Source organism: Plectropomus leopardus, chromosome 6 (assembly GCF_008729295.1).
Source record: "Plectropomus leopardus isolate mb chromosome 6, YSFRI_Pleo_2.0, whole genome shotgun sequence".
NCBI classification, from domain to species: domain Eukaryota; kingdom Metazoa; phylum Chordata; class Actinopteri; order Perciformes; family Serranidae; genus Plectropomus; species Plectropomus leopardus.
The window spans coordinates 4,289,167-4,577,524 of NC_056468.1; the positions used below are offsets into that span (position 1 = coordinate 4,289,167).

The window sequence follows — 288,358 nt, forward strand, 5'->3', positions numbered from 1 at the left end:
TCTCTCACAAGAATTTGAAAATGAAGTGCTACACTTCCGCACCATATATGATGCTACATTTCCAAAAAATCTGTCCTCTGTTGAGCTCCTTAATGCCATCTGGAAGATGCAGCTACAGAGCATTTTTGGAGAACTTTGTATTGCTTTGAGAATTTTCTGCACACTTCCTGTCACAGTTGCAGGGGGTGAACGGGCTTTCAGCAAGATGAAGCTGGTTAAAAACTACCTGAGATCAACAATGGGCCAGGACAGACTGAACAGCCTCGCCATTCTGTCGATTGAAAGCCAATTAGCCAAACAATTGGACTTTACAGATGTTATTAGTGACTTTGCAAACAAAAAGACCCGTCAGTGGGCATTTACTGGGATGTAAATTACATCTTTACATCTCGTGTCAGGAAGGCTTTATTTCTTTTTCTGCAAGCTGAATAATATTTGACAGTTAGCATTTTGTACTATCGCAGGCTCTATTGATAAGATGACATAGGCCTTTGATGTAAAAAGCAGAAACCAGTCACAACTTCTTTTTTTCACATTGAAACTTAATATTTTTCTGTTCATTTCTACTGTACCTTCTCATTACAAAAGTAATATAGCTTATTTGATTTGATTCTGAGTGTACAGTTGTCTCCTGTTCTCCTGTTCAAGAATAAATGTTTTTTCAAAATTTGCACGAGTGTAAGGGATCAAAACGTTAGTACACAAACCAGATGCAGGCTAATGTTTTAGGTATTTGAGCACAAGTAGGTCGAATGCATTAATTCAGGTGGTGAATGAAAGAACCATTCATCAATATAATCTGATTGTAGCTTAAAACCCTATTTATGCTTTTTTATTTGAAATAAATACCCCTTTTTTTTCTTTTGTGGACCGTGCACTGGCATGGATAGGGGCCCACTGACATTGAGAGTGTACAGGGCCCAGAATTTGGTGCTACGCCCCTGATGTTTCCATATTTTTCTGTTTTAACTAAATTGTGTTATTGTCTTGGTCTGAGTTCTGATTTGATTTGTAGTATTTGTCTTGTCGTAGTCCTGTCTTGGTTTTGTTTTGCTTCTATTTCACTTACTACTGATGCTTTTGTTTAATCTCTACTGGAACAACCAGTTATCACTGTCTTTTATTAAAAAAAAAAAATTAACAGATTGTGGGGGAAAACAAAATAAAACAAAAAATATCATTCACCAAACTTGCCAGAAATGGAGATTTACCCCCCAAGCCCTGCTGTTGTTACTTTGCAATGTTCAACTTTTGAGTTATGACTGAATTTACTGTGTATTCTAACATTTTATATCAATTAAATTACCCATTTGTTTTGGGGGTTTTTTGTGTATTATTTTTTATTTTTGGTAATCCATGATTATTTTGTTCACTTAAACAATTCTTGTTTTTTTTTTATTCCTGTTATTACCTTTTTACTTGTCATCAGTCATTTTAGTGTGCTGTCATCCATCATAGTGTCAGCTGTCACTCAGCTGTCAAGATGTGACTTAGCTGCTGCTGTGCATAGCATTGTGGGTAAGAATAGTCAGATTCTGGCTTGCATGCTGCAAAATCCAAATGGATGTAGTCAAACATCCTGGTATTTTTGGCATTCTGCATCTGACATCAACAATCATGCCAAACAGAGAGGGGTCTAGAAAAGTTAAACAAAAAGCCAAGAACAACATGTGAACACAAGAGGTCAACAAGAATAAAGCAAAATAAATAAATGAATAAAGTAATAAAAGTGATAAAACGGACAGTAGTACTTTTAATGAAAAAGATAAAAATAAAAGCAATGAAAGGTGATTAAAAAAAATAATATGAAACATATAAGAAGATGACATCACATTAGTGCGGATAAAGCAAAGATATGAAAATAAAAACAGATGAATAAGAGATGCATGAACAACTAATTAAATCAAAATATGAAAAGATGGTAAGAACAGGACATCAGCAGAACAAAGAATGGATACATAGAGAGCGAGAAGTAAAATGAAGAGAGGAAGAGAGATAAAAAGGAAAAAATAAATAAAAGGTGACATCACATCAAAAGTCTGTAAAAGTGAGTTTTAAGTGATTTAAAAGAGGATATGGTATGGTAGTATGGATATTGGAGCGACTATTGTCTGTCATTGCAGGGCAGCAGAGCTGATGAGCTCAATCAGTGTCATTGGACACACCTGGACCCAGCGGCAGCGGCAGCGGCAGCGGCAGCGGCAGCGGCAGCGGCAGCGGCAGCGGCAGCTGTCAGTCTTTGGCTGCATCTTTTGCTTTGTTTGTTTTTGCAACACGACACTTTAGTACATTCTCTGATCCACTCCATGTTGCGCTTCTGACCCTACAGATGTCTTTTTACTATTTGTGCACTGTTAGATTTGTTTGCATTTATTTTACCTCATAAATGACTTTATTTGTTAATTTTACCTACATGTCTTCCTCTTTTGTCCAACCTAAGAGCTTGGTTGTGACACACAAGATTTGTAAAATAACAAAACGCCAAAGATCTTGTTAAGAAGGACATTTTCTGCAGAGGCCTACTCTGATAACTGCCATGTTCGATTAGAACAATGGCCCCCAACTCTGCAGTGTAACCTCTGTATCGTAACTGCACTCCCACTTACATAAGCTCATTTGCTGCTGTATATGGCGATACATTAGAGAAAATACACCTCCATAAGTGAGTGGGGGTGCGTTGAGAGAAGAGCAGATTGAATCTCAGGCATTGTGGAATTCCCTCTGTACACACTTGACAAGATATTGTGGTTATATAAGCTTGTGCTGAATTCCACACTGCGCTACCCCAGCAGAGGTGGACATGTGTTCAGCTTTGTCTCTAGAAAATACTGGTTTCCACAGAGTTAAAATGACTCACAACATCTTATACTGCATCTGTGCCTGCGGCCTTGAGCCGACTACAGCGTAGCATTAACGGAGCTTGTAGCACATAGACAGCAGAGCATTACTCCCAGGAGGTTTCTGAAAGGAAATGCAATGTCTCCACTGCTGCTGCTTAAATTCTCAGGCAGAATAATATTCACCGGGCAGGTAGATTGCGTGAATACTGACTTCTCCCACTGCGCTGGCTCACTGCTCAAACACCCAGACATGCTTTGTCGTTACTTTTCCATTCAGCTTAAAAATCATGCTGTTGAAAACATCAGTGTAGCTTGAGTGGGAAATGATTCTAAAAATGGGTTTTCCATCACAGCTGAGTTCACATGCTTCAAAGCTCTCAAAATGAAAGAGCCTCATCTGTCCCACGCTTAAACAGCTTTCATCAACACTTGGCGAAGGTTCCCTCCAGTGGCGTTGTCACGAATTACAGCTGGAAATTTGACATGATTACTTAATGCCAAGAAACTCATGGGAGCTCTGACCATAATGTATCAAGGCAAAGTAATGTGATGAAATCAAAACTGCAGGGCAAAATCCAGTAACGTCACAGTTTTGTTGCGTAGTGCTTAGAATGCTTTGTTTGACCACCATGAAGTTTCTGTTATTATCCTATCCACATTGCATTGTCTTATCCATATTATCTTTCCCGCAATGAAATACTTTATGATGACAATTGTATATTACTGCTTGCTATCAGACTGCATTAAACCTAAGGGCCATATTGGGGCCCGGGGCAAATCTTAGCTGCAGCCCTGTTGTTGACTTTCTGTTCCTCCCACTGCATTGTGTATTAATCCTGTTGCCCTCAAGTGAGTTTATAAAACTTTAGTCTTCTCCTATAAACTTCATATATGTTGCACTATGAAATTATACACAATTTCTTGGAAAGCAACTTCAAAAAGTGAGTGTTCATAAGGAGAGTTTGCAGTTCTGATGTCAGGACAATCTATCTACTTTATTTATGGAAAATGTACCAAGTATGCTTATATGTTTTGAACTATAGGGGTTATGAGTCCATCCACAAGACAGGGCTACAAGATATGTTTATAAAAAATGCAGAGATTATTTAATTATTTAATTGGTTTCTCCTCTTTTAAAAAAACTACTTTTAGGTAATTATTTTTTAGGTAATTGTCTTTAACAATTTGTTGCCAAGTTGGTTGACATTCACATATTTTATTTTGTAGAACAAAACATAAAAAATCTCTTCAGCTTGTGTTGACTGCAAACCTTTCAGGCTTCTAACCAAAAGCCCAATTAAAAAAAACCATTGACTATGAGACCAAGGAACCAGAAGTGGAGAAAACGCTGACTCATCTCCAGGTTTTAGGACTTATTCCTGGGGTTCTTTGTGGTTCCTGCGAGGACCCTGAATTTACACAACACCAAGGAGGGACAAATATATAAAACATCTTGTACAACAGCTTTCTTTTCAGTGTTTTCTCTCTCTTTTTGCTATCTCTCAATTAATGATGACCTCTAAACCAAGGTTTTCCGTCAGTAAGGTTTTGTCCCAGGTCTTTGATCGTGAAAGTGACAGAGGAGAATGTGTCTGAGACTGAAATAATGTTGTGAAGGACTCTGATTATGAGCCATCAGCAGCAGACATTTGGAAAGGTGCATTTGTTGTTTCTCTCTTTACTTGAATTATACTGTATGTGGACAGTTGGAGAGACTTGGATGTGACCTGTTTGCTAGCCTACATTGGGCTGCACATTTTGACAGGAGTGTCCAAAGTCAAAAGGTGCAACAACAAGGAGCCATGGAGTGGCAACACAGGAAGGGAATTATTTCCAGCCACCATGGCACACACTTTGTAACAAACAAAACGGGATGTTTGGGACTCATGGGTCCAGTGATAACTTTTTCTTTACACTTCAGGTCCCCATGTGACTCTTGAAGAATGTCTGGTTGCATTTCATGTGATACACACTCCAGCTATGTCTAGTATGAGCAAAGCCCTATTTCAGAAAGCAGGACTAGTAAAAAGTCTGATGTTAAGCCTGAGATTAGGAAACTCCATTTCACAAAGCCATTTCAGCATCACCCTGAGTCAGTTGTCCTGGCAACACTTTCCATGAAGCAAACCTGCTCCCTCAGGCTGAACTGAGGTGTATTATGCTTTGTTTGTATGGGTCTTATCTTGAGGTCAGAGGTCTAGGGATGATTACATCTCGGAGTCAGATGAGTAGAATATTGATACTAGGCTTAAATGACATGGACTGTGGCCCCTTGGGGTTTTTTTGTGATTGATCACAGTAGGTGAGGAATTGTTTACTGATGAATGTGTAGATGCTTGTACCTATATAAGAGACATGCATGAGTTGTTAGACAGAGATTCGCATTGGTACTGAATCCTCTCCCAGGCAGACCATGGTGCCTGGTGGATGCTGAACTTTGTTGTAATAAATTAATTCTTATGCAACCAAGTCGGTGTCAGCGGCGGTTCCTTCATCGTCTACACATCATTGCTACTTAAGAAACAACGACAGATTCTACTCAGAGTTGACTAAGCTAATTCTGATCAGCTGTTCTGGAACCCAAAACTCAGAGTTTGTTCAGCCTGCTTCCTAAAAGAGGCCCAGCTGTACACTGGGAAACCCCCAGGGGATCACCTGAGGAGAAGCAGACCATGACAATGATACTAAAAGGGTATTTAAGTAGTCAACAAAGAGCCATAAAGTGCCTGACACATAAAGTTTGGTAAAATTTGTATTACAGTCATTTTCCAAAAGTTTAAATAGCTGGAGTCAAGGACAGCAAGTTACTGAATTTGAGGTTAACTCAAGGGTTAATTCAAATTACCATAAACTAATTGCTACACTCTGCATTCTGCCACTTGGATCATTCTTTTGGTCACTGCCCAAAAGTTTGTGACCATATGCTAGGGTTGGAATGTAGCTCAGCTTCCTCTTTACCACAGTCGCTGGCACAACCAGTCCATCCTGGTGTCGCGACACCCTGAGGGGCATGATGAGGAACTGAAACATCAGAAAAAGTTTGGTCTGTTTGCATTGAAATAAATTGTGAATCTACTAAACTTGGACTTGAGTCAGACTTGAGTCACATGACTTGGACTTAAGTCAGACTACAGTCACAAATTTGATGAGTTTTGACTCAACTAGATAAAATTTTAAAAAGACTTGGATTTAAACACTAATGACTCAAGACTTTGACGATTTTTGCCTTTATTAGTAGGACAGCAATGTAGACAGAAAAAGTCGGGATGAGATGCAGCAAAGGGCCATGAGTCAGAATTGTTGGGACGCTGACGACTTGAAAACACTTGATAACTTTACCTAAGTCTAAAAAATTAAAAACTATGTTATGTAAAACAGCCAAAAGAACTACTTCATCATCTGAAGTAACAAACAGTAATGCTAATATTTGTATTTCCTTAGACATATTACTTCAAAGGAAGAAAAGTCTCATTGTTTACAAATTTGGAAAAAGAAAGATTAAGCAATTTTTCCAAATATTAAATGAATAAAATACAACAATATATATGAAAGATACAACAGTCATTCTGTTGTAGTTATTAGTGTCATTTGAATTTGAATGGTATTACTTTTTTAATGATAACAATCAGTCACATTTGTTTTAATGAATACATACACATTTTAGAAGCATTAATGGTTTATGTAAATTAAATATATTATTACTTTGTTGTTAAGATATTATTACATCGTTACATTTGGTGAGGAGCGCTTTATGACTTGTTTAGGGCTTGAAACTCCATGTTTTTGACTTTGGACTTGAATCAGTACTTCTCTTGACCTGAGTTCAAAGACTTGAGACTTACTAGTGACTTGCCAAATAATGACTTCCCACTTTTGCTCCTCCCAATAGGGAGGAGGCTATGTGGGCATGTCTAACCACAGACACACATAGAACACATGGGAGACATTGTCTTCCATGTGAATGAAGGAACAGTTTGGCATTACATTAAAAGCAGGAGGATGTAGCTGATGAGAGGGATGTCTGACCTTCCTCACTCTGCCTGTTCCGCTGGGACCTGGACCTGGATAAGCAGCTGGAAACGGATGGATGGACAGATAATTGCTGTGCAGTGAGATCAGGGCCTCTGGGGTCCCGCTGGAATATACACACACTGTGGATATCCAGCCTAGGCTAGTGTGCAGATTAACAAACACTGACCTAAATTCTATATAATACTGTATATTCTTAGTATTTTTAAACAGTTACTGTACAGTCTAAAGGTAGAAGTGTTGTATGCTGTTCAGATTCTTAAACCCTCTGAGATGAATTTGTGATTTTGGGCTATTTAATGAAATTTGTGACTTTTACTTGAGTAGCACTGTGTATATTTTTTATCACTATAAGTTACCAACTGCAATGCACTATATGATCACATCTTGTATGAATTTTGACCTCAGAGGAAAGAGCAGAGTTTAAAGGCTCAGTGTGTGAGATTTAGGGGGATTAAGTGGCAGCTAGTGGTGAGGACTGCTGACCGCAATTGGCTGAAATTTCTCCCGCTGCTAAAAAACACTGAATAAAGCAGTTTAATATTAAAATAAGTGTTTTTCTACCATCATTTGGCATGTCTCTCACCCTTTTTCTCTCATAACTTAAGATCCAGATGTTAAGGAGAATTTTACCAGGAGCTAAATTATCTGCAGAGGTCTCTTCCTCTCCAAAAGAAACAGACACAGTGAATTAAACGGATAAAAACACTGAAGAAAACAGTTTAACTTTAAAATAAGTTACCCTGTTTGGCATGTAAACAATTTCTGCCAACCCTTTCCCCTAACGGCTACACATTTGATCTTTAGCCCTTTAAAATATTTATCATCACTTTGTTTTGCTGCATTAAGACATGATTGTAAGTATTTAAACCTTTGAACCCTGGGCGAATTGGTTTGCTTTATTTTGAAAACATAGGGAAAAAAGTAAATGAGCAACTTGGCAAGAAGTTTTTTAACAAATTGCAAGAAATTTGTAGATCAGAAAAATTATTCTTGATAAAACTAGGGGAAAACGAAAAAAACTATCGTGATTGTATATTTTAAAATATATTTAGAGAATTATTATTATTATTATTAAGCATTTTTAAGGACTTTTTTTATTTCTTTTTTTTACTGAACTTCCCCCCCCCTAATTTTCAAGGAATTTTCTTACAATTTTTTTGGTAAGAAAGTCACATGACTTCTGTTTTTTGGGGTCTGTTCTTCTTAAGTAGTACATTTCCTTCTTCTCATGTTTTTGAAAGAAATCAAGCCAATTTTATATGGTTTCAAAGGGTTAAAAAACAAGCACATAAAAAACTAAACGAAGACTTTAATGGAAGCCACTTTATTAGCTTAACACACATCCTGCAGCAAGTACTTTTCATGGATGTGGACATACAAGAATACCCATGTCATAATACTGACATCGCTCTTTATACAGAGTGGATTACACAGAATCACTACACAATAATAACCAATGACAACATTATGGTCAAACACAGGGAACCAGATGGAAACTAAACCTCTACAGGAGAAAAAAAAAACAAGAAACACTGCCAAAACACTGCTGTGTACTGAGACGATGCACAAGAGACAATCCAACTACACTGTATATGTATCTTTCAGATGCTTGATCTACAGCTAACTATGCCATCAGAGTGGCTTTACATTGGCATTTCCAAGGTCAGACACATCACTGTAAATGTCATGATTTGCACTGTATGGCATGGTTCCTACTCTATAGGAAGCACTACCTAAACACTGACATGCTTCAAGAAAATAAAAGATGAAGAAGGTTGCGTATTGGTACAGGATGGGTTACAAAATGAGCACACAGATAATCCACAATTCTTCTGTTAGAACAGCAAAGCAGTGGAGTGATTGTCCCAGTTTACTCTTTAACCAGTTTGCAATAATGGCCCAGAATCCCTGAATCTCATCCATCAAAACTAATTCTAAACTTTTCCAAAATGGCCCACAATATACAAAAGACAACACTAATCCAATCTCGTCCAATAAACTTTGATCAATACACATAAGATGAGTAATGAGTGAACAGCAACTGAATTGTATACAACATCAAGCATATATTTGATGTGTCATGCCAGGAGGAGGAGGAGGAGCGGGGAGGAAAGCCGGAGTTTGTCTTTACTGCTGAGGGCGGAGGAGCGTCTTAACTGGGCTGATCTTCTTTCTCCAAGTCTTTGAGGGCTTTTAGAAGGCGAGAAGGAGTGAAGATTTCAGTTGATCCTGGAAGACACAAAATGATACTCCATCACTTTTTAGGATAGCGACCTGAGGAAAGTGTGGTTAGGTCATGATTAATACCTCGAAATACTTTATGGAATGCTTTGTGTTTTACTGACACTGGGCCTTATGCAGCAACATTCTCTTAGATTTCTCTTATATTTTCCCTTTATTTTCTGCTAAGAGAAAACATAAGAGAAGTCAACTCCAGAGGCACCAAATTTTTTAACCACCCAAATCTGCTCTCATCCAGGTGTGAAAAAAGGTTTGAATTTTTTTTTTTAAAAAATTACATTTAATAAATCAAAACAATTCAAACAATGAAAATAAAAAGTGGCAAGACTCTATATATACAGTATATATAAGAAGCTGGGACCATTAATTTTTATTTATTTATTTTTTTTTTTTAAATTTGTATTATTTGCATGAAAAATGAAAAACAGCTGATATGATTAGAAAAATAGTTGCCAATTAATTTTCTAAATACTCAACCAATTGTTTCAGAAATCTTCATTTGTAATTTGTGTCATGGAGTTGAAGTGGAAAGTGGCATGAGATTAAAATCCTCAAGTAACCTAAAAGTTCCCCATATTTGTACTGGAGTACAGCCTTTAAGTAGAATAAATCTACTTAGCTACATTCCAGCTATTGTCAGCAGAGGGACAAACAGTAACTGAAATTACAGTAACTGGGATCAGTGCACCAAGTATAGAAGTATCTCTTTAGCCCTGAAATTTAATAACCCGGTCATAATAATTACTCTAAAACATCATCTAAATTTTTTCATGCAGCTTTAAAAATATTCCTCAAATGTAAAACTTATTTCTTGTTGTGTTGAACAACAATTTGTGGCCTGTAAAAACAAGATGTTTTTCTCTTATCTTGGTCAGAGTGCTCTCGACCTCTCGTAAAATGTTCTCTTACCTAAGACAAAAGTAAAAACACGAAATCATTGGTGAATCCCAAAAATCAAAAGTAAGAACAAATCCTGGACATGAGCAAAAACAAGAGAAAATGTGTCTGTATATCATTCTTGCATGAGGCCCAGTGTTCTGTTGGTCAACTTAGATCAATCTTATATCCAAAATTCTGTGTTTTTTCCATTCTGAAAACTAATAGGTAATTCTTATTTACTTTAAAAAGGGTCTCAATTTCATAAGTCATCATTCTTAAATCTGTTATTGGTATTGCAAACCCATAAAATTAGAAAACCTGCACTTCATCTCCTCATCAATCTAGTTTGTATTTAAGTCCTGCTTTTCACCTCAGTCTCTGATGCTTGTTTTGGTTGTGTGATGTTCTGATTTCTGTTTCCCTGCTCAAACCTGGTATGAAACTCCACCTGCTCTGCATTACATGACATGTGGAAAAGGGGTATTAGTGTTCAGTAGAGGCTCTCGCTTCACTTTTATTCAGAAATCCGCGATAACACACAGACAGACCCGTCCTGGGAAATGGCTGGGCCCCTAAAAAGGTCCAGCGCATCTTGTTTTGTCCACAACTGCTGCAAACAGAACGCAGGCGGAGTTTTCTTTATAAAACAGGCTCTATTTTATTAAAGAGACAATATAAACAATATTCATTTTTGTTTAGTTTAAAATAAAATACAGTTATTATCACTTATATTTAACATAAACTTTGTAAATGTTGGCTTCCATGGGTCCCCTGTAGTGGCTGGGTCCCAGAAAGCTTTCTTCTTTTTACCACTTACTGAGAGGCCCCGCATAGAGAGCCATCTGTTGCTGCCATCAGGTGGAACAGGGAAGTTGGCCCCTGGTATCTTAGCCATCATAAAACTTTGTTTGAAAACTGAAAGATGAAACACTTTTAGTTTCATCTTTTTACCAACAAATCATTGAGACATTAAAAAAAAGGTTTTCCTTAACTGGCATGGCATTCGGAGACAACAGTGATATTTCTTCCCATAAGGACATGGATGTACAAAAAAGACAAATGCTATGTTGGAAAAACGATTTGCACTTCTCTCAATATAGAATAGTGTCAGTACAGGGAGACAAATCACAGCGATGGTCCTGGAGGGAATAAAAAGGGAAGTGAGGTACAACACAACAGCACAGGTCAGACAGGAAGAGGAAGTCACTCACTGTGTTCCTCTTTTTGCAGCATTTTCATGTTCAACTTGGTGAAGACATGTTCTTATTTATCTTGTGAGTTTTTTTTACAATTAGTTTTCCTTAATTTGAGGTGTGTTGAGCTTTCAGGGCCAATGCACACTTACCCTTAAGCATCTCACACCACATATTTTTTTGTTCTCCAATCCTTAAACTCTCTGGAGTGTGAAATTTACTTGTGAATGTTAAGATATGCCTGTTAATTGCCGAATGACATGAAATGAATATTTACCAGTGCAATTCAATTGTTTGTTTGTTGTTTGTTTTTCACTTGGTTTTAGTTGCTCTAACATGGTGCCCTAACTGAATGCAACATGAGGAAGCATCTGTTTGATTGTATTGATTCTATGCGGATTGTTTGGTTTTTCACATATTTTTGGGTATGTAGTATAAATATTAGTAGTGTATTAGAATATAGTATATATTATTATACTGAATATCAACATATTTTCTGTATTTCTTAGAATCTCCTATAAAAAAAATTATCCTATATGATAGCCATTTAAGGTTATTTACCTTCTCAACATTATTTATATGCAGTGTTAGCATGGGGCAGTAAAGCCAGTGATCTATTAGGAATACATGGAAGATGTGATGAAGTTCACCATTAGGAGAGTCAAACAAAAAAACTGACATATGTATTCCTTTAAGACATAAATTTAGATATGGAACACGAGGACCAGCACCACTTTACAAACAAGACAGCATTTGAGTGTCAGCAGGTGGGTTTCCATTAACCTTCAAACTGCGAAAATTGAAATTGCAAATATGAAATATACCTGATGGAAGTCGTAAATTAAAAAAAAAACTTCCATTTATCGAAAAAAAAGTTTTTACACTTACATGAGGTAGTATTTCAGGTGATTCAAAAAAGTCTGCAAAAGAAATAAAGCTGCTAATGTTTTGATCATCCATCACCATGCTTCTTGGAATATTATCACAAGAGGAGAAGTTGCATAATATCACTCAGTGGAAATGCAGTCATCTCGCAGTTGTGCCTTCTCAACATTTTGAAAATATCACTTAAGTTTTAAGCAAACCTGTAATGGAAACCCGCCTCATGAAAATCACTGACAACAAGCTGCAGGGAGCAGTGGTTCACAGGTCACACACTGGCTGGGTGGACTGACACGGGGGAACACAGGGATTCACAAATCACATCACGACTTGTGTATTTACTTCCAAATCAGTGGAATGTCTGTTCATTCTGCAGGCGGCTCCTCTGTGCCCTCTGTGCCCTCTGTGCCCTCTGGAGGGGCGTTGGGGTCCAGGAAGTCTGGGTGCTGTAGTTCCTTTAAGTACTTAGGTGGGGTGAGAACGTGGGTGGAACCTACGGGTGACAAAATCCTGAAAACTCAGAGCGAATCCTCAATTCTTGTTTACCTTTTGAAACCTGGAGCCATATCACTTTCCTTGTGCTGCTTTCACATGTTTAAACCTTTGAACTCCGAGCAAGTTGGTTTGATTTATTTCAAAAGCATGGGGAAAAAGGTACAGAGCAACTTGGTGAGAACTGTTCCACAAAATTTCAAGAAATTAGTAGATTTAGAAAATTAGTTTAAAAAAGCTAGAGAAAAATGTCTAAAAAAAAGAAGAAAAAAAAAAGCTAGGGAAAAAATATATTCAGAATATATGTATATATATATATATATATATATACATACATATATATATATATATACATATATACAATATATATCAAACTTTTAAAGCACTTTTTTTCAGGTCATTTCCTTTTTGTTGTTGTTGTTGTTGTTGTTGTTGTTGTTGTTGTTGTTTTCAAAAACTTAATTTATTTATTGATTGATTGATTCATTTAATTTTTATTTTTATTTTTTTTCTAAACAGATTTTCTATTTTTTTTTTTTTAGTTTTTCTTAATTTTCTTGTACTTTTTACTCATCCATTTAATTTTTCAGTCATTACTTTTTTAGTTGTTCTTTTCCTTCTTCTGGAATCAAGCCAATTTGCTCAAGTTTTAAAGGGTTAAGATACACATTAGACTGCTCACAACACACACACAAAAAAATAATTCGCAGACATCTTAAAAGTTGCAAAAAACTGCTGAACAAAAGTGTACAGAGAGGTCAATGTGACTAAAGGCTGAATGCAATGTGAACTGCAGATATGATTTTTGCAGATTCGCTCGTTCTCTGCTCCTTCCTGTCTGTACCTGACACTGCATCCATTCCCTGAGAGGCGTTACAACATATCCGCTTTCACAGAGAATGTGATTAATGCCATCACACAGGAGTCAAGCTCTGCTGAGTCAGCGACTCCAGGAACACTAACATAAGATTTCCACACAGGGACATCAGCAAGATCCGAACACTCTGGAGGATTTATCCACACGGATTACCAAGTCAAGCCCATCGAGCCACTATGAGAAGAATGTGATGAATATTACATCACAGAGATATTACTGAGGTAAAACAAGGATTAGCCTTCAAATGAAAACTAGACGTTAGTGCTTTAGTCACTAAAAGCCGCTTTCACAATTCAAACTGATAGCACATGTGAAGTGCATTCAATTTTAGTGTGTATAAAGAATAATCAAATATTCATTTATTACTGCTGCTCAGCAAAGTTTGGGGACCTTGTGTCCATGAACTCACCAATCAGAGCCTCCCATTTGCCATTGGCCTGAGTGACCTCATAGACACAGCGCATCTCGCTGTATGTCATCCCTCCAATAATGAAGACGATGATCCTGGGGGCCCGTCTTAATCTCAGTGGGCCCCCTGTTCTTGTGCCAGTTACCATAGCGAGCACTGGAAGATGTCAAACAAGGACACAGATTAGTATTTACTTTAAAACATCAGTGAGGTTTTTCCCTTTGAGTCAACATTGTAAGACTCTCATATAAAAAATAAAATAATTTCAAAACAATAATGACTCAAAACTAGCTAATTATATTGGGGGTTTTTGGTTTTTGTTTTATTTTATTTTTTACTAATTAACCCTTTGCAACCTGAACCATCACTTTTCTTGTGCTGATTTTGATGCTTTTCACAAGTATTTCAACCCTGAGCATATTGGTGTCATTTCTTTCAAAAACATGGGAAAGCGCAATGAGCAATTTGGTAATAAACGTTGCACAAATTGTACAAATTTTCTTGTACTTTTTACTATTTCTTCAATTTTTTGGATTTTTTTTCTTTTGTTGTTAATTGCCTTATTCCCATGTTTGCAAGCAATGAAGCCAAAATGCTCAGGTTTCAAAGGGTTAAGCCAGTTATTAAAGTAATGTGTTACATGAGGTGCAAGAGTGGCACATTAAAAACACACCTTGATGGAGCACTGGCTTTGGCAGATGCTTGTCGCTGGGAAATGTACGGGTACTGCTTTGGGTCAAGTTTGTCTTCAATGGCGTCCTGCAGAAACACAGGTTACAGTTTGCACCAACAACAGACTTACCCATGTTACTGTTCTCACCCAAAATACTATCGAAAGCCACATTTACATGGGATTAACATTCATAAATATATAATTTATTTTTTATAAAAAACACTTTTTCACTCTTCTGTTATCAGTATATGTAACAAACGCAGGCCTAAAATATACACACATACACAAGCAGGACCTATGTACATGCATTAAGTGGACAGATGTCAGAGCGAGGGGCTGCCCATAGACAGGTGCAGTTGGGGGTAATGTGCCATGCTCAATGGCATCTCAGCAGTGCACAGGATGCAAACTGGCACCTCTCCAGTTACCAGTTCATCAGTTTAAGGCCACATTTAGATGACAATGGTCCTGCAAAAAACAAAGGCAAATTCTTTCCTTTGCATTTAAAAAAAAAATAAAAAATCTGTGTTCATATGATAACATCATGAAAATGATCCATATGTACACAGATCTGAAAAAAAACAGCAAAAAACATTGAAGTGTGCATGCCAGGCCAGTAACTGGTGATGTAACTTTGTAATGACACACCACAGAAGAACACCACACACCTGCCCATAAAGGCGTTTCTCTACAGAGCGGTGAGTATAAACACAGACAATGGCGAATGTACACACAGAAAGTCACACTGCATCATGACTGAATGTATGTGTGTATGGTAAAAGCATTATAAGAACCTCAATGAGATCCTTGACGAGAGGAGTCCACCTGGAGAGCTGGTAGGTCTGCTCGCTGATTCGCTCCTTACGATCGGGCTTCTTGGCTTTCTTGACAGTGACCTGTATAGAAACACCGCTGATCACACATGTGCTGTCACAATTCACACATCAACAGTTCAACTCCCCGAAATATTTAAGAGTGTCATTCTCAAATGTTGTTTTTCAGACAAAAAGTGAATATTGTGCTTCTCGGCAGAGTTAATAATAATGGGTGTTATAGCCACCCATAACAAACTTTTGAAAAAACATGCTTTTACAGAAAGGACTTCCACTCCAATTTGGTATCATGTTGCATTCATGTAATGTCGGAAGGTCGGAGTTTCCGAGTTGGGAAGTACTTCATTGTGCTTATATGCTTTGATGTCGTAAAGTGGGAACACAGAAATGATGTAGAGACGGACTAACACATTGTTGGTTTGAGTCTTTTCATGGGACTCTTTTGGCAGTGAAAACCATCCAGAATAAAAGCAGTGTTATCTTTTATTGGAAGGATGAGTCATTCTAAAAAGGTATGTTATGTTGTGACTCCAGAACAGGGCTTTTATTTTGAAATATAGTCTCCTCCTGTTCAGCTACTATCTATTTCCCTGTTCATGGTATCATTTGGCCTATTAAACATGCTATTTCTTTGCAGCAGTTTTATGTAACTGATCTTGAAGAAATAATATGCACTTTTTTTGGCTGCAGCGCTATTTCGTTTAGTAATTTTTAAGTAATTGCACTTCATTTTTGCAATATTAGTTTCATTTCACTGTGTTTTATACGTCAACATGTTGTTTACAATTTTTGAAATAAAATTAAATATGTAGTAATTTCTCTTATGTGTGGAGCTTGAACTAAGGAGAAAATCTGGACCCTACGGCTACATATTTTGGAAACACTGCCCCAAATATCTCAGAAGAAAGGAAGGTTTGACCTTCAACCTTCAGAGTTGATAATGGGACACTGAGGTCCTGGGGCAGGACAGCTCACCTCGGAGACAATGGGGATGCCCATGTGGGCCATGTTGGAAATGATGTCACTGTCCTCTGGTGGGATGTTGGCATGCTGGAGGAGCTTACACAGGTTCTCCTCAGTCACACCTGACACACACACACATGCAACATAGATTCTCAGTCCAAACACACATGCATGCACATTTAGAAATATGGCAAAAAGCATGCAAACACAAAAAAACTGAGAATGGACAAATATTATAAATATGAATGCATGATTCCATCTAAAGATTCTGAGCGTGCTTTTCAGTTTTTAAATGATTTGTTATGAAAACATCCGGAACAGGCGGTGGATATCTGACCGTTTTTGAGGAAGATGTAGAGCAGGATGATGCGGATCTTGTCAGACACACTGACGTTAGCATCCAGCAGGATGGGGACAATGAGCCTCATGGGATCCTTGATCTTCTCACCCTCTGCATCCACGCCCATCGCCAGGTCCTTCAAAACAACAGAGGACAGATGAGAACATGACCTCAACATACGTTCCAATTTAACAACACGTGATCAGATTTTTCTGTGTTATCTATTTTAGATGTTAGAGAAGAACCTGTATGTGGATGCATTCTCCCCTCATATCCTAATCAACAAACCATTTAACCCTTTGAAATCTGAGCAAATTGGCTTGATTTCTCTCAGAAACATGGAGAGAAGACAATGAGCAATGAATGAGAAAAATGACCCAAAATTAGTTGTGATTTTTTTTTTTATTAAATAAAGAACAAATAAAAAAATAATAAGGGAGTAACCTTGGAAAAGTGCCTAAATGTTAGAATAATTCTGTGAAATAATTTTAAATATGTAATTATGATTATTATAAATTTAGTTGTTTTTTTTCTTTTTTTTTCAAATTTCTGTAAATTTGTGGAACATTTCTCACTAAGTTGCTCATTGCCTTTTCCCCATGTTTTTAAAAGAAATCACAGCAATGTGCACAAGGTTCAAAGGTTTAAATACTTGTCAAAGGCTTTTGAAAGCAGCACAAAAAAAATTGTGTCAGAACTAGTCATTTTATTTTATTTTGTTTTATGTAATTTTATTGTATTTTATTTTATTTTATTCTAACCTTTTTGCATCTGCAATGCTTTGGGGGTTGAGTGGGAGGCAACCAGAGGGAAACTACCAAAATATACAAGGATAATCGTTTCCATTTGCATTGTATTTTCATGTTTCTGTTCACCTAATACTCCCCCCAAAAAATATTACTGAAAAAAAAGGATAGAAAAGCAATGAAAGCAGATGAGCACATATCCCACATCATGCTGCCTCATGCTGCTTTTGTTGTGACTCTGTCTAGAGACAGATCTAACTACATGACTGAGGCCTCTGTGGGATCTACCTGTTCGACACGACAGAGTTTGTCCACAGTTCCCTGGTAACGGTTCATGCAGTCTTCAGCCAGGTGGAGGTGAGTGGAATACTGAATGAGTCAGAGAGGAGAGATGCTGTCAGTGAGTTTGACACAGAGAACACAGTCTGCTGCAGACAATACCAAAGAGTTTTTAGAAGGTTCATATATGCGAAATAAAGTCTACAGCTGTACATAAAAGATGTTTTCCTAAACCTCTGTGCTCAAATTGTTATAATTTAATTTCATAGACATTTTCTTTCCTTGCCGAGTAATGGTTAAAACAGTGGTAAAATTGGCAGGTTTCCTTTAACCGTCATATTATGAAATAGGATTTGCAAATATAAAATATGCCTGATGGAAACACATCAGTTTTGAAAACGTTTTTATGCTTGCATGAGGTGGTATTTCAGGTGATTTTTTTGAAAAAGCCATATTTCTCAAAACTGCAATGGAGACACTTTTTGGCTTCTATAGATTACATGATGCTATGGCTATGCGCATGTCGGTTATTGCAGGAGTAGAAGTCACGTAACATTGTGAGAGAAGTCTCATAGCATCATTCAGTGGAAATGCAGTCATCTCACAATTGTGTTTTTTTGACATTTGAAAATTGTTGCTTAAGTTTTGCATAAACCTGAAATGGAAACCCGCCTACTGAGATTTTGACTGCATATGTTGCTTTGGATGACCCTTAACAAACTCTCAAAACTAACATGCTGTGACTGTACAGATGCAGAGGAATACTTGAGCTGTTACCTTGCTGAGCTCTTTCTGATACTGAGGCATCTTCTTCAGCATCTGAGACAGTTCCTTCATGGTGGTCTGAAACACACAGATGAGTGATGTGTTTTAGTAATGCTTTGAGTGATCAGTTACACGGTTACTCTTTACTTTGATATGATAACATTGGTTGTGGTCAATGATACATTTACTCTTTTTTTGAAATATAAAAAATATTGGTTGAGGCTGCTTTAAGTAGATTTTCCAATAAATGTTTTACTTTTTCTTGACTGTCTTCATCCTAAATCTTAGTTTTTACTTTATTAAAGGGTAACTTGTGTATTTTTCAACCTGCACCCTATTTCACCATGTTATTGCGTCACAGTGAATAATGGGAGCAACCATTTCTGAAAGTGGTCCAGCAGCAGCAAAACAGGCTGCAATAGAACCACCCTGAGTATCTGTGCACTTTATGACTACTAAAAGTGTTTGTTTTTGCCACTGACAGGCTCACATTAAAATTCTTCCTTTTTATTTAACCAGAAAAAGTAACCTAAAATCACCATTGGCAAACCCACCAGAATCAATTTAAATAAACAGTCATTTAAAACTGTATGGAGCCAAAATGTTTCCACATCTAATGGGGTGAATTAAGCATTTATTTCAACCAAACCAGGGCATGTTATTTTGGAACAAAGAAAATATGAACTAAGATGGCTTTCATGAGTTTTATTTTGTTTCTGTTGACTTAAATAAAGTGTAACGAAGTAATAACACATAAATACAGTACTTGGGTTATTTTTGGGAACATCTGTACTAGAGTTGATTTTTTACTCCACAACATTTCCTAAACCAAATGTATACTTTTACTCCAATACATTTGCCCCAAACACCTTAGCTACTATCTAAGCTACTTACTACACGATGGTTTTAAGATGCTGTACATGTTGTAAAGGAATAAACTTAGTAATCCTCAGAATTCTTTGAATTGTTTTTATTAGCAGCATCTACGTGTACTTTTACTTTCAATACTTTAATAACTAATTTAATTTATTAAAAAAATGACTTCTGATATCGAAATAGGGTAAATTTCAGATACTTTCAGACTTTACCCCAATACATTTGCCCCAAACACCTTAGCTACTATCTAAGCTACTTACTACACGATGGTTTTAAGATGCTGTACATGTTGTAAAGGAATAAACTTAGTAATCCTCAGAATTCTTTGAATTGTTTTTATTACCAGCATCTACGTGTACTTTTACTTTCAATACTTACATACATTAAATAACTAATTTAATTTATTAAAAAAATGACTTCTGATATCGAAATGGGGTAAATTTCAGATACTTTCAGACTTTTACTCAAATAATATTCTAATGAATTAAACCTTTCTGGTAAGATATCTGTACTTTTACTCAAGCATGGCTTTCAGGGAATTCATCTGCAAATGGTTTCACTATTATAAAATTACTGTTTTTTTAATGGGGTCTGGTAGGTTCAGTGATAGTGATTTTGGGGCTTTAACAATTTGGATCTGGCAGTAGCAAAACACTTTCGTCTGCAAATGGTTTCACTATTATAAAATTACTGTTTTTTTAATGGGGTCTGGTAGGTTCAGTGATAGTGATTTTGGGGCTTTAACAATTTGGATCTGGCAATAGCAAAACACTTTCAGTGGACACACATTGATTGTGCACAATTGCTCATTAACATAACAGTACAGCTTGTTTTGCTGCTACCACTTAATCCAGGACAACTTTAAAAAATGTTGTCTCCATTAGCTATTTCAACACAAAAACATAGGAGAATAGGGGAAATGTTGAAAAATACAGAAGTTAACTTTTAAAATGCAGCTAAAGCACTGCGTGTTGTTCCTCCGCCTCAGTGTGAAGGACAGTCAGGAACTGAGACTCAGTAACAGATCCTGAAACAGGAGCACAGTGATACAGTGTGTCCTCTACCTTTTCTCCAGTGTTCATCTTTTTGCTGGCAGAGAACTCTTTGAGAGAACGAGTCACAGCCCTGCCCAGAGAGACAGAAAAGGACGAGGAAATCAGGAAAAAATGAACTGATGAATGAAAAGTGAGGACGTTCTCAGTGACTCTGCTGACTCCTGAGAGAATCAAAGCTCTGTGACAGCTTCAGACAGGAGAGTGTGTTTTTGTGGTGCATGCAATGAGTGTGTATGTGTGAGCAGAAAGTCAAAGCCACTCACGTCGACACTTCTGCGATGTGTTTGTGTCTCAGAGTCAGCCACAGGTCATCGTCCTCATCCAGCAACACCTCCTTCATCCTCGTCTCTCCCATGCCACTGGTCTCAAACCTGACAGACAGGGCCGGACAGGTTTACAGGCTGTATGAGTGTAACTTTATTTTTTTTTTTTTTAAGTTAATGGAAAATTACGAAGATGGACACTGAAGAATTTGATCATTTTTATGTTATGCAGAGCAGTTTGTTTCTTTGCTTCCTCCTTGTACTAAAATAGGACATTGTTTCACCATTTTGGCCTTTTTACCCTTATTTCTTAAGGAAATTGAGCAATGAAGACAAAATGACCCACTACCCACTTCTACACGTGTTCCTAGAGGTGCAGATGGTAATTGTTCTTTACTTTGTGTCATGTTTTAGTTATGTTAATGTGTCTTACAAGGACATTGATGGAATACTTTTGGTCATTTTGTTTTATTTTAACACATTTCAGTCGTGCTCATTGGACTGCTGAATGATGGATGCTACACTGAGAGTGCGTGTAAAATGCATGTCTTTCCAACTTTTATGTTTTTTATTTTTATTTTTTTGTAGTTTTTCACGGTGTTTGACAGTGTTTGACAGTGTCTGACAGTGTCTGACGGTGTTTGACAGGTGTTTGACGGTGTCTGACGGTGTTTGACGTGTCTGAAGAAATAAAGAAGGAGGGCAAATTAGTCTTCAGAAAACATCAGTATGAAGCATGGCCATTAATTCTTTGGACCGGTGTAGCTACAGAATCTTTACTTGTAGACGTCGTTCTCGATGCCCAGCAGATCGTAGGCCATGGCCTGCAGCGTGAGCTCATGCAGGATGGGAGACACAGGATCAAAGCCGCGATCCAGAATGAGCAGCTGAGTGCGAGACTTGTCTGGACCCTGGATGCATCAGAACAGAGACAAAATATTGTGCACACTGTGGAGGACTGACGGATGTTTTTTACTCTTTACTAGCAGACGACTGCTGACAACTCTTTTTTGGTCCATTTAAAGGGGGCTACATTTCCCTACCTCTCCCATGGTGGGGTCATCAGCCTTGTAACCATCCAGCTTCTCCTGAAGCATCTGAGCCAGAACTGCACAGTCTTTGTACTCCCTGAAATAAACACACACAATACAGCATCACACAGCGGGAAAAGCAAATGTAGCCTACACTCGGCCAAACTGTTGACGAAAAAAACGCAGATTTATCCTTTCAGACAAACCAAAAGACAAACCGATAAAAGTTTGATGTTATGTCAATCAAAAAAAAATGGGATAGAAATATTTCCCAGACCTATGTCAATATGACTAGAGGTCTGGTTTTGCAAAACTTGTGCCTTTTATACACAAAAAGACTTTGAAAATACTAAAGTGTGACACCCTATCAAATTTAGGCCCTACTAAAAACAGAAAAGCCTGTCCTTAAAAAAAAAATGTTCATATGATAAAAAAATTTAATGTACAAGGATCTGCAAAAATAATTCAAACTGTAGTTATGCATGCCAGGCCAGTAGCTGGTAGTGTAACTTTGTAATGACACACAACAGAAAAAACACCACGTGCCTGCATGAAGTGCGGCTGCGATGTTACTGTTCTCACAGAATCCGTGCATTGCCAGTTTACACAGCAACAGAAGGGTTGGCGTTTTCAAAAGATTACACTCTGAAACTCAATAGTTTGCATTTTTGGGCCCCCAAAATGCTATTGGCATCTAAACAAAAGGCCAAACAGCAACAAAAGTTTAACATTTCATCCAAGAACCTATGCTGTGTAATTTTGATTTTGCAAAGACTGGGGATCTTGCAGGGTTGCTTTCAATACTACAACTACACTACTTTTGAGACTATCTCCCATCCTGCTCTTTTGCTGCTGTAAAGAAAAATGACATGACAAAACTACAGCTGGTGAGTTTTATCAGAAATAACCTTTTTATATTTGCTGAGGCTGTCACTATATTCTCAAAACACTAAATGGGAAAGGAATCTCTAAACAAGAATCATATTCCTTTGCCTACACTATTGCCTTGTAGCATTTCTAATGACGTTGCTGCATGTGAATGAAAACCACCAATCAGAGCTGAGCCTTTAGGCAATCATGTCACTCACTGGTTGTTAACTGCAGACAAATTGTCAAACTAGTCATCTCTGATCAAATATGAATCAGAAATGTTTTCAGAAGCATGTTTAAGTGTACTGTTTAGCTGTAAAATGAGAAAGTTTGTGACTAGCAACAAAAAACTCCAAACAGTAAAGAAAACAGTCTAAAGAAATAGGTTTTCCCAGTTGCTCCCACCCTCTGTATCGGACTCCAGGATACTCTTTGAGTGTGGCACACAGGGTGGCGATCTGCTCAGCACAGCGCTCCAACATGTTGTTCTTCACATCAGCCTTGAAGGGGCTGTAGAAGTCCTGAAAGGCATCCACTTTGTCCAGGGAGAAGACCTGGACACACAGAGGACATGACAGAGAGACAACATGAGGTCCAATCTTAACTCCATTCTTGTCCTTAACCCTCTGAAACCTGGAGCGACATCACTTTTCTCCTGCTGCATTCAGATGCCTTTCACAAATATTTTAACATTTGAACCCTGAGCAAATAGGTGGGATTCCTTTCAAAAGCATGGGAAAAATACAGCAAGCAACTCAGTTAGAAATGTTCCACAAATTGCAGGAATTCATAGATTTTTCAAAAAATATTTTTTTAAGAATGTCTAGGGGAAAAATGAAAAAGACAGAAAAAGTGTCCAAGGAATAAGGAAAGAGCTAGGTAAAATCTTTTATATACAATTATCATAATTAGATTAAAAAAAAATCATGTTAAAATATGTTAATAATTATTATAAATTTTTAATCACTTTTTCCAAGTCTTGTTTGCCTGTTTTTTTTTTACTTTTCTTATTTTTCCTCTTTTGTTAAAATAATAATAATTATTATTATTATTATTATTAGTAGTAGTAGTAGTAGTAGTAGTATTACGGTGTTACAAAATTATTATAATTTCTATGCACTTTTTCAGGTAATTTCTTTGATTTTTCATTTCTTTCTTTCTTTCTTTCTTTTAATAATTCCTTGATATTTTTTGGGACAGTTCTTCTTCCTTTACTTAATGCATTCTTCCCATGACTGAAAGAAATGAAGGCATATTGCCCAGGTTTTAATGGGTTAAAAAAGATTGTTGCTACACTGTCTATTCAATGACCTGAACTGATCCAAAGTGAAGTTCAGTTGCATTTGGCACAAGTATGCACTAATACCTGATTATACCCAGCTTCATAAAGAGTTGCAGTGATCTAAATGTTATTTAAACATTTTTCAGATATGACTGAGAGATAAAGTGGGCTTAAAAATGGTTAAAGGTAAAATAATAATGTATTGGCCATTAGAACCTTGGCACGAGCGCTGAAACACTAATTAAACCCTTTCCCACACACACTCAGTTAAAAACACTTGTGTACATGCACCCATCTGTTACTGACTCCATCACATGAGAACAGTCCCTGGGCTTTCTCTTGTCGCACATCTTGTCTGTTCCCATTGGCTGCAGAGTGTGAGCGATGGTTGTCTCAGCCAATGAGGTAAAGAGATGAGAGGAGGGGCTGGTGTGATGTGTCCCTCCCTCTCTGGATTAAAACTACAGGACAACAGCAGAGGATTGACGGCTAAAGCTGATCCAGCACAAAACACTGTCGCACTGTTCCTCCTTGGCACCTTCTCCACTCTGTCAATATCAGAGGCTGACAGGCTTTATCGAGGGTACTGAGCATGCTGTTCACCCACGCTTTGAGACTTTGATCCAGCCTTTTCTTACAAGGTTCATTGATCCTTGATCTATCAACTGATGAATATCTTCAGCGATACCACATTTTCTTTAATTTGGAAGGAAAGATGTTCTTCCTCCAATATACACAAAATCATAACAATATGGTTAACCCTTGGAATCCTGAGCAAACTGGCTTAATTTCTTTCAAAAATATGTGAAGAAGGAAATGAGCAAGAAGAAATGACACAAAAATTAGCAAGATATACAAGAAAATTACCTGAAACTTAGTAAAAAATAAATAAATAAAAACAGTCACAATAATAATAATAATGAAAATAATAATAATCATAAGAAATATTCATCATGATCAGAATTAACTAAAACAGAATTTTATTTTTTAGGCATAAAAATTATAATAATTATGTAACATGATTTTGATGTAATTTTGATCAATAAAATATATTTTTTTTCCTCTAGCTTTTTTCCTTTTTTCCCCCAAAGACATTTTTCACAGATTTCTAACAATAATTGTCTAAATCTACTTTTTTTTGCAATCTGTTGAGTATTTCCTATCAAGTTGCTCATTGCCATCATGTTTTCTGAAACAAATGTGGGAAAGAAAAGTGATATTGCCCCAGGTTTTAAAGGGTTAAGATAACTGCGACATATTTTTAAAGACACTATTATCTATATTGCAACAGATGACTATGTATTCTATAATAGGTGTCATTCATAGTGAACACGCAAAGAATAATAACTAACTTTTTCTTTACCTTTCTGACTCTTTGTGTGTTTTGTCCTATATTTTTCCTGGGTTTTTTGGCTGTGTTTTGTGCTGCTGTGTTAGTGTGTGCTGTCAGAGGCTGGCCGTGGCTTCCTGCTGCTGCAGCGCTGCATGCACACTTGCTGCTCATTCCACACTCATCAACTGCAGCTTAAAAACCTGCTCTCTCTCTTCCAGGCTGCCACATTGTTTTTGCTGTTCATAGTGATACTGTTTGCTCATATCCAGTGCTGTTTTCAGTGAGCATTCTCCCAGTTTGATTCTCCAGTGTTTTTTGGTTCATGACAAATCGCTCTCTTGTCCATTTCTAGTGCCTCTCTCCTCTAGTGACTGATTTAACAAACATAAAGCTTCACTGTATCCACACATCTCAAAAATGTTAATACAGTTCCTTGGTGATGATATACAGAATACCCTACACTACATCTCACCTTGACAACAAACTCAAAGCAACATGAGAGGCAGGTTTCTTTACACACTACTGGCTGAAATACTTTCAAACCACATCCATCATACCAGAGATAGACGATAGCGAGCCGCTGCCATGTGGTCTAATCCCAGTCTAGACAGTGTTTTACCTGAGATTCATAGGGCAGAAAGGCGATGTGGATCTCGGTCAAGGCCTTCATGGCTTTGGAGGCGCGGGATTTGGTCAACAGTCCAAACAGCATATCTGGGATGGCTGGAGAGAATTACAGAAAAACATGGTGACTCACTGACATAGTTAGATAAAAGAGTGAATCTTGAATGTTGTTACTTTCCTAAATTTGAAAATGTTCAATTGACCTAATATTGGCAGATAAAATGAGGTAGTTTAGATTAACCCTTTAAAAACCTGACAAATTGGCTTGATTTATTTACAATATATGGAAAGAAGGTGATGAGAAACCTAACAAGAAATGGCTTTAAAAAAATAGCATGAAATTGGTAAAAAGTTAATTAGCTACATGGAAATTAATGAATAACAAAATTAGTTCTTTAGACATTTTCCCCTGGCTTTTTAAAAAATAATAATTTTTGAAATATGCTATTTTCTTGCAATTTGTGTCCAGTTATTCATTGCCTTTTCCCCATTTCTATGAAAGAAATCAAGCCAATTTTCTCAAAAGATTTAAATACCTGAAATGTGTCTAGAAGCAGCACAAGTAATGTAGCTCCAGGTTACAAAGGTTAATCCACACAGGGAGTTGTACACAAGTTGTGTGAGAGCTGTGTTGATGGCAGGAACTTTGTCAAGTCAGGAAATAACCCTGATGAGAACCTTTAAGTATTTTAAAGCACAAGCACTTCCTAACATGAAACTGGGTTTGTGTACTTTGACAGAGTCTAATGTTCAAGGATTCTTGACTCACTTTGAGTGAGAGCAGATGTTCCATCTATATTTTGTTGGTGTAGAGTGGATTTACTCACTGTCGGTGAAGAAGACATGAGCTCCTCGGTACCTTGGATTCTGTGGGTCTCTGAAGTCATCGATCAGACCCTCAACAGACTGAGACAGCAGAGAACAATGGTTTAGCTTATGAGTGGATGTAAAAGGGAACAACAGTTCTTGATTCTGTTCAAAAGCTGAAATTTCTTTCAAAAATGTGAAGAAGGAAATGAGCAACAAAAAAATAGTAAGAAATTAGTAAGAAGTAAAAGAAAATTACCTGAAAATTAGTAAAAAGAAAATAAGCAAAAAAAAGTGTATGATGCAGAAAGCCAGGGACTTCAGTGACAGATTGTGCTGTCAATCATAGAATCATAAACAGCTGCTGTATCATTTACCTCATCTGAGGGCGTGATCAGATAGATGGCCTCCATGCTGGGCAAAGGCTCACGCCGCTTAGTTATGTCTTCCACAACTGGAGGGCACACAGAAACAACAATCAATACTCATCCATTCGCTTGATGATATTATAGCTATACTCCCTAATTTGCAGTTTCTAAGAACTCCTCAGTCCTGCAGAAAATATATATATAATATATATTTGTATATAAAGTTATATGCTGTGGTCTATATTGTTAGATAGTCCACATTTAAAAAAACCTTCTTAGTTCTATTTCTACTTTCTTATATTTCCCCAAGCTTATTATATACAGCAAGAGCAACTGTAACATGTCACAATTTGGGATCAATGAAGTATTTCTTGTGGTGTGCTGACAAGTCATGTCGTGTCGTATCGTACTGCACCGTACCATATCGTATCTTATCATATCGCATCGCATCGTATCATATCGTATCGTATCGTATCGTATCGTATCGTACCGTATCGTATCGTATCGTATCGTATCGTATCTGATCAAGGCTTACTACATCCTGACTCTAACTCTGCACTTTATGCTCATATATCAATCTTCCCAAGTCACTCTTGGAAATAAAGCATACACACCGTTCCTGCAGCACTTAAGATATTTTTTCAAATAAATAAATATAAATAATGGATATCCATAAATATTTCAATTCAACATTCAAGAAATGACTCATCCACATGGTAGTGTGGGTTTATCGATCCTTTGATTAAGCAGATTTCAAAGCCGCAAAAGTGAACTAAGGTGACCTGGGCAGTACTTACTGGTGATTCCCTCTGACATAATGTCTGTCATCTTACAGCAAGAGGAGATCATCCTCATGCTCAGCTTGTCCACCACCAGCACCTGTAACACAGTGATACACACAAAGCCCACATTTATATGGAGTTTATTTTGATATCTTAGGTGGTTTTATTCATATTCGGTGTGAGATTAAGTTGGAATTATGCAAAATGTGATAAGAATAACAACAGCGTTACCTTCCATTTTCCTTTTTCTCTTGCTTTCTTGATGACATTGTTCATTATCTCTGTAAAGATGGTAAATGTAATGTAGCTCAGTCAAGACATCAACATAAAACCTGGATTTCATTTCAGAAGATGGTTGTGAATTAACAGTTTAAATAGAAAGAGAGACAGAGAAAGAGAGAGGGGAAAAACAACATCATAATACATGCAAATTGCTGAGGCAAAAGCACCCGTCTTGTTGATTATGTTTACTAGCATTTCTATCTAGCAAGCAATTTCCATGCCTTGTTGTCTAAGGCAAATTCTATTTCAGTTTGGCTAAAATACCTTAGGCCTCCAGCAGCAGGAAGATGTGTGTTACATCTGCATTCTCCAGTTTTTTGGTTTGTTTTTTGTAAATTACCTTCTGTGGTTCTACATGAGCTGTTCCACACTAATTCAAACAAAGGAAGTAATGATATTTGTATAGTACAAATCTAAAATCCACATTTGGTCTCTGGACAGTCAAAATGTATTCTGTCAGCAGATTTATGCAGGGAGCTGTCCCTTTTATACAAATCACCTGATTGCTTTTGTCATAATATGCATGGCAGAGGCATTGTTGGATGTTTGAAAGTGGACACATTGTCAGATCTCACCAGGGTGCCACCAGGAATAGAGCTGGCGCTGCACCTGAGCCGGTTCTGTTTGTGAAAGATGTAAATGAGAGCAGCAGAACCTTTTAGTGTCATCCATTCAGTAAACAATAAAATGTGTCCCCTTCTGTCCCTGAGATATGATGTTGTCTTATGGCCACAAGTTGACCTTTTGGGATATAAAATTTGATAACTTCATCTTATTCTATTGGACATTTGTGTGAAATTGTGTAATATTTACTATATGGATTCTTAAGTCATGGTCAAAAGCATACCAAAATCTGATCAGTTCATTTTGAGTCCAAGTGGATGTTTGTGCCAAAAATAAACTCCCTCAAGGTATTCTGGAGATATTCTGTTCATGAGAAAGGGTCAGAGGGACAACCAATAACACTTCCAGCCACAACTGTCACCAGTGCACAGGCATTAAAATGCCATATGCACGCAATCTCATGACATCCTTTACCACGAGGGACAGTAAACGCCTACGCAGCTGCAGTGCAACTGGACAACAGGGAAACAGAGGGACAGCAGAATAACATGATCCCTCTGGAGGAAACTGGATCATTATCTCAACAACAAATGCCATATACACTTTAATACAATCAGTAACAGAGGATTTAATTTAGGAGAGACAGGAAGAAGTCACCTGAAATGGGAATCAAGCTGATGTAAGACAGAGTTTTGCATTTTACAGGCTGTCACTTATATTGATGAGGAGCATCCCAACTTCTCTGTGTGTCAGAGTGAACATGAAGGAACAGTGCTGGGAGGGACGGGCCCACTGCAATCACTGCCTCTAATCTGCCAATCCTCCCAATCCTCTTACCCCATCCACCACTCCCCACCGCTATTTCTGGGCCGTTTCTGTGTCAGCGGACGTGACGTCATGGGGAGGCAGCATCACCGGCTCTCTCTCACACACACACACACACACACACACACACACACACACACACACACACAGACAAATACACAGACAAGCACTCATCCTCCAAAATAAGTCAACATGCCCTGCTTCCAGAGAGCCACAATGACATGTCACTTAAAGAGCTGCTCCTAAGGTGTCATAAGCATATTATCACATGATAATACTACGCTGACTGTTGGCCAATAATAATAGTTATGAATGACATAAGATGAAATTGGAGATAATTCTTTAACTATTTTTCAGATATTTAAGGAAAAGTTTTGATGATTTATCATAAAGCATTTCTATAACAGTGGGTCAGATATCCAGACTGTGCTGTCTGAGGAAAGCTTGTGATGACAGTAAATGTGAATGGTTGTGTTTATCCAATTAGTCGACAGGATTATGTGGAAGTGTTCATGAAAGAATGGTCCACTGCCTGACAGAAAGCCTTCACAGGCAGGGATAAACAACAACAGACTGCTGCTGCTGTCGCACATAGATGCTTTAATTATAATCTTTATAATAATGTACTTTATCACAATGACTGGCTGTAACTATGTAGGATATCAGCTCCTCTCCTCTGGCAAACACAATGTTAACTCAGTGACATACTGTAGGTAAAGCAGGCATGATAGAAAAGGTGACTGTATTGTTCACTGAGACAGAAGACTGACTATAACCTCTCCAACTCACAACCACTACTGTGTCCATGTTGTATGAAAAGACTGTTTTTTAAATCAACATAAGATTCTTTTCAAATAAGACGATGTATACAAATCCATGCACGTAGCATCTCAGGGTTTTTTTAGAATATACTATTTAATAAAACTTACAGTCAATGTGTAAGACAAAGAATAAATACATAATCAAAATCAGACGATTCAGCAGGGGCAGAGCAGGGGTGGCTTGTGAGGCTCCAGCCCCAAATGTTTTCTCAAAAACCCCAAATCTATGCTTTTGCTCAAAGAAATAAGTATAATTCGAATATGATTGATCTAAAATTCAATTCGGAGTATTTAATACCATATCTACTTGGCATTGTTAGGGATTCTTGATTTGCTGTTAGAGCAGACCAAATTATTATGACACTGAATTAATCATGATATCACTTATTGGTTTGTGGACTCCTGTTTTGAAGCCTTGAGTTTTACATTTTGGCCATTGTCATCGAGGTGTTTTTTGGAGCCAGAGGTAACAATATTTGGACAAGAGTGGAGGAGGGGTGGATCTGACTGAGAAGCTGAGGACACGATCTGCAAAGATCCTCACATCAAAGCGGCCCGCTATTAATTATGCCTTACCTTCAGCCTTAATAAAATGTAAAAAGTTGAGCTATATAAAAATTCCTAGGACTGCCAGCATACATAACACATAATTTTAACACATTTTTTACCACGCTAATCTCCAGCCGACATTTCTGTCTTTCAGAGGTTGTACCGGGCTGGGTTTTAAAGCAAGATGATAGCTAAAGCTAGTGATGATACTGCTATCATATACAAATAGAAGAACTGAGAAATCCAATGATACCAACCATGTTATGCTAACTTCTCAGCAAAAGAGCTGAATATCACTCCAAAGTTAGGCTACATTTTGTTGATGGAAAGACAGCATGGCCATTTCACAGGGGTACCTTGATCTCTGACCTCCAGATATCAGAATAAAAATCAGTTCTATGGGTACCCACAAGTCTGCCCACTTTATGCTGAACCATGTAGTTTTTTACTGTAATTTGATTACAGATCAAGAAAATCTGCTGAGAACTGCTTGACCTTGTCAATGTCGGCCTCATACCTGGTTTAAAATGCAGAATAATAGAAGTGAAAACATTTGATTAAAAAAATGTGATGAATGACAGTTAACTATTGAAATTCTGTAAGTCATGGCAACAAAAAAGATAAATTGTTTGACAGCCTTGAAAGAAACCTACAGTTTCAACAAATCTGCTATATAATAATATACAAATATACAATGCATCCGTGATTTGCAGAAATGCACAACTCTAACATTTTTTTGCCATTTTGGTTGACATGCTGGATGTAACAATATGGCTATCAGAAAACAATACTTGGAATAATTCTAGCTTTGCATGGAGCCCTGTCCTGCAGCACAGACCAGGACAATTTTAACAACTTAAATAGTGAGTACACTTATCATTTCAGAAGCACAACGAGTTTTCTTTTTCCTAACTTTAAAAACAGTACAGTGTCACAACCGCTGACAAGCAGTTAGAGGCACACCAGGCTCGCTCTCACATGACACTCCATGGCGCACATGGTCCGGATGAGAACAGGTTGCCCTCCCTAACTGCAGGGGTGAATCTGTGACCCTACCTGATGGCGATGCAGTGATGTGCACGGTTTTGCTATCACTGTTTGTTCGCTGTTGATTAATGGTGAAGCTCCTGAGTCCAGAAAATGGTATTCCAGACAGCTCTATTCAGTACATCATCAGTTTTCAAGACCGTGGCCAGGCTCCGTGCAGGTAAACACTGCACACTTCATGTAGACAGACTAATTTAGGGTCCACCTGGTGAACATAGTGGAGCGTTTAGCAGCCAAAGAGATAAATATAGCTCTTAGAAATTGGTGGAGACCAAACTGAGGCTCAACACAGAGTGAGTATTGAACTTACGTCATTGAAAACAGCTGCCTGCTGACACAAAGCTGGTGAGAGCAGTGAGACTGAACAAAAATCATAACACTGATGGCAACCAAAACAACAGGCTGGATGATAGCTGAGGAGCAACTGACAGACACCTGAAACAAGGCTATATTATCAACCGGACATAGTGGGCACTCAGTGGCCCGGAAGTCCCTGTAATCATTGTGTCTGTCTGGTAATTTATCAATTGCAAATGTGTTTGGGAAAATACACAACATAAGCACAGAATCATCTGACATGAGAATGGCTTTAAAGCACATTCTGCATTATTTACTTATATCTATGACAACGGCAGCGCATGTAGATGCAGCAGCTCGTAGCTCCACAAATCCTTGCTACTTTTTTGTTATATTTGTCTATTTTTTGGACACCATGGCCCCTTCTGCTGAAGCACGACTTTTCTACGATAGAGTGGCACTTCATCATCAACATCCTGAGAAGTTGTGTGGGGTTTGGACTGAATGCTGCAGTCGCAAGAGGATATCCAAGCGGCGAGTCAGAGGGGAGAAACGAAACCGAAGGCACCAGACAAAGAGAGAGAGGAGAGCCAGTATCAGGGCGAGGCTGATCCGAATTGGACCGAGAGCTGTTCCTCTACCAAGCCTTCTCCTGTCTAATGTCCACTCGCGGGAGAAACAGGTGGATGAGATGAGATGAGATGGGACTAAGGCTCATTCAGCAACAATTTTTCAACACCATGGCCCCTTCTGCTGAAGCACGACATTTCTATGAAAGAGTGGCACCTTAAGCATCGAGAAAAGTTGTGTGGGGCTTGGACTGAATGCAATGGACCACAAAAGGGTCCCCACTGACAGCATACGCCAACAAGCCGGTCAGACTGTAGGGGAAAAAACAAAACTGAAAGTGCCAGACAAAAAGAGGGAAAAGAGTCGGTATCATGGTGAGGCTCGCCTGACTCGGAGCAGGAGCTGTTCCTCTACCAAGTCTTCTACTGTCTAGTGTCTGATCGCAGGAGAATGAAGTGGATGAGAAGTGATTTTGGCTCACGCAGCAACAGGAGATCTGGGACTGCTCTGCACACTTCTTCACAGAGACATGGTTGACACTTGACTTCCCGGATCAAGCTGTTGCACTGGATAGACTGACCTTGTGGGGGCCATAATGATACAAGACTCTGATGCCACATTAAAAAATGCACTGCAGGAACTGAACGATGCCATCAGCAGCAACATCACCATTAAGTAACCAGATGGAATCTTCATAGTAGCTGCTGATTTTAAGCAACGCAATCTTCAACTCCAAAGATGTCGCAGGATCGAGGATAACTGTGATTTTATTTTGTAAACCTTCTGCCTTCTAGAAGGTCAAAAAGGAGGGTTATCAAAGTCTGATATGGTGCTATGTAGTCATTAGATATAGTTATTGTATTACCACCTGGAACCGCATGCCTCACTTTTAGTTTGGGTTAAATCTATACAAATCTGTATCTTAAAATATTACCACTCGTTCTGAGTAAAAATGGCTTTTGATGATTGGCACCTAAATGTATATTTCTGCAGCAATCCTTCTTCAATTTCATGTCTGTAAAACTAATCAGATGAAGCAGCTCTGCATTAGCCAAAGCCAGGTGAGTCCCTGCTCCCCAACCCCATCTGTGGCAGGTTATAGAAAGTGAAACGGTGAAATACTTTAACATGTTCACATACAGTACTGCCCCCCCCACCAAGAAAAACTCAATAAGAAGCAACAACAATCATGGTAAAATGTTAACCAATTTCTTCTAAAAGTACTATTGCTTATGTTATTAATGTTTTTATTTCAGATTATTATTATTTAACCCTTTAAAACCTTGACTTCTTTCAAAAACATGGGAAGAATGCAAGGAGCAACTTCACAAGAAATGACCAAAAAATCAAGAAATTTGTAAAAATAAATAAATAAATAAATAAATACTTAAATAAAACAACAAATAAGAAAAACAAGAAAATCATCTCAAAAAAGTGCTTAGAAATTATAATAATTCTGTATCATTTTAAATATGTAAGTGTGATAATAACAAACATAGTTTTCTTTTTTCCCTTGCTTTTTCTCTAAGCTTTAAAAAAATTATTTTCTAAGCTGACCAGTTTCTTGCAATTTGTGGAACATTTCTAAGTTGCTTACTGCCATGTTTTTTTTAAGAAATCAAACCAATTTGCTCATGGTTCAAAGTGTTAAATCGTTGTGAAAGTTTACATATTATGTAAAACAAAAATATGTACTTTTTAAAAAATATATAATTGCAGCTTTTATCCCAAGTACAATCCGCGAGTGCTCAATTCCTGCATTCTTATCAAATGTAAAGGATAAACACCAGCCAGAGGACAGTGTATTGTTATCTTGAACTTGTAACTTACGTATAAAGTATTTGTCTTAATAATTCAGAAGCAATCTCATTTGTGCCCTTGGCTGTCATTAATCAACCCACATAAAAGATCGACTTATTGGAAAACGGCAGCATTTAATCTAATGTTGAGACTAAAATATAAATATGAAAGGATTCCCAGCTTAAACAAGCTTTACACTGGTGGGATGATATGTGTCATTTCAAGATTGTGCAACGCCTTCAAAGAAAAATCCACGATACAGTTGACTGGATTTTTTCCCCCTCCAGTTTGCGTATCTTTAGTTTCGTAGGACCTTCGTGGTTTGCGTGAGAGTACACAGATCTGACGTGCGTGTGTGTCCACATTACAATAAAGGACGCATGATGTTTAACAATGGACTGCTGTTTACTGATGGTGACATCCAGCTGACAGTAGAAACAAACACTAGTGTGGTTGTTACTGTGGCTACTGGAGTCCTCTCCTCTTCCTCTGAGGATGATGTCAGAGCGCTTTAATCCGCACAGACAAAGATTAGTGAGGCAGGATTTACACCAAACGAGGACTCCATGCTCTCATGACAATAACGGCTCAATAAACGAAATTTCCAGAACACCGCCAAAAACATTCATAGCTGGATAATTCATGTCAGTGACAATTAAGTCTGGAGACACAACATGTAGCAAGACGCACGGTTTGGATGCGTCTGTGCGTCATTTGCGCATCGAACTTCCCCCCCCAAAAAAAAAAAAAAAAAATTAAAAACAGAACCACTAGGAGCTGCACTGTCCTGTATGACCATCCATCATCGGAAAAGTTACATAATGCGAGGAACGCTGATATTTCAGATTGAAGGTTATGGGAATAACCACTTATCCAGACACTTTGCATTGATTGTCACATAATAATACCCATTACATCACATATGGATAATTGTGTTAAAATATCTAACAAAAGTACAAATGTTCTAATGTATAAAATAAACTTACTTTCTCCAACAATGGCTTTTAGTCCGAGTGGTGACATGATGAGCGCTCTGCTGCGCGTCCACTTTCCCACAAACAACTGACCGCTGCCACAACTCACCTGCTGTCACGCTCCCGAGGATTAGCAGTGCACTTCCGTTATAATTCATCCACAATAAAAGCCTTCAATTGGGAAAGCGATTACAGTGCCAATGATAAATTCAGAAACTATTTTTTATGAAATAATATAATATTGATAATAATAATAAAAATAATAGTAAAGCAGTCAGCTGAGGCTGGGCATTTGAGGAAGAGGAGTAAGACGAACAAGAAAGAACTGCCTTAACTACAAGTGTTTAAGACTTTTTAATAATAAAAAAAAACAACTAAAGTTCCAAAAAGTAACAAAACTTATTAATAATTTCTTGCTAGTTTTTGGGGCCATGTCTTATTAAGTTGCTCATTGCCTTCTCTCCCCATGTTTTTAAAATAAATTTCATCAATTTGCTCAGGTTTTGAAGGGTTAAAATAGGGAATTAAACTTCTGTGCGCTTGTCGTACTGTGTATTTAATATATTTAGGCGGGCTTTACATTTTGAAATCTTAAATCTGACTTTCTAACACTATTCACTGGGGCTTTATAGTTCAGCTGCTGAATAGGGTCCAATAAACATGCTTACTGTCAATAATGGGCTTTTATTTTGAAGACGAGTAAAAAACAAAAAAAATCGAATGCCTGCTGGTTAGTTCTGATTTCCTATGCCAGAAAGATGTCAAAAGCCATTATACTGAAATAAAATGAAATGAATGAGGCACAAAAAAAAGTTAAAAGGCGTATTCAAAATAGCTCAAAGTTTATATTTTAACGTAACATAATGTTTCATAATTAAATGTAAATTTAATATTTATAATGATTCCTTGGAGCAGTTGTTGAAAGATGATTTTAAGTTTCTTTGGACTGTATTCTGTTGCATTTAGCAATGCATAAAAAGACTGAACAAAAACTCCCTGGTGTGCACAGAGTTATGACAATGTATCATTTAAAGCAATCCTAGATAACAGTTTGGTTTGACTCCATGCGAGGGCAGCAGAGGAGCAGTAAACAGAATATCAGCTCTTCAAGTGAGAGGAAGAGAAAAGCAAAGAGCTCCCACTCTTCAGGAGGAAATGCAAACTTCTTGTGTTTCTCTGAGCCGGGTTTGGTGCCACCATCCACATTTATTTGTCATCTGTTTCACATATGGAGGCTGATTAATTAGGCAACTCCACAAATGAAACAACCACAACATAGAAATGTGCTGACACAGATCCAGCAAGCAACTTTTGGTTCTGAAAATGGTGTGATGCAACCAATGCAATGTTTTAGTAATGTTTTCAATGGCAACTTTTCTTTTAGTTCCCAGAGCATTCTTTGTAAAGTTATGGTAACATTCTCTATAAACATAAAAATGTTGAAATGGTTTTTAAGTTATCACATTATTTTTTCATTTAAAGAAAAAAAGGCTCTAATAACATGTTCTGAATGTGCTTTGAAAATATTCTTCCTTTGCTCTCATGTAACATTGTGGGACTGTTTTATAAAGGAACATTTTATAAAAAACAACATCTGTCACCTCAAAACATCCTCACGTTACATCTTAGCATTTAACCTTATAGAAATATTATTTGAAATTATAAACATCCTTAAAACATTCTTTGGGCATTAGTTTAAAATGTTTTCTTTACAACATTATTGCAACTTGTGGGTAACGTTTGCCAGTGTTATGGGAATGTTTTCTGCTAGCTGGAGAGTTTTCAGAGAGGCCATTTTCCGCTTGATATTGAATTAAATTGTTTGACTTTGTAACATGGACAGATAACTGAGGACATGCACTTGTCCAGCCATTAACAAAAAGAGTTGTGGGCCCCTACTGAGAACTGTTTTTTTTACCTTAGTCTGGAGTTTAAACTGCAGCGATTCAACTTTTTCAATTTTAACTTGACTGAAACTGTTTTAGGACGAGTTTCCTATCTGTAATTCATTTATTAAACTTTTCTATTTCTTCTCTTCTTCCTTTCTGTGCTTCTTGATTGTTATAAACAAAACATAAACATAAACCTTTTTCTTTTTTCTTCTTTTTGTTTTTAATCGAAACTGCTCCATTTCCACAGCGGCACACTGACCCAGTCAGCCGGCAGCATGTAGAAAGGGCGTGTCCTGTTGGAAACTCACGGCGACTTGAGATGCATTCAAGGCACATCATAAAAAAATAATTTAGTGGTTCAAATGGATTTCCTGGACAATTGTCCCCCTCTTGGAACAACAGTGATTTTCTTACTAATAACATTAAACTTAGCTATTCATTAGAGTGATTCATCGCCGTTCCCAACTCTTCAAATTGCATATTAGATTTATCGTAGATTACATCGAAAGGTTTTATCACCCTTAAAGTCCAGTGTGAAAAAAAATGGGGCATTTATCAGCAGAAATAGAATGGTCCTATAATATTCGTGTATAATAAATAAAATAAATAAATAAATAAAAATAAAAATAAGAACCACTGACTGATGCTACGTGTTCATGAATAACCTATTTGTGACCTGGACCTTCAAAGTGAGGTAAACATGTCAAGAATATGTCATGCTGAATCCAGTATTTTTAGACCGAATCAAATGAAATGTTGTAATTTTTAGGTAATTATATCTATATCTATATATATATATATATATATATATATATGTGTGTGTGTGTGTGTGTGTGTGTGTGTGTGTGTGTGTGTCTGTGTGTGTGTGTTGTAATTTATCATATATATGTAAGCCATATATAAGACATTTGTATGAAATGTTGTAATTATATACACATGTAAATAATTACCTAAAATTACATATAATTTATAAGTATATATATATATATATATATATATATATATATATAAATAATTACCTAAAAATCAGAACACACACACACACACACACACACACACACATATATATATATATATATATGTGTGTGTGTGTGTGTGTGTGTGTGTGTGAGAGAGAGAGACAGAGACATAGAGAGAGAGAGAGAGAGAGAGAGAAAGATAGGAGACGCCGGTCATGAGTGTCCAGTGTCTCCTCACCACATTTGTTGTCCTATCTTCTCTAAAAGCCTTGGAAACACTATTTAAACCTTAATGTTTAGAAATACAATTTCCACAAAATCAAAGCAATAGAACTGTCCAATCCGCACAATTTTCTGAGTCTTTGGAGTCCGGATTGTGACAAACTCATTTTCCCCCACAGTTCCTGAACGCAGCGCCGCTGGAAGGTGGGAGTTCTTCTTCTCCTACTTTAAAGGAGGGTGTGTCTCTCCGAGAAACAGCCGTCACAGTTTGTCTTTTGGTGAACTTTGCCTCTGCCTCTGCCTCCTCGGTCAAAGTATTAGCTGCCGCTTCTCTGCTCTAAACTGCACTCAGTCCGGGTTATGTTGGAGAGGTGAAAGACTTTCTACAGGACTCTACTTTACGGCCCAGCGGATTTTCCTGCGTTTGTTCTAAAGACTAGTTGCAGACCAGTAAAACCAATCTGGGACTCTGAGTTTTATCCAGCATGGGGGACGTGATTTCCAGTCACCTGGATGAAGCCAAACGGGAGATTATCACAGGTGAGCGTTTGGTGCGTGCTGGTTTGGCGTTTTGGCGTTTATGCGCAGAGGTCACTGACCACCTGGAACACTCTTTTCTTTTCTTTCTTTTTTTTAAAAGAGAAATAAGAAAGAGAGTCGTTTTTGCAGCATGTTAGTGTAACTCTGATACTCCTTAACTGTTTTTTTACTGTCTTATGTGTCTTTTCTACGCTTCTTTAAACACCTGTGGTATCAAAATTGACAAAAATTTGCAGTAAACACGAGGTGCACGAGCTAATGTGGGTCTCAGCAGGGCAGTACACAGCATTTTGAAAACAGGGGGTCATCAACCCACCCACCCACTAACACTTTACTTAAATGATATATTTTACTTGTTTATTATATCATTCATCTCTTTAATGACACGTTTAAAGTTTATATTCTTTGGAGTTTATGCGATAATATCCAAAAGCTGTTTCCTAAGAACTCGTCAGTATCTGTCTAAAGTGTAACTTTATGATAAAAACTGTAAACTGGATTTCCCCAAAGTTATCATATGATTAATGTTATTTATCTAGAATTTAGGTCTGTTTTGGCTTCTGAGCTACTGCTGATTTATTTTCTTGATCAAATAATCTTACTAGTATTTTCTTGTTTCATAGTTTGATGCATAGAATAACAGAATGTCTAACAGTGCCCATCACAGTAAACCCAAACTTATTCAGTTTATAATATTAAACAGAGAAAAAGTGGTAAAGTCTCAAAGCAAAATTTGAGAAGGCAGAATTAAAAAAAAACAACAAAAACAAAAGACCTTACAATGAATCGATTATCAAAATTAGGGCTTCAACTGACATGTTTTATCGTTATGAATTAATCTGACATTAATCTTCTGGATCAGTTGATCAATGAGGGAAGCAGCAGCTCAGTCTGTAGGCGGGTGTCTTGAGAACCAGCCACCTAACAGTTCAAATCCAGCGTGTGCAGCGTCACCGAGTGTAGACTGGTTGGCTGGAGAGATGACAGTTAGTCTCCTGCACGCTGCCAAGGTTCCCTCCAGCAAAGCATTGAACCTCTAACTGCTTTGCATCTATCCACCACTAATGCATGTGCATGCGTTTCGTTCATGTGTGATATTAAATAAAAACAGAGAGGGAAAAAAATAATTTCCCAAGATAGATTAATAAACTACTTTTATAACAGTTTCTCACAATCACAATTTTCTAAAGCCTGACGCAGTTTATGCAGATATCTTGTTGGTCCAACCATCATTTCAAAACCTTGACGTATTCAGTTTTTTGTTGCAAAAGATAAAGAAAAGCAGGACACTGAGGACCTGGAAATATGAATTTATTTTATTTTATGTTGAAAAACTAATAGATTGACCCTTTAAAACCTGAGTAAATTGTCTTGACACCTTTTAAAATATGGGAAGAGGGCAATTTGCAAAAAAGAATAAATTACCTAAAAATTAGCAAGAAATCAGATAAAAGGATGAGAAAACTACCTGAAAATTTGTAACAAAAACAAAAAAGAAAGAACAGAAAAAGACTTTAAAATAAAAAAAGGAAATGATCTGGAAAAATTGCTTAAAAATATGAATGATTTGGAACATAACTGTAAATATTTCATTATAATAATTATAAATATAGTTTCTCCTATCTTTTATTATTTTTTTTTATTTTTTCCCCAAGACATTTTTCCTTGCTTTTTCAAAATTATTTCTTAAATCTTCTTATTACTTGCAATTTGTGGAGCATTTCTATTTAGTTGCATATTGTCTTTTTTCCCCGGTTTTTTGAGAGAAATTGCACCACTTTGCTCACAAAGTTTTAAAAAAATTTGTTCAAGGAGTCTGAAAGCAGCACAACAAACTTGATGTCATTCCAGCTTTCAAAGGGTTAATTTAGCAATCATTTTGGTGCTTTGGACTTCAAACTTAGCTCAAGTTTTGGTGTGAATAGTCTTATAAAGTAAAGACTGGCAATAGTTTGTCAGGAAGCTTGATTTCCGTGGAACTCAGGTGGAGCTGCATGTCTGTCATCTTTATCACAGTTTATTATTCCAGTTAACTTCACTGTCCTGATCGTTTGGACTTTGGTCTCACTTTAAATAAAATAAACCTGCACATTTCTGACAGCACCCAGCCCTCTGATCTTTTATCTCAAGTTGTCACTTTGGACAAAATGTCAAATTAATGTATTTGCCCAGCAGCCATGATGACTGGCAGTTTGTAGCCATTTTCACTCTGTCACTCATCAAACTGAGATAGAAAGAGAACCCTGGAAGGATAGAGGCTGCGCACTTATCAGCTCTTATAAGTGAGCATTTGGTCTCGTTCTTTGGCCTGTTAGAACTTGCTGGTTTGGAGGTGAAGTCAGATCTGGAGCAGAGTTGATGGGAGCAGATAATGTACAGTACATGGTGTTCAAAAGTAAAGTAATGCTCCTCACTGGCTCACTGGCTTTTGATATGTCAGCAGAAATGAACCCTATTTGTAATTCTGAGTCCACTGATAAGTGTGGAACTAGTCAGTCCCTGCAGGATTTTTCAAGCTTTTTTGGGGGGATAGTTGCAAAAAAGGAAAGACTTTTCCGTTTTTAGTAGGGCTGTTCATGTCTTAACGTGGCCTTAGACTTACTTTGAGGGCTGAGTATTATTTGAAGTTTTTCCATAACTAATGCTGCTGTAATACTCTTACTGATGGAACATTTTAGTCAAGACTAAAATATCTCCATAAATAATGTAAGGATCGGCATGTCATGTTGAAGTTCATTTTGAATCGTACAGACTTTGGTGAGCCCCTGATGGTTCATGTAGCACAAGTGCAGGTCAAAGTTTACTTAGTTTCACTTTGGTTTATGTCCAAATACTGCAAACTAATGACAGTCCAATCAGTTTCAGTTGCACTTCATATGTGGTTCAAATAGATAGGTGTCCTATGTATGGTGCTCCATATCTAGTTTGAAGTTTACCATGAATTACACGTTTGCCATTTTAAAAGATAATTTTGCAAGAAGTGAAAGTCTCAGTTTGTCATAGTACTATTTAGTTTTATGTGGAATCACTCAGCAAACTACATTTCCCATCTTGCATGATATAAATCACAAACACCACCTAACTAGCTAGCCAGGTAACTGGGTAACTTAGCTTTGTTCCACACACACATCTAACCTGATGTGTTTTCTGTATTTGACACTTCTTTTATTAATACTAGTACAGTGCAGTAAATACTGTAAGTTCTGGGTAAAATATTATAAATAGGGCTGTCAGCATTAACTTGTTTATCATGATTCAATTAAGGTCCATAATTAACAGGTTTAGTCTTTTAAAATTGTGTTAATCGCCAGCTTATATTCCCGTCATTAAGAGGCTGTACCAGTCTTGGCAAGAGTGATAATACCAGTATCATATGACACTAGAAGACAAAAGGAGTCCAGTGGTATCAACCGTGTCAGATATCTGAATTAAAATAGGTTTTGTGGGTACCCATGAGTCTCCCCTTTACAGACATGCCCACTTTATGATTGTTCCATGCAGTTTTCTGTCATTTGATACCTAATCAAGACAATCTGGAAAGAATGGCTTTGCCTTGTGAATATGGACATCAAAACAGTTTTGTAATGCAAAATAATAGAATTGAAAACATGCAATGAAAAATAGAAATTCTGCGATTAATCACGATTTTAAAAAATGAATCCTTTTACAGCCCTAAAGCTGGCATATGTGCACTGTGCCTGATAGGAGTGAAACACAACAGAATACATATTAATGCAAGTGAATGTGAGGAGCTGGGGGGTCCACAGGGGCCCAAAGCTCAATTTTGCCCTAAAACCTTGTAAGAGGTTTATCAACCCCTGCAGGAGCCTGTGTACTGTCCGTACAGTTCTGTATTTCAACACTTTTAATTCATGTGAGGAAATAACAACTTTATGCCACTTCAGCTGACAGCCTGTTTGCCTCCCTATACACTGCACATCCACTGACCTTTCTGCGTAGCATCCACTCTTCCCCCCTTTGCTTTCTGCCTCAAGTTTTGACCCCACGCAGCTGACAAGCTCATAGGAAGAAACAGAGAAAGACAGCTACGTTACAGGCTGAGCTTAATCTTTTCATTAATGCCTTGAGTGGCCGGTTCAGAGTGAGGCGCACACATATATCAGATGTGGAATTTGAGGAATGCATGAAAAAGCTTGTGTGTGTGTGTGTGTGTGTGTGTGTGTGTGGCTGCATGGAAACCTCCTCCAGGCCTTGAGCTGTGCAGTCAGCGCCGCACAGTCTCTGCTGCCAAGACAGGCCCAGTGCCTGGCTGGCTTTAAGGGAAGTGCCTGGATTTACCATTAAAGCCCTCTACACACATACAGACACACAGACACACACACACACACACACACACACACACACACAGACACACACACACATATGCATCGACACATTCACTCATTTTTTAAAAAAATTCCAGCTGAATTAAGAAGCCGATAAACTGATGTGCCAAATTGATAAAAAGCATTTTGTAGACATGACTCCCTATCTGAGCTGAGTTAATAATGTTCATAGATAGCGTCATCCGTCAGTGCCATTGTATTCAGACGATGATTTATGAGCAGCTGATGAATGAGCTGCACCTATCAGCTGTCATCTCGCTGTAAGAAAAGCCTTGCCTGGATTGCTGATAAGAATAACTGTGGGAGTCCCTGAGCGGAGTCATATTGAACCAGCTCGCTGCGTGTTCCACTTCCCTCATAACCTCAAGCATGAGGTCAGCCATGCAGGGAGACGTGGGGGAGTGCAGTGGCTGGAAATGACCCAGATCACATGGTTAACCTCCCATTTCCTCTTTGGAAAGTGGCATCAGCGCACGTGTGCTTTCTAGTCAGACTTATGCATGTATACATACGCATGGAGAGGCTGATTTGGGATTGCATGAAAGACTTTGTCCATTTGTTTACCTATTATTTATTCATTTCAAACAAAGGTTATTTACCAACCTTTTTATTTATTATTTTTAAATATCATTTACCTTCATAAAGACTCACCACCAGATTATTATATACACAAAATGAGTAAATAATAAAAAATGATAAGGGATTGTTTGTTATGTACAAGAGGAGGAAAGTGTATTTTTAAGTACGGTGGAGGAAAATGTAACGTCAAATGCTCATATTTAGTATTTATTTTAACTCCTTGAAACCTGAAGCAAGATCACTTTTCTTGTGCTGCTTTCAGATGACATTCACGAGTATTTCAACCTTTGAGTCCAAATTGGTGCAATTTGTTTCAAAAACAAGTTGAAGAGGCAAGGAGAAACTTGGTATGAAATGGTGAATAGATTCCAAGAAATTGATACATTTAAAAAATTATTTTTCAAAAAGCTATAGGGAAAAATGTCAAGGGAAAATTAAAGAAAAAAGGAAAAATGGCCGTAAATTACATATATAACATTACATTACAGCATTTTATAGTTTTTATGACCTTTTATAACTCTTTCTTTCTTTGTTTTTTTTTCTTTCACTAAATTTCAGGCAATTTTCTTATACTTTTTAATAGTTGCTGGCTAATTGTTGGGTCATTTCTTCCAATTTGCTCAGGTTTTAAAGGGTTAAACAACCTCAGAAATCCAAAACCCACAAGTGGGTTTGAAAGGCATGTTTTCCTTAAAAAATCTTTTAAAGCACACCATTTGTCATAGCCAGAAACTGTGAAATATGGTTATAAATAGTTGAGGGAGGGTCATGGAAAAATATTTATATGTCATGGGAGGGTCTTGATACATACATTTTTTTAAAAAAATAAAAAAAAAATAGAAGTTGCACCCTAGCCACGCCCCTACTCTGATAAATTAAGCACAGTCCCTAAAGAGAAATCAGTAATTTCACTAATTTAATAAACAGAATTTCCATCTCTCTCCTCCTCAGTTTAATCACCTTGTAACTTGATTAAATGTATCTGTAAAACAGGGGAGCCCAAACTTCCTAAAATGCACAGAGCGGCGCTCACTTGGTTAGTCGGTGAGGGGCACAGGAAACAGGAAATACTAACAGGGAATGTTTTCCTGTTCCTGTTAAAGCTTTAAGCTCTGGAGGGAGGTGTTGGGCGGCCAACACGTCGGCTCTCTGTGGCCTGGCGAGGTGTGGCACTTTCACCCTCCACACACACACCCTGCTCAGCACAGAGGGGCTTGTTTTAAACAGGTTCAGATAGCGGAAATACCTGCTGCAGGGACCCCACAGTACACACACACACACACACAAACACACACACACACACACATTTGTGTTGGAGGCAGAGCCCTAAATCATTTTGATGTTTATAGAGAAGTTTACCCAAACCTTAAGAAGAACATTTTGGGAAGTAAAATAAAACTTGCAGCTGAAAGCATTACTGAAACATTACATTGTACCTTTCTCAGAACATTTTTAGAACCAAAAGTGTTTAGCTGGGTTGTCTTTGAATGTTGTAGCTATTAAAGGCTGACTCGATGGTAAAAGGGTTTTCTGACAGGGGTTGTTGTGGTGGACAACGGAGGTAAATCTTTGGCTGGCTGAACAAATGTGTCCCACTTCAGAGCTGACACCTTCATGGTGACTAGTATTGTTTTACCGTGTGAATGTCATCATGGCAGAATGTGGTCCTGGCCACACCTATTGTAGCAGCAACTACAACAGACGCAGTTTTTCAGGGCCGATATTACAATAAAAATGAGAATCTTTCTGTCAACATTTAGAATTTGGAGTATAACAAACTCTAACACAAAACTTTGTTTAAATGCCTTTAGGAAAAGTTTTACCAAAACAGAACAGCAAGTTCCCAGAAGCTTTTTTTAAAAAAGATATTGATATATCTTGATATATTTTTTTTAAGTAGTGAAAATTAAATTAAAAACGAATAAATAAAAATACCTCCCTGAGGTCTTACAAAGTAAAAGTTCACCCCATGCTGACATTTTATTTGCACTTTTTACTTAATTAATTTTATCTGCAATCATTAAAATAATACAGAAAATAGGCAAATATTGGCCCCGATAACTGACCAGGCTGATAGTCTGTCAACCCCTGGTGTTTGTATGTCTGTCTGTGGACAGATTTTGTCACCACAATAAGGTCACAACCATAGACTGTATAAATAATGGACGTAGCCACCGGGACATCACCCACTGGTTTGTGGACTACTGCTTTGGAGCCTTGAGTTCGGTATTTTGTCCATTGCCATCTTGTGTTTCTTGGAGCCAGAAGTGACCACTTTTGGATGAGAGAGTGGCGCTGCGGAGGTGAGAGGGCTGAATCTGACACAGACTGTGTTGATGTCTTACAGACAGCCTGTCACTCAAGCAGCCCCACCTTAATTATGCATAACTTTTGGCCTTAATAAAATGTAAACGAGTGATTTCTAAAAAATGCATCCCTACTGCTCAGTTGTTATGAGCGCTGAAATCAGAGACCATCAAGATATAAACACAACATTGACATATTATCACCTCATAAATCAGTTCCTCGTTTACACGTGGCAGACGGTAACATTAACATTGATTTCGAGTCTCTCCACCTGATGTCCAAAATCCACTGGCCCTTTACTTCTATTTTGTTTTCCAGCAACTCCTGGGGAAAAATATCCGTCTCTTTAGCTGCTAAATGTTCCACTCTGTTCACCAGCAAGTTGTTAAACTGCGTCTGTGTGCTGTTTGGTGCCGAGCAGAGAGTGTACAATGGGTTAATCAGAAGTGTTTTACAGAAAACAGCTGCCTTCTCCTGCTGAAAACAAGCTAATGAGAGTGCAGTTTGCGGGTAGGAAAACCACAATAATTGGCGTTCTGTAAACTTTCTGTAGAGCTCACACTGGACTGGGATGATAATTCAGGCTGCGACTCTAACGTCAGCCTGCATCAATATCCAAAAATTCACAGCAGGCCAGATTCTTAAACGGTTTTGTTGATTTTTTTTAATGATACTTTTATTACTACATACAAAAACAGCTTCAAAAAACATCCTGAAGAGTTAAAAACACAATGTCCTCAGTCTGCATTTTCCATTATTAAGGCAACAGGAATGCTTATTCATACAGCCTAATTTATTTCTGTGCACTTCTGGAGTATTTACTTTTCACCTGGCATTTCCTCAGCGCTCTGACTGGAAGTGTTGATCATCATGAAGCTCTGGTAGCTCAAAGTAACTGGGGCTATTTTTTGTTTGACAGAAAAGAGTACATGGATATAGGACTGGGTGATATGGGCTGAAAATTACATTGTGATATGTTTAGGCTATATCTTGGTATTTTTAAGTGTCTTCAGAAGCACCTCATTAATGCTAGAACTGTGAGACAGAATCAAACATGGCTTTTTTAAAAAAAAACAAATTCCCTCTTTGATGTGACAATGTTGTAGGAATGACTATTGGTACTTTGAAAAAATATTAACACAATTTTATATTTGATCAGTTATCACTAGCGATGTAGATATAATGACAAAGTGGGTAAAGGCAAGTATTAGAACAAGTAGAACTGCTTCATAAGTTGATTTGAGTACAACTGTATTGTAATGCAACCTTTAAAATCAGAAAACGCCATTTATTACATATCACAATGTAACAATATCCAATATATGAGACAATATATAGACTCTTATCACATTATAAAATCTTTATATAGCCAGGCCTAACATGGATCTTTCTTTTCAACATTATTCCAATTAATATCTGGCTTTCCTACATATCATGATTTCGGTGATGTTGTCATTTGTTGGTTTTCTAAAATGCAGAATCAACTCTGTAAGGATAGCTGTAATATAATTGGTAGCATTTTTTTCAACACTTACCATGTCCCTGGCTCGTGAACATATATTTCATTTTGCAGCATTTAGCAGTATGCAGGGTTTTCTCTCTTTAATGTGCTCCCTCTCAGCTCATCCTTTTTTCTCTTTTTCGTGTGCTGCGTGCCACTGATCGTGTGTGATGCCAGGCAGCGATCATACAATCAGGTTAAAAGCAGGAGGGGCATTAAAGGCCTACAGTTCTGAGTAACTGTGTTACTTTAGCCCATATCATTGTGTATTTTTAACATGAGCTTGACACGCGAAGTAGAGTCAGGTGATAATTATCAGTGAGCTTAACCCTTTCACAGTCAGTGCAGTGACTACATCCTCTTCATAACATGTTGATTATTCAGCAGCATCCTCAAATTTAACTTGTATCAGTTGTCAGTGTTTCACGTCTGTATGATTTAGCAGAAACAGTTAATCACCAGTGAACACTCCTGAGCATGTAAATATTATTGGTTCTTTAGTGTGTCCCAAGAGGTCAGTTGATTCTGGTCATCCTCCTTGTGAGCACCTTATTTTTAGCACTAGTGCAGTGCCTGTTTAAAAACATGCCTTGTCAACACAGGCTGATTGCTTTGCCTGTGGTGTTGCCTATACGATAAGTGTACATTAAGATTCATTCATCAATATTTTTTTTGGTTAAGTGAGGGGTGGGTTTGGGGGGTTGTAACAGCAAACGTTATTTTTTTTTCTTTTATTTGCCTGTGTCCCTTTGTATCATTCTGTCCAGAAATTTTTGTTACTCAATGAATGCACCACAGGCGGAGCTCTCCATGAGTTCTTTTTTTTACTCATTAGCAGTTTGTGACTCACACGGTGGATAGCCAAGATGGCAATCTGTTCACAGCTGATCAGATCAGATAGATGGATGCAGCTGCTGTGAGTGAAAATAAACTTTTAGACCCAGCAGAATGAACAGATAAATTTCACTTTCAATATGCCAGACATTCTGCTGCTCCGTCTGTGCCCAAAGTATGCTCTGCACTCTGACAGTGTGGTGCTATAAATAACCAAATGGTATACATATTCCCCCCAAAAATGTATTTATCAAAAAATGTATTTGTGGTGGCAGATGTTTTAATCATGGTAGGCTGCCACAAATAAATGAATTTGTTGGAAACCCTGGTTTTACTTGTGCTTCTTCAACAAGATCTCCCACACAGTTATTTATTTGTGGGAGCCTGCCACAACTAAAAAAATCTGCCGCCTCATATTGATTTTATATTTTTGGAGCTGGACTGTTCATTAGAAGCCCTATTGGAATTTACATACTGTTCTGTTATTTATTGCACCACACTCATAGAGTGCAGAGGGTACTCTGGGTACAGATGGAGCAGCAGAACGTCATGCCCAGTGAAAGTGAAACTTAATCTTTATTGCGTTGAGTCTTAAAGTGTGCTATCACTTGCCTCTGCAGCAGCTACTCCTTTTATCCACTGATCTGATTTGATCAACTCTGAACAGATTAACAGATCAATAACACACCCCACAAATCAAACTTTGCAGATTGCTGCTAAGTAAAAAAAAAAGAACTCACAAAGAGTTTTGCTTCATATAAACGCCTTAACCTAGAGAAGGGACATGGAATGATTAAAAAAAAGAAAGGGACACACATGCACAAAAATTGCCACCACCATGCATGTATTAGGTGGGACATTCCTAGTCAGAGACAGGGTTTTGCTGGTGGTAACTTACCAGAAGACCTTAAGCCCCACCTCTGCGGCTGCACAGTACTGTTCGCTTGTTTATTAATACTGAATGTAGCGTGCCCAAATTGCACAAAATTTGACACAGCATGACCAAGGGCTGGGCGATTTGGCCTAAAAATTAAAAAAAAAACAAAATCACACCAAACCCGATTTACGCTTTTAATCAGTATTTTTCCTTCTTTAAAACAAACTACATATAACAAAGTTACTCAAAACAAGTTTTGCTTTTGATTTTAGCAGATAAATGTAAAGGCAAACTTAATTTCCCTTCTGTTATTATAGTAAACCGAATTTCCCTTTTGGGGTTAAGGTGCAAGCTACAAACTTGTCTTTAGCACTGAAGGCTGCAGTAATTTCACAAAACATATTTACATGAATTCATTTGTGTCATAGCGTTAGCAATATGCAGCGCAACAGTATCAGCAACAGCTTTCAGTGTTTCTACATCACCTGCACTCATCTATATTAGTTACATTTAAGGTTTAGAGAACAGCATAACTTTTTCTACAGCTGCCAACAGCCCACCATCACTCCAAGTTAGAGAATGGGTAAAATCAGGCACCAGCCCCCCAAATCACTAAATCCGCCCCTGATAACAACGAGAGCAGCAGAGAGCAGCTGGATGAGAGGTCTGTCACTGCGCTGCTCTCAGTCCGCTTTGATGGATCAATCAGCTGTGTGATCAGCCAGGTGTGATGTTTGTTTTTATTAGGCCCACTTTTTGTCAGTTTTTGAAAATAGTAAAATTAATCACTACTAACGATACTTAGGTTCGGACAGGAATACTCGGCACCAGCTGCGCTCTAGTATCCAAATGCGCGCACACACCTGGCGCACAGTCTGTATTCAGACATGTTTTTATAAAAACAAAACAAAAACTATTTTTGTGCATTTTCAGTATGTACTATCTAACCAGCTGCTGTTGGATGTTCCGGCAAATTTCCCTCTTTGGTATATTGGGGCGGACGTGACCCTTGGTCCTCCGTGGAGATTAGGAGCGTGGTTGGGGGCTCTAAATCGGGAGAAATACGGGAGAGATGGGACACCAGGCAGGGAAAAACGGGGGTGTCCCTGGAAATTCGGGAGGGTTGGCAAGTTTGCTTCTGCCTCCTAAGGGGAAAGATACAGTGTACTTTGTCGTCCTACGCAAACCTCGCTAACATTTCAGCATGGAGGGGGGGGTCTCTTCACTCGTTAACATTGTAGGAAAGCACTGCAGATTTGCAGCAGGTTGCTGTCCTGTCATACAGGACACAGTGGGAAAATGCTTCCACTAATGTCTGCTTTTTACCGGTTGTTTGTGGGCTGGCACCATCTTGTACATCTCAGAGTGGTCGCGCTGCTGCTAGTTGCAACAGCCCTTCAATGAACTTTGTAGGACTGTGGTTTGTTCCAGATCTGACAGCAAAACCGAAACCAGTTCCAAATGATTGACCAGACTGTGTCCTTTTTTGGGAACATATGGCGGAGGCAAAAATCGAGATTTTCATTTTTAAAAATCGCATTGAAACACAAATTCGAATTAATCGATAAAATCGATTTATCGCGCAGCCCTAGCATGACCTTCGGTCCTCAGGAATTTCGCGACTTGTGAGCAGATCAGATGAACGGTTAAGATGCAAAGGACACTCATACAGACAGATATTACCTGCTATGTAGTTAGATGTTCATAAGAGCGCTGTTTAATTACTTTTAGCATTAACTTTATGTGTCTCTGTCAGCATCACATACTGATCAGCTCTGGTGGTCCATCTTTGTGAGCCAGGAAAAAGCAGAGCAGAGCATTGAAGCTTCCCCGCTAACTAACCTCTGGAGAATTGCTTCGGAGAAGTGCTTGCTTACTAAAACTCCTGCCCTGCCTCTAATTACCTCCGTAAACATGTTCAAATGTAGCTACATTTGCACTCATTTGTTTCTCTGGATCCTTCCACAGGCTCAGCCACCACTCTTACTTCAGCTCTGGTGGGAACACAGTCTAAATTTATGAGTCAGCCGATGGGTCTATCTCAGTGGAATGTTTTTGTTAAGGCGCTCTGGAGAAAGCAGGAGGGGGGCGGGTGGGGGTTCTCTTGTGGGTCTATTAAAAAGCAGTCTGCTCTCAGCTCAGATCTCTATGATCAAGATGTGCTGAAAGTGTTGAACTGACGTCAGTGATAAGACGAGCTGCTGTGTATAGCAGGACGGGTTAGATAAGATTAGCACAGAGATGCAAGAAAACACAGCAATATCATTAGAGCTGATAGCTGGCCTCAGCACTGCAGAGGGCCCCTGCACAATTAGTGTGGCAGCTGGCTGCAGCACAACAAAGAGTCAGCTAAAGTCATAGCAGCGGCTCCCTCATATGTTCTTCTTAGCTCTAAATCTGACTAAACTCCGTGACAAAAACAGATTCTTGCGGCATGTGACCCCAGTGTATGAAGTTTTAAATTTGGAGAAAGTTGCTGTCTCACATACAGTTCTAACCACTGTAAACGTCAGTTTTGAGTTTTCTTTTAGTGATATCTTCAGTGTTCCTAAACATGGAAACAATAGATCCTGGGTAATTTAACAACATAGTAGGGATATGTTATTGCCATCCGTTTCTAATTATTTCCACTTTGTTTCTGAGAAATGCATGTTTTTTTCCTGCAGTTTGGTTTGGCGGTTGGATCTAAACACATTATCCTTGAACGGTGGTTGAAAGTAACAAAGGAGATTCACGAAACTGTACTTAGGTAAAACTTTGAGGCACTTGTCTGTTTTAAGCTACTGAATACTTCTACTCTGCTACTAAGGGAGATATAATACTTTTTATTGCACTGTATTTATTTAGCAGATATTTTTATTAGTTATTTGCCATATTTTTTTTCCATAAAAAACAAAACTAATAAGCTAACAAATAGCTAACAAAATGCAACTCATTACAACAGTGATTACCAAACATTTGGATTCTGCCCCCTTCCACAAAAAAGTCTGGTTCGGTCCCTTTGCCCATTTCATATGTCTACATGTATGAGTTTTTGCTGCTCCACCAGAGACATTTCCCCTCCATACTTCCAAGGTAGTCTCATTAAATTAACTTTTTTGAGGCCCAAAGAGGTGAATGATCATTTATTTAATCATAAAAGCAAAGATGAGAAAAATCCAAAAATAGCAATAGCAATAGCTGTGGCCAGTGCCATCATGTTTTTGGAGTTGTCCATATTTGTCATTCTCCTGAATGTTATATCTCAAGAACACCTTGAGGGACTTTACTTGAATTTGGCACAAACGTCCACTTGGACTCAAAAATGTAGAGATTGGAATTTGGCAAAGGTCACTGTGGCCTCACAAAATATGTTTTTGGCCATAACTCAAGAATGCATGAGCTAATTATGACAACATTTCTCAAAAATGTGTAATAGGATATAATGATGAAGTGATGTCATTTTATGTTCAAAAAGTCAAAGGTTAACTTCATTGAGACTTCATCATAATCTGCAAAAACACTTTCTGGCCATTACTCAGTGTCATAACTCAAGAGGAGTAGGGTACACATTTGGTCACATACTTAATTGGTGACACTAATCTTGTGTCGCCCCACCCTCCACATATACTGGCACCATTCTAACATGACTGAAGCTCTGTGCTTAAGTCACGTGATTACATCCTAGCAACATCCAGTTCAGGAAAAGAAAAGGGGAACCTTACATTTTGAGTATTTTATTACAGATTGGTAATTTCACTGTTTCTTACTGAAATTCTCTCTGGGAACTGAACTGTACTCACTATTTTATGTCCAACTTTTACCAAAAACTACTAACTACTAACTAACTAACTAACTACTAACAGTGCAAAACCACGTGGTTTTGCACTGTTGCTTACATTTTGTACATATGATTCAACGTGAACGCATTGTTGTTTATTGGAAGTACCCCAAAGCCGCCCTGTAGATATGCTGGATGAATGCTGTGTTTATGCTGGGCCCAGGACAGCTGATATTTAAACATTATGCGCTGCTTTGTATGTTGAGATTGCAGGCGGTCTAATTTATTTTCTTTGTTATTTACTTAAGGCAGTGAGTCATGCTGTTGCTATGAGCATAGTCATTGATCTTAAGGGTCATACGGAGGATAAGATGATAAAACTGTCTCTCACAAACTAAAGAAACATCCATCTTTAGGTTGAAGACTCTCTCTTTCTGTCCTTCTCTTCACTTTTTATTCCCATGGAAGGAGTTCTCAAAGTGTTGTTTGTGAATAGAGGTACTTAAATACATCTGCTTCGTCCCCGTATGAATAGGGCTTAAGACAAGCATGGTAAAATCCATTCCTAGTCCTTGACTAATGGTAGATAAAAACACTCTCAAGCTACGAAGAGAACTTCATATACAGGCGATCACACACAGTCATGGGCCCAGGCTTCCTGAATAGGCCCTATCAGCACTGCTCAGTAAGAAATACCTCCAGTAATAAGTCACACATCACGCTGTTGTGAGCTGTCACTTTGCTGGAACTCTTCTCTTTTGGCTACGAAATCTGCTTAATCAGGGCTGCTCTCAGTCGGGAAGTGGACGGTCAGTGGAAATATTGAAAAGTTTGCTGACGTGTACAAATGCAGCTCGGACAGTCAAAGAAGGGCAGCTTTACCTCTGAGTGTATCTCCTGCTGGATTCAGTTGTTTGACATGAATGAGGTCTTTGATTCCCCTGATTCAGTCTGGTTTTCTACACTGACTCACTTTTCCGAAAGAATGGGTGAACCCCATCATCCTTCTTGTATTTTAACGCTTTTAACACCTGAACCGGCATCAGTCTTCTCATGCTTCATTTGGATGCCTTTTTCTAGCATTTAAACCTCTGAAACCTAGAAAAAAAATGTATTTCTTTCAGTGTTTCTACATCAATTGTATTTCATACAGTAAAGTCAAATTGAGCAACATGGAAAGAAATGTTCCCCAAACTGCATAAAAAAAGGTTACAAGGAAATAGTCTGAAACTAGGGATATGTGTCCAGAAAACTGTATTTATATATTCTCTTATTTAATGTAAAATTATGTTACAGAAATCAGAAATTAAAAAATGTAAAATTTTAGTCCTTAGTCTTTGATTTTTGTTTTTTCTTTTATTTTGTTTTTTACTTTTTCATATTTTTAGGTAATTTTGTAACTTTGTTATAATTTCTTGCCAATTTTTTGGCAATTTTTTGGCCATTTTTTGTTAAGTGGCTCGTGACTTTCTTCCCAAGTTTTTGACAAACCAATCAAGATTGGTTCAGGTTTCAGAGGGTTAAAGCAACCCCTTTGAAGCAGCTGCTGTGTTGCCAGATGAATGAAACTGAGGATTAGGGTTCAGCTGAGGACTGGTGATTTTTCTGGTACTCATCACAAATATTATTAATGGTGTAAATATCAGTGGACTGAATCAGCTGACACACAGTCTGGTTAGGAAACAGTCTGAAAGAGCTTCTTGGGACAGGACCATAGACGGTATATAAAATGACCAATGCCTCTTCATTTACCCCCGCCATACAAAAATGAAGCCAAAATAACCCTGAAACTGCTGCTTCCATCTCGCTCTAGTGAGGTAATTTGGAGCTGAAGTCTGCACAGTAGTGATCTCTGCTGTTTGGAGTTCCTGCTATCTCGCCAATCGCAAGCATGTTGTTGTCGAGGTCTGTGGACAACACAAGCATAAATAGGAATGCACCAACTGTGAAATTCTGGGCTGGTAAAGATGATTAAAATAACAATTCAACCAAAAGCAGATACCAGTGTTGCTGTTGTTTAGTTTGTTTTTGTTGTCGGGGAAAAAAATGTTGTAAAGTCATAACATCCTTAAATGAACGTGTCACTTTAAAAACATGGTTTTCATAATTCTCTGTCTAATTTGTTGTCAACAAATTACTCCTTCAAACAACTATTTTTTCAAGTTCCATGCATGCCAAAAGCTACATTTTACAAGATTTAATTGAACATATCATGAAAATGTTATAATTGATCTTTGCCCAATACTCATTTTTACTTTAATGCATCACACTAGGCTTGTTTGACCTTGGCCAGTTTTGCTCAGAGCCAGTAACCAGCGATCGAAGTGTGATGCATCCTAGCCTGACTCGCTCTGACGTCATGCAAAAGTGGACGGCAATAATCCCGCAACATCGAGGCAGCCGCAGCTTTTAGAGCCAGGTGCCGCAGTTACCCTCTACTGACTACGTCTGGCTCTCGGCTGATCGAACAGCCGATTGGTTTAGATGTTGACTCAATAATATGAGGTGTCAGATAAACTTTTTATTTTTGTTGAATTTCAGACATTTTGAATTTATTTGTCTTATTTAAATTTTTTTTTACTTATTTATTTATTTTAAAGGCTAAATACATGCAACATGACCCATACAGAGACTATTACATACTAACACTGGGTTTTTAATTTTTTAAGGCCTATTAAACAACGCAAAGACTTGTGGTCAGTAGCCTGAGTGGGATGTAAGGATTCTTAAAATAACATCAGTACCGATGTGAAGCCCTGACTGTAAACAGTCTGACTGATCTGAACCGAAAGCTGTTGTGATGTAAAGTCGAAAGTTATCTAGCAAGAAAAAAATAGGGTGCGTCCCCTGACGTGTTAATAGTGATTTTACTGCTTCCCTTTGTCCTGATGGTGTCCAGGGGAAGATCTCTGCTTGTCCCAGACACATTTTCTGTTGTCCTAGTGACAACGGGACGCTTATAGACTTGGGTTCTGCTTTTTAGCCTGTGTAAAGTGAATCTGACACATCAGAAAATCATCAGTTGCCTCCATCCGTTTATGTCTTCTTATTTGCCAACAGGTCGATGGCAGTCAACAAAGAGAGTACTGGCCGATACCAATGTTTGGGCAATAAATCGGTGCACTTATTATAAAGGAGCTAAAGGTATACATTAAATGCAGAAGTGAAATTATTAGACCAGCTCCTTTAGTAGGATCAGGGAGGAGGGAGTTTGGGGGGGTTTGCACACTTTCACAACCTTTCTCATGTGTTGTCATGATCATGTGGAGCTTAGTGCCGTGAGACTAAGATGAGTGTCATGCATGGTTACCATCTGCTGTGGAGATCAAGTGAGTCAGCTCTTACTCTGCTTTCTGGTTTTCCTGCTATAATGAAGTCATCCTGTAGAGTCCCAGCGCCTTCAATCCAAAAGGCAGAAGTTCATTGAATGTGCACTAATGTTTGGGAGATACTGTACTAAGAATTTACTGTTGACGGTTAGAAAAAGAGAGATGACTGGTTGCTCTGATCAAACGTAGGTCAAAAACTTGTTGAGTGCTCATGGAAAACGAGAACCAACAGGATACACAGGAATGAAATCAAGGCACTCCAAAAATGTGAAAAAAGAGGAGGAATTACATTAAAAAGCCCTTATTATAATGGCTAAATCATTAACAAAGCCAACATGTTTGAACCACTGCCGGCCTTCATCAGGGCTTTAAAAGCATATGGGTTGGAGGTATCACCTTTAATTTCATCATCTGTCCCAGATGATGAAATTAATGAAAATAATGATCTTGTGTTTCAAATACATGGGCCAGACGTGGCCATTGAACAGACCGGGGGGGTCTGGCACCGCGTAGTTCCTAGAGCACATTTTCAAAATTTTAAAGTATTCGAGTTATGGGTCACAGTAAAATAAAAACATACATACATACATACATACAGCACAAAAGTAATCACCACATGTCAACATCTCAAACATCTCAAATTTACCTCACACGTCAGTGAGGGTGAGATGATATTTGGATTGGGATTCACTCCCCTCAGCTGAAACTTGTATCTTCTATCATTAACTCTATACAGAAAAAGGCACAGCCGTGCAAATCTTCCTTTCACGTGTGCGAGGTGAGATATGTGAAGGTCAGCCAGAGCTTGGGCAAACAGTAATGATGTGGACTCTCTGATAAAGCAGAAAAAGAGCAGTGTTAAATGGCATTCTTGATTTTGTCGCCTTTGTGTTTGACTTTCACCTTTAAAAATGTCCCACATGAATAACTCTTGGCTCTAAAGTCACAGGATTGGCAACTTCCTTATGAGTCCCAAAAAGTCTCACGACCCATAGACTGTCTAATACACAGCCACTATGAAATAAAAGAAAATTAACCAAAAAATAAATGAAATAAAAAATATGGAAAAAATACCTAGGAAATTATATTTTAAATCATTGTATTTACTTGCTTAAAGATATGTAACGGGAAAGAAAATACATCTGTTTTTTTTTTATATTCTGCACATTGTATTGTTTTGCCTCAGTTTTGTGCTTATTTTGAAGTAATTCTCTGGTAACCTTTTTTTTAAAAACAAAATTCTTGCTATTTTTTGGGCTGTGTTAAGGTGTTCACTGCCTTCTTCCCATATTTTTGAAAGAAATGGAACCAATTTGCTAAAGTGTCAAAGGGTTAACATTGGAGTCTACAGGGACTGACTCACTTTTGGAACTAGCCTCTAATGGCAGTTAGAGTAACTGAAGTTTTTGGCACTTTGTGTTGGCTTCCTTTGTTTATATCCGGAGGTTGCCGCTTGATTTGACCTATAATACTATGTAAATTTTATGCTGTATGCAGGGGAATCATTAATACTTCTTAGCTGGGTATTTTCCCATCCTTTAACTTTTTATAATGGAGAAAAGTGTGCGCATTATCTTTTAAAGCTTTTTCATAGGCTTTGGAAATTTGTTTGAGTCATTGTGTTTGTTGATCTTTTGTGAATAACGCTGATAAAAACTGATTAAAATGAACAAAGTCTACTATGTCTCCATGTTAGCAGAGGCTGAAGCTGTAATGCTCATTGTGCTTATTGTTTGAAACACAATGTCAAACACGAGTGTTAAAATCGTTGTACGCAAGCATCCACATTCACTGTGTAAACAAGAAAAAAGTCCCTAATTTGGAACATTTTTTAAACAGTGGCACTACAGTCTTAACAGTTTTGTGCGTGTGTGTGCTCGTGTGTGTTTCAGCTCGGACCCAGGAGGTGATGGGCAAGTTTGGCGGTCTGTACGAGCAGCAGTATGCAGTGGCTCTCTTTAACAAAGTTCGCTTTGACATAGAAGGAGGAGGTGGCCCACAGCCCCAGCTACTGCACCGCAAGGTAAAACATCCTCTTCCACCACTCTGAGTGCAGATTGTACAGCAGCAACTCAGAGGTAAACCTCACAACAACCTGCCAACATGTTTTCCAACTCTTTTAATCCTCAAGTGTACACTAAAGTATGTAAGCTATGGAAGCCCATTTCCGCCAGTAAAAGAAAACAAGAAGAAAACTCAGCCTTGATAATAAAAAAAATATATATTTTAAGGTCAAAATTATGAGATAAAAAGTCATAATCATGAGATTAAAAGTCATAATTATGAGATAACAAGTTGGAAAAAAAACATCTTTTGACAGTTTCAGTCAAACTTGGGACAGCATCATTTGCATATTTAGGCTTGTCTCTGTCAGTGCATTTGGAGCGCATGGTGTGACTTTTTATCTCATAATTTTGACTTAAAGCAATACTTTATCTTCACTATAACAGTATTTTATTTTAATTTATACTTGTTTGAAATGTATAACAGTGTTTTATTAAACATTATTGAAACAGAAGTTTATGTAACTTTACTTTATTTACTTTACTAACTTCATTGTAACTGTAGTTTATTTAATAATTTTGTATTTAAGTAGTTTGCGGTAGTTTAGAGATTTCAAAATATCGAGATATATATTGTGTATCGCAATATAGCCTAAAAATATTGTCATATTATTTTAAAGCCATATCGCCCAGCGCTGCCCCAATGTTGCTGCACTCTGTCCTATTCAAGTCAGGGTGTCTCAAGAATATTACATTAAATTTGCTCATTGAAATAAAAAAGAAAATTCGTCCTGGATAATACAAGAAGCTTCATGTTGACATGTTGACATGCAGGAGAACCTCTTGTGCTGAATTCAGCTTTTGTAATTCGACACATTATTATGTGTCACGCTTGTAAATAGCTCTGTCTGGTTTTTACAGTCTATTGACACACTTACACACACACACACACACACACACACACACACACGGAAGTAGGGTCTGGAGTGTGATAAGAGCCTGGTGAGTGTAGTGAGGAATGCAGTCAGTTCTGTAGAAAAAACAATGCTGGTTAGGTATTTGGAGAATAAGAAATGGGCCCTACTGGATTTTTCTGTGATAGTTATATATTTTAAAACATAAACACAGACTGGCTTTTTCTCTAGCAATAAAAAAGCTCTTAATTCCTCCGGCTGCCTGTGCAGTGTGCTGTCGTGAAAATGTCTTTTTTTTTTTGTCCTGAATGTGTCTTCTTTCACAGATTCCTCTGGAGAACAAGTCCATCTTCTCCGGCTCACTTTTTCAGTATTTGGAGGAGAACAAGAAATGGAGAAACCGCTTCCTCTTCGTCCCAGACTCTTACAACATCAACTATTACGACAGCAAAGCGGTGAGGGAAAATAATTTTTAGATTATATTGGTTTGATTCACTGTTTAACATGTACACTCTGCTCACTGTCTTATCTCCCAGTCCCATGACAGACGTCTCCATCCCAAAGGAACCATCAACTGTGCCGGCTACAAAGTGCTGACATCTATGGAGCAATATCTGGATCTGTTCAGCAACAGCCTGCCCGGTGAGGAGGAGGGGAGCAGATGTGAAGCTGCAGCATTTTATGATGATGTTTTTACACGCAAATATTTTTAATTTCACATTTTATTGCCAGAGGATCTAAAACTGAAGCTTTCATACATTTTTGGCCATATTTATTTATTTTATTATAAATAACTGTATCGTCATTACAGTGAATTAATCAGCAGTTGTGAACTGTAACTACGTACAATTACTCCAGTTCAAATTTGAGGTGCTAGTACTTTACTCCTACTACTACTACATTTTAGAGGGAAAATTGTACTTTTAACTCCACTACAAGTAGCGGTCAGCTTTAGTTGCTTGTTACTTTACAATATTTTTTTTTTGCATAGAAAACTTAAGAGTTTATAAAATATCGTCTTTTATAAATTCAACTACCCAAAAATACATAAACCTATAAAAACAGCTGAATTGATTAGCCAATAAATCAGTTAGTTGATTGGCAGAACTTTTTTGATTGTTAAATGTTAAAAAAAAGAAAGAAAAGAAAAACGTTTTCAACTTTTCAAATGTGAGACTTTTTGTGATCTGAGTACTTTTAATACTTTATCTACATTTTTCTGATTTAATAGATTTATGGGAGTAAGTGAGTGTATGAAATGCATATTTTTTCCTCTTACCTATAGTACTATTAATCAATCTAGATAGTTGATTGAGCTGCAGAGTGTTGGAGACATTAGCCGTAGAGATGTCTGCCTTCTCTCTGATATAATGGAACTAAATGGCACTCAGCTTGTTGTGCTTAAAGTGCCAAAAAAAACTGAAAAACTCAACAGCAATGTCTCTTCCCAGAAATCATGACCTAGTTACTCAAGATAATCCACAGATCTTGCTGTGAACAGTTGGAACGATTTCCTTTCTACTGAACTACACTTGTCAACTTTATCACCGAACAGAAGAAAGCTTTCATCTACTCATGGCGAGAGGCTCGTCTTTGTGACACCATGAGAAATAAATTATAATGGCGTCTTCCTCGACTGAGCTATAATGTTAACCAGCCCAGTGGTGCTAGCAGTGGATGCACGCCTTCTTCTGCTCAGTGATTATAGCTGGTGGGTGTAATGTCATGAAGATGTATAAAATATTAATCTTTACTAAAACTGCTATTTTCCACCCATAGTCCCTGGGCAGGTAGGTGGACCAATAAATTAATGCCAGATTTTGATCTAAGTATAGTACAAAACACCAGGTCATAAAATTTTACAAACATTATCATCTCCTTGTCCCACCCCACTTAATGATGATAAAAGCAGCAATAAAAACAATCAGGGCACAGACATTCCCACATCCAAAAAGCAGTTTGCCCCCCTCCCACCCCCTGTTATATGTGCAAAATAGAACAGTAGTGTCATTAGTGTCATTAAAAATTAGATGCAATCATGAGTACAATCCCAAAACATTAAAACTCCAAAAACAAACAAAAAAAACATTGGACTCCAGTTGCCTATGATACAGCCCCTAGAAACTTCTTTAAATGCATGCAAAAACATTCTACAGTCATTATAAACACATTAATTTGCTGTATATTTCAGAACACATGAAGAAAAGTCCAAACTAATAGCTCATGTCGTTTATGTTGTGTCCATATTTACAGATGTAAAAGCAAAAGTGGGAAGTTCCCCCTTCCTGAAGTGTGCCACCCAGTTCCCTCTGATCCTCTGGCACCCTTACGCTCGCCACTACTACTTCTGCGCAGTGGCAGAGAACGAGCAGCAGAAGTGGCACGCCGTCCTCCAGGACTGTGTCCGACATGCCAACGATGGTGAGTCCTGACAACACAAAGTCCTGCAACGCTATGATCTCAGCAGCTGATATGACTAATGGCTTTGCTCTTACTTGAGTAACTGCTCCATATTAGTTGACAGTTTACTGATGTACCACGGCCCAAAGACACGCTAGGCTGCATGGTAATAAAAGGCTCTTTCCTGATGCTTTGGGGCAGGTTTCTGGGATACTTTTGGACTTGAGTCCTTTGGTTCAGTCTGTAGCTATACAGGACTACAGGCAGAAGGAAGAGGCACAAATCTTCCCCAAAAGATTTCTTCCAGGACAGTGTGTTGGACTGAATATATGAAAATTAATCATATAAGAAAATTTGCTTTCTGTTCACTTATTGCCTTGGTGAGATTTTGCATTGAAAAAATGGAGATGCATTGAAAGCAAGAATGCCCTGCCCCTGGATCAGTGTCCTCAGGGTTCTCTATCCAGCACATGAACAGGTGATTGAAGAGCTTTAGGTTCTTTTGACAGGTGGTACATGGAAATTAAAATAGTACCTATCTAAACATTTTGAAAAATCTTTAAATCCTTTAAGTGGCTTGAATAGTAAGAATGCGAATATTATATCAAAGTTGAGTGTCTCATTAAGTATCTACAAAAATCTGAGTAAAAATAAATGTTTTCAACTTTTAGAAAAGCGAGTTGAAAACAGTTAATTTTGAGGATAACAGCATTTCTCCAGACTGTGTGGGCGTGGCACATCAAGTTTTGATTGACACTTCCTTGAATCCCACCTTTGTCAACTGTCTCACGTCTCCACGATGACAGCCATGGAGCAAAGCAGAGTCTGTGTGGTACAGCTCTATGTGTTCCAGCCCTCTGACTCTGGCTGCGTTCCTAAATCCAATCTGACGCTCTGCACTAAAATGAGAGAGCTGTGGGTTGAATCCACAGAGCGTTCTGTTTCTCTATGAATTAACAAACCGTTAAGTTCATCACACATTCACTTTATTCTGCGCTTTGCTGCTCCTTCTCCCCAGACACAGAGCCCAGAGTCGCTCTGACACTCCCAGAGTGCACTGCTCTGGATAACCGAACGGTACATTCCAACAAAAAGAGAAGCGTAGTTCCTCCACTTCCGTCCTTCCCTACTGGATCTTACTTTGGTAAAAAGATGTATGGTATGTCCTCCTGAGGACATACCATACAATTTACCGACGGTCCAGTTTGTGAACTCCGGCACTCAGAGTGTTTCTGAACGTACCCTATTGAAAGCAGCATTGAGGGATTTCAGTTTGTCATGTTCAATTAGTATCAACTGACAGCTGACTTTGACTTTTTGGATTGGTTTTTATGATTTTTTTTAATGTTTTTTATGATGCATGCAAGACCCTAAATTACATTTTAAGAAAGTTTATGGTGTTTTGGGTTCCCAGAGGCTTTAAGTTAATCTCAATTTGTTAATTATTACCTTTCCATTCTTTTGGTTTTTATGTGCTTCATCTGGCCGTTGAGCTCTCAGCTCTCAGAGGTGAACGTGAAACTCGACAGGACTCAAAAGAGGAAATATGAGTAAATACATCATTGTGACATATTTACCTGGTTGCCATGGTGCTGAGCTCAGATTAATGTTGTGCAAGAGGCCTGACTCAGGAGGAAGCTTTCTTCTAACAGGAGCTTTGTTCTTAACTTCACCTCGGCTGTTTACTTTAGCAGAAGGTTCATTAAGTGACAGGTGCTACAGTTTATCCACCAGACCTGCACTTACATTCTCAGACACTTTATAGTTACTGAAGGGCGGAAGTAGACAAATAGGTGTTTGCGTGCAGTGTGAGTTAATATATTAGAGTGTACATTACCAGTTGCAGCATGGCAAACACTGTTTCTATGTCAGGTATGTTCAGATAGAGCCAGGGGAACTGCATAAGTGGAATTCTGCTCTGTTTACCTAAAAGGAAGTGTATGCTTTCAGGGTGCTTGTATACTTGCCTGGGATCTGGACCATAAAGTGTAAAAAAAAATGGACGTACTGTAGTTATTGGTTTGTGGATTCCCGCTTTGAAGCCTCGAGTCTGGCATTTTGGCCATCGCCTTTAATTTTTTTCTGAGTGAGAAGGGACCGTATTTGGATGACAGGGTGGAGCTGTGGCATATCAAGGGGGTAGATGTGACTCACACACAGCCTGTCAATCAAAGTGGCTACACCCTTAATCATTCATCATGATTCTCTTGTTTGTTTTGCTTTGTTTTTTTTGAGTGATTTATTTTTCCCAGTTGACATGGAAACACATTGTACAGAAGTGACCAACATATAGTGCAATAACTATTAAAGTAAAACATTTTGAACATGAAAACAAACAGCACAGCACAAGACAAACGGCTCAAGATTAGTTCAGTTTATTTGTTTCACATAATAGAAACAAAATGAGGATAAAACATATCAAAAGTACATATGGGGGTGTGGTAGAAACCTGTACTTGCTTTTATAAAAACCACACCCAGAAAACATATGAATAGTAAAATATGAACAGCCAAAACAGCAGTACATTTAGTTGCTAAAAATACAAAGTGTCACAGTATAAGTGTAGGGTTAAAAAAAAATAAAGGCATACATAATCATTCTGAACATGTGAACATGAATCATAGATCATCATTCTTGAATCAAACAAAATGTTTTGACAGAAGAGCCTTTCCACGTCTCTTTTTGTGCAGTTCACAATAAAGTTAGCTTTATTGTTTTTATATTGAGGGTCAGACAACAATATAACAGAATTTAGGTAGCACCTCCTGAGGCATAACGTAAGCCTCAGGGAGCACCAAGCTGTGTGTCCGTGCGCGCCAACATCTCGTCCAAATATGGGCAAACAAGACCGATAAAGTGGGACAGTTAGAGGTTAGTGTAGCAACCACGGGTCGAGTTAAATGCTCCAGAATTTAATCAAATAGAACTACTCCCCAGATTAACAAATTTTATGATGGACAATTGAAATGTCCTGATTTTCTTTGAAGATTACTACCCACGACCATGACGTGTGACATACACTCTGATATTTACATGCAATAAAATTCAACCATATCGCAAGACAAGAACTTTTTATTATTTTTTTTGTGTGTGTGTTTTTACCTTCACACGCTTCCCGGACCACCACTTGGTTTTTCCTCTGCTCACTGATGCATCGGATTTAAATCAGCTTATTGCTTTGGCTGTTAGGAACAAGACCATGCCACTTTCATGTCATAAATCAGAGTACAATTTACACAAATGTAGTACAGCCAGTACAGTGAGTCAGAGCTGCCCTTTATCTGAGGTACCACTCAGTGTTCCACACTGATGTGTAAATCTTCCTTGGCAATTGAGAGATGTGGTATGCAGTGAGTGAGTGCAGTGCCAGAGGCAGCGAGGGGTTTTTACAGTTTGGCTCAACAACAGTTCATTGTTCAGGCTGCATTGTGTCAAAGTCTGCTCTTTATCAGTGTTTAATTTCTTCAAATTCCCCATCTGTCTCTTGTGGATTATATGAGTGATCAAGTCTCTTAAACATAATCTTTCAGTTATCATTGAAGTACTGTAATGACAAAAGCTTCAAACTTTAAACTTCTTCAGTTGTTTTAGGGCAAATTTTAACACTCATCAGTAAAACTTAATTATGGAAGAAGCATCCAAATGTGTGTAGTTAAGAGAAGCAAATAAAAACAAATAGATTTCAGTCTTTTTAAATGTATTTTCAAAGTATTCTAGTGTATGGTAGGCATTAATCACTCATGATGTGGCATATATTCTTATAAATGCATGAAAATGATTACACTTAACACCTGAAAAGGCATACAATATTATAAATGCATCAACATGTACCTCACTTTACGTAACACATACAATGATAACTTATGATACAGCATGGATTGTTATATAACACGATGAGTCCTTACTACAGTTAATTGTTGATGTGTGAATATGTGAGTATAAATATTTATAATGCATTATAAGCCCCAGCATTAAACCTCTACTTTATAACAAGTCAAGAGCATACATAAGACCCTTGATACTTAAACAAATTATAAGTCACATCTATAATGTTTTATGACTGTTGGTAGTGCATCAGTAAGCACTGTGTGTTTTATGAGTGTATTCATAAAGCATTGTGAATACATTATAATTCACTATGAACGCCTTTATAATGCATTATAGATGTGGTCTTTATAGAAAGTGTTACCGATTTTCAGATTTTCTCCTCTCAGAAGCAGATTTTATTAGCTGCTTGAAGTCTCTGCAGTGCAGTATTGATTGGACACCTGTGTGAGTTGTGAGGGCAGCAGCTGTGAGGGGTCTAGAAAGAGGAAACAACCAATACATGAGCCTGATGTCTGAGCTGTGACACAGTCCAACTGCATAACACACAAACAGCTCAGTGACTTTAAATGTTCTCTGTGTGCTACACAGATGTGTGCCTCATGGACCTGCGCCGACTTTTTAACAGCTACAGCTTTTTAACAGCCACAACAAGGTGTGGGTACACCAGTCTCACCTCAGGTCAACAAGTAATTCTTCTACACACAGAGGGTTCTTTCATCGAACGCTCATTCCCTTTGTCAACCAATGGAAGCCAGTAATAGGAAAGCCAAAATCTCTGCTTACCCCCAGAAAGACTAGGAAATGCATTTTGACTTGGAAAGGCAGCTGGTTTTAAGATCACACAAACAAGTAATGTTATGATGTGGTCTGCAGCTGCAAAGACGGTCTTCATCACTGAACTTACTATCCTGTGAGAGGAAAGTATACCGGCAACTAAAGTACTCTGAGAGGGCGATTAAAGATATGGCAGAGGAGGCTGAGAAGTCAAGCTACTGGTTGAGGCTGTGATGCAGTGGCAGTTTTTAGGGCTCAACACCCTAGAAGGGACAGCAGCAGGGAGTGGCAAGGACATTTTCCGAATTGTCCGCTGCTACCCCACTGGCATATGCACTGGATGAAACATAATTGACCAGTGGCTCTAACTCAGCATATTTACGTGAAGCTGAATTGTTGTGTTATTGTGATTCATTTGTGTACATTTCTCTCTTACCACTACAGCGGTGTAGATGGATGACACACACCGATGACATTTTGTTCTTGCGTATTGACGCCGATAAATGTAGGCCATAGCTTGAAATTCAGTAGGTGATGTCATAGCACAGTCCTCATACATCAAGCTTGATGTTGTAGCCAAGTTTATTGAGATCCATGTCACAAAGTGTGGCTGCACTAAATTTATAAGATTGCAAAAATCTCACAGTCTGCATGAGGTTTAAGACATTTCACACGAAAACCAAAAAATATCACAAGTGTTAAGAGTTAATACCAGTCATTTGGTATGAGTTACATTGAAAGGTGGTTTTATGCAAGCTCAAGTTAGGCTTGCAAGAAGCCTTAGCCATATCTAAAAGGGGTAAATTATGTCAATTTTGTGGATTGTCAAACTAGAAGAAGAGACTAGAAATCCCAGTTTTGTCTGAAATCCCCTCACTCATCGGGGGCTAAGTAAAAACATAACCCCCCCCCCAATTGCTTCGAGAGGGTCTTGAGACTTCCTGTTTCTGCTTCTACCCCCCTCTCGGCGGGGGGGTCGTGAGACTTCCTGTTTCTGCTACTACCAGGAGCTCTGGTCCCGTCACTGCCCTCCCCCCACAAACACACACACACACACACACACACACACACACACACTTCCTGGCTTTGTCATATTTTGAGTTCTCACACTCTGTCCAAAAGGCTAAACAGAATTTTAAGGTTTTGCATGTTTTATTTATCAGAGCACAGTGTTAACATGCTTTTCTGGTTTTGAGCAGATTTCTTTGGAAGACAGACAACTTAAAGAATGTAGAAAAGTTTTGCTTTTTTTAGAGATCCTGTTTTTCTCACATACTACTAGATTCCAGTGTCGGCTACTGCCAGAATAAAACTAAAACAGCACACACACACACATAAGGGGTAGGGGATTCTTTTTAAACTGATTTTTCCAATGCTGGATTGGATATACTTTTAATGGAGAGCTGGAAAGATGTGTCCTTTTTTATTTTGGTAATCTTTAAGTAAATAAGTCTCATATTTATTTAAAGGAAAACAAAGCCAAAACAAAAAAAAGATTAAAAAAGAAATATGTCTACTGAAACCCAAATTGCAGTAAATGAATGTGTGTGAATGTTTAAGAACTGAGTAGCAGGTGGCACCTTATACGTTAGGCCCGGCCACCAGTGTGTGAATGTGTGTGTGTGAGTGTGTGAATGTGACTCGTAGTGTGAAAGAGTGTATGGTCTAGTATTAAAAAAGTAAGGAAATTCACAATAAATCATAATACTGAATCACATTACTTGTAGAATAAAAAAAAATAAAAATCGCAATACATTTTGAATGAGCATTTTATAATTTTACCTGTGCTTCTCTGATCTTGACATGTTAAAATACTGTCTGGTAATGATAATGAAAATGAATTTCAATGCCTTTTTTTTTAAGCTTTTTTAAAAAAAAATTGAATTCAAACTTTGACATGGATAGCGTGCTTTACTGCTAATAGCTACCAACAATCCATTCCTAGGTTTGTCAGAGGAGGATAAAGTCCAAACACCAGCCTTCACTGATGCAGTGCGACTCTACCGCCAAGCTCAAGGGAACTACGGCACCTGGGAGATGATGTGTGGTGCACCATCGCAGGTAAGCATGGCAGCAGTAACATTTACCGCTGACGCCTGGAGTCAGTTTCATCTTTTCTAGTTAAAAATGATGTAATACAGTATAATGTATACATCTTACATGAGAGGGTCTTACAATAATCTGATTATATCAGCCCAGTCTCCAGTGACCTTGTTTCTTGGTTGCATCTAAACATGGTAAGTCTGTTTAGGCTACTTTATGCAAAGTGTTTCCATTCAGCACCTGTTCATGCTTTGTGAGCCCCGAGTGGTCATTTAAAGGTCTGCACAGGTGGGGTCTGGCCTCGGTTTCTGTACCTCTGACACTGAACAGGTTTTTCTGGCTGGCACAGACCCACGAAGACTTAACATTAAAGACATCATTCATGTTAATTATAGAACTGTCATATTCTCTACATTTAGTTTTTGAATTCTGTTCTTTGTATTTCTTCGTCTGTTTCATGTGAGCATCTTTCAGTATTTTGTATTCTTTATTTTGTATTTCTTTTCTTTTTGCATTTCATTTAAAGCGTCTTTGCCCTTTTTCCCCCAATATGTTGTTTTGTTTTTACCACCAAATACATCTTTACGGTTGTAGGGCTCCCTAAAAAATCTGACATGCAAATTGATAACCTCCAAGTATATAGTAATGATTGGCTACTGTGAATTTCTCACCCTAAAATTCAGTGAATTGACTTTTGAACAGAGAGCGTCTTTTTCCATGGAGCTAACCTTGTCAGACAGTCAGCCTGTTCGGTTAAAGCAGTTGTTTGTCAAAATCTGAGACATTTGTAGGACAACATAGTCAATATTTCATCACTTTGACAGGTTGAATACATGTAGGTGCATGTGTATATAAATTGCTATTAGTTGATATCCAAATATAGTCTGTATCTGAAATATATTTCAACTGTCATATTTTTTGGGGCCTGCAAGTTCTTGTTATGTTGTGTTCATGCCGAACACCGAAATATCATTATATACAGTACTAGTAATGAGGTATTTGCTTTAAAATATCACAGTATTTTTAATACACACCAGTGTTAATTTCTGTCTGGTAATTTATTCAGCTACACTGTATCATTATCGTGTTTTAAAAGAACATACTGTGCATGCATGTGTGTGTCAGTGTACATGTGTGACTCACTGTATCACACACTGTCTTCCTTTTTTGTTTCGTATCAGGAAATATAAGCAGACACACAGCTGAAGCCATTAGAGAGCACTTTTTACTTGAAGTACTGATGCTACTCTGACTTCTTGCATATGTAATATAAAAAACAATTCTTTATTACAGTATACATAGTTTTATTTCGCAATATTGAGCTATAAAGTCGGCGACTGTGTTGCATTGTTGGTAATATAGGCACCATGTTTGACATGGAGGAGGAATGCACGGATTTAAAAAAAAAAATCTCTGATTCATGCATTTTATCCTCCTTGATAAATTAGTCAATTAATTTCGATGATTAACGGTATGTTATGAGTTTTCTTTGCTTGAGTTTTAGCCGGGTATACAGGACACATGTCAAACTCTATGTGCAGTGCAAAGAAGCCAAAGGTTGAACCTGCATCAACCAAAGTGCTTGAGTTACTGGTGGAAAAGTCCAGTTACATCACTTTACTGATTTGAACATGCATATGTGGTGGGTGAGATGATAGTGATCGTGTCCTATGAGCTGTGTGTTTTTGTGTGTCTGTAGATCCTGTCTAACCTGGTGATGGAGCGCCTCCTCCCCGAGCTGCGGGAGCTCATCTCGCCACGCCTTAAAGGCAAACTGCATGAGAGGCAGAGGAACTGGATGCTGGTAAGACACCACTCCACACATATTCCAGGTTGTGCGAGCCAAATAAAAAAGACAATTTTATTCAGTTCAACCCCTTAGCAGTCGATGCTTCAGATCTTGATTATCTTACTAATGTTTCCAATGCCATGAAATAATCATAAGAATTAATTATTATTTTTAAAGAATCAAAAACAGCATTTAGGACACGGGCAATAATAAATAATACTGTAAGTAAGTAATACATTACTTTTTAGCACCTTTCAAAACCTAGGTTACAGAGTGCTGTACAAAGAGACAAGACAATACAGCAATAACATCACAAAAGGAGAAATATTGCGCAAAGAAAAGCAAAAGCAGCATCACAACTCAAAATAGAGTACATGAATCACACATAAAAACACTTAGAAGAAGAGAGGTCTTCAGCTGTGACTTAAAGGCCTCAAAATAAATAATACAGGTGATAATAAAGTCAAAAACATGGTCAAACACACCTGTGTCATATCAAAAGTTCAGCTTAATGACTTTTTTAAACCAAAAAACAGTTTTATGAACAACTTGATTACTTTATAATCAATTATAATTAAAGGAGGATATAACTGAGTGGCTGATGTCTACATTTGAATATAACTAACGAGTGATGGTACCAGCCACTCTTTATGTTGTCAGTTTATAAATATTAATGAATCATTTTTAAAATTCCCTGCTTGTTTGTTACTTTTCTAAATGCAGACAGGCAGGATGAGGAGGCTAGTATGTCCAACTCCAAACTAAAGAAAAAAAAACAAGTACTGCAGAGGATTCAGTTTGAAAAGAAGAGGAGGTTGTGATTTCAATTCAGTTCAGTTCAGTTCAGTTTTATTTATAAAGCCCATTATCACAAAACACAGTTTGCCTCAGAGGGCTTTACAGCATACGACATCCCTCTGCCCTTAGACCCTCACATGGTCTAAGGAAAAACAAAAACCAAAAAAACCCTGCAACAGGGAAAAAGAATGGAAGAAACCTCAGGAAGAGCGACTGAGGAGGGATCCCTCTTCCAGGACGGACAGATGTGCAATACATTGAATAATTAACATTTGATTTACAGTAATCACAAAAAAGAAAGAGAGAGAGATGCACAGCAATAACGGTAACAATAGCATGTCATATTATAATAGTGATTAGACGTAAAATTACTAAATGCACTTTATGATAGCATGTGATGTTGCGTGCAAATATTGTGGGTGTTGATAAGAGTCCCATGTGTATATTTCACATGTGTGTGTCATGCCATGGTTGCAGATCAGTGATGCTGTGTACAGCCTGGTGCAGGGGCAGTGTCAGGCCCACTATGAGGCGGTGCTGCAGAGGTGTGAGGCGTCCTGCTCCTCTCTGGAGGCCTCCATACGCACTGACATGGACCAGATCATCACCTCCAAAGAGCACGTCACCAACAAGATCAGAGGTAAGAGGGAGGTGGCCTCCTTTAATTTGATCCCTGGTTATTATGCCTCATTCAGCCTGTCTGATGGTCTGATGTTGGAAAAAAATGTATCCGGATGGAGAGTCTCACCTGTGAGTGCACATTAACTTTTCATCACAGACTGTTTGCGTAATTGAAAAAGCACCTCTGTTTTTAATCCTTTAATGGTTATTGTAACTGATAATGATGATAATAATAAAAATAGTAATAATAATAATTGTTGTAATAATAATAATAATAATTAGGTAATACTGTGAAACCATGACATTTTCTGAGGATGATGGTAAGATGGTAATAAGTTCTGTCATTGCAACTCTTTTTGTGTTTGGGACAAGATTTGGTCTTTAAGTTCTACATTGCTTTCATTACCTTACATTAACTAGAGCTTTTTTTAATTAAAACAATTATGAAATATAAACTGTAAATGTAGAAGCAGCAGACAATTTGTTAAATATGACAGGTAACAATATGATATATGATAGTAACAAAAAGTAAAATTTAAAGCCTTTTAAAATTTAAGTTTGCAGCTCTGTTTTAAAATCCAATTTTTAATTCCCAAATTAAAGACACTCAAAAAAGCTTATTAATGCATTGCTTAAATGCAAAAAGAATGAGATAATTTACAGTTGTTTATGTTAAAATCACCTACAAATACACAGTAGGTGGACATTTATTTACACACAGAATCATCTTGCATATCCCTATGAGCCATTGGCACTTAATAAAACTGGGCTCTGTTCAGTAGAAAAACACACATTTCTTCCTTTAAAAGTGACATAGTTCTGCTTAAATTACCAGTATTTTTAAAGTGACAGAACAAAGGACAGGTTTTTCCAAACTCTACATATTGACCTCCTCTTGTGTTTCTCATTCCCCCACAGAGGTGGTTCTCCCTAAAGCGGAGAAACTGCTGAAGGTGAGTATCCAGCCCTACATCAGCTCCATCCTGGACGCCCTGATGGAGCCCACCAGTCGAGGCTTCTCTGAGGTCCGCGACGTATTCTTCAGGGAGCTAGTGGACATGAGCAAGAACACCCTCAATGAGGGTACCAAGGAGACCATTGCACAGGTGAGAAGGTGGAGGGGGAGGATCATATTCTTAATAATAATAATGATAATGATAATAATAATAATAGAATAAGAAGAAGAAGAAGAAGAAGAAGAAGAAGAAAGAAGAAAGTATAGCACCTTTCATGCAGAAAATGCAGCTCAAACACACATGGGGGAGTGCTAAAAATTAAAACCTAACAATATATAGAACTATAGAATACACAGGCCCCTATGCAGTCTTACTGTGTTTACTTACACCCTGAATTCAATAGTTCAGTATTGTTTGTGAAACAGAAGTACAAATAACATAAAACTATTTGTTGTAGAAATAATCTCATCCTCCATCCCTCCTGTCCTCCTCCGCAGCACATGGAGAAGATCTCCATGCTGGCCTTCCATCCGGTCAAGATGCAGAGCTGCTATGAGAAGATGGAGCCGCTGAGTCTGGAGGGTCTGCAGCAGAGGTTTGACGTCTCCAGCCCCTCAGTGTTTGTCCAGAGGGCTCAGATCCTCATGAGAGAGGTGACACTCTAACACTGCTAGTACTTACATCCCTTTGCTTTTAAGATTGGGCTTTGATTCACTCACTTTTGGAGCCACCCTCCAGTGGCCCTTAGAGGAACTGCAGTTTTTGGCATTTGTGTTTGGCTTCATTGTTGAGCCGCTGAGGTTGCCACATGGTCAGTCCCTACAGACAGCCATGGTAAAAAGCCCAATTTACGGCAGAACCAACATGTTTACAGTCTGGAGCATATCCACAGTCATGACAACTGTACGGGGGATGATTTTTATAACTCACCCGTTCAGATTTTATTTTGACAGTCCACAAACCAGTAGGGGTTGTCACAGTGTCTACCTCCATTATTTTTATTATTATTTTGTCACAGTCAATAGCTCAATATTTTTTCATTAACATTTCATTGAACTTTTTATGGCGCACACACACACACACACACACACACACACATATATATATATATATATATATATATATATATATATATATATAAATATGATATAACAAAAAAAACATGATTAAAATATGTAAATAGTAAACATTAACAACAAAAACAAATCAAATCCATATTCCTACATAGATGTGCACCACGATGTGCACCACGATCTACTCTGATCTACAAGCAGCCGATTATCTCTGTCACCCAAAAAGTGGATGAAGTGATGCAAGTGAGTTTCATGCACATGGTGTGGGATTTACTTCAAGGTCTGTCCATGTCAGCTTTGTCCTCCATGTGGTCTCTCCACTTCACCACATATCTCTCAGTCCTGTCCAAACAGCTGAAAGAGATTTGTTCTTATGATGCAACTTTGCCAACTCTGTGAAGCACTCCCTAAAAAGAGTGCTCACTTTGTTTCCTCCAGATTCTCATTCTAGTTTGTTTTCCCACCGTTATACTGGTCTCAGTGAAGTCCCTGGTTCCACAGTGAGATATCATTTGTGGCTCGCTAAGAACATACAGCTTTGGGCAAAATCCGAGGTTAGTTCAGGTTATGTTTTTTAGTCTAAAATTCAATATTGCTGGTATGATTCCAGACCTCCTCGCTCATTATGACTTTTTTTTCCCTGTGCTATCCCATCAACCCTTTGATACCTGAGCAAACAGGCTTCAATTCTTTTAAAAGCATGGTAAGAGGGCAATGAGCAATGAAAGAAGAAACCTGGGACGACCTGGGAATAGCCCAAAAACGAGCAAAAAGTGAAATAAAATAAAATTATATATATATATATATATATATATATATATATATATATATATATATTTTTTTTTTTTTTTTTTTTTTTTTTTTAAGTTCAAGAAATTTTCCTGAAATTAGTAAAATGTTTTAAAAAAGCTTAACAATTTTTAATAATTTTGTAATATTATTTATGTTACCTAGCTTTTATAAAATAATTTGCTGAATTTCTTACAAGTTGTGAAACATGTATTACCAAAGTGCTCATTGCCTTTTTCCCATGTTTTTGAAAACAATCACTCCAACTTGCTCTGGGTTCAAAGGTTTAAGTACTTGTGTAAGGCATTTGAAAGCAGCACGAGGAAAGTGACGTCACCTCAGGTTTCAAAGGGTTAACAAGATGAATATGATTGCTATTGACTCCCATCCCTACAGAATCCCACAGGAATTCTTTGAGGCAGTTATCTAACAAACCTGTGCAAATAAAACCAAAACTGTTTGCATGGACAGACACCACTTAAAAAAATAGTTTATAACCGTTTTTGAAACTGTCTCAGCCAGAGAAAGTCTGGCAGTGCAGTGTGTTTCAAATGCAGTTTTAGTTTTAATAAAATCAGTGCAGAATGGATGAAAATCTAATAGAGATATTAAATAATTTAGGTGAAACACAACGGTTTCCACCTTGGAATGGAGATAAACGCCACTGAACATGTAGTCTGTATGTGTGTCCTACCTTCACAACAGGAACACTGTCTCAGGGAAGAGATCCAAAAGAGGGCACCCCCATAGAGAAATCACTTAATCATGACTTCCTCAGTAGGGCCCGGGGCCAGTGGAAGGGGGTCATTCACAGTTCAAGTACTCTTTGGAAACCACAGATACTTGCTCAAGTCCTACACTGTAAACGCAGTCCAAATCCTCAAAAATGATCATTATTTGAACATTTACATTTCAATGACAGTTGGGAAAACTCCAGCTCCAGCTTTTCTGATCACTTTATACACAAAGTTGTCGATATTAAGATCTTCAACGTTAATGATCCAAGGCCAAGAATGAACTTCCATTGTCAACTTCAAAATGTCCCTTTGTAGCATGAGAGAATACAGTTATAAAATGCAACTTCAAGAGCACTTGAAAATACAAATATGTAAAAATAAGGAAAAATAACATTAGCCTCAGTCCTTGTCAAAATGAGATAAATGGCATGTTAAAGTGCTAAACAGATGCTACCTGTCAATACCATTATATTGTAATCCTAAAAATTATAAATACATGCTTGAACAATCAAAGAGCCAATTTTACAAATTTCCTAAGATGCGATCTTTAAGTTTGCCACCAAGAAGATAGTTTGAGTGTGTTTTCTGACTACAAAATAGCTGTTACGTTATGTTTTGCTTTCTCAGAACTGAGATCTTAAATTCCTTTCAAAAAAAACCCCCACTAAAACCTGCTTAAATCTGGCTATTGTATTTAATGGGAATGGTTAAAATCAGCATTCATACTCAGGATGAAAGGACTGCAGCACACACAGGTATATGTCAGCTCCAGCTCCGATTGGCTTTGATCAGTACTTCTTGGGACATGCAACTTTGTGCCCTTTTTGCGGCGTGATCCAATGATGTGCTGTCACAAAATACCATCTGTCTCCGCCCAAGCAGCGCTCAATCATTGTTCAAAATTAGTTAGCACCGAGTTTGAGAAGGTTTGAAGGATTTGGTTATTGGTTAATGGATTTGGTTAATAAGAGAGTAGATGGAGAACTGAAGCCGGTAACTGCTTTTCCATCGGAACGGGCTGTCTGATGGTTAAACAAAGTAGTGAAAATTCTTCATATTTAGCGTACACTTAAAATGTTATTGATTTTTTAGGTGGCTAAAATGCACTTTGTTGCTGTCGCCTTCACAGCAGTACATTGCATAGCTCCCGTGGCAGTACTCCAGCCTGTAAATCCAAACAGAGAGCCATCCGCCATGCACTGTATTTGATACACTGACTAACAATAAGCGCCACATTCAAACCCACTTTAAAAAAAATCAGAACTATCCCTTTAACAGATTGATTAGAAGGCCAGATCTGTGCTGGGATGCTCCGTTGGCCCAGTGGAAGTGTTGGGAGAAAGCAGAACGAAGGCTAATCTATCGTTTGTAATGGAGAATATGCAGGAAGGCTCTGACAGCACAGGGCAGCACCAACACTGATATACTGTTTTACTCGCAGCGTGTGAGGCAGAGATAATGCAGCTCCTTCCTTCCTGCTGCTATCAGAGTTTACAACCAGCTCTGCTGCCAGCTGACCACACACACCAAAACTGACAGTCATCACTCATGTAATATCAGTATGCACCAAACCATGCATCCTCAGTGCAGTAATGTGAATTCAGCCTGTCTGTTTATTACATATTGTTTTTTTGGTTTGTTTCTACTGTTGCTTATTATATTACTTTGTGTTTTTTTCAGAAAGAATTATCTATTCTCATCATGCTGCTTTCTACTGGTTTCTAACTTGTTAGCTGGGGCACCTCACACACACACACACACACACACACACACACACACACACACACACAAACAAACAAACAAACAAACAAACAAACAAACACACACACACATATGTGTACTCACTGTGCGGTATCATGATGTTCTTTGTGTCCAGTTTCAGTCAACGCTGTTTTCCAGAAACTCTGTTAACCCTTTGAAATCTGGAATGACATTGTTTTTTTTGTGCTGCATTCAGACGAAACATGAGTAAATTGGTTTTATTTATTTATTTTTAAAATTGTATTTATTCAGTATTTTATCTATCTATAAATTTGTTTTTTTGTCTTGTTTTGTTAGCTTTTTTTTCTTTTTTCCCTAAATTTCAGGTTATTTCCTCCCTTGTTTTTGAAAGAAATCAAGCCAGTTCACTGCAGTTTGAGACTTAAACATGAACTTTAGTGTTTCCTTTCTAATAGTTGATGTATTTTTAGAACAGGAGAAGAAATCCCGTGGTGTGAGGTAATGTCATTTACTTCCATGTCAGTTTACTTTAAAGAAACAAAGTACTGTTGCTTCCCTCTGCTCAGAGTCAGTGGAGAGGTTGAACAGGGTTCAGCTTGTGCTGACGGCTGCAGGCAGGGTGGAACTGTGGGGAGGTGAGCGCCCTCCAACGGGTTATTCAGTAAAGTAGGAGAACAGAAAATAAGAGGAGATCAAATTTGTGTCCAGGCACATCAAGGGACAGAGACAGCGTGATGGGGAGAGTGCATTTCTATATTTAAACCTTTGATTGCATGGACATTGTATAGGATATTCTTACCTATATCAGTCAGTATGTGACAGTCACCACTTACATATGTTACAAAGTTTGAGCTGCAGATTATAATATTGCAATAATTCTCCTCAGAATATACTGTTGTAATAACAGAAAAAACATATCAATAATACCAAAAGAAATTGAGAAGAAAGACTTGAATTTGTTTACATGATAAGGGTAGCAATACATTTAAAAAAAAAAAACAAGAAACTGGAATAATAATTATGAATGGAAAGATCTTGTGAGTGAAATATATGAAATGAAGAAGAAACCAAACGCATCTATTTAAGGAAAGATGGGAGAAATACATTATGTATGTAACATAAAGGACTTTTTTTTTCCTTTTCTTATTCTCTATTTGTCTCACCTGCTAACTTATAAAAACATAAATGTATCATGTAACATAAAATTGCTCTGTTTATCAACCCATGAACTTTGAATGAATTGTGAACTGTGAATGATTTATGAACTCACCTGAAAGGTTCATTATTATGTGTTTTTGTGTGTGTGTGTGTGTGTGTGTGTGTGTGTGTGTGTGTGTGTGTGTGTACGTATAACCATTTTATATGTTATTGGCTTATTTGTATTTGTTTATTTCACTTGAAAATGTTTATTTAAAAACTTGCAAATCATTTCCATTTATCTTTTCCTGATACATATCAACAACAGTCAATCAAATTTGGTAACACTTTCTGTATGTGTGTGTGTCCACAGCAAATGGACCATGCAGTGTACACATTTGAGCAGATCCTTCATCAGAGTCTGGAGTCTCAGGGTACAGAGGAGCTCTGCAAGACCATCCAGCGCTGCCAGGACCGAGTCATTAAGGTAAAACACACACACACACACACACACACACACACACACACACACACACACACACACACACACACACACACACACACACACACACACACACACACACAGCAGACTTGTAGGTCATCATAATGGAAGCAGAAAGATTACACTGGACCGCTGTCCTTTCTGACTGTCAACAATAGCTTCATTTTATTAAAGTGCCCCAGTAAGCCACAATAGTGTGACAGTGCAAAGCTTCTTAACAAAAGTCTTCACAGCCCGACGTTTTCCAGCAGGAAAATGATACTTAATGGAAACACAGTCATCTCGCAATTGTGTTTTATCGACATTTCGAAAATATCACTTAAATTTTACACAGGTCTAATGGAAACCAGCCCACTGATGTTTGCATAAGGTCAAATGTAGCAGTGTAGGCTATGTAATGTAAGGCATGCAGTAAGGTGCCTATTGTAGTTGACCATATAAAGATATCTGTTGCAGCTTGTCTCTAAAGTAGAAGTTGCAATTAGAGTGGTCTGAAACCTGAGGATGCTGCTCAGAGGAATTACTTTTACATACATTTACCTCATTTTTTGAAACTTTGGCCAAGTTTCATATAAGCATCCGACATTGTAAAATTATATACAGACAAAAGAGTTAATGTATTTATTTACACTCCACCACTGGTGAAGTGTCCTGCTCTGGTGTCAGCTGTCATTTTGAAAGAGGAGATAGCACCTTTTAGTTTTGAAAAGAAGCAGAAGAAAATTCTTAAAAGACTGCTGTGGTGGTAATAATAACTTTTCTGTGTTTTTTTTTTTTTCTACTTTTTTTTCCGGATCAGAAATTTGACTATGACAGCAGCACAGTGAGGAAGCGTTTTTTCCGTGAGGCTCTCCTCCAGATCTTCATCCCCTACATGCTGAAGCAGCTCAGCCCCTCCTGTGCCTCAGTGAGTCTCACAGCACTATGTCTCGTAAATCTCAACATTAATGGAAATATATTAATTAAGTTATTATTTTAGAATATCCAAAAATGTGTTAGCAATAATATTTGTGTGTTCTCTGTGCAGCCTTAAACTGTACCAGGTGTTGTGTTTGTTTTTTTTTTCATTTCATCTAGTTCCAGGTGAAGACATAATGACATGTAGTAATACTGTGTGTCCAACAGATGGCAGTGTGACCATCTAGATTCCACTACCCTCATTGGTATTTGGAGAAAACCTTTGATAAAATGAGACAAAAAAAAAACATATACATTTAAAAGTGATTTTCCTAAATATGTCACATCCTGTGACATTAAGAAAGAGATATATAACGAGAAAAGAAAAAAGAATGGAATTGAGATGCTAAAATCTTTTAACTGTTGTTGTGATCGCCAGGAGCTGCCGCGCTTCCAGGAGCTGATCTTTGAGGACTTTTCCCGTTTCATTCTGGTGGAGAACATCTTTGAGGAGGTGGTGCTGCACTCGGTCATGAAGGACATCATGATGGGTCAGTCCTTTATTTCTCCTCCTGTCTGTTTTTGCACTCACAAAGTCATCATACAGTGGATCTGGATTCAGCGTTACTGAGCTCTTTGGTTATTACTGGGTGGAAAATGTAATCGGGAGCCAATCAAAAACAATCCTTTTTGTCTAACTTAAATTGAAAAGAAAAAAAAGAAAAAGTCCCCCCTTTAATTTATTATTTGTATATTTTTTAATAATTTCTGACAATACAAAAACTTGTACATATATATACATATATACATTACAGTGTTCCGATTTCTGACAACGTTTGAACCTCTTCTATCTGCAGCTGTGAAGGAGGCGGCAGTCCAGAGAAGACACAACCTGTACAGGGACAGCATCGTCCTCAGCAACAGCGACCCCAGCCTGCACCTACTGGGAGAAAACCCCTCCATCGACTGGGCCGGGGAGTACGGAGGAGCTCAGGAGGAGGCGGATGGAGCAGGGGAGGACTCTGAGGGTGATGCTCAGGGTGAAGGTGGAGACTCCCAGAAGAGGAGGAGGATGAAGCAGGTAGTGTCTATGATCCAGGTGGAAGGCTCCCCAGTCCTGCCAAACGAGTCATGTGTGGAGGTGCCCGGCGTAAATGACATCCCAGAGGAGGAAGGAGAGGAGGAGACAGATGGAGAATCTGATGGTAAATCTGACGAGAATAAATCTGTGAGTCCCAAAGCTTCAGAGAACCCTCTGGACATGTCAAATGGTTCAGTCTTGAAGGAAGAAGCCAAACCAGACAAGCAGGGGAAAGAAGAAGTCCCATCTGAGGTTAAATCTGCTCCAGAAAGTGCTCCAGCCGTAGAGGAGAAAGGTCCAGGAGGGGATAGCATGCCCGTGGTGGGGCAGCAACCACCCTCCAACCAGGAGGAGTTAGAGGAAGCACTGCCGCCACCACCACCGTCCGAGGAAATCCCATCTGAAGCTACAGAAGCGACTGCAGAGAACCTCCCAGACGCCACATCTGACTTCCCTGCTCCTCCACATGACGACAGCGGCTTCCAGTCTCCCAGCAGTGAAGGAGCGGAGGACGAGGAGGAGGATGTGGCCCTCAGTACAGAGGCCCCACAGCCCTCAGAGGAGCACCTGGCCCCCAACACAGAGGCCGTTCAGCCCTCAGAGGACAAACCAGCCCGCAGCGCAGAGGCCCCACAGCCCTCAGAGGAGAACCTGGCCCCCAGCGCAGAGGCCCCACAGCCCTCAGAGGAGAACCTGGCCCCCAGCGCAGAGGCCCCACAGCCTTTAGAGGCGAACCCGGCCCCCAGCGCAGAGGCCCCACAGCCTTTAGAGGAGAACCCGGCCCCCAGCGCAGAGGCCACACAGCCCTCAGAGGAGATCCCAGCGGCAACGGAGACCAAAACCAGTGACTCTAAGACCAGAGACCAGTGATGTAACCATTTTCTAAATTGATTTCTTCTGTTATTGTTTTGTTTATTTGACAAAGATTGAAAGACTCTTCATGCTGTTTTAACCACATCCATTTGCAGTTCTGCACCATTTTCAGGCACAGCCATCCCGTGCAGCAGATAATTTTCACCGAGCAGGGCTCAGGTGCCATTGTCATTTTGTCAAATTTTGTTTTTCTGTATCGTTTTCCCGACTTTGCATCTGACAGAAAATTCTCAGCAGACTCTGAGCTTTCAGTCCTCTTCAGTTCCACACATTAGTTTCTCTTCACCTGGTAGAAATGTGAGCACAGCGGGTGACCTCGAGTCCATAATGGTGTGTTACAAACATGTGACAAGTTGTAAGAACACTGCAGTGGAGGAGGTGTCTTTGGTGAAATGGATTTAGTAGAAGTGCATCTTGTTGAACTACTGTGTAACCTTCAGAAATTAGATTTTTTTTTCAGCATTCATTGGTGTACATACAGTTAATGGACACTCACTTATTAGTTGACAGAAACTACTTTTCAAAATGTGCAAAAATCTTAAAAGTCTTTTTTCCCCACCATTACAGTCCATATATCGTCAGGATGCACACACTGACATCTGAAGACTTTATTTTGTGTTAGTGGGAATAACGCTATTTAGAGTTTGTCCCTTAATAAAGTAAGCTTTTGTATATTATGTATAAATAGTTGTATGGACTGGGGAGCTACCAAACTGTCATTTTTACAAAATTTTATATAATTTCCTAAGTGCCTTACCTGATCTGTCCACTCCCTATTTTATTTATTATTCAGCACCCCCTCTCTTTCTTGTCCTTTGTACTTTTAGATTTCTTTTACTTGTGTGATACATATGACTGTTATTGATAATAAATGATTATCAATTAAATATTATCAGTTTGTTGTGGTGGTCTTTTTTGTAACTATTCGAGAGAGTAGTAGTTTTTATGTTTCTGCAACGCCAATAGCGGAGATTTTGTTTTCTGGTTGTCCGTACTATTTCCCATTCTTGTGAGCATGATATTTCAAGAATATCTAGTGGGAATTTCCTCAAATTTGGACAAATGTCCACTTGGACTCTACAGTGAAATGATTAGATTTTGGTGGCCATAGGGCAAAGGTCTAGGTCACCGTGGCCTTGTCTTTCTCATTCATGTGAATGCAATATCTCATAGAAATGTTGACAAATTTGCCTAAATATTCATTTGGCCTTGTAGCTCCTGCAGCATCATGAGGGAGCCAGTTCCTACTGACAAGCATATAGCCGTAGCATCATGTGACCTAGAAAAGCCAAAAAAGTGCGTCTATTGCAGTTTTGTGAAATACGGCTTTCTCCAATCACCTGAAATACCACCTCACGTGAGCGTAAAGACTTTTTTGTAATAAATTTGTTTGTTTTTTAATTGATGTGTTTCCATTAGTTGTATTTTATATCTGCAGTTTATACTGTGCAATTTGCAAGTCTTGTTATCTTGAATTTGATAGGTCAAGAACACCTTGGGGGAATTTTGTCAATTTTGACAAAAACAGCCACTTGGACTCATGAATGAAATGATTAAAATTTGGTGGTCAAAGGTCACTGCAACCTCACAAAACACGTTTTTGGCCAAAACTCAAGCATTCATACACTTAATTATGACAACATTTTGCACAAATGTCCAATAGGATATAATGATCACGTAAACATTTTAAATCCAAAAGGTCAATGGTCAACCTTACTGTGACATCATAATGCTCTGCAAATACACTTTTCTGTCCATTACTCAACTTCAAAGGCCAGAAGGGGAGACATTTGATCAAATACTGAATTGGTGACACTGATCTTGGTTGTCGACCTTGAAGCTGTGCTGACTGAATAAGTTTTCTGCGCTGCCGTGGGGAAGATGTGTGTGAAGCATCCTTGCATCAACCTACAGGATGCTGCCAGCAGCTACACCAGTGGTAACTTTACCATTAGTAAAGAGTTCATTGACCTGGGCAGGACAGGCTTTGCAAATGTGTAATGTAAAGAATGCATCAAGAAGCAGTGCATATGCTGTGTGTATCTACCATAAACAGTTAAGTCACATAATGCAGTTTATGCCACAAGAAACTACTGAAGAGTTATCTATGAGAGGTATTACACTTACCTACTGAAATGAGATCTCTTGTGGTGTGCTTAAGTAAAGCCTAATTATAAAACTTCTTTTTATAGCAAAAAGCACTCGTGAAAAAATGCCCCCTGTGATTATTATACTAATGTATACCAATCATCATATCTTTTTTGATGTATGAGTAAGTTAGCAGGCTGGCTTTTAATTGTTGTAGTTGGACAAGGTGGAGTTAATTTTAAAATAATTCACTAGTAGTTTAATCTACAACAATGCCCCATAATTTATAAATTCAAACCTGAAAACTCGGCAAATTGGCCTGATTTCTTTCAAAAAATACAGGAAGCGGAAGTGAGCAATTTAAGAAGAAGTGACTCAAAAACCAGTATGAAATTGGTGAAAAGTACAAATAAATTACCAGATTTATTAGTAAGTAAATCATTAAATAAATAGAAAAATATAAGTAGGTGTTTGTTTTTAAATCAAGAAAATGACCTGGGAAAAATGCCTAAAAACATTCTAATAATGGACCACAATTTTGAATATAAACATTTTTTTAAAAACATTTTTTGGAACATTTCTTATCATTTCTACATTGCTCATTGCCTTTTTCTCCCGTGTTTCTGAAAAAAAAAAACCCTCAGGGCTCAAAGTTTTAAATACTTGTGAAAGGTGTCTGGAAGCAGTACAAGGAAAGTGATGTTACTCCAGTTTATAAAGGGTTAGCCATAGCTTTCAGGTGAATGTAGTCGTTAGAAAAATACCACAAAAGAAAATAAGAGTTTAGGTTCCCAAAACAAAACTACATTTGAAAATGTGTTGCATAAGGATGAGTACTTTGCTGTGGATTTTTTTAGCCCAAAAAATAGCTTTGTTATTTTTTAAGAGATTGAGAATTAAATAACTAGAGTGAAAAACAATAAAACTAATTTATATATATATATATATTATATTTATTTATATATATAAAAATACAATATATATTATATATATAGATATATATATATATATACATATCTATATATTCCCCACACTGAGAATTAGTCGGGTTTGTCTTTGAACGCGTCTCATCTTCGGCGGCACCTGAAGGCGGCACGGAGGGGGGATGCAGCGTGTTGACGTCACGCCTACGTGACTGTGCCACAGCTCAGCAGCAGAAGCCCCAATCATTCAGCCAGTCAACGGTGTGCATCCATATTGTCAGCCTGAGGTGGAGAGCAGACACCCTGCGGCAAACACACTCGAGGCTCCGGACAACCACAGCCGTCTGCACCGCCTCCTGAACTCTTTTCCTATGTTGTCGACATTTTTTCCGCTTTCCTGAGTCCTCTCCTCCCTCAGCACCAGGGGATGGAGGAATGAGCAACACCGACTCCCCTCCGCCGCCGCTGCCTCCTCCTCTGCCTCCTGCTCCTCAGTCGGTCGGTCTCCGTGTCCCCCTTCAGCCGAGCTGTGTCCAGGATGCGGATCCCGCTGCTCGGCCAGGCTGCGGTGTTTGCGGCCCTGTTGGCGCTGAGCACCTGCCTGACAGGTAAGGAACTGCTGCTACCTGTCTATTTGTCAGTGTGTCTGTCATACTCAGGCTGGTGGGCCTCCTGAACTGTCGCGCATCACCCTTTAACCCTTTCTTACATAGACTATATTACCAATCCCCAGAGAAGATTTTTTTTTTACTGTAACGTGGCTGTTGCAATTGAGTGTACATGTGTTCCTCTGTCAGAAGTTTATGGTGACCTCAGCTATGGGGGCTTTGTCTGTATTGTGTAGGCTGTATTAATTTATTCTCTGGAAGAGCCTCATTGCCTCTAATATGACCCAATGATATTAAGTGCTAATATTGATGATCTCCTGTGGTTATACAGTATATTTCAGTGAGGTTGGTGTGTTTATGGTTCTCAGCTTAGTGAGTCTATCATGACCTTATCTTGCCCTATATCGTATAGGGGAGAGTGGGGATGGTTGAAACACCTTGTATTCCCCGAGTAAGATTTATTGTTGAGGAGGCTGTATGTTATATGTAACACAAGTGGCTGACGCTGTTGTATTACATGTCATACCCACTATTCCTCTTTTTCTTCCACAATGCCAGTATGCTATTTAAAATCACACACTGCAGCGACATGATGATTTTGTTTGGTCCTGAGTAAAAATGCAATGACAGTGTAAAGAAGGGACTTATAGCAGCCCTTAAGCACACTCTATGTGTAAAGATGACTTATATGTCTGTCTGTGGACAGATTTTGTCACCGTGACAACATGCAACTTCTGCATCTTGTACGCTTGGGGTGCTCACACTGGTTGTTGCAACGCTGCTGCAGAGCTGCCTGCTGCTGTAGAGCTGCCTGCTGCTGTAGAGCTGTTTGCTGCTGCAGAGCTGCCTGCTGCTGTAGAGCTGTTTGCTGCTGCAGAGCTGCCTGCTGCTGTAGAGCTGTTTGCTGCTGTAGAGCTGCCTGCTGCTGTAGAGCTGTTTGCTGCTGCAGAGCTGTTTGCTGCTGTAGAGCTGTTTGCTGCTGTAGAGCTGTTTGCTGCTGGAGAGCTGCCTGCTGCTGTAGAGCTTCCTGCTGCTGTACATACTGCATTTTCACAATTAAAAACCAATAGTCCACTCTTTCATGAAGCTGTGCAAGCTAATGTATTGTAGCAGGATGGATCACAAACACTAAAATGGCATTCGTCCTCTGCAAAAAAAAAAAAAAAAAAAAGAATGTTTTAATGTCTAAATTAAGAACTAAATCAACAACCCGAATAGCCAAATATTTGAGTCCAGCCATGCTGTGGCTGAGAAGCGCTGCTCACGCAGGCAGTGATGCTGCTCTAACCTGTTTACACAGGCACCGAAATAAAGAGCAACAGGTTACACAATGCACATGTATTGCTCTTGCATGCCGTGTGGCCCTGTTGTTATGTAAGTTTTGCAATACTGTCATAACTACAAGTGTTCCTCTTTCTTTTAAGCTCATTGTATATAGTGCACAGCATGCACCAACAGAGCTCAGTCTCTAATCTCTACTGGTGGAACTTAGTAGCTGAGCTGAAAGACACATCTAGTAATGGAGGGAGAAGTTACAGGACTGTGAACAGCTGGTGGCCAGCAGGCAGAGAGAGACTGGAGAATAATGGCATCTTGGTGAATTAAGGATTTATTTTGACCAAACCGGAGCTGTTTTTTGTTGAAACAGTGGACTTACTAATTAGATTCCTAGCAAGAGTAACCAAGATGGTTTGGATAAGTCATATATTGTTTTTGTCGAGTTTCAATGACTTATGATCTACAGCAAGTTAACGAGGCCTATCAAAACATGTACAGTTGTAATTCTCTGTTTAATAAGGAAAATAGGTGTGAGAACATTACTTTTCTTAACATTTTGTGGGTTTCTATTGTGTATTCATGACGGAAAAGATGACAGTGAGTAGCACACTCATACCCCTTACTGCATACCCCTTTGAAAGGCTCTGAATACTTCGAATGGATGGAGGAACTGGAACAGAACGGTTCCATGTTAGTAGTATGAGATATTAATGTGAGCCCATGTTTGTATATTACAACCAGTAAAACCAGTGTCATTATAGTCATTGTAGCTTGGTGCCACCCAGTGACGAATGCTGTTGCGTCTGGCCGGGAGAGTCTTCACCAGAAATCACATTAGGCTGTGTGGTGGGAAATGGATGATTCAGTTCCAGAGAAGCGGATGGAACACAATGTTTTCAGGGCATGTTAGTGGGTAAGATGTGGTGCCATGGCGTCAGTTATCATAGCAGAGGTGTTAGCTGTGGTCTGGCTCTCCTCACAAACACATTCTTGCTGTCAGAGCTGAAGAGCTGTCCGTCACCAACCTGAGGGACCGTGTAATGTCACGTTTTTTCCTGAGATTCACACATACCCCCCCCCCCCCAATTAAGCCATTTATTATGTTCATCAACAAAGTAATGTGAGCAAACTCTCTTGATATCCCACCACAGCACCAGGCACAGTGTTTTAGTCCGTAATTTGACATTTCTGTATGAAACAGGACACACTGAAACACTGAAACAGGGACACATTACATTCTTTAATGCAGAGGGAACCATCCTGATCACTAACTGACGGGCACAGCTCTGAAATATAGCCAGGATGTTTAAAATACACTGAAATACAAATAAAAAAATTCCAATAAACAAATAAATAAAGAAATGTTACAAATAAAAACAAGACATGCAAAGTATTTATTGAAGAAAATGAATAATGAATATTTTTTAAAACATTTGCATGACTAAATACATAGGCGCCCCCCCACCACAACCAACAGAAACAAAAACAAACATTTTTATTATCATATAAATTATTTATATAATTTGATAGCCAACTAGTGTAGTAAAATTATTTACTTTTTCTGTCCACTTAACACATTTTGCTGCACTGAGAGACTGAGGTGAGAAACTGTCTTCAAAACCTTTGTGTATTAGATAAAACAAATATGGACAAAGTTTTCCTTTGGGGACATACTTTAAAAATGAAAAAAGAAATCACAGTATATTGCAATACATGTTATACATGTTATTGCAATAATGATAATAATAATATTAATAATAATTACAACTATTTATGTAGCACCTTTCAAAACAGTGCAGCAAAGTGCTTGACAAAATATTCAAAATAATATATGAAAAAAGCATATTTTTTAAATCGCAATAATGTTGTATTGTGATAATAATGTATCAAGGGGCAGCTTTAAAATACTGTGAACAAAATCTTTGACAAGAAGCATTTATTACAAGGCCCACTTACTTTTTCTAAGTGTCATCTCATCTTCATCAGTGGCTGGAGTCACTGGGGTATCATCAGCATGATTTAGCTGTTACCACATGACCTGAGTATGAAATGTCAATCATGTTGTTTCATATAGATAGAAACAAATGAGGAAGAAAACTAGATCTTTTCTGTACATTAAGTGATGCACTTGTGCTTACATGTTTGTATTATTAAGTACTTCGTGCTGTCAAATTAATTCATTTAATGGATGAACTGAGGTTTGTTTAATTTGCAGAAACAGCAGACTTCCACCGATCAATAGGAAACTAATCCATAGCAGGTTTTAGTGGCTCTGTGAGCAGAAGCAGACCTCCAGAGACAGAAACAGTACAGTATGTGAAATTCTATAAAAGGCCAGCCTAGTCCAGGCTCAGTCCTGGTGACTCAGTCCTGGACTCTTACAGTCTATGGTCTAGACTCACACACACCTGTGAGAGTATTATGTTGCAACGGTGTCTGTGACGTCTGGCCCCACGCTCCGTGTCCTGTCTCCTGGCTCGCTGCGGCGGTGCTCCTATTATGATGCTTCATGCTCACCTTGATGAATTCTTTTTTTTTCTTTATTGTAAAGGTTTGTTATTGACCTACTTTGCTCTCGGAGTGTGTGTGTGTGTGTGTGTGAGAATTCAAACATCAGTCCAGAGTCTGCTCTTAAGGCTGTTATTGCAGTGGTTTCCTCCTGGGGGCTGAACTATCTCGGTTACGGTGAATTGAAAGCAGAGGCATTTGAGGACAGATTTGCATGAGTCTCACTGAAGGTGGTCGAAGGAATGAAAGAAGGAGGCTGTGTTTATGGGGTAAAACAAGGCTGCTACCGTTGGAAAAGTTTGAGCAAAATGGCACCAGCTATCCCACTTTTATCCCATATTTTGACGTGATAAATGACAAATTAGTGCACGTTAATCAGAGTATGCACAGCTGCATGTAAGCCAGCATATTAGAGGAATAATCATGTTATTACCCATGTAAACAACTTTGTATGAATATTGTCTTTTTTTAGAATGAGTGCAAAAACTGGAATATTTTGTGTGTTAACGTAGTCAATGTGGTAGTCCGTCTCCTAATACTTTTTAACTTCCGTTCCCTGTCTGTGTCTCTCAGCTTCAAAGCCTATTGGTTTCTACTGAAGATTTTAATCTGTTTACCTTTTGAACGACTAGCAAATTGGTTTGATTTCTATCAAAAATGTGGAAAAAAGGCAATGAGTACCTTGGTCAGAAATGTTCCACAAATTGCAAGAAATTAGGAGATTAACAGAATTATTTTTGAAAAGCCAGGGCTATATTTGTTACTATCATGATTGCATATTTAATCTAAAAAAATATTACCAATCACTTTTTCCTGGTATGTTCATTTTTTAACTTTTTTAAAACTAATTTGTAGGTAATTTTGTTGTACTTTTTACTATTTTCCTACTGTTTTGGGTGATTTCTTCTTTCATTGCACATTGCCTTCTTACCATGTTTCTGAGAGAAATCAAGCCGATTTGTCCAGGTTTCAAAGGGTTAAACACCTCTCAAATACATAGTCCCATTACTAAGAAAGGCCTAGTAATTTCCTAAACCAACTTGCCACTGCGTTTTTTAGCAGACGTTACTCAAACAGGAGAAAATAGTGCATTTGTTTGGGACTTTTTTGAGCGGCGGATTGATCCACGTTTGGTGCATAGTGAGTATTTGTGGCAGCAAAACAGTATATGTGTAAATAAACTACAGTGTGTTTGTTCATGCCGTTGAAGTAACATGTCAGCCAGTGCAACTGTGTGACTGTTATGTGTTTTAAATGGTTCAGTCACTGAGCTCTATGGCAACCCTTTATGACGGAAAAGTGGTCATTTTAGATGTATATGTTTACAAAGAAATAGTTCCAAGAAAGACCTGGTTCATGACCTCAGATGACGTACCTGCAATCAACTGTGTGCACACAAAGAATTTTGGAATATTTTAGTGCTGCCCCTTGAAAGTCGAATCATCAGTCAGAGACCCTCAGTTGACTGAAACTGCTTCAAGTCAAGCAGTCTTTTTTAGTGCAGTGTACCTCTGGGAATGTTTTGATCCCAGATTTTGCTGCGGAGTAATTGTTCTTGACTTTCATGCTACTCTTTGCACCTTCTGACAAGCTGGACCAACACGTAGAGAGAGAGAGACACAGCACGTTAAGGTGAGGAAGTGCAGATTTACAGCTCACAAGTTAATAAAAGTCTGGAATTTATTGATATCTGGTGTTGGCAAAAATTGTGTTGCACATTAGTGATCCATTGTTAGCCCCGTTAACTTGTTTACTATCTGATGTGAAAGCCGCTGTCAGGCTGAATATTCAGCTGAGCCCGTTCAGACTTTAGATCTCTGTACAGTAAACAATACAAATCGTCGAATTTTTGTATTTAACAGCCAAATCCAATTTGACTGGCATAATTCAGTCAGGCACAGCCCTAGAGTAAATGTACTCATTATGTAATGGTTACACTGGCTGACAGGACAGTCCCTGAGATGAGTCTCGAGCAAGTTTCTTTTTTTTTTCTTTTTAATTTAGTTAATTCAGTTAAGGGTTTTAGAGGTGGAGGTTTGGGCCTCTGGCTGTGCTGCAGTCCCTGATGAGCTGAAACCAGGCTTCCACTCAGGCTATTAAACCACACATAACCTGATTAGAGCCTGTGTTGTGTGAAGGAGGCCAGTGCTGCTGTAGCTGGAGACTCAGCCTCCCGAATGCTCTGCACTGCTACTCTGCATGGGTCCAGGCTCTGCTGAACACATGGCCTCTTATTTTCAGAGAACAACACTGATAAAATACAAAAAAATATATTTTTTCTTGTTTTAAGTGAAAAGTTTAACATTTTCAATTTTGCCTACCAGTTTATAGGTTTAAAATTGGGGTGTCTTTTCTATGCTTTTATAATTTAGATAAATCTATGATATGTAAACATAGTCATCAGCAGAAGCTCTGACAGTTTGTTCAACACCTTGGTTATTAATTAGCATAAACTAGTAGGACAGCAGAATCAGCAGCAGCAGTAAAACTTAGTAATTCTATGATTTACATTTAGGGATGAGGATCGGAATCCAGTTCTACTGAGGACCCAGCTCCCTTTTTTTCAAAACTTACCAAAACTTTTTTCGAAGCTTATCAATACTGTTGTTGAGTCTCATGGGTCCTGTAATGCAACATTACATCTCGAGTCAAGTCACGTCATTTAAATCCAATTGCTGGTTCGCATACATCAATTCTACAAATTAAACCTAAATGCAGTACCCTGACTAGTAATCCAATGTTGGAATTGGCAGGATAAGAGCTAGTTAGCTAAATTAACAAGGTTCCAAAAATTTCATTGTGATGTGTTCAAGGTCGGCTCAGTAAAATGACAATAAGGCAAGGGCAAATAAAATGTCATCATGCTGTGTTCAAGTGTAACATCAAAATAAAGAAAATCTAGTTTTTGGCGCGAAACTTGAATAATACAGTTGTTTTGGGGGGGGGGGACTTGTTTTCCCAGCAATGTAAAAGAAGCAGTAACTGGTTAAGCAATAAAGACAAAAGCAGTTCTGTTAAAAACATATTATCGCCTTGTCTTTCCACCAAAAAAATAGAAAAATATCGATAGAGGCATCGATAAAGAAGTCAATATCAATAAAAGCCAATGATCCCCATCCCTATTTACATCCGGGAAAGATCTCTTTATAAGCCATGTTAGCAGTGTAGCTCTCAGAGTGTCACTTTGTTAATGAGTCCATCACTTTGGTCCAAACTATAATATCTATGATGTTGTGTTGCCTGCTGTAAACATATTTATTTCTGCTGTGAAGTTTAGCATTTTAACATGGGGGTCTATTGATTTCTGCTTTTTTAGCTAACCTCAAGTGGCCATTCATAGAGCTTCAGTTTTTGGCACCTCTACATTGGCTACATTTTTCAGCCTCAGAGGTTGTCGTTTGGTCTGCATACATGTATACGGCAGGTTGAACAGCTGCCCCTCTGGTGTGGTCATAACAGCCTGTCGCTGAACTCTTCTTTTTTTTTGCTATAGAGATGACAGTGGACTTAAGGAGGAGCCCCCAAACACTGACTACCCCGATCACATACACAACAACACTGTTTCTGGGATCCGCCATCTCCCAGAAGGTCCAATAAATACTCCAAGGCCGAGCAAAAGATATAAGTGTGTTGCCAGGTCAGCTTGTTCACCCTGCCTCGGGAGCTGCTGATCCGGTTATGCTCCTCAATAATCCAGTCTGTTGTCTGCACATTCATCAATGTCTAGTTCAGATCAGCCACCATACATCACCGGAGCAGACTATGATGTATAGTCAGACTGCAGAAGAAATTCTTGGTAACCTGCCCTCCATTCAGTATGTATGTAGGGGGTAAACCATGGATGTATAGAGAAAAGTGGATAGAGTGTTGGAGGCAGGGCCTTGTTCATTTGTATGAACGTTGCTCAGTGCCGCATGAAGCCAGAATCGTTTAGCTTTTGTGTGTAAAATAAATTCAGTGATCGACACTGCTATTGCATCATTGGGCCCATAGCAGCAGACGCACCAGAAACTTCCAGCGGCAGAGCAGGCAACTTCTGGTTTAGCCCTTTGCAAACTTAAACAGCAATGAAATAATTTAATTGCAAAACTCTTTTACACTTTTGATGTTATCAAACTGAAAGCATCAAGTCCTGATAGTGAAATATGTCATTTTGTGGGATTGTGATGTTTAAAAAATGTACAATGTTACAATCCTTGTGCAATAAGCCTGTGACACTGAAGCATCCACTGACTTCCATTGGAGATGATATATATGCAGTTTAAAATGCATATCTTTTTTGGCATGTACATATCATCATGTCAGTATAATGCTACATACTGTATATACTGTGTAAACATGTATACATACATATACAGTACTTAACCACCCACTCCATGTATTCATTATTTATACCTTTGCAATATTTATACTGTTTACTATTTACAGAAACACATATCTTGCATATGGACATTTTGCTTTGGTGTTTGTTCTATATATTTTTACCTCCCCCTATTTTGATACATAGTGCCTACTTTATCTTTATCTGCTCAGCTTTGTTGTCCTTGTTCTGAGCAGTTGTCTCTTTATGTGTAAGTACATCGAAAGTAGTGAAAGAAAAATGAGTCAGATTCCTTGTATGTGCACACATACATGGCCCTGCATAGAGGAGAATTGCAAATCATTTCACCATGTCAGCTTGATATTTAGTGCTCTTTGCTGATTGTACATTTTGAACCACATTGCAGTGGAGGACGGATGGTTTATGTCTCTCTCAGTCTGTACATTTCTGCGTTAGTTGCATTAGTTGTATCGGATCAGTAGAGGTTCTACAAATCATTAAATTCAGTAAATCAAACTAAAGTACCCATGTGCCAGTACTGATTTACTGATGTGAATAATAATCACTAATCAGTTTAGTCCTGCTTAGCATTGGTCTGTAATAAAATTATTTCAGACAAGAGCAGCAGTTTATTATTCTATTAATGTAATTAAATCTTGTGCAGACCACTGTGTAGGAGTTGGCAACTGAATCAATGATATGAGAGGCAAACCTTTTTTTGTCTCTTTGTGTATCCCATTTTGAATAATTTTCATCCCCTCTTGTAATTTTGAGGGTTTTCTGGGTCTGTGAACAAAGAGCAGGTGTGTGTTTTTTTGTGTTTTTTTTTTGTTCCCCTCCACAGCACTGTGTTGAGTTTGAGTTTCAGGGTGAAGTATTGGTCATCAGTCACTTTTTGGTTGGATAAATAAAAGCTGATCTGCAGCACAGTGGTGCATGGTGCTGCAGTGGTTAGCATTGCTACATCACAGCAAGAGGGTCCCTTGTTTGCCTGGGGCAAGGGGTTCGAACTTAGGAGGGGTGGGGGCTTTCTGTGTGTGGACTTTGTTTATTCTTCTCGTGTCAGCGTGGTTTTCCTCCCACAGTCCAAAGGTATGCAGATTACGTTGATTGGTGACTCAAAATCGGCCATAGGTGTGACTGTGAGCATGAATGGTTGTCCATCTCTATGTGTAAGCCCTGTGATAGTCTGGAGACCTGTTACAGGTGTGGCACACCTTTCACCCAATGAAATCTGGGATAGGCTCCAGTCCCCCTGCAACCCCTAACAGGATAAATGGATGATCTGGTCAATGAATTAGGTTAGAGGAGTAGTTGCTGCAGAGGAAGGTGAAAACAAACTAACTAATGGAGGCAGCAGCAGACTCGCAGCTCCCGTGTTCTGTAAGGTAAAATTAGCATTTGTTTTTTAGAGTCTGCCTTAGAGCACTGCATAAATAAGTTTAACTTTTAGTTCAGTTCCCTTTCAAAAGTGGCTGATGTCAATATAAAGTGCTGAAGGAATATCCTAAATATTGCTTCCACTTAAACTATAACAGATTTTTTTAGGTGGTCCTGTTTTCAGTGGTGATATGATGATAGTTACAGCTAATCACAGTGGTCTCAGATGTTTGTTTCCAGGGGCTTATAAGACTTGTTGATCTCCATTTAAATATTAAGGGTGTGAATTTCTACCGCATGGACTTGGTTGATGAAACATTTGCTTAGGTTGTGACAAAGGTGAAGACGCTGATCGTACCAGAGGAGGCACCATATGCAACCTGACTGCTGATCAGGCACTACTGAATCACTGATGAGCCACATGGCATTTCATCCAAAAGGACTGGAACAGACAGCAGCTTGTGCGAAAAGTTAAACTTATGACTGGATCACATACACCACAATGCATTTAAGAGACATTTTGGGGAATGCTGGACACCTGATATATCAACACTGTCTGGCTTTGAGGTTCTTTATCTGAGGAATGTTGTAGACAACTTGGTGAAAGACAAGTCTAAATGAGCTTCCAGACTTCATCTGTACTGCTTGTACTCTACAGTTTGTAATCAATGATGGTCTCTCCAGTCAGAAAGCTGTGCTGGATATTATTTCCTCATTGCAGAGCTGTGTGGGTCACTTTGGCCCCTCTGTGCTGGACAAACAACAGGCTGAGAGCAATTCAAGAGGAGCTTGGACTCCCAACACATGGCATCATCCAAGCTGTTCACATTCCCTGGAACTCAGCACTGCACATGCTAGCATAGGATGTATAATGTCTATGCCAGTAAGCATGGCCATATTTATCTGTCAGTCTGCTGCAAAGTGGGATATCATGTCAATCCTGATTGAGACACTGGAGCCACTTTACAAAGTGACACTAGAAACAAGCATATCAAAGTATTTTGTCTTGTGTAATCCCAAGAAACCAATACTGCCACAGCAGGGTCCATCTTCAGCTGGCATCAAAACCTTATGGATGACCATGCATGATAGCTTGACAAGGTGATTCTCTAATGCTGAAGACAGAAAGTGTTTGGTGTTGGTACTTGTCCTTGATACCCATTTCAAAGGACAAGGCCTTCATCTTAGCAGAGACATTACAGAATGGCTGAAAGAGGAAGCTGTACATGACATGGCAAAAACAGTGGAAGAGACTGGTGAGGTCGAGGATCTAGCAAAAAGACAGTCTAGACCAATTCCCTCCAACTCTTGGGGACAGTCTGTATGCAAACTTTCTTAGAGCAGCTCGCCACACACTGTACGTTTACATGCACAGTTAAGGGGAGCTATGGTTATAGCTTATTCAAGCCACATACCGAGCAAGTTAGCAAGCAGCAAAGGGGTTGCATGTCAAACGGTGAAAATATGACTGACTTTTCGGCGCTGTACATACATACTCCACCCTTTACTTTTGTAATGTGTCTTGTTTTGGTTTCTTCCTTCTTCTCCTTCTTAGTTTGTTTTTCCCGTCTTTCTTCTACAAATTTATGCAGTTTGACTTCTAGGTCAAAGTTCAGATGGTGACAAGGAGCATGCACAGAACACCGAGGCCAGTTCAGGTCCGGTTGAGGCATATACATGAAAAAGTAAATCGACCCCCACCCGCATAATCTAGGTTTGTTAGGTTTGTTCTTGAGTTCAAGAAATTTGATTCAGTATGATTTCAGTAGGACTAACATGTTTACATGTATTTTAAAAGATCAGTTTTAGTTGGAATAACTTCTATCACCATGTAAATGTACTGACGGTTAAAGCCAGGTCCAGCTTCAAAACTGAGCTTGAGGGTTATCTGAAAGAGCCAGTGGTTAAGAGAAGTACCTGACATTTGCAGAGGTGGAAGAAAAATGTGGGGAGAGTTCAAAAACTTTTTTCTTTGGCCAGAAAACATTTCTGTCTGCCACCATTCACTATCCCAGGTAAGTGAGTGCTCAGCAAGGTATGGATCCTATATGAAAGTCTGTAAAAAGTCTTCTCAACTGGAATTACTGACTTTGAAGGAAAAATGTCTCAAAAAATAAAAATGTACATCTTTTTATAGTGAGCCTGATGTTAAATTCCAGATTAATTTCTTTGAATTCAATGTTCAGTTCACACATTCATTTATTTGTGGCTGCCCACTATGATTAGAACATTTGCCACCATGTACTGATTTTATATTTTTGTAACTGGACCCTTCATCAGAGTGCTATTGGAATATATGCCCTGTTATTCACAGCACCACACTCTTGGAGTGCAAGACATACTCTGGGCACAGACGGAGCAGCAGCACAACAGGTGCAGTGAAAGAGAAACTTAATCATTAATTGACTTATGCCTATAAGTTTGCTTTTTAACTTACTCTGCAGCAGCTGCTCCTTTCATCCATTAATCTGATCAGTTCTGACCAGACTGACAAATCAGTTATCCACTGCAAGACTCAAACTGCTACTGAGAAAAAAAAGAACTCATGAGGAGTTTGGTCTCCACTTTGTTCAAGAACCGCATAAACTTCTTACACAGTTACTTTCATTCATAGATTCTTATTCTGTGGAAAACCTTGAGATTCATATATTTATTTATTAACTTACGTATCTATTGTTTTGACTTAGACGTTTAGTTCACAGTTCTTCAGTTTGAGCAGGGGGTTGATATTGGCTAATCCCGCTCCAAACTATTTAAAAGTCTTCTATGGGTCGACCTTTACTTTATATACAGTACAACCTGGAGTTCTAAACATCAGCTGCTCTGAGCTTCACACATTGCCCAGTGTGCTCCTGTGAAGTGGGTCAGCATTATTAGCACACCTCGACTGAGCTGTGGAACTCTCTCTCTTCCTTTGCACACGTCTCACCTATTCCCCGTGATCCTCTCTCACCCCGTAAGGTCAGTCATAAGCCTGTGACCGACGTTAAGCCACCAGCTGCTCTCACAACATGACTGTGAGTGTCAAGTAGTCCATCTGGCAGGGACAGTCCAGGGACCATGACTCTATTGAGTTCCTCGTTGAAGACGACTGTGGCAGCATTACATGTCAAGATGTTGTTGTTCAAGTCAAGCCCATTTTTTGCTTTAGTTATTGCTATATATACTGTTTTTCACTCTTACTCATGCTCTTTTCATTTTATATTCCTGCCTGATGGAATCTTAATAGTAGCAGGTGATTTTAATCTACTCATCCTTCAACTCCAAAGATGAAGAAGGATCAAGGTTAGATTTTAATTTCAGTTTTTAAACTGTGTTTGAAAATGACTAATAAATCTACCTCGTATATTGAGCAGCACAAAAGCACAGACTTTTATGTATAAAGACCCATCATTCCCCCATAAGCAGGCAAGGTGACAGTGGCAAGGAAGAACTCCCCTTTATGGTCATTTAGGTTGACTTGCATGTGAGCTGTGTGAAAATGAGGTGTTGATGGGTTGACACCTCGAGCAGAGCCAGGCTGTGGGAGGGCGACCATCTGTGTCAACTGGTTGGGCTGAGAGGGTGAGGAAGATATAGAGATGAACAGCAACAATAATAGCAATAACAACTACCATAATAATAGGAATCAGACTTATACACAGGTTAAATGACTGACTGTCTCACTCAGTATGAAGAAAAGAGCCAGCCAGAGTGTGCCTCTTGCTCTGCTGCAGTGCAGTGGGATCACTTTGGATATCACCTGTCACAGATGTAAGAAGAACCCTTCTGTAATGGAAACGCAGTAACAGTATTGAACAGTAACTCCCAAACTACCAGAGCTGTAAGGATTTGTGTATTCATACTGAACATTCACAGTATCGAGGTCAAGGTCTGGTGCACATAGGGCCATGCTGAATATATGGACATACATTACACTTGGGCTGCAACAACGAATTGATAAAATCCATAATAATCGATTATTAAATGTGCAACAAATAAAATTATCGATCCGTTGTGTCACACGATCATTACGTCACTCCCTGTGTAGCAGGACTCGTTACATCACATGCAGAAGTCAGTGTTTGGAAGAGGTATGCCGGAGGCAGAGAGGATGTTTCGTACAAAAAATTCAAAAGGTTTGGAGCACCTCACGTTATGCAAAACAAGGAAGTGTGTGAGCTGCAAAATATGCAAAAGTGACATGGCGTGGTACAGAAGCATGACAGTTATGATGCAGCATCTAAAGCGAAAGTGAGGAGGAGGAGAACTTAACAACAGGGTAAGTCAACAAAAAACACCGTATGTACAGTTTTAAAGTGAGGAAACGTATGTTGTAAAAGCTGTCAACATTTAGTTTTTGAATTGTTTCATATTTGATTTTGCAGTTTATCATTTATAATTTAATATTATTTTGACAGCTCAGGGATGTTAAAGCAACCACCTGTTTATAAACTTTCAGCACTCTTGTCAATGATAATCTGTTTTTGAACAAAGTTTTTTTTTTTAATCCGATTCCTTGATAAATCGAAAAAATTGTCTGATTAATCAATTATCAAAATAATCGTAAGTTGCAGCCCTACATCACACATTAAATGCCGCAGGCATTTGCAGACTTTTGTTTTTTTTTAATAGTACGATTGACTGCCTGTGTCAGCCCCCAGCAATAAACGGGAGGTGAGCTTACCTCCTTCTTACTGCTGACATCGGGTGAAAGTGTAACTAACTATATTGGAGTTTTTGCTGATATCCAATATGCAGATATATAACTACTCATATGACAGATAACTGCCCCACCTAAGTTTAGTGAGTCTCCTTTGTAGTGGCATTAACATCATATTGCATGTTCTTATCATCATGGCCCACCAGCAGATTGAGACATAAAATACAACGCTTTTCATTGTATGTTATATTCATTCATTGTGCAAAATAACAAAAAATATTTCAACTGAGGGTCGATGTTTCGTACATGTTCACCATGTCAATAAAAAAAATAATTTTAAAAAATGTTTGGCATATCAGCAGAAATCAGCATGTTGGCTGATACCGATATTTCATTTTAAAGCCAATATCGCCTGGTGCCGATGACATGCCGATATAATATCTTGCATCCCTTGTCTATAGTGAAAGTCTGTTGAATATCCAGATTAAAACAAACTTAACCATGGTGAGACAGCTGTGACTGGCTTGACTGCAGTGTTTTTGACTGGACTGAAATGTGGAACATTGGAGCATTCGCAATTAGTGTGTTTGCTATGCTTCCAGCCCAAGCAGTCGCAAAAAAATGGGCGTCGATATGTTGATTGGCTTCGATGTGGAACCAAAGTTCACATGCTCTGTAAATAACGCTCAGTAATTTTTAACTATACGCTGTTATCAACATGTGCTGAGGTAAGCAAAACAAGTTGATTGGCATGTGAGTCAGTCACGCTATAGCGAGTGAAAATCTGGATCTGGAAGACCTGCCTACCGGTACACGCTTTGCTAGTGACGGAGAGACAGTTGTGTATAAAAAGAGCACAGTGTGGTGCCGTTGCTTCACCACTCTTGTGTCTTGTAGGTAGAAAATATCAATGCAGCATAGTATTACAATATTTTTGCATGCCAACATCGTATTGATACACGGGTAACTGATTTTTTTCTATTATATTAATAATTCGTATTACAATTAGGCCCACAGATCAAACTGTTGGTAGCCTACTAGAATAATAAAATCAATTGCTTTGTCAGTGCCGTAGATACATTTTGCTGAAATAAAAATTATTGAAGTGAGATAAACAGACTGAATACCTTTTTTTATAGATACAATAGATGTTGACAATGTTTTCCTTTGGGGACATCATTTGCAGCTGAAAACAGGTAATGGTTTGCAATATATATATCCCAATATATTATACCTCAACATATCGCAACATGTTTAAAATCATAATAATATTGCATCTTGACTTCAAACAGCTTTTAGATGGAAAAAAGCAGAATGGGATAAAATGATTGCTGAAGCATTTACATTGGCATATAAAAATTGTGAAACTAACTGTAACATTCCTCTCAATACACAGTGTTTATTTTTTATTTCATAGATAGCCAAGCCCATTTATAGCCTTGACCTGTTGCCTTTTGGGAAAGCTGTTTTTACAGAGTAATACAGAATTGTTTTAAAGGTTCATGATTCTTTTGTTGAAAATAGTACCAGAGTTGCCAGTGAGAAAAGCGCTGGTGTAAAAAAAAAAACAGCCGCTTTGACAGTCAGATCATGTGCCATCACCGCTGCTGGACCACTGAAAGAGACAGCCAACACGTGTGAGCTCCTCTCCATTCTGTTAGGATGAAGAGCCACAGCACTGAGTGTGCTGGAGCTGTCACGACTCAGCAGGCGATGAAATGGCATAAATGAATAGACAGTCAGCGCTTAATTTAGAAAGCTAATTCAATCAGCGAGGAGAATACAAATTTCAGGTTGACTTCAAATCAAGGCAAGTAGTTAAAGCAGTATTAATGATACTTTTTTTACACTTAGGTGCAGTTAAGAAGTGAGAAACACAATATATGTGTGGAGCTGTCACACTGAGTGGCACCTTTCATATGACATTTAATGTAGACCGTTTAAGAACACATCATCATTCAGTACAGCCGAGATATGAAGAGAAAGAAAAGAGAGTACAAACATGTTTCCTTTGGTCAAAGACAGGACAATAGGTTGCTAGGAAACTGACTTTAGAAGAAGGTATATTTGACACTATGGGAATGTCATTGGTGCTCAGAGACTCAGTGAATAACAGTGCTGCTGACAGAAGTACAAATAGTCTAATATAACACATGCTCTAATGCACTTTACAGACTTTCTCTTAAGAGCCTTGATAAAGCTGCTCTGCATTTAGTTTTATTTGAATGTGGGAGCATTCAAAGTGGTGCCATTAAAGAGTTATGAATTCACTGGAGAGTTTTCAGTCTTTATTTCTTTTGTGCGCCAGGTGCAACGGATTCATACAGAACTGGCCTATTTTATTCATGTTGACACATTGACAGTTACGATGCAGGGTCTTCTTATATGCAGGTTGTATGTGCATCACAAAACACTGCAAACTCTCCATTTAGGATTGTCCATTGTCCAGTCTGGCTTTTAAGTGTCTCACTTTTAGAAATAGGGTCAGTGGGGTTCATTCAGACACCAATGAATGGTGCAGCTTGAAACTATTGTACCTTTAAGATCAACTTGGATCCATTTTGAAATTTGTTTAGTTGTTTCTCAGCTATACCAGCAATCCTATTGTTCAACCTTGGGTTATATTTCTTCTTGCAGTCACATCCAGAGAGGCTGGCTTTAGTTCTATGGGCCACAAAAAGCCACGGGAAAAACACTGACCAGTCACTACAAAACATACACATTTAGAGCCTGAAAGCTGCTGGAAAAGAGTCGCTAAAAATACCCAGTAGTGGTTTCTAAAAAGCTGCTAGAAAAACACTGATGGGGCTCCATGTTTCCAAAAACACTGCCAAGTCATGATGAAACACCCGCTTCGTTGTCACCCGCTTTATTATATTCAAGTTGGGTTTTTTTGTCTTGAACGGTGTTCTGCATCATGCCAGGTGTCAGTCAAGGTGATATGTCCTCGACTGACAGGAACGTCACTTTACAAACATTAATATGATACATATGAAACGTGCAATTGTAAGATATAGGTGGTTTGCATACTATGCCGGCATTGTCTTCTGATCACTGGGATGAACCAAGCAGAGTCAGAACTATTATTGATTGGGGGTCGACAGATTATCGGCCTGGCCGATTAATTGGGATGATATTTGGCATTTTGCCAATTATCTGTATCAGCATTTTATTTTAATGATTGCTGATTAAATTAATTAAAAAAGTGCACAGCAAGTGTCAGCATAGGAGGAACTGTAACACCCGCAAACGTAATAAACCACAAATGTAATGAACCAAAAACGTAACAGAAGTCTTCAGCTTTTAATGTAATAATCACACAAACATAATAAATTTACCACAAACGTAATAGCAGGTGCCTACTACAAACGGAATACGCAATTTCCCACAAATGTGATAGCATGTGGGAATTCTTTAAACTGACAAGGAATGATTGCAGCTGCAGCATACAGCCTATATTGCATGTTATGTTTTAAGAGTGCTGCGCTGACATGCTTTGACCTGCTCTGCCCAAACCTGTGATATTTTCTAATGACCTGACTCAAACCCATTGGTAGGCGTATGGGTAAATAAACAAACAATAACATATTACACTTTTGGGAAATTATTACAATTTTGAAAGCTGAAAATTTTCACCTTCATACAACCATAACAAATCCCTGCAAATGTAGTGGAAATTTTGTATTAGGTTTGTAGTAGGCAACTGCTATTACATTTGTGGGGAATGCATTACATTTGTGGGATTATTACATTAAAAGCTGCAACGTTTTTGGTTTATTAAGTTTGTGGGCTGTTAATACGTTTGCAGGTGTTTCAGGAACTTTCACTTTGTAGAACCCCAGGGAGCTGTGCATTGTGCTACAGCATTTTTTATTTAAATTGTCACTTGATTTTATTTATTTAAAAAAATAAAATAAAGAGCTGCTGGGAACTTGCTGTATATGATGTTGAAGTTTCCGTTTTGATTAAATATCAGCTAAAGGCATTTAAACAAAAGTTTTATGTCAGAGTTTGCGATATTACATACATATATATCTACATATATATCTACATATTGACAGAAAGATTTTCATTTTTATTGTAAATGCATGTCACAAATATCGGTTATTGGTCCCATTAACTACAAATAATCGGTATCGGTATCGATTCTGAAAAACCAACATCTGTTGACCCCTGGTATTGATAATAAAAGATCATTTGATTTCAACATTGTTCAGGCTCACTGGTGCATTATATTAATAAAAATGCAAGGATGCCAACATTTTCAGCCACTTCTGTAAATGTTTCAGCTTTTGTTTTGTCTTTGGTTAATGAAATAGACTGAGTGCAGCTACTTCATCTGAGACACACCTGATCTCTGTGGTCTCTGTTCTGTAGCTGGGAGAAACAGGGCAGCATACTGTCTCAGTGCGTCTGCTCTCCATCGTCATGTTGTAAAACTTTGCATAGATTAGCCACTGCTGTTGTAGTCTCCAAGGGCAGGCCATTGTGTGTATGAATGAGGTGCACAGGCTCAGAGCTGCTTCAGTCGTGACATTAATAATAATGCAGAAAGGGCCATTACATAAACATACACCTACATTAGTGTTGCAAATGAATGAGTAGTAAAATAATTCTATTGTGCATGAACATATGAGCTTGTTTGAAAATATATCGTTTTTTAGCTGTAAACGTCAGGGAGCTTTGTGTTCTGCAAATGACAAGTTGTTTTGGTAGCATGTGTTGTATAGAAAAGTCACAGCCCTCCATAATTCCATAGAAATTTGAATTTAGCATTACAGTTATCTCTGACAGTCTGAAAGGCAATAATCAGTAATAGTCGCCGTTTACACTTTGGCCGTGCCTTTGTCGTCCCTGCCTTTTTTCTGTCGTCCTTGCCTTTTTCCTGAAACAAACCTTCCATCCTTGACTTGTGCATCTGTGCGGTGACTCACCCCCCGATGATGTCACAACTCCTTCGTTGCCATGGCAGTCGTCATGGCAACCGGTGTCTAGGTTCCCTGAAGCGGAGACGAGAGTGATTCTGACAAGGAAGCTAAAGGGGTTAATATTGATAGCTGGGTGTAATTATTTTCCCCAACTACAGTAGGGCTTTATTCTGCTCTCTGTACACTGGCTTACATGTCCTTGGGTAACGGAGAAAAGACTGAGAAGTAAATGGATGCACTGTGACACCAAAACAACAAGTGCAACAGATACTCCCTGCGGGAAAACAGATGCAGCAATGATTCTCAGTGATAGAACTGTAGGTGTATAATGGAGGATAAACCCTACTAACCCCATTTCATTCGCCGTTTGAGACTATTTTAGCTTTAATTAATTGTATAAGTATTAAAGTAATATAACAAGGAGAAGAAAATGGTAGAATAATAATAATAATAATCTTTTTTATTCACCCAATCACCAGAATAAATATTTGCTTCGTATGCTTCTTTCAAAGCATGGATATCACATTTGTACATTTCATATGTTAAACTTTTTGTAACATAGGTGGCAGATATGCTGTACAGTTATGTTTATTTACATTACATTTATTTTTTAAAAGTTTAATTTTTCTTGTTAAAAAAGTAAAATTTTGGTTTTGCACTGTTGGATTGAAAATAGAAATTATATTAGTTTCTTTCAGAATGCTGTGAAGAGTAATTCTTGGTCGTGGTTTGCTCCACAGGGTCTAATCTGTGCCCTCGGAGTTTAGACTGCGCCCAGGCGGGTCGAGACTTCTGCCAGCCCGGCAGCTCACACTGCGGTCCCTGCCTGCGCCCTCTGGTGGAGGACTCCCGAGGTCGCTGTGTGGTCAAGAGGAGACATGCTCCTCACTCCATGAAAGGTAGGCACATCCCTGCAATGTCCATTATAGTCCATAATACACAACAACACTCAGCTAAACTAAGCTAAATTAAGCTAAGCACTTTTGTGTTTATATCTTGGGTATGTATTTAGTTTGGGATGCTCCACCATGTCTAGAAAGTATAAGCAAAAGTTGGCCAGCAGACTCAACAGGGACTAGAAAATGTGTCCTTTACGAGGTTGTTTCTCAGGTTCCACCTGCTTGCTGGAGTAGTAAACTTGGTTTCGTGGAATACAGGATTCTACTGACGTGACAGATTATTTCCCAGTTATTAGTCACTCTGTATTTCCATGGAAAGACAACAGTAGAAAAATGCTTTTATTTTGAGAGATAATTGCCCCTCAACATAAATACATTTTGATTATATATTTGATTTTGTTGGTAATAGTTCTGTAATCCCAATATGACACAAGTGTGTGCTTTGAAGTCACTTGTGGCACGACAGTGATGTGGTCAGGACGGAGGCACGTGCACCAAGGTCTGTTAGCACCACTGTACATTGATACATTTACTATACAGGGAGTCTTTTCATGAGCTTTAAAGGGTTTTATCGTATGTAGACATTCAGTGGAGGTTTGTGAAGGCTGGATGAGATGAGCTCAGTGCAAGCACCTCAGTCCACACCGCAGCGCTGTCGTGCCACAAATGACAAAGTACACCCTCCCATGTAATACTGCTAAATATTTCTATTGAAGAATTGTAATCAAGGTTGTGTCATCAGTGAAGGGCGTTGTGCAATTAAAAAAATGAAAGTAATTGTTAGTAGCAAGATGGTGGATCACAATGATTACCAGCGAGCTTTAGTTCTTTTATTACAGATATTTTTGTTTTTATCCAAAAAAACAAGCGCGAACCATCTAAAAATGAAGACCTGTAGAATATGAAACATTAACTGGTGCCATCACGGTTCACACTTCAGGTCTTGGAAAACCTGACAATTTGTTTGGTTCCAGCAGGGAACCAATTTTTCAGGTTCCGAACCATTTCATCTTTGGTACAGGCTTATCAGAGCTTTTTGATAAAAACAGTTTCCCTGTGCTGCTGCAAATAGGGGGATAACAGTTCACAGAAGTCACAGTTTGGTTCATACCCCAGGAGTCACAATTTGTTGAGAGTTTGGTACAGCAAAAAAAAAAAAAGTATTTTGACAGAAAAAATCTACTTACTAGGCAAAGAGGTATTTTGTCCACTATCAACATTGGTAAACTACATGTGTGTAATGTGTCAGCTTTATGTGTTTTCGTATCTACATTTCATTGCTTTAAATGTGAAGTACTTGTGGGTTTGTGATTTATTTATTTATCTATTCATGTTTTGATTTAAGATATACAGCAGATTTTACAATTGTACATGTAAAATTTGTTAGACAAACAACAAATAAATCATGATATCATAAACGATAATAATAATAATAATAATAATAATAACAGAACAACACCAACAACATAATGCAGCAGGAAAAATAACTGATACCAACTGTAACAATAATATGGAAATGTGTAAAAATAGCAACAAAGACCATAAAAGTATAGACATATATACAAATGTTTAAATAAAAAGAAATACATATATATCTAAGATAATAATACTTACAAGAATATCCATTTCTAGAAAAAAAGAGAATTATTATTTCTAGAAAAAGAATAATTATTTCTAGAAAAAGAATAATTATTTCTAGAAAAAAATAATTATTATTTCTAGGAAGAAAAATAAGTATTTAACAATAAATAAATGAAGTTCAAGAATTAATCTTGTGAATAAATGGTTCCCAGATCGGCTGAAATATCTCTTGCTTGTCATCCCTCAAATATCTTATTTTTTTCAAGAGGAACAAAAAGCTCAAGTCATGTACCCAGCTGATGTGAGTAGGCGGAAGGTTTGATTTCCAGTTGAGGAGAATCAGCCATCTGGCTGTTAGTGTAGAAAGGGCGAGGGCACCCTTATGAAGATGTGAAAGTAGGAAAAAAGGGAGTCTTTTGGTGAGCTTTCGTGAGTGTTTTTATCATGTTTAGACATTTCAGTGGTGTTTTGTGATTCCTTCAGCACTCAAGGCTGCTGGAGTCTCTGCCAAGCAGGACTCACCTGTCAGTCTCACCGACCCACTGACTCACGCCCTGACTGCCCTGCTGCCAGCTCAACAACACGCTGCAGTCAAGAACGTCACAGTGATCGTTTGCTTTGTCTCATTCGACTCAGTCATCCTCTCTTTGATCCTCCTGCCACGTCTCTCATGCTATTCTCTCTTCAGTTTCTTCTCTTCTCTCTGTTTCTTTCTGGATATTTTCCAAGTAAAATAACTCGGTCTGTCACAGTAACTACTTTTGATGTCCCAGAATATATTTGCAATAAGCAATGTTATTGTTGTTTTGAGATAATTTTATGCAACCTTTGTCCTGTAGTCAAAAACCACAAGAAATGTCCTTTAAATTCTTAAGAATATTCAGACTTTGGAATGTAAATATTTAACATATTTAACATTAAAAAAAAATCTTGCTGATATGCTGCAGTCGGCTCCCGAGGATGGACGGCTTGGGAGCCAGACAGTTTGATGGTGGATTTACAGTGTAAGATGAAGTTTTTTGGAGGGTAAAACTACAAATACCAAGCTTTTTGGCTCATTGCAAGTGTACAGAAAGCTAACGCCTAAGCTAACTTGATATCTATATATCATATGATATGCCAATTCTTAACAGGCCTTAGAAATCCCTCTACAAGCTGACAAAAGGGCAGTGAAAAGTACACAGTGAATGTAGTTTTAGACTCAGTCATCAGCTGTGTTGTTTGCACATTTATTTAAAAAATATCATATGGATATTATGGACATAAGTAGGATAGCAAATCGTAAGCACTTGTCTTAATTGATTATTGGTAAATTAACAACTGATTGATCGTTATTTGAAAAAAATAAAAATAATAAAAAGAAAAATTATTTCAGACAATTCCAAATGCGTATTTTCCTCAACCAAAGCTCACTGCAACATGTTGCATGTACTCTGACAGCTTTAAATTTCACATGATTCATTAATTTGTAATGACCGATTTATTGTTTGTCGATGAATTGTTATCATCCCTGGACATAAGTATTCAGACGCTCTGCTATGACACTTGAAATTTAGCTCATGTACCTTCCACCTCTCTCTATCATATGCCTACAGCTTTTTTGGAGTCCATCCCAGGTAAATTCAACTTACTGGACATGATTTACAAAGGCCTCACAGCTGACAGTGTATATCAGAGCAAAAAACAGCCATAAAGGTGAAAGGAACTGCCTGCTGAGCTCAGAGACAGGATTGGCTACTCACTGACATTGTTTTGTTATGTTGGTTTTATTTATCTAGTCCTCAGTACCACTTCATCTACTGAATAAATAGAAAGTTTGTTATCTGGAGTACCCAGAGTAACAGGGAGGCTGTTTCTTTTCTGTGTTTTTTCTCTCTCTCTTTGTCCTCGTTGCCAACCACCCACACTTTGAGCAGCCGGGCATGACAGTGGAGCACCGAGTCATCCACCTGCACACAGTCACACACACACACACACACACACACACACACACACACACACAGTGTGCACCACATCTATTCTCCCACCCACACCCAGTAGTAGTATGATGTATAAAAAAACCCTGCACAGTCCCATCCAGTCATCTACTCACAAACACACACATACTCATCCTCAAGTAGAGAGTTAAATGTTCTACATGCACACGCACACACACACACACACACACACACACACACACACACACAGATACTTATTGGAGGATCGGTGGTTCGGGCCCCAGCTCCTGATACTGAGTCAAATAGCTCCTGATGGCTGTGCTGCTGGTTTGTGAGTGTATGTGAATGTTTAACAGATGAGCAGGTGACATCCTTTATGGCAGCCTCCGCCACCAGTGTATGAATGTGTGTGTGAGTGGGTGAATGTGACATGTACGGTAAAAGTGCCTTGAGCAGTTGGAAGACTTGAAAGGCACTATACAAGTCCAATTCTTTTTTTCAGTGTTTACATTCACACAGGCTTCATCCACCTGTGCTGCACAATTATCACTTACACAGAGATTGCGCCATAAAGCAGCTTCAAAATCCGTCTTTAATGCCTCTTTTGCATGTTACACAGTATATGACAGCAGCATCACTGTGCCCCTCCAGTGTGTGATTATAGACAACATGCTGGCAATGCAGAATAAAGAGAGTGTCAGCCTCCAGTGTAACATGTAACATGCGCATGCGCACCCTTTCTAAATCATATTATTTTTTATTCTTCTCTCTTCTATATTTCACATCTAACAATTTTCTCTCTAATAAGTTCATTTAAGTGACAGTAATTATAAAAAGTTAAAATTATTCTTATTTGGTTTGCTGCATTTTTAAAGTTTACAGTTTTTTTTGTGATCAAATTTTTATAGAGATATTTACAAGAACTGGAAGGGATCATTACAATAGCCAAAGTGCATACCAAAGTGGGAGGCAGTTGACAAAGCACACTGCGGTGTAATGTTGTTGTTTTTGGGGTTTTTTTTGTTTTTTTTATTCACATTGTTGAGCTCTGTATGTAGGCCAATGAAAAGAGAACCTGAAATTTGGTATCTCATCAATCAAATATTATAAGTAGAGCAGGAGGTATGGAAATGTCCATGTGTATATACTTTGGGGGACTGCCTGGGGCCCAAGATTATGGTTATGATGGTGTCATGACATTCCCTAATGTGTTTATGGTATCAAATGCTAGTTTCAAGTCTTCAGCACAGCATGTTGTTCACTTTGCGAATGTAGTCTCATTTAGAGTAAAATAGGTGTGTTTGCCTTTTGATCAATGAGTCAGATCCACCCCCACCCCTCGCTTCTCCATAGCTCTCACGTCTTGTTCAAATATTGTCACTCCGGGTTCCTCCAAAAAAACAAATAGCTGCAGCCAAAATGCCAAACGCAAGTCCATAAACCAATAAGTGTTGTCTGGGGCTCTATATCCATTCTTTTACTCAGTCCACACACACACACACACATACACATAACTGTCAGTTCCCATGCCTGTGTGGCTTCCTCCCACTCACTCTGCAGTGCAGCAGAGGATCACCATAGGTGGAGGGACATGAATGCTGGTTCACTCAAACAATCAGGGCTGCAGTTCAGTCTGATTGCCACATGAGGGCGGTGTTACTTTTTTTTAAAAAAAGAAAAAAAAAGCTTGACCCTCAGCAGTATTTCCTCAGCGACAGGACAAATGACTCTAATTTCCAGCAGTCAGCAGCAGCAACAGCAGGGTCACAGAGCTGATATCACTTAATCTGTGTGACCATGATGACTTTTTAGGAATGAAGAGCGTTTTCAAGCTTGCTTTGGTTGGCTGCAGAGCTGATTGGACATGGGGACATGAGACTTGACTAATGTGAGATTGGAGTGCTTAAAGACTGTCTAGTCTCAAGGTTTGACCTGTTAAGATGAAGCAATTAAAAAATTACGTGAGACAGCTTCAAGCAGGCCATGCACAGTCGCACTGCTTAAATATTTAGCTGTTACATCTGTCTGCTTAAAGGACTTGTTCAGCTCAGTTTAGTTTATTCATAGAGTCAATAAAAATATCGATAGATATAGATACAAACATGATTTCAAGTAAAATGAGACGTGTACTTTGCCAAATTTAACACCTGAATTCCAGTTTACTTGTCAATATGTTTGGTTTTTCTTCTATAAAAAACCCAAATAAAACACATTTGTCCAAATATTCATATCAAAACAAAAATAAAGAAAGAGGAAGGATCAGACAGCCTGCAAAGTCCAAGAAAATATCCCTGAGGATTATCTGTTATTTCTGCTTAGATATTCAACAGAAAGTCTGTGTTGCAGACTTGGTGTGGAGCCATTTGAAAAAACTCGAGTGTTGATAAGCCATGGACATTCAAATAAAAGATGCAACTGAGATGCATTATGGGAAACAGAGGACTTTTTTCTTTGATTTTGGACCCATGGAAAGTGGGTATTTAATTAGTATTTAAGTATTTAATTTAATTAGTATCTGTCTGTCTGTTTGTTTGTTTGTTTGTTTGATCTTTTGTTTTTGCTAATTCCCAGGTCATTTCTCTTATTTTTTTTGCAATTTGCAATTTGAAGGACATGTCATGAGTTGCTAATTGTCTTTTATCCCATGTTTTTGAAAGAAATCAAACCAATTTGCTCACATTTCAAAGGTTTAAATACTTGCGAAAGGCATCTGAGCATAGCACATGGAAACAGATGTCAGTCCAGGTTTCAAAGGGTTAACTACTGGTCACTTAGTCACTGGTTTCTAACTAGAGTTGATGCAGGTCTTTTATGAGTGAATTCATTTCCTAGCATTAACTTATTTTGAATGTTTGCTTGCTGGATCTTCTTGTAACTATTTGTGCACTTTGACCTCTTCTGATTGGTAATGAAGGAGTGTTTTTGTTGAACACTTGTATAAATGTGATTTGTTAAAGGATGTGAGGATTTCTGATTTCGTGTTCCTCCAGGTAAGGTTATCACTCATCCTGAGCTGGATGAGGAAATTGACTTCCTGTCCGCCATCATCAGTGAACAGAGAACCGAGTCCAGGATGTCAGGTACTGCATACAGCCATATTCACATTTAAAACTGCATCCCTACCGATGTAATGACTCAAACCACTGTTACCTCAGCTCCGCCCTCCCGAGACATCCCCAAACCCAAACCCAAGCAGCTGGGTGAGCACGGTGCTGCTCACAGAGCCTCGACCACAGAGCAGCCAAGGAGCCACAGCGTCCCATTCACCAGCACGGCACTACCCACCACCACCGCCACAAACCACACTCCTGCTCTGCTCAGCGACCCCATCATCCTCCCCTACCCCTCTAATGACCACGTCTTCATCAGTAAGTCTTCTCTGACCTTTAGTCATGACCTCACTTCCTCCTGGAGTTTTGCTTCATTGGGTTTAAAGAAGTAACTGCAGTTTTGAATTGAGTGCTGTGGTCAGTGTGACTTTATTTTGTTACAGCGCTGGAGAAAAATTTCAACATAACCATTTTGTTTTTGCTTCTATTTTTCACAGGTTAAGTTAAACATTGAACACTTATTATGCACTCAATAGATAGATATGTTTCTCAAATGTTGGTCGCAAATTGATTAAAATCCATGTTAGACATCACTTCTCCTTTTCCAAGATAATCCATTCAAATCCATCCAAACCTTCAAAACCTTAGCTAATTGGCATAATTTCTTCCAAAACCCAGGGATGAAGGCAATTAGCAATGAAAAAAAACTGACCCAAAAATTGGCAAAAAAAATAAAACTGTGGAAAGTACTAGAAAATTACATGAAATTGGTAAAAAAAAAAATAAATAAATAAAAATATAAATCATAAAAGAAAGAAAGAAAAAAAGAAAAACAAGTTGTTTTTTTTAATGCTTAAAAATTCCAGTAATTTTGTAACTTATATTTGAATATGTAATTCTGATCATTATGAATGCAGTTTTCCCTAAATTTTTTTGCCTTAGATTTTATTTAAAATCATTTTTTAAACATACTAATTTCCTGCAGCTTGTGGAACAATTTTTACCAAGATGCTCATTGACTTTTTCCCATGATTCTTGAAAGAAATTCCTCAACTTTGATCAAGGATTAAAGGTTTAAATACTTTTGAATGCCATCTGAAAGCAGCACAAGAAAAGTGATGTCGCTCCAGGTTTCAAAGGGCTAAACAGCATGATTACTATACACACTATAAGGTGTGCCTTGCGATGGTTACAATAGGAGGACACTCTAAAATGTGCAGTTTGATCACACAACACGATGCCACAGATATTGTTGGTTGTGAGGCTGGTTGGATGAACTGCCAAATTCACAGAAACAACTTTGGAGATGGCTCATAGCTGCGAAATGAAGTAGAGAACAATTACTGTTGCAAGTAAACTTTTCCTCACTGTATCTATGAGTGGGGGTGGAGGCAAACAATGACATCCATTGAAGATCACTTGCTCCTGTTTCAAGCATATCCTTTCACAATTTTTCCATTCAGTCACATCCGATACATTTTTCCACTTGGGAAATTCCAGGATCTCATTTACCACTGATCAGCAGAGGCAGCAGCAGGAATCAACTTGACTTGCCTTTTTTTAATCATGGAAATAAAACTAATGGAAAAAAATTAACCAAATGAATAATGCCCGTTGTCGCTAAATAGGTCTTCGGATTTTAAAAACGTAAGATCAGTTTAGTAAAATGACACCCTCTGTCGCTGCATGCTCTGAAATCTCGAGACTGACCTCGGATTAACCACAGGGTCTGCACAGAACAGGACTGGTATGTTTCTGTCAGTTAGTTCTGCCTCGCCGAATTACTGTTATCAATGCTGCTTCCACTGTTGATGCTGCAGGGCCAAACTGGTGGCACTCGGGTATATATACAGCAGCTCCTCTCTGAGCTCTGCACTCTGCTTCAAACACAGCTCCAGAGCTCTCAGTCAGCCATCATGTCTTCCTCTGTGGCCTACAGATCCTCACGGCGTCCTCTCTTCCTCTCCCTGTGTGTGTTTGTCTTCTCAGTCATGAGCAGCGTCTTCATCGCGGCGGGCTCGCTGGCTTTGATCATAGCAGGGGCCTTTTGGATTAGGTATGATATTTCTGCCTCCCTTTCTAGAATGCTGCATTAGACTCTGACTCAGAGTGTAAAATATTATACATTGAAATGATTTTCTACTTACATTAAGTTAATTTTTTGACCAACATCAGTCCTAACCATAAATATCAAATACTCATTCATTTTTTTAATTTTAAAATTTTCATGATGCCACAATGTGCTCCGTTTTTACTAACTGATTGTTTGCAGTTTATTGTGCTGTCTTTTGTGTTTGGTGGGCCACAGACAAATTTCCACCCTAGTGGACAATAAAGATATATTCTATTCTATGTTTGTAGATGACAAAAAAACACAGAAAAAGAATAATTTTCAATATACTACATGCTTAGTACATTTTTTAATGATCACAGCCTGAGATATGTCAATGATTAATAGCAGCATGGATTTTTATTATTATTTTTTGTGCGGTGTCAAATACTCATACCACTCTGCATGCAAAATGCGCTTTTCAAAATTAAGACTAAAATAACAAAAAGTATCAGAAATGAAGTACTGTATACATCTTTCTTTGCTGATGAGTTCACCTGTTTGTTTTTTTTTACAGGTTGCAAAAAGGTGTGCGTCTGACTGAGAAGGTGGACTATCCTGCATACAGAATGATGACTGCTCAAGCCTTCAACAATTTGGTGAGTAGAAAATCTTTATAGTGTTACAAAGAAAAAAAACTTTGCAGTCCCATTTCTTGTTTTTTTTTGTGTGTGTGTGTGTGTGTGTATATATATATATATATATATATATATATATATATATATATATATATATATATATATATATATATATATATATATATATATAGTGCTGTGCAAAAAATCTTAGACCACCATAGATTTTTTATGAAGATACAAAGTATACAGAGAACATGTACAATGTTTTTAAACAGCAAAAAACAAAATGGTTTCTTGTGACTGAAGTCAATATTCAGTGTGAAACATGGAATCATACAATCATAACAAAAGGTAGCTCAAACAATCAATAATGAGCTTTGGACATGTCTTGAATGCTACTTGGTGTAAATACACCAGAGAATTAGTATTGTAAATCTCATATTGCCTTTCTAAGAGAGTTCAAGACATACTAAGTGGAAATGGAGGTCACAGTAAATATTTGCAACTTAAGTCTAATGAGGTTATTTTATTCTGAAATATTTGCATTTTTTAATACTGTATACTGGTTGTATTTTAGTAAAGAGACTACTGAGAAATAAATATGTATGGTCATTATAACCTTGCTAAAATAAAGTTCAAAGTGGCCTAAGAAGTTCGCACAGTACTGTATATAAATATGTATATGTGTGTGTGTGTTAATTGAGTGTTTTTGGGGGGTTAATGTTAGACTCTTTCTGGGTGGCACCAGCTGTTAACAGCAGGCTGGTGGTATGTGTCCAGCACCCCCAAAGGACAAACAGAGCCGTCCTCTCAGCAGTCTCAGAACATGAACACGTGCAGCAGGGTCACAAGTTGTGAAGTGAATGCCAATGTGACAAGATGTGGACAAATACCACAGACTGTCTCATGTCCCCTCTGCCCCTCTGTGTTGCAGCCTGGGGACAAGAAGCTGGCCCACAGTGCCCAGATGTACCACTACCAGCACCAGAAGCAGCAGATGCTCTCCCTGGAGAAGTGAGTCACCCTCAGAGCACAGACGCCCCCACCTCTCCTGGGCATGTGTGTCTGTCTCGTGCCCCATGTCTCTCATCCCCAAATGCCGTCTTTGCCTTGTCGAATCTTTGTTATCGTCCTCTCTGAATATTTTATGACCCGTGTGTGTGTGTGTGTGTGTGTGTGTGTGTGTGTGTGACCTCTGCAGACACAGGGACGAGCCTAAAGTTCCTGACTCAGGAGCATCAACGGATGAGGAGAACGAGGACGGAGATTTCACAGTGTATGAGTGTCCTGGACTGGCACCTGTGAGTAAACTCTGCAACATTAACTTAACTTTTATTGAATGCTGAGTCATTGTTTTTTTTAAGAAGCCCTTACTCAGAACTCAGGAATCAAATGATGGCAAATAACTTCACTGATCTGAAGTCACAATAATCATTAAATGTGAGGCTGCATTAACCCTTTTAAACCTGAATCGGCATCCGTTTTCATGTGTTCACACATCTTTCACAAGCGTTTAATCCTTTGAAATCTTCTCTCAAGTTGGCAAATGTCTGCAAAGTGCAAGAAGTTATTAAAAGGTGACAAAATCAAGTGGGAGAGAATTATTAGAATTTTATCATTAAACAAGGGGACAATGTCCAGAAAGAAATCAAGCAAATTTTCTCAGGTTTCAAAGGGTTAAATTAATTATATGTTTTTGTATTATATATAGGGCTCAAATGACTAATGTGAAATGTGTTGCTCATAGTGACAGATATAATCACAAACTCTGCAGTTTCCCTCAGCTCTCCTGGGCATTTTAGTGTCTTTTGACCTTTTTTTTTCATTTTAGAAATGAAAAAAAAATAAAAATAATAAACAGCAATGTTCCCAGTGATGGCAATTTCTGCTGCTAGAATCAGACCAGTTTTATTTGGTCTCAGCCACATAAGGCAACTAAAATTGGCCACTAATTTCTTCTAGCTAGCAGTCTGGGCCGATGCCGGGCCAGAATGTCTTTTGCTCAGTGACGGCAGATTCCGCAGCTGGAATCAGGTCTGTTTATTTGGCCAGATTCTAGAGCAACATTCATCCCAAGTCTCAACAGAGTTAGGCAACGAGACCCAGCCAGACTTGTTTCTTCCAGCAGGAAATCCCCCACATTTCCTAACATCTAAGAAGCCCTAAATTACCTAAAATCTGGAGATATGTCCTAAAATCCCAGAAATTCATGTAATCCTACAAAATGCCTTAAAGTCCCAAAAATGACCTACATCCGAGGAAGGTCATAAAATCAGAGAAATCACCGAAAATCTGAGAAATGTCCCAAAATCCCAGAAATGTCATAAAATCCTATAATTCGCCTTAAAATCTGAGAAATTACCTAAAATCAGAGAAATGTCACAGAATCCCAGAAACATGAATGTTGCAGCTGGGACTGGCCCTGGAATTCTGGCCCCCCAAGCAAAGCAAGTTGAGCATCTGTGCTCTACAGCATGAATCTTTCCGCTGAACATGAACAACAGATCCACTAAATCTCATTCCCGTGTGCAAACAAAGCTTGAACATAATCAAAACCACGGCAGCAAGAACGTTTCACCTCTGATGACGAACCGTGTCGCTCTGTCTCTGTCCGTTCTCAGACAGGGGAAATGGAGGTGAAGAACCCGCTGTTTGACGACTCCACCCTTTACCTCCAAAGGTTCCACAAGTGAACTCGGACTTTAAGATGCTTCACACCTCCGAATGCAGCGTTTGAGTGTACAAAAAGTTGAGTTTACACACACTGCTGCGCTCAGTCCAACCCTTTGAAAGGACATGATAGCAAGTGTAAGGTGGAGGATGAAGAGGAGGAGGAGTGAGGTGTTTATGGACTTTTCAAAGGACGTCACAGTGCTGGTTTCTAGTGTGAAGTAGGACTGAATCTGGGACCAATGCCTCCCATTCTACAGACATTTCCTTTTTCTTTTCTTTTTTTTAGTGTCATCACTATTATTTTTCTATTTTTGTTTAAAAAAAAGAGTTTCTCTCGACAGGTAGCAGACACATATATAGAAATAATATCCTGCGTTAATTGAAAAGAGTGCCGAACAGCTACAACTAAGTATTTCTATCAGTTTATTGATTGATAGATCTCTATGAATATCCATAACTCTCCCTGCAGGCTTTGGTTTTACTTCAGCATTTTTCTTTTTTTAAAAATGTGATTTTAATATTTCATGACCACCCTGTGCTCTTTCTCAGTATGTTATGTAGCCATTGTGTTCTCAGTCTAGTTCTTCTATGCATGAATTGATGGCGCTGTGTTTCGAAACCTGACAGTCGATATGCATTTACAAGTTCCGCCAAGTTTCTTGTGCAAACTTGCTGATACACAATGATTTCAAAGGAATTTGAAACTTCTTTACGTAGACCTCTGAAACAGAGCGAGCCCATCTTGTATATATAGATATATATTATAGATGCTGTCTCACTGACATGGCTTGTCCCCATGGTTCTGTGACGTGTAAATAGCTGCTAACGTGTACAGGGAAGAGATCTTACCTCTCACTCAGTGTGTCCGTGCACATGTTCCTTTAGGTTGCTGAGTGCCGTGTCCAATCTTGAACTGTTGTTTGTTTCCTTATCGTTGACTATATTTACAGGGTTCCTACACGTGTGGAGAGGACAGGAAAGGAAAGACGTGAACACACGTTTGACCCGTTCCATTTGTTATTGTGCAGTCAAGTTTTTAACTGAATTGATGTAATAGTTTTGTAGATCAAGGGGAAAGCTGAGAGTATCCGCACACTGTAACATAGCTCCTGAATGTTTATTAACCCTTTGAAATCTGGATCGACATCTGTTTTCTGGTGCAGCATTCAGACGCCTTTCACAAGCATTTAAACCTTTAAAAGCTGAACAAATTGGTTTGATTTCTTTCAAAAATATGGAAAAGAAGCTAGGTGCATCTTGGCAAAAATGACCCCAAAAGAAATAAGTAAAAGTAAGATGAAAAATGTCCTAAAAGAGAGATAGAAAAATACAAAAAAAAATTGTGAAAAATACATTTTGAAAAAATTAGGAAAATGTAAAGAGAACTGCATATTTATTAATAATTATATATTTAAATATTGATAAATTTCTAATTTTCGGTTGTTTTTTTACTTTTCTTTTTTGCTAATTTTCAGGATATTTTCCTGTAACTTATTTTTTCCTGTAATTTCTGGCTAATTTTTTAGATCATTGCGTTAAAACAAATCTGTTTCATAGAAATCACAAAAATTGATACATAGACAATGTTAACATATATTTTGATATATTTCAAGGAAAGGGAACATATTTTATTGCCACAACATTGTCTGTGAATAAATAGAAAAAAAAAAAAGATTAAGGGAGGAAAAATCCACTAACTTTTCAAGCCCGAAGGTGATTAGCTTAGCTTAGCTTAGCTTAGCATAAAGACTGAAGGCTACGTCCAAAGCTCAAAAATATCTCCACAAACATATATTGTGCAGAATGAAATCAAGCCTAATTTGCTCTGGTCTCAAAGGGTTAAGTAGCTTGTTGCCTTCTCCTCATGTTTTTGAAAGAAATGTGCTAAGTTTTCAAAAGTTTAACCTTCCTGATACCAATTCTTGAGGCCTGTTGTGGCTGAATGAGCGTAACTTGTAGCAGAAAAGCTGGATTTCAGAGTTGTGGATATTCTCTGCTTTCACCTTTACTGAAGCTGCTCTCCTCAGCTGGTCTAAACACTTTTCAGGACTGGATGTGCACAGCTGCCTCTCTGTATTTTGTAGATGGTCGTATTGCCCCACTGCATAGATCATAGGTTGCATTAAACGTCCAGGATGATTGCTGAGCTCCGGTGACGGGCGTTTGGCAGGGAAACAGTGCAGGAACCCTGGATGGAACTGTGGCCTCTCTCTCTCGCTGTCGTCTCTCAGGAAAGCTGCTCTCTCTTCGGCCTGCGTCCTCTCTCTCTCTCTCAGCCTCTCAGCTCTCCCATAGCGGACGAGCGTGTTAAACCTGTACACACACACACACACACCTACATGTAAAGAAATATCTACAGCACATACCAGGGAGTATTAACACCGGAGATCTTTAACTGTGTCGTAAAGACTGTTTTATTCAAACCTACTGAGCTTGTGGAACAAAAGCAAGGATAGTTTCTGGTTGGAGGGACGTGTGTCTTGTGAAGGAAAATCTTGAACAAGTAACCATTTAGGCTAGCTATCTTTGATACAGACTGTTTTCAGACTACATATGATGAGTTGTACACACTACAGGAGAACCTCTATATCACCATGTTTAGCATGCATGTGGATATACCAGAGCTGAAATGAAAGAAATAAATATTTATATAATCTGAAGTCAAACATGGTGTCTTGTGAATATTTTTTCCCTTAAAGAAAATAACAACCAAACACAATTTTTTTTAAAAAAAGCCTTGGAAATATGTGTGTCATTGTTTTTTAAAAACTTTTTATTTTCCATTTTCACATAAAAGAAACATTCCCTGACATAGGACTTTTATGACATGATAATAATAATAAAAATAAATAGATGAAAATAATTAAATAATGTTAATTTAATAATGATGATGATGATAATAATAATAATAATACAATTTAAAATACTTACAATAAAAAGAATTAAAAATAAATAAATACATAATAATAATGTACAAAAAGACAGACATTTTTACACAAAGCACGGTCAATCATATTATGTTTGTCATATTTTTAATTCACCCAAAAGCAACCACCATTCACTGTAAGAACCAACTTTCTCATTTCACAGATAGTGCCACAGCTCATTGTAATATTTCGGCTGTCCTGCATGGCTGTCAGACTCGGTGGGTTGGGTTTACCTGGAAAGCGGAGCCTGTGTGAGTCTGAAAGAGGGCGGGTAGAGGTCATTAAGAGAGAAGATTCAGTCCAGGTGTGGAGCCCCAGTTGAGAAGAGATGTTTTCTGAGTGCTGTGAGGAGGACAGATGGGGGAATTCCCTCTTTTCCCCACGAAGTTACGTTTACAGCTGTCGTCCATGTGCCTAAAATCCACAAATGAAGTGCCAACAGAGTCCTTGAACGAAACAGCGTTGGATCAGGGAGAGTGAGCTGAACGGTGATGGCTGACGGTTCTGGGCCAAGACAGTGAGGCAGCAGGTAGGCCATCCTTGACTTTAGCCTGGCAGCTCACTCTCAGATAATATATATGTTCAGCTATGTCAGCTTCTAGACAAGAGTTCATAGAGAGTAATAGTATCCAGTGGCAGGGTTGTGTTTGTCCTTACTGCTATATGGTGCATTAAAATATGTTTCTCAAAACATTTGAAGTGAGAAAGAAGTCATGCAGTTATGCAATCTTTGATCATATTTGATCATGATAGTTTGACTGCAGTTCATCAGCAGCGACTGACATGACTGCCAGCTGTGTTAGAGACTCCCCTCCTCTATGATGGATTTTAGCAAATGCTATGTAGAAGTAGAAGGAGTGAGAGGAGAAGCATGAGTTTTTTATACAGACTATTAGTTTCATACTTCTGTGAATATAGTGACAGTTTTAGCAAATATGACTTTTGTTTTTGTTACAATGTTACAAACTGTAGCTGTAAGACTAATGTTTTTGGCTTTTTTTTTTTTTTTTAACATTTGGTAACCCCTTTTTCACTTATAAATGAATGCAGTGCTTTGTAAGCCTTTAGGTGGGTTGGGGTGGGATAGTTAGATATGGCTAAAAAAGCTAGGGAAAATGTCTGTAAAACTATAATTGATATAAGTATATATTCAAAATGATGTTACAGAAAAAATAACTAAATAAATTATTTTAAACTAAATTTATTTTTGCTTGTTTTAGTTAATAGTTTTTAATATTTTTGTGTTATTTTTTGGGCCATTTCATGTTAAGTTGCTCATTGCCTTTTTCCCATGTTTTTGAAAGAAATCCAGCCAATTTGAAATTTGAAAAGGTTAACAAGACCCTTCAAATGTGCTTTATAAAGGTTGGACAATTCAATAGTCCACTAAGCGCTTGTTGGACTGGAGACAGTGGTGAAAAGGTCCATCTGCTGGCACAACATGGTAATGCTGTGCTGCAGCGTCCTCTTTATGAACGGCCAAACAGCTGACTTGCAATCCTACAGTGAAACAACACAGCTACAGGTTAGTTTTACTTCTACAAAATCTTGCAAAATGTAAAAAAAAAATTCCAAATGTATTAATCAAACAGACTGATGCCTTTCAGTGTCGTGCATTATAACTGTATATATATGTTGTTCTGGATACTGGACACAGGCTGATAGGGGTCAGATGGCCCTAATAAAGAGCATTGTGTAAAGTGAAAGGGAAAGTTTTGGAGAACAGCCAATGTGACACTTTCAGTGGGATCATATACACACATAATATTACATTGTCTGTGTTTTGTGTAACCATTTGAAACCAGAGCAAATTGGTTTGATTTCTTTCAAAATCTCTATTTTGTGTTCCACTTAAAGCTGAGCAGCTGCATTTTGAAGTAAAAACAAAAATTAACCTCCAGTGGTAAACAAAGTTATTTCATATACCTAACTATCTTCTCTAAAGGCCTTAGTGTGCTTCAAACAATGAGCTTATCAGAGCATACAACACTGGAATAAGAAATGCAGATTATGACATTTTTTGTTACTTTGACACTTACTTTTACTTCATGCATCAGATGTGGGAAGGTGTGAAAATAGTCAGAAATTGAACTTCTCTCCTCATTTTTGCAATAATTTTGTAGTTTATTATATCAGGGGTTTTGTTGTTGGTGGTGTTTTTTTGGGAGGATATTACTGCATTGCTCATTACATAATCAATAAAGAGTTGCTAAGTCTCACGTTTGCCAACAAAGCCTCGTAAAATAAATCTGACCTTTTTAAAGTGCTGCATAACATCTCTTTGGAGATTGAGCTTGTTTACAGCTCAATAAAAGTTTATTAAACTGTTGGAAAAAAAGAAAATAAGTGTATTTCCCAAAATGTTGAATTCTTTTCTCAGTAATTCAATAATACAATGTAATATATTATATAACTCGGGAAGCACCTCTGCATTTGATGCTTAATACAATTTCCAAATAGTACTTTCTACTTAGTTTTGAATGACAGAGTTCACTTATATACCAGGGTCACAGATACATTTAAGGATCCTACGGTTATATGTCCTTGGTTTTACAAAAAAAATATTTTTTTTTCTCAGTAATTGTATTTATGGCAGTGTGAGAACATTTTTGGAACGTCATATAAATATGCAAAATCCAAATACAGTTAAAAAAAAAAATACAATTTTGATGGACTTGAGGTTTTTCAAAGTAGTATTAATAAGATTATTCAAATAAATAATTGGTATACTTCTGCCACAGACTGAGAGGATATTGAGTTTTCAGGTATCCTCGTGAATTTTATATATATATATATATATATATATATTCAACTTTTATTTATACAGGTAAAGTCTTTGAGACACGAGGTCTAATTCTAAAAAGAGACCTGTTTCAGACAACATGCAGTATAACAAGAATTAGTAACAGACAGATTTATCAGTACAGAAACGTTTGGTGAAAATGTCAAATGGAAGGAGATTAAAAATTCTAAATACAGGAAGAAGTTTCCAAAGATGCTTTTTTCAGTGTCCTTCAGACCAGCCTCAGATTCTGCTGTAGCGCGTTCCGGGTTGAAGGGGAAAGAGGAGGAAAAGGCCTTTTTTCCAAGTCATGACTCCATACATTAGCAACAAATTCAACAAAAACAATCAACTAGCTATCAAAAGTCACAAAATTGCAATAAAATCAGTAAAAGGATGAAAAGGATTAAATTGCAAACAAATCTGCAATCAGTGGAAAAATGCATAACAACACAACAGAAGAACAGACAGTAAAAATGATATAATAAAAAACTATTATTATAGTATTATTGTTATGTTAAAAGGCATCCTAAAATAACACTGTGGATGTAACTCCGTACTAATATAACATCATACACCAAAGCTGCTTTGACTTTTCCAAACACCTGCACAAACTTTATGTCGACTCAGTAACAAGTATCACAGCAGAATCATACTGTGGCTGGAAATGTTCCTTTTTCTCCTTCTGCTTTTCTCTTTCTCACCACACCCACAGCGGTGTCACATCATGAACAGGTTTTACAGGAACGAAACCTATGACCTTTAACTTAGATGACAGATTCAGCTGATTGAAATGAATCACTTTCTTAAATCATAAATGAAAAAAAAAAATTCTGATGTAATTATGTTTTTTTTGACAAGAACATGCTAATTATTAGATTCTGTTGTAATAATCATAATTATATTTTCATGATAAATACTTACCTTTACACCATACATGACAGGTTATACATTAACATAGTTTTAGATACTGCGAGTAACAAACAATGAACTCAGTTATCCATTTCAGGTGCAACTAAGTGTGAGCTTAAAAATTGTGATGGAAACACAAGTCAACGTGGCATGTTTTGACTCTGCAAAGCCCGACATGTTTCATGAGGCAGGTTTCCATTAACCCTCAGATTGCACAAATTGAAATTGCTTATATAAAATAAGGCTAAAAGAAATATGTCAATTTTGAAAAAAAACTCCCATTTATTGCAAAAAAGTTTTTGCACTTGCATGAGTTGGTATTTCAGGTGATTCAAAAAAGCCATATTTCGTAAAACTGCAGTGGAAACACTTTTTTGCTTTTATAGCTCACAGGATGCTATGGCTATGTGCTTGTCGGTAGGAACTGGCTCCCTCAGGCATGATGCAGAGGTGCTAGAAATAAAACTGCTAATGTTTTGAACATCCATCACCATGCTTCTTGGAATGTTATAGCCAGAGAAGTCGCATAACATCACTCAGTGAAAACACAGTAATCTTGCAACTGTGTTTTATCGACACTGAAAAAGTATTGCTTAAGTTTTGCACAAATCTGGGATGGAAACCTGCCCATGGAGATGATTATCAATGAGGTGCACGTCACATAAAAATGGTATTTATATATATACAGTATATATACGGTATATACTAGCTCACTGAAAGTGTTTGGGGTGGCATAGAGTCCAGACTGATATAGAGAAACAGAATGTTGAGCTCACATCATCAGGATGGTCTTACCAGACTACTTTTCTTCATTGTATCTATACTTTTCACTATGGCAAATTATGAAATGATATTCAATTTCTGCTGAATAATCCCCTAAAACCAACACATCGCGTCTTTAAGGACTTGTTGCTCAGACAAAATTCCGGAAAATCAGTCAATCAATCAGTCAATCAATCAAACTTTATTTGTGTAGCACATTTAATACAAAAATAATGTAACATAAAGTGCCTTACATACAAAAAAAAGAATACTCGACCCCCCAACAATCTATGCTCAAGGTTAGAAAATTTGTCCTAAAAAAGGACTCAGTAAAAAAACAACAACAAAAAAACAGATACCAATAAACTGAGGGAATACTATCTGAATTCCTAATGAGGAAGGAGGTAATGTTAAAATGTTAAGTAAATAAAATGAAAACAAACAAAAAAATTAAACAATAAAAGATAACTTAGTAAAATATGCTAAAATAAGAATCTAAAACACTAACAGATAAAACTGTAAAATATGATCAAATTAGACAAAACACTAAAAGATAAATCAGTAAAATAGATAGTAACATGGCAAACAATAATTCTACAACTAAAATAGAATAAGATAATATCTAAATCAATAAAACAGACTAAGAAAATAAAATTCAGTTAAAAGCCAGACAGTAAAGGTAGGTCTTAAGTTTGCTTTTAAGAACGATATAAACAAATCCAGATTTGAAGAACCAAAATAAATTAAATTTGTGTCAAATTGTCAACATTTTAATCTAGATAAATGGCATATGAAGAACAGTGTTTATGTCTTTTGCTTGTCTGTGCAGTCTTAACATGATGAGTCATGCAAATATGGCGATAAGAACACACATGTTGAGTCATGCCTGGAAACCACACATATTCTTGCTCTCCATTGTTCAAATAACACGTGAAGATGTGTGAAGGAAGAAAAAGAGTCTGAGAAAGAAGTTCAAACCCTTCCTACTTTCACATCTTCAAACATCAGTTGCATGAGGTGAGCATGCATGTCAAATTGCAGGTTTCAGAGTAATAAAAAATGTCATATGCGGCACCCTTGATTATAGCGTTGCATGTTCTGATAAGCTCCTTGTTTGAAGGCCTTCAGAGAAGATGGTGAGGTATGTAAAATATCTGTAATATCTATAATATAGGAAAAGTTTGCATTAAACACATGGAAAACATACAAAATTTAGAATGTCCGACTTCCGTCTTTGCCGAGCAAATGAAACCCAAGGAGAAATATGTCTAAAATAATGAGAGGAACATGAATATCAATGTTGTGAATAGCATGTTTGTCCCAACTGAGGCTTTCCATGCATTGGGGTCACAATGGCACAGGTTAAACAGGCAAAAAACCCAATTGTTATACATTATTGTAGTCTTCACAACTCGTATATACAAGTTGCGTGAGTTTTTGAGTATAAATTAGCTCAAAGGCTAAACGTAACAGGGGGGCACTATAGAGCCGATGTGCCACATCCGAGACCAACTGCACCACCAAATTACGAATATTATTTGTTGAATTTGGATAAAAGGTTTTATGAGTTTTCAAACATCCCAAGCAACTAAAAAATGTGATTGCATGGTGCAATAATAATAATCTCTACAAAACAATTGCTTCCAAGTCTCATTTATCCAGTGCTATGCTCAGTACTTCCCCAGCAGACATATTTTGGTGATGGGGAACTGAAGTAATAATAAAACTTATCCATGCCAGTGGTTCTCAGCCTTTTTCAAAGTCAAGAACCCCTAAATTGGTACAAACAAGGTCACTGACCCTTATTTGGTTACAGATTGCTTCAGGTAGCTCCCTCTGAAAAGATTTTTGTTGTTATTATATTATTTAGACCAGAATTCTGTAGTTGTCAACTAAATTTGAAGAGATAACTGTGGAGAAAATAAAACCTACAATCAAAATATTCTCTCTTATAACTCTTACTCACATTGGGCTCACTGCTATAGTAAATTAAATACTTAAACTATTCCACAATTTTCTGGGAACCATCTGGAACTCCCACAAGGACCTCAGGGGGTCCCTAGATCCGCTGATTGGGAAGCACTGCTCAAATTTTACCTCGCTGAACACAGAGCTGGTGGTCTATCACTGCCATGATTGGTAGCTTGTTTGTGGCATTGTGAGATTGGGCTGAATCTGAACTAACCCTTTTAAAACACACAAAAAAATTGAAAAGCAGTAACTGAACATTTCCTGTGAAGACTGAGGTCAATGTTGAAAAGACAATGCGTGAAAAGAGTGCTGTCCCTGAGCATCAAAAAGTGATGCTAGAGGGGCACAAAGAGTTTTATAGTGTGACATGCAGCCCACTGACCAAACATCTGCATTCACTGAGGTGGAAGTGAGAATGTGTTGTAAAAAGTATTACATGGATTAGTTCCAAGATATATCTCAGGTTTCAAGGTTCACATTTACTTAATTTATACAGCACTTTAAAAAAGGTTTTGGCACCAAAGACAGAAATAATCGCATACAAGCATAGAGACATATCACCAATTTAAGACCTGCTGAGCCCATATGAGGGCTCTTTTTTTTTTTTTTTCTTTTTTTTTTTTTACATTTTGACTCTATACTTTGATTACTGTCTCTTGAACCCATTGTCATTCCAAGTTGTCACATATGGCTGCTTTGCTAGTGGACTTACACGATCTACATATTACGCTCTAGGTATCCACTTGCATTGGCTGTTGATGCTGCAACCAACACTGGGACGTCAACAGAAAGCACGTGGTTTAGGTTTTTAGAAAAAAGCATCATGGTTTGGCTTTACATTCATATGGGAAGTGAAAACAGGACTTGCGTGTGGAGAGTCCGGGATTTGTTGGATACATCCACCTCTCCTCCCCTACTAACCCTATAGAGAACTTGCCAGCTCCTTATTATGTACCTTACATTGCATTGTTATCGGCAGCATTTCAAACCTGACGTCATGCAGGGGGCATATCATATGTTCACGACAGATGCTGTCCAGCCACATTACCAAACTGGACACCACCCGGGGGGGGGGGACAGCATATCATACCGCCATGAAAGATTTTAGGAGTTACAAACTTATGCTGCCCAGCAGTATATCATACAACCACAAAAGGTGGCTTTGGGCACTGGTGGTGTGTCATATGACTGTGAAAGGTTCCGTTGCTGACCGAAGTAAAAAACTGATATGGCCAACAGTGTATCATGCTGCTACAAAAGGTGGCCTTTAGGTTGCGTAGTGTGGCATAAAAAATCAATGAAAAAGTGTGGTGCAATTTGCAACTTGAGGAAGAAACAGGCAATGGTCACTCATGCCCATTGTCTAAGTTCTTTGGGAAAAATGCTCCTACAAATAAGGTATATTGTTAATATTTTATCTCTTTCCAAAAAAAAAAACAAAAAACACAGAATAATGAATGGTTGACAAAAAAAAACAAGAAAAAAACGCAATTTCAAGTAATGAAAACCATTGTTTAACACGAAGTACTTCAGCCAATGAAAATGACAATCAAAAACCCCGTTTTTACCGAGCAGAAAACCCACCAAAATTCACAATCGACAAAAAAAGCTGAACAGACCATGAATGAAATCTAAACGTATGAAATAAATATGGAAGGCGGCAACAATGCCATATCACGTATTGTTTTACCGACTAGTGCAGTGGCCAATTGCAGTAATAGAGCTAAGCTTTCTTTGGGAACAAAAGATTTAAAACAATGGGAATAAGGTTTTTCTATGGGTACACATATTTTCCCACTTCTCCTTTTTTAACAAGAACAGTTTTGCTCCAGTTGCAAACCCGACCAACCCATGAGGATTTGAATCTGTAGGTTTGCGATCCTCTCTTTTTTCCGAAAAACTGCATGGCCTTACCAAAGTTCCTCCTACTTCAATTGTAACTTTACGATGTTTCAATAACTTTGCATGTGGTAAGTCAGCCTTCCTGTTCCATTTGCCGTAACCTCACGGAGCAATCCCAATAATTTGGTTAAAAGCGTGGCCTTCGGAGGCTTGGTGAGATAGCTGAACCCAGCTCTCAAGGTCCTGAAAATCATAATTCGTGGATTAAAATTGGTCTCCAAACCGGAATACAGACTCTGTCTGTAAGCCATTCTCCAGTAAGGTTTTTATTGTGTGACTGAGCGGACAGGGTTTAAAAACAGTAAGTGCTGAGGCCACAGATCTGCAAGCTGCAAAGGCAGTGGGACATTTTCTGTCAGCTTCATAAACAAACCACGTCACAGAAGATAAGAGGCTTGCTCAGTGAGAAATCGCCTGTGGTTGTAACTCTGGAGAAGATACTCCGTCTCAAAGGGGTTTTTTCCCCACTGTAGCAGTCAGTGGTTCAGAAACAAAAACCATGTAGGGTGATAAACCCGGTATGGCCCCCCCAGGGCCAAAAAAAGACAAAAAAATCTCTGGAGGTAATGAAGGCTCCTGTGGCCAGATGCTGCTTCGGGCTCACAAAACAGGCACTGTCATGGAATCGGATCACCTTCGCAAGGAGGAAGGGTAGCATCAGAGACTCCATTCTTCCTCTGTTCATCCAGTGAAAGAAGCCCGATGTGTAAACAAAAAAACATCTTCTGCATAAAACTTTTACATTTGCCACATTTAATTAAGATTTAAGAGCATATACAGTTTGACAGCAGAGCTTAAGAACATCTTGTCCAGTGGCTAAACTTTGTTGACCCCCAGAGTCACCAAGATTTTACAGGCGCGAAAAATCCCAACTCCCCCCCTCCAATCCTTAAGAAACCCCCCTCCCTCCCCCCCCCAGTATTCAAACTTTCCCCCCCCCCCTATGTTTCCATTTCCCATAGTCTCCCCCCCCCCCCCCCCCCCCCCCCCCCTAAGAAATCTATGCCCCCCCCCCCCTTAAGTAATTAGGGGCTATTACCAGACAACCAGAACCCTGACATGGGAGATCCCTCCTTCTTAAAAATCGATTTCCAGTGAGCAATCTTGGCAGTGGTTATCAGGTTTCTGCTCTATTGTCCCATCCTTCAAAGGAAAGGGTTGTCTGAAGACATCACCACGGTCAGTACTTCTCTTTAGGTCCAGAGGGCCCGCTTGCCTTTAGGTTCGTGAGAATTATCAGCCTTGCAACTTGTTGAATAGGCTTCTCACGACCGCCCAGCACAAGCCCCCACCACCCAACTGGGATTCGCCCGGCAAATCATCCCCATCAGGGTGCCAAAGCAGGATTGACAGGTTTTAACAGTGTTTCTGAACTGGTGGAGCCCCTGGTCCAAGCAACAGCTTAGGATTTTCAAAGCCCGGGGCTGGAGTTGCAAGCCCCGAGAAAACCTTGACGATGTTGAATTTCATAAGGCTATATCTTGTGGCCCCCCTTGTAAGAGGCCCACCCCCCCCCCAACCCGCGGCCATTCATCCCCTCCCAGGCTTTTTTACTTCCGTGCCCCCCCCGTTGTAATCTTCCCGCATCTCGCACACCAACAAGCTTAACCCCCCCCCCACCCCCTTTTGCCCTCCCCGGCTAAAGCAAATCCCCCCCACCCCCCACCCCGTCCCTAAGGAGGTTAGCCCACAATCCCCCCCCCCCCCCCACCCCCCCCCCACACCACCCCATTTTGGCCCCCGTGATCACCCCCACTTCGAAAGCCCAAGGGTAGATCAGAGATATTATTCCTTTCATATCAGTGAAAAAGTGCAGAGGATAGGGTGTAAACAACAAAAACACTCTTCTGCAAAAAACAGTTTTAATTCCCCAATTTTTTATTTTAACTTAATTTTTAATTATATATTATGTTTTGAATTAACATTCAACAGTTTGCGCTACTTTTAGTAAAAATGGGCCTGAAAGATCAAGAATGTTTACAACTGAAAAAATAAAGTAATTTCATTAGGTTTTTTATACCCATTAGTATGAATCAAGACTTTTGGAAAATATAGTCCAGATATCAACGCATACTTTTTTTTTATAAAAGGAGCCCTGAAAAGGTCTTAAAATGCTGGATTTCCACTAGACGCAATAAATAATCCTTAAGAAAGGGTTTTTTTCTTCATTTTTTCCCTAGTTTTTAAAAATAATAAACTTTCCAAACTAATTTCTGATGAATTTGGGTGACATTATTTGTCCCCCCCTCGGTTTTCAACCAGAAAGGGGTTGATGAAATCTACAGCACACTGTTAGTCCCTATTTTGGTGTTTTCAAGAAAAAAAGTAAGTTCTGTGTCTCGCTGTGAAATGTGCAGTCTAGGTTGAGTAACAAAACGATATGGGGCCAACAGTGTAATATTTTTACAAAAAGCAGGATGGACTTTTAAAAATATCTTAGAAAGCTGGGAATTCATTGTAAATGTCCTAATTCTTTAAATTGCTCTACAAAAAGGTTATTACAGCATTTGGGGACCAAGTTATTTATATTGTTGGCTCAACTCTAACTTTTTCACCATGTTTTCAATACATGATGTCTAAGGGGTATGATTGTACCGAAGGCACACAAGATCTGACTCACAAGCCTCTCTGGTTTCATCTGTGAGAAAAGTCAGTTAAAATATGCAGGTTTTTATTTTGTGGTGACTTCATGCGTAGCATGTCACTGAAACAAAAAATGGCAGCAGGGAACGTTTCAGTAATCTATGTACACACCCCTGGTTGCTTGTTTTAAGCCACATGCCGTAAAAATTCCTAATGCATTCCCGCTCTTTTTGCACAAAGACTTGCACGTAAGATCGAACAGATTGCAAAATCTACTTCAATTGAAAAACGGCCTGAATTTTTACAAGTGGCTTCTCACAGGGCAGTTAAAAAAAATTTTGAGAGATAAAATCTTTGAAAGGTTACTCAGCTCCAAGCCCCTGATTTTTTGTCTGTGGGTAGACAATCCATCCCCCCCCTCATCATGCTCACAGCCCATCTCTAATCCCCCAAATCGGGTGGGTTCGTTTTAATTGTGATAAAATCGCCACTGGAACTTCACCTTGGTCCCTCATCAGCACCACATGGAATATCCATAAAGGGGCCTGGAGAGCCACCCAATCTCTTCGCTCAGATGGAAACAGCCTGCAAATGGGATCCAAACAATAGGCTTTACTGTTGGTTCGCCCTTGTCATGGGCTGCCTTGTGGAAACCAAAGAACCACCGGTATGAAACCCCCTAACGGCACTACGCCCACCAGGTTGGAAAAACGGGAAAGGTCGTTCCTCCACAGCTTCTCTGTGATGTAATCTTTTTGCCACAGGAGGAAAAAGTCAGGTAAAAATACACTTTGCAATCGTAGTTAGGTAAAGCAATCCCTGTCCGTCAGCTTCTTCTGTTCCATTTGGCCGTACATTATACACCTCTATCGGGATAAGCTTCTTAAGATTTTGTAAACAGCAGCGCGAGCCCTGGTGAGGCTTGGTGGTATTTGCTGACCACAGAAAAAAAACCAGCTGACAAGGCAAAAACCAAAAAAACAAACAAAGGAGCGATTTGGAGCAGTCTTGAATTCAAGCTCATCACCTCCAAGAATTGTCTTTCCATAAGGTATGGATATGTCTGCATCACGTCTGTAGCTCATGTCCAGTTGAAGAGGCCGCTGAGCTGCGGGAGTTTCGCATTGTTAGCAGGTGGCTCCATGGACAGCCACACCCAGTGCTGGGAGGCCGGGCGATCCAGGTGCAAAGGCAGCTGGGACAGATTTCTGCTCAGCTCCTGGTGGTGGAAGACAACCACGTCAGCAGAGGAGAAAGCAGAGGCGTTGCCAGTGAGAAAAACAGCGGCTGTTGTTGAACATCTCGAGGCATTTGTCTCCGTCGAGCTTGTAAGAGCGGCGAACGGCCAGTGCCACAGCAGGATTTTGAGGTTTTGTAGTAGGGTGTTTCTGCAGAAGGAGCTTCTGGTCCAAAAAGGTATAATAAAGCATAGACAAGATGGAGATGAGGAGGAGGAAAAAGAAGGCTCCTGGTGTTGTCATGGCTGCCGGGCGTTTTCCAGGTCAAAAGGGCACTGATCACTGGAGTGGAACTCTTCGAAAGGAAGGAAGGGTAGATCAGAGATATTATTCCGCTTTCATATCAGTGAAAAGAAGTGCAGAGGATAGGGTGTAAACAACAAAAACATCTTCTGCAAAAAACAGTTTTAATTCCCCAATTTTTTATTTTTAATTAATTTTAATTATATATTATGTTTGACATCAAATTAGACATTTGTCAGTTGGCTACTTTTGTAAAAATGGGCCTGAAAGATCAAAGATGTTACAACTGATGAAAAATAAAGTAATCATTAGGCTTTTTCCCTAGTATGGTCAAACTTTTGGAAAATATAGAAAAGAATATCAACGCATAACTTTTTTTATAAAGGAGCAATAAGACCTGAAAAGGTCTTTAAAAATGCTAAATATTTTTTCAAATACTTTTAAATGTAGAGTTAAGAAATTATAAATATAGGGTTTTTAAAAAAAATTTTTTCTTCATTTTTTCCCCTAGCTTTTTAAAAATAATAATTTCCAAATTTCTTGCAATTTGGGTGACATTATTTGTCAGGTTGCTCATCTACTTTTTCCCCATGTTTTCAAAAGAAAGGTTGATGAAATCTACACCACTGTTAGTATCTTCTTCTGGTGTTTTCAGAAAGAAAAGTAAGTTCTGCTTCTGCTGAATGTTGTTTCCTTTAGGTTTCGTGATAATTATTGCTCACTTGCAACTGTTTAAAAATATCACTTTAAAGGCACAGACTTGAAATTAAATTGTTTCCAAATCATCAAATTATTACAGCAGGTGAAGGTTTAAAGTCATTTCTGACTAATGCAAATCACAAATGTCTAACTGCTGATGATTTTATCATAATAAGTCACTTCTTGATGAGTTAATTTTAATAACGTTCTTCTGTGGGTTAATGATGAGGCATATTGTGACACAAAACTGGCAGCAGGAAGACTTCAAAAGATGACACACACCCTGGTTGTTGGCACACCACAAGCTTAACACTAAATTCATAACCGAGCTTTTGAACAGGGAGAGATAAAAAAGATCGAAAACAGATTGAAAATTCTTAATAAAATCCCTTAGGCCTGATTTTTTACAGTTTCCATCACTCAGAGGACCCATACAGTAGCATTTTCTACACTATCTGTAGTAAAATGTAAATATCAGCAGGAGGATTTGTGTAAAACAACAAAAACATCTTCTGCAAAAAAACAGTTTTAATTCCCCAATTTTTTATTTTTAATTAATTTTAATTATATATTATGTTTGACATCAAATTAGACATTCATCAGTTGGCTACTTTTGTAAAAATGGGCCTGAAAGAACAATAGATGTTACAACTGATGAAAAATAAAGAAATCATTAGGTTTTTTCCCTAGTATGGTCAAACTTTTGGAAAATATAGAAAAGCATATCAACGTATAACTTTTTTTTATAAAGGAGCAATAAGACCTGAAAAGGTCTTTAAAATGCTAAATATTCTTTCAAATACTTTTAAATATAGAGTTAAGAGAATTATAAATATAGGGTTGTTTTTTTTCCCTAGCTTTTTAAAAATAATAATTTCCAAATCTACTAATTTCTTGCAATTTGGGTGACATTATTTGTCAGGTTGCTCATCTACTTTTTCCCCATGTTTTCAAAAGAAAGGGTTGATGAAATCTACAACACTGTTAGTGTCTTCTTCTGGTGTTTTCAGAAAGAAAAGTAAGTTATGTGTCATATGACTGTGAAATGTTCCGTCTGACCGAGTAACAAACTGATATGGCCCAACAGTGTATCATGTTGCTACAAAAGGTGGCTTTAGGTTGCGTTGGTGGCATAAATCACTGAAAAAGTGGTGGTATTTGGCAACTTGAGAACAGGGACGGGCTGGTCACTCATGCCCATTGTCTAAGTTCTTTGGGAAAAATGCTCTACAAATAAGGTTATTGTTAATATTTTTATCTCTTTCCAACAAAAGTTTTTGCTCAGTTGACTAAACTTAACCACCTTCACCATTGAATACATGATTCAAGTACTTCAGTATGAAGTACATCAAGGCCCCGAGCAGACCAACAATCAAATCAACGTATTTCAGGTGAGTAATGAAATCTAAAATATCACGTATTGTTTACCGTACTCAGTGGCTTGCAGTAAGAGCAAGCTTTTCTCTGCGGTTTAAACAAATGGAAAATGTTTATCTATGGGTACACACAGGTTCCCACTTCCGCTTTTTTACAGAACACACAGCAAACCCGACCAACCCCCTTGAGATTTGAATCTGTGGTATGCAGTTCCTCTCTTTTTTCCAAAACTGCATGGCTGACAGACATGTGTGATCCTACTTCAATTGTAACTTTACGATGTTTCATATTTGCATGTGGTAAGCCAGCGGCATCAGCAATCCCAATAAAAAAAAAACACCTTAGAGGCCTGAAGAGATAAAATCTTAGGTGTTAACCCCCAGCTCTCAAGGTCCTGATAGACTCTGTTGGCTGGTAAACTGGGGTACCGAACACAGATCTGACACAGCCTCTCTCTCCAGTCAGTGTAGGTTTTTATTTTGTGACTGCGGCGCCACTGGAAGTACTTCTCATAGGCCCGCCTGTCTGCAGCCACATGCTTCAGATGAGCAGCCAGATCTGCTTCGCTCGTAAAATCGGCCACATGGATAAAGGAACCAGGAGGAGCCAAAGCTTCGTAGGTCGCCCTGCTGGGGCCGAGAACCACCGGTATGGCCCCAGCTTGGAAAGCGTTCCTCCACAGCTTCTCTGTGATGTAATAATCTTTTGCCACAGAGTTCTCAAAAGACAGGTAAAAAATACACTTTGCAATCGTAGGTAGCAGCATCCTGTCCGTCAGCTTCTTCCTGTTCCATTTGCCGTACACCTCTATCGGGATATGCTTCTTAAGATTTTGGTAAACAGCAGCGCGAGCCTGGTGAGGCCGGTATTTGCTGACCACCCAGCTGACAAGGCAGGAGCGATTTGGAGCAGTCCTGAATTCAAGCTCATCACCTCCAAGAATTGTCTTTCCATAAGGTATGGATATGTCTGCATCACGTCTGTAGCTCATTGTCCAGTTGAAGAGGCCGCTGAGCTGCGGGAGTTTCGCATTGTTAGCAGGTGGCTCCATGGACAGCCACACCCAGTGCTGGGAGGCCGGGCGATCCAGGTGCAAAGGCAGCTGGGACAGATTTCTGCTCAGCTCCTGGTGGTGGAAGACAACCACGTCAGCAGAGGAGAAAGCAGAGGTGTTGCCAGTGAGAAAACAGCGGCTGATGTTGAACATCTCGAGGCATTTGTCTCCGTCGAGCTTGTAAGAGCGGCCGAACGGCCAGTGCCACAGCAGGATTTTGAGGTTTTTCCGAGCAATACATGTAGGGTGTTTCTGCAGAAGGAGCTTCTGGTCCAAAAAGGTATAATAAAGCATAGACAAGATGGAGATGAGGAGGAGGAGAAAGAAGGCTCCTGGTGTTGTCATGGCTGCCGGGCGTTTTCCAGGTCAAAAGGGCACTGATCACTGGAGTGGAACTCTTCGAAAGGAAGGAGGGTAGATCAGAGATATTATTCCGCTTTCATATCAGTGAAAGAAGTGCAGAGGATAGGGTGTAAACAACAAAAACATCTTCTGCAAAAAACAGTTTTAATTCCCATTTTTTTATTTTTAATTAATTTTAATTATATATTATGTTTGACATCAAATTAGACATTTGTCAGTTGGCTACTTTTGTAAAAATGGGCCTGAAAGATCAAAGATGTTACAACTGATGAAAAATAAAGTAATCATTAGGCTTTTTCCCTAGTATGGTCAAACTTTTGGAAAATATAGAAAAGAATATCAACGCATAACTTTTTTTATAAAGGAGCAATAAGACCTGAAAAGGTCTTTAAAATGCTAAATATTTTTTCAAATACTTTTAAATGTAGAGTTAAGAAAATTATAAATATAGGGTTTTTTATTTATTTTTTTTTTTTTCTTCATTTTTTCCCCTAGCTTTTTAAAAATAATAATTTCCAAATTTCTTGCATTTGGGTGACATTATTTGTCAGGTTGCTCATCTACTTTTTCCCCATGTTTTCAAAAGAAAGGGTTGATGAAATCTACACCACTGTTAGTATCTTCTTCTGGTGTTTTAAGAAAGAAAAGTAAGTTCTGCTTCTGCTGAATGTTTCCTTTAGGTTTCGTAATAATTATTGCTCACTTGTTAACTGTTTAAAAATATCACTTTAAAGGCACAGACTTGAAATTAAATTGTTTGCAAATCATCAAATTATTACAGCAGGTGAAGGTTTAAAGTCATTTCTGACTAATGCAAATCACAAATGTCTAACTGCTGATGATTTTATCATAATAAGTCACTTCTTGATGAGTTAATTTTAATAACGTTCTTCTGTGGGTTAATGATGAGGCATATTGTGACACAAAACTGGCAGCAGGAGGACTTCAAAAGATGGCACACCCTGGTTGTTGGCACACCACAAGCTTAACACTAAATTCATAACCGAGCTTTTGAACAGGGAGAGATAAAAAAGATCAAAAACAGATTGAAAATTCTTAATAAAATCCCTTAGGCCTGATTTTTACAGTTTCCATCACTCAGAGGACCCATGCAGTAGCATTTTCTACACTATCTGTAGTAAAATTATCAGCAGGAGGATTTGAATGAAATAAAAATGAGATTGGCAGAGTTGTTGCCACTTACCCAGCGGCATCAGGCTTCCCGTACAGCTTTGTCGTACACAACACACATGAAGGAAATCCTGCCCCCAAAAGGTTTTGACTCATCTGTTTCTTTACACTTCACACACACACGCACACGCACACACGCCCACACACACACACACACACACACACACACACACACACACACACACACACACACACACACATGCACACACCCACACACACACACACACACACACACACACACGCGCGCGCGCACACACACTCACACACAGGGCAGAAGGGTGTGCTGGTTACAACCCCAAGAAGTGGTCAGCGGAAAGAAAGAAACAGCAGCAAAAAGTAAAAATAGTCATTCGCTTTTCTTTATAGAGTCTGAACTACACATTAACTTCTTGGTGGGTACATTGAGTGTAGCTGTGTTTACTCTCATGTAAAGCTGGTTTAGGGTTAGAGGGTGGTGAAGCCCTCGCCCATCACCACAGACACCTGCCACCCTGTTTCACAGTCAGTCACAGTTTAACTTAACTTGCCAAAATGCTTGTGCATTTGCTGTTTGCAGAATCAGCACAGCCATTGTGACAGTTGCTGTAAAAGTGGTACCATTGCTGATTTCATTTTTTTTTTTTTTTTTACCACAAGCTGGCTCTTCCTGTTCTTGCAGCTCTGCAGAGGAAAGAAAGGGGCACAGGGTTACACAGCTCCTGTAGGCACCAACCACAACCGTTTTGACAAGCTGTTTTGTCCTTGGCCTCCCACTTCAATTTGGGTTTCAATGCAGAAACTGGTTGCGCGCTTTTTTGACTCGCACACCTTTTGCTTTTGATTTACCCTAATGCATTGCTGTAACTCACATATTTAATTGAATTTGTTTTGTATGTTTCTAAACTAAATCATCAATACTGTCATATTTCAGGTTTTTGGTGTAAGGTCTAACTGTTCCAATGATGGTTCCAAATTAATTTTAAGCTTTGAAGAACCAAACATGATTAAGAGTCTGTAGCCTCTGTGCAACAACTTCTCACCCCAACTTGACAAATGTTGCTGCTTTACACTTGATCTCTGTGTCTACATATTACACTCTATGTTCCCTTCTGTGTGTGCTCATTACATTGCGGGATGCTACTACTGTGATGTCAGCAAATGCACATGATGGGATGATGCAGCACATGGTTATGTTAGGATAACACAAGCACATGGCAACCAATGTTGGAATGTCAACAAACATGTACATGGTTAGGTTAAGGAGAAGGAGGCACATGGTAAGATGTAGAAAAAAAAACCCATCACATTGAGACAGGAAGGTAACACCAGACTCTCGCATAAAAGTTCACGGTTTGGTGGACCTGCTCTACCTCTTGAGCCATGCGACTTGAATAATCAGAAGACTAAAAAAGTGATATACCAGTGAAGTCCATTTACCATTTTTCACAAAACTGGCTGACTTATGGGACTGCAAACAATAGGGAAGTAAAGATGATGCCAGCCAAATACACCAGCCTTAATGACACAAATGCACTAGAGGGCAGCACAGTCTCTCAATCATAATGTTTTATTCATCTCCTATTAGAGGTGGTTTGAGGTGACTGTCCAACAGAAATGATGTACTGATTTCTTTTCTTGTGCAACTACAAAAACAAGCTTTCAGTCAGCTATACTTATGAAAATATATCCATGAGTAAAACGGAAAAACAGAAATATTCATATTTATGAGTAATTTTGCTGTGAAAATAGTGATGGGAAAAACATATGTTGTTCAATTCAAATATTTAATACAGATGCTCTTAGATATTAGTGACCAGATATTCTTTGCCTCTGTCTTTTCCCGTTGCAGACTTCAACCATATGTAAGTAATATACCTGAGCCACTTGGCTTTATTTCTTTCAAAAACATGGTAAGAGGGTAATGAAAATGTAAAAGAAAGTTTATTGAATCTAAGCCAAAAATGTAAAAAAGACAAAAAACAAAAACAACAAAAACAAGGATAAAAACCAACAAAAAAACAAGAAAATGACTTAAAGTGCAAAATGTTTTTTCCTCTGTATTTTTTTCTGTAACATAATTTAAATATATAATTAAGATATTTATGAATATATTTTTCTTGACCCCCCTCCCCCCACACCCCCCCCCCCCCTTTTTTTTTGCTTATTTCTGTCTCCCCCAGCTTCTTTCCATTAATTATCTTGTCACCACTTACACATTTACTATTCTTATTTTAGACTTTCAATTTCAAATCAGTCTAGTTTCAGTTCATTTCTTTAGAGGGTTTACTCATTTCATTTTATTTTTTTAGTTTCAGTATTAGTATATATATGTATATAGATAGATAGATAGATAGATATACTTTATTGATCTCAAAAAACTGAGAAATTGGGATGTAGCAGCGCCATACAGTAAGAACAAGAATAAAGAGCACACATTATTAATAGAATATATATATATATATATAATATGGAGGACATTTGTAAGAGGCAAGACATTAAAAGTTCATTATAGCTATTAAAATTCAAACACTATATTTTGTGTCTCCATTAGACTGGGTACTCCCAGTCTAAAAAAAATATATGCACCAGTGCCTCATCAAGCTTGTTGTTGACAAATCTTACCTGATTTTACCTTCTACTGATGAAGGTCAAAACTAAAGGCATTTATTTTTTATTTCATTTAAGTTAGTTTTGTAAGTACATAAAATTATTTCAGTCTGTTTTTTATTTATTTATTTATTTTTTTTCACTAAAGACTAGTTTTTATTCTTATTTCATACAATTAAATTTTATTTTCACAGTGAGTTTTAGTTTTTAGTGACTAATAATAACCTGAGTATGCATCGTACTTGTTGATCATGGTGACACACATCCATCTGGACGTTTATAACATCTTAAATTGCGCCCTTCAAACACATGAACCATGAAACTCTACATGTGCTCTGTGGTAAGTAAGGTAAAGTCACTAAATTTGTACCCATAAGTAGATTTGCTTTATAGCAAAAGATGAGGCATTCTTCTTGACATAGATTTTACAAACAACACTGTGATCTAAAGGTGATCCCTCTCTGCCTGATAGCAGAAAAACTGAAGTCATTCTTGATATATTTAATTATAGTGTTTACATAAAACTGATATTATTTATTATATATCAGGTTCTTTGTCATGCCTTGATAAAGGCCCTGTGTGGCTGAAACATGTCGGCTTAATTTTTATGTGTTCCATCATGAACTAGCCTTGATAATAAAGCTTTTTATCATAAGAAAAGTGCCTTGGTTAAGCCCCTTAAAAAAAACAAATGTTTTATTTTATTTTACTTCATTTATTCGACAGGATGGATATATATATATATATATATATATATATATATATATATATATATATATATATATCTTGAAATGTTTCATTTGCATTGGCACAAAAAAAAAAAAAAGCGAAAAAAAAGTGTCCTTCGTGGCAAACGGACGTCATTAAGTGCACCTAAGAAATTAGGAGAGCTTTTGTTTTTAAAGGGCAGACCGGAAGTGTAGTTCTCCATCACCGTGGTTAGCTTCACGTGAGGCTGTGTCCACTGGTTTCCTGCTCCAACACAGACCTTAGCACTACCACACCGAGCGGATTCCGCAGCGGCAGCTAGCAGCCGGTGCTCCACCGACACACCGAGGATGACAGCCGGAACACAAACAGTCCCGACACGACTTCCACCGACACTCACCGGCTAACAAGCAACAAACTGAACAGTTTACCGGTAATATTAACTACTGTCAGCTTGGGCCGACACGTTTCAGCACCGTGACAGGCTCGGACGGGATGCCCGGGACCGGGAGACACATTCCCCGTTTATTTAAACCCAGTCACAGGCCACCGCTGATATGCTAATTTGGTAAATTTGTGCCATAGTGAAGCAGAAGTGGGAGGCAAAAAAATGGGATTCCTGCACCAGCTCCATCTCCTGCTGTGGAAGAATATCTCTCTGAAGAGGAGGGGGCCGGTAAGAAACATGTTTGTTTACATGACAGTGTGTGAAATGTTGTAAATGTAAAAAAAAAAAAAAAAAGAGGACAGAAGAGACGTCTCTCTCTCTCTCTCTTTGGGAAGCAGACGGGCGTCGATTTTAGCCGCTGCTGCTGCTCCATTTCCCGCAGCCGTATTTTGGGCTAAGTGTGCCAGCACCTGTCTGTGTCTGCAAATGTTCCCATCAGGCGTTACAATAACACTGCAGTGAGCTTAATAACGAGCACGGTGATGAGGAGGAGGATGATGTCCACGCAGATTTCCTGTTATGTTGTTGGGAAGCTGTTCTATGTATGTGCTCATACTGTCAAACAGGTAGTTGTTTGTGGATAAACAGTTGTGTAATCCCTGCCTGTGTTTATTAGTTTATATTTTTTTAAAGGGCCTATACAGTGTATGTAAGATCAGGGTGTGTTGACATGAGGTTATCAAGCTTTTTATTTTATCATATCCATAAGGTGCAAAAAAGAGTCTGATGCAATCACAGGATTATACAACAATCATATTATTTATACTGACATAAAAACATGTATAACAAGCTGTCACTGTCACTTTAAGAATCAACCTGATGAAAATATTCTAGAGAAAATATCCTGCAATATTTATGTGAATAGGAACATGATAGAAGTTTCTGCTGTTGCCATACTGCTTATGACAGTAGTGTATAACTTTTTTTCTTTTTAAAAAAGCTTTTTAAACCTTTTGGAATTTCAGGTTTTTCAATTTTAGAAACCCAGAACAGTCCCTGAAGAACACTAGTCAGAAGAGGGAAAAAAATCTAATCAAATAAATAGGAATTTAGTCATTTCAAAAGAGAAAACAAAAAAAAAATTACAACAGGATTGAACTGGTGACGTGATATGAAAAAAAAGTCAGATTCTAATCACACCACTGCCAAGTGTCCGCACAGTCTCTAGTAAAGGAGTGTTTAGATATTTCCCTTTGGTGCGGATTTAGGTTGTTTTATAGTGATCAAATTTTTATTTAGTTTTTGTGCAGAGTTTATTAATAAATCATAAATACATAGCCACGTCTCATCCATATGTGCCCATTTGTTTTTACATATTTTTTCTCCTTCCCTTCCAACCCTGGCTTGCTTAGAATGACTCGTGATGTCTAAGTCGTATAATTCAAAAACAAACAAAACAGAAATAAATAAGACAAAAAGGTGAAAGATTAAGAAAAAAAGGATGTAGGTTCTTGTCATATAGGATAATAAAATTGTTTTTAGAATAAATTATATGAATCATATGAAAGCATAATAAAATGCCTAGAAAAGACTCCTCTGAAATACAATATTGCACTTTATTTAAAGCTGTAAAGGACATATGCAAAAAAAAAGGAAACACTGAAGCAGTGGATGTTGCACTAGCCTGACCTGTAGTCACTAATATGTGACAAACTCCGGAAACACAAGATCCTACATTCCCCATAGGGCATGGCAATATGAAGAAAATCAAATGTCACAATATTTTTGACCATATACCTCTGTCAATACTGTGATGATATTGTAAGGTTGACTATTTGTGCTTTTGCAAAAAAAAATATTAACACAATGAGATTTTGATGAATAATTATCAGTAATCTGGATATAATGACTGAGTGGGTAAGGGCAAATAATCGAACAGCTAGGACAATTTGATAAGTTTAAAAAATGACGTCACTTTGCTGTAATGTAGCCTTTAAAACCAGAAAAAGATGTCACAGTATTGCTATAGTTAAAATCCAAGACAATATCTAGTCTCATCAAAATGTTTATGTAATGTTGATATAATGTTTTGACTTAATTCCCCATAATGTCAGTTGATATAATAATAACTTTTTAATTGCCGTCTCTAATATGCCAATAACTTTTAAACTCCACATATTCAGTTTGACGTGAAAATCTTAACTTAAGTCACACTTAGTAGAATCTCTTGTTCCTTTCAACCGTTTCCAGAGTGGTGTGAACGTTTTCAACGCGTGATAACAGCTGGATAGTGGTGAGAAAGACTGCAAAATGTGGAAGAAAGCTCTTGAAAAACTTTCACAATTAGATGTTGAGTACATATTTTGGTAAACAGCGGTGTCAGAGGTCAGGAAAGAACTCTCGAGCTCAACCATGCAGTCTCCACGTCTGAGCTAAGATACTCCTGCAATGTCTCTTGAGTAACTCTCTCAGACCTGACTCATCTCTTAGACACACCAAACCGACATCAGGAAAATAGTGTCAACAAAAGCCGACTGTTAGGTTGTCTGATGTCGTCTGTGTCTCAGCACATAAACACACAACAAAAAACTACAGCTGACGGCCAACCAGCATGTACGTTCTGCTCCTACTTGAGAGGAAAAAAACTCTCCATACCTGCAGACGGCGCGTCTGTATTTGTCATTCAAAAAGAGAAACCAGGAAACTGTCTTTACGCTAGTTAACCAGTTAGCGCAAAAGTTAATATGAATGTTAGCTCGCTACAGCGATCACAGTTCTTTGCATGGCATCAATAGCGAAAGTACACATAAAAATTACTGCTACTCTGACCATCCTGCTGTGTTTATTTGAATAGAAAAGGCTATTGTGTTTCCATTCTGTTTCTAAAAACAAGACATTTAAAAAAGATGATAGATGTAGATGATGCCTGCGTCATATTTTGCTCCTTATGTGAGTGGGAGAACAAGAGAGGGAGGTAAGGAAGAGGGCTGTTTTCAGCTCTCTCGCTAAAACACCGATATTAAAACTTTTTTGCCTTTTTAGGTTTATTTAATGATCATGGTTAGCGTGAGGAAGGCTCACAACCACCTCTAACAGTGAAACAGCTGTTGTAGTTTCAGTTTCATCATTTACTGTTTTTATTGTGTAAATTCTGCTGCCTGTTACAATATCAGACATGCAGAAGCATAGAATGACAGGACGTTGAATTGGGACTTTTATGCATTTATCATTTTACTGGATGTATACTTTACAACAGAAGGCAATGAAATTGTAAATATAGACAAGGCATGTAGATCTATATTTCACTTTGTTCGTGTAAGTTTTTTTTTCCGACAACTTGGAATTGACTTTTTCAAAGTATCACATAGTTTATTAGAATGACTTTGTGCATAAGAGGTGATGATGAGATCATCTATTCATTAAAAGTAGATAAAAGGTAGAACTTGACGCATTTAATATCTCTGTGCATTTTTTACCTGCTGTGGTCTTTGCTTTAACCTGAGAGTTGTGCTCCATTAAAAATGATGTTTCAGGTCTGAGCTAGTAAGATTGCCGTTGTGACATGACCAGTGGGTTTATTCAGACATGAAAGCAACATCCTAACTTGCCATTTGACAATCAGATTTGACAATCAGTGCTCAAAGAATCCTTGTTATTTTGCCAGTCTTGGCGTCAGAACACATAGTCACTTGCACCAGTGCGCCAAATGATTTTTCACAATCACATATTCTTATTTTCATTTGCTTGTGCAGAAAAATGCTGCACTGTAGCACTGGCTCTCGGCTTTTCAGACACTAGCAAGCTGAGATGGACAAAACTATAACGTGTAACAAAATGATTGGTTAATCAGTTTGTTTTAGCACATAAGGATCCATACAGTGGACCTGGATCAGTCTTAATACCAATCCATCTTTAACTATAACAGTTTTCGCATTCTGTGTTGGGATGTCAGTTTCGGTAAATTTCGCTTTTAGCTTGACATCCATCAACCAGTAATTTAACGGTTATTTTTTAAGAAGAAGGTGCAAAATGAGGTAAAATAAAAGTGTCTTTCCCTTTTAGCCTGGTGCTCCATTGACACAGTGAGAGCCATGTTTCCTTTAACTTATGGAAACATGATGCCTACCTCCCACCCTAAGATCTGAACTGGTTACCTGGCTGCAGCTGCTCAGCCCAGCGCCAGGGTGGGAGATAGCTAGTGGCGCTGCACATTTTGTGATTACGGCTGGTAACGTGTCCTGGGTCACTCCTAAACAGCTTCAGTTTTGACTGCAAAACCCCTTTTGCATTGTTAATTATGTTAGCACCTCTAGCTGTGCTAACGGTGATAACATACAGTAGTTGACAATGCTAAATAAAGATGCTTACCCCCCCAGGTGATCGGAGAATGAGCACAATTTTTTCCACAACAATGCCGTCCCAACCTGTGGTGGTGGGACCAGCGGTTATCACTGAATGAGTGGCACCACCAGCCAGCTCCCACCCAACTCAGGTGTGGCGCTGTGCAGACCAGCAATGAATCGCTAACCGGTAGAGTGCGTGTAGCAAAAGTAATTTATAGACTGACATGACTGACCTGTCAAAAATATTCTTGACAGATATGTTAAATGGTTAACCCTGTGAAACTTAAAGCAACGTCACTTTTCTTGTGCTGCTGGAAGTTCTGGTTTGACTTCAATTATTTGCACTCTCTCTGTACTGTCTTTTGGTCAGATTATCTGGTGGTAAAGTTTGAGTGATTAGCATAGTTGTTTTTCTGTGATGGTTATCAGTTGTCATTAGTTCCCTCTCTAATATGCAACAGTGTCAGCCTTAAATTAATTTTGTTAGGTGGTTTTTCAGAAAAAGATGTCTTTTAGATATGCTGAGAGATGCTCAAATGGCATCCTCCAGATGTGTTGTATAATCTAACGTGATGACCTCCACAACCATGCCATCTGAGTGTGCATATTGTGATGCTTTTAATCCTTCCAGGGTCTATTATTAGCCATCAGAAATCCTACTGCCTGTCAGCTGGTTTATTTTAGTGATGCCTGTGCTGTTTTGAAAAGCTGAGGCTGGATCTGTCCTCAGGCAGCCTGATTTTTATCACTGCCGGATGCCTTTGCTGGTGTCCTGATCGAGGGGTTGCTGTAGGTAGGGTTTGTGTTTTTCAGGGGGGTTGGGGTGCAGTGCAGCTATTTTTAGCCCCTCTACCTTCAGACATGAAACTCTGAGGAGGCAGGAGAGCTGCATTGGGGAGCCTCTGTAATAATAATAGTAACAGCTGCGTCATTTCGGTCTATAGATTTATAATCACGCTGCCCCGGTTTGGCCTTACTGAAGCTGTCTGTAGGATTGATGATTAAGGCAGAACGGCCTAGTCAGCACTTAGCTGAGATAGCAGCAGTCCCATATGTTGGTCCCCACTGACAATGACGAGCTCGTGCATAAATCAGAGGAGCATCGTGGCCCAGTTGCATGAGGTATATATGGATTTTTGCATAAAAATATCACACTGGATTTCTATGAATAAAGGTAGAGTTTTGAAACATTTTAGCTTAATGAGGCATGGCAGTCTGACAGGGATTAACTGTTTAAAAGTCACGCACACAAAACCTCACAGAGGGTAGAATTCAAGCAAACATAGAAGTTAGAGCTAGAGGATCCACCATGAGCATTTTAGACCCAGCATTAGGGTTGTCAGTGGCTAAACCACCAAAAATATTCCTTAACAGTTATGCATGTCGGCCTATAGGTTAGCTCTGTTAACACTGTTAGCAGTGTCAGCAAAGCTAGTGGTGCTAACATAGTTTACAACACTAAAGAGCTTTTATGGGTGAAAATGTGCAGCTTACTCATCAAGGCCACGTGGGGGCAAGTGGAGATTGGCCACTATGTTTCTACAGCTGTTTCTGAAATGTAGTAAAAGTATGAAGTTGAATTAAATGAAGTTATATGAAATTTAAAGTAGCACAAAATGCAAACACTCTTTAAATTGTACTATAAATGTACTTTGTTATGCTCCATCACTGGATGTTGCTTATTCAGAAGTCAGAACCTGTATGTCCCAGTGTTGTGGCTATACAGGAGATTACTATTTTGCGACAGAGCTGATTAGATTGCCTCCAGTAACTGAAATAAACTCAAACAAGGAACCACTATCATGTTCACTTCCTGATGTTTATAACAAAAAAACATTCATGAAAATCAGTTCAGAATTAAGTGAGTTACAGTTGATTTTGTGGTGAAATCTGCATATTGCAATACACTTGTATTTTTTTATTAGTGGATCTTGACCTCCCGAATATGGCACCCGTGCAGACGCATTGCAGCAAGCTTCGAGCAGTGGCCAATGAGGTATCTACATTTCTTTATCTATGGGTCAAGGTTTGTCTACTTGTTAATTTTGCTAATCTTCCCCTTCCCCTTTGGCATTGTCATCTACTTACTATTAGATTTATAAACACTGTTAGCAGTGTCAGCCCAGCTAGTGGTGCTAACATAGTTAACAATGCTGAAGGGTGCTGAAGACTGTTCTGCTATGGGGATCGAATGAGTGCTGCTAGCTAGCTCTCACCTGACCAGGGTGCTGTGCAGGCAACACTTTCATAAAGGTTAAGGGTAGATCGTGATTTTGTTTAAAATAGTAATAATAACAAAACAATACTGTAGTCACTACAAGTTGATGGTGTACTGCAAGATTGCATATTCTGTCAGAAAACAGATGAAGTACAAAGTCATTGAATATTTAACTGATAAAAACATCTTCATCGTACATTATTAAGTAAGATTTATGTCAAAAGAAATCATAATCTGCTAGGAATTACATTTCCTTCAAGCATATTTGCTGTTTCAAAGTAGTTCTTTTTATATATATTTTGTAGGGAACAAAGCTGTGAATAATAACTACACATTTTTATAGACAGCATCCACATTTTGGCAAATTCTATGATATTCTGCATTTTGCAGTTTATTCTATTTTTATTGTCAAATTCCACAATTTTGTCCGTCTTTTCCACCTCTTGCAAATCATAGGCCCCTAACTATAGCGGACAAGCTTACCTTTAACATGCTAGCCAGATGGTAAAATGACAATAAGTTCACAATAAACTCAAATGATGTATGTTTACCATGGATCATCTGCAGACCTATTTTATGGTGCACTCTACACTCCCACAGAGTTTGCCTGTCAGCTCAGCCTTTATTTGTTAATCAAATCATTCTGGTGTGATGGGAATATATCTGGTTTCGGGGTGTTGTAGTCCTCAGACTGTAACACCTGTTGTTTGCACAGCTGTTGAGCTGTGAATTGTGTGTAACCGAATGTCCAAAGATAAGCAGAAGGGACTTTGGTTGCATGATAAAGCTCATTAGTTGCTCTTTGTTTTTTAGAGTTCTTGTCCATTTTTTTAATAGCAAAGCCATTAAAAACACTCATGAAGAATGCAGGCCTTGCTTTATAACACTGAAAATATGGTATGACGATAGTGTGGATAGCACTGGCACTAGTTAATCTTCAAGAAACAAAACAAGCAAAGCTGGAAGGGGAGGGAGTGATAAGTATTCTGCAGACATTGGATGTATTAGCAACATTAGCGTTCAGTTGAAGTTGTGTTTGTGTCCACCTGGATCCAATACTCGCTCTCCTTTTAGTTCAGATTTGTTCTCCACCAACGTCTGAGGAAAAAAAATATGTTTCTGTAGCTGCTAAATGTTGGGCTGGTTTGATAACTGCCTGTGTTTCTCATTAATAGTGCAACTCGCCATAGTTTTGTTTGTCTGGTTGCAGTCTTGATGGAGCTGGACTGTTAATTAGGACCGGTATTAAAACACTGTTGGGTTATTTATAGTGCAGTAGCGGCAGTGAGGAGCAGCAGAGCGTCAGGCATGTTAAAAGTGAAACTAAACTGTTCATTCTACTGGCGCCTAAAATTGCCTTTCACTTACAAAAATCTGCAAAAATCTTCCATCGATCTGATTGCCTGTGAATGCAGCAACAGATCAATTATCCACCTCATGAGTGTCGTTCAGCTGCAAAGGAGAAAAAAGCGAACTCCGCCTGTTGCACTGCATTCATGGACCCGCAAAAAACATTGTATATTAGAGTGACACCACAGAACACCATTACAGTGAGACCTATCTCACTCTTAATGTCTCAACCGTTGCTTAAGGTTATGCTTCAGAACTACTGTAGATTACATGCTGTTTTGGACGTTTAAGAAGAGAAGCTGGAAGTTCTCGTTTGACATCAATTCTCTGCACTCTCTCTTTACTGTATTTTTGGTTAGATTCTCTGATGGTGAAGTGTGAGTGGTTAACACACTCTCACCCTGAGAACCTTCTGAATGTCTGGATCTTAAATTTTAAGAGGAAAAAGACAAACAAAGATCATCAGGTGCTTGGTCAGCGGCCAGTGTCTGATATGCCAAACAGCTTCGGAGAAAAACTTATTTGTAACGTGAAACTGCTTTCTTCAGTGTTTTAACTGGTTTAAAACACCACCTGTTTGTTTTGGGGAGGAAGAGACCTCTGTGAATAATTCCACTCCTGCTAAAGGTGGGCTGGGTAAATGGACCGTTTGCAATGTGCCACATAGAGTAAGAAACAATGATTTTTGCTTTATTCAGTGTTTTTACTGGTTTTAATCACCTGATGGCTAATAACTCGGCTCCTGGTAAAAACCTCCTGAACAATGAACACTGGAGCAATTTGACGATGTCGCTTGCTACAATCTGCAACCTTTACCACTGGACACAACGAAATCTCCCTAAATCTTACAAACTATTCCTTTAAAGCTGTTATCTTTCTCACTAAAGCAATAATATAACTCATAATAGCCTAAGAATAAAGCTTTATAATAAAGCACTAAAAATCTGTACAAATGAAGTCATTCACAAAAACAAAACCCTCACTAAATGCACCTGTTTGTTCATGTATTCCGAATTTTGGCATAACTTGGTTCCAAAGTATTAGTTCTCTCGATCCATCGTTAAAATATTCATTAGTGCAGCTTTAAGAAAAGTCAAGTATTCTACAGGTTAAGAAATCCAAGCCCAGCTGCATGCATGAATATAGTAACACATTTCTGCTGAGTAGACGCAAAATACAAAGAAATGATTCGGAACACAAAACAAATGTGGCATACAGTAGACAGTAACCAAACACGACTCAGCTGCACAGAACACTTAGTTTCCTCTAGCAGCAGCTAGCCGCATGTTTGGCCTAGATTTGGTCTGTCTTTGAATGATAGTCTTACAGTGGACTGGCTGGGTATCTATGGAGACTGCAGAACGCTGGGGACTCAGATACACAGATTTAAAATAAAGAGAGAAAAAGAAACACAACAGGAAAGTGAGAAAGCATTTGCAAAGTAGACCAGAGAGGAAGGGAGGGGATAAAAAAAAAGCTTTTAGAGATGGAGGGGATGAAGGATGAAGCTGCTGACTGATAAGAGAGCGTGCAAATCTGTAGCAGAAGGTTAACTGACAGCTAAATGAATTATAAATACTATCTGTAAGGTCTAATAGAGCAGCAGTTGGTTCACTGAGAGCTGGCACTGGAGACAGCAGAGGTTATCTATAAATCCTGGGAGGTGACTGTGCTGCAGGTCTTCCTCTGGAGGACCCTCACATGCACTGTTTAACCTTTTATTCTTCACACTTCCTGATAGTCTTGAATTTCTATTCTGTTGAATGGATGCATCTAAAAAAGTTGGTTTCCTTTACCAAAACAAGCCAAGATGTGATTTGTTTTAACAATTTATGAGATTCAGTTTGCATTCAAAAACATTACCCCTCCCAGCAGTCTATTTCTGGACAAATCCTCAGGGATCTACAGTACGGAAATTAAAGCTGATACTCTATATAATGTGTTGCATACTGTAACAGTGTTTTTTTTTTGGACATTTTTTGCTTGTTTGGTTTTACATACTAGCAACAGTCATGCAGTCATCTTCAGTTAAGTACTTTTACGGCAAACATTTTTTTCTGTTTTTTTACAATGTAGAAAGAAAAAAACCAAACATAGAGCATGGGGTGTTTGGCATTTGAGATAGATGAATACAAATTAATGAATATTTAAACAAAAGAAAGGCATTTCAGGGTAATGTACATTTTTCACATCTTCCAAATTTCCTCAAAATTAGTTTCCTTGGGCCTCAACTTGCAGAATTATAGTGTATGTGTTGCAGGAGTTGATAATGGGGCAGCAAACTTTCTTTCTATTTTCCTTCTTTCAGACATGTAAGTGGCCCCCTTCTGTCATTCCATGTCCCCTCTCTAAATTCTGAGGCTTTTAGGGGTCTGTGAACGCAGCACTGGTGGAGCTCTCCATGAGTTCTCTTTTTTCTCAGCAGCAAGTTTGTAACTTGCGGGTTGGATAATTGATTTGTTGATCAGTTCAGAGCTGATCAGATCAGATCGACAGATGAAAGGAGCAGCTGCAATTTTTAGACCCAGCCGAATGAACAGTTAAGTTTCAGTTTCAATGCACCCTATGTTTTACTGTTCAGTCTGTGCCCAGAGTACGCTCTGCACTCTGGGAGTGTCATGCAATAAATAACTAAATAGTTTATTTAATCCAACAGTGCTCCTAATAAATGGTCAAGCTCCAAAAATAGAAAATCTGTTTGTAGTGGCAGATGTTAAATAAATAAATGAAAGTGTGGGAAATCCTTCTGTATTTATTATAATGTAATGCACAAGATATAGCTTACTAATAATATACATACTTGCCTAAAATACATTGCATGTAGTCTAAAATGCAAATAAAACGATAATTAAAGCTGCCTTATTTGATGTTTTGGCCACTTGGGTGCATTGAAATAATTGTAAACACAACATTAATATATCATCACTTTATCAAGATGATATGACGACCAGAGCTTCTCAAACATTAAAAGTGGGGCTGTCAGCGTTAATGTGTTAATCGTGATGCGATTAAGGTCCATACATAACGTGTTATTTTTTAAGAGACTGTAACCGGCTTAATTTTAAGCTAGAATAATGATGGTGATATCATGTAAATCTACCTAAGAAATCCAGTGGTACCAACCATATCATGCTAGCTTCCTCAAAGATGGCTAGATAGCGCTCCAAATTTAGGATAAATGGCTATGGTGACTGGCGATGGAAAAACGGCATGGTAATTTCACAGGGTTCCCTTGACCTCTGACCTCAAGATATCTGAATGAAAAGGGATTTTGTGGGTACCCACGAGTCTCCCCTTTACAGACATGCCCACTGATAGTCCTTTGTTGTTTTTTGCTGCCTTTTGATTCCTAATCAAGACTATCTGGTAAGAATTGCTTTAACTAGTCATTATGGACTTAATAACTATTTTATAATGCACAATTATGGAACTGAAAACGCGGCTAAAAATGATAGATATACAAGAGAACAGAGGTCTAACCTTTAGAAAAACACAGCAAGCAAGAATAATACTTTGAGGTTGAGGAAGTGCTCTGACCTAGATAATGGCCACTCCTCTGACTGCTGCCTCATATTTAAATACAGGAGCTTCCCAGTATAAACACGCTGGTCTACTGTCGGCCACCTAGTCTGTTGGGAGGAAAAATGCCCTTCTCAGTGTTCTTTCACAAGCTTTCTTTTGCAAAACATTGATTTGACCGTCCCGCTCCACTTCCAAACTCTCATTATAAACAGCTGTGTGACATAAGCACCGCATAATAATTCTGAAATCACTTTAAAGCTGAGCTGTTTTTAATACTGATGCATCAATTCATCAGCCCAACATTGGTATCGGACAGTATTTGAAGGTGTGAGTCTGCATTGTTAACTTGTCTGATAAGGAGCATGTTGCTCGAAACGTTACCTTGGTGGTAACTGTGTTAAATATTTATCAGAGCATAATCTAGTGTATAGACTTTTTTTTCCTTCTCTTGTGTTATCGCTTGTCCAGCACCGAGATGTTTTTTTTTGTCTGGATGTGTGTGTTTTTTATGCATTTTTATATTGGCTGATATTTGTTTGTTGACTGTTACCCTGGCAAATAGGATGGTATTCAAAGATGGCAGTGACAAGTGTTTTTCTGTAGTGTTACATCAGTTTTGTGCAGCAGGGCTAAGGCGTCCTGACATACCAGGGACAAAAGAAAATGTTTTTGGGACAAACAGATCTTCTCTTGGATGCCGTAGGAAAGAATGAAGGCAATAAACTCTTGACGCGTCAGGGGAGCCACCCTATTTATTCTCTATTTTGAATAACAAATCTACATTGAAGTTGGCAGGAGCAAGTAAACGTTATTTGTTATGAGGTAGTGGCCTGAGCAAACTGATGGAGGTTGCACCAACTTACATTAGGATGCATTCAAGCTGTCCTCAGTAAAAAATGATTCTTGGGTGAAGGTAAATTATAACATTCACAAGATTTGTTCAAATGTAACCCTGTATAATGTAGCTTTTGGCGAGAAAGGTGAAAAAATACAGCTGTTTAAAGGAGAGATTTGTTGATGTTTTCACAGCATATAAATAAATATTAGAGAGGGATGTAGGATATATTAAATATATATAAAAAAGACTTTTGAAGCAATTATTATTGGAAAAAAAGTTTGTAATGTTTCATAAATTTGTTTTATTTAATTTTTGGTTATTTAAAGGTAGTGTAATGAAGGACTGAATGACTTTAAAAATTGTTCTGTTTTTTTTTTTTTTATAAAGTAGATTTCTTTGTTTTCCTGGCACAATAGGGGGAATAAACAACAAAATCAAAATAATTAACCAAAACAAAAGAAACATCCATATCTTTATGGGCCAGAAATCTTATCTTATCAAACTCTTATTTAAACATCGGTATAGTTAAGTCAGTTATATAGGTATAGGCCCAGAATTTCACAGTTGGTGTATCCCTAATTTTTAAGTCTTTTAAACCAAGTCCATGTCAAGTGTCAAGTCTTTGAAAAGGCTTTAACAGCCCATTGCACTTACTGAATCAATGCGATCTATTTGTCAAATGAAAACACTCAAAACGAAAGGTGCAACTAGGAAAAATTAGTTGCACCTTTGGACAAAAAATAAATAAATTAAATAAAGCCAAAGCCCTGAAAGTAAAATTGTGAATAAATGAATGCACACACAGGCATATTTTACTGTGTTAAATTTATCTAGCAAGCTTCAACTTCAGTTTCAATAATCTGACGATTTATGTTGCAAGTTGAAAAGAGTCTAGGGATTTTGTCCTGGCTGTGTTTCCAATACAAGACGAGATAATCAGTGCAGTGAAGAATAAAAAACACATGAATATGGGGCGGCCTCTAGCTCACCCGCTAGAGTGTGCGCCCCATATGCTGAGGCCTTTGCAGCAGCTCGAGTTCAGTTCCAGCCTGTGGCCCTTTGCTGCATGTCCCCTCTCTCTCCCACATTTCCTGTCATTCTATAGCTGTCCTATCAATACAGGGAAAAATACCCCAAAAATCTTCAAAAAATAAAAAACGAAAAAAAAAAAAAACCCACATGAATAATAATCCAAAATATTTAACCAAAAAATGGAATTAAGCTCTTTTGATAACTTGAAGCAGAAAGCACACAAATAATTTGCTTGTGTTTGATTTATTGTTGGAGAAGAGCGCTCTTATAGTCTTTTGGCAGCGGTTGCTTTTAAGGGACAGATAAAGCTGCATATCTTACAGATGTGATTTGGCTTAAGTCCTGAAATAATGCCATTACACATGCACACACACATTAACACATACACAGGCAACTACAAGGCTAAATGATGACATGCTCTGCAGTATCTTTAGGTAGCAGATGGTTTAATGGCCTTGGGTGGAAGAGACTGCGCACACACGGATGGCATTTTTGGTGGATCTGTCCATCACTTTGTTTCATAACTATTGGGTAGATCGCTATGAGCATTCATTCACGTTTACGATGATTTTTTGCTTTGGTGATCACTTGACCTTTCATTAAGTGTCGCTAACAGGTCAACGTTTTAGTTTTCCTAACTTCTATTTGTGACCTAATGACTGCAAAACTAATGACATCTCCAGCAGCCTCTGCCATACTTTGCGTTTAGTGCTCAGGAGCTCCGGTGGCCTTTCTAGCTGATTGGCCAAGGTTGCCTTAACTGTAGACCACCAACCTGTGATTCATCAAAAAAAAATAATGCAATAAATTGCATGAACACTCAATGAAGGGAGTTAAAAAATAATATAGAGAAATTTAAAAAAAACTGAAAAAGCCCTGGCAGAACTCTCCATCTGTTTAGCTCCATTACACAGTACAACATATTTTCATGAGAGTGTAGTGAGGAATTAGATTGGATTTAAAATAGCTGCTCCAGCTGGATTAGATGTGCCTTTGATTTAATGCGGAGGGCTTTTTCTGTTATAACACGTCCGGCTCAGATAAATTCTGCTCAAAATCACCAAGTAGGCTATCCACACATCAAAAAGCACTATTGATTATAGCCCGTTTTGATAGAGCACTGCTGGCACAAAGTCCTTCTGTACCCTTGGCTGCCAGTTTTTTTTTGTCAGTAGGCTTTAGCTCTGGCAGACAGGCAGCAGCAGCAGCAGCAGCAGCAGCAGCAGCAGTGGTTGGTGCTGGAAAAAGAAGCTCAGACAGCCTATGAATTATTGAGAGCTCCTTCTTCCTCCTGGGAAATGCACCAGAGACAGAATGAGACTCATAGATTAAATCTACAGATGAGATGGAGAGAAAAAGAAACGATGGATGAGTGGTAAAGGGGAGAGGGCTTCACACAGCAACAGCTTGTGTTGGGTTAAATAAATACGGCATCGGTTCACCTGCCAAACAGAAGAAAACAACATAGAGTACGCTGCAGGAAAATGAAGAGGGATGCCTCCTTCAAAATGAGACATACAGTGTGAAGGTAATTTAAAATACCTTAATTTAAAAACAGATCTCAAAAAGAAAGAGGAGCCTAACAGAAACGCCTGTATGGCCGATGTTATTAGATTTACATTAGGTATACTCAACTGGTTTTGCTTGGGGGCCACTTTTGCAAACTGACAGGAGGCCTGGGGGCCAGTCACAACAGCCCTGTGCATGTTTTTATGATTGTAGGACATTTTAAGAATTTTAGGATTTTCTAGGATTTGAGGACATTTCTAAGATTTTAGGACATTTCGAGGATTTTGGGACATTGTCGAATTTTAGGAAATTAATAGGATTTTCTGAAGTTTGTAAGATTGTATGACATTTCTAGGATTTTAGGACATTTCTAGGACTTAAGGATGTTTTAAGACATTTTAGGATTTTAGGAAGTTTCTAGGATTTTAGGACATTCTTAAGAATTGGGGACATTTCTAAGATTTTAGGACGTTTCGAGGATTTTGGGACATTCCTAGGATTCAAGGACATTTCTAAGATTTTAGGACGTTTCGAGGATTTTAGGAAATTAATAGGATTTTACGAAGTTTGTAAGATTTTAGGACATTTCTAGGATTTTAGGACAATTCTAGGATTTTAGAAGAGAAGATGTTTCTAGAATTTAGGATGTTTCTAGGGTTTTATGACATTTCTAGGGTTTTGGGATGTTTCTAGGATTTTAGGACATTTCTAGAATTTTCGAACATTTCTTGGATTTTAGGACATTTTGAGAGTTTTCGAATATTTCTCGGATTTTAGGACTGCAAGACATTTCTAGGACATTAGGACAGTAGGGGCTTAGCTATGTTCTCCATCTGGGGGTTTGGGAAATCCTTCAGTGGCCCTTTTTCTGATAAACAAGCCCTATCTCCTGCTTTATGCACTCTGGCACCTCATGTATACTAAAAGTACAAAACAATATCCACTGTGAATCAATGTATTTCTATTGTGGATTAGAAAATGGTTGGGGGACCACCTGCCACCTTTCTGGGGGCTAGATTTGGCCCACGGGCCATGAATTCAGTATCACTGCTTTAGGTTATCACATATACTGTATATTAATATTGGTGAATAGACTACATAGCCTCTTAAATAAGACATTGTAGTACAGACATGCTAAAGACATGTTGGCCTTGAGTATATCTTCCTGTCTGTATTTATGCTGTCAACTAAATACTGTCTCAATTCACCAACAACTACATTTTACATAATTACACTGAACACATCATGAGAACATGATTATTTTGTTTTCTTGTTACCTTCTCCTAATTTCTTGCAATATGCGGGCCATTTCTTGCCAAACTGCTCATTGCCTTTGTTTCCACGTTTCAAAAGAAATCAAACCAAATTGCTTAGATTTCAAAGGTTTAAATGCTTGTGAAAAGCGTAATGCACCGTATGAAAACTGATGTTGATGCAGGTTTCAAAGGGTTGAAAGAGAAGAGAGATTTATTTGTTTCTCCATATGTGTTTGCTGAAGCTGAGGAGAAACTGTTTGCAAATGTAAATGTAACCCTGACAGTGAGAGCAGGAGAGCAGACTGAGAAAAATGGAAACAAACATTTCTCTTGAATCAGACACACAGTGGAGATGATCTGTAAACAGACAAACAAAAACCACTGGCTGATACTGCACATACGTAGAATTTGTATTTTTTCAAATCAGTACTCCAATCAGTTTTTTGTCATCTGTTCATAATTAAATCTCGGTCTCCATGTTGCAGAATGAGAAACTTGTCATAAGATGATCGATCCTCACAGAAGTTAAATATGTAGACAGGTCTGTATGAACATTTATCAGAGGGAAGCATAACAGTAAGAAAAACCTGTTTTAATGTCTTTATGGGCAACTGACTGGACAGAACTAAAGAAATTATGAACTTTCACATATTTAACGTCACTGATCATCATTAGGAGATGGGGCTGCCCACAGTAACCGCTGAACACGGGTGTAAGCAGCCGCCGTCTACCCCCTCTCTCTCCTTCTGCTCTGTGTGAAGAATGAGAGTGTGACATGAGGAGAGGACACGCTGCATGCGGTTTGAATTCAGGTGTAGAGTGTTTCCAGCTGGGTTATGTTGAAAGAATAAACTGATATCTGATGTTTGATTTCTTCCAACTCCCAACAAGCAGAAAAATATGTAAATATGCAGATCACAACAAAGCCGTACTTAGGGACTGTTCTGTGGCTGTGACTCTATAGTTCCACCATAACTCAAACGGAATATTATTTTCGGCATTATTTTTGTACAATACAAGTTGACAGAAGAAAATAAGAGGGAAAAATGATGATTTTGATCTTGAAAATTACTTTCTTAAAAAAAAAAAGCGATTTTCTTTTTGTCTGAAATGTTTTTTTTTTTTTTTTAATGAAATGGCACAAATTCAGATGTTGATTAAAAAAAAAAAAATCAGAAAAAGCTAGGATTACATGTTTTTTTGTGTATGAAAACTGAAGATCTGTTCTTTATCTGGTGTATTCATTGTTTATATATTCAAAACACAAAATATTCTGGAGGTCTTGAAAGATTAGTAAATATGACCAAAAATGCTGGCGCTGGCTGGCAACTTAATTAAAATACTCTGGCAGGGAAATAGCAGCATTATTGAATTATATATCGTGATAAATATCGATATTGATCAATATGGGGGAAATGATTGTGATAATACTTTTTGCCATATTGCCCATCCGTAGTATAGTTTGTCTATGAACAGTGCCAACATGACAAAATGAACCGCGGTGGCACATGGGGAGAGGAGCAGACCACTTTAGTGAGAGTCAGTTGAAAAAAACGAGAGACAGACAAACCAATAAATGTTAATATGGAGACGTAGCTCACATAGGTGATGATGACAGGCCAGAGCATGTTGTCTGTTGTTCCTGAAGTTCACTTGCATAATTGCAATGTGCAACCAAAACTAACAAAATCAAATGTATACAATGAAACAAAAATGCGGATCTTTGATCCAAGCGTCAATTATGAGGTGTAAAAAGGCCCTGAGACAGACGGAAAGTGAGAAGTCTTTGTAGTCTGTTGTGTGTACCTGTTTTGAAGATCCTTGGTTAGTTTGTCATGACTTAAATTACATCATCCCCATTTATCACACACACACACACGCGCGCACACACACACACACACACACACACACACACACACACACACACACACACACACACACACACACACACACACACACACACACACACAAAACAATAGCCCAGACTGACAAAACAATAACACCAAAGACTGGAGACGTTATGTTTGCCTTAGATTTTCCAATAGTAATATCCTGTGTTTTTGTGTGTGTGTGTCTGTGTGGGTGCATGTGTGTGTGCATGTGTGTACGTGCCTACATTGGTGTTATAGAGGAGAGATAGTGAAAGGAAGGCAATATTGGCCAAAGGGGCAAAGAGAAATAGGGAGAAAAGAAAAGAGAGAGAGAGAGAGAAATGAATAAAAATAAGTGGTGGGACCCCTTTGGTTTGGCCCCAATGACAGGGCCAAGGATTCAATGAGGTGGGTCTAGGGCAGGGCAAGTCAGGACAGCTTGGTCAGTGCAGAGTTTCAAACATTTGTTATCTTTTTGATGTCTTTTTTTCCCCTTTACCTGGTTACTCTTGATTTTTCGGTCTGCTTCCTCCTCTTCCTATATATCTGATCCTAACTGCTTTCGGTCGTCATCAGAACCATAGGAGGTGGCTGACCTGTGCAGATCAGATCCCTTTTGGAGCAGATCCCACCCCTAGCTGGGTGTGGGGGTAGCTTTGTGTTATGAGAGGGATTTCACGGGGAGTTTTTTTTTCTTCTTCTTAAAAATTAACCTATTAGTTACCAGTTAGTGGGTGTTCGGCTATCAAAAGCAAAATTAACTGACATTGATGTCCCTTCTCGGATGTGTAATTTGACAAAAGGAAGTCCCTCTCCTTTAGTTTTATTCAAATCTGTGTAGAACTGTCAGCCTACTAATATGTTGTGGATGTCACTGAGGACATTAACAAGAGCAGTCTCAGTGCTGTGATGTTGTCCAAAACCAGACATCAAAGCAGTTCTTAAGTGCCAAAGTGTTCAGCTGTTTCAAACCAGCTTTTTTTGATGATTTTACATAAAAAAAAATATAAAAAGGATTGACATGGGCCTAAAATTGTTCATCAGTGACGTGTCAAGATAGTACTTTTGTAAGTGACTTGACTGCAGTTTTCAGACCATCTCGTAAGACACCTGAGTGACGAGACAATTTTTAGAGGATCTGAGGACAGAAAGGCTTCGTCCATGTCCTGGTTTATTGTGAGGACACCAGCTTCTGTACTGACACAACCCATCTCCCCGTGGTCTGTACCTGTCTGCTGAGTGCTCAGTCTCTGGCATTGTGTGTGTGTGTGTGTGTGTGTGTGTGTGTGTGTGGTCATGTCACCCTGGGGAGATGACTTTGTCCTCACGCAGCGGAAGTCTTAGACTGCGAAAGTGTGAGACAGCGTAGTTACACAGTGGGAACGCAGATGCCACTGCTGAAGTTTAAAAAAAAAATCCATCCTTCAGTCTAATTTGTGTGTGTGCATCACACATTTAAGGACTCTTGTTAGCCCTTAAATCTGTGTTTAATCACTCAAACCTGCATTTAATGCCTCAATGCATTTTATACATGCCTGATTCTGAGAGATGGTGTTTTTGGCTCGACCTTCTTCTATAACACAGTCACACACACCCTAACACACATATGCAACAGACACCCTTTATATACATACACTGCAGAAAACTTTAATGCGGGTACTTGAGAGCTCAGTTACTTACTGAATCAGCAGCAGCTCTTCCTATATCTGCTCATACTCAACATACACTACAGAATTTTAAGTAGTGACGTTATTCTTTCACTTCATGCATTCATCGCATTGCAGATTGTGGTGTGGTTTTTTTTTCAGGTAGTTTATCAAGTCAGTCGTGTTGCTTTGCAGTGCACACTCAAGTCTCTTGCACTCTTTGCATATGATCTGTTCTTTCCCATATCCTTCCAAACAATGGAAGATGATAGTTGATGAAGGGAGGATATTTGTTTTGCATAATTTTTCACAGGCTATTGCTGCACGGTGCACATTGAGCTACATGATATGACTCGTTAACCCTTTAAAACCTGGATCAATATCAGTTTTCTTACACAGCATCTAAAACCTCTGCCACCTGCACAAATTGGTTTGATTTCTTTTGAAAACATGGAAAAAAAGGCAATGCGCAACTTGGCAAGAAATGTTGCATAACTTGCAAAAGAAAATTTGTAAAAGATGACAATAAAAATAAGTTGAACAAGAAGACAGATTATTACTAGAAAATTAACCAAAAATATGTACTGAGCATACATCTGGGTAAGTAGGACTTGGATTGTTCTACAGTTCCCAAACACTTGCAATTTTTACTAAAACCTTACAATTCAAAATATGTCATTGCTAACAGTCTCAGGCGCAGACAAGTAGCACAACTGGGCATGCTTAGGGCATGCTGTTCATATGCAGAGGTGTTCTATATTGTAATGTTTTAGCGAAAATGCATGTGTTTGGCAAGTACTGAGCATATAACTGGATTAATGAGACTTTGATTATCCTGCAGGAGTTGTCTGAATTTTTGTAAAATTATGTTATGACATATTTAGACTGTTGAAATGATCATGTTGCATGAGTCCTGCTCCTGAAAAATCTAAATTGCTAGAGTTTATACCTTACAAGAGTTACTCTTTCAGATATAAAATAGTTGGATGGTGCAAAGGTCTTTGTTTGCATTTTTAAGGTCCTCCATGAGTCCTGTGCAAGAGATGAATTACTGTACAATATGTAGCCAAGAGTGTCCAATAAACATGAGTAAAAACTATCCTCCAACAGGCTTTATCTACAGATCCTCCTTCTATAGACAAACCTGCAGTCAGATGATCTATTATTCATTATGTGGAGTTAGTTTTGGCACTGCTCTATATTTGTCCCCCTTCAGTGGTCTCTGAACCCCCAGCCTCATGCGGCTCTCTGCAGAGTCATGATCAGCCCTCTTAATAATTGAACTACAAATGAGTGGTGAGCAACTGCTTAATAATACATCGACAGCAGGGTTAGAGATCCTTTGTGTTAAAGAGGTGACTGAATGTGTGGCTGAATGGACCACTAAAAACAGCCAGGATGTGTCCCTGTACAGTGGACATGTGTTTACCTGTGTGAAGAGAGATACAACCATTTCATACTGATATAGGCTCGACCCTTGTCCTGATATAAAATTATGAAACTATAAAGATAATACTAAATGTAACACTGCATCCATCACTTTTTAGCAGTGTTAATTATGTTAGCAGCACTAGCAATGCTAACACGACCAAAAATGATAACAGTGATAACATGGTCAACAATGCCAGGGGTTTTATGTCTCAAAATTGTTCTGGGGCATCCGCAAGATGAGCACAATGTTTCCATAGCAACACAGTTTGGTTAGGGCAGCCTTATAATTGGTAATCGTCAAATGACTTGCTTTGCTAGCTAGCTAGCTCCTCCCAGACCTGAGTGGTGTGCAGTGCAGTTAACTGAAGTGTAGCAAAATTAATGCTTTACCTGATTTATTTAAAAAATGTGTGGGTTATTTCTCTTTTAATTGCTTATTGCCTTAAGCAATTAAAAGAGAAATAACCCACACATTTGCTAAAAAAAACAACTCTTACATAAAAGAAACACTCTGAAAATTTGTTTTTGAAAAACCAACACAACAAAATAAACAAAAAAGATAACGAGAATTAAAAAAATGCTTAAAGAATTTAAATAATTCTGTACCATAAATTTGAAATGTGTAATTATTATATTTATAAATATAGCTTTTCTCTAGCTTTTTTTCTCTGGACATTTTTCAATAGCCTTTGTAAAATAAATTAGCTATTTTTTTGCAATTTGTGGAATGTTTCTATTTCCATTGTTTGTTTGTTGTCCAATTTGAGGTTCAAGTACTTGTGAAAGGTGTCTAAAAGCAGCATGAGAAGAAAGGTGATGCTGCTCCAGGTTTCAAAGGGTTAACCTATAGACCCACACACGGAACCAGTCAAAAATATTCTCAGTGTTTAACCGATTAACATCCCTTCTCCATAGAAAAACATTATCCTTATTGTTTTTCCCAGCTCTGTAGTTACATAGGGAAGAATGTGGCAGTTAAATGTAAGCTGATGTGATAGTACAGGTTAACTTAGTCATCTGTGACTTGTATTGTTATCTTTTCTGAAAGAGAACCACAGTGGAAATAAGTCATCATAATCATATAACTTTATTGTGTTATCCTCAGCATTCTCAAAAAATATGTGCATTTGTTGATCTTTTGACTCAAATAATAGAAAATATGTGAAAACAGTTTGAAGTGTTGTTAGTTTGGACTTTTGCAGGTTATACGGTGCCGCCAAGATGGTGAAAACTTTCTTTCCTCTCAGGGTCTTTATCAGATTGACATTTGTCCTTATTTTCCTCTCCATTCTCCCAGTAAAACGATCATGTGTTCAGCGTTTTCCAATTGTCAAGAAGTAATCTATAATAAAGAGCTGTGAAAGGCCATGTGCGCAGTCATGACTGACTCTGGCAGTGGTCTGCAGGAGGTGGAGGGGGTTAGGGGTCAGCCAACTCTCTGCAATGTACTTAAACATGACTACAACTTCCTCTGAGGGGTTTTTGTGTTAATCGATATCTACAAGTGGAACCTTTTTTTCTTTCTTTGTGTGTGTGTGTGTGTGTGTGTGTGCTGTCCTCCCTCCTGCCTACTCTGACTCTGCTAGTCTCAAACATTGGCTTCATTGTGGTTCTAAATGTTTTGAATGGCGTCACTGGTGTGCAATGACAGTCAGCAGAGGCCTTTGTGTGTGTGTGTGTGTGTGTGTGTGTCTATGTGTGCGTGCATGCGTGCGTGCGTGTGTGTATATTGTGTGTATTTGTGCCAGGGTGTGCCGTGTTTGCATGTTTGCATCTTAGTGCAAAGTGTGCGTGTTTTTATGTGTGATTGGTAATAAACAGTCCGAGTTTGTATGTGAGTATGTTTTGTCACGAGCGGTTGTATGCAAAGTTACCAGCAGGGGAAAGGCTGCAGTATGTTAGTAAGTTAAAGCAAAACTAAAAAAAAAACGTCCAGATAATAGACCCGATAATGTTGGCGCTTTAGACATACGATGTTCTTTAATAATTTAGCCCGTTAGTGGGGCCTGTTTAATACCAGGTCTCAGTGCCTATTCCTAGCACCAAATGAAATCCCTCTTTGCAAATGTCCTTCTCTTTGCCACAGTGCTGTATTATAGCTCTGATGACTCAAAGTGTGTGTAGGCACAGTGTGAAACATGCATGAGCAAATTTTTATGGCATGTTCTCTTTTAGAAACACCAATTTCTGTGTGGATGTATTATTTGTATGTTAGCTCTCCTTTGTTACACAGACTGTTCGTCTCAAAGGGTGCATTCATATTAAAGGGTAAAACTAGGATATTACAATGAAGTTATTACCTTCATAGTTTTTTCCATCCTTTCTATTAGTTATAACAACATATTATTTACCAAAGTATTTTTTTGAGATATGGGAATGCAATGACATCACTACAGCAGGCCAAAAAACACAAGCAGTCAGACGATCAGACATCAACAACACAAAAGCAGTTTGTTTAATCCTTTGACATCTGAGCATATTTGTTTTTATTTCTTTCAAAAACATGGGGAGAAGACAATGAGTAGCTTACCAAAACATGGCCCAAAAATTAGCGCAAAGTTAGTAAAAGAATTTTACAAGAAAATTACCAAAAAGATAACGTAAAAAAGAAAATGTACCCAAAAAGTGCTGAAAAGTTTTTTTTAAGTGTGTAATTTATTTTTTGTAACATAATTTTAAATATAAAATCATAGTATGTATAAATATAGTTTTTTTTCTGCATTTTCCCCTATTTTTTAAAAATATTTTTCTAACCCCACTCCCTTTTTTTCAAAGTTTGAGTTTGTGTTGATTGTTGTGTGTTGTATTTGTGTTGTAATGTGTGTTAGTCAAATTGTGAGTGTGAAATACTGTAAATGAAAATAAGGGAGACCCCAGGAAGAGTAGCTGCTGTTTAAAGCAGAAGATCTTAATAAACAAACAAACAAACAAACAGAGCTGAAGTGGCTGATGAGGTAATGGTGAGATGGTGCCTGCAGAAAATTTGACCTCTAACATGTAAATTTGTAAGTGGAGGGAAACTGCATGATTAGACGCTCTCACAGAGCACTCCGTTGGTTTATTATTCAAATCAGACATTTGCTTTTGTTCTTCCAAGACATGAAAATCAATACAACTTCAGCAAGAGAAGGTCTTCGTAAGTGTTTTCTGGAGAGAGTGTGTTCAGTGGTGTGAGACTGTAGAGTCCTACTTTTAAAGACGTGTTTGCATATACATGTCTGCGGCTTTTATTCCTGGAGGGCATGTATGTGTAGTCATGTGTAGCAGGAGCCCAATAATATGAGTGAATTTGATAATGTGAGATGGGAGTTTTTGTTTTGTTTTGTGCTTGTATGTGTGTGTCAGTAGTCCCTTGTGTCTGTCTAAAAGGCCTTTTTGTCTGTCATGACCTTCACAGACTGAAACACACAGACGCGCTGTTTTTGTGTGTGTGTGTGTGTGTGTGTGTGTGTGTGTGTGTGTGTGTGTGTGTGTGTGTGTTTGGATGTTCAAGACAAATCCACAAAGGCGTCATGGTTCCCAGGCTCAGTGTGGACAACGCAATAAGATACCACTATGTTGGCTCACACACACACACACACACACACACACACACACACACACACACACACACATAGAAACATTGTAATCATGACTCCTGACAGTAGATTTCTGCCCTCTTGTGGCCTCACCATTATACTCATGTTGAATCCAGCAATATGTCAAATCCAGGCTTCCAGGAACGTTGCTCAGCTTTGTTTCCAATTTTTCCCAGTACCACCTCGACGTATTGCTGCAAAAACACTCCCCTGCGCCTCAAAAAGCATTTCTGTTGACAGGTCAATTATGACTCTTTCTATTTTGAATTTCTGATTTAGAGAGAGAGCCGCCCCTCTCTCCCTCAAACTCAAATCAATCGGTTCTATACCGATTCTGATGATGTGGGCAGTTTTTGCTAGATCATTAGAATCGTCACTTCGTTTGTGACTTTGAACTGCAATAGAGACTCAGCGCACTAGCTATCTTTAAAATATCAAAAGATCTCCTCTCCTCTCCAGCAGCCTAAATGTGATTTATGAATGGCCAGTTTTGGCAGTCTGCTGTGTGTCCAGTTGAGAGGCTGGCTAATTGAATTCTCAGCCACTGACAGTATTTTTCCTTTACTGGGACAAAACAAAAGAAAAGAAGCACAGGCTGAGAATGGAAGAAGAATCCATTTATATGTTTGACTTAACTAGGTACTTTAAGGTATTGAGGTCTTAATTTGCCTTTTTATGCACACAAAAGAATCAATGGCACACATTTGCAAACACTGCAAGATGTGCGCTGCATATCCCTTCTTCAAGATGACACTGTGAAAAGGTTTTGGCATCCCTGAGCAGATAGGCTAATGCATATTTAGCAGACTGGACATCCTTCACACTGCCTCCTGATGTAATGAATCGATATGTGGCAGTAGGCAAACTCAATCTATTTCACAATGTGATCCACGAGCAGGGAGATGGGACCTGACAGAGAGAGTTTCATGGTAAAGAACCATGACTGATGCCAACCTTGCAGCAGGATCACTGTGCTGAAACTAGCTAGGATTGATTGGAAATGCAACGCAAATAATCTTGTCAATTTTATCTTTTTCCTCCTTCAGTGGGTGCTGGCCTTTGAGATCTTCATCCCGTTGGTCCTCTTCTTCATCCTTCTGGGTTTGAGACAGAAGAAACCAGCGATTCCTGTCAAGGAAGGTAGGTAGACAAAGTAGGAAAGTAGAAAGTTGTGGTGACGCAAGATATTGTGCCCCTGGCAGTAATTTGCAACTGGCTGAGTAAATATCCCCACCAACAGTGCACTATTGATTATTATGATGGAAAAAGCTTGGAGAGTAAAGCACAGGTCAGTGGTGGAAGGTAACCAAATAGCCTGTATGCACTCAGGCACTGCCCAAATTTGAGGTACTTGTACTTGTAAATTTTAATTCGTTGTATTTTATGCAGCTTTATACTTCCACTCCACTACAGCTCAGAGGCAAAGGTTGTACTTTTACTCCACTATATTTGTCTGAAAGCTAAAGCAGTCCAGAGGGCAAAGAGGCAATATAGGGACAGAGTGGAGTCCCAGTTCCAGTGTTTAGATGCATAAGGCAAATGGTAGGGACAAAGGACCACAATGGGCTTTGAAGGGAAGGACCTCCTACTTGTTTTATTAACATGCTCGAAATAAACATATCAATCAGTCAGTCAATCAATCAATGTTGCTGCTGTTTACATTTTTCTCCTTTTTATAACCAGGTAAAAGACTCACTGAGATTAAAATTCTCTTTTCCAAGAGCGACCTGGCCAAGAGGGCAGCTTAAACATTGTATCAACAATAAATATAAGCAGACAAATACAATTATCACACATTACAAAAAGCGAGTACAACCTCCAGTTAAAATGCAACACAGAACAGTCACATGCATACATTAATATACACAATTTTCAATTCCAGTGAGAGTTAGAGTAGCAATCACATTGACCAAGAGTGATGTCTTCTTAATCTTTTGAAAGTGACTTAAATTCCCCCATAGTGATCAGCTCAGAGCAGCGGCAAACCTGTTGTTGTTTTTTTGGCACACATATTATCTGTAGAGCATTTACACAGCCTGCCTGAGCAGCACTAGTCAGGTGCGCATCAGCTGCGTCAGCTACAGCACATCTAGAGAAACGGCGGCTTGCCATTTTTGTTTACTCATGCCGCGTGCATTTGGCAGCAGAAATAAACAGCGAAAATGGTGTTTTGATGATTAGATTTACTCTATACCACCTTTTACTGCAGTTTTAAAGTCCCTCTGTCACAGAGATGAGGAAACACAAAGATGTCTATTTTACTCCAACTTCCCTGTTTCCGTTTCAAAATAAAAGCCCTCTGACACAGTCTCCATGGACAGAATCCCATCAGCTGCTGACACAGGGCATTTTATTTTGAAATATTTGCAGGACTGTGTTGTTGTCAATGCAGGAACTTGCATGACTTCATAAATGAGTGGAATTTGTGCTTATAAATTTTGATATACAATACTCAGCAGCAGGCAGCGACGCAGCAGCAACGTTGCAACAATGCTGCACATGTGAACACCACAAGCATGAAACACCCTGCAGCTCGGCGAGGCTGCCGTCACACGCTGCTGATGCATGCTGTGTGAAACAGGCCTGAAAATGGGCTTCAGTTTCAGCTTGGAAACAAGGTTTTCAATGTGTGGTTTGAATGGCAAGTTTTGGTCAGTAATAATACCAAGATGCTTGTTGTGACCATTTCAATTTCAACCCCTTAAGCAGTTAAGATCTTAGGAAGATTAGCTATTAACTTTTTTCCATTTGAAAAGAGCATGACAGTGGATGATGGAGGACTGCAATGATATACTGGTGTTGGATGAGGTCTTCTGTCCTTCCCTTCATGTTAATCTGCATTATGTTGTTGTTGAAGTATAGGAAGCGAACACTAATGCTGACTCAAGTTTCCCCAGATCTGCCTGCAGTCATAAAGATATTATGTAGTCCTGTGGAGTATGGTCATGCATTTTAAACAGGCAAACGCATATTTTTGCTGCTGCTACAAATATGCGATTTGCCTCTCACCATGTGCTGTAGCTTTTGTGTCCTTTGTTCACCTTTTCATACTGTGCTGCACTGTCTTAAGTTGATTTGTGTTTCTCATGTTTTAGTTTGTGTTCAGTGCACTTACTGTTGCCTGTAGCCATTGTAGCACCCAATTTATTTTGATGCTTTTTGTCTTTCTTGTTTCACTTCACCATTGTCTTGTTTCTGCTGTTCTTTCTTTGTTTCTTCGGCTGTGTTTCTTTTCTTTCCCGTGCGTGATGCATGTTCTCAACGTGTTGGATGCACCAGTGTGTAAGTTATCATCACTTAATTCTATCCTCACACCTGATCCTGGCTGACACGATCCATTAATGACGACACTTTGATCTCTTGTAACCAGGGTGTGTTAATCCTGTGTTGTGGTTATGTGTTCCTCTATCTGTGTGCATACACTGTATTTTCACCTAACCTTGATCCATACCATGTGTCATGGAAGACCATCTCTGAGAACTGACATGTTTCAGTCACTCAGCAGCTCATAACATTTTGTTCTTTGAAATATGGAAGGTGTTTTCCCCTAAAGTCAAGTATTAGTACTTTTGATACCTTGTGAATGATCAAACTGATATCCCCCAAAACAGATGGTATAGCTGTGTCCAGATGCAGTCAAGGCTGTTTATAAGGGACAGTGCTTGTTTTTATGCCTCTGCACCTAAGGTTGTCAGCCCATCTGTATGTTTGCAAGTCTGTTTCCTAAAATTTCGCACAGACGTCTTTTTTGGACTCAACACCTGATTGGACCTGATTAGAATTTTTTTGTCAAAGTTCAAGATCTCTGTGACCTCATTTGTCTCATTCTTGTAAATGCAATTTCTCAAAAATGCATTTCTTCAAATGAATTTCCTCCAATTTGGCACAATTGTTCGTTGGATTTGACGATAAACTAATAAGATTTTGGTGGCCAAAGGTCAATGTCAGTGTGACCAGATTTTGTTTTTAGCCTTGTTGTAGCCTGTAGCTCCTAGTGTTGGAACCGCGTTCACATATGCACGCGAGATCAACGAGAGCTTGCGGTATCTGCATGCCAGTGTTTTCATGCTACCAGGAAGCCTCCTCCACACACAGAGACAGACTTTTTGAGTTAGCAGCAAGCAGCTGGTCCCCTTGTTGAATTTAAAACTACTGTGTGTGGAGGACGCATCCGAGTAGCATGTAAACACTGGCATGCAGATACTGGGAGTTCTCGTTGGTCTTAAGCGAGTGCACATACGTGAACGCTACATTAGGAGCTCGGGGCTACAACAAGGCTAAAAACATGGTGCTAGTGACATTTTTCAAAATAATTTGGCACATCAGGGTTACCAATGGATTACTTCAGACAACCCGTATGGAGACATTTTGTGGTTCTATTATGTTTTTTTTTATGTTGGAATCCTGTTCATTTGCTTCAGTGTTTTTTGCACTATAAAAATCTCATCTGAGTTTCCATCAGCATGAAGGTGAGTACATAATGACTGAATTCTCATTTTTTGGGGGGGGGACCATCCCCTCAAGCACACCCTGTAGAGTACATCACTTCCACATTCCACTGCACAGACTGAAATATGAGAAATCTTTGAATCCTGAATAATGTACAATGATGGTGCCTCATTCACTATGATGAAAGTTGCTGACTTTGTGCAAGCACGTTAAAGGTTTTGAAGGCTTCATATTAGGGTTACCACATTTTTTGGCCCATATGCATGCATTTTATGAGCCACTGAATGACTGAATGGTCCTGTTTTCAGCTGTATTTGCAGTATGTGTATGCATAGATGAAAATGATTAAATATCTACCTCTCCCTTTGAGTGTATTCCTCTGAGCCCTGACACACCAGTCTTTAGTGATTCTTTTCAGCTTTTTAACAAAACTTCTACCAGACCCTCACTGTTTGTTTCTCTGCAGTGTCCTAACTGCTGAATTATACAAGACATCTCTGTGCTTGTTGTGACTCTAAATGTGCAGTCAGTCCCTACCTGTGTGTGCTTGCGTGTGCTTTCGGTGTGTTTGGATGATTTGCAGGCACAGAGTCAGTTGGGCACTTTGCGTATTTGACTGAGTCTGTGAAAACTACTGGCTTCATTTAATGATTTTCTGTTTACTCATGTAATTCTTGTAACATGCAGCTTGTGTACTTAACACTTTTCTCTACAATTCATGTTAAACTCAATGATGCATCCTGGCCTGTGTTTGACAACCTTGACTTGGTGACATGACTCGCAACTTGTTGGTCAGACAGGACAACATGTCAATGAACTGAATGCACTGTCCTACTTCTTGTCAACATTTACCAGAACCTCATGCACTGTGAGGATTGATATCATGGAATTATCACTTGATAATTGATTGCTAGACCCTTTTATTGCCAACAAAACACCTCTGAATAACTCAACTATTTTTGAAATCAAAGGTTAAAAGCCGACACCCAGATAGAGCAAAGATGTTCAGGGGCCTCATGTATGAAGACATGCATGGATTTCCTACTGAAACATGGCTTAGGCTTAATTCCAGAAAATGTTTTACAAACAACAAAATCCAGATGTATGAAACTGTGCGCATGCATGAATCCAAGCACATTCCTTTGTACATCCCAATCAACATGGAATTGAGCTCAACTATAGGAGTACTAGACTCCTGTGTAGACAGGATGATATTCGGGGGCGCATATGCTAGGACAATTAAACAAACAAATTATTTATTCACCAAGAGGCCGCTCATCGCGCACTGTGCCAGCTTGTAACCTGTTCCCAACCAAACTGCTCGTTAGAATGAATAATTCGTGCATTGGTCCAAGCCACCTTGCCAAAATGTTTGTTAATTGCATTTGCTCATCACATATGATCTATACATTGATCAGATTAAAATGCTTCCTGTTAACATAAATATATTCACAAATATATTCATTTTGGCAATACCCACTCTTGTTGCAATGTGCCCTTTAATGTTGGCCAGTTCAACTGCATTGTATGGGAATTTGATATACCTGGCTGACATGCAGATAATTCTGTCCTACACAGCTGGCACGACTCGGCTCAGGGTCAACTGGCAGTCCCGATCGGTCGGCCAGCTCTGTCTGGAATGCCCCTGTCGCTAGGAAGCCCAGTGTGGTCAACACCTGTGTGGGCAGCGCATGGCTCCTCGCCGTGTCTCGCTCCAAGACTGGCGCACAATTCCAAGAGGATTGCCCTTGGAAACCTGAAGTGGCTGATGATCCGGTCGTCATCGTGTGCCCTTAAAATGCTCTTGGCCTCTAAATGTGCCTTGTGTCTTCACATTGCGCCACTTGCAATATCTTCTCACAATGCTAAAGCTGCCCTTGTTAACATTATTTTATGCTTTTATATCCACTCACATGGGCACATCACTCAGGGGAGGAATTGTTTTGACATTATTACATAACAGTTTCCCAGCATCACCTCTAAGTGTCGTCAATGGATCAAAAGCAGCAGAAACATGCATAAGCCAGCCATGAAGTTGGTGTCAAGCACCGCAGATTTCCATGGTCATTTCACTCTTGATACATCTGAACATGAACATTGAAAAGGGCGTACGCCACGTTTTTGTGCGTACGCATCCTTTGTACATGAGGCCCCACATCTGTAATTTTAACGGTCTTGTCCATTTTTCCTGGGATTTAACAGCACAAGTGTAAGTGCAGCTTCATTTCTATTTCACGATGACAGTAGGCACGTGTCCATTATAGATTTGTGCAAATCTTCCGTGATATTTTGGAAATGTAGATAAAACACAATTGTGAGGTAACTACATTTCCACTGAATTATGTTATGCAACTTATCCTCTCGCGCTAACATTTCAAAAAGTACAGTGATGGATGTTCAAACATTAGCAGGTTTATTTCTGTGGCCACGTATGAGGGATTTCTGGGAGGTGATAGTCCACCATTTCACAGAGGAATTCTGGATTCAAAACTTCCGGATGATCCTATCAACTTCTGAAGAGTTATGCGACGCAATAACACCTCTTGTAGCTCCTGCAGCATCATGAGGGAGCCAGTTCCTACTGACAAGCACATAGCCATAGCATCATGTGACCTAAAAAAGCCAAAAAAGTGTTTCCATTACAGTTTTGCGGAATAGGGCTTTTTTTCGAATCCCCTGAAATACCAGCTCATGGGAGTTTTGTCTAAATTGACATGTTTCCATTAGGCATATTTTATAATCACATTTTCAATTTGCACAGTTTGAGGGTTAATGGAAGTCTCGCTTATTCATGATCCATTCTTATAATTTACCTAATTGCTGATCTTTAATAATTCATTCTTTGAAATGATTTTTTTTGGGGTCCTTTTGCCTTTATTTGAAAGGACAGAATGCAAGCATGAAAGGGGGACAGAGAGGGGATGACATGCAACAAAGGGCCACGAGCTGAAGCGAACCCTTGGCCACTGAAGCAAGGACACTACCCTTGTACACAGGACGCCCGCTCTATCTACTAAGCTACTGGATGCCCCGAACTCTGATAACTTAACATGTTAAAAAGAAGACTAGAAAAATGTATGCTGCACATTTTCACAAAAAAAGTTAAATAAGTCTGTTAAGGCATAAAAATGTATACTTTGAATGATTACAATAATGCAGATGGGAGAGTTAAAATTGTTTCTGAGAATAAATCAATCAGTGAAGTCACATACTTTTTTACTCAACCTTGAGATCTGTGTCTAAAGAAATAGGACCAGTTAATGTAATGAAAAAAAATTCTGTATTGATATCAAACATGAAGACATACTTTATATTATTAGAACTGCATTATACAACACTGTCAATCATCAATTAGCTCTTTATCCAGCTGTTACAGATGCAGATGTACTGTATCTGTGCACCAGACAGCATTGCTGTCCTTTTATTTAATTTCTCATAAAAGGATAGAGAGAAAGAATCGGAGGAAAATAGGAAGAGATTTTGTGGCTGAGTATACGGGATCCACACTCAGACATGTTTCAACAGCACCGTCACCATGGAAACATTGTGCTGTAAGCAAGAGCTGAAGTTTCTCTTTCTCCTGGTTGAGCACTTGTCCAGCCAGCATTTATAGACAGAAGAGGAAACATATCATGGACTATTTTAGTGCAACACAATGATGAAAGGTCTGTGTATTCAGCATTGACATGTAGGAGCCTCCCTGGCCATTACCTGCTGCGCTGCCTTCAGGTGGCTCGCCTGACATCTTTCTTACTTTCAGACTTTAACACAGTCTCTCCTTCTGCTTCTTCATCCTCATTGTCCTGTTTGTCCTCAACTTCTTCTTGTTCTACATCCTCCTGCCACAACTTCGACCTTCGTCTGTGGTTTTGTCTTCTTTTTTTTTTTCTTTCTCTTGTCCCTCCTGTCCCGTTGTCCCTCCCTCATGTGCAGCCTTTTACAGCGCGGCTCCCCTCACCTCAGCTGGCATCATTCCCATTATGCAGTCGCTGTGCCCAGATGGACAAAGGGATGAATTTGGCTTCCTGCAGTACAAGAACTCCACGTGAGTAGATTTTGTCAGCAATCACTCAGTCTCAAAACTTAAAACAGTTGTTTGTATTTAGTGATTTGTTACTCTTTTGTAACTGACTCATGCTATATACATATTAATGCATCATTAAAATTAATAATCTAGCATTTAATCTTAATAATCCATTAAAATATAAATCTCTAGTTCGCTTGTTCTATTGGCCCAATTAAGCGAAAACAGTGCTTTTTCATGTGCGACAGTGGAATGTTTTTGGCGTCATAATCCTACACTTTTCCCAGTTTTTATTATACATTCATAAACTCTGAACATAAACCCCTGTAATGCCATGATGTGCAGTTTTTACTTTTTTGGTACAGATAATAAAAATGAGTAATGTTTTGTTAATTAGGGAGCTTTGGAGATGCTGATAGGAGGATTTTATTTTCTTTGGATAGAGCCAGGTCAGCTGTTTCACCCTGTTTCCAGTCTTTCTGATAAGGTTTAAACTTTAGTTTAACTCTCAGTGTAGTCCAAGGAGGAATACTGAGATGCTTGATAAGTACAGTCCTGATTTTTCTCTTGTCAAACTGTTTTTCATTTTGCACATCCTCTCTTGTTTCTTCTACCCAACACCTCTCTCACTGCCTCACTTTGGAACCTAAAATAACTCATGCACAATAATCAACACTCTCTTAAAACATTGGATCCTTATGCCAACTTATCTGTAAACATACTGTCTCTGGAAGAAAAGGACTGACCATGGGACTATGTTTCTTCTCTCTATTTCTTCCTCTGTTAGTGTGACCCAGCTGCTGGAGCGGATCAGTGAAGTGGTGGAACAGAACCGCCTCTTCACGTCTGACCGGCCTGGTTTGGGTCAAGAGCTGGAGACCCTGCAGCAGCACCTGGAGAAGCTCAGCTCGACCCCTTTACCACCAGACTACAACTTCAACACCAGTCAAGGTCTGACAGAAAGCCACTCTTTAACTGATGCGTCAATGTGATGACTTCCTCTTCCAGGTTCCTCTCACCTAATGATGTAGTCATGATCGCAAAAGTGACATCAATTGCTAAAGTGTAAAGCTAGTTACATTTTTGGCAGAAATAAGACCTCTGAGGTCTTTAGTCTCCGATGTATGAAAAATGATTGCTGTAAAAGAAAACTTTTTAAATTTGCTGTGAAAAATACACCCTATTTAAACGGTGTATAGCACATGGTCTAAAGTGCATATTGCGAGTGCATTTATGGCAGGTCTAATTACTATTGGTAGTTAAATAGTGCATAATTCAGGTGAAAGCCAAGAGGCAAATGGGTTGTATATAGTCCCATTCTTAATCATAGGTGTGTTTTGGGAGTAATTTGAATTCAACTGGTCGGAGTGTCATCTGCACCCGCTGCACTTCTATTTACTTTGTCAAATTGGAGAAGTGAGCATTTTTGTGCTGAGAGTAATGCAGTCAGAGCAGTGATGGCATTGCAGCAAATATTGTGGGACATTTAAGCAGCAGAACTAAAAACCGTAGTTATAAACTTGACAGAGGAGGCAGAATCAATAATCGATAAAGTTATTCAGCTCCTGGTATGTGAGCATCTCTCTTAATGTGGAGTCAAACAGCAGCTCTGCAGCTCTGCTCTGATCTCTGCTATGTTCACATTTTACACGTCATTAATATTTTCCTCATTAATTATGTATTTTGTTATTTCAGATTATTCACATATTATTTCAACAAGCAGAGTGTACACACTTTGTGGACCCGCCTATCTGATTGACGTGCTGTTTAAATTGCAAGAAAATACTGCACCACTCCAACTCTAGACCAGGTTTTTGTTGTGTGTTGCTTTGTGCTGGGTAAAATAAAAAGAAATCAAGAAGAAAAATTATATATATATATATATATATATATATATATAGTAGATGTCAGACAACTTAAATATGCAGGGTGTAATAAGAAATCACATTTTTTCTCATATCCCCAGAGTTTTGTGCACACAGATATTTTGATGTATAGACCAACCACTCTTCTTAAAAGTTCTTGTTTATGTGAATGAATATGCACTTATTACCAGTAGAATTTTAAACCATCATGTGTGTTTTTGTGTGTTTGTGTATCAATGCAGGCTTCACACTGGCCAGTGTGTTGAAGAACCAGTCAGTTTTCCAGCAGTTCCTGGTTAAAAATCTTTCCTTGTCCAACTCCACAACCAGCTTGCTGCTCAACACTCCTGTCAGCCTCAGAGAGGTGATTCACTGTTACTACACTAACACACTCAAAGGGATTTTTCTATGATGGTTATAAAAGAAAAGAAGACTGAACCCACTTGAGTCCAACCTGACTTTATTGTAACAGCCAGGAGGAGGACATAATTTCAAATAAGTTCTTGTTAAATCATTCTGAGGCACCCAGCTCACTTTTATAGGTTCTGGTAACACCCTCCCTTTATCCTTACAGTCATGTCTTTAAGTCATACTGTTAGTCATAACAAAAGGGCCCTCAGGTAACAGAAACTAAGAAGGCCTCATTTTTTTTACTCTCATTCTACATTCTGTCACTAGCTGACACCTGATCACATAAAAAATACTTAAGACTTATTCTGATGATGGTTTTGATACCAGGGATACTGAATAAACAAAAGTGATTGATTCTAAGCAGCATCTGCCACCCCAAAAAAGCAAGCACTCTGTCCAGCATTAATCCTTTGAAACCTGAGCAAACTGGCCTGATTTCTTTTTTTTTCTTTTAAGAAGTTATGAGTTACAAGAAAACTACCTTAAAATTAGTACGGAAAAAGAAAGAAGAAAAAGGTAAAAACATATAAATATACAGAAAAAAGGTAAGGGTAATAATATTTAATAATAGTAAAATATTGTTTTCAGGAAATTGTTCCCAATTTAAAATATATATATATTATTAACTTAATAATTATTTAATTATGTCTTAATGCTCAATTTTCAAATGGTTCAATGCATTGTGAAAGGCATCTGAATGCAGCACAAGAAAAGATGTCATTACAGGTTTAAAAGGGTTAATGCTGTTATACTCATGTCCATATTTTGTGTGTGTTTGTGTCCTGCAGGTGTATAGTCTCATCTTTGGTACATCTCTCAGAGATGGAGGAGGGGCCCACAGATGGATTCGGGGGGCAAAAGACACCAGACCAAAAGCTGGAGACAAAGTTCTACATCTGAAAGTGGGTTCATACACATTTGAAATTATACACACATATGCGCACACACACAGTGCCACATATCAGAACACCAAGGTCCAGTTTATGGTAGTTGTGACGGCTATTAGTTGACCTTTTGCTGTTAAATGCACTGAGTCACATCACTAATCATAGCAATCATGGTAACATCATGGAGGTCCGGTGAGGAACTGTCTGGGTAGAGCTGTGTTCAAGTGAGATTAGAATAAATAAAATTTGTTTCCAAGTTCTATCTGGGAAAATAAACTCCATTAGACCCTTTCATCCATTTCAGCACACTGGATAATAGTATGTGAGCAGCAGTCTACTGCATCGGGTGCAGCCACAGTGTGGAGCGCTCAGCTCAGTGCTGATATACAAGATACTGTCATTTATCTACAGTGAACACAAGAACAGATAAAAACACTACACACACATTTTTACTTGAAACTAATACTTTTCTGTGGCATGTTAATGCCTTATCCAGGTTTTCTGTACAGGTGCATTATTCAACTCATGTCATGTTGTTCAAACCCTGTAAAACCTGAGCAAATTGGCTTCTAAAACTAGGAAAGAAGATGTAGCAAGAAAATAGCTAGAAATTATTAAAAAGTACAAGAAAATTACCTGAATTACCTACATTAGATGCAGTCTTCAATCTTATGCCCCTCTCAAAAACAAAAACAACAACGCGATTTTGCAATATTTTGAGATTTGTTTGGCATTTCTTCTCAATTTTTTCTATGCACAAATTGAAAATGTGCATGAAAAGTGGTGGATGGAAATGCATCTGTTGTTGTTTAATTGTTACATGAGCTTCTGTAAAGCTTGATAGCTTTCACTGTAAAAATTCTCAGTGTTGTAATAGTAACTAAACTTAATTTATGTCTCAAACTATACTGTGTTGGGTTCTTAAAATTTAAGGAATTTAGTCCTTGAAAAGTCCTTAATGTTTAAGAAGGTGGGGAAACACTAACCCGTCTAATTGCTTGTTTCCTCTACTATTGATGAAAACAAATGAGGATATATCTGAAGTTAGTGCTGCACCACAGCTCATTGACAGTTGAAATTATTTTGCCATTATTATAGCTGTATTCATTGGTATGAACATTAAGCATTAACATTAAGTGTGTATTTTCTCCTGAACCCTTTGAAACCTAAGCAAATTGACTTGATTTCTATCAAAACATAGAAAGAATGCAATGAGCAAGGAAAGAATATTGATATAAAAATTTGCAAGAAATTAGTAAAAAGTACAAGAAAATTCGCCTTCCTGAAATTTAGTTTTGAAAAGCATCAACAGTAAAAAAATTAAGAAAAAGGCAGCACAAGAAAAGTGATGTTGCTCCAGGTTCCAAAGGGTTAACAGTGATACCTTTCGTGCCTCTCCCACCCAAACCCCATCCATAGGAGAAGCTGTTGGGAGATGTCCACAGTCTGGAAGGAGGTCTGATACATAAAGCCTTAAGTGACCCAACCAAAGCAGCCCACAGACAGGCTCTTCTTCAGCTCATGTCGCAGGCTTTAGGCCTCACTGAAGTCACAGGGAACCAGAGGAGTGACCAGCAGGGCCTGAAAGAGGTGGAGGTATGCTGAGCTGTGCTTTCTTCACATTTGCATTACTAAGATTTGGAGCTGAACATGCAATATGCAGCCTAACAAGCCAGCCCGGTCTCATTCTGAGCTTGTCAAATACTGCCGCTTTGACAATGCTTTCGGTGTACAATCTCGACTCCAAACAGCACTTTTCGCGTCAGCCTGATACGCCACTGGATGGCAGCAGTTGAGAACACTGCCTGACCAGTCAGTCCTGTTGTTATTATACGCCGCTGGGTGGTCAGACAGATAGATGACTAGATGGCACCTGCCATGTCAGCATGGCACTCTCAAGTGACGCCGCCAATCTGATACGCAGATGGGCGGCGTCATTTGAGAGCGCTGCAGGACAGAGCGTGTCGCATGCATATAATAGGCCACAGAATGGTGTCAGGTTGAAACACTGACAGAAATTACGTTTTATTTGAGCTTGCCGATGCTTGTAGGGGCAGTTGATTGGTCAAACAAACCCTAGACTGTCATGCAGGTGTATGGTGTTTGCTTCCCATCTGAATGTGATATTTTTTTCCACACCTTACCATGTGCCTCATTCCCCTAATCCTAACCATCCATGATTTTGTTGACTGATCCTAACCACCTGTGCCAGCTTGTGGGTTTGTTGACATCCCGACATTGGCTGCCATGTGCTTTTGTTGTGGGAACATATCAGCATGCCGCATCATCCCACCATGTGCATTTGTTGACATAACTTTATCCCGAAACATAAAGAGCAGACACAGAAGTGTACCTGCAACATGTGATGACTTGCTGAACAAGCAGCAGGACTAAGAAAGTTCTACCTTAATTGCCCTGCACATTCACACAGATGTTTTCAGTTTGTCATCCTCATAAGACCTTTGCTCACCTCTGCTTTACCTGGGGACTTCATGAGGTCATCAATCATTTTCAGGCATGAGAATGACAGGACCTTTAGATGTCTGTTTGTCTCCCACAGGGCGTCCTCCTGACTGGAGACATGCTGGAGATCCTCACCTGTAGGGAGGGCGGGGCCAGTGAGCTCAGTAAGATCCTGTTGGTGCCAGAGAAACAGCGACCAGTGCTGCAGGCCTATCGCAGCGCAGTGTGTAGCGGAGGGGAAGGTCAAAGGTCAGAGCGCTTCAGGCTGCTGAGCCTCGAGCTGAGAGATCAGATCAACACACAGAGCGTCACTGAGAAGGTACAGCACAAACACCTGCTATAAATCCACAACTGTCATCAGCTAGTATGAGAAATAACTGTCAAACAACAAAATAATTTGACGGTTGTACTGGCTGTTTTCCCTCCACTCCTAATGTTTTGTTTTCCTTTACATCACAAATCACTGTGGAGCACAGATATAGAGACATAGATACCTCATTGGCCACTGTTATTAGCTCCGACGCCATTTATGGGAGGTCAAGATTTGCGAGTAAGCGAATACATGTGTGTTGAGAGATGCAGAATTCACCACAATCGACTTTAACTCGCTATATTGTGAACTGATTTTCAGGATTTTTTTTTTCTTATAAACATCCGAAGAAGAAGAAGAACATTATACTGGTCACATGTCTGAATGAATGCCCTAAAAGGACTTTTGAATATCAGAGTCCTTACGGGGGTCTTTTAGGTCAACCCAACACTGGACAAAATTTTTTAGATGACTAAAAGATTGCAATTAACTTTCATGAACCTAAAACACACTGACATAGCTACATAGCTACTGCTAGCTATACCTACACTCTACCCACACCTACTGAATTTGGGGTTAAACCGTTATTACAAAAGACAGCTCCTGTCTGTCACTTTAAGAGGCCACACCCTTAATTATGCATAACTTAAAGCCTTAATAAAATGTGAACAGGTGAGTTTTTACAAGGTTGTAAACTTGTTAATTTCCACTGCAAAATTTGACATTTTAAAATGGGGGCCTTTGGGAATTGACTTGTTTTTGGAGCCAGCCTTAAGTGGCTGTTCGAGGAACTGCAGTTTTTTACACATAATAGTAATGACTGATATATTGTAATCATTCTTTTAAAACTCTTAAACTCTTATTATCTTTATCACTGAGCATAACCGGTGTAATCTGAACGGTGTAAAAGATGTGATACATTGCATTGTGGGTTTGTCAAATGGCGAAGGGTAAATATAGCCCTGTATGCTGTAAATAGGCAGTGATTTTGGACACAGCATTGGAAAGTGGTGGGCTGTGACAAAGTTCTATTAATACAGGGAAGAGAGTCTCTTGAGACCGTTTCCTTGGCATGAACTAAAGCATCAAAAATGAAAAATAAAACTAAATCTCAAGCAGAGTGTGGATGAAGTTAAATACTGTCTATATCTGTGTAATCCAAATATCAGCTGAGCCTGTTAAAATACACAGCAGTTCAGTGTTGCTGAGGACATATTTTTATGCAAGAACTTTGATTGGATGACATTCCAAGATGAAAATAAAAAGGTTTCTCCATTTTTAGGTAGTGGTGTGCTGTGGATAAGGTGCATAAGTAGAAAAGCCTATGATTTTAAATAAAATGAAAAGAAATTGTGCTCACAACATGTTTATCTTGTTCACACAAGTTAAAAATGAACAAACTCATCTTTAGTAACTTTCAAGACTAATCAAAATCTAGTAATGAATTATAATTGCCAATTTTCTATTTTATAACCATTAGTTATAAATGCTTAGTTGATATTCAGATAGTTTTGGAAATTGTGTTTACTGTTAACCAAAAATGAAATGGTAATTAATGTTATTTAGTAATTATTAGCAATTATTTTTACTATTGTACGTATTATAACATTTTGTAAAATAATACTAAGAATTATTATTTTTATGTTTTTGTCTGTTATTGGCTATTATAAAATTAAAGGCTCCATCTTAAATATATTAACTATTATTTACCATTTAAAAATACTTAAATCACATATAGTATAATCAGTTTATCATAGTATATGCAATAACCTGTTAAATTACCATCAATTACAGCATTTATAATAATTAGTTAACTTTCAATTAATTATCATTGGATTAATTAACAATAAAATAACAATTAGCTTAAGTTTAAAAAACTATCAGTTACCTCTTTATTTATAATGGTTACTATAAAATGTTACCAAAAATGTGTTTTAACTTAAAATTGGTTTGTAAAATTCCAGAATAACTTTTTAATAAGGACATGTGTAATACATTTAAATGCTGGACCTTTTCTTGTATCTTTAAAGCACAGGAAGACCGTGAATTTATTTATTCATGTAATTGTCATCCACCCTTCCTTCACCATTTCTTCCTCTCTCCCTCCACCCCCATCCCTCTCAGCTCCACCTGGGACAGCCCCATTCTCTGGTTCCTCTGTCTCAGTCCGACCTCGGGGCCTTACTGAAGGACCTGGCGGATGTAGAGAGGCTGCTCAAAGACGTTGACCTGCTCTCCGGCCTGGCTCGCCTGCTGCCCAAAGGAGCCTGCGCTGGTCGGACTCCAGCTTCTCCCACAAATGTGACATGGCCCCTGAATGCCACCACCTGGGGCCCCAACACAACCGACATCCCTGGAGAGGAGGGGGAGGAGGGAGCAGAGGGAGGTGGAGGAGCAGGAGGAGGGAAAGAGAAGGAGGAAGCAGAGAACCCTCACTCTCAGTTCTCAGCATTCGTACAACTGTGGGCCGGACTGCAGCCCATTCTGTGTGGGAACAACAGGTGGGTGAGACAAAAGCGGTGATAATCCAAAAATGACCGAATGATAGCTTTGTCTGTGTGAACAACATTATTGTGAGGAGAATGAGCACAAAAAAACTATCTTTATTATCTGAAGGTTTATACAGTTTTCTGAACAATTTTGGTCATATTTCTACAGTGACCATCATTACTGTCCATAATAATAAAATTGTTTCCAGAGTACAAACTGCTGAGACCTGCAGTAACCCTTAAAAGCAACCAAAAGGACAAAAACCGCAGGCAGTCAGATGATCCTGAGCAAATTGGCTTGATTTCTGTCAAAAACATGGGAAGAAACAAAGATGAAACAAACCCAAAATAAGCAAGAAATTAGTAAAAAGTAGAAATACCTTAAAATACCAGAAAGTTAGTAAAAAAAATTAAAAATATCGAGAATGTCTTTTTTAATTTGACATTTTAGTGTAATTACGGATGTTTTTACTTTTAGTTTGAATAGATGAAGGGATTTAGAGTTTAGATAATTTGTTGGATTTGTTGTATTGTTTACAACCTGTCTTACTGCTAAGCAATTACAGAGGTCTTACAAATGATTCAGATGATTGGTAAAACTACAAAATATAATATCTAAGTTGTAATAAACTTGATTTTTTTTCTAACTAGTCTGTTGTGTATGTGCTGCATTGATCTGTCCCAAACAATGCTTACTCCTCATTTTCTTTTCTGTTTGTCATATTCATATTTTCATTCATCATTAGCGTAACCCTTTGAAACCTGAGCATAATGGCTAGATTTCTTCCAAAAAACATGGAAAGGAGGCATTAAGCAACTTAACAAAACATGACTCAAAAATTAGATAGAAATTAGTAAAAAGGTAACAAGAAAACATTCTAAAAAAAATAAGCAATAGAAATCAAACTAATTTTCTCAAGTTCAAATGCTTGTGAAGGCATCTGAATGCAGGACAGCAAAACTGATGTTGATCCAGGTGTTAAAGGGTTAAGCATGAACTGAAAAACTCATGAAAAGACTTCCTAATCAGATAATGAAGTCATTGCAGCTGTGTGGTAAATGTAAAAACTATAGACTAGGAGCAGTGAGATGTGAGCCCAGTAAACTTGTGGCTTTCACATATGGGGAGAAATATTTTGTTTCATTTTTTTTTTTCATTTGAACAACCCCTGACAGCTATCATATAAACTGCTGTGACTCTGCAGTGAAGTTAATGGCCTTTGACCTGTGGCTCCTGTTGCAGGATCATTGAGCCGGAGGCATTGAAGCAGGGCAATATGAGCTCTCTGGGATTCACCAGCAAAGAACAGAGAAACCTGGGCCTGCTGGTTCACTTGATGACTACAAATCCCAAGATCCTCTACTCCCCCATTGGCTCCCAGGTGGATAAAGTGATTCAGAAGGTAAGTCCACAGAGCTGTCTTTGTAGAAGGTGTTTGAGCAGAGTTGTTCACATTTGTCTCACTGTGAAACGGGCAAACAAACTTTAAACAACCCCCCTGCTAATCACTGACATATCCCCAGGATGTGATAATAAAAAAAATCTACTTAACAGGTAGTATATTGAAATAATAATAATAATAATAATAATAATATATATGTTTTTTTTCATCTGAAAAGGTAGTGGTATCATGACAAGAACTTGGTATTTAAAGGGTTAAAATTCTGAAAATAATGAATATTTGATATTCATGATTAGGGCTGATGTTGGTTAAAAAAATAACTCATTGAAAGTAGAAAATGATATTGATGTGTTGTTTTTTTTTCAAGCTTGATTTTGAAAAGTACACTTTTTGCGCAGAGCGATATGTGTGTGTAATATTAAAGTGGGCCCTAAGGGTTAATAGTGTACTCTTGACTACGCTGCATGTGCCATTTCACATATAGATGCTTCAACCAGAAACAGAGATGCCCAGATGGATTTATGTGAGACGATGGAGTAAACTGTGTGAATGGTTTCATCATTTGTATCCCACATAAAGACATTGATCATGGACTGTTCAACATGCTGGACTCACATGAAGCCACCTGATTAATATGGCTCCCTAACATGTTTCTGCTGGTCTCTCCCAGCCTCAGCATAAGCACGAATGTCCACTGATTATCTGTGGGAGAACACAGACGGACTATTGGCATCAGCTCTGTAGATCTCTTATCAGAGCAAGTGGGCTGAAGATGGTGCAGATAGCAGCGAGTGTGGGAGGGTGAGAGATGGAGTGAGGAGATGGAGCAAGAAAGACGTGGAAACCGTATGGACGGATGGCTGAATTCTTACAAGTAATGAAAGATTTTTTTTTTTTTTTTTTTACTTTTTGCACATAGGCAAACGAGACATTTGCATTCGTCGGTAATGTGACGCACTACACCCGGGTGTGGCTCAACATCTCCGCCCAGCTCAGGATCTTTCTGGAGGAGGGCCGGCTGCACAACCACCTGGTGTGGCTACAGCAGGTACACTCACATACATCATCTTTTGGCATTATTAATGATACAGTACTATAACGATGTGGAAAAAAAAATCATTCGTGCATAGATATTTTCATATTAACTCTCCAAAACCTTGATTGATATCACTTTTTTTGTGTGCTCTATTTGGACGCTTGTCATGAGTATTTAAATCTTTTTGAGCAAATTGAATTGATTTCATTCAAAAACATATGGGAAAAGGCAATGAGCAGCTGGACAAGAAATGTTAAGTGAATTGCAAAATTATAATAAATAAATAAATAAAAAGCTATTGAAGACTCACAAAAAATATATTTACAATTATTGTAATTTTATATTTACATTTGCAAATAATGATTCATTCATATTTACAAATAATGAATATTTTTGTTATTTTTTTATTATTCATTTTTGTCATTTCCATGTTTGTTTTTACTTTCCTTTTTTATTCCCATGTTTTTAATGACTTCAAGCCAGTTTGCTTAGGTTTCAAAGGGTCAAAGAATTCATAGAGTGGAAAACATGTGCCATGTAATCATTCTGTTTTGCCTCTCCGTCCAGCTGTCTTCGGAGCTTCAGCAGCACCCCGAGCTGTTGAATGGCACAGACAGTGAGCTGATGCAGGGTCTGATGGAGGGAAACTACAGCCTTCCTAACACCTCCACACTGCTGGAGCAGCTGGACACCATTGACAACGCTGCCTGCGGCTGGACGCGCTTCATGTCTAAGGTTGGTGTAGAGTGGAACAGTGGCTCCAACAAGACAGACCAAGTGCACAAAACTTGTCTGACTCAGCTGGGGCACCTGGACACCACCTGCTTGGGAGCAAGAGAGTAAAGAAATCAAAAATTGCTCAAGGTTCTGTATCAATTCTTTAAACTCTGACACTATAGATGTTAGAAGTACAAATGCACAGTTGACCAAACCTACAAAAAAAGAGATCAGTCCTAAACATCCACAGTTTCTGTGTTGCTATGTGTGACACTTGATCATTAGTTTATCAATAGCCAGTTTTCTTTACTAATCATGCTAAAGAGCTAAGCATGAACCAGTTTACAAAGAAAATCAGAAGAACACATTTTGATCATAATTTGTGATCTTGGTTAGGGGCTTACTTGAGCTTGTGTGACAAAAAAGGTTGAGAACAACTGTTGAGACCATATGGACAAAACTTTGAGGTTGTTTGCTGGTCTTCATATATTTTGAACTAAGCAGGATAGATGCATATTTCAGTGTTTCATGTTGAACTGGCCCAACAGTGACTTTGACAAAGTAAGCATGAAAACAAAAGATATGAGTGATGTGATGCAGTTTGTCTGATAACATGTTTGTTGTGAAAATAATATTAATATACCTTGCCAAGTCTACATATTGTTATCTGCATGTTTTTGTGTTTAAATGACTAATCGGAACAACAACAAGTGGTCCAGTATTAAGCGAGAGTGCTGCAGTGTAATCCCTGTGGGACGTTGTGCACTGTCAATTTATGTCCACCAGAAGTGTCTGACAATAATATGGAAAGAATCCCTACAGTGGTCAACCCCATTGTTAAGGGTAAGATCCTTTTTTTTTAACCAGAAACAGGTGTCCCCAAACTCAACTGCCTAATCTGCCAAACTCCATTTAAATTAACAATAATTTTATCATCTTAAAAACACACTGCATTCAAAGTCAGCAGAGGAAAAATAAAACTTGCAAAAGCTGCCCTGGTTCGTCTTTTCACTGCTCCAACAATAGCCAATGGTTTGATTGAAGTTACTCCTCAATTCACCCAGTTAAATGTGAAAATATGCCAGCTATATACACGCTATAATGACTTTTTATTGAAAGGGAGGCTGGTGTGTTTGGCGATGACGATTTCGAGGCCGATCTGCTTAAATTAAAAGGTTCACACTCTTTAATAAAAAGGTCAAGCTTAATAAGAATCCTTTCCTTAATGTTGTCAGACACTTGGAATAATAATCATGGGAAAATAGTATCCAGGTTTAAAAATACCAGTGTTACCCTCCAAGACGAGGTTAGCTTAGCTTAGCAAACATAACCTGTCACTAGATAAAAAAAAACATTAAAGCTCACGAGCTGATCAACATGTCATATCTAATCTGATGAATCAATACACAAACATAGATGTAAAGAAATTTTAAAGGAAAGTTAGAACTATTTATAGGCAGTAAACAGCAGCCAGGACACAGTGGCTTCCTGGACAACAATGACAACAAGATTTCATGAAATCGCAGCTATTTAAACAACTTGTCTGCTTTATGTTTATTTGTATGAACTATAAAATGTTCCGAACAGACTGGTTAGAGTGCACCAGCATTACCACATTATGTACAGCCAGCCTGTTCTCATTCCAAAGTCATCAAATACCACCACTTTGACAGTGCTTTCGGCGTAAGATCCTGACATATCCCTGTAGCGTCCACAAGATACTCCATAGAACAGCCCCAGGTTGAAACGCTGCCGGTAAAGACATTTTATAAGGAGCACTGGGGTGCTCATATAGTGAGAGGGGGTTTGATGCATGTGTCAAACAAACCCTGGACTTTCATGTGGGAGTTCACTGTTCGTTTCCCATCTGAATGTGATGGGTTTTTTTCCACACTTTACAATGTACCGTCTTCTTCTAAACCTAATCATCCATGCCAGCATGTGCATTTGTTGACGTCTTGTTGTTGGTTGCCTTGTGCTTTTCTTACATAAAAATAAACACATGCAGCGTAATCCTACAATGTGCTTGTGTTGACATCACGGTACCGGCATCATGTAACGTATAGAGCAGACACAAAAGATACCTAGAGTGTGATTTAATATCTGTCGACTTGCTCAGAGACCCACAGTGGGGACAGTGAAGGTCAAAGAAATACTATTGATTGTAGTGCAAATATGCAGACACTGCAGTAATCCAGTATGATGGTTTCATCTTTGTGCTCAGCTCTAATAATAGTTTGTGATGAATCCATCTGTGCTGTGGAACATTGTTTCTGTCTTTGTCCACGGGCTTCCAGGTCAGTGTGGACGTCTTCAAGGGCTTTCCTGACGAGGACAGCATCGTTAACTACACCTTGAACCAGGCCTACCAGGACAACGTTTCTGTATTTGCCAGTAAGTCATCTCTCTGTGTCACCTTCTGATCGTCGTACCTTTGCTGATACAAAAACAAATGCTTGTAGAAAGTGCCGGATCAGACACGGTTCACATTTTTAAGGATGTTTCAGTTTTTAATTTTTTTTTTTTTACAGTACATAAGCAAGTTATATAAAAAAAGAAAAAGAAAAAATACAACAAAATATGGAGAAATAAAGTAAAATAAAGATGCTGCATCTGAAAGGAAAGCAGCTTTAATATTGGAGTATAGCGGTTTTGGGTGTATAGAATGTGTCTGCAAGGTAGACATGAGCGCATATGCCACATCTGCACATCCTGACGTGTTTTTTGAATGTCTGTGCTGAAATATGTTTGTTTGTCTGCGGTGAGTAGCAGTCCTGTAGCCAGAGGAAACAGCTTGGGGAGCTTTTTTTTAAATTTATTTTAATTTTATACTACTGTTGGAAGAATTCAAGGAGGAATTGATGAAGTTAATTATATGTGGTGAGAAGCTGTTGCATCATGATCCCTTTACATGAATATTTTTTGATGCAATGTTATTTTTTTAATTTATGCTTGCAAGGCATTTGTAATTTAGCCAATAAAACCACAGCATAACAGTTAAATTAATAACATTTAAAAAAAAACCATTGCTTTTTACAACATAGTTTACCTTTAGGGACTGTTCGGTGAAGACAAAAAGTGGCTATATTCCGCTCATTTTCTGGTTGATACTTGTATTTTAGGTTTCTACTAGAACATGTTTACATGCTTAAATATTCAGAAAACACTTAACTTTTCTTATACTCTCTGCCTAAGTATACTTGTGTTTACTGTTTATGACAGAGTCAGGCCTACAAAGAGAGGTGAGGATATACAGGTCCGTATCAAAATCGGAGAGGTTTTGCAACATGCAGGAACTGGCCTTGAACCTGCAGCATGATGTCGGTTTGCTAGTTGAAGCACAATGACACAACTGACTTAATATAGTCTATGTTCTTTCTTTTCCAGGTGTGATTTTCCAGACTAACAAAGATGGCTCCCTGCCACCCCACGTTCTGTACAAAATCAGACAAAACTCCAGTTTTACAGAGAAGACCAATGAAATCAGACGGGCGTACTGGCGTCCTGGGCCCAACACTGGAGGGAAATTCTACTTCCTCTATGGTTTTGTCTGGATCCAAGGTAAGTGACTGAAATACATACATGAAATGAAATAAATAAGCCTTCAGAGTGCTGAACAGGGATGTTCCTAAAGAACAGTTTCTCTGACATTTAAACGGAAGATAAAACTTAGATCAGTCGACAAGTCAGAACTGCACACAATTTCATCTATAAGGTTAACCTTTTTAAACCTGGAGCGACATCACTTTTCTTGTGCTGCTTTTAGACGTTTTTAAACCCTTGAACCTAGAGAAAATATATATAAACAGTATATATATATATATATATATATTTAAAAAAAATGTATTTTCTTTCTTTAAAAAAAAAAAACATGGGGAAAAAGGGGATTAAGCAATTTATTAAAATGTTCCACAAATTGCAAGAAATCAACAAATTAAATAAAAAAAATAAAAATAATAATAAAATAATTTAAATCTGAAATGCTGAAATGATTAGGTAGAGAAAGAAAAAAATCTAGGGAAAAACTATATTCAAAAATATGATATGTAACGTAATTATACATTTTTAGTACTTGGGTGAAAGGGTTGTCCTTTATTTTTCTTTGTTTTTTGTTTATTTGGGGGTTTTGTTGTTTTGGTTATTTTTTTCACTAAATTACAGCTAATTTTCTTGTACTTTACTACCAATTTCTTGCTATTTTTTGAGTTGTTTCCTCTTTTGTTGCTCATTGTCTTCTTCCTATGTTTTTGAAAGAAATCAAGACAATTTTCTCAGGTTTCAAAGGGTTAAACATTGTCTGACCTCATTGATTGTATTTTGCTGTAACTAAATTATTTTTTGCTAGTAACACAACATCTCACAGAAAGTGAAAGTTAACAAATAATATATATTGAAAACAACATTCCTTAGGAAAATAAATCTATAAAAACATGCCTGATTGTTATTACAAGGGCATTTTTATTAGGTTAACACAAATGCACAAAATAATATTGGTTTTACTAATAAGCAACGAGGGTAGCAATGTTTAACGGGCTAGTAAAGTAGCTGTGCACACCCTGAGTGCTGAATATATACACATTGTATAGGGCTGAATATGGATAACTTGTATATTTGATTTGTTGCACTCCTACCGGGGCTGGAAAGTGAAAAATGTGGAGAAGGCAACAGCTTGTGCTATAAGTAAAGACCCAGGCACAGGTCTGCAGAGGAGACAGACTGTGGTGTCAGATGCATTGTTTAGTTTGTTTTACAGAGAAAACAATGTATTCTGGTGAAGTGCTTACCACTGTGCTCTGTGAAGTGGGCGCACCTGTGAAGATGCCAATGCAAGCTGCAGTAGAAGCACTTTCTCTCTGCACGTCATCTTTTATTTTGGGAGCTGAGAGCAGGAAAGCTGCAGAATAGAAAGTGGATCCACAATGATGCATCAAAACTGACAGGGCCCTGACTAAAGAGTTGGCTCAGAGATGGCCAAAGCACTGAACGGCCGATTGTAGCTATAAGAGATTAACTCTTTGAAACCTCGAGTGGCATCATTTTCCTTGTGCTGCTTTCAGACGCCTTTCACGAGTATTTTAGACTTTTGAACCTTGATCAAATTTGTGCAATGGCAATGAGGCAATGAGTAACTTGGTAATATATGCTTCACAAATTAATAGATTTAGAGAATTATTTTTAAGAAGCTTGGAGAAAATGTCTCGGGGTAAAAAGCTAGAAAAAAATTAGAAATCTAAAATATATACAATTTAAATATTTGTATATAATTGTGATGATTACATTTTTAAAATTAAGTCAAACAATTATTATATTTTTTAGAACTTTTTCCACATGATTTCTATGTTTTGTTTTGTTTTGTTTTGTTTTCTTCTTCACCCAAATACAATGGAGGCAAAAATAACTTTGTATTTAGGAGCCGAATTAACACAGTAACATGAAATAATCTCTTTTTAGAAATACACACGCAGTACTATAACATATTCTCCAACATATACTTTATTTTTATTGTGTGTGTGTGTATATTTTTTTTCAGTTTTATTTAAAAAATTATTAACCCCTTGCATTGCATGTTTGTATGGTTGTTCATTCTTTGCTTTTTGTTACTGTTTTACATTGCATTTGCTGTTTTGCAAATACTTTTTCTTTACAGAATTACTTAATCCTCATATGATTTTGATCAAACAACATATGGACAACTGACTTGCATAACATAACATGACATTGTAGGAAATAGTGGGCCTCAAAAACCAAAACAATGGTCTAAAGGCAGCGAAAAGCTCTATAGAGCTGAGGATAGCTGCTGAGTTGTCTAGAACCAAGAATGTCATTATGAGCTTTCAAACACACATTGTCATTTGATCCATTGTTAATGTAAAATATTGATCAGAGGAGCTTTATTTTAGCACTGTCTCTCTTGCCTACTGTTTACAGTCTGGCAGCAGGTTGATACCTTTTCATAAAGCCCTCACTTCACCTAAGGGCTGTCGGGGCAGACGCCCATAAATGTCCCGAATCCAGAAAATAAGAGTGAAATAAGAAAATCCAGGCAGAGAGCTGAGTCTCTGCAGAATAATACAGCACCACACACTGACAGTGGGTCATCGTTTTAACTGAGAGGGGTTACTTCTGTATGAGTTGATAAACTGCTTTTTTTCTTTCTTTTTTTTTCAAGGGAAATCTTGCAAAGTATATCTTTAAAAATACATATTAAAAGATAATTTCACAGGAGAGAAACATTATTATATCAACTTAATGTAAAATAGTAATAAACCTCACTGACAATAACAGGTGGACAAACAAAAATGTAACTCATTGGGCAGCTGTGGCTTGGGCAAGACACTGAACCTCAAATCCCTATGCCTATTTTTTCTTTCTTTATTTTTACCTTTGTTTCTTTTTTTTTTAGGTCATTTTCTACTAATTTTTGGGGTTAATTTCTCCTGAAGTTTCTCATTGCCTTTTCCCCTTGTGTTTGAAAGAATTCAGGCTAATTTGCTCAGGTTTCAAAGGGTTAAGCACATGTTGTAATTGTCTCAGTTTCACTGTCTTTCAGATATGATCGAGAGAGCCATCATCAACACGTTTGTGGGTCATGATGTGGTGGAGCCTGGTAACTACGTCCAGATGTTCCCCTACCCGTGTTACACCAGAGACGAGTAAGAAACGCACTCCGTCTTGTTTTCTCTTTTGAGGTTCAGTTAAGGTCACTGTGTTGCGCATGGCGGTGACAAGTAATTATTAGGCAGAGATGGAAAAAATATATATTTCTCATGATAATATTACATATTCAATTAGCGTTCCAACAGATCAAAAAATACGCCCTTAATTGTTATTAAATGGACTTAAATTACTTTTTCAAAAGTCTTAAAATTGACATGGGATTTTATGAATCGCTTATTGCTGATGTTGCAAATCTCAAAATGATTGGAAACATCTATTTTTTGTTCAATAATTTGATAAATTCCTTTTTTTTAAACTCGTCATGATTGTAATTTAAATCTCATATGCAGATTGAGAAACACAAAATTGCTTAGAAAACCAGCCAGAAATGCCAGATATTTCCTACTTCTATTGGTAAATTAATTTTGTGATAATATAAAATGTTCATTGACTTCCATGTGTTCCATTCTATTAAGGAGTGGGGTTTTTTTTTCAACATTTAACATACATCATACATCATTTTTTTGTTCTTTTTTTAATTTCAAAAGTCATTTTTTATGCTTTTATAATAAATATTCCGGGCAAAATAAAATTGTCCCTTTTCAATTTTGGCCATTAGCAAATTAAACACAATTCCAAGTGGCATCAAAATAGTCAAAAAGTCTAAAACCTACCTTGCTTTAAGCTGCAGGATCCCTGTCAACTTGAAACATAGTGTGTTTCAAAATGTCTAAATAAATTGTATTCATGTTTATTTCAAATTTATCTTTTCCTTTTGATTCTGATAATCCCATTCATTTAAAATGCAATATGCTGTAAAAATGTGTATATTTGGTGTCAGTCTGAAACCCTGTGTTGTTGTTTTCCAGTTTCCTGTTTGTGATTGAGCACATGATGCCTCTGTGCATGGTGATCTCCTGGGTTTACTCAGTGGCCATGATGATTCAGCACATTGTGGCTGAGAAGGAGCATCGTCTCAAAGAGGTTAGACTGTATGATGGCATCAGGCTGATATTTGATATTTTGTCACACAATCATTTCTCCTGACCAACACTACCATGTTATGTATTACTATTATTTCATTCATTTTTAAAGGATAAGTCATAAAGGCAATGTTTTATATTTTTCTTATTGTCAAAAAATCCCATGTAAGGACACAATGGGCCTCATGAAAGAAACGATATACCAACAAATTTTCTCTCCTTTTTGTTTATATCCTCAATTTTATTTTGTTGGTACCCATTGATTTCTGGGATTCACCAATGTTTCCTTATTTCTGCTAATTTGTTCAATGCAAGGAAACATACACTTTACATTACAGAAACAACAATAAACAAATCCATATATCATATCATATAATCATATTTAGATTATTATGTTTGAGAGTAATTCCCCATTACTCCACTAATCCACTACTCTTTAGAGGAAAATATTGCACCTTTTATTCCACTACAATCGCTTCGTAACTTTAGGTACTAGAACAAATAATGGTTTTGAATACAAACCATACGGAAATATGAAAAAGTGCAGTTGAAATGATTAGTTGATCGATTAGATAATTAATCTGGAACTATTTTGATAATTGTTTATTTTCATTTAATGGTTCCAGCTTCTCAAACATGAGAACAGTTTTTTAAAACTTCTTTTCTTTTTTTCTTTTTTTTTTTTCATTTTTTGACTACATTGAGTACTTTTAATTGGAATGGACTCAAGGCTGAGAGCCACAGTTTGTATATCAAAAGCTTAGATGTTACACTGAAGAGTTGAAATGTCTGTAGCACCACTGAATAAACAAACAAGTCTACTGTGGAACGTGTTTCTAAAGAGGCTGTAGGACAATGTATGTTATCATCATGCCACATCCTCAGGTGATGAAGATGATGGGTCTGAACAACGCTGTCCACTGGGTGGCCTGGTTCATCACCGGCTTCGTCCAGCTGTCCATCTCCGTCACTGCTCTGACAGCCATCCTGAAGTATGGCCGGGTGTTGCTCCACAGCGACCCCTTCATCATCTGGCTCTTCCTCACCATCTACGCTGTGGCCACCATCATGTTCTGGTGAGATCTGGCTCCATGAAACTTGCTATAAATCCGAATTTGTGTATACATATTGTATATATTTTACTGTTTATATCCATGTAGCTGTATACATGTTTCTCCACTTTGTGTTTCAGTTTTTTGGTGTCAGTGATCTACTCTAAGGCCAAGCTGGCTTCAGCCTGTGGAGGAATCATCTACTTCCTCAGCTATGTGCCCTACATGTACGTGGCCATCAGAGAGGAGGTGGCCCATGATAAGATCACTGCCTTTGAGAAGTGCATTGCTGTAAGACTTTTTTCCCACCTTTTCATTGAGTCGAACTACATTTATGGTGCGTTTTGTAAAATAATCTCCTTGTGCTGTCACTGTAGTACATTTTCGTTTCCCATGTTTCCCCTCCAGTCTCTGATGTCCACCACAGCCTTCGGGCTCGGCTCCAAGTATTTTGCACTGTATGAGGTAGCAGGTGTTGGCATCCAGTGGCGGACCATCAGCCAATCACCAGTCGAAGGCGATGATTTTAACCTGGGACTGTCCATGATGATGCTCATCATTGATGCCGGTGTTTATGGCGTGCTCACTTGGTACATAGAGGCCGTGCATCCAGGTATGAAATCACTGCCCTCCGTATCACCACCGTCCTGTTCATATCATATCAGATAGATAAGATAAGATGTGGTTTCTCTCTCTTATAGGAATGTATGGGCTGCCCCGCCCATGGTACTTCCCCCTGCAGAAGTCCTATTGGTCAGGCAGCGGACGTGTGGAGACCTGGGATTGGCCGTGGTGTGGGGGCGGAGCTGCCAGGCTCAGTGTGATGGAGGAGGATCAGGCATGTGCTATGGATCAGCGCAGATCTGGTACGGACAGGAATAATAAATCAGGCCTTATGAAGACAGCCTTTGGACAAGATTCTCATATTCTATAGATGCACTTAACCAGGTCAAACTTGAACACACGGTTGTCTAAACTTATGAATTTACATACTGCGGCAGAATTAGGGTGCTAAAGCTGTTCATTTAAAGTTGTAGTTGAGCTGTACTTCCTAATCTTGTATCCTAAATAACTTACTGTTATTCTGTCCTAACGGTCTCTTCAAAAGTCACATTTATATCAAAAAGTTACTGCCGCACAGAGCCCATCTAGCTAAAGTCAGACTTTTGCGTTTCTATCCAGATGTTAACCCCTGCTGTGACAGATGTGCAACAGATGAGGCCTCCCTTATTAACATGTTTTGAATGTGTCCGAGCCTTTAAAAATACTGGAAGAAAGTTTTTCAAACCTTATCCTCAATCCTCAGTTCTGACCTGCATCCCAGTCCTCTGGTTGCCCTCTTTGGCACCACCGGAGAGGACAATGTACACCTGACTCCAACCCAATGCCGTACATCCACTGTTGCCTCTTTGCTCAATTTACGCTTCTCAGTTTGTCACTCGGATAAGAAATTCCAAAAGGTGTGGGGACCTTTTCTGCAATACTTCCAGAGCTCTCAGTCAAACTGATGATGATGTGTTTATTGCTTGTCTTTGTTGCCCACAGTCAGTGTGCTGTCAGTGTACTACATTATTTTGAAACTGCCTTTTTACATAAGCAACCCCTTTTCTCTCTTTCAATATCAAACCTGACCTCCAGCTCATATAGCATTTTTATTGTTATTTTGGGGGTTAGTGGAATGGGGGAGGATTATAATTTGATTTCATGCTGTGGTCTGTCTTGTGTATGCTCTGTAAAGTTTTGTAACTCTTGTATACAGCATGCAAACTTATTAAAATTTAATCAAAAATGTTCTTGATAAAAAAAAGTAGTTAAGGCTAGTACAAAAGCAACAGGTGAGTGAGAGTACCATGAAAAAAAAGTAGAATAATGCAGCGTGAGCAAGAGATCAGAATTGTTGCCAACGTCACCTCAAAAAATTCTAAAGCTAAATTTTGAATTAGCAAGGTCACACAGGTTCATCGAAAACCAAGGGGCGAAAGACTTTTTTTTTCAGTTTTAAAAAAAGACATTTATTTAACAAAAAAAAAGTTAAAATAATTAAACAGAAAGCTAAAATGTTGTGACACCAGTATTTGACAATAATGATATGATAATAAAATTAGCATTTAGGCAGGAAAGGGAATACGGATAGGGCTTGGGCTTATCGGCAGGGAATCAGAAAGGAGGAAAGGGGTCTTTAAACAAACCACCCATGACACCGCACACTAAAAAAAAACCCCAAAATATGAAAACACCACAACCAGGGACTGGGCTGCCACCTCAGGCCCACAGCAGCTGACCAACAGAGAGGAGAGAGTTAAAAACATGCCACAATAAGATCATAGAAAAAGGTTATATTTATATTTAAGCAGTATCTTTTATATGCCACATATTTCTCTCTGTGACCTCAGAGGAGATGCGAGGCATAGAGGAGGAGCCGAGCCACCTGTCGCTGGTGGTGTGTATCGACAAACTGACCAAAGTCTACAAGACCGGCAGCAAACTGGCCCTCAACAAACTGAGCCTCAACCTCCATGAAAACCAGGTGGTCTCCTTCCTGGGACACAATGGCGCTGGCAAGACCACAACCATGTGAGGGGGACATGTGTGTTTATGTGTGTGTATGAATGTATATGATGACCATAGTCTACACTGAAGATCAGTTGAAATGCTGATGTATAATTTATAGTTATATGTAATTATTACATAATATATGGAGTTTTTTTAATCTCCTGCCTCCTGCTGGCTTGACGATACCTATTAATGCAGAAAACCTAAATACGCAGCACTAGATCTAATCCATTTAGGTGTGCAACCAACAAATCTTGCTTGAATTGACTGTCTGTTTCATCAGTGCTACTTCCACTGACTTCCTTCATACGATTGTCACAGGTCCATCCTGACGGGCTTGTTTCCGCCCACCTCTGGCTCTGCCACAATATACGGTCATGACATCCGCACGGAGATGGAGCGTATTCGCCAGAACCTGGGCATGTGTCCGCAGCACAACGTCCTGTTTGACAAGCTGAGTGTGGAGGAGCACCTGTGGTTCTACTCCAGACTCAAAGGCATGGCTGAGGAAGACATACGCAAGGAGATGGACAAGTCAGTACAAGTCTGCTGCATTTTAGTTAAACCTTTGGACGCTGAGCGAATTGGTTTGATTTCTTTTCAAAAACATGGGAAGAGGCCAATAAGCAACAAAAAAAAAAAGAAATGCCCCCCAAACAAAATATCAAGAAATTAGTAAAAAATTAACTTAAAATTCAATAAAAATAAGTTTGACAATGAATAAATAAAACCAGGAAATAACCCAGAAAAAGGTGCCTAAAATTGTAATCATTTTTAACTTCATTTTAAATATGTTACAATAATCATTAGTAATATAGTTTTTCCTTAGCTTTTTCCTTTTTTCCATTACAATTTTTCCTAGCTTTTTAAAAATGATTTTCTAAATCCACAAATGTATGCAATTGTGGGACATTTGCCAAGTTTCTCATCGGCTTTTCTCGCATGTTTTTGAAAGAAATCGCACCAATTTGCTCAGGGTTCATAAGTTCAAATACCTGTGAAAGGTGTCTGAAAGGAACACAAGAAAAGTGATGTCAGTCCAGGTTTCAAAGGGTAATTCGTTTAGTTTGTGGGGATTCATTCTTTGCCTTTAGCTATCAGACAAATTGTGTCTAGGGTGCTGGTGGGAAGAGCTAATATGCATTATGTTGCTGTACATCAGTTATGGACCATACAGCGTAAAATGTATGTAAATCAAATGATGAGAGCATTACATTTACTCAGTATTCACATGTAGATGTCCTCAGGCCTGGACTCTTATCAAGCCTGAGAAATATAAGGCAGATTGGACAATGTACATTTAAGTCACAACAACTTCAAAACATTCCCCAAAATTTAAAAATTTAAAAACTTTTTATTGATTTATCACTGTACTGATCAAATTTGAAGTTTTTGTGATTAATTCACTCTGTGAAGTTAATTCAAATACAGAGCCTGGAAATAGCAAAAAAAAAACCCCACTAAAACTACACAGCAAATTCCCCTGATGGGTTTCGAGTACACTTACAAAAGGGATTTTTGTTTGTTTGATGATACATTCATATAACTTGCAAATTTCAGACATCTACACAAAATTTAAAGGTGGGGGATTTCACTTTAAAAACTGTAAGGTATCGAGCCACTTTGCCACTCCTGAGTACGAGAACTATATCAGATATCTATTTTCAGCATGTTTTATTAGTATTTGAACACTGCAAGCCTCCTAAAAACTAGCTTTAAGTATAAAAATAAAATTCAGAACAATAGTCCTTACAGTTGGTTCTTGGACCCTGATTACAAATAAAGAAAGTTAACTCTAATAGCTAAGTATTTAAAGACATCAGCAAAATGCAAGCCCACACAAATATACACAAGTATAATAACAAAATGATTTCATATCTTCCAACTATTTAAAAAGAGGATTTGATCCATTACTGACTTTCATTCGCCCTTTTCTTACCAACTGGCTCTTATAAAGCAGTGTGACACTAAGTTATTGTTAGCCTGCAATCTTACTACACACATTTATGATCTTATGCACTTAGTATTTTTATTAGTTTTAGACAATTAAAAAATACCAAACAACAAAAGCTAGGCCTGAAATTGTCTCTATAAACAAACAATAGAGACAGCCAGAGTGTCTGTGTTTGAGTTCTGTTCTTCGCGATTCATTCAATGTGTTCTCAAAAAGAAGCACGGGCCTTCAAATGGAGCAGGACTCTTTTTCTATTTCCCAGCAAAAACACATGATAATCGTTAATGAACTCAGCACTTCCTCTATAAGAGGTGATAAATAAAAAGTTTAAAAGTGATGAGCACTTTGCACATCACATTAGCACAACAGCTAAGCATGGCATCAACACTCTGCTGCTCTCAGTTTCACTTCTCAGACACTATAACTGCTTACATTTGTTAACTGTTTCCAGCTGCTTCCCCTTTTGCCATTTTTCAATTGCTCTTAAGCTGCTGTCAGTTCCTGCAGCGATGTTTTTTACTGACACTATACTGACATCGACCTGTGTCTAAAATAAAGTTAAAAAAAATAGATAGAAGATACCTTATAACTATAGTGATAGAGACTGTTATTGACAGTTGAATGACCTCCACCTCTTTGCTGTGTGTGTGTGTGTGTGTGTGTGTGTGTGTGTGGGTGGGTGGGTTTTTTTTTTTTCAGGATGATTGTCGACCTGGAGTTGTCCAACAAGCGTCACAGCTTGGTTCAGACTCTGTCCGGCGGGATGAAGAGAAAGCTGTCTGTGGCCATCGCCTTTGTTGGCGGCTCCAGAGCTGTCATCCTGGATGAACCTACAGCTGGGGTTGACCCCTACGCTCGCAGGGCCATCTGGGACCTAATCCTCAAGTACAAACAGGGTGAGTGGAGACTCAGAGCCTAATGCAGGGATGTCCTCTGGTTTTAACAACTACTTTCAAAAAGTTCTTATTGCAGTCCAGGGTTGTTTGGATGAAAAGAAGTTGTGGTAGTCAAATGTTAAATTTCTTTTACTGTAATTAGCTGTACATTCTTCAACATAACATTTTTTAATGCCCTCAAAAGCAAGGTGAAAAAATATTTTTTTGCAGGCAATGACCTAAGTTTATCTCCTATGTATGAGATATTATCAACTAGGAGATAATTGCCTACAAAAAAACAAAACAAATTTATGCCTTTGTACAGGTGGCTATCATGGCCAGAGGCATTCATTTTTGTTGTCCATTCTTCCATCTGTCTATACATAAGTCCCATTCTCAAACACAATATCTCAAGAATTTTTCCAAATTTGGCAAAAATGTCCACTATGACTCAGCAATGAACTGAGGTTGAAGGTCAAGGTCCCTGTGACCTAGTCTGTCTCATTCTTGTAAACATAGAATTACACAAACACCTTGAGGGATTTTCTTCAAATTTTGCTCAAATGTTCATTTGGACTTAACGGTAAAGATTAGATTTTGGTGGTCAAAGTCAAGGTACGTGACCTCCTCTGTCTCACTCTATTTAACACAATTTTACACAAACACCTTGAGGGATTTTCTACAAATTTGGCTCAAATGTTCATTTGGACTTAACGGTAAAAAGATTAGATTTCAGTCATAGGTCAAAGGTGAATGTCATAGTGACTTTGACTCCTTCTCATTCTTGCAGATGTGATATCGCAAGTAGGCTTTAAGGGAGTTGCATCGAAGTTGGTACAAACAACCACTTGGACTCAAACAAAGTGATAAGACTTTGATGGTTTAAGATCAAAGATCAAGGTTTTTTGCTCCAGAACATCACAAAATTTTACAATATTAAGTACGTTTACATGGACACGAATAACATGTTCATCATTGGGTTTTTGGAATATTATCTTTATGAGTTTTAGCATGTAAACAGCAACAACCATTTGTGAGAAACCTGAATATGTTAGCTGAAGAACTCCGAAAGAAGCTGGGGTGTATATGTGGAATATGAATAACCCGATTTCTCAGTGCTATTGTAGGGTAAAATTATGAAGTGATGACATTTTATATCTATAAGGTGAAAGGTCAGCATCATATCTCAGAAACAGAAAGGGAAACATTTGGTCAGATATTGAATTGATGACACTAATATGGGGTGTCCATATTAAAACTGCTGATTGTAGAGAGATCTTCTGTGCTGAAACATCCAAGTTTTCACAGAAATGGATAGTGTTAGTGCAACTTGACAGATGCACGGAGGGATATAACCACAAGGCAGTAATTCTAGTTTTTCCCTTGCCTCTCAGGACTTCGGTAGTCTTCACTTCAGGCATCTGCTTTATTAAGCCATACCCCTCAGTCATACAGTATCTTTTGCACATCAAAGATTTCCTTGGCTTCCTTTGCATCACTGCGCAGGATGAGGCTGCCTGGGGTCAGACTCACATACTCAACTAAAAACTTGTTTTTAAGAATATAAAAGGTGTCATGGATAACTCTGGTAATTGTTGTCACATTGTCAAATGTGAGTTTTGATTCCTTGACTGCTGTGAAAAGTAAAAAATTCTGGAAATGCAATGATCGCTTTTATATTATTTTTGAAGTTATTGTCACAGATCCTGCCCTTTTTTTGATTTTTTGTTTCAATTGTGGTGCAAACGAGCTGCTGTATGTACTGTATATGTATGTAAGTGTGTGTTCCTCTGCTGCAGGCCGCACCATTCTGCTGTCCACCCACCACATGGATGAGGCCGACCTCCTGGGAGATCGCATCGCCATCATCTCACATGGGAAACTCAAGTGCTGCGGCTCGCCACTCTTCCTGAAGAGCACCTACGGAGACGGATACAAGCTGACACTGGTGAAAAAGCAGAGTGAGGGCAGAGGTGTGTGCGCCTTTTGCTCTTCTTTTCAGTTTGCCCACCTGTTAAGATGACTGTCAGACTCAGGGTCTCCATGGATCCTTAAAAAGTCTTAAAAAGCATTGAATTCATGAATCTAAAACCAAGGCCTTAATTAGTATTAAAATGACTTAAACGAATCTTTCCAAAGTATTAAAAATGCTCAGACATTCCTGATGCTGTATTGTAAAATCTCAAAATATTTGGTAATATCAATTTTTTTGTTTAATAATCTAATAAATTCCTTTTCTCAAACCCATCATACAAATCTCACATTCAGAGTGAAGAACACAAAATTGCCAAGAAAGTTGGACAGAAGTGCCAGATATTTCCCTCTTTAGTTGGTACACCTGAAAGATACTTTCATGATAATATAAAATATTCATTGTCTTTCATGTGTTTCACTTAAAAAAGGTCTTTTTTAATTTGATGCTAATAAGTTTTACACAGACTTTTTCATTAGTACAAAGACTTTCCATGTTTTATGTCACTCTAAACATTTGGACAAAATAAAATTGTCATTCTTCACTTTTGATTATCAGAAATTTTGTCTTAAAATGCATTCCCAGAGGCATTTAAAAAAGTCTTAAAAAGTCTTAAATCTAACTTGCCTTAAGCTGTAGGAACCCTGGTTGGACTGGAGGTCATTGACAGGTTTACAGTAAGCTTGATAGTAGAAAATGTTAAGGACAGGGTGCTTTAATCTTTGATTTTCCAAGTGCTTAGCTCAACATGAATTGAGATTTATATTACGACTATGAGAAGACTGTGTGTATTTCGTGTTGTAATTGTTTTTGACAATAAAATGTCACAGTATTACTCTGCTAAAAAAGCATAAATCAATACTCTTCTCTATTTCCCTTTCACCACCCTGTCCTCCCCTGCTGCTTCGTCCATCATGTTGTGTTTCCTCTAATCCTCCAGGTCAGGGCAGCCAGCTGCAGCCTCCGTCCTCTCTGTCTCCATCCTCCTCTCTGTCACCCTGCTCAGAAGCTCGCGTCACCCAGTTTATTCGCCAGTTTGTGGCGTCCTGCCTGCTGGTGTCCGACTCCAACACTGAGCTGTCCTATGTCCTGCCCTCCGAGGCCGTCAAGAAGGGCTGCTTCGAGAGGCTGTTCCAGGTACACAAGATTAACAAGAGGGTCTCTGTGAGGACACAGGTGTACCTAAAATAAGAATTGTATATGTAACATTTAATCATGGCGGTAAATTACACACCATATTGCCCAGCGTGTAGTGTTATTTGAATCTTGGCAATGTTTTTAACCCTTTGACACCTGAGCAAATTGGCTTGATTTCTTTTAAAATCATGAGGCAACAGGCAGTGGGCATTGAAATGCCCCCAAAATGAGCAAGAAATTAATAAAAAAGCACAAGAATATTGCCTGAAAAAAGAGTTTTTAAAAAAAGGAAAGAAAGTTGTTGTTTGTTTGTTTTTTAAAGGCAAATATAATCCTATTATAATTTTAAAGAAATATAATTTTCCTAGCTTTTTTATTTTTTCCCTAGACATATTTCCCTATAATTTTCTAAATCTACTAATTTCTTGCAGTTTGTGGAACATGTCTTACCACGTTGCTTATTGCCTTTTTTTCCCCATTTATTTGAAAGAAATCACACCAATTTGCTCAGGTTTCAAAAGTTTAAATACTTGAGAGAAGCGTTCAAAGAGGAAAAGTGGTGTCGCTCCAGGTTTTAAAGAGTTAATACACTGGACTAGGGGTGACCCAGTATAGTCAACTATCTGAGGATATGATCTAAGGAGCCTAATTTGAGTGCTAATCTTACAGTCAAATTGTTTTAGTTGCAGAAAAATGAGGTCATGAAAGAAAGGATCATGTCACTGGGGCTATATTGGTGTGCTCTGATTTTATGTAAAATAACTTGGTTTCTCCCAATAAATCATGATATATTATTATCTATTTTGGTATAAGTATTAGAATTTGAGCACTCATAAGAATGTGGCACTCAAAGAACAGTAGATATTTTTCAAACGTATGAATGATCTTTGTCAAATTCAGTGGGGGGAGGCATGCTAAAACAGCAATTGCGGCTTGCTTCTCTTGAAGAAAGTCAAAAGCAGAATTGAACTTTGTGACATGTTCTGTCTGTCAGTCTATCGTTCAATTCCACTCCCTTACAGTACTGTTGAAAGCACCGATGTCGCACACACAACAGAAAAAAACTGTGCAGGAGGACATACAGACCAATAACGAAGTGGGAGGGAAAGAAAAACTGGATTTTGTTCTGTAAATCCTCTAATTTGCAAAAAAAGCATTGTGTTTGTCAACTGTAATGTGGGTTCCATTTTTAAGGTGGTGTGTGTTACAAAAAAAACCTTCAAAATTCTCAAAACTCTAAAAGCTTCCTTTATTATTAACATTTACTTGTATTTTTACTTTCAAAACTTAAGAACATTAAAATGATAAAACGACTTTTGAAACTTAAATACAGTAAATAGCAGATACTTAAAACTTTTACCCAAGTAATATTCTAACAAGTGACTTTAATACTTTGAACCCTGAGCAAATTGGTGTGATTTTATTTCAAAAACGTGAAAAAGGAAATGAGGAAGTTGTTAATAAATGTTTCACAAATAAGGTGATTTAGATTTTCTTTCTAAATCTTTTAAAGCTAGTCATTTCCAGTTTTTTAAAACAAAATTTCAGGTAATTTTATTGTACTTTTAACAAACTTCTTGCTAGTTTTTGGGTAATTTCTTCTTTCATTGCTCATGACCTTCTTCCCATGTTTTTGAAAGACATCAAGCCAATGTGCTCAGGTTTCAATGGGTTAGTTTCTACCAAAGTCATTTTATGTTAAGATATCTGTATTCTTACTCAAATATGACTTTGAGGTACTTCATCCACTGCTGGACTAATCAGACTGAACTGTAAATTCGTACACCCCTGCTCTGTACAGTGATGTGACATAGTCTTGTGTTGTGTGTTCCTCCAGGCTTTAGAGCAGAGTTTGGACAGTCTGTCCCTCACCAGCTTTGGGGTGATGGACACTACCTTAGAGGAGGTTTTCCTCAAAGTATCTGAAGAGGATCAGTCTCTGGAGAACAGTGACGCTGGTAGGACCGTGTTTTCCGCCTTCTAAGTCCAGATAGCTCAACACCTCCACAAAGTTTTTAGCTTCCATAAATAAGTCATGACTTTCTCAACAAAATTCTGCCAAATAAGCACTGTCTGAATGAAAGCTCTGACTTCAGATATCTGAGTTCATCCTTTGGCTCTAGGCTCAGTTGATAATCTCCTCCTTCTGTCTCCGTCCCCTGGCAGACATGAAGGGGTCCCCGGGAGGCAGCTCAGTGGGGAAATCCTCAGTGGGTTCAGGAGGCCTGTGGGGGCCACAGGCTGAGACGGGCCCTTCTGTGGAGAGCGAGAAGCCCGAGGTGGAGCTGAGTAATCTGGTGATGTGCTCTAGGCTGAGCCAGAGCCAGTCCTCGCTGAAATCCTCCTCGTCCATCGGCTCAGTGAGGGGGGATGAAGGGGGGCTCTATGCAGACTTCTACGGAGATTACTGTCCGCTCTTTGACAACGGCCAAGAGTCCGACTCTGCCAGCCTGCGGGGTAAGACAACCAGATGGCAGAAGTGCTTAGTCAGACACTGAATTTCCATCCTAATTACTGAGCTAACACCAGAGCAGCAAAGGAGCCAGGAGCCAGGAGCCAAGGGCGCCAGGATCTGATCGATACAGTGCAGCGTAATACTTGTACATACTTAGGAGTATACTTAGAAATTTGTTGGATAGCCAATTGTCCTACAAAAAATGCACATTAAAAAAAAAAATCAAATTGCATTCTTATAGCAGAGCTTGTCTTTCCTTGAATACCAGAAAAAAACATACAGTTCAGGATATCTGCACTGTATGTTGACACAGCTGCCACACACACATAAAGTAGAGTGGAGGACTCAGATCACATGACTTGACTCAGGTTGGACTTACCTTGCAAATTTGAGGACTTTACTAACACTGATGAAGACTGGGCTTCACTTTGACTTGGTATTCTTGAATTGAGACAGATGACTTGAAAAAACTTGACTTTTTAAAAATTCAGTACTTGCATTAATGTTTTCGTGAACGTGATATCTTTAGAACATCCTAAGAGAATTATTTCAAATTTGGCACCAACGTCCACTTTGACTCCAAAATAAACTGGTTACATTTTGGTGAACATAGCTAAAAGATCACGATCACTGTGACCTTGTTTGTCTCATTCTGGTTAACACAGTATGTTCAGAAAATCCATGAGGGAATTTTTGGAGATGTGACACAAACGTGCATTCGGACTTAACAATGTGCTAATTAGAATTTGGTGGTCAAAGGTCAAACATCAAGGTCAGTGTGACCTGGTCTTTCTCATTCTTGTGAACGTGATATATCAAGACCACCTTGAGGGGATTTCTTCCAATTTGGTGCAAATGTTCAAGTGGACTTAAGGATGAAGTGTTTGAATTTTGGTGGTCGAAAGTTAACTGTGACATCATAATGTCCGTTAAAGTACGTTTATGTGTCACTTTAGCAAACTTTTTGGCTTATTGGCTGGTGGAACTTTAGCTGAAAAGGTTATGTTTGACCACATGGATCTTCACAATCAGGGACGTGGGACCTTGGACTTGTTTGAGAATAATTCTTGAGACTTGCTCATGACTTGTACGTGTGTGACTTACTACCACATCAAGCCATCTCTGACATACAGAAGGCAATAATTTGTCTGTATCTGTTATTACCGCTTTCTGTGACTCAGTTGTTTTTTTGCAATGTTATGTGTTTGTCCTCAGATCTCTGTTGTAAAAAACATCTTGTTGAGACTTCCTGAATAAATAAATAAAGTTTAACTACGGTGAGGAACAAAATAAAGCATGCAGTGCTCTGCAAAATGTGTTTTGTCAAGCCTACAGAATCATCCAGACAGAGATGCGTTACTCTGTAACTGTGTTTTTCATTTCATTCATTCTTCCATTTTGTTAAATTCATCTGATGTCTCCTTTACCTCCAGGGGATGCAGAGAACCCGTCGTCCCCGGAGCCAGAGGTCCTGGAGGGGCAGGGCAGCTTCAAGTTGGAGGGTTGGTGGTTAAAGCTCAGTCAGTTTCACGGCCTCATTGTCAAGAGGTTCCACTGTGCCAAGAGGAACACCAAGGGCCTCTTCTCCCAGATCCTCCTGCCTGCCTTCTTCGTCTGTGTGGCCATGACCGTGGCCTTATCTGTGCCTGAGATCGGTGAGATTTTACTTCCATGGTATATATTCCATATATCATTTGGGTTCGACAGTTGTAATGTTCTTAAAAGTGCATCAGGAATAACACAGTAAGGATGTTTCTGTTTTTGATGGAAATCAGCTTGTTTGAAAATGCTCTAGAAAGGACTCTTTGTAGCTTGAAAGAAGAAGTTGTAAGTCACTCGCTTACACTAGAATTATGACAAACAAGATTTTAGAACAGAATTTTAATTTTAAAAAGGGCAGGCAGATTTATCTGTTTATTATAGTAAGACTGTAAGGACTCATTTAAGCACTAAAATGACTCAGTATAAGCTGAATTTGAAGTAACTACTAACAAAAGTGGAGTTAAAAGTAGAAAATTATCTCTGAAATTTAGTGACAAAGGAGTGTAAAGTTATAGAAAATGAAATACCTCACTATTGTACTTAAGAACAGGCAAGGCAAGGCAAGGCAGCTTTATTTGTATAGCAGATTTCATACAGCAGGGCAATTCAAAGTGCCACAAAATATAAAAAACATAATAAGGCTTACAGATTCACAATTAAAGAGATAAGATATAAAAGGTAAAATGATTAAAAAATTTAAAATAAAATCACCGTTAAAAAAAAGAATGTGTAGACAAGGGGTGCAAAGATAAAAAAAAAAAATTAAAGATATATAAATATCAGTTTAAATATACGTTTTCAATCGATACTTGGTGTAATAGATAGTATAACATAGCTTGAGTAAATGCACTATTACTTTCCACGCCTTGGGATTGTTGAAGACATTAGGGAGTTAAATAAAAATTTTAAAAAAACAAAACTATTCTGCACAAGAGAAGCAGAAAAGGCTCTGTAGAGCTGAGAGGAACTGCAGAGTGGATGGTCATTTTCAGTGGGTTTGTACCTTTGACTGCTACCTTTCACGTGACCCATTAATAGTAATCTGATTCATTGTTAATTTAGAAATATCGACAAGTTCAGCTTTGATAAATCTAAGCATTTAAGCAATAATCAGCAACAATTAAAAAAAAACATGAGAGAACATCATAAAAATGTAAATGTTTTAGCTAATGTGAAGCTCTTACCTAATGTTGACATCAGTATATATGTCGGACAGTTAGTGTTCTTAGCAATAAAAAATGAGGTGATTGTCAGTAAATGTTGGAGCCCTTAACAGAAGGAGGAACATTCTGTTTGCCTTGTCTTACAGGAGATTTGCCACCCCTGATATTATCACCATCTCAGTATCATAACTATACCCAACCGAGAGGCAACTTCATCCCCTACGCCAACGAAGACAGACCCCAGTACAGGTAACATGACATTTATTGTGTTCATGGTAATGGTATCATACATACATGTCCTTGGACTGTGGGAGGAAGCCAGAGACCCCGGAGAGAACCCACGCAGCCACGGGGTGAACCTTTATAATTATATTTTTTAATTGTTTTTTTTTTTTTTTCAATTTCCGCACTTAATTCATTTTTGCTTTCCTTGTTTATACTTCTTTCTTTTTTTGTTTTTTTTACTTATTTTCAGGTGATTCTCTTGGAACAGTTTTACAAATTTCTTTCAAATATTTGGGCAATGTTTTGTAAGTTGCTCATATATTACCCAGCAGTGGTTTAGTCAAAAGGTCAAAATGGACAAAAACATTTTGGAATAGATCTCTGTGTTGCTGGCCTCCCTTCTCAGGAGTAAGCTGTCACCAGATGCCAGCCCACGGAAGATCATCGACACCCTCCGCCTGCCCTCGGGCGTGGGTGCTACCTGCGTCCTTAAAACCCCCTTCAACAGCACCCTGGACCAACTGGCCCAGACTCTAAACCCCAGTGCCAACAACTCCAAAACCTTGGCTGCCCGCTACTTTGACTCCATGTGTCTGGACTCCTTCACTCAGGGGGTCCCTCTGTCCAACTTTGTACCCCCACCTCCTTCACCAGCACCATCAGACGACCCAGATCCTCGCTTTGAGGACGGACTGTGGAACTTCACAGTGGCCCCTCCAACCACAGTCCGCGGTGAGTCCATCTCATAAGACTGCTGATGACTACTGTCATATGTGCAGCCCACTTACATGTGTGCAGTTTCAAATATATCAGCCTAAACTGTTCTGGAAATGTCTCAACATACAAACTCAGTTCCGAAAAGGTTGGGACGCTATGCCATAAAATGTGAACAGAATACAGTAATAAATCCTATATTCTATTGCATACAGAAGAAAGACAACAATGTTTTTGGGTTGTCTGGCCATCTATTCTTTTGAACACAAAATCTCCAGAATGCCTTGAGAGAATTTCTTCAAAATTTAGCACAAACATCCACTTAAACTCAAGGATGGCCTGATTAGATATAGATGGCCAAAGATCAAAGTTAAAAATCATTGTGACCTTTTCTGGCTCATTCTTGTGTGCAAGTATCTCCAGAACTAGTTTTTGGTACCTTTGTGTTGGCTTCATTTTCATTCCCTGAGGTTGCAGCTTGACTTGGACACTTCAAGATATTGTTAATATAATAATATAATAATAATACTATAATAAAGTCAAAATATGAAAAGATCTGCAGTTAAAGACACCTCTTTATGTGCACTCAGAGCCTGTGACGTCTCCTCCCACCCTCCCCCTGTCCATCCATGAGCCGGTGCGTTGTACCTGCTCCATGCAGGGGACAGGCTTCTCTTGCCCCAGCGGGGTGGGGGGACGTCCCCCTCTCATGAAGGTGGTGACAGGTGACATCCTGGTGGACATCACAGGCCGGAACGTCTCTGAATATCTGCTCTTCACATCAGACAGACTGCGCCTGCACAGGTAGGACGGCTGTGGGAGCATTTCAGGGCTTTTTTTTCTTTTATTGGTGTCAACACAATAATTGAGGTTTGGATTAATTTTCAATACTGAAATGATACTTTTGTTGTAACCTTACCTTGAAAAATGTTTTTACAGTATTTTGCAACTGCTTTGGCTCAGTTTTCATTACAGATTTCTAGTGTACAAATCTAATAACACAAGAATGTAATCTTATTACGATCTGCCTCGTTACGACAGGAGTCGTTACGAGTACTATTAAACTGCATTGGTCATCCCTCAAGAATACACAAAAAGCAAAAAGAAAAAAACATGTATATCTATATGAAACACATAAATTAAGAAATTAATAAATAAACCTCAAAATAAACTGCATTGGTCATCCCTCAAGAATACACAAAAAGCAAAAAGAAAAAAACATGCAACTCATAAGCATATTTTCCAAAATGTTGCATTATTCTTTTACCTCTGCACTCAAACAAAATTAACTTAATTATTTAGCGCTGCAGTAGACATGCAAAACTATCATTCTTGAGCAACAGATTGAAGTGTTATTCTTTTGACATCTGTTGTTTTCTATTTTGTACCCTACTTTGTTCTCAATAGATATGGTGGTTTAACAGTGGGGAACATCCAGAAATCAATCCCAGCATCCTTTGGGAGAAAGATACCTCCAATGGTTCGCAAGATAGCAGTTCGCAGATCAGCTCAGGTAAGACAGGCACTCTGACCTGGACAACAAGGACACAGATGGAGAATAAACCACCACTGACAAAGTGACTGCTTGTGTCCAGGTCCTGTACAACAACAAAGGTTACCACAGCATGCCAACATATCTGAACGTCCTCAACAACGCCATCCTGCGTGCCAACCTGCCTGCATCCAAGGGCAACCCTGCTGCCTACGGTAAATACATCAGATTACAATATTACTTATATACACGGATGTATCTCCCCACTCAAAACTTAAGCATGACCTGAAAATGAGCATGAAAGGTCCCCTAGAAATAACGTTGTGTAATTTTGGCCACTCTAGCTTGTGGTAGTTATCATCTACATGAATGAGGTTGTCGTGTGTTTGTTTTTCAGGCTTCACACTGACAAACCACCCAATGAATCGAACCAGTGCCAGCCTCTCTCTGGACTACCTGTAAGTTGCTCAGCAGTGCTGATACTTAGTGGGGCTTATTTTGTAGTTTTGGCCATCATCACTATTAGAACAAGTAAAAAAATATGCTTATAGCTGAGATCTGGGAAGACGTCTGCCAAGTATTTCTGGTGATTAGACCGTTTCATCGTCGTCATTGGACTTCACTTCTTCATAATTAATTCTGCTGGTCTCCAACAACAGCAACATTTTCCAAGAAAAGTTGAGCAATTTTCCTTTTAAAAATCCAGGATCAAAAAGTCACTTTGGAGAAATTCATCAGTTAATTATGATGGATGTTTATTATTGGATTTCTCTCCTCTTCTCTCCCAACATCTCCTTCTTTCTCCTCTCCTCATTTCCTCTCGTCTGCTTTTCTCTCCTCTTCTCCCCTTCCCTCTCTTCTTCCTTTTCCTCCCCATCTTTATTTCTCTCTCTTTTCCTCTCCTCCTGTCTCCTCTCTCCTTTTACTCCTCTCTTATCCTTCTCTCCTCTCCTCTCCTCTCTCTCCTCTCTCCTCTCTCCTCCTGTCTCCTGTCTCCTCCTGTCTCTCCAGGCTCCAGGGGACAGATGTGGTGATTGCCATCTTCATTATCGTAGCCATGTCCTTTGTGCCGGCCAGCTTCGTGGTCTTCCTGGTTGCAGAGAAATCCACCAAAGCCAAACACCTGCAGTTTGTGAGCGGCTGCGATCCGGTCATCTACTGGCTGGCTAACTACATCTGGGACATGGTGAGGAGGACATACTGTGTGTGTGTGTGTGTGTGTGTGTGTGTGTGTGTGTGTGTGTGTGTGTGTGTGTGTGTGTGTGTGTGTGTGTGTGTGTGAGAGAGAGTGAGTGTGTGTGTGTGTGTGTGAGAGAGAGAGTGAGTGAGTGAGTGATGCTGTCAGGTAGAGGGCTGTGGATGTGTGTGTCCAGGTCTGAACATGTACTCTCTCCTCTCATCATCTGCCCTCAGCTCAACTACCTGGTACCTGCCACATGCTGTGTTATTATTCTGTTTGTGTTCGACCTGCCGGCCTACACGTCCCCAACTAACTTCCCCGCTGTCCTCTCCCTCTTTCTTCTCTACGGGTGAGACATATGACTGCACACACACACACGCACGCACACACACACACAGGCATGACTGATGCATAACAACCTGACTGATTGAATTTGAATGTAAGGTATGGCCATTCTCTGGGTGTAGTGGTCTCACAGCTTCTATTAACGGTTCAGTTTTCCAACTTTACAAAAAGCTGAGTAGAACATAGTTGACATTTTTTGTGATCAAATGGCAGAACCAAAAGTTAGTTGTTTGTTCTTATTCCCCTTATTGATTAGAGCAGTGGTTCCCAACTAGGTGTTTGCGGTCCAAAAGTGGATCTTAAGTCCAAGTGCAAATGGACCACAAGTGACTCACAAACATGCCTAGTTTCTAAAAAAAAAAAAAAAAAAACACAAAATAAAAAAAACACTGTATTTTGAAATACAGTACATTTTCAGTAAAGCTTTTATTTTGAGGTGCAGTTTCTGTTTATTCTTGCAATATTTGACAAAAAAAAGAAAAACAACTAAAAAGTTAGCAAATGTGGTTAAAAAAAAAAAAAAAAATACTTTTTTAAAAATGTATTCCCAGTGTGCCTGTTTAAGGGTTAAAACAGCAGTTTGTGTCTGCAAAGAAAAAGTGTTGCTGTTACTCTCAATTATCAACAGATGTCACTGTCAACTGCTTTCACCAAACTGCTGTCTTTATAATTTTTGTAACACTCCCACAAATTGCCCTCTGGGACAAATGATAAAATTAAGTTGAATTGAACACTTCATATATTTTTCCCACAAAAGAGAACTAGCAAATTATGAATGCAAACACACGAAATGGAGCAGTGAAATAATGTTTTGGTGCAGGTTCCTAAAAAATTGGATCTATAACATTTTAAAAGCTACATGCACCATTGCAACATGGGGGGGATGACGCAATGAGAACCTAGGAAAAAAATGTCCCACAAATTTCAAGAAATGAGTAGATATTGATGATTATTCAAAATAAGCTAGCTAGCTGTCCGTCAAATTATATTTACAACTATCATGTTTATGCATTGAAAATTATTTAGAAAATATTATTCCTTAGCTTTTATTCCAAGTCATTTTCTTGTTTTTGTTATTTTACTTTCATTTTCATTTTCTTATGATTTTTCAGGCAATTTTCTTGTCATTTTTACTCATTTCTTGCTAATTTTTGAGTCATTTCTTCTCAAGCTGCTCATTGCCTTTTTCCCATCTTTTGTAAAAAAATTAAGTCACTTTCCTCAAAGGGTTAACAAAACATAAATTCAGTTTCTGCATCTCCACATTTTTGTTTTGACCTGAGAAATGTCAGGAAGTGCCCTCCAGTTTCTATCTTTCTCTCAGGACTGGAAGCTTTAAGAAGTACTCAGTAATTTCACTCTTTCTCCTAGGTGGTCCATCACTCCCATTATGTACCCAGCATCCTTCTGGTTCGAGGTGCCCAGTACGGCCTACGTGTTCCTCATCGTCATCAACCTCTTCATAGGCATCACTGCAACTGTGGCCACTTTCCTACTGCAGCTCTTTGAGCATGACAAGGTCAGTCTGACTCTCGTTATTATAAATACTGCAGCCTGTCAAACATACTGCGAGGATTTAACCCCTCATGTCAGATGTCAACACTTTATTCTCACACTGCAGCAAAAATACAGATTAGATGTTGCAGTCAGACTCATCATCTCTGCCACATATTTGCCACGATTAAGATAATGAATCGAAAAATAAATCCTATAAAATGAGTATGGAGCCTTGTTATGAGACGTTGTTTATTTCTTTACTCTTTTCATCTCCTCCAGGATCTAAAAAAAGTCAACAGTTACCTGAAGTCCTGTTTCCTCATCTTCCCCAACTACAACCTGGGCCATGGTCTGATGGAGATGGCCTACAACGAGTACATCAACGAATACTACGCCAAAATAGGTACACTACTCATCACACAGAATGCATGAGGAGACTAAGTGAACAGAATATAACAGCTCAAAACTCTGAATCCTAGAGGAATCTTTGGAGTTTCTCTCACAGTTCCTCTTTTGATAAAAATGTAAAAAGCACAGTTAAAGCATGTGCTTGTAAATGAACAAAAAGAAGACACTATTATCCTGTAAAACTTAAAATATAAGCCCCAATTAGATGCCCAGTCGCTTTTACCAGCTCTTGAGGCTACACATTTTTTTACTAGTTCTTTTTGAACCTCCCTACTCTGTATTTGACTCTCTCAACCCCACTGGATCCTACTGAAGACATAAGTCTGTAAAAACGCCAAGCAAATACAAAGCTTTATTTTTAAAAGGCTTAATCATTTCCTAAAATGGTTTACCACAGTTAGTCAAACAGGAAGAAAAGTGCATCAGCCTGGAAACCCAACAGCCAGTATTAAAAAAACACTGGTGTAGCCAGTGGATATTCAGGACAAGACTTCCTCCTCTATGCACCGCTCATTGTTTACAGTTCGATAAGCAACTTGACAAAAAAACAGTGGAATCAGTAACATATAAACAGGTGAGTTATATAAAAATTAATCCTGTGCACGGTTGTCATGAATGGGAAAATAAGCTAGGCAGACCAAAAATGTTTGATAAAAAATGCTGCAATGTCATGTTAAATCAAATTCATTGATATTCATTAAATTTTGAGTATTTTCAACTTGAAATGTTGAAAATGTATTCAACCGCCACGTCATTAGACTATCTTTGCAATGACAGAATGTGCTTCAATCATAAAACACATTTATTCAGAAGAATTCAAACAGAAACCTTTTTTTTTTTGGAAAAAAAAAATCCAGAAACTCTACGCTACTCTGTATGAATTTATATTTGCACGTGAATGCAGAAAAAAATGTGAAAAATGCAAGTAAAAGGCTCAATTCAAGGAGTCTGAGATTGCATTTAGGCCAGTGTGTTCCACCTCTTTTGCTCTCCACTCAGACTGTTCACCTGCGTCTCACATCTTCTTGGTGAATACTACTCGCACTACAAATGAAAACCAGAGTGATACCCAAATGTGGTTCAATATCTATAGATTCTACAATCATATGCAAATACTTGTTTACAGAGATTAAGAGTAAATTTGTTGGGGACTATTTTCAGTGGTGGAGTAATCTACACTTGATGCTTATGTAAGAAGCGGCACAGTGTGATTCACTGAGTTCAGATAAACCACAGCATGTGTTAAACAGCAATTGAACTTACGATAAATCCGGCTTTGCAATAACAACACTTGTTAGAGGGCAACATTCATTATTGGTTTGAATCTTTTCGTAACATTTGTTGTCAGTACAAAGTCTTATGCTTTAAAGTAAACACAGCTGACCTGTACTTGTTTTACTCTGTAATTTTGTTTATTGTAAAGTAAGACGTTGTTGTGAACATGTGCTTTCAGGCCAGTTTGACAAGATGAAGTCTCCATTTGAGTGGGACATCGTGACTCGAGGACTTGTCGCCATGACAGTTGAAGGCTTTGTTGGCTTCCTTATCACCATCCTCTGCCAGTACAACTTCCTCAGGAAACCCCCGTGAGTGGTGTGTGTGTGTGTGTGTGTGTGGCTGTGGGTGTGGGTGTGGGTGTGTGTGTGGGTGTGTGTGTGGGTGTGTGTGTGTGTGGGCGTGTGTGTGTGTGTGCTAGGTACAGACACCAGCTGCACCAACCACAGTAGAAGGAAACTGATCCTGATGCAATACAACCTCAGCAATGTTCTGTTTGCAGTTGGAGTGATGATTGACAGATGACTGACTCTCAGAGTGAAAGAGTCATTTAATTTGCTGTCCCTCTCCTAGGGACATAAACAAATACTGTTTAACCCTTTGAAACCTGGATCGAAAACAGTTTTCTTGCGCTGCATCCAGACGCTTTTCACAAGCATTTAAACCTCTGAAACGTCAACAAATTGATTTGAGGAAAAGGCAATGAGCTACTTTTCAAAAATACAAAAAAAAATTTGCAAAAGAAAAACAAGACAGAGAATTAATAGAATTATAAAGTAATTAATTTATGCTATTTTTAGGTACTTTTCTTGTAACTTTTGACTAATTTCTTGCTCATTTTTGGGTAATTTTAAGTTAAGCTGATGATTGACAGTTTGTCAGGTTTCAAAGGGTTCAGAGCATTTTAGGAAATGTAGGATATCACTTTTTTAATTCTTTATTTTTCTGGACAGCATTTTATGGTGCAGAGCATACATTAATATAGTAGTAATTGTTTAATTTCCCTTGCTGTTGAGGTCTTTTTTATTAAATGAAATTTAGGAACTATTAACAATTTGGGAGAGATCATGTGTACATATAAAAGCTTGATACAATATTTCATGAGACTTGTCAGTGCAATTAAAAAATAATGAAGTTAAAAAAATAAATAAATAATAATAAAAAAAATAAGAAGAAGAATAAAAGGGTGTAGGATATCACTACACAGTGGACATTTTATGGGTAAACAGGAACACCAAAGACATAACTGAAAGCAGTTGTATGTGTCCAGGAGGGTGCCAGTCAGCTGCCAGCCTATAGATGATGATGATGTGGACGTGGCCTGTGAGAGACGAAGAGTGCTGCGAGGAGACGCCGACAACGACATGCTGAAAATTGAGAACCTGACAAAGGTTTTGACAGCCGGCTTATCACCACTTAGAAAACCTTTCGACGATACAGTTTGTTTTCACAGAAGTTTGCACACAATTGGTGCACATTTTACTCAAACATTAAACCTTTATTTATCCAGCTATGCCAGTAGAGTAAATTCACCTAAAGTTAAAACTGCAGTTATGCAAGAGAAACACATGATTTGTGGTTAAGGAGCTTGAACTTACTAAAACACCGGCATGGTCATTGAATGTGTATGTATATTTGTTCAGGTGTATAAATCCAGGAAGATGGGTCGTATCTTGGCGGTGGACCGACTGTGTCTGGGTGTCAGACCTGGTGAGTGTTTTGGACTGTTGGGAGTGAACGGAGCTGGAAAGACCTCCACCTTCAAGATGCTGACGGGAGACGAGTGCACCACTGGAGGAGAGGCCTTCATCAACAGCAACAGGTCAGTGTTCTGCTCTCAGATCTGACACAGTCAATCCATAAAAATAACGATGAGAAATCATCTGTAGCTACACACTTTAATAATGTGGCACACAGCTTAAGTACATGAGACGGTGACCACAGAGAGGTGGCAACAGAGACAAAATCCTTCTTCAAAGGGAGACATACTGGATACATCACCTTGACACCCTCATTCTTAATGGGTTGAACAAGTAGATTTCATTTGCTTGCTTTTTATCAATTGCATTTTTATATTCATCCAGTAAACATATTTTTTTTTATTTATGATGAAAATACTTAGGAATTGACAAATTACAGTGATTCTGTGCCTTGATAAAATGTTGGCTCCCCCCTGCTGAGATGCACGGTTAATGTTTTGATGTGGTGACTTATAATAAACCCCACCTGGTGGCTTTCTTCATAATATTGCCAAATCTACACACTGAAGAAGGGCATCTGGCCTGAAACATCCGCGTGGCAGTAAAAAGAGTTATAATTGGGAGTGCTGTTCTGATCTTTACACACGAGAATATTCAATAACATAACAAAACTGCTCAGACACACTTACAGGGCATTATCACGCCAACAAGTTCTCATCCCAAGTCATCAGAGTTTCAACCTGATGCCGTCCAGAGGTGTATCATACAGATGCAGCTGGTTCCGTCCAACTGCATTCTTAACTAGCGCTGCCCATCTATGTATCATGCTGCTGCCACAGGTGCCATCCAGCTGTCTGGTGAATGGCCTCTGTGTTTTTTTCCTATAAATTGTCATTTTTATTCATCCAGTATACATTTTACTTATTATCACGTTTTATTTTTTTATTATATAAATATAAATTAATTGACAAATTACTGTTATTCAGTGCCTCGAGAAAATGTTGGCTCCCCCTGCTGGAAAGCACTGTTTATGTTTTAATTTGGTGACTTAAAATCAACCTCACCTGCACACCTCTCAAACACTATTTTCTGCTCAAAATCACCTTCTGCAAGCTTGATAATGGAAGATGTTACAAAGTACTGTCAGTGGAGTGGTGAGTGGTTTTAGCAGAGCCAGGTTGTATCACCCAGCATGAGTGTTGGAGCTCAGTAATGCTATTGTGGCTGAATGGGAGCAAAGCCAGGTTCCAGCATCCTGAAAGTCATAGGAACATTGTGTGTGTGTGTGTGTGTGTGTGTGTGTGTGTGTGTGTGTGTGTGTGTGTGTGTGTGTGTGTGTGTGTGTGTGTGTGTGTGTGTGTGTGTGCGCGCAGTATCCTGAAGGACCTGTTGCGTGTGCAGCAGAGTATCGGCTACTGTCCACAGTTTGATGCTCTGTTTGACGACCTGACAGCCAGGGAACATTTGGAGCTTTACACTCGCCTCCGTGGCATTCCTTGGAAAGACCAGGATAGGGTTGGTCTCACACACACACACACACACACACACATACACACATATATATACTTGTCTTTCCACATGTGTGTGAGCATCACAGACTGACAGTACCCCTCCTATCCCTCCAGGTGGTGCAGTGGGCTTTAGAAAAGCTGGAGCTGTCGAAGTATGCAGACAAGCCTGCTGGCACTTACAGTGGAGGAAACAAACGCAAGCTTTCCACTGCCATCGCTCTGATCGGATACCCCTCTCTCATCTTCCTGGTAAGAAGTTTTAATATGCTGCACAACAACACTGTGAGTTAGCATTAGCACAAAAACTGCATGTAAAATGAGAAATAGTTTTCAATCTTTCATTTTCAAAATATTGCACATACCATATTTCTACACTACACTACATATTTCAAATTTCCCCCATTAAAAGCCATAATGCACACACACATACACATACACACACACACTTCATCTTTTACTGTTCAGGAGCTTAATTGATAGTTAAATAAAAGGCAATACCTACTTGTTGGACTTTTAGTTTGGTAACCCGTACCTTCGTCACAAAAAAACCCACCGAAAATACATACATGTACTATTAACCCTTTAATGCCTAGATCTTGGCAAGAAATGTCCCGCAGAAAAGATCAAGCTAATATACTCGGTTTTAAAGGGTTAAGGGTTGGTGCAAGCACAGCATTGTCTCAGATTAAATTTATTCCCTTTAGTCATAACCCCCTTCACTCTACAAGAACATGTTTTGTATTTTGCAAGAAAGTAGATATTTCTTGCTTTTTACATTATTAGTGCATTCTTAAATCCCACCAGATTCATGAATTTTACATCCAAGTTTGACCTCTTTTTAGGGACTGTTCATTATTTATGGTGCAAAATGGAAGAGGCACTTTAAATTATTTTTTAGCCACTGATGAGGTGGTGATGTTTTTTTATTTAGCTAAAGCGAGGGACATTCAACTTTAAATTGTTTTGTATTTATTTTAAATACCTTAAGAACCCCAAAACCTGTAAGTGGCTTTTAAAGGCATGTTTTCTGTAAAAATCTCCAAAATCACAGCATTTATCACAGCCAGAATGTGAAATGTGAAATATAGCTATTTATGGTGCAGGGAGAGTCATGCATTTAGGACAGTACAGCACCTTAGTGATGCCACCATATTCTCAGATCTCAGCTTTTACTTTGGGAGTAGAATGCGGTAAGAGCGACTTAATCCCATATTTTATACTTCGTAAAAATGATAAAGTTGGTATATAACATATATAGGTTTTGATATTCAAGTTTTTACAACAGTTTCTGTACATTTTGAATGGTGTATAGCAGTAGACTAAACTAAAATTATGCTTATATTTGCATTACGTCTTGTATTATTCCTGTTAGAATGCAGGCCAAAATAAGTTATGTACCACAGTTCTGGTGCAGTTTAGTGCGCATGACAAAAGAGGATATGATGATGATGGAAGACGACGAGAAGTCTGCGTAGGTGTGGATCAGTGTAAGTCCCTGACCGTGCTTTTTTGTTTTGGAATGTGTTGTACAGTTTTATGCGAGACAGGAACAGGACATCAGGTCGGTAGTGGACCAGACGAGATGTGATTATGAAAGGACTTTGCCTGTTGTATTTTTCAGTATTTCAAAATAAACCACGTTAAAGTTTTCCTGCCTCACATGAGTATTTGTAATGTGGGCTAGGAACTATGATATGTTGAAGCGGCCACTCTAAGTGTTATCAGAAATGACAGAATAATCCTTTCAGATATATTCATTCTGAGATGTCTTTGTCAGTTTCATACGCTGCGAAAGGACAACAGTAGCTACAATGAGTGTAAACCGTAAACACAGCAACATTTTTAGTGAACTGTATTTGTGGGATTCTCCAGGATGAGCCCACCACTGGCATGGACCCAAAGGCCCGCAGGTTCCTCTGGAATTTAATCCTGGACATCATCAAGACTGGACGCTCTGTAGTGCTGACATCACACAGGTGAGACACCTCAGGCCCAACATTTGGTGGAATCCTTTTTGCTGTTGAGGCTTACTTTTGCTTCTTTTTGACCGTAGTGTGCCTAATAAATGATGTGATGCTGTCCTCTGCAGCATGGAGGAGTGTGAGGCTTTGTGCACCAGACTGGGCATCATGGTGAACGGCAGGTTTAAATGTCTCGGCAGCATCCAACACCTCAAGAACAGGTCAGGAGGAGAAAGATCCACCTTTCTTTTGAGAGTTTTATATTAACAGCTGACTCTCTGGTAAATGAACTACATTTATATAGTGCCTTTTGTTGTTGCCATTATAATATGTTTGTAACAATATAAGCAAGCTCAAGATGACCTTTTATGGAAAACACAAATTACCCGATATTTCTGTCCCATTGGAAATACATGGACTTTTTATTCTGAACAGAACTCCTTGATAAGATATAAGTCATTCTTACACAGAATTTCTGTTAGTATTCTACCAGCCAAAAAGTTGAACGCCTTAAGGGCAAAATTATCCCAACAGCTGCTGCCTCTCCTCTGTCTATGGTCACTCTACACTGTAAAAATAACTGTTTTAACTTAAAGGTTGTGTCCAGACTAAGTAAAACTTTTAAGTTGACTTAATTTGAGAAGACAAGCTGAATCATTATGAAATTAACTCAACTTGTCTTCTCATATTCAGTCAACTTAGCCTTAGCCTTAACTTTTAAGGCAGCCTGAAACCTTTTTCTTTTAAGTTAAAACTAATAGTTTTTATAGTGATTTACAGAATACACTGTAAAAAGAAACATTTTGTTTTAACTTAAAAAGGGTAGTGTATTGGCTGCCTTAAATTTTTCAAGTTGACTAAATTTGAGAAGACAAATTGAATCATTACAACATTACTTCAATTTATTTTCTCAGATCCAGTCCACTTAAAATTACAAGACAGCTGGAACACTAAGATTTTCAAGTTAAAACAAATAGTTTTTTTTACAGTGGGTTGCAGAATTTTAAATACTGTAATAAGAAACAATTTGGTGTATCTTAAAAAGGTAGTGTCAGGACTTCCTAAAATTTTCAGGTTCACTGAATTTGAAAAGACAAATCATTACAAAATTACCGTAACTTGTTTTCTCAAATTCAGTCTACTTTAAATGATAAGGTAGCCCAAACACATAACTTTTTCATGTTAAAACAAAAGGGTTGTTTTTTTTAAATTGTGTATATCTGCTTCATGTTATGTCAACAGCACTATCTGATTAGTTATAGATCACGATTATTAACATATCAACAGTGAAGGCTGCAGTGCCACAGACAGGCAGACTTTAAAAAAGTCTACAATAATTCTTAAAAAAAAAAAAGAATTTACGCATGTTCAATCCATGTATCATTTGTTAATTCTATGCAACATTTCACAAATAAAAAATGAGAAAAACGACTTGCAAATCTTAATTCTACATTGATTTGACAAACAAAAAATACAGTTTTAGAAAACTGAATTAATCTTTCCAATTCTTTTTTTTTTCATTACTGATATGAAAAATTTACCTGATAAACATTACACAGACCGCTCTTTTTTTTTTGAGCACAAAATCAGAAATTGGACAAATGAGTTGTTATTCGTTTATTTTGGTTTTGGAAAAGAATATTGGAAAAAAAGCAATTTCTTTGTTTTTTGTTTTTTTATTTTTGGTTTTATTTTGAAAAACGAATGAATGGATTGTGTTTTCTGATCTATTCCAGGTTTGGGGATGGCTACATGATCACAGTGAGGACCAAGAGCAGCTCTAATGTGAAGGAGGTGGTTCGATTCTTCAACAGAAACTTCCCTGAGGCCGTGCTGAAGGTAGATCACTGCAGCTCTCACCAGTCAATCCACTGAGCGCCAGTAAAAAAGTAGAGGATTGAGCAATATCTCCCAAAAAATTGATCACTGGTGCACAGTCCAGATTGTCTTATAGACAGGTGTACCGGATCAAAAATGTGACTTTAAGAACCAAGAAATCCTGCACACTATCAATCACCTGGATTCACTACATTAGTAAATTAGTAAATAGTGATTAAATGTGTGCACGCCTTGTCCTCTGTTTAATGCAGGGTTTCCCACATAGTCAAGGACTTGTGGTGGCCTACCATGATTAAAGCATCTGCTGCCACTTAACCATTTCCTATTTTCTGAACTGCATTGGGTTTAAAAGTTTGCTTTTTGCAGCAGCTGCTCCTCTCATCCATCAATCTCCAACTGGATCGATGGATCAATTATCCGTCCCACGACCCGAACTCCTCAAACTGCTGCTGTGAGAAAAAAACAAACAAAAAAAACCTCATGACAAATTCTGTCTGCACTGCACTCACAGATTAGCAAAAATGTCTGAATTTGGAGCAGCCCCAAAGAAAGCTCCAGCAAAAACACACAATCAAGATAAAAAAAATATGGTGAAAACTGCATACGCCGGGATTTAAACCCCACTTTAAATTCCGTCCCCATCCCACCTTGTTTTCATCCTGCCTGAAACAATCATGCAAAATAAGACACTGGTAGTAGCAATAAACAAAGGAATAAATAAACAGGAAATTAAATATGAAAGTAAGTAAATAGGGGAATAAATACAAAGGTCAATTTAAAAAAAAAAAAAACTGATTTTAATTTATGTCCCATTTTATCAATTAATAAAATGTGCACGTGTAATGTTTATTAGCATATTAATTTATTTTATAAGTTATTTATTTTTTTAGCAGCTTCCATCCTCCATGATAAGATAAGATACCATAATTTATCCTCCATGAAGTATGATATCTCCTCACGCTTATTTACTTCTATAATTGTCAGAGATTAGGTTAAAGTTGTGATGACAGCTGGTTAAAATTATATTGTGATTTTTTTTATGAGTGTGCAGAAAAAGAAGACATTTGTTCGGTTTTGTCCTGTGTAATATTTTCTATTATACATGTATTTTTCACACTGCAATTAGCAGAGTAATGTTGGGTAAATATCTTGAAGAGATTATTATTATCTCCCTCTTTTTAAGAGTAATCAGACACGAAGCCTTCTGTTATCGTATCTGCAGGAGCGTCACCACACCAAGGTCCAGTACCAGCTGAAGTCTGAGCGGATCTCCCTGGCTCAGGTCTTCAGTAAGATGGAGCAGGTGGTGGAGGTGCTGGGCATCGAGGACTACTCTGTCAGTCAGACCACGCTGGACAACGTGAGTCAACACTCTGCTTCAGCTTCATGCACAAAAAAAACAGGGAAAAGGTTAAGAAATGAAATTAATTTTTTGTTTTGTTTTCTGCTCAGGTGTTTGTCAACTTTGCCAAGAAGCAAAGTGACAACCTGGAGCAGCAGGAGGTGTCGCCCCCGGGTGGTGGACAGTCCCCCCTGCAGCGCATCATCAACCTGCTCAAGTCTCGGCCGGCCAACACAGAGCTCAACGCTCTGATCAGCGAGGCGCCGGAGGAGCTGGAGAGCGACGATGACGAAGGACTCATCAGCTTTGAGGAGGAAAGGGTGAGTGGATCACACCTGTAATTTTTATCTTTATTTATTGGTTTAGATTTTTAGTAAACATGAGCTGCAGGAAAAGCATACAGAAACACAGGGACCCGGATCTTAAGCCAGTGTGTGATACGCTCGCTGAACACATGAATGGTAATAAAATATTTGGGTGTGGTCCACTAGTACACATCCAGCCTCCACACAGGAGTACTGCATCTCAGTTAAATTAGTTTTTTCTTCAGTGTTGTAGAAATCTGAAAAAAAGGGAAATCACCCAGGATGGAGCAAGGGTGTGCTTGCAAAAAAAGAAGCACGTAACAGATGTATGTCGACTCTGTGATTCAGCTTTTAGTGAGTAAAAACACAAACACAATTTGATATTCTGTGCCTGAGAGCAGCGATACTCAACTTGCTTTGCTTGGGGGCCATTTTTGCAAAATGCCAGGGGCAACAGCCCCATACCTGTTTTTAGGTTGGTTTTTTTGGGGGGGATTTTAGGGATGTTTCTAGGATCCTAAAACAATTCTAGGATCTTAGAACATTTCTAGAATTTTTGGACTTTTCTGGTATATTAAGACATTTGTAGGATTTAAATATATTTCTGGGATTTTTGGACTTTTCTGCGATATAAAGCCATTTCTAGGATTTAAGTACATTTCCAGGATTTAAGGACATTTCCAGGATTTCCAGATCTTTCTGGGATTTTAGACCATTTCTAGGATTTAAGGACATATGTAGGATTTAAGGACATTAGGGGCTTTGCTAGGACCTCTGTCAGGGGCTGCAGGGGATCCTTCACTGGTAAATTTTTGATAAACAAGCTCTATTTTGATGCTTTTTTATGCACTCTGACACCTGCCGTATACTAAAAGTGCAAAAACAATCCCCAGCGTAAATCGCTTAATTTCTATTGTGAATTAGAAACTGGTTGGGGGGGGCGATTTGGCTCGCAGGCCATAACTTGAGTATCACTGCCCTAGAGGCATGACTAAACTGAAGCTCTGGAGGAACTCATGGGGACCTGTGAAAACCCCAGGCGTTCTGCTGGCTGTATGTGGCTCCTGCAGAACATTCATGTGACAATATCACTAAGGCTCACGCAAAGTGGAATGGATGGTGAGGTCAGTGTCACTGCCTCATGCCACTGTCACGGTAAAAACCTGCCAAATCAACACTGACTGGCTGTCAGAAAACACATCCACATCAGGCACGAGAGTCCTGTGAGACAGAGCTTGGGTTTTTCCTAAGTGCATTCACTGTGTGTGTGTGTGTGTGTGTGTGTGTGTGTGTGTGTGTGTGTGTGTGTGTGTGTGTGTGTGTGTGTGTGTGTGTGTGTGTGTGTGTGTGTGTGTGTGTGTGTGTGTGTGTGTGTGTGTGTGTGTGTGTGTGTGTGTGTTGAAACGAGCCACTCAAAGAGCAGAGACGAGTAGAGTGACAGGGTGGTGGGGGGGGAGGGGGGGGCCCATCTTTCTGAGCTCTGGGGGGTGCAGAGTGAGAGCGGAGCTGCTGCTTTAACCCCGAAGAGGACCAAAACTCTCTGCACCATGGAACATAGGACCAGTAGTTCAGTAATTCCAGCCTCAAATTTTGAATCCCAGGGGGGAGCGAGGTGGTTCTGGTGAGATCATCCAGCTGGAGGAGATGACCTGCAGGGTCCAGCCTGTCAGTAGAGACACAGCAGCAGGAGTGCTTGCATTTGGACTGAAGACTTTGTCCCTTTGGAATGTTTCCATTTTTCTTTTTGAGAATGTATCTCACTAAACGGCAGATGAATACAGTAGGATAGCTACCTTTTGTTAGTGAATGAACATATCATGGGTGATATTTGAAAAACCAAGTGTTTGACAGCACAGGTTACTTTGAGTTGGTTGTGCGCGCTCCCTAATCAAAGGGCCCGATGTATCCAGAATGGGCCCTTGTTACTGTACCAAACTAGACCTGCCTTGAGAGCATGCTGTGATGAAGTCGATTCCCATTGGTAATGTAATACAGTCTATTTTTCTGTGGCAAGAAGAGCGGTTTATTTTGGATATCAAAGCAGCTGCGGACTGATGTGATTTATTTTGCAATAACAGGATGTAGAGAAATGCACTTTGGAAAGTGGCGGGTGTGCACACGCGTGCAAGCTTTTGGCCTTTTTTCTTTTGAACTTGATGTCAGAGACGTGGAGAGAATGTACACGGCATGGTTATTGTCCTGATGGTGCCTCCCTTCTATCGACTTGTTTCGACACTGTACATTTGGTCTCTTTTTACTGAATGCTCTTTTGTGCTTTGAACATATCATTATGTTGTGGACTCTGCCAAGAAGATCCTCTATAAACCGGACACAGTGTATTATAATAACAATAATAATGATAACTCCATCTCCAGTGAAGGTAATCAGCAATCTAACAGTCTGACACCGCAGTGACTCTGCTTATATTCCCTGACAATAACTGCACTACCATCACTGTGATACTAAAGGGAACTCTCAGATCAGAATAATCTATTGTTTTAACTTGGGTACAATACATGTTTTATGATTTGCAGATGTATTTGTAATTTTCTATGGAATTTGGAGAACTTAAAATGTGCAAAATATCCACATTTAAAAAAAGAAAAAAGAAAAAAAACTGGATGTTTCTCTTACTGTACGTTGGCTTGTGGTTTTAACTGGTCTCTCTCTTAAGTTTTGTGATAATTGAGTTGTAACCTGTCCTGTCAAAATAATAACTGTTTCACTACTTCTTTCACAGCTAATTGCAGTCATATTTTTGGTGATTATTATGGCACTGGTGGGCTGTTTTCCTACTTGAAGGGGTTCTCATTAAACAAGGAAAACTGACTTTGTCATTTCTTTCTTTGCTTAGAATGTAACACTGAGAGGGAAGATGTTGCTGAAATATCTGATGTCAAAACAAACAAAAAAACATTTAAAAAGCACCTGCTATGCTTATTTTCAGGTTCATACGTGTGTTTTAGGTTGCTATTAAAACATGTTTACATGCTTTAACCCTTTGACATCTGAGTAAATTGGCTTTAAAACAGCAACAACAACAACAACAACACAGAAATGGCCTGAAAAAAGCTGCTTAAAAATTATAATAATTTTGTAACTTAATTTTAGATATGTAATTATGATAATTATAAATATAGTTTTTACTTATAGTATCTCCTTTTTACCTGTTTTTTTAAATCTGAATATACTACTTTATTGCAATTTGTGAAACATTTATTACCAAGTTGCTTGTTGCCTTTTTCCCAAGTTTTTGATAGATATCACACCAATTTGTTTAATTTGCATCTGAAAGCAGCAAAGGGAAAGTGATATCGCTCCAGGTTTCAAAGGGTTAACAGTCAATGAATCCCCTGTCTGATCACTCTCTGTTTGAGATGCTCTGTTGTCACCCACTGGTTTGTCAACTGCCGTTTTGAAGCCTTGAGTTTGGCGACTCAGTCAGTGTCATCTTGGATTTTTGTAGCCAGCAGTGACCAGACGTTCTCATATTTGGCTGAGAAGGGGGATCTGACCGAACAACACAATGCACTCCCACAAACAACCACACTGCACCTGGCTCCTGGCTACACAAGTCACTGCTACCCAGGTTAGCTTCCATAATCTGAGGTAAAATGTCAATATAAGTATTAACCCTTTGGGTCACACTTCACATTTTTTTCATTCTCTTTTTTTTTTGGACAATTTTGTCTGTGTTCATGCATATTATGGCATACATTTTGACAAGATTGTGTATTTTTGTTTAATCTTGGAGTTTCCAGCTCAGCTCCTACAATAAGTCTAAAATACACTGTGGAAAACTAAATTGTTACATTCAGACTTTTAAGGTCAAAAAATGTGCCAGTGAAACCCATTCAAACTGCAGTTTATGATCCCACAGCCATCAAAGCGTAAAAACATGCATTGTATGATTTCTGGGTGTCATTCTGGGCTTTTGACTTGGAATTTGTCACTTTTACTATTTTCCACCTGATGATGTCATTCTTTAAACCATATTTGGCATATGCAGTGAATAAATGCTATTTCCACTAGGTGAATTATCACAATCAATGTTGCTGCTAATCATTGACATATCCCCGGCTGATAACAAAAAAATCTACTTTGCATATGGCATATTGAAAATAATTCATTTTTGTTTGTTTTTTTTTCATCTAAAAACATATTGCCATTGTGACAAAAACGTGGCATTCTGAGGGTTAAAATTCTGAAAATGATTGAATATTTGATATTTATGATTAGGACTGATGGTTAAAAAATGTAATCAATGAAAGGAGGAAATAATATTAATGTGCAATAAACCTGGGAAAAACCAAATAACTAAAATAACACATCAATAACTTCAAAAATACAAGGCTGTGCTTAAAGAGTAAACATTCAAAAATTAGCATAAAATAAAAATCAAAATCAAATGTGTAGTTTGTTCCAAGCTACGTATTTAACACACACTAATTTCAACCTATTCTTTATTTCATTTCATTTCATTTTTCAAGTCAAATTAAAGTCATAAAAGTAACAGCATCATTCATTAAAATAACAACAACCATTAAAATACCATTAAAAATCATCCAGTTTTCACTGATTTTGTACACCATAAAGGCAGATATTTACACATGCTGTCGTTTTAAAAGCTCTGCATTAACTTCATCATGTTGGGTTGGTGGATTAAAAAACATTCATGTTTGGTTGTACAGCAGCAGCGTGAGATCATGGCGGAGAAAAAAAGTGTTGTCTGAGGATCAGTCTTCATCCACATCGTCAAAAGCCACGCCGGTCGCCTGCCGCTTCCTGCAGAGACGATCAACACTTGTTGAATAACTTTTACAGAGATCAGGATAGTGCGCCTACTTTTAGAAGTTTATTAGAGACATTTTGTACTTTTTAGTTCCTGGGTTGATGAGAGAAGCTCCTGGAAGTCTTTTCTTAGTCGCCACTGATGAAGCGCCATTCTGCTGCGGCTGCTGGGGCTCAAACTCTGAAAAAAAAAATCTCTGTAAGATGGTGAACTCTAAAAAAAAATGGAAAACAAAATTTCAGTAAGAGGGTGAACTCTGAAAAAAAAACTGAAAAGGAAAAAAAAAGACGGTGAACCCAACTGCCAACACCATCAATAGTTTGCATATTCTCTCTCGGGGAAATGCACTGGCTTTAAAGCCAATTTTCCTAGTGGCCAAACACCATAATCACACCGTCACGTGATGCTGTGCAGCCCAAAAAGACTTTTCCCGTTGACTTACATTGCCAAAGACATGTCTGTTTATCAGTTGACACATTTTTTTGAGCACCACAGCCCCGACAAAATGGCTCATTTCACTATCAGGATTCCATCCATTTGATCCGACAACATTTAGGAAGTCTAGAACGATTAAAATCACGATTAAATCATTTTATCACCGCTAGCGAAGCGCCAAACCGCCACACTCAGCCAAACTCGGCCTTAAAAACATACCTGCGAGTCGTCTTTGGTGATTTTTCACAGGACTGACAGACGGGGTTCCACCTGAGGTGGATGACAGAACACAGTCAGGCCTGATTCCATAGAGACAGTGAATTTTACGAGGTTCCAGCACATTATTACCAATGAATTTTCTACTACTTTATCAGAGGCCTACAGCTATACAGTCATATATGAAAAAAGCCTTCCCAGGCATTTGTGGGTAATTAAACTGCTTGCCTTTACAAACTTAACTCGTTGCTGCAGCACAAACGGGTACCTCACAAAATGTCAAAATCATGCCCCTTTTTGCAGGACAGAAAACCAAAGATTCTGTAATTTGATACATTTTGATTATAATTTTAACATGTATGCATTCATTTCTTTTTAAACAAACGTCAGGTTTGGTTTGGTGTATGGACGTATCTGATCATTGTTTTTGCAACCTTGCCTGAACATGAGCGTTCAAGATACTGTAGCCTTGACAATGGCATGATGCTGTTCTGGTCCATGTGCATCACATGATACTAGTGACATTTAAACCGTCGTGCAGTGCAACGTTATGTAATGGAATGTTGGGATTTTTATGAAAACATTTAAACCATAGCCAAAACAAAGTATATTCAAAACTTTTCCAAAACATTCTGTTAATTCCAAACCATCTCCAGGCGTGGGGATTTGCTTTTCAAATTTCAAAACTTGTCCAGGAAATGCATGATCATGGGAACCTGATTTTAACTCAAAATTAAATTAATTTAAAAAATCATATCAGTCATATAAGGTTATTATTATTATTATCATTATTATTATTATTATTATGTCATCCTGAAGTCAATGTAAAACAGCTGTGATGTAAAAGCACACAGTACATTTACTGTCGGGCTGAGTGAGGCTGTCAGCCATCCTGAACAGCAGCTCCTTCAGCTCCTCTGTGGCCCGTGGGCCCTCCAGCCTGGACAGGGTCACACTCAGGTCACCTGCACTGGAGCCCACATGGAGCTCTGCGCTGGTGTCAGACACCTCAACAGACACGTCCCCACTACCACAGGCCGACCTGAGGGACACACACAACAACATTCAGCCGCAGTATCCAACAAGTTGGTTTCATAAAAACAGTAACTTATTGGTCTCGTCACATACACGTGCTGACACGTGCGAGCTGATCATCACAGAGAATATTCTGCTGCTGGCTGAGCAGCTTCAGAGGATCCTCTCAATTCTAATACTTCACTTGATGATGATTCGTATTATACAGCGTGATTTTAAAGGAAAATGGACTTTAATCTCACCTGAGTTTCAGGATGTAATCCTCTGTAGATTTCAAGGCAAACCTCTGTCTCTACAAACATGAAGGGGACAAAGTCAGACCCTTTACTGACGTACCGAGTCACCGAGTCACCGAGTCACGCGTCTGCAGGGGAAACTTACAAACTGGTTCAGTGTGTCCTCAGTGTACTCTTTGCTCCAAACATCAGCAGCATCTGTCAAACTTAACATTAAATTAACAACAACAAGATGATGAAAACATACAGATATAAACACAGCATAATTTATTACATGCTCTCAAAAAATAACTTTAGAGTGACTAAACATCTCCCAGACAGACTCATAAAGTGAACAACAGGCCTTTTTTAAAAGATGTTTGACAGCATAACTGTCGTGTGACAGGCGGAGAGAGGGGGGGACATGCAGCAAAGGGCCGTGGGGCGGAAGTGATCTCGCTCTGTGTTTTAAAGGCTTAGGAAGGATAATCTCTGGATGCTGCTCAGATTTCGTGCACACATGGGCAACGATATCATCGTGAGATCGAGGCTGACAGTTTTTAGAGCCAGGCACAGCAGCCGGGGCACGTTCAGTCTCACAACAGTGTGCACTGTTTTGCCACAGTTTTCAGGCTAAATGAAATGTTTCCTCAAAACTGTCTGAATTGGGTTTAAAAGTATGTTTACCCCCATTTGGTGGATGTGTCGGAGGTATACCCAATCAGCAACAATGTGTATTTAAACCAAATTTTGGTAGATCTGTACTTACTGCATGTAGATGTTTTATTTCACACCTGCTTTAACAATGTAGATGTAAGTTTTCCCACGCTAAAAAAAGCCCTGCAGTATCAGCAGCCTGCGTATAACAGGGTGTAGCAGAAAGGGGGAAAGGACAGAAAAGTGCAGAACAGCCCTTTATAACCCTGACGGCGGAGGAAGGAGGGCAGTGAGAGCAGATCGTGAGGCACACCTGTGAGCTGAGGGAGGGGAAATGACCTCAGCAGCATGGAGGAGACTCAGAGGAAGCAGAGCTGCTCACAGGGAGGAAAATCAAAGTTTACTTCAGTTATGGACGTCTGTGCTCTAAAAATATACAGTCAAAAGTAAAGTGAGCAGTAGTTAAGACGAGGACCAGCTGGATGGTGTAAAATTTCTGGACACTGAGGCGTCTGAAGGTGTGCTGATCCTGGACCAGCTGGACCTCTGCTGCGGCCTCAGCTGAGTCTCCTTGTCTTGCCCTCTTCAAATTACTCTTGTAAGTAATTTATATTATCTTTGCCCTAAGTTAAAGGGCTCCTCCTGAGCCTGATTTTTTCCATATCGCCCAGCTCTAAACCAGACTATTAACCCTCTGAAACCTGGATCGATGTCCCCCTTTTTTTTTTTTTTTTTTGCGCTGCTCTAAAACACTGTTCACAAGTTTTCAAACCTTTAAACCTTGAGACATTGGTTTGATTTCTTTTGAAAATATGGGAAAAAATGTCAATGAGCAACTTGCTAACAAATGTTCAGCAAACTGCAAGAAGTTAGTTGCTTTAGAAAATTATTTTTAAAATGGCAAAGAAAATATGTCCACAAAACTGCAGTTATGATTATCAAAAACATAATTTTAAAATTATGTTAAAGAATGATTATTATAATTATCATTTTTCCAGGTCATTTCTAACTTTGTTTTTTAACTCTTTCTTTTTATTTATTTTATTTTTTTATTTATTTGCTAATTTTCAGGTATTTTTGTGATTTCTTTTTTTTTATTTATAAATTTCTCGCTAATTTTTGAGTTATTTCTTCTTAGGTTGCTCATTGCCTTCTTCCCATGTTTTTCTAAGGATTAATCTATTATTAGCTGAAGGTTTAATATTTTAACAAACATATTGTGTGGTTGATAATAATAATAATAATAATAATAATAATAAAGTTTATTTATAGAGCACTTATCGAAATGAGAAATTTCAAAGTGCTTTACTAAGCAGACATAAAAAGAACAAAGCGTAGAATATAATGACAGATCCGCACACAAAGCCACATATATGTATTTACAATCAAATATAAATCAATCAATATGTACAATCAATATATAAAGATTATAAGAAAACCTATTTACAACTCGGTGATGTTTTTTAGTCAGAGAAGTGTAAGATGTCCAAGAATTACAGGTTATAAATATTTTTGAAACAACAGAAAATCTATTTCATAATCAGCCATAGCAATTTGAATGTGCTTAGCAAACTACAGGCAGCTTTAAGATGCATCCAACCGGATGTAAACATTTGTGTCACTTCCTGCGGCGCTGAACCTGTCATGTTTCCTTTCTTCCAGTCAAATAGCCTACAATACTGTGGGAGTACAATTACTGGATTTGGGGAAGTCATTTAGGATTTAGGTATATAATCTACATACTAAAACCCTCCTTTAGAAATTAATTTCACTTTTCTATTCACAATGCAGCACGATTAAGATGATGTGTAATGTCCAAAGCTGTAACAAGACGCTGCCAATAATTCAGTTAACGTTGTTTTAATGTTCTAACCCAAACATAACCTCCAGGGGGGCGCGACGCACTAATTCGCTGGACGAACACATTTCGATGTAACACCTGGAAGATAAACGTTGGGATTTAAACGGTTAAGCGTTCTCTTCGTTCAGTAGAAACATTTGAACTCACCAAATATTGAATATTCCGTCTTTCCTGCGTGTATAGCAGATAAATTTAGACTGCTTCTTTTTATCCAACACAGTGCAGTATGATGTTTGCGACACATCCATGTTTCCGGTTCACTGCGAAGAAAGAGAGACAATAAACACACGTAAACAGCCGACTTCCCTGTTTATACATCCATGGGAACGGCGCCGGGGCTCTGCAGCCAATGTCAACGTCCGGGTTTATCACGTGATGCCATTTAGCCAAAAAAGGCACATAAAAGAAGGTTGTCCCCGGGGCAGAAGTCTATTGATTTAATTATATATTTATTAGTTATTTAATGATTAATTCAACCCATACAACGACTCTTTTTTTTTTTAACCAACCAATCTTAACCAAGAAATCTCTTTCTGGTAGAAAGCCCCTTAAGAAAACAGCCCCCCAAACTATTTTTCCCCTTTATAAAGTGATAATAATGTACAAACAAACAGGGATTCAACTGGCAGGGATCAAAGAGAGACTACATTGGCAAGTGATATACATAATAATGGTAAAAAAATAATGATGATAATGATAAGACCAATAATAATAATAATAACAATAAGTATGCTGTTATTATTACAGCTGACAAACTCCAAAATTAACCCAAATGCAAAACCGCAGGAAGGTTGTGTAAAATAAGCAATTATTATATATTTTGAGCAGATAATTTATTGAATCAGGGATACGTTTTCCAAATTTGCTCCAAATTAGTGAACAAATATCTGCATCATTCATCGGCAGGGACGCCAGATATCCAGCAGAGGGCAGCGTTTCACCACAGTTAACGTGCAAACAGGGTCAATTTAGTTTGATGGAGTCCAAAAGAATTTCTCTTTTCAACCATCTAGTTTCACTAATACTAAACCAGAGACAGAAATAGAAACCAGTCAGTAAAACCAGCAGGTGCAGTGATTCTGCACTTCCCTGCATTTTAATGTCGCATCTGTGAACATCTGTGTAAAAAGTCACTTGGTACATTTACTGTAATACTATGGCATATTAAGTGTAGTTTGAGCAGATGATTTGAATTTAAGAGACTTTCTATTTTTCTTATGCTACATCTCTGAGAGAAATACTGTGCCTTTTGTTGTATAACATTTATCATTATAGCTGAAGTTACATGTTAGTACTTGCTGATAAAGGAATGAGTTTTTGTTTTTTTAAAAAGAGAGGGATGACTTTTCCAGATATTTGCTGAAACTTTTTACAGGAAATCACTACTTGGCAGGTGTAAAACAGCATTTTATGGTTTGAATTGTCCCTTCAAAGGTATTTCAAATAGTAAAAAAAAAAAAAAAGACTGGGTGAGGTACAGTCTGCCACATATAACCACAATGAATGAAATCAAGTCCTTTTGAGACATATATGGCCTCTCAGTCACAAGAACGAACTTGAAATCACTTTTGAGTAGGTGTAGTAAGACTGCATTTTATGGGTTAAATAGTCCCTTTAAATGTATTTCAATGAGTGGAAAGAACAGAGTGAGCCATTCTCTGTAATATAAAACCATCATGAACGATAGGGGCTGAGACCACTTTTTCACAAGTGTAAAACTGCATTTTTATAGGTTTAATCGTCCCTTTAAATGTATTTCAACTAGTAAAAACGACAGGGTGAGTTATGCAGCCATCTGTCTTTGAAGCATATAACCTTTCAGTCACAAGATATGAGCGAAGATCACTTTGACCTTGACAGATGTAAAAACTGCATTTTATGTGTTAAATTGTTCCTTTAAAGGTATTTCAATATGTTAAAAGGACTATCATCGTCACTTCAAACCCAACTGAATGACATCAAGTCAATTTGGGGAAATTATAACCTTTCAGTTACAATATAAATGCTGCAATTAGTTTTTGGCAAGTGTTAAACTGTATTTTAGGGGTTGAATTGTCATTTCAAAGGTATTTTAAAGACTATGTGAGCTATAATCTGTCACATAAAGCCGTCATGAGTGAAATCAAGTCATTTTGAGGCACGTATAACCTTTGAATCGCGATAGGAGCTGACGTCACTTCTCGACCTACACCGGACTACATCTCCAAGAATCCTACATTCACTTCAGGCGGATTTTGATCGCGTCATATACACGCGACCCTAACAAACCTTCGTAGCTAGCTAGCTAAATGACGATGTTAATCATGAATGGCTGTTTTATCAGAACTAACGTAGGATTGTGAGGGTGACAATGATTTCAGTGAGCTATATTCTGATGTGCGGACAGTTCCTGCTGCTGCTGACGGTGATTTTGTTGCAATGTCTGGAAGGAATTCACTCCCAAAACTCATCGACGTCGGAGACTCCTACAACTAACGTTAACGCTCCGGGAGCTACTTCAGTCCCGTTCAGCGAGCAGCTGCCAGAAATCGTGAAATATGAAATACCAGTGGAAAGTACGACGAATAATACGGAGTACTATGAGTACAGACCCCCGTCACCAGTCGTCCTCTGCAGCTATCTGTAAGTAACATGTAACGTAGCGGTAGTTTTGCCAGAATGTTAGCCTTAGCTAATGCTAACTAGGAGCAGCCGGTGAGACTGACAAAGCTTTTAGAGATCTATCAAATCATGTTTACTTGTACATCCAGAATCCCAAATTCTAGCCCTCCTTTGCTACTTTTAAAATGTAACGTATTCAATAAGTCTTTACTCTAAACTTTTATAGTGTAAAACATTTGAGAGGTGTTGTGTACCATTTTATTTCGTATACTTTAAGTAAAAGAAGGTTTCAGGCTGACAGTATCTTGTTTGCCGAATTTACTGTGAGGTCATAATATGACATAATGGGCCCTTAATCTTGTTCTACCTACTATACGTTTAGCGAATTATTTAGGGGATTGTAAAATGTCAGATATTATTAATGCAGTTTGGCGAGTGTTCTCTACTTTAAACATGTAATTACATTTTCAGTGTCCTGTCATAGATTAACCCTTTGAAACCTGAAACAACATCATTTTTCAACATAGGAAAAAAAGGGCAATGAGCAATTTGGTAAACATACCACACATTTTAAAACATTATTAGATGTATAAACTTTATTGTTTTATTTTCTTTTACTTTTTTTTTAAAGGGACAAGGGCCTAGACAAAAAGCTAGGAGAAAAAACAATATAATTATCACAATTAAATATTTTAAATTATGTTAAAGAATTATTATAATTCCTAAGCCATTTTTGTTTGTTTACTTTCTTTTCCCTTTTTTTGTTTTGTTTGTTTGGTTTCTACTAATTTTCAGGTCATTTGCTATCAATTTCTGGCTCATTTTGGGGTTATTTGTTCTGTCATTGCTCATGGCCTTCTTCCCATGTTTTAAAAAAAAATCAAGTCAATGTGTTCAGGTTTCCAAGGGTTAAAAGTCTTCAGTCTTCACGGTATTGGCATTCTAGCTTACGTCCCTCCATCTTTTTTTTTTTTTTACATTCTTATGATGAAGACCTGAGGAGTTTATCTACTGTCAAGATCCTGTAGATCATGCAGGTAACCACAGTGCCTTATTGGAGTTGGGCCATGGCTGTGTCGGGGTAAGTGTTGTTATTTTAAAGAACATTGTGTGTGGTCAATCACCCTGCACTAAATTGATTTACTCTTTCTGTTTTAGTGGGGTGGCCAGACTGAAAAAGAGGTGAACCACACTCAGGTTATCTGCACAGCACTTGATGGTATCGAGTGTGCCGGACGCAGAGAGTTCCTCAGAGGACACGTACCCTGTATCAAGTAAGATGCCCTGCCAGATAGTTGTGCATGTGCCAAAACTGTCACACAAAAGTTTTGCAAAAAAGTATTGGTTTAAAGGTATAGGCCTACTATGCAGGACCCCCCCCCCCCCCTAATTCAGAAATTTGGAAATAGGGAATTTGGAGCCCAGGTCAATGCCTTGAGCTCTGTCACATTCTTTGGTTCATTTCTGAACCATTTTTGCAGTGTGGCATGGTGCACTGTCCTGCTGTGGAGGACTGCTGCCATCAGGAAGTACTGTTGCCATGAGGAGGGTTCTTGGTCCACAATGGTTTTTGGGTGGGTAGAACGTGTCAAGTGGCATCCACATGAATGCTAGGACCAAAGGTTTCCCAGTAGAAAATTGCTTTGTAGCAAAACGATCAGTGTTATTCACTTAATCTGTCAGTGGTTTTAATGTTTCGGCTGATCGGTGTATATGTCCTGATTGAGGGCGAGTTGACACCTGTGACTTTCTATGCAGTTCTGACTGTCCGTTTTAGTTTGTTCCTGTCCTGTTCAGTGGCTGATCCAAAACACAGAGATGATTGTACAAACAACAGACTACTGCAGAGTAGGACTGGCTCAGCAACTGAGGCAGGCTGAGTATACTCTCTGCCTGGCCTTCTTTCTGATGCTGGAAAATACACTTGAGGTCCTGGGAGATGGAGAATCCCAGAAAAGGGTTTTTACAGTATGATGAGAGGGGACAGAGTAGGGAGCCAGCTGTTTAAAATCTCCATCTTTAAACAGAGTTGTCACCATCCCGGATGAGACAGATTATCATTTTCTCATCTGCAAACTTGAGGAGTTTGAAGACTTATTCTGAAAGAATCAATGAAAAACAATTATTGGCTGTCCCGTAGTTTAATCCTTTGGGGTAGAGTAAGTCAGATGGTCCAAAACCCAGCACCTAATGATTATCTAGCACTGACAAAGTTGTGTGATGTTGTATGTTGATTGTCATCGTAAGTAGTGATACTTAGATTGCTGAATCTCAGATGCTGAGATCACTACTGATTATTACTTTGGTTTCCAAAAAATAATCAGTAGTGCGGCACTTCTTCTGCCACTAGACGGCAATACCTGTGACCAATCAAACCTGAAGCACTTTTTGCACTTACTAAGGGTTTTTGTCCTTAAGTCTAAATTCTTGCTTGTGTTGTGCGTCGCTTTGGATAAAAGCGTCTGCTAAATGAAATTGTAGAATTGTAGAATTGTAGAATTGCTTCCAGTGGCTAACTCATAAGGCTTAAATCAATAACAATCCAAACATATAAAAATCATAGCATAGTATAAAAATCAGAATAATATAAACATTTAATCATTATAACCATAAAATAAAGTATTAACAAATTTCAGTTTAAATATATTAAAATGTATTTAAACATTCTTTTATCTAAAATTCTTTTGATTAGTAAATTTACAGAAACATTAAAATAATTCAAACATAACACTAAATTAAGCCATACGTGTTACAAAGTAAAATAATCATTTACATTACTTTTTTTACCCTATTGTTTCGCTAAATACAACATATATACTTTATATTTACAATGTAACCGCTCCCTGCCCTCTCCACTCAAGTCCTGACCTGGATGTTTGTTGTTGCTATGGCAACAGGTCTTGGCTGCTGCTATCATCTACAGGCTACTTTTTCACCAACTGCTAAACAGTCAACCATAAAATTGTAATTTTGCTCATTATATCCGAATTAATAACATCTACCAATTGTTATACTCCCCAAAACCTTAACCAGTGTGTTGTTACAAGCCAAATTGTCGCAATAAAAAAAAGCTTAAATCCTCAAAGATGCGCTAGCCTTTTGCGACTGTAGTGTACGCCAGTGCTCATCATAACCTAAAGTTATAATATAATTTTCTTAAACCATACAACAAAATATAATAAAACACACTGACAGATTAACCAGTAAACATGGCCTACTGTACTGAAAAAATATGAGGGTGCTTGAGTTACGTTTACTCACCTAAAATGATTTAAAAAAATTATCTGCTGTCCCTCAGTTGCCTTTCTACTTCCAATGGCCAACTGAAGAACGCAACCAGAACCCCATTTATAAAGTCCGACTTATTACCAGCCTTTCCTGTGGCCACAGGAAGTTGGTGACCCACTGACAGGTGGAGGCTGGCACAGTGAGCTGGGCGATGATGGTGTAAATTGCCGAACTTTAGTCTACAAACAGGATCCTTGCATATATCTCAGGGTTGTCAAGATGTCATAGGGTGTGGTGCAGTCCCATGCTGTCTGCATCATCCACTGACATGTTTGCCTGTGAGACAAACTGCCGGGGGGTCCGGCAGGGGGCCTGTGATGTCTTTCAGGTAGGTCAACACCAGTTTCAGAAAGAATTTCATAACCAGAGACGTCAGGGGAAGGAGCTTGTTGTCATTTCATATTTGGTAATGTTGTCATTGCAAACATGGTAAAATGCATTTTGCTCAAGGCACCACTGTGCGCAAGTAAAGTCTCTTAGACCTACTGCCAACTCTTGTAGTCTCTATAAAAACAGGTAAAATATCATTCTGACTGAGGACTCCCTTTGATTTGAGTAATATAACATCACACATTAAATCCATCCCATCCAATTTCCTCTCATTTTTAATGTTTTTAAACTTGTAAAATGTCTTTTTCCTTTCTAATGTAATATTTCAGTATATAACACCCAATACTTGATTAAATGTAAAGGCAAAGACCCTTATTTAAAAAAAAAACAAAAACTACTATGCATCTCAAACAATAAGTGTATGTGCTCTGAGTAAACTTGAAATCTGTGAAAATGCGTTGGAGACGGTTGGAGAGACTGAATACATATTAAACATATTCATAACGCAACTCAGATTACAGTTCTACATCAAAAAAACATGCTGTGTTCATTGTCAGAGGTGTTTCCACCCACAAATCCAGTTGAGAATTTTAGAAATTGTGATTGCGTTGATTCAGATGAAAATCTATGGATTCATGACATCACCACCAGAGGGCAATGTGTACTTATGTATAAAAGCACCACTTTTTTGGGGCTGTTATTTCACAGTACATCGTGTTCTCCCAGCATCTCTCTGCATTCATCAGCACATGAGCTTAATCTGCGTAGTTTCTGCATAGAGATCAGAGAGATGCAGCGGCTGGACACAATCAAAGCAGCACCTGCACAAAGACACTACTGCTACCTACTGCAGCACTTGAATAAATGCTGCCTTTGTGAAGCATGTAATATTCAGTTCTTCTCTGACTAAGTCCGCCCATTACACTGTGCACAACAGGTGCTTCTTTTGTTGTGTCCGCTCGTTGCGGATCAGAACTGCAGGTGTTTGTCTGGCTTCTTATAAAAAGTAATTTGGTTGTTTAATCATTATCGTGTATTTCCATTATTTCGGTTTGAATATTGGCATAATTATTTGATAACTTTACATTTCACATCAGCAGTTTTAGGAGTCCAAGATATTAAGATGGACCTATTATGCTCATTTTCAAGTTCATACTTGTATTTAAGATTTACACAGGCCGATGTCATGTTATAGCCAGAGTAGGAAAAAATGTTTGAAAGCAAGTTTTTTTGCTCACTTTTACATACTTTTACCGCATTTATACTTCCAAAACCACACATTGCGATAATAGGGCTCCTTTAAATGGTGTTGAAATTAAATGTGTGACATTTAACATTCATGATTTCTTTATTTTTGCATGTATTTGGACATTCATATTGCCTTAAATGTTTTATTTTGTACAGATACACCGGACACTATTTCATCACCACGCTGCTGTACTCCTTTTTCCTGGGTTGTTTTGGTGTTGATCGTTTCTGCCTGGGTCACACTGGCACTGCTGTGGGGAAGCTGCTCACCCTGGGAGGCCTGGGAATCTGGTGGTTTGTGGACTTGATCCTGCTCATCACTGGCGGCCTGATGCCCAGCGATTACAGCAACTGGTGCACCTACTACTGAGAGACACAGCAGAGTGTGACCGAGGACTTTGGCCACTTCTCTGCCAGACTTAATCCGTGAAATATTGAGAACTCCAATGATGAGGCATCAGCCAGCCATAGTTATGAAACTGTGGGCTGGCTCTGAGGGGATTTACAGCTCTGCTGTGCAAAGAAGAGTTCAGGGACCTCCTGAGGACTCCTACAGGGTTCCCAGGGCTCCCGAGGAATAATTCAATTTAATTCTAATTTAATCCACTTAAAATTCCCCACAGAATGCATAAGAATGACTGTGGTATTCACAGCTTTCACCAGACCGTCAGTGATGGCAGCACTACTTCTGAGTATTAAATGTCAACTAAGGTCATTCTCATATTGTAGATAAGTTCGTTTTGTCCAATACCAAGGATATATTGTTACCTTTGAGTTCTGATCTGCTTCCCGATGACACTGACTGATACAGAGTAGGACACAAGTACAACACGCCTGGATTTTGGGTGATTTATTTGGGAAAATCACTGCATTCATATGGTGGCTTGCACGTATTGTGTTTCCATGGTTACCAAATGATTTGCATTAATATTTATACAGTCCATTGCTTATACAATTGCCTCCATAACAGCTGAAGAGCAGTGGAGGGATTAACAGTAGTTTGTGCTAAAGTAACACCATTGTGAAATCAGGTGTTTGTTTGGCTTTCACACCACAAACAAACTGAATCGTATCAGGCTGAGGCCACCGAAAAAGAAGGTTGTCTGTCCAGTTCAAAAATTCAAAGGCGAGTCGAAGTTGATTCATTAATGGTGTTGAAGCAAAACAAACCAACCAACCACAGGATCTTGTGATAATAAATGAGTTAGGGTCAAGGTCCAGACACGCCAAACCAAAATCAAAGACATAGCCATGACGAAATCCCGTGCTGCTTCGCCTCACGTCGCCATCTCTCGGCCAAAAAGTTGCAAATGAACACACCGAGCCAACAGCCAACCAGTGCGTATGTTTTGCACCAATGTGAAATTAAACATCCCTCCATACCAGCTGATGGCGGTCATCTGTATTCATTATTCAAAAAGGGAAACCAAAAGAGCGTCTTTATGCTAGTTAGCCAGTTAGCACGTTAACAACACAACCCATTGGTGAAAGACCAAAGCATATTTACCAACAACCCATCAGGAAACATTCTTGCTAAAGAGCTCGATGGCTAAAGAAAAACAATCTTTCCTCATATAACAAGTTTTTTTTTCAACCTCTCTCCCTTTTGACCTTAGTCGTTTGTTACTCTCCTCAAATCCGTGTCTCTTCTCGTGTGCTGAGCTGAACGGCCAATCAGAGCAATTTCATTCACCAACAGGGTCCATAACTGAAAAAAAGCTGGCGAGGGCCAGTGGTGCGAAACACAGCAGAGACAAGGGCCATGGATGCTCACCAACACCCCAACTTTGACCCGCAGCCGACCGTAGGTTTGGTGTGTCAGGGCCTTTAGGCTGACCCCTAACTCTTACTTAAGATTATTTATTAAAAAATATTTGTGTGTAAATATTTTGTAAAAGCACTAACAGTTAACGATATCATCACAATATTGATATTGAGGTATTTGGTTTAAAATATTGTGATATGTGTTTTTCTCCATATTGCCCAGCCTTATGTACAGAACGCCCCTTTTTCTCCCTTTGTACATGTTTGTTAATGCTGTATGTTATATAAGGTTCAGTTTCAGTCTATACTAGAAATAGCTGTTATCAGTTTTTTCTTTATGAGCTCTTCATGACACTGGAGAACTTAATTAAACACATAAGACTCAGCGTAGCATGTCTTTCTTGCTGTCATTATTTGAAAATATCGCCATGTAACATCATAGCTTCTTTTATAATGTCTGTCCAAGACAGCAATATAGTGCCATTACGCCACCTCGCCATTCTGTATATAAGGTATGATCAGGGTATGGGGGGACAGAGTCGTCTTGCCTTTAAGCCAGCAGGAGAAGTAACAGCAGACCTGAAATCCCGCCAACTGTTCTAAAAGTGGCCCCAGTTTGGGATTTGATGAATACCTGGTGTGAAATTTTAGAGTCGCTGTTTGCATACATAATAATATTGCATGCTAACCAGGAAGGCTTCGTCCCAGTTTAACTCCGAGCAATGATCTCAGAACCATTGTGTCATTTCCTGAGGGCCACGTCCTACACGCAGTTATCATCACAGCTTTCCTCCTCCAAATTACTCAGCAGCTCAGCTCTGACCTCGTCCTCATCCACTGGAGGCATTGTGACTTCTGTACTTTCTCTGCTGCTTTAATGCGTTCCAACTGTACTTAGACTGATTAAGATTACAGCCTCCAGCATAAAGGAATGCAAAACTCATGATGGACAGTGCTTTTCTGTAATGTCTCGACGAACGTTTTGAGATGAGGGAAAAACTGAAGCTGTGCTGTCCCTGTCTGACCCTATTCAACTGTCTTAATCTAAAACATGTTTTTTTCTTTTCTCCGGCCAGGTTCAGCCTCCCATTAAATGTTAAAATCGTCCACTTGGTAAAAATTCTCATCTTTTTTTCACCTGAACTGAAGGTTTATGTGCTCTTTCATAGATGGAGCAGGTTTCATTGCATAAGGATCCATAAAACTCTCTCAGATCATAAAAAGTTGAAGAAGACCTGATCATCAACGTGTCAACTCTTCTCATCCAGCAGCAGTATTATGCTCTTAGCTGGCAGTATATTTTCAGCAGGCTGAACATATTTGCATTAAGACACTGCTTTTCACTTAATTCACAATATGGCCATTTCTATGCTGCCTTCAGGTCCTCTCAGAAAAATGATGAGTCATTTGTGCAGATAAATCACGTCAATTTAAAAAGTTGAACTCCTTTATTTCAATAAGTCATCAACGCTGAATCCAAAACTTTAGTTTGTCATAGTGCTGTTTTCCTGGTTTCAGTGAATTTCGGATGCCGATAAAAACAAGACAGACAATAAAATAATGACTTCAGCTAACGCGATTAATAGATTTTCTCATCAGTGTCATAATTCTCTTTCTGGTGTCACATTATGTTCTTGCAAAGTAGTGTCTTCTTGGACATATATTATTAACCTTAGAATGAATCGAAGCATATGAGCTCACTGTCTGTCCTTGAGCAATCCAACATGTCCCAGATTCCAGTTATTATAAACTTACCATTAAGCCTTCTATTAACCCTTTGAAACCTGGGTAAATTGGCTTGATTTCTTTCAAAAACATGGGAGGAAGGCAATTGAACAACAAAAAAAGAAATAACTCAAAAATTAGCAAGAAATTGACAAGTATGAGAAAGTTGCCTGAAATATGTGAAATAAATAAATAATATTTTTTGAAAAGTAAAACAAAGACCTGGAAAAAGTGCTGAGTGCTGAGTACATACAGGAAAACATGCCTTTTGATATAAAAAGAGGGGCACGTATTATACCAGATAGTTCTATTGAAGATCTTTCTTTACCTCTTACATTTTTAAATTGTGCACCCTTGGAAAACCGAATTCCCCCTGATGTGATGACGAGAAGCAATCCAAAGTGTCTCCTGTTGCATTTCTCACTGTTCACAGTCATTATAACTCAATAGAAAGCATCTGGTACAGTGTGTTGTTAGTTTTCTGATTAGATTTAATGGACAGTGGTTGGCGGAGGATAGAATGTCAATAAAAGAGATTGCTGTCTCTACTTGTACTTCAAGATATTGATGCAGGTTACAAGATTGGATTGATTGAGGAACTTGAGTTCCTCCAGTGATGCAGCATATGATCAACATTTTGAAAACAAAGACAAAACTAAATACATTTATGAAGAAACATGACAAATACAATGTTATACTATAACGTAATATTAACTTGTGCAAAAAACAATACATACAACATAAAAAAACAAGGCTAATAGCACATCACAAATGTATGCTTGCCAAACAAAAGCAAGTCATAAAGGCCTTAAGATAGAATTCAAAGTCGATGAATACAGATCTGAGCAGCTTTGAGCAGAGTTTTTAAAGTTGGTTTGAAAGTGCTCATTGAGCTGCAACTCCTCAGATAATGTTCTAACGTAGGATTCAGCTTCCTTTTTGAAGGGATGAAAAGACGGTTTTGTTGTCAACACCTTACATTCGAAAATACCAAACTTGGCCAATTATATGATTAGGACACTCAGTGCTTGAGGCATTTTGAGGGGTTGAAGAGTGAAGGGATTTCTGTTTCCTCTTAAAAATATGGAATTAAAAGAGCCAGTCTGATTTTTACCAAACACACCAGACTGATTCAAAATTCAAGATTATTATAACAGATACATTTTAAAAAATAAACATTTAACTATAGTAATGATAATATGTGGTGAAAAACTTGAAATGTATACGATTAAAAGCATTAGAGTGAATTTAACAGTGTTTAAATATTATAAAATGACAAGGCATTTTTGGTTTTGAGCTATAATACGTCCATTCTTGATGAGCAACCAATTGTTATCTGGTATCGTTCTCATTGTCCAATGAGATTGTTTGTCCCGCCCGCCATGTATCAGGTTAGATTACGTTGCTGAGGTGAAAAGGGCGGAGACTCCTTAATACATCCATGGTTGAATCCCAGAGAAAATTGTAGTCAATGACGTGGTAAGAAACACAGAGAAAAACATTAGGATATTCTGTTAGGCAAAGTTTTTGTCGTGTTTCCATGTGTTAATTTATGTTGTGACAATGTGATGTTATGTTGACAATATTTACCACAGTGTAAACAAAAAAAGAGAGTATGCAGTCCCAGCGCGTGCACCGAGGCCTGACGCCTTTTCCACAGGTGGGTTCAATTAGCCGCTAGCCGTGATGCTACTTTTCGCTATGATTATGTATGCTAAAAACATTAGCATTTAATGGCCGCTAGCTTCATTGTTAAATTAGGGTCATGTAATACCCCAGTCAATTATGCTAGAGCTGTTAGTGGCTGGAAGGCACGACATGTAATATTTTAAAAATTACTGACAATGAGCATTACATTTTGTTATGTTGGTGTGGTAAGAGTACTGTCATTATTTCGTTTTCACACAGGAGTTAACAGTTGCAGCTAAGCTGTTGGCAGGATGCAGCTTACAAGTGAATTTTATCATTAGCATATATGTCTTTACTGCCTATAAATAATTTATGGATATTTTAAAGGTGTGTTGAATTTATAAAATGTATGCTGCTTGTGATTTACATTATGCACCTCAACTGCAAGTGAGTATTTACTAACTGGTTATTTTGTTTTGATATCAGTGAAATTGTGATTTCTGAAACTGAGTTGAACTTAAAGTGTTGTACAGCAGAAGTTGTGAAATGGTGAAGTGAGTCAATATCATTAGCTGTACTCTGTAGCGCATAGAATTCACATAAAGGTAACAATCAGTTCTCATTTATAGGTCAGGATTTGTTTTGAGACCCACTAAGACAATTCAAGATTTTGGGAGGAAATCTCAGAGCCATTAGAGGAGATTCTAGAGATTTGGAGATGAATTCAGAAAGATTCATTTTCCTGTACAGGATGGCAAGCCCAGAACCTGCAGTGAAGAGGCTGTGAACTGAACAACTGCGTCAAGCGAGGTAGGATTGCTCTGTACACACACATACAGCTTAACAGAACACATACCTTCCTTTGTACTAGTCCAACACTTGGGTTGGATCGAGAACTGTGATTCTTAAAGAGACATTTAACAGTATAGGGGTTCTTGATTTTTTTTATGTGCAGTCTATTTTTTGTTTTTTGATTTTCTAAGTGACTCTGTAAATATATTTACATTGTAATTTGAATTTACCCTGGGAATTCCACCTGTTTATCACATCCTTTTCTGTACTGTTCTGTACTTCTGGGAACTAGGGCTGGATGTTATGGCTTAAAAATAATATTGCGATATTTTAAAGCAGTATTGCAATGCATGATATACATCACAATATTTTAAATGTCTTTTAAGCTAATGTTAACTACTAAAATAGAAAATATTGAATGAACTCCAATTACAATAATGTTAAAGTACAATAAAGCTAAAGTGGCTACTGTCAAGTAATAAAGTTGAATACACTTATCATAACCTTCAATGAATAAGGATATACGAAATCTAAAGTACTTCTGTAATGCAATTTTAAAGTGAATTGTTGTAAAAAAATCAAATGAGGACCCATGATGCTGATGCATGATGATTTTGAAGGACCTGGTTCGTCACGGTCCAGAAGCGACGATGTTTTAGCTGTGGGCTTGAAGCCTCCGGTCAACAGTTGGACACGTACTGTTAAGATGAGCATCACATGGAATTCCCTTTACCACTATTGTTTGGTTTGGAGACAAAAGATTGCAGGATTTTTTAAAACATGGCCAAATAATATCACAGCTGTCTGCATGGCATTGGGTGGACTGACCCTCTAACCAGCAGTTTATGACATTCATTGCATTCCAGGGGTCATTTTGTGACCATTGTTACAGTTAACTCCTTTGGTGTACATGACTCCTTTTTTTAAATTTTGCTTCAGCCATTCATTTCCTCACTACTGCTTTCCATAAAAAGAGGGTGTATGGACTCTGAAATATTACATTATTTTGTGAGTTGGGTGTGTTTTTTAGGCATGGGTGGTATCACAGTATACCAGGGTATGTAGAAATCCTGACAGTATGATTTTAAACACCGTCCAAAATACGGACCCTCGTCTCTCCATTCATTTCATACTGGAGCAGCTTTTATGGAGATTCTGCATGCTGTGTGTATCATGTGCCACTGGAGGTCAGTGTTGCGCAACAGGCAGCTGAGCTGACCATGAGCGATGAAAAGAACAAGACTGTAAGCAGCCGCTCAACAAGTGGCCTGTGTTGTCTTATCTAACCGGGTGGTTAATTTGAATACAATTCAATTTTAAGAATAACTAACTACAGCTAACAAGACTGACCAACACGATTTTGGTGAGTTTTATTTTGTTTCTGTTGAGTTTGAATGAAGTGCGTTTTACAGTTTAACAAGGCAATTAAGCTGACGTTAGACTTAATTCGGTTAAAGAGGGAAACACAATTCACAATGTGTATGGTTGTCTTACTCTGTTTAATGAATGAAAATAGATCTAAAAATATCACTGTTGGTTGACTTTTGTGAGTGTATTGTGGTGTAATGAGTAGACTAAAAATGGCAAATGTCCCCCCACCCAGTACTCATGACGGTATGAACAAATAGATACAGCCCAAGCCTCGTGTTTACAATTAGATCCTGTTGCTTTGTGTCATGGGTGTAGAAACTTATGTCTTTACCTTGACGATTTCTTCCTCTGATTGTTGAAGCCTTGCTCTTGCATTCTGAAGAACTGAGAAAATGTGACTACACAATAGACCAAGTGATGCAGGGCACATTCCCAACAGAGTATATTACAGTACATTTTTTTTCTTTAATAGTTGACAAATAAAGTAATTGGTGTCAGTCTTCAGCAATGATAGTCAGTGTAACATCCTTATCTTTTCGCTTCACTACCACTGAAAGCGCGCTGCCATTCTGGATGGCCTCCCTCACTTCTTGTGTGGTGTGAACAGGCCGCCCATTGATGCTGATGATGACGTCATGATCGATTATGCCAGCGCTGCCAAAAAAAACATAAATCAGTCACACATTAAACCTTATTAAAACAGCCCCTAAGCAGCTGGGTAGATCTCACACCCTGTGGAAAACATCTCTGACCTTTAGACAAGCCTGGTCCTCTGTCAGGTTCCTTTCCCCTCAAGACACAAAGTTAACATTTACAATTGAGGCATTTACTCTTGCTGATGATCTTATGCAGACTGACAATACACACTGTAGAGCACGATTAAAGATTACATTCTGATTTTACCATATAATAGTGAGGGATGCAAGGAGTAGAATAGAGGACAGTTGAGCATTGTCATGGTAAATTCTGCTGAACTGGTTGTGTGCAGACTACTGCTGCATGCTGTTCAGAGCTACAGGCTTCAATGTCACAGGAGGCGGTGTTGGACAATTAGGAATAGAGAGAGTTTAAAGAGTCAGAGAGAGAGATCCTCTCCTCACCAAGAGGAAGATGTCAGAGCTTATTATAATGAGCAGCCAGAGCACAGTTCAATGTACAGCCTTGAGAACTGCAGGGATGCTTTTATTCCACAGCTCGAAAAATATCCAGAGGCCTTCAAATGCCAGTTCACAGTACTGCTGTTGCATTCTGTGAAGCCATGCTCTCACTGTCCATCATACCGATGAGCTCCAGGTAATGCTTTCTAGCAAAATAAACTCTGATGACACTCGAGGTATTGCGGCTTGTTCCATATGCGATGTATATAAAATGATAATATCGCGAACATCAAGTACCAATTGTCACATCGTTTTTTAAAGCCACTGTTGTTTTGTTTTTTCCTCTACAGACACATGCACAGAGCAAGAGCTCCAGTCTTAGTCAAATGTTGCTACTATGGAGCACCACCGTGACTTGCAAATACTATATGAACTTGAGAGCTGTTAGTTTGTTTCCAGCTTACAGAAATTAAATCATAAAGTTAAATGGCACTGCAGTAACCATCCAACTTAATGAGTGGTAGTGGCGGTAGTCTGAGCAGGTGAGGCGTATGTTTATATTCGCAGAGCTCTGATTGTGACTATTTAGTCACATTTTGCGACCACAAAGCACCAGGGCGACTTGCAAATATCAGTAATATGTGAACTTGAGAGGTGTTAGTTTGTTGCCCACTCACAGTAAATGAATCCTCACATTTTAAGGCGCTACGGTATCTTTTTGACCCTTAAGAGGACCTTTAATATTCTAACGCACTTACCCTAATGGCAAAAAATGTCAGCTGTCCAAAAACTGCTGTAAAAATATTATATATTAATTTTTTTTTCCACTTTAAACGGTTCAGTGTTTTAAAACTACTTCAGCCTGAAATAAACATATCAAATATTAATTATATTTTGCTGCCAATCAATTACCCATCTCAGGCCCTGATAATAATAAGCAAATACTCCTTGAAATGTATTTTATGGAAATTATTTTGCGTTTTTTTTGTTTTTTTTTTCGATAAAAAAACTGTGGAGTTTGTTTTTTATTGAAAAAAACAAAAATAATTTCCAAAAAATTTCAAGGAGTATTTGATTATTATTTTTATAAGGCCCTGACATGGGTCAATGATTTGCAGCAATATTGATTTTGGTGCATTGTTATTTTTTTGCAGTCTCAGATTTAAAAAAAAAAAACTCTCTTTGACCGAATTAAGTCCAACTCTTAACATAAAGGAATGCATTAGTTTATGTTAACTCATTGAGCCAGCCCTATTATATAATGGAAAGTGGCTTGTGCTGGCTTTTCTGGCCATTTTGAGTCATCTTTCAAGACCCACAGAATATTTTGTACAAAGACTCTGAAAACACTGAATAGCTCAAATGAAAGAAGAAACTCTCTTTTTCATCATGGGGAAAAAAGATTGTTTGCACCTTGTTCCATTCTTGATTTATCTGAAGTTGAATAGAGGCTGGTTTCATCAAAAAGACCACTTTTTTTCTAGAAAGCTGAGAAAAATGCATTTTTGTGAAAGGGAGTCTGTCAAGCAAAACAGTGATTTGAATGTTATAATTTTGCCTTCAATGACATAAAAGACATCTGAAAAGCGTATTACAAATGTGTGTAAATGTGTAACTATGCAAAGTACAGCACAATGCAACAAATAATGGCCCCAGTTCAGAGAGAGAAAACCCACAAAATAGAACCGGAGTCCTATTCCATTATTCCTACCTGCAGTGTTCGGGCAACCGGGCCTGCTTTGAACACTCATAATTTTTTTTTTTTTTTGAGCGTGAGAGCGCCCCCTTGTGCCAGCCGCCGAAAACACACTTTGACGTATATATATATGTCAATGGCACTCAATGAGTTAAGACAAATATGGGATCAAAAATGGTATTTTCATTGGTTTTCATTTGGACATTTTTTGTTTTAAGGAACAAATGTGTGGGTTTTTGTGTAGCTTAGCCATTTTAGGCTAAATTAAGGAACTGAGATGACAATTCTAAAATTGTTTAAAATTTGGTAAATTTGAGCTATAATCATCCAACACAGCCAAAATGACTTGAAAATAAAAACTGAGTGGCACAAAATGTCCTGAGTATCTCTTAAGGGTTAACTGTCTGCTAACGCTTTTATCCAACTGTTGACAAATTCACAGCAAAAACATCCTCATTTCAAACCCAAACTGGGCCGGTCCTTCAAAATGAAAGTACCATTGTGGTCATCGTTGTTGCATTGCATACATATTTATATTTTTAACTTCCATGCTAATTTTATACATTACATTGTAGCATAAGGCAGACTTGTGACTCAGCACATTATCCACATTATAATATAAATATTCACAAAGTAGTGCTAATTGTCTATTACTACATTTCTTACATTTCTATTTTTACACTCTTACATACTCAGCATATTGTACATACTTTATTTTGAAATATTTAAATATTTACATGCTAGTGCTAACTGTTTACTGTTACAGTATTTCAATTTTTGTATTTTTATAATTCTATACTTATGCTGGAACTTAATTCTACTTGCGATAATTCTCTATGCTGGCACCAGAGCGATTGTAACGAACCACAATTTCCCCCCAAGGATCAATGAAGTATTTCTCATTCTGATTTGCTTTGTGATGCTCACACAACATAGAAAACGTCACAAAACTTTATAAACTCTACATATATGTTCCACAACAGAAGAACTAAAGAACAGGCATTTTTTTATCAGCTGCTCTGCAGAGGAACACATGTCTGCATTTCTTGGCCGTGAGGTTATTATTTAGGTGATTATGTGATTCTGAAAGAGTTCTGCACTGCCGTTTCTGTCTCACTGATGAACACACGTATGTTTTAATGAGCGCAAGTTTCAAAAAACTTTGTTCAGCAGAGGCACCTGACTGTATAAATAACTTTAATTATTATATCCTGAACTTGAGCTCTCGCTGCAGCTGCTGTGTTCACTGAACCAGCAGCAGTGTTGTGTCCGAGAGAGCCCTCACTTAGAAAGTTGTTACAATACTCATGATTGTGATTGATGATCATCATATTGGGCTGTTTTGGTGTGTCCTCTGGCACTGGTGCCATACGCACAGCATGTAATGCAGGCACCTGTAGTGGCCTTGCTGCAGCTGATCATAGCTGGATCAGCTGTCAGTCAGCTTAAACACTGATGGAGTGTATGTCACATACACTGAGCTAACAGCCTAATATTGCATATAGAATTAGGCTTATCAGTAGCAGAACAGAGGAGTTTCCTCTGTTTAGCAAACACATGAAGAACAGCCTGCAGTATACAGTAATTATAAACATATAGTGTTTATCTTATTGAGGCTGTTCATTATTTAAATTCATTATTTAATAACAATGAATATTGTCATGGTGTCTTTTGAGAACTTGATATTGTTTATAAGGCAAAGTGTTTCAGGAAAAAAATTCAGTTGAATGAATAGGGATGGGTATCTGTACTTAGGTACTGCTAAGTTTCATGACAAACAGTGCTGCTATCGGTAACGTTAATTCATTTTAACCTGATTCTAACATATCTGACAACCTGCCTCTCATGATAATGAAGCTGCCAGTATCAGTGGATGACGTTTGGCATTTGTTGTGACGCTGCTGGCTGCTCTGCTTGTCGTAGCTGGACAAGACAGTGAGCTAACTTTTCTAAAAGTCACGAAGGTGCAGCTAAGTGCGAGTCCATTTACCATTTAAAGGGGAACTGCACCCATTTTGAAAATTCATGTTATTTTTTCAAAGCTTTTTTTCACTAAAAACAGCTGCCTGCTACAGCTGGAAACAAGGCAAATCAGGACACCGAGACTGATCTTGTCAAAAATCAAATTAACTTGAAAAGCCAATTATCCGGGAATATCAGTAAGTTAAATTTTGCCCATTTTGTGGAGTTGTGAGCTGAATGGGATGGGGTCTCACACCAAATAGCTGTAGTAGTAGTTTTCTCTTGACTCTTACCTGGATGCAGCTGTTCCAGGTATTACTTCATAAATGTAAACACCTGAGGTCACATTTGGAAATATGCTGTCATGCTCCTTGAGATGCTGGATCAAACTGGACAAGTGGAGATGAAGATTAATCAGAGAAATATAGAAAACAGTCTTTTCCAACTAGAGTGACTCAAACTGAATCAAAATTTTGTTCAAAAAGACACCTGCTAGTGAAAGATTATTCAGCCATGTGCATTACAGGCTTATATGTTTGCTCATTTTTGAAGGAAGGCAGATTGCAGTTCATTGTCTAAGGTACATGCACATTAATGGCTAGAAAATACTTGATTATCATTACCATAAATATAACATATTAAACATGACCAGAACCATTTGAGAGTCAAATTCTTTGTTAGTCCCCTGGTGGCTAGCTGCGGTATAGGTCATAACACCTGCCTCCTTCATGTCTGTGGATGGGACATGGGCCAAACTAAAAACTCAAAGTACACATCAAATACATTTTTTTTCCAAAGACACTTTCTGTTATTTTATGTAATTCTCATCACTCTGTTAATTCAAGTGTTTGTTTTTCTGATAGATTTGGTTTTAATGAGTTACCTAATGCTATAAAAAGGTTTGATGTCATGATTGACAGCTGTGTGTCAATCAATGTGCTTGCGATCAATGGTGCGGTTTGTGATTGCGTCGGATGAGTCTATGGGTGGGAACTCGATACGGCTGGTCTAAATAACTGCTAATTTGCATTTTGGAAATTAATTCTTTAAATATTTACTTACGATGGTGAGAGCTGCAGCATCCGGACCCCTATGTACTTTTTTTGTCCCGTATTTCCTACAGGCATATTAGTGAAAAAATTAACACATTTATTTGTCAAAATATCCATTATAGCAACTTTGGATTCTGCTCACCTTTGACTTGTCTGTTGTAGTAATCAGTAAGGAACTGACGTATTCGGTCTGCAGGGATGGCGAAAGAGATTCCTGCTGCCACTTTTAGAGTATTTATGCCTATTACATCTCCATCCTGTTAATCACAGAATAGAAGGAGAGCCATGAGTGTGGTCTTAAAGTATCAGATCATCACAAAAACAAAAATATAGATTTTTCCTCTTACCTGTGGTGCTATTCATCAATCTAGACAGTTTTTTGTGTGAATTGCAGTGTTGGAGATTTCGGCTATAAAGATGTCTGTCTTCTCTCCAGTATAATGGGACTATGGAAACAGCAATGTCTTTTTCCAGAAATTATTGTTTCTAAATAATGAAATTATAATTAATTAAGATTAAGATGATAAAGCAGTTTTATGAAAGAATGATTTTCTTTTCAAAATGCTAAATATCGTGTTTGTAGATTGATATCGATCAAATCAGTGCCCTGCAAATGGCATCATCACTTTATGTTCCATATAATTTATAAAATAAAGTAGGTTAGGTTTAGGAAAAGGAAAGAGACATTGCTGTTGAGTTTTTCAAATGTATTTTTTGTGTGTGTTTTGAGCACCACAAGTGGAGTGCGATTTAGTTATATTACAGTGGAGAGAAGGTAGACATCTCTTCAGTTGGTATCTTCAACACTTGACAACTCACCACAAAACAATATAGATTTATAAATGTCACTACAGGTAAGAGGAAATATGTGTAGTTTTGATTTTTTTTAGTGAACTATCCTTTTAAGTTTTATTAATTTAATTGCTTGGCCACATGGAGAAACAAAACAGTATCAAGAGTATTACGCCTCTTTCTTTCAGTGCTCATAACATAGCTCATAGTCTATTAAGTGTTTTCTTTTACCCACAACAAAACCCATCAGTCTTGGTTATTGTTGTAACTTATCTGAGTTTTCACGGTGAAGGACGAGTCATAAAATGCAGAGTGTGCATGGCCACTGTTCTTCAGAATGAACTGCTTTTTAAGGAAAGGAAGCTGGAGGCAGCAGTCTTGATAAATGAATGTACCATCTGTATGGTTTTATTCCGCAGTAACAATACAAAGGCCTCCATAATTAGGTCGAGTCCTAAACTACTGTGAGGGGGGCTTAATCTTGAACCTGAGGAAGCAGACTGGAGACTTTGGGTATTAAATAAAACAAATCATGACCTTACTGCTCACTGTCATAAATAAAACAAGTAGAGTGCAGTAGAAAGCAGAAATAAATATAACAAATATGCAAATGATGCATAATGGTATTATCATTTTTCATATAGTAGTATAAATCCTCTTACCAAGTTGACAAGCGGCCCACCAGAGTTGCCATACTGTGAGAGCAACAGAAACAGTGGAACAAAGGTTTTCAGGATGGATCAAATGAAACACAGAACCAAGAAAAGGAATGATTGCGTTTGTGATGCTAACTGTGGTCATACTGACATTAATGATGGCGTCGGTTTGGATGTAGTCCATGTCTGAGTCCTTAAAGCCGAGCTCCAGGCCATTGCGCTGTGCAGTGCTGATGATGCCGGTTGTGACAGTGTTCTGTAGGGAGAAAGGGCTTCCCACAGCCACCACAAATTCACCGGGGCGCAGGTCTGAGGACTGGCCGAGACGGAGCACAGGGAGGGGACGCTGCAGCAAGATGCAGTGAGAAGGATAACAATCAGTTTCATGAATGCAACAGGAACTAATGCAGGGTGAAAAAATGCCACTGTTTTCATTAATTAGCTGACTGTGACATTGTATTTTTTTTTTAAGGTCAGCAGGCTAACTAGCCCTCCCAGATACAGGTACCACTGGTTGGCATAGATTTAATGGAAGGTCAGTGAGGCTAGACACAGCCAATGTTCTGCTAAGTACTGCTGGTCTAGTCACAGTAGAGCCCTGCACTGGGATTGGGATCCCAGGGGACCTGCAGGCCCCAAACCAAATCTTGCAGGAGCAGGCGGTGTTAACGTTGATGTGGGCAGTTCCCAGGATTGCTAGTAGTATGGAGACATCAAGGCACACCTGCCACGTGCTCACCAGTCAGAGTAAGCTGTCTTTCAGAGACAAATCCCAATCTCTCCCTGCACATATTAAACAAGCAAAATCCATAAGCTATGGCAATTCTTTTTACTCTTTGATTGATTTACTCTTTGTTGATTGATTGATTAATTGATTCATGCATGGGATTGTCTGTGTTTTAAAGCAGTTGATTTGTTTTACGTTGCATGTAATGGTACAGTAATTTCTAATGAGCAGCTATACCTACCTCATAAATTCATGAGTTTTTTAAAGATCAGCTCTGTGTGTGATTAGAAAAAAATCGAGTAGGATCAAAATTGATCAGCACATATAAATGCCCTCACACTGTCTCCAGAGCGATGCTCTTTGTGCAAGTTGCCGTGGCATTTGTATAACATAAATAAGCAATGCAGCTTTGCGGCTGGCGCTGAGAATATTTTTGAATTGTATACCAAACCATTAACAGCTAGAAAAACATGATGCGCAAAGTCTCACGTAAAATCTGACAAATGTCCTCAAATTAAGTCCCCTGAGTCAGTGTTCAAGCGTCTCAAATCTGCAAGTTTAAAGTGAGCTTACCAGACATCTGTAGCCTAACACACCTGAATCGAAAGCCGAGCTGTCGGTGGTCAGAGAGATGAGTATTGCAGGTGGCAGATTTTGACAAGACAGAAGAATGCGTGGACTGAGAAAATATCTTTGGCTGTACTGCATTTATTTTGATCTTTTGAGAAAAGAACAAAAAAAACAACTGTCCATCTAGAGTCTGACAGTGCAGATACTTGCTAAAACTGTGGAGTATTTTTTAAATAACATCTTCCAAGTGAAATTATTTCTGTCTGCAACTCTGCCTCTGAGATAGGATTGTGGAACCCTGGACTGGAATTTTTATCAGAAAATTGTAGTCTTTGTTTTCTCAGAAATTCTCCAATGTACCTTACCTCAGTCTAATTCGTGTTCCTCTGTCTTGCATAATTTTCCATCAAGTCTCTAGGACATGTGTGAAACCACAAGCATCAAGACAAAACAATCTGCCGTAATCAACACCTTTGTTATTAATTAAAATCACCATAGCCTAATTCCCACTGCACAAATAACCCGCTAACACCTGCTAAAATCTGGCTTTACAATGCAATGGGAATGCATATAATCGGCATTCACACAAAAATTGATTGCAGCTGCTATCCTGTCACTGAAAAGTTGTTTCTGCCTTGAAATGATTTGATTTAATTCATAGTGAATACGCGTGACAGACTGTAGCTCACCCAGTCCATTTTTACCTGTGTAAATACCTTTAAAGGGCCAATGCAATGCATAAAATGCAATTTCTTACTTGCCAAAAAATGATGCAGCTGTTAGCTTGCCACTGTTTCTGTCTCAAAATGACTTGATTTCATTCATAGTGATTATATTTGACAGATTATAGCTCACCCAGTCCCTTTTTACCTGTGTAAATACCTTTAAAAGACCAATGTAAGAAATAAAATGCAATTTTCAAATTGCAAAAAAGTGATTGCAGCTGTTGTCTTGTCACTGAAAGGTTGTTTCTGCCTCAGAATCACTTGATTTTATTTATAGTGATTATATTTGATGGACTGTAGGTCACCAGTCCTTTTAACCCGCAAAATACCTTTAAAAGACCAATGCAACAAATAAATACAATTTTCAACTTGGCACTTGTCACTTTAGGGGTATGACATAAGTAAGTTCCTCTGATAGCTGAATGATTTGATAACAAGATCTTTTCATTATTTAATTCAATTATTTTGAGGCAGGAACAACTTTTCAGTGGCAAGATCGGAGCTGCAATCACTTTTTGGCAAGGTGAAAATAGCATTTTAACGGAATTTAAAAAGATAAAGGGGACTGATCAAATACAAATACAATCACTGTGAATTATATCAAGTCATTTTGAGGTTCACACAACCTTTCAGTGGCAAGATAGCAGCTGCAATCACTTTTTGGCAAGTTGAAAATGGCGTTTTATTTGTTGCATTGATCTTTTAAAGGTATTTAAAAAGGAAAAAGAGGACTGGGTGAGCTATAGTCTGTCAAATATTTTCACCATGAATGAAATCAAGTGATTATGATATAGAAACAACTTTTCAGTGACAAGATAGCAGCTGCAATCGCTTTTTGGCAAGTAGGAAATTGCATTTTATGCACTGCATTGGCCCTGTAAAGGTATTTACACAGGTAAAAATGACTGGAGTGATTACATGCCTGATCAAACTATAAATTGCAAACGTGAAAATTGGATTTCAAGAAACATTGAAGTTTCACAAAGACATATCTATGCTCTTGCCACAGTATGTGTATTTTTATCTATCTATTTTTATCTATGTTTTGGGGGCTTCTATGGCTTTTATTTGATAGGACTGAGTGTATGTGTGAAAGGGGGAGAGAGAGGGAACGGCATGCAGCAAAGGGCCGAGGCCGGAGTCGAACCTGCAACTGATGAGGCGAGGACTCAGCCTCTGTACATGGAGTGCCTGCTCTATCCGCTGAGCCGCCAACGCCCCAAAGTTATGTGTATTTACATGCTACGACTGTTTGATCCATGTGAGAGCAGACGTGGATGCTGAGCGATACAGCTTTAACAGGCTGTGCGTGCTCCCATGGATGGCAGTCAGTTTCTGGCAGGCGATCACTTTTTGGCATGACACTGGCGAGATGCAATGGCGCGCCGCTGCTAATTACTATCTGGGTCCTCTGACGCAGTGCTAAAACAATGATCCAAATACATCTGCACAGAGTTTGGAAGAGGGACTTAATTCCTAAGAGATGAATAACAAGAAGTGAAAAGAACTGAAAAGTTTTCAAAGACGTCTGCTTCTGCCGCTGCCTGATGTTTACCTGTTTTTCTGCCTGTCTGTAACACCACACGGACAATACAACACACACGCACGCGCACACACACACACACACACACACACACACACACACACACACACACACACACACACACCAGCTGACAGAAAGGCCGACTCGCTCTCCAGCTGTAAGTTCAGTGGCAGTGGGAATAAAGCCATTTAGCGGGTTTACCTGTGTTTAAAAAACCTGCTTGCACCTGCTAATTGCGGTGGGAATGAGTTATATGTTTCTTTCTTAGTCTTGCCTCTTTTCCAGCTGAATCCATGTCTGTGGTAATAACAGCTGCTCTGCTGGAATCTTTGCTTATGTTCCTCAGACCAAGCAGTACAGTGGAAATGAGTCTCAATCCCAACATGGGATGTGTTGAGTATTAAAAAACAAACAGCCTAAGCCTTAGCTTGCCTCTGCCTGCCTTCTCTCATTCAAAGATGAGGCCATTTGTCTCTCTAGTGGCTTGTAATGCTCAGCCAAATTTATAGCCACATCTCCCAAGACATGGAGTTTTCTGTCACGACAAATTTGCCTGTTAGGCAAGCTTTGGAACTCCCTCTGCAAAGAATTTATCGCAGAGTTATAGCATTGTACAGCTGTCACTGCTCCCTGATTGTTTTCAGAAAAATTCCTTCTCCTATAAAGCAGTGAAATACAGTAATTACTCTGGCCTACTACTTGGGATCTTGAGGTATTCTTGTATTCAGATCAGTACTAAAAATGCTAATCATGTGCTTCATGCTGAGTGGAGTCTGACTGAAGAGGGTGGGAGTAGAGTCCCCTCTACCATACAAAGCAGCTGGTTGTGTTAGAGCATGTTTGAGCAGTGACATGTTTTATTCAAAACTTGCCAGCACCCAAAAAAATCTGAGGCTTAAATTTATGGGACATGACCAAATACCACCCAAGAGGAATCCAGTCAACAAATTGATTATGTTAAGAAATAGAGTTTAATGTTGTTGAGCAGGGCTTCTGCCCACCAATGAATAACTTCATGTGCAGGATTAATACTCTTTGATGCTAGCTGCTGATGAAAAGCTGCCAGACCAGGGAAAAAACACAGACAGAATTTAGTTGAAGGCCCTCGGGGAGCAGAGGAAAAACTGTGGACACTCACATCTGGTTCTATTTTGATGAGTGCAATGTCCATCTTCTGGTCCACATTCTTGACAGTAGCATCGTACTGCAAACCGCTTTTCAGGTCGACTTTTACCCGCTGCTTGTTGGTGAGTACGTGAGCACTGGTGACAATCCAGCCGTCCTCTGAAACTACAAACCCAGAGCCACTCGATACAGAGATCTCCTCACCGGAAAATGGCAGTCTGGCAAGAGAGAGGGCAAAACACACCATAATTTCAGCCTGTTCTTATTTTTAATTTGTCAAATACCACCACTTGGTATGACAACAGTGATGCCAAAAGCCACCCTTTGTGGCATTATATGTCGCTGGGTGGCGTCAGTTTGTAATGGGCCCTATGGAATCTTTCGCAGTGTCATGATTTGCTGGCAGTTGGCTGGACAGAACCTATCGCAGCCGTATGATATGCCATACGCATGAGATAGAAAACCCTGTTGGCTATAACATAATATAAGGAGCATGACGATCCTTATAGGGCGAGCCGGAAGGGTTGTGGATGGGTCCATCAAACCCCAGACTTTGACTCAGGAGCCTGGTATTCCCTTCATGTATGAATGTAGAGCCAAACCATGTCTTTTTTTTTTTTAAACCTAACTATGTGCTTTTGTTCACATCCCAGCGTTGGTTGCCATGTGCTTTTCTCTCCTAATCCTAAACATGTGCTTTGTTGACATCCCTATTGGCTGCGGCATCACCAAATGTCAACAGTGGACATAGGGGGATATCTAGAATGTAATATGTAGTTGCAAAATTCCTCTGACAAAGCTGCAACGACTTGGGATGAGACATGATGATCATCTTGTGTCTGTGGGAATATAAGGGTTGAAGGTGACAGTTTTACTGTTCTTGCTTCGGTTAGCTATACCTTTGGAAAAGCTCCAGATGCACCACAGCTGGGACGATCTTATCCACCACATCTGCAATGAAGTTGAACTTGTAGCGCATACTTCCTTGGTGATGCATTCCTTCGAAAGAACACAGGATGATGACAAGTTAGGTGTCTTAGATTCTCTTAAAATTGATGGATTAAATCTATAATAAAAAAAAGATTTCAAACTGTTTTAAGGCAGTAACTCACCTGGTAGAGCAGGTGCCTTTGCTGCATGGCATCCCCTCTTTCTCCCTCCTTTACAGTATGGCTATCAAATTCAGGCTGAAAAGCCCGAAAAACACCTGACCTATCTATCTATCTGTCTGTCTGTCTGTCTATACAGGTAGGCAGATTATTAAATTAAATTCTAGGCTGCATATCCACAACACATGACTCACACATATCTTATTTCTCAGGCCAGTAATGGCACATCGCTGCTGCTTTTCTTATCAGCTTTTATTGGTGTTAATTTAACTGAGATCATGTACTTAAGCACAAACAAACCTCTTCATAAAAACAAAGATCAGATCATAGGAAAGTGTGTGCCAGAGCCATCTATTCATCTCTGCTGCCTCGCCACCACTTTACTTATACACTTTATTAGCTGCTTTTATATCTGATGCAGCTGAAGGCTTGAGTGCCTACAAGAGGAAAATGGAAGGTCAAACCTCAACAGTTCTAACGCTTGTAACGGGTTGGCTTTCATTTAAAATGCAATCTGCTGCGGACACCTGTGTTTGTGTCACCTAAGGGCAGTGCAATCTCTTTCCCGATAATATCTTCAAAATTCTCCTCTTCTGCTCTCCAAGCAAACACGCAAGCCCTCTCCTGAAGCCACCACAGTCTGACTGATGCTGTGTTTACATAGTTGCACAAATGAACTTGTCTCTGCAGAAACAGCCTTAAATGCAAATGCCAGTGTGTCCATTGCCAGGAGCTACTTTGGCAGAACGCCAACTATTTTTGCCTGTCAGAGAGCTCTACCAACAAATCAACAGTATGCTCCCTGTTGGCAGGGAGATCCAGTAGCTTTCACTGTCCTCTTAATTACACTGTACAGCTATGCCAACTTGTGCAATAGTGAATCATCCATCAGATGAATACAGCTATTGCTTGACATGTCATCTAATCTGCTGTCGGGTCTACAAATTGTAAAACAAGTGTAGATCTGCTTATAGAACACCATGCAGATCACGTTTCCATCAATGATGTGTGATTTCAGAAAGGCTTACATGTTTTAACTCTTTGATGGTCTTAAACACAGAGCGCCTTTGTAGTTGTGGCATCTTGTTTTGGTACCTACAGGTAACCTATAGGCATATTAGCATTTCCAAGGGTAGAGAAGGAATGGGACTTCTCACTCTGCAATACTCTGCTTCTCATTCTCATTGTAACCCTAACCAATGTGACTACTCTTTCCTAAACTTAACCAATCTAACAAACAAAGGCGACGAGTATCAGCCAATCGTAGGGAGAGCAGGGCGGGTCATGCCCTCACTATTCCTAGGATTGGCAAATTTGCACCCTGTGGTGCTTTGGGCTGCAAGTAACACTATGAAAGAATAGTTTTGTTGTAGTTTTTGAATAGTTTTCGAGTGCGTCTCCGTTTTGTTGCCCATGCATGCATTGCATGTGGGTGTCATGATTCACATTGCAGTTACTGTTGCATGGTAGAGGCCTACCAACATTTTGGTATTATTATTATACTTTTTTGTTAAAAGCAGTTCCGTATTAGAATGTCCCAACGTAAAGTAATTTGGTTGTAGGTCAAATATATCTCTGATGTAAATGATCAAGAGGAGGGCGGTAGCCTTCTAGCAAGGTAGCCAAGTGTGTGGTTTATGTTTATAGCAGGCCTACATGCATCTCATCCCTGTTGATACAGTGTGAGCTTCAGCTTAGCGTGGGGGAGAGAAGCATGCCTCTGCTTCACCATGTCTGCTAGATTCAGTCCAAAAAGGACTCAAATGCAAGAAACAAGGCAGGGAGGTTGCAGAAAGAAAAGCAAGCTTAATATCAAGAGCCGAGGGCTGTACAGCAAATCCAAGATAAGTGCGTTAGCAAGTTATGTTGAGTCTAAAGCCAGAGTTTACCATCCAGTGGAGGTGGCTCTATTTTAACCTGTCTAGATCGCCATGGTAACTTTTGCTGCAGACCTAACCTGTTGAAAACCAGTTTTTGTTCCACAGAATGAAGCTGTGCAATTGCAGTAGGGCTTACTTTATGTATCAGGTTGCATTATGTTTTTGTTTTTACACTGGACCTACAGTGTAGCAGCGATGTAGCAAATCTGAGCAAGAATATTGTTTTGTTTTATTTGCAAGTTTGCCTTTGCTCTCAGAGAACTACTGAATGTGTCTGTAGTGTTCTCTGGTCCACTTGGCTACTCTTCCTGGCTACACTGGCTACATAATAAACCCTCTACAAAGTCATTGGTATCATACATAAATAGTTCACAATATTATGAAGTTGGATGACATCTATGTGCATATGAAATGTGGTGTAAAATTTCTTCAAAGCATGCCATAGCATTACCACTTTGAGTTATGTTTTTATGCTTAGTACCGATTTGCTGAAATCTGTTTTTTATGTTACCTGTGTGTTACAGCCAGGTAATAATACACCGATTAGAAAAACAATTAGTCTATAGGTAGTTTTCATAGATGATATTCAGTCAGTAAAACTAAAGTGATTTCTATGTCTCCTTCAACACTGCAGAGTGTCAGTAAATGCAGTTCTTGTGCATAATGTTTAAATCTGCTGCATCAAGTATAAGTGAACATGCTGTAGAATGTGCAGCTGTCACATTAGGCAAAAAAGTGGTAAAGTAAATAGAATAATCTTTCACACTTCGTTATCTTCAGCCAGCATTACTCTCTTGTCTTAATGGAAGCAACAACGTTGCTTTTCTACTGTGATGGTTAATTTAATATTCTTCATACCTGGATGTGGGCAGCACGCAATTGATCATTTTTAAGTGTCAAATAACGTACTGAATGTGTCATTTGACTCATTTTATGTGAACACGCTCAGAGCCTGAAGCAGGAAGCCTGAGTTTACAGAGACAGTTAATAACCACCTTTGTGGTACTCTGAGTGGGGCTTTAGGGTTTGTCGAACAAGCTCAGTCAAATAGAGCCTGGCTCTGTTGAACTTGCTTCATGGTACAGCCATCTGGTTTCAGTCATCAAAAAAAAGGCGATCAACAAAAAAACTAGGAAAGCAGGCAGAGGTAAATCCAGGAACTACAGAGAAGTGCTAAACTAAACTAAAGCAGTATGACACAAACAACACATGAAAGCAAGGCAAACCAGGGAATGAAGCTGCAAACACAGATGACCTGACGACGAAACATTGAAAATCAAAGACAAAAGGGAAGAAGGGTGTTAAAGAGGGAGAAGTGACAGCGGGCTAATGGAGGGACAGGTGAAGCAAATCGGGGCTAAGCAGACAATCACAAAGGCAGGAAAACACACAAAGGCAGAAAGTAAAACAAACCCTGACACATGAGGATTTACAGACTTATCTGTTTCCTGATCACCGTGGTTACTGAGTGGCAGTGGAAGGTGATGAAATGTACTGACAGGCCTCTGTACATACAGAGTGCTTTTTACAAGTCACAGGGCTGCATTGTCCTCAGTTTACCTTCTCTACGCTGGCAGCATGGGTTACATGGGTTTAGGTTTTCTCATTTGTGTTCCCTGCCTCTGCCCCAGTACCATGGAGGTGAATAGAATTTTTAATTTGTGGTGCTCATAGCATTGAAAACATATTGCAAATAAAAAAGTTCGACTTCCAAATCTCTTTCCAGACAGTGTCCAAATCACAGCATACACTGTCAACTGTTTCGTGGGAACTTTTGTGGCAGAAACATACTGCCATTGAAACTATGAACCCCAAGGTCGGTGAATTTTCCAAAGTGTGTTATCCAACTTGCTTTTTAAAAGTGTTAGCACCACAGATGTAGATAGGCCCGTCAGTCAATGTCTATTGAAAAGAAAGTGATGAGTATTACAGCACCAAAATGCAGTAAGATATTCACCACAAGGTTGCAGACCAGATAAAAGCCCTGACCCAACCAGAGAGTGCTGGCTGCTGTCTCTCCTTCACTGCAGACTGCTGGTCTGATCAACAGAGTCACTGATGAGCCTTGCATAACACTCGATTCAGTCATAACAATTCATCAGCGTCCTGCATCATTGACCATGCTGAAGATGCAACTTCAAGATGATGAAGGACCCTCGACACAAGGCATCAGAACACTCAGTCAAGTCATGAGGCAGAGCCTCATCACAAATGTTTCTCACAACTTGAAAAGGCAAAAAAGTGGTGCAGATGTATGTCTTAGATTCTCGTTTTTTAGAATCATGCATTCTGCTGTCATGCTACACTGACCAAGGCCAAAGAATGGCTGAAAGAGGGTGTGGAAGATGCTACTCAAGAGACCAATGTGGAAGAGCAGGCTGGTGCTAAAGGGACTATAAGAAAGACAGAAACCCCAAAAGGCAACAACCAAACAGACACCTTGTTCATTGCTCTGCTAGGACCCCACAATGCTAAGCTTTTGACCAACGCCTCCCTTGAAGAATAGTTAAAGCTGTGTCTCAAGGAGCCAATAATCAACACGCACAAGGAGGACCCACTCCAGTTGTTGAGACAGAATCAAGGACCTTTCAGGGTACTTGCCACACAAGGAAAAACTTTTGTTTGCTCATCAGCCGAGTAATAGCGTCTCAAGTGAAGTCTTCACAAATTATGAGAAGAACTAAAGTCATTTAGCAAAAAAATATCTAAACAACTCTGCTTTCTGCACCACAATCTGGTGCTGCTGATTTGGGACTACAAGGAGGAGAAACTGCTAAAATTACTTTAAAATATGCAAAACAAATTTGCAAGAAAGTAATAATCTGTTATAAGAAAGTTACCCAAAAAATAAGAAAAAAAGCAAAAAACATTAGCAAGAAATTAGTAAAAAGTTATTAAAGACATTTGAAAATAGGCGAAAATGAAAACAAAAAAAGAAAATAGGTTAAAGATAATGCTAATAACACATATACAGATATTTCTGTAACAATTTTATTTGTATATTCATAAGAATTATGAATACAGTTTTCTGGTGATTATTGATAATGTCTAATAATATTTTGAGGTAATTTTTTTCACCTTTTACATATTTTCTGCAAGTTGAGTGCTCATCCTGGTATTTCCCATGTTTTGGAGAGAAATCAAACCATTTCTCTTAGGTGTCAGAGGTTTTAAAACTTGTGAAAGGCATCTACAATTAGAACAAGAAAACTGATGTTGATTCAGGTGTTAAATGGTTAAAGCAATAGTTTGACAGGAAAAGAAGCTTTTCTCTCTTGCTGTGAGTTAAATGAGAAGACTGATACCACGTTCAAGATAAAAAATAAAGCCAGCAGCAGCTGATAAGAATGATTATAATAATAATAATATTGGTAATAGCAGAAGCAAAACAGAATACTACTAATAATATGATAGTACCAATTTAACCAATTTATATTGATCATCAAACTGATCATTCTGTCCCTTCAAATAGCCTACTGATATGTCATGTTAAACCACTTTGGGAAGTTATAAAGGAGAGACGCTTGCTCACACAACTCACCCGAGTCACACCAGCCCCTCTGGATCAGAATGACCGGGGGTATCTCCTCGAGCTCGGCTCTCCTGTTCTCGGCTCTCAGGCGGCAGATGCTGGGGTAAGTCCGGCCATCGCTGCCGCACACTGGACCAGAGGAGGTGCACACACAGGAGCTTTGCTGCCCACCAAACTTCCCCTGGACAGAGTCACATAGCAGCCCATCACCGCAGGGGAGGCCGCTGCCGGCACTCCTCTCCCCACAGGCATCACCCTCCCCGGCCGCGCACACCACGCAGCAGCCGCACCCGTCCTTCAACTGGCCGTAGTAACATGCCTGCGGCGGGGCAGGGCAGTGGGAGCGATCACAAACCTGCGGGCAACTCTGTCTTTTTCTCAGCAGACCAGCATGAACTGCAGAGGTTAGGAGGGTGAAGAAAGCCACAAACTTCATCCTGACCTGAAATCTATTCACACCAGGCTTCCTTTTCTTGTAGGTGCACTATGATGTCCTGCTGCTTTTGTCCATACTGATGAAGCTGTTCTAAGATAACCTACACCGCTGCCGCTCAGTGACTTTTCATTTCTGTTTTCATAGCCTATAGATCTGGTTTAGGGCCAGAAATTATCTTCTAGTAGCAACATGCTGATCCTGGATTCTGTTCCTGAATGCTGTACCCTTATGTAACCAGGCAAAGCAGCTGCTGCAGGTTTATAGAACATTTTTATGTTGAGATCCAAAGGCGATGTCTCTGCCTCCCACTGTGGCAGACCATATTGCGTCTGATAATATGATTATAGGTGGAGCCTAGCTTTTCTTTTGAATCTGTGGTTGATGATTTAAGGACTGACATTTAGTGCTGAGGTGAGCCTGAGGGCCAACACCATCATGTTTTCAGTATAGGCCTAATTGACATTTATGGCTCAGTGCATATGGTGTTTTACTGTATTCTTCTTAAACATGCAAAAACATGTTTTTGGAGTTGTCATAGCATGACATTTTAAATCATTTTTTTATAACCATATATCATATCATGTTGGCTGATATTACATCTCCCATAAATGATTCTCTGTACAGAATCAGAAATACTTTATCAATTGTGCATGTTCTTCCCACACTTCTCCCCAACACCAAACAGGTTAAACTAGTTTGGTTTTTCTATTTCTGTTTTCCTTTCACTTTAATTTAGAGTTTCATGATGCACATGCATACATAGGCCTACCAGAGAAAATGTACAGGTACAAGGCATAACAGTCAATACTAGAATTCAAATAAATTATAGACAGATTTTATAAAACGAAGAAGCATTTTACATTTTTGGGAAATTAAAGTAATGCACAGGTAGAAGCAATATATCCTGTGTTACAAATCTAAAAGTAAAGCTGGTTAATACATTGATATTGTGTGTATATATACACACATACATATATAATGGAAAGAGGAGCGTCTTTAGTTTTCACGGTTTCAAAAATCTTACCTTTTGGATTTCTAAATACCCTGGTATACAGTAAACCCTTGATACCACCCAGGCTAACTGAGCATCATTCATAATAATAATAGTTAATGTCAGCCACAGTGTTGTTTCTTTCTGAAGCATCCAAGTCCAACACATAGGAATTTTAAATTGCTGCAAACAAAGAAAGTATTTATGAAATAAATATCTTATAAATGAGTATCATTATCATTATCTTTATTTTACATGGACAAATATTGGTGCTTGAACCATCACAGTTGGACTGCTGTGCCACAAAATCTGAGATTTTATTATTTCTATTTACAAAAGAGAATGTTGAAGAATATCATCCTTCAACCTATTACTTCACCCAAGTTTGGTTCAGATTATTCTAGGAAGTGAGAGCAGGTCATGGATTAGACAGAGTGATACACCATAACTAGCCATGTTTGAGTCAACAGCAATAATATATTTCAGCAATACTTTTTGGAACATTGTCTGCTGAACAACAGGAAACATTGTTGTAGTTAATATCACAAGACAAGAACATGATGAATTACTTTTAAATTAGTATTAAATAAAGAATCGGGTCAAATTTCAGAATTCCTTTTGCAAGATAATGTCCTTTAGATGCTTGAGAGATTACATCATCAGCACATTACATGCATAAAATCATTTTTTCTTTAATTAGCAGCTAACTAAATGTCAAACTAAAAAGCACTGAGGCACAAGCTCATAGTTGCTCATTACCCAGTTATGATGATGTCTTACATTAATATTACATGTTTGGGTGTTTTTTCCTGTCACAATTTACAACCCAATTCCTTCAGGTACACTCAATTCTTCTTTTTAATACTGAATTCACTTTTCTTGTGCAGCTTTTAGACGCCTTTGACAAGTTTTTAAACCTTTGAACCCTGAGCAAATCGGTGCAATTTCTTTCACAAATATGGGAAAAACATTGAGCAACTTGGTAAGAAATGTTCCATAAATCGCAAGAGCTAAGTAGAGTTAGATTTTTTTTTAAGTTTGGAAAAACCTTTTTTAGGTTATTTCTTTTTCTTTTTTTTTTTTTTTTAAAATCTGTTTAAATTAATTAATGAATTATTATTATTATTATTAATGTATTGATTTTTTAATTTGTTGGGCTCTTTCTCTTCAATTTATTGTGTATTTTGGGATCTTTTTCTTTTTTTGTTCAAGCCAATTTTCTCAGGTTTCAAAGGGTTAAATTGTACTTCTACTCTATTTGTGAGCCAGTAATCAAGTTACCAGCTGGCTGGAAGCAAAAGACGTACCACTTGTCTTTTGACCACAATGCCATGGTGACAAAGCAAAACCCAGAACAAGAGACAGCTTACAGCAACAATCTGTGACCGCGTCTGCAACACTTTTTATACCAAAATCTAAACTAGAATTAGCACCCAGTTGTATCCCTCCACGGACCACTTAAGTTGTAGAAATAGTTAACATCCATGTCTGTCTAGACTCACAAGTAACCATGCCAGTAGACAATGTTTCAAATGTTGCTGCGAAGACGTTGCATGTTGTAAAATGCAGATGCTTCACACACATCTTCCCCCTGGCAGCACAGGAGATCTATGTATTTAGTACAGTTTCAGTGTCAGCAGTTCAATATCTGACCAAATGTTTCAGTTAGTCGTGCTTCTTGTTCTGTTTTTTTATGTTCTTTTTATGTGTCATATTAGATTTCACTTTGTGGTTTTTTGTGTTTTACCTCCAGTCTTGATGTTCTGCCCCGGCCTGATCCGTTTCACCTGTCACCCAATCAGTCACTCCCTATCAGCCCAGTTCTTTTCTTCTTTGTCAGCTGGTTGTCTGCGTCTCATCCAGTAAGTAATGTTTTCTAAGTGATTTTTTTCCCCAGAGTTTTGAGTTCTTAGTTTATTTGTTTTGAATGTTCCAGCTTTTTGTGCTGGGGTTTGTTTTTTACCAATTTTTTTTGTGTTCCTGGTTTTTGGATCTACCTGTTACATGCCTGCCTTGGAGCTTCCACCTATAAGCCTCCTTTTCCAGTTTAACCATTGAACTCTTCCTGCTGCCTTTATCAGTGCTTCTGCACCTGTGTGGGTTGCTAGATCGAAATAAACCAAGTACTTGAAAATGAGTATGAACCAGTGAAACTGTCTAATGCCGTTTTAAGAAAGTCGACTCAGAGCCGCAAACTTTAATAAATATACATAAATACTAGAGACCATCTCTAGCAGCAGTACAGCAGTCCATGATTTCAAATGAATGTGGGCGCATAGAGTAGAGGGACAACGGCCCTTTCACTACTTCTGACGCCCCTACTCCCAGTGCCTTTGTTCAGACCACACCAATCTTCAGACTTGGCCTACATTTTGGTCTCATCTCTACACCCAGACTACATCTTGCACGCTTGTGATGTTATCACGTTAACAAGTGTGTCAACAGACAGGCTCATTACCTAATACCACATTTTGCGCTGAGGCAGATCCAGGGAAACAGACTCCCTTATGTGACGTAATTTAAAAAAATATATTTATATCAGCTCATTGCTTAAATCGCCTACTTTTACCTCTAAATTTCTACTCTAATGTTTGTATCACATTGTAAATCCTGCTTGAACTTTTCAAACAACCATTTCCACAAAACATTTATTATAAATTTAGTTAAAAATAAATTCAATAAAAACATCAACCACCAAGTTTATATAGTAGTGTACTTGGGTAAATGCACTTATTTCTACCACTTTAATTGCTTGATTTAGGCAAAATAAAACAAATAAACCCTGAAAACAGAAATCAGTTCACACTGACATGATGTCAAAAAAGGATAATGCAGTAAAATGACATAAATTAATTCTGACCATCAGAATGGCACCCATCAATAACTATTTAAAAAAACAAAACACCACTCTACATTATACCCAATGTTATACCCAGTGGTGAAAAAAGTAAGCAGAAATTTTACCTTTACTTTACTTAAGCCACACAATGAAAATACTCTGTCACAAGTAAAAGTTCTGCATTAAAATTGTTACTTAAGTAAAAGTATCTAAGTGCATTGAGGGAAATGTACCTAAAGTAAATATAAACAACTTGAAAATGATTTTAATGTTCATCAAAATAGTTGAAAATTGATTTTCTGTCCATCAGATGATCAAGAAATAATTTCAGCTATACTTTTATAAACTCTTTGGTAATCTAAGTTATACCAAGAAGAAAAAAACAACAACATGAAGAACATGTACAATATGTACATGTTCTTCATGTTGTTTTTTTTTTCTTTCTAAAAATCAAATCTTAGTTTGTGAAGTACAACATATCCATTGTATAGCACAAAGTACAAAATTTCCATCCGAAATGAAGTGGAGTAAAAAACTTTCATTAACTACAAGCACCTCAAGTTAGTACTCAAGTAAATGTACATAGTTACACTCCACCACTGACTATACCTTATGATGTCTTTTTTCAGCCTTACTGACCAAATGTGTTGATCAGTCTTTGATAATATGGACAATCAGTCAGGAAATGTTTCGCCCTCTACAGTATCTTTAATGCCAGCGGCTGCTGAAATGACATTAAATACTTGCCATCTGTTGTTAAAGTCAGCTTTTAGGTCCTTGACATTATCCACAGTTGTGATGGCAAATTTAGTGTGTCAGTGTTGGTTACTCAATAGTTTTTAGATGACTCGATTTTGTGTCGATTGGGAAACACTTAGATTGTCCATCTGTGTATTTGTTTTCTCATCACTGTGGTCAGTGACACTGTGATTGCACGCAGTGTGAGTCTGCTCATTCTGCTCGCTAAGAGAGATCTTGATAATAGCTCAATAGTCTCTGACAAGCAGCCATGTTCAGTATAGCAGCATTAACATCTCTGTAACACATACTGTAAGATATTCAGTGGAGGCTCTTTGATTCTGCTCACTGTGATCTTAATATGGGAACAAGGGAAATGAAATGTGGGCCAGCTGATTATTTGGCCCTAATGATTCATTGAGGTGTATGCATGATGCCAACAAATGCTACAGTAAGTCATGACTAACATGTTACTCATACCGCCAATACTTCAACAACTACTGTCGTAGAAATGAATCAGTACTGCTACTACCACTCATGTTATGTGCAAGTCCTTAAGTGTCTGAAAGTCAGTTTTCATAAAAGGGTACTAAAGTCATTCATTTATTTTAAAATATGTTTTTAAAAAACCAAAACCAACCCAATTTTAACCTTTGGACATAACTATAAACTGTGTATTGTATGTATTATGCTGTGATTTCATAGGCTACTTATATATTTCATATTTGAAGATCACAGGTGTGATGAACGTGCTGGATGTGCCAGAAAAATCTTAGGAAAGGAAAATCTTAAGACAAATTCAATAATAAGTGGGTTTCCGCGATCAAATGGAAAACCTGACACCAAAGAACTTGCCTTGGTTGTTTTCACTAAATGGAAGGGGTTTTTCAGAGGTTATCAGCCTTACAAATATGAGTTAGAAGAGGCCTGCTACACTGACTCACAGCTTCAGAAGGCTGTTGTCAACCCATTAAATGGCTATTTACTGTTAGGCGGCGACCTCCTGTGGCCTTAGAAATTATGACGAGAGCAAAGGAGGAAGTTAAGTGACTTAAAAGTAGTATGAAGAACAAGAAAGTCTGCATTAGTAGGGAATTTAGGGTGGTGAATAAGTCAAATAAACAGAACCTCAACCCAGGAGATGGGGGTTCATGTCCAGTGTGAAGTCATGGTTCAGTTATTGTATGTCATGTCGCATACTTCACATTATGTTACATTAGTATCGAACGTATTTATTTTAAGTGGCACCATGTTTTTTTTTCCAAATCTAACCTAATGGTATTTGCTGCTAAATCCAACAAAAGTGAAGCCTGACGAAACTTCTCCGATGACAACAGTCATTTAAAGGCCTGATAATGGCGTTCGTAAACTCCCAGAAAGATGAGCAGGCCCCCTCTAACCCATGTTTTTGAGGCTGATAACCAAAAAAAAGCATTCAATTTAGTGACAACATCAAAAGTGGGTCCCAGAAGAGCGTAAGAGCAGATAAATACATGGTGAATTTCTTCATATTGGGCATTTAAACCTTGTTTCCTAAGAACTTGTTTCCCCCCATTTTGTCTCTCAGGCAACACACACGCTGCCCTTCCATATTCATCAAGATTGTTTTCTGCTGAATGCAGCTTATGAGGATGACCTGCAGACATTACCCAGGGTTGTAAAAAATGATTGTTGCAGTAAAAAGTAAAGTAAAACATTATGTTATAGGGTTTAAAGCTTTATTAACACTGGAACTTTGAACACTTTGAATTTTATTTAACATTTCTTAAATAACATAATAACAAAGTATCAGGGGGGTATTCCAGGAAGCAGGTTATATGAAAACTCTGAGTACGTTAACCCTGAGATGAGGGAAACTCTGTGTTATCCGTCCCAGAGAGAGAGCTAAGTCAAACTCTGAGTCAATCGCCATGGTAACTGACTCTGTGAACATAACCTGCTCGCTGGCAGGTTTTCTATAAGAAACACTGAGTTTCTACCTGTCTCCTCCCACCTGAAGCAAACTGTCAGACACGGATTGTCCGTATTTTTGCAATCTGATCGATATCGAAGCAGAATTATTACGCAGTGTCTTACGTCGGGAGAGGATTTTCAGATCTCGATTGGATGTGCTCTCATTCCCAGATGAATATTTGTTATAATAGCACAGTTTTTCATAACACTCAATCGTTCATCTTAATAACATTCTCCGGCCGCATATATCCAGTCTCACACACCATCTTTCTGTTGGCTGAGTTAAGCTCAAATGTTATTTCATAATTAGTATTTTATTGGATTTTCATATACACAACACAGATTTTAGTCTACAAATCAATGACTCCAGTACGGATAAAATAAATAAAAATTAAGAAATAAAATATAAAATTAATATATTAAAAACAATAAAATAAAACAAAACTCTAATAATAAATTAAATTTAAAAAGCGTACAAAAAGCTAAAATGCCACCATACATTAAAAGACAGTAAACAAAAATCAGTAATCAAATATCAGTGAGCTTAAAAAAGTACCATCCCAACATTTGTATTTACCATAACCTAATACACAATCATCATAGTAATTCTCAGTCCATTGAAGAAAGTTAAGTTAATATTGTGTTTGGCGTGTGCTGTGCTGTGTATGCTATAATTTTAATAAAGTGCGGTTAATAGACATGTGCATTCAAACTTACGCATTGACACAAATGACACGGGCAGCGATTTTCTCCCATGATGCTTTTCTCTCCTTAGTTACTGCAACTGTGTTACTTGTCTTTCTAAATATGGGCTCATATTTTCCGTAGGCAGAATGAGGATGATGGCTATTTATTGAGGCCGTTACTATTATGAAATCATCACTAATATTGGAAAAGACAATAACCAAATAATCATAATGTAGAATTTGCTCGATGGCAGAGGTGTGAACTCGAGTTACTTATTCAATGACTTCAGATTCAGCTTAACAAAATAAAAAAACATTAGCAATTCGACTTGGACTTGAACACCAGTGATTTGTGACTTTACTTGTACTTGAGCCTTATGACTTGAAAACACTTGCATTCCCCTCAGCACAAATCTTAAAGTATGTTATTTAAAAATGTGTGCTACATTTCAGTTCATCACATTAACGTTAATGTTTTCATTTTATTTGAACACATAAAATTTGCATCAACATACTATATCAATTTATGACGAGAAAGACATTTTTCCAAAATGAGATGAGATAAATACTACAACACAGGACAGAAACATACAAATTTCATTCTGTCGTGGCGCTCGTCGTAGTGCTGTATGCTAGCTATATGCAATGCCAAAACTGCTTTTTAATGATCAAGTTCAGTCACACTTATTTTAACCATCTTGTTTTAATAAATACAATATAATATATATACAATAATGATAAATAATAATAAATAAAATTGCTCTTTGGGACTCAAATCTAAAAGTTTAGGGTCTGGGACTTAATTGCAAAGACTGCAGACTTAATTGTGACTTGTAAAACAATTCCTGCCTCTGCTTATATGGATGACAAGAATAAGAAGTAGTACTACTTTATTAACCCTTCAAGTGGAAATGCAGTCGCTCCACTCTGTTGTAACATAACCCTTACTCACACACGCACAGGCCCAATTACAAAAATCTAATGAAATAAAAGAAGAAAGATTGCTATATATATTTCTTCCTCGCAGAAATCAAGCCTATGCCCTTGGATAGACATATTTTAAAATACTTAAATTTTATGAAATAGAAAAATCCACGTTTGCAATATATACAACATAAAAATATATATTTGACAAAGTATATTAACCCTTTGAAACAAAGTATTTAAACCTTTGAAGTCTGAGTGAAATGGTTTGATTTGCTTTCAAAAACATTAGGCAATGAGCAACTTGGTAAGAAATATTCCACTAACTGCAAAGAATTAGTAGATTTTAGACAATTATTTTTGAAAAGTTTGGGGAAGATGTACAGGGAAAACAAAGAAAAAAGCTAGGGGAAAAAATGTTTACAATAATCATAATTACATATTTAAAATTATGTCATAAAATTATTATAGTTTTTAAGCACTTTTTAAAGAATATTATATTATAGTATTAAATTCTTCTTCTTCTTATTCTTCTTATTCTTCTTCTTATTCTTCTTCTTATTCTTATTCTTATTCTTATTCTTCTTATTATTCTTCTTCTTATTATTATTATTTTAACTTTTTATCTTTGTTTAGAACTAATTTTCTGGTAATTTTCTTGTTTTTTTACTAACCTGTTAATTTCTTTGGTCATCTCTTCTTTCCTTGCTCATTGCCTTCTTCCTGTCTTTTAGAAAGAAATCAAGCCAATTTGCTCAAGTTTCAAAGTGTTAAAAAAACATAGCATAGAAAACTTAAAGTCCAGTATATTTCTGTATATGGCACTTCATCAGACATATCAAACAACACTCTCATATCCCTGAGCAACTATTGCTATTACTAGTAAGACCACCACCAATCACAAACCACGATAATGTATTACAATGACGCCTACATTATGGGAAGATTATTTGTATATAACATCAATTATACCTGTCAAGTAGCAGTGTAGTGCTAAAATTTCAATTTTATTTCTCTACTGTCAGGTTTACTTTGTTCTGTTCACACTTCTCACATATATTGTGATTTGTATTTTTCTTTAATGTCAACTTTATGGACATTTATCTCAGATAGACCTCAGGGGGTTGACTCTGTGATGGTAATTGGACGGGCTGATTAAAACATATGGAGGAGCGTTAATTTTAATGAGCTCTTGATGATAATGCTAACAGTTTGGGTAAAAGTAATGATACTGGCATTACAAATGCCTCGCCCTTTGGCTAGAGTTCAGTCACATGGTGGTATATGATGTGTTGACTGCCTTCCAGGCTCTATTATATGGTGATGGAGAGCAGATGAACCAAAGAGTAGCATCTGTCAGGGTTCATTCTGCCTGTGACAGAACTTTTATTTGGACTGAGGACAGTTTCAGACAGCATCCTGATTTGAAAGAGGAAAAAAATAAGCATTTTGTTTGATTGAAAAAAACACTGTTAAACAATATAAATGCTCGTTGTGAAATCTATTTTTGAGATAATACATCATGTGTTTGGTACATTTGGCCTCTGCAGCACTTAAGCATATTGTGTGATTTCACTGTGACGACTCTGACGATTGACACGGACCTTTCAAAGCACGGCCCATTTCGCATTTCTCCCGGCGCTGACGAGATAGCCGCCAAAGTGAGACACAATAATGACAGACTGCGGCGGAATTCAATTTCCTGATTATTTTGTTATGATTATAATTACAGTATGTCCACACGGTAAATGGATTACATTGAACATAGCGCAGTTAAGAACCCCTCACATCAGAGGCAAAAGAAATGACCTGACATTTCCATAATGGCTGACTCTAACCACGCAAGTCGTTTTTTCATTTATAGCGGCTGTCATTCCGGCTGCCCCCCTTCAGCACACAAATCCATTATTTCCTCCGGAAAACTCATAATTCATAAGCTCATTACAGAGGGTGTGAATTAAAGCGACTGCCGCGTGCGTCCTTTGTGCAATTTCCTGATCAGGAGTGGCCTAGTTTTGAAAGTCAAGAACAGTTTCAAAAGCGTTTTATTCTCCCAACTTCTTAGAGATTCTCTCAGTGACTTTGAAAGCTTTGTCCTCGTGCGGCGGAAAGTTCGGTTCACACAAAATGCTTGTTCGCAGGGTTTTCTGCGCACACTTAGTCATGACTTGTCAAACTGCTGCTGTGAGCTGGGCCTTTGTGCGACTCGGCCTTCTCCAGAGTCCTGTCTCTTGCCACCAGTGCACCACTTGATCATCACCTTGTGCTGCTGTTGGTCCCTGAAAGGTTTTCAGGATGTTGAAAGTCATCTTCCAGCCAGTAGGGGGCAAAAGTGATCCATATTTGGGGCTGTGTGTAATCTAGTGCCTCCTATCTAATTTGGGGCAGGAGGTGCAGCAGGGAGAATGCCTTTAAGCTCCACTGCCTCTATAGACCCAGATGCATGCAGGGAAGGTCTGCTGCTCCCAAGGTCAGCCATCTGAGGACCAGCGCTGACTGCAGCTCCGCTCCTCTTCCTCTGATGACCGCTGGACTAATTGGCTATGGGTTGCCTCTGCAACACTGAGAATGAAAGTGAAGTGAAATGACAGCCCCTGTGGACTATCTGAGCTGCAGCGTTTTTAAAGGTCCCATATGGCAATTGTCAGAGGCGGGGACTGTTTGAGGGGAACTCTCCATATCTTATTTCATCAGCCTTGTCGCCGTCGTGGATGAGATGTAATGTGGTGGCAAAGTGCATCTCAACATCCCCTCTTGGCTGGTAGCTGTCAGATCATCACCGGGGCAAATAAGCTTAGTCATGGATATTGGGTTTACTCCCTCACTCTCTTTTGTGTGTGCTGATTGATGGTGCGTAATCTATTAAGAGGATTTGGGCTAGTTTGAAATTGAGGGCAGGAGTGGCTGAGAGTTACCTTTCTTAGTATCGAGATATTCTGGTCGAAAACCAAGGAACAAGAAGTGAGGGCAACTATAGTGATGATCTGCAAGCACATCATACAGTCTGTGTTCTCAGATAAGCATTTCACAGAATGTTTTTACGCTGAAAAGCATGGAGCAGACATTTTCACCACGACATGGAAGTAACAGAAATTGTATCACTCTCTAACCTACAGACGGTGTTTACTTGCTGAGCCATGGCAGAGGGACAGTATTACCCCCTTTCCAGTGGTTTAGTGGAAATTCATGATAGGGGTCGACCGGTTTTGTTTTTTCAAGGCAGTTACCGATACCGATTGTTAGTACTTAATGAGACGAAAAAAAGACGAAAAATATTTGGAACTGATGTATTTACAATAAAAATGAAAATATTCCTGTTGGAATATAACAAAGTTCAACACAAAACCGTGTTTAAATGCTTACAGCAAATGTTTAATCAAAACTGAACCTTTTACCTGACTGCCATCCCTGATGTTGGTTGAGTGTCAAACTCACACTTTTTCATGAATCTATTTTATTGGGGATCATTAAATAAACTGCTGATACAGATAATCATCAAAATGCCAAATATTGGTAATGGGTCAGGTTGATAATCTGTCGACCCGTAATTCATGAGGTGGTTTTCCTCCTAGATAGATCATTAGGTTATTGAGGAGGAGGTGGGTAAACTTGCCTTTATATTCCAATGGCTTTTTCGCTGATAGGTGGGTGGTGTACTGTAAAAGGCCAGATGCCCCCCCCCCCCCCAATTAAAAAAAACCCAAAAAAAACAAAATTAAAAAAAATAGAACGAGGGATGCACTGATTTTAAAATTCTGGGCTGACACTGATCCCAATGTTTAAAACAACAATTTAGCTGATAGCTGATACAGATGTTTTTATACCGTTTTTTTTTCTTTTTGTTATTTATTCTTCTTTTGTGCCAGTGAAACAAAGAAATCTACACTTTAAAAAATAACAACTGTTTTAAAGTAATTATGCCCTTCATTACACTACGATCGAATGAGCTCAAATTCAGTGATACACATTCATGAAACAACCTTTAAAATAACCTTTATTGTAAGAAAAATGTCTAAACTAACTAGACTACTGCTAAAACTACAAAAAAAAAAAAACTTCCGGTAACTACATTATACAAGGTTGCCTATAGGACGGGCGAGAGGGGCGGTGGATGGGTCCAACAAAACTCAGACTTTCATGTGGGTGTCCAGTGTTCACTTCCCATTTAAATGAGATGTTTTTTCCCCACACCTTACCATGTGCCTTCTTCCCCTTCACTTAACCATCCGTGGCTGCATGAATGTTTGTTGGCGTCCCAGCGTTGACTTCCATGTGCTATTGTTCCCTAAACATCATCACGTCCCACCATGCACTTGTTGGGACAAAGTGTTGACATTACAGTAGCAGCAGACACAGAAGGATACCTAGAGCGTAATGTGTAGACGCAGAAGTCCACTGCTAAGTGGCAATATGTTATGACTTAGGATGAGAACATGTTGAACATACTGTTAAGTAAAGCTATATTCCAGTACTGCACAGTACTTTTTTTTTTATTTTTTTTTTAGTGATTTATGGTGTTATAAACTTCTATGATTTTGAGTGAGTTTTTTCTCTAATACTGGAACTCCAGGAGCAAATCAGGTGTGAAATATTTTTTCTACCAGAGGCAACAACGATGTGGGTACTTTTATTACTACCGGCTCAACTGAGACAAGTCCATGAAAGAAATATTGGCCCTTTAACCTGCAGCCCTCCTACGGAAATTTACAAGAAAAACAGTGAGGCCCTTTACATAGAATTTATATCCGAAATAATTTTGATCAGACAACTCTGAGGGAGGATTCATCTTTGTTGTTCTGCTTCTTATTGGATTTCACTTTGTTTTATGTGATAGGGTTGTGAACTGTTGGCTTTCAAGAGTTTGGTGGCCATTTGATAAGAGAGCACGGTAATGATTTGGCTGTGCAATTACCCCTCGGGAGCGGGCTACAGTGACAGCTGGGAAAGGACAAGAGTGTGTGTTTCAGTGTGGGCATGGTGAATGTCAGGCAGATGCAGAGGGAAGCCCATCAAAGTGGAGCTGAATTAGTTGTTATTTATGCTTTCATTGCAACTTCCGCAGGGACTTTAAGGCCCATCCAACTTTTTAAGACCGTGGCTCTTTAGACAATCTGTGGTAGCTAGAGGGATTATTACTTTGATGATAAAAAGTTACAGTTACTATTAAAAGGTTTCAATTTTTAATCCCATCTCAGTGTTCTTGCAGGCATAAAATGTGTCTTTATGCACTTCAACAGCAACGTTTGTTCCTAAACTTTTATATGATGTACGATGTAAACAGAAAATAATTATCAGGGGTGTAAATCAAAATTTTGATCACGATGCAATATTAAAACACACATACAACCAACAGCAATATTAATCAGATTCTTTCAAGTGTTCTGATTCTTTGGACAATACAGTATTTGCTGATATCACAAAGTCTGCCACGAGCAGTTTCAGTGGCCTGTGATTGATCTGACGTGATATTAATATCCTCATTGTCTTTTTCTTGGCTGCTTGCCATTGTTTGCCTGATGCTAGGCTTTTAGCACTTTGTATGTTTAGGACAAAGGCATGCTTGGACAGAAATGGGGACACAGACATGCCACAGGAATGTCTAAATAAAAGCAAATCTGAGGCAAAGATGATGAAATGTATCAATGCTTGTATTTGCATCAAAGATGTTGGATCATTTATCACAATCCAGATCAGTGTATTGTTACACTCCTAGTAACCATACTTAGTTGTCATTTTGCTTTACTTCATTACTCCTTCTGAAATTTTGTTCATGGTAGTCATTTTGGGAGGGGCTGTTTCACCTTTACTTATCAGTAGTGACTGATGGTCCAGCTGACATCATGTTTGTTTGATATGGTTCAGTAGCAGTTGCTTACGTTAGTAATTATTACATAATTTATATAATTTAGTGATGTTTTTCTGGTTCTTGGGGCTGTTGCTCAAACTACAGGCTGTACTCCTGCATTTTTGTATTGCCTGCCAACTGCCGCCACCACAGATATAAAGAATATACAGGTTGCCCCTTTCTCTGTCTCTCAAACTTGGATCATAACTACGGCTGCAGCTATCGAATATTTTAGTAATCTAGTATTCTATTGAAAATTCCTTCGATTAATTGAGTAATCGGATAAAACATATTTTTGTTTAGTTAAAGAGCAATTATAAATATACATGAGACAATAAGACATTTCACCTAACAATGAACCATTGGTTTCCTTTTTTAACTACCCAGTTAGCTTTATTATGTTTTTATTTTCCACCCTCATCACTCTACAGCGCTGTGTTTTTACAGATTAAATACAGCCTGTATGAAAGGCACGTTAGCCACGCATCGACAGTAGTCATAATTAATAGAAACCTAGCCCTCCGCAGGGCTAACGTTATATTAGCAAGGTACAGTAACGTTAATCTCATTAATTAGCGCTACGTTAACTTAATTTTGCCTTGTCTCGGGTGACGGTCCTCCGCTCTCGGAGTAAACAGGGGGCCTTCGGTGAAGATGCTGCAGCATTGAAGACGTACTGTTGTGGTATGCAAGCGCTGTCTTACAGTGAATACACGCAGTGTTCGCCTTGGTGTCCAGCTTGAAATGCTCCCACACTTTTGACATTTTCTGCCTTTTCTTTGTGCTTTTCTTTTCGCTTTCGTCGCCTTCTTCGTCATTACCTCTACATCCATGGTTAAAACCAAACATATCCGCCGCCTCTTTTTTATTCCTTTACGTGCGTGACGTCAGCTTGTTGTGCCGCACTAAAAGTAGTCCGGGCGAAATACCATGCTTTGAGCTGGCAAAATTAAACGATTCCTCGAGGCAGAGAAAATTCCTCGATCGTTTTTTGTAATCAAGTTACTCGAATTATTCGAGGAATCATTGCAGCCCTAATCATGTTAACGTTATCAATGTAAAACTAAAATGTTTTCAGAAATATATTTTAATGCTCTGTGTTGCCGTAATGGAAAGAGTTTGTGAACAGCGACATGTAGCTTCCTGCATTGTAAAAATGGAAGCCCAAAACAACAGATCAAACAGTAAACCTAAACAGCACTGATCAAATATAAACCAAGATTCTGATACAGTGCTACATATTTCCGAACACAAATGTTTTTAGAAACATGTTTTAGCTTACTGTTTAACTTTAACATGAGATCTCGACGATAGCCATTATGTCAAACTGTCAAAGTTGCATTAAGTCATCCATCAGCAGGTGCATTCTGCAAATGCATTCTGGTAGTTTATAGGTTTCTACATTTTTAGCAAAGGCCAATGCCACAAACCTTTTTCCCTTTTTTTTCTCGTGTCATGTAGCACCAATTTCAAAAGTATTTGCATCTTTATACTGCATAGACGTCCTAGTTTTATGTGAGGACTCTCTTGGTATTGGTAAAAAAATAGAACGAGCTGTAAACACTACTTTTACATATTATCACCCACTAAAGTTTATATGGCAAAAGTGTATTGCCAGTCAGGAAGAAGACGAGGCAGAATGTCCCAGCAGACACAGAGGAACATTTTGAGATTGTTTTCGAGCCACTTGACTAATGTAAGTCCAGTTTCTGCCTTCCTTTTAGCTTTGGTCTGGTCTCTAGCAACCCCAGAGGAAAGTACATGATCTTAACCTCATTGCTAACTTTGTCAGTCTGCCATGTGGCAGGTGTCATTCAGTGTGTTTTTTGGGCTCTCCTTAAGTCCCACTGCCTTACTTCCAGCTCCTTTGCTCATGCTACACTTGTCTTTGAACTCACCTTTATTGTAATCTCACACCTGTAAAGGTTCATGACTGCATTTTGCACGGTTGTGACGCTATTGTGTTGACAAAATCTGTCCATAGACACATGAACAAAAAGTACTTGGAGCAGCTTCTGTGGTAGTTCCTGCGACATTAGACACAAATTTGTGAATCCAAGGATAGCTTGCACTATGAGTGGCAAGTACTTGTTGTCTTTGTTGGTTGGATTGGTTAGGTTTAGGAAAGAGAAGTGGGATTTGTTAATGTTAGAGTAAGAATGGGTAAGAAGCATATTTGAGGACATTGTGATAATAAATAATGATAACAAGCCTACATTTGTCTGTTTTGATGTTGGTAGAATGTATTTGGCACTTCTTTTAATATGCAATACTAAAGTGGTCCTTGACTAAAAAAGGTCAAAGTCTCCTTCATAATACCAGTCGGACAGGGGGACATTTGATATCTTTTGTGTATGTAAATAAGGTAATTTACCCAAGTGTACAAATGTGGAAGCATGGTGAAGCATCTGCAAAAGCCCACAGAAATAGCTGCTGGCAAATGTTATCCATCCTTTTTTCAGTATTATTTGCTTTTACCTTGACCCTCATGGAGAGGGCACTCGCACCACAATCTGTCTGATAACTACCATCTGTCGACAAGTGCATCTGTGGACCTGAATTCAACCCCACGAATCTCAGGAAGTGCTTGCCCCAAACTGTGCAGCACATCTATACTGAAATAGACAAATCCATCCACATGTCAACATATGGAAGATTTCAAATGCCTAAAAAACCTGACCAAAAAACAGAAATACAGTCAAATACAGGAGACATTTTAATATGAATTTCCTATTGTTTAATAACTAAATGGAAAACATCAGGAGGGCAATTATTTAACTTGCTTTTTATAACTGAATGAAGTGTTTTTCATTGTGACATGGTACATTAAAATCAAATCACATCACAAAAAAGAGTGAATAGTTTAACTGCAATTTTACTTTTAAATCATACCATCAGTGGGGCTTATCATCACTGATGTAAGCTGAGGGAAGCTTTGACAGACAGAATTTCATATTAAACTACTTCCTGCAGGCTAGCTAGCTAGAGGGACATGCTATTGAATGTGCAATTTTTACTTTTAATCGAGTCATTTCTAAGTGGGTAATTGTAATTTTACTTGAGTATAAATGATCAGTACTCTACCCAGAGCTGCCTATATATAATATTAGTAATCTAGGCCTAGAGCCACATAACTAGGGGCTAGTTCAAGGCAAGTCTGAGCCAGCCCTAACTATAAGCTTTATCAAAGAGGAAAGTTTTAGGCCTAAGCCAAGTCTTTAACGTGGAAAGGGTGTCTGCCTCCCAGACCGAAGGTGCATTACATTTTTTACTACATAGATAGATAGATATTTCAAACATGTAAAACAAACAGAAAAAGATAACAATTAAACAGAGTGGCAGTAACAAAATGGATAATAACCTATACAAAAAAAGTAAAAAAAATAAATAGATGAAAAAAAACAAGAAATTGCATCTTACACGTTCGAAAAGGAGTAGGAGGAAGTATAAACGTATTATTCCCTACCCCTTCTCAGCTAATTAATTCATGAACTTCATCTTTAACATTTATACATACACTTACATATTTACACACAGACTTGCATACATACAAGCATATACACGCATCCATAAACATACATGTATACATACACGTACATATACAGTCATGGAAAAAATTATTAGACCACCCTTGTTTTCTTCAATTTCTTGTTCATTCTAATATCTGGTACCACTAAACGTATAATACAATGAACACAACAAAAAATGCAGCTGGTCACATAATACTTTATGTCCTATTTGACATTCTTAAGCTTAATTGATTCCCAGGGTATATAAGAGGCCATTTCATGTCACAAGCAGCACTGCACATGCAAAGGCCTAGAGTGGTTTCCTGCTTACATTCAAGCCGTAGCACAACTCAGAAGTTGTCAGCTCTCACATAATGCCTAAAACAAAAGAATTATGTGAAGCCACAAAGGCAGCCATCTTGGCACTGCTGGAAATTGGCAAATTGGAGAGACAGGTAGCGAAAAAACTGAAGATCTCCAAGACAGCCGTTCATTACAACAAAAAAAAACAAGCTGAACATGGCACTACCAAATTGCTACCTGGCCGTGGCAGGAAACGTCTTTCTACCCCACGAGATGACCGTGCACTCATCCGTTCCTGTGTCAGGAATCGTCGTCAGACCTCCAGGGACCTTAAAAATGAGTGGGCACTGTCGAGAAATGTGACTTGTTCCGCAAGGACAGTTCGAAACCGACTTGTTGAAGCTGGTTTGAAGTCACACAGAGCACGCAAGAAGCCCTTCATCAATGAAAGGCAGAGGAAGGCCCGGTTACTCTTTGCTCGAGACCACAAGGATTGGACTGTTGATGATTGGGCTAAGGTTCTCTTCAGTGATGAATCCAATTTTGAATTGATGCCCACTCCAGCCAACTTACTGGTTAGGAGGAAGCCTGGAGAAGCTTACAACCCAGACTGTCTTGCCCCTACAGTAAAACATGGGGGTGGATCAGTCATGATCTGGGGTTGTTTCAGTCTGAGTGGAACAGGGCAAATGCAATTGTGTGAAGGCCGAATGAACCAGGTCATGTACAGGACTACCCTTGAAAACAGTCTTCTTCCATCAGCTGGAAAACTCTTTCCTGCCTCGAATGACTGGATTTTCCAACAAGACAATGCCCCTTGCCACACGGCAAGGTCAGTTAAAGCCTGGATGGAGAACCACAACATTCGCACCATGCCTTGGCCTGCTCAATCACCAGATCTTAATCCAATTGAAAACCTGTGGAAAATCATCAAACTCAAAATGGAGAACCACAAGCCCAAAAACAAAGAAAATTTGTTTGAATTTGTCCAACAGGAATGGGCTGCTGTGACAGCAGAACAATGTCAGAAGCTGGTGGAGAGCATGCCAAGACGCATGTCTGCAGTCATCAAAAACAATGGTTATGCAATCAAGTATTAACTCTTGTGTGTATCATGTGTTTAAAGCAAACAGAAAAGAAAACATGGAATGCTTGAAAGTAGTGTTTTTGGCGGTGCAATGCCATAGCTATTGATGTAAGAATTTAAGTAATTTTGGTTATTATCAAGAAAACCATGGAAAATGAATAGTTCTTAGTTCTTAAATTAAACTCTCATGAGCTAGTTTTGTTGTTATCATTATAATTGTCCAAACAAATGCACCTTTAGTTGAGCCAGGCATTAAAATTAACAAGAAATTGAAGAAAACAAGGGTGGTCTAATAATTTTTTCCATGACTGTATATATACACATTCATGCATATTCATATATATTTTATATAGTACAATTTTTAGTTACATTTGTGACTGACTCTGGGGAAAAGGAGTTTGCGAATAACACATTTTTGAAAATAACTGTAAAAGATACCTAATATAGGGTGCCTGGTGGCTCAGTGGATAGAGCGGCGCCCCTCCTCCCTCCTCACTGCAGCAGCCGCGGGTACCATTCCAGCTTCGGCCCTTCGCTGCATATCGCCCCCTCTCTCTCTCCCCCCTTCATGCTCTCACTGTCCTGTCAAATAAAGGCAATAAAAGCCTGAAAAAAATAATTTTAAAAAAAAAACCTAATATGAATGTTGTACCGGTAAGTTAAACATTAGCCTTCTAAACCAGTTACTGTATGCTATTTCAGTTAGCTGGCTATAGTAAGCGATCAACATGTACTGATGAGTTATCTGAATCACACATACCACCTAAGTGACAATTTCACACTTAAACCTTAAACAAACATTTTCAGTACTCTATTGAGCACTGCCCAGCAGTCTAGGCCTATAGATGGCTCGAGGCAGGTCTGAGCCAGCTCTTAATTATTAGCTTTATTGAAGAGGAAAGGCTTCCACCTATTTATAAACGTACAAAAGGGTGTGTGCCTCCAGAAACTGCATTATATTTCACTTTATTTATTCATTTGATTAGTTTTTATTTAGGCATTTCAGATCTTCCATATAATGCAGGTCTGTAAACATTTTCAGTACTCTATTGAGCACTGCCCAGCAGTCTAGGCCTATAGATGGCTCGAGGCAGGTCTGAGCCAGCTCTTAATTATTAGCTTTATTGAAGAGGAAAGGCTTCCACCTATTTATAAACGTACAAAAGGGTGTGTGCCTCCAGAAACTGCATTATATTTCACTTTATTTATTCATTTGATTAGTTTTTATTTAGGCATTTCAGATCTTCCATATAATGCAGGTCTGTAGGTTAATGTAATCAGCAGGACAATGTACTAATCAGAGGAACAAGCTGGTTTACAGGGCTGTCTGGATTGTGTGTGTCATGAGTTTCCCAGAGGCCTGTGAATGCTTCTTACACCAGAGCATAACAGGCAGTGAGGGGCTCTGTTGAAAGCTTGGCACTTCATGAATATTTCATGGGTCATACCTTTACTTTTTACTGGTCTCTGTGAGCGCAGCCCGCTGGTTACCTTCCCCTTGCCTCATGCAAAGCGCAGATACACAAGAAGGAAGTGTTTGACAGTTTGTTTGTATGGGGACATCATAAGGACAATCCAGCCTGCCTCAGCATGACTGTAATACATGAAGAGCCGCGGTGGCAGGGCGGTGCAGTGAAAGCAATTCTAACAAGTTGGCATGCTGTTTATCAGCAATAAAAAGGGAAATATAAGGGAGTCGGCCAGCCAGTCACAAAACACAGAAACAGAAGCTGTACAGACAAAGGATTCATGTATGTCTGAGTGTCCTCCTCCAGCTTTGTCAGCATGTGTTGAGGAAAGTGAACGGAGAGAAACGCTACATGCTGAGCTCAGTGGGGTGAGAGCTGAGACTGTGAAACAATTCCTTGGTGTTTGCATGCTGCAAAACCTTCACATTATATAGAAAAAAATAATTCACTTCATAAGGTTCAGGTCACACCTCCAGTTACAGTTGTGATCTGTAGGCTTTTTTTAGTTCGCAGAGGCTTTGCATGTGTATAACAGTTTGAACATTAATTGGTGAAATTTGAATTGCAAAAATGCTGCTTGTTTAACACTAATACCATTAAATTAAATTAATATATATTACATCTGATGTTAGAAAAATGAGATTTCAGGGATCCAGGTGATTTATTATTTTAAAGGAAAAGTCTGTCTTTTTGCAACAATAAGTGGTATTATTCTTATAGCTGTGGCCTATATTTTTATTGGTTATAATAGGAAATATGAAAACTCCTGAAAGATGAAAGATTTAATTAATATAAAAATTATTATTTACATAATTACTTGAGTTCTGTGTTACTATTTTTCAAGTGATTTTCAGAAAGAGACACTTGCATCAAGGAATGGACCTTATAGCAAACTGTCATACAGTAAGATCTGGCAGAAAGCTCTGCTCTTTGAGAACTCTGAAGAAATGCAAGCAGCAATGACACTTCAGCTTGGAGAACCCAGCTCTCCTTAATTAACATACACAAGCCTGAAATTATGGTTAAATCAATAATACCAAAAACTCATATTGAGGTGGCTAAGGTGGAGGGCACAGCATTAGCATGAGGGCATCAACAGAGTAATATTGATGATTTTCAGGTTATAATGGCTTTGCATGAATGATTGGATGTTAGTAGTCAGCTGATAGCCACACAGCTGTGTGTGAGTCAGTCAAGCATGAATGAAACAGCTGCTGCCAATCAACTAATGAACCTACGACTTCTGTGCTATAAACATAGATGTGATAATGATTAAACTGCATTTTATGGTAGACTTTGTGTCTACACTTATAAATAGTATATACTGTGTAGGTACCCTCATGTTTTTTTCTGTGTGGTATTTGTTTTGGTGCTGTTTTACATTTATTCTGTACAAATTGGCGTAAAAAGGAGTTAAACTTTTAACACTGTATGTGAAAAAACAGATATAGACCTGTATGTTGCCAAAGCTTTAATTTATTCAAATGTAAGTGCTTAAATATGTTACTGTGTCAGTTTTTACTTCTCCTCTCTGTTTGTGTTTGCGGGTCTTTTGGGTAAGAATGGCCTTTGTAGGCATGGGCAGATTATGAGACAATGAGCCCCTGGGCTGAGACATGCAAAAGGCCCCA

The 288,358-nt window shown here is 38.4% G+C and overlaps 8 protein-coding genes across 11 annotated transcripts; 4 read left to right on the forward strand and 4 right to left on the reverse strand.

The window, feature by feature from the left end:
* Window positions 1–12,432: 12,432 nt before the first annotated feature.
* On the reverse strand, window positions 12,433–35,528 carry LOC121944618 (syntaxin-binding protein 1-like). Its single transcript, XM_042488474.1, is given in 20 exon segments — window positions 12,433–12,560; window positions 13,846–13,945; window positions 13,947–14,001; window positions 14,519–14,604; window positions 15,313–15,414; window positions 16,327–16,436; window positions 16,652–16,790; window positions 17,689–17,769; window positions 18,457–18,522; window positions 20,385–20,445; window positions 20,639–20,746; window positions 21,419–21,549; window positions 21,682–21,766; window positions 22,945–23,093; window positions 25,774–25,877; window positions 26,606–26,684; window positions 26,963–27,039; window positions 27,751–27,832; window positions 27,967–28,016; window positions 35,477–35,528. Coding segments are annotated over 20 exon segments (1,830 nt in total). The 5' UTR covers window positions 35,514–35,528.
* A 3,275-nt stretch (window positions 35,529–38,803) lies between these two features.
* Window positions 38,804–82,439, forward strand: niban2b (niban apoptosis regulator 2b). Its single transcript, XM_042487875.1, has 14 exons — window positions 38,804–39,077; window positions 58,503–58,633; window positions 59,854–59,982; window positions 60,064–60,169; window positions 61,781–61,948; window positions 68,475–68,590; window positions 70,272–70,376; window positions 71,637–71,799; window positions 72,699–72,886; window positions 73,234–73,389; window positions 78,568–78,681; window positions 79,496–79,603; window positions 80,033–80,144; window positions 80,451–82,439. Exons 1-14 carry the CDS (start codon window positions 39,023–39,025, stop codon window positions 81,542–81,544), a joined length of 2,745 nt encoding a protein of 914 aa, XP_042343809.1. The 5' UTR covers window positions 38,804–39,022; the 3' UTR covers window positions 81,545–82,439.
* A 2,351-nt stretch (window positions 82,440–84,790) lies between these two features.
* Window positions 84,791–118,289, forward strand: npdc1b (neural proliferation, differentiation and control, 1b). The gene is made up of 9 exons (XM_042488977.1): window positions 84,791–85,166; window positions 104,964–105,122; window positions 111,631–111,720; window positions 111,796–112,008; window positions 113,680–113,746; window positions 114,318–114,399; window positions 115,313–115,392; window positions 115,580–115,679; window positions 117,000–118,289. Exons 1-9 carry the CDS (start codon window positions 85,097–85,099, stop codon window positions 117,069–117,071), a joined length of 933 nt encoding a protein of 310 aa, XP_042344911.1. The 5' UTR covers window positions 84,791–85,096; the 3' UTR covers window positions 117,072–118,289.
* Window positions 118,290–131,971: 13,682 nt separating this feature from the next.
* LOC121944094 (alpha-(1,3)-fucosyltransferase 7-like) lies at window positions 131,972–137,127 on the reverse strand. The gene is made up of 4 exons (XM_042487767.1): window positions 137,069–137,127; window positions 134,788–135,898; window positions 132,325–132,423; window positions 131,972–132,109 (listed from the first exon to the last, which is right to left on the reverse strand). The coding sequence occupies exons 2-4, from the start codon at window positions 135,844–135,846 to the stop codon at window positions 131,972–131,974; spliced, it is 1,296 nt and encodes a 431-aa protein (XP_042343701.1). The 5' UTR covers window positions 135,847–135,898; window positions 137,069–137,127.
* A 3,510-nt stretch (window positions 137,128–140,637) lies between these two features.
* On the forward strand, window positions 140,638–227,158 carry abca2 (ATP-binding cassette, sub-family A (ABC1), member 2). 3 transcript variants are annotated; one of them, XM_042488848.1, is made up of 51 exons: window positions 140,638–140,782; window positions 140,935–141,025; window positions 166,378–166,471; window positions 168,611–168,613; window positions 173,714–173,825; window positions 174,592–174,755; window positions 175,912–176,033; window positions 176,869–176,982; window positions 178,387–178,563; window positions 179,528–179,749; window positions 181,865–182,241; window positions 183,473–183,632; window positions 184,552–184,680; window positions 185,236–185,403; window positions 187,683–187,779; window positions 188,773–188,946; window positions 191,936–192,038; window positions 192,912–193,026; window positions 193,911–194,101; window positions 194,218–194,368; window positions 194,486–194,690; window positions 194,779–194,943; window positions 196,471–196,651; window positions 196,952–197,164; window positions 199,284–199,480; window positions 201,259–201,432; window positions 202,372–202,568; window positions 204,406–204,526; window positions 204,735–205,025; window positions 206,457–206,678; window positions 207,875–207,977; window positions 208,360–208,685; window positions 209,258–209,471; window positions 210,075–210,180; window positions 210,263–210,374; window positions 210,557–210,617; window positions 211,171–211,345; window positions 211,573–211,688; window positions 213,056–213,203; window positions 213,461–213,584; window positions 215,043–215,175; window positions 216,135–216,255; window positions 216,508–216,686; window positions 217,938–218,079; window positions 218,190–218,324; window positions 219,948–220,051; window positions 220,165–220,257; window positions 221,773–221,875; window positions 223,098–223,235; window positions 223,328–223,537; window positions 226,989–227,158. In XM_042488848.1, the coding sequence occupies exons 2-51, from the start codon at window positions 140,960–140,962 to the stop codon at window positions 227,034–227,036; spliced, it is 7,596 nt and encodes a 2,531-aa protein (XP_042344782.1). In that variant the 5' UTR covers window positions 140,638–140,782; window positions 140,935–140,959; the 3' UTR covers window positions 227,037–227,158. The 3 variants fall into 3 exon arrangements, with proteins under 3 accessions (XP_042344782.1, XP_042344781.1, XP_042344783.1); XM_042488847.1 differs by having other exon boundaries at window positions 140,638–141,025; XM_042488849.1 differs by lacking the exon at window positions 168,611–168,613 and having other exon boundaries at window positions 140,638–141,025.
* Window positions 227,159–227,968: 810 nt separating this feature from the next.
* Window positions 227,969–233,062, reverse strand: paxx (PAXX non-homologous end joining factor). 2 transcript variants are annotated; one of them, XM_042488170.1, is made up of 8 exons: window positions 232,881–233,059; window positions 231,186–231,246; window positions 230,382–230,442; window positions 230,243–230,292; window positions 229,823–230,007; window positions 228,969–229,019; window positions 228,398–228,494; window positions 227,969–228,307 (listed from the first exon to the last, which is right to left on the reverse strand). In XM_042488170.1, the coding sequence occupies exons 1-8, from the start codon at window positions 232,975–232,977 to the stop codon at window positions 228,259–228,261; spliced, it is 651 nt and encodes a 216-aa protein (XP_042344104.1). In that variant the 5' UTR covers window positions 232,978–233,059; the 3' UTR covers window positions 227,969–228,258. The 2 variants fall into 2 exon arrangements, with proteins under 2 accessions (XP_042344104.1, XP_042344105.1); XM_042488171.1 differs by lacking the exon at window positions 231,186–231,246 and having other exon boundaries at window positions 232,881–233,062.
* Window positions 233,063–234,981: 1,919 nt separating this feature from the next.
* Window positions 234,982–242,354, forward strand: tm2d2 (TM2 domain containing 2). Its single transcript, XM_042488182.1, has 4 exons — window positions 234,982–235,355; window positions 236,328–236,415; window positions 236,493–236,608; window positions 240,357–242,354. Exons 1-4 carry the CDS (start codon window positions 235,084–235,086, stop codon window positions 240,568–240,570), a joined length of 690 nt encoding a protein of 229 aa, XP_042344116.1. The 5' UTR covers window positions 234,982–235,083; the 3' UTR covers window positions 240,571–242,354.
* Window positions 242,355–247,975: 5,621 nt separating this feature from the next.
* htra4 (HtrA serine peptidase 4) lies at window positions 247,976–266,383 on the reverse strand. The gene is made up of 9 exons (XM_042488485.1): window positions 265,957–266,383; window positions 260,326–260,425; window positions 259,440–259,644; window positions 254,888–255,082; window positions 254,743–254,775; window positions 253,431–253,545; window positions 253,299–253,353; window positions 252,530–252,625; window positions 247,976–248,135 (listed from the first exon to the last, which is right to left on the reverse strand). The coding sequence occupies exons 1-9, from the start codon at window positions 266,381–266,383 to the stop codon at window positions 247,976–247,978; spliced, it is 1,386 nt and encodes a 461-aa protein (XP_042344419.1).
* Window positions 266,384–288,358: the final 21,975 nt, after the last annotated feature.

Bases quoted from the DNA above. Each gene is read 5' to 3' on its own strand.
- niban2b (XM_042487875.1), top strand. From the start codon at position 39,023: ATGGGGGACGTGATTTCCAGTCACCTGGATGAAGCCAAACGGGAGATT. The intron at 60,170-61,780 runs GTGAGGAGGAGG...CCATATTTACAG, and splicing joins GTTCAGCAACAGCCTGCCCG to ATGTAAAAGCAAAAGTGGGA. The intron at 78,682-79,495 runs GTAAAACACACA...TTTCCGGATCAG, and splicing joins GCCAGGACCGAGTCATTAAG to AAATTTGACTATGACAGCAG.
- npdc1b (XM_042488977.1), top strand. From the start codon at position 85,097: ATGCGGATCCCGCTGCTCGGCCAGGCTGCGGTGTTTGCGGCCCTGTTG. The intron at 105,123-111,630 runs GTAGGCACATCC...GTGTTCCTCCAG, and splicing joins TGCTCCTCACTCCATGAAAG to GTAAGGTTATCACTCATCCT. The intron at 115,680-116,999 runs GTGAGTAAACTC...GTCCGTTCTCAG, and splicing joins AGTGTCCTGGACTGGCACCT to ACAGGGGAAATGGAGGTGAA.
- LOC121944094 (XM_042487767.1), bottom strand. From the start codon at position 135,846: ATGACAACACCAGGAGCCTTCTTTCTCCTCCTCCTCATCTCCATCTTG. The intron at 132,424-134,787 runs GTGTTTTTTTTT...TTCCTTTCGAAG, and splicing joins TATCTCTTCAGGCCTCTAAG to AGTTCCACTCCAGTGATCAG. The intron at 132,110-132,324 runs GTCTATGCTTTA...TTCCACCACCAG, and splicing joins CTCCTCCTCATCTCCATCTT to GAGCTGAGCAGAAATCTGTC.
- abca2 (XM_042488847.1), top strand. From the start codon at position 140,960: ATGGGATTCCTGCACCAGCTCCATCTCCTGCTGTGGAAGAATATCTCT. The intron at 141,026-166,377 runs GTAAGAAACATG...TTCCTCCTTCAG, and splicing joins CTCTGAAGAGGAGGGGGCCG to TGGGTGCTGGCCTTTGAGAT. The intron at 211,689-213,055 runs GTGAGACATATG...TCTTTCTCCTAG, and splicing joins TCCCTCTTTCTTCTCTACGG to GTGGTCCATCACTCCCATTA.
- paxx (XM_042488170.1), bottom strand. From the start codon at position 232,977: ATGTGTCGCAAACATCATACTGCACTGTGTTGGATAAAAAGAAGCAGT. The intron at 230,443-231,185 runs GTGTGCCTCACG...TTTAATGTTAAG, and splicing joins TCCCCTCCCTCAGCTCACAG to TTTGACAGATGCTGCTGATG. The intron at 229,020-229,822 runs GTACTGTGTGCT...CATCCACCTCAG, and splicing joins CACTCAGCCCGACAGTAAAT to GTGGAACCCCGTCTGTCAGT.
- tm2d2 (XM_042488182.1), top strand. From the start codon at position 235,084: ATGATTTCAGTGAGCTATATTCTGATGTGCGGACAGTTCCTGCTGCTG. The intron at 236,416-236,492 runs GTAAGTGTTGTT...TTTCTGTTTTAG, and splicing joins TGGGCCATGGCTGTGTCGGG to TGGGGTGGCCAGACTGAAAA. The intron at 236,609-240,356 runs GTAAGATGCCCT...TATTTTGTACAG, and splicing joins GGACACGTACCCTGTATCAA to ATACACCGGACACTATTTCA.
- htra4 (XM_042488485.1), bottom strand. From the start codon at position 266,383: ATGAAGTTTGTGGCTTTCTTCACCCTCCTAACCTCTGCAGTTCATGCT. The intron at 259,645-260,325 runs GTATAGCTAACC...CTCTCTTGCCAG, and splicing joins CATCTGGAGCTTTTCCAAAG to ACTGCCATTTTCCGGTGAGG. The intron at 255,083-259,439 runs GTGAGTGTCCAC...ATCTTGCTGCAG, and splicing joins TCATCAAAATAGAACCAGAT to CGTCCCCTCCCTGTGCTCCG.